Here is a 281,433-nt window from a genome sequence, read left to right on the forward strand (position 1 = left end):
ATCCTAAATTTCGAAATAAGTAAGGATCTTCTATCCCATGCAGGTATTATCTAAAATATTGTCCATGAAAAGTAGATGTATTTAAATTGTGAAAGCTGTATCAAATATTTGTTGTCTGCAAAAAACAAACATTTTGTTTTAACTAAAGCTGACAATGAGATTTACTAGAGACGGAAGTTATAAAAGACAACAGTGCAAATAAATGTAAAACAATTCAAAAGAACAAAGGAACAGCTTCAGTAAATGTATTTAGATTTATAGTAAAACAAAATATATATAAGAAAATAAGTGTGACTTCTATTTAACAGTTCATCATTCTTAGTTTTCCAATTAATGTTTATATTTGAGGTAGTTTCACACGAGGCAAAACAACAACATATATACCAGCTGTCAGACGTGTCCTACTGTTAAATATGGTTATAATAGAAAGAGCCTGTGGAGTTTCAGTTTTGTAGGGTGTACATTTTCTTTGAAAATAGTAAAATAATTAAAATTCCTAACTCCTAGATTTTAAAATAGAAAGTCCCTAATCAAATGGCCAAATCAAATGCTCAAACACACACAACAAATGGACATCTAGAAAATGTTATGATTATCTGTGTCTATTGTTCCTATTTTTCGATCGAAATACCTTGAGCAAGCAATCACAATCATTTACTTATTTACTGATATAAGTATTCACTAAATAATCACGACCAAGTACATAGTAAAGTATTTAATTATTTACAGTACCTTTTGGTGCAAAAAATTATCAATTTGTTTACTCTGTTCCCGTGTTGGATGTTCTCTCCATGGAGTGGTCAAGTTGTATGGATCATTCTGAGAATGTTCAATGAAGTTTTTACGAACATAGTTTATAAGTTCTGGATCTGTTGCCTCTCTGTCGTAAAGGTGCGACCTGGAACCATCTTGTCTCTGGAGAAAACTGTTATGGGTATCTGTCATAATGGCCGTCTGATATGACATTAAAACTGTTGGTCGCATAGCAAAAAATAGTTGTGATAGGAATAGAACCACCAATATCAAACAAATCCATCTTCCATACGGTCCTCTTTTCTGTAGACAAAGTATTGCCATTCTATGTTGATATTCGCTATAATATACATAATACGGTAATAAATTCAGTAAAGAATAATACGCAATTTATAAATATTTCACATAGCTTTTATTCGAATATTTCTATGTATACCTCATGTTTTACCATTGTAGTGACAGAGGGTGACTTGGTCCAAGGACACAGTTATCGTCCTTTTTTCGTTATATAGTCCCTAGTGTAAACAGTGTATAACTTGCATGTTTTATTTGATACACTTTCCCAATTTATTTCTTGATATTAAATGCATGAAGTATTAAGTAGGGGGATGGTATCACATGTCAAAACAATTTGGGTGCTGAATCTTTATGTTAAGAAGTAAATTGGTCCAGTTCTAAAAGGTCAAATTTTAGCATGTCTGAAGCTGTCAAACTGAATTTTACACCCCCTTAACACAGAATTGTCAATTTTTTTAGTTAGAGCTGGTAGAAGTTTCTATAATTTTGATATTATTTGTCTCACAGGTAGTACACTACACTGTAAAAGTCTTTTTGAGAAAGAGCAGGTGCGATTTTTTAAATTTGAATGTATTGTCTAAAAGAAATGACTACCAAATAGCTGTGTTCTCGGGCCACTTGTTGCTTTTTTTTGTATACTATTGACAATGTAATCACAAAGGTTATTGGAATAAACTTGTTCTTCACTAAACCTGTACTACGGGAGACAATGAGCTCGAAGGTGTCTCATAAATGTTTTGTTTTTGACAAATTTTATCTTTTGAAAGCCTGGAGTAACACAATAAAATAGGAATACCGATAAATATATATATTCAACAATTGATTTTGAGGTCCATACGTAGAGTAATTCAACTTCTTAGAGATTGGATAATTAACAAAAATGTATTTGGAAAACGGAAGTAAAAGAAAAATTACAAATGTAACGGCATTTGATTATAATTCAAGAAAAATAAATGCACGACCTCCTGGTGCAAAATGTGTTCTGTAATTTAGACGAATTTAAGTACACCCTCTAGGTGACTCAGCACAAGTTCTTTTTGGAAATCAAGGTTTTTAAGAACGTTTTGTTAATAATAAACGCTAGTACACCATAGAAAAACAAATGAGTAATCTATGTTTGAAATTTCATAACAAAAATATCTATTAAAGTCTGTAGATTTTTTACAAAAATCTTGGTTTTACATGCCACAAATCCCCTTGTTCTAAACAATAAATGATAATTAATAAAGCTCTGCACGAAGTTTCCCAATAGTATATTTACAAGATTGCCCATCTCTATTATTCATTATATTTGTTGTTTTTATTCTATTGCAGTTTGTAAATTTCGTATTTTACACTACTACAGAAGGAGTCATAAACCTTAATCAATGACAACATCAATAGAGAAACCAGAACGAAGGGAAGCAGGTAGGCGGGTTTGAAAATTGTCCAAATTCACAGAGTTTGCGGGATATTTATCTCCCCTGAACTAGACCAAAATATGGTATGCTGATCCAATAGCCTATACTTATACATTTAAATTGATAAGTTGTCGTCTTGTAACATGCTTAGGTTGCATACTGTTATACACAATAGTCGAAACATGCAGTATTATAAGTCCTTTATCTGTTTACAAGTATTAATTTCTATGTATCATTATGCTAGTGAAATATGAATATAAGAATTATATAATAAGTACGTACTTACATTTGAATGTGTCTTCACAGCTTTAAAACTGAATGAACTGTATTTATAAACCCGTGAAATGTCATCTTATTCAGTTCAATTCATACATGAATTGATTATCATCTGTTCCTGTCATCCGTGTAAAGAAATATCCCTCTGCTTATGCGTTTTAAATGTCTGTACTTTATTACATTCTTTTCTTATTCATCTTTTTAAATAGTCTCGTCAAACGGGAAGAAGTTAAATACATTTTTCGACATAAATATAAAAATCTCGATTATAATCACTATTCACACGTAACACATCTTTTGTGATTATTTAAATACGTACTTATTTGGTTCGCGCGCAATTGCAATTAACGTCTGCATGTATATACTGTCTACTTACATATTATGAAAATTTCGATATTTCAAATTTCTTTTTTGTTCTTTGCAATTATATAATCATTGTTGTTCTTTGCTTATTGCTGTGTTTTTCTACATTGACAAGAAGTAAAGGGGAGGGTTGAGATATCACTAAACATGTTTAACCCCGCAGCATATTTGCGTCTATCCGAAGCTAGGAGCCTCTGGTCTGTGTATGGTTTTGATTTTAGTATATGTGTTAGAGTTTAATATTACGTTCATTTTTACTGTATAAGATAAAATTGAGAATGGAAATGGGGAATGTGTCAAAGAGACAACAACCCGACCAAATAAAAAAACAACAGCAGAAGGTCACTATTACATAATAAAGGAGCAAAGAGAACACATTTTTGTTTATGGACCAGTTGAGGACCGCCTCTAGGTGCGCGACTTTCTCGCTGCATTGAAGACATACTTTGTGGCCGTCTGCTGTTCTCTCCACTTTGGACTAACTGTTCTCTCTGACACATTCCCCATTTCCATGGTCAATTTTATAATTTAAAAATTTCAGAATCTGATGATTTTCACTATGGTGTCATAATTTATTAACGTATTATCAGAGTAAAAGGTCATGCGATCGATAAAAAAAAAATAGCATGTGACGTTATGTGTATGCTTTCTCTGGTTTGAAAAAAATGGGCGTTTGGCATTTGCGCCTATTTTGAAAGTGACTAAATAAGTTGTAGGATTTTTCTATATCTGTGAATACTATTTTTAAAAAGAATTCACTCGTAAAAACTATTGCTATAATATGCACAGTCATATATAATTTAGTTGTGTTAAACGGGCGTCTTACTTTCTCCTCAGAACAAACTATGACATGTATCCAAGATTATAAGTATCAATTAGAACGTACACATCCAGTGGGTTAGCGTAAAGACAAGTATGAAAAGTCAAAGATAACCATGATCTTGCGCAACGCCAAAATATAGGTAAAGCCATCAAAATATAGATGTAGGACCTTAAATGTTAATACCTTTATAGCAATACCACAAAATACAAAGTGTTTGTTTTATTCGAAAGTCTCTGCGTACATAGTTTTAATAATAACAAAAGTAAGAACTGAACAATTGCATTTATATTTAAAAGGACTAAATCTATAGTAAAAGTTGAACCAATGAGCAAAGACAGAGTTAAGCATTATAATGATACTTCGATGATGATATATTGTAACAACTCATTGCCTCCAGGTATGAATGGGTACAGATAACAGGCCCGTAGCCAGGAATTTCCAATGGGGAGGGGGAAGGGGGGGGGGGGTTCGTTGGACTCACATACTCGACTTTAACAGACACAATTCCAACAGAACATTGACTTTAACAGTGCTTATTTGTTTTCAAGGGGGGTTCCTCCTGGCTACGGGTATGGATAATTGTAGAACTATGCATTCCAAAAAAGACAAGGATCAGAATAATCGTGCATACACAATTCAGCCAGTTTTATAAGTTCCGAGCACTATTAGAAAAATGCTGCATGCATAGTATTACAAGATTAATTTTAGCAAACACGGTAAAATTATTGAAATTCAAGTGCACAGTTTTACATCTCCTTGCATGCATATGCATGGCTTTAATTCAAGTGCACAGTTTTACAACTGCTTGCATGATTATTCGTGGCTTAAATTCAAGTGCATAGTTTTAAAACTTCTTGCATGATTATGCATGGCTTTAATTTAAGTGCATACTTTTAAAACTTCTTATACGGTAACTGCAAAAAAGATTTTTATTTAAACATATAATGATATAAGCATATATATATTAATGTTCAGAACATGCCAAAACTAAGAACATACAAGTTACTTAAGACAGAATTTTGGACTGAACCGTATGTTAACAAGTTCTTGTCCAGAAAACAACGATCGAGTATAGCTAGAATTCGATGCGGTACACTACCTTTAGAAGTCGAACGAGGTCGATATCGAAATATTCCGGCCGACTGGAGAATCTGTAAAGTGTGCAACTCCAATATGACTGAAGATGAAATCCATTTTTTGTTTTTTTGTAACCGTTACTCTGTGAGAAGGAACGAATTCAGACAAGAACTCGCCTCAGTTAACTTTGACTCCCCAGAAGAAACACGAAAAGAACTGTTCACCAGCAACCCAAAAACAGTGGCAAACTTTATCATAGACTGTTATAGGATGAGACAAGATGTTATATAAACATTTTTACTTTAACAAAACTACAAGACTTAAAAACTGTAAAACTTAATATGTTTTATCAAATCAAATGTAGCTATACATGTATACTAATGTTTTAAAATGACAGTGCTTCGAAAGCCTATAAGGCTGGCTGAAAATAACAATGTTCATATCATATGTATTATATAATGGCAATTCAGGTTGCACTTTAATAAATTATTTATTCATTCATATATATGTATTCATAGAATCGAGAATGTTTTAATGGTTTTAATGGGAATGTGTCAAAGAGAAAACAGCTAAGGAGCAGAAAAACAGTCAAAGGCCAACAGTGATATGTATTGTCGAAATGCGCATCTGGTGCAAGAAAATTGGTACCGTTAATTTTATTAAGCACCTGGAGGTGGGCTTCAGTTATATATTATACTAGAACACATTCGTGATATCGGGGGGACCGTGACTGCATTAAAGTATATAACTATGCACAAGCCTTATTTTAATATTAGTATTGACATCTGATAAAGTCATGCCGATTATAAGATACACAGTTTTCTCTGCTTTCAAATCTTTCTGTTTGAACCCGTCGAACTGGATTTTTCAATTATTGGTAATATTAATTATTTGGAAAACAAAAGGTCCTGGAATGGAGTATTTTTTAATCAACAGCATTGTCCTATATTAGTTATAAATAAAGTTCCGCTGTTTTATGTCATGCCCGCTAACAAATTGAAAACTGTACCTTATTTTTAGTCCAGATTGTTAGTATTCGTATTGTTATCTTAGAAAGTCTTACTGATTAAAATACTACAAAAGGTAACAATTTGACAATTTAGTAGTGTCAATCCTGTGATTATGACCCGTGTTTTAATATTAATAGCATATTAATCCTGAATACACCATTTGGTGGTGCGCCTGTCAGATGCGGAACGTACAGATAAGGTATTAGGTAACAGGTGAATATACTATTGGTATCGTTATCGGACTCGACACGGAACTTCTTAATTATTGGCAATATTAATTACGTGGAAAACAAAAGCACCTGGAGTGGTGTAATTTTTAATCTACACCTTTGTACTACGGGGCGCCGAATGGGACTCTTGTGGTTTTGTACTCAAAATTCAATTTTGTACGGACAAAAGTGACTTTTGTTCAACAAAAATGAGTTCAGATTAACAAAATTTGTATCATACTACAAATTTGAAATTTTGTCATACAAAATTATCTATCAGCGGACAAAAGTCACTTTTGTCATGACAAAATTCATTTTTGTTACACAGACTTGACTTTTGTTACCTAATTTGAAAATTGAGCGACAAAAGTCAATTTTGTATTTAAATTAGTTTAGTTTGGTTTCTGTGAACTAATTTGCGAACAAAATCGACTTTTGTTACACAAAATTGACTTTTGTTACACAAAAATTACTTTTGTTACACAAAATTGACTTTTGTTACACAAAATTGACTTTTGTTACACAAAATTGACTTTTGTTACACAAAATTGACTTTTGTTACACAAAATTGACTTTTGTGAGACAAAATTGACAAAATTGACTTTTGTCTCAACAAAATTGAATTTTGTCTCAACGAAATTGACAAAATTGAATTTTGTCTCAACAAAATTAACAAAATTGAATTTTGTCTCAACAGAATTGACAAAATTGAATTTTGTCTCAACAAAATTAACAAAATTGAATTTTGTGTCAACAAAATTAACAAAATTGAATTTTGTCTCAACAAAATTGATTTTTGTCTCACGAAAGTCAATTTTGTCTCATAAAAGTCAATTTTGTTGTTACAAAATTGAATTTTGTCATCACAAAAATGAATTTTGTCGTCACAAAATTGAATTTTGTCTCAACAAAATTGACACAATTGACTTTTTTCTCAACAAAATTGACAAAATTGACTTTTGTCTCAACAAAATTGACAAAATTGACTTTTGTCTCAACAAAATTAACAAAATTGACTTTTGTCTCAACAAAATTTACAAAATTGAATTTTGTCTCAACAAAATTAACAAAATTGACTTTTGTCTCAACAGAAATGACAAAATTGAATTTTGTCTCAACAAAAATGACAAAATTGAATTTTGTCTCACAAAAGTCAATTTTGTCTCACAAAAGTCAATTTTGTCTCACAAAAGTCAATTTTGTCTCACAAAAGTCAATTTAGTCTCACAAAAGTCAATTTTGTTTCACAAAAGTTAATTTTGTTTCACAAAAGTTAATTTTGTTTCACAAAAGTCAATTTTGTCTCACAAAATTGACTTTTGTGATTTAATTTCCATATCAGGTAACAAAAGTCAATGTTGTATGCAAATATGTTTATATTTGCATACCTTTTAGACAAAATTGACTTTCGTCATGACAAATATGAATTTTGTCTACAAAAATGAATTTTGTCATGACAAAAATGAATTTTGTCTACACAAATGAATTTTGTCTACACAAAATTGAAGTTCTCACAAAACAAGTCAGTAGCACATAGTTTTGTAAGACAAAAATGATTTTGTTATGACAGAATTGAATTTTGTACAAAACCACAAGAGTCCCATTCGGCGCCCCGTAAAAACAGCATCTTTCATGAGTAATTTGAGGTTGAACGATAACCAACATTTTGAGCAACAGTACTTTCTTAAGTTATGTATATACAACGCAGATGTGGATTGATTTAACTATATACTATAGACTATAGAATACTAGATCGCAAATGCTGTAATGTCTCGTCTGCTTTACTTATGATAGTTAATTTTATGGAACGTCTATAATATCAAGGGTTTTACTAGAAGTGTCAAATGTGCTTAATGCGCTTAATGTATTTTTGTCCATCTGATGAATTAAGCCTTTTCAATTGATTTTTATAGTTCGTTCTTATGTTGAACAGTTATACCACTGTGCCAGACTTTAAATTATGATTGTCAATGGTTAATAAAAAGAGTGCAAGGTCAGATGAACCATGACATACAGATCTCTACAAATATCCCGTGGACCAAATAATTGTGTTCCGATCCTTACAGTGCCTTAGAAACTGACAAATATAAAAGTTATGCTGGCCAATTAATTCTAAACATAAGGTCAAAAGTATATGAAACCTGACCGACAGCCAGACATAGACATCTTACTATCATTCAATATATCAAATACAATTGACGTCATTATGGTCATTTATGAAACATGCAAACAGACATGTACACCTTACACGAAATACCATGGCGCTATAGAATACAGGTACATATCCAAAGGCTAGACAACATAAAACGAGCATTGACGAATGATGCATGACAATGGGTTCAATGTCAGTTGAAACCTTGCAAAAGTCGAAAATGTACACCTCACAATCATAACAACAGATACTTATCCTAAAGCTTAACAAATCTGCGATACGGACTTGACCACAAAAATGAATCTTCATCCATGAAATAAGGCACATTCGGGGTCAGGTGAATCCTGTCATGACGAACATGTAGTTTATAGGATCCAATATACCAAATGCGGGTATCCTATAACTCGTAATAAGTGAGTATACTTCACATGACAATAAAAAGCTTCATCCTACAATCATCCAACTATTTTACATTTCATTTTCTGAAAATATTTATACTTTTAAAAGCTTAAACCTATTGAGGATGTTGACCTATATAGCTTTTCTCAATACTAATAACAAATATTAACTATGATATAATTGAAGAACAATTTGAACGCCTTCGTAGCATCAGATTTTTCACGATCCTTTTCACGATCTTCAAAAATATGGTACATGATCTTTCACGATCCAAAAAATCCATTTTTGTGTAAATAGTTCTTTATTTACCAAGTTTCAGATTATGTTTATACAAAATAACTATAAGAACCATTTGATTAACTCAAATAGAATGCTCTTATTCGTATTAAAGTAGGTTTTCTAGTCGAATTTGTGAAAAAATCATGTTTGTTTACATTTGTTATGTCATTGAAATGTCGAGAAGCAATCTGCCTTTTGTTGTTTTGTAATAACTATGTACTTTTAAAACTGGATATTCTCACATACTGATCATAATGTTGAACCATTTTGACAGAGTTTTATTTGGATGGCATGCCCAGTTCAACAAACTACGCTTTCCATAATAATAAACGAATGCACAATTTAACAATTGTTTGATGATCTAGACTTCATTGTTTTATATGCATGTATGAACTGCTTACTTGTAAAATTTCTTGGGCATTGTGCATGATGTACAGATCATATGAAAATTGTAAAACAATGCACGCCAATTTCAACTAACTTAGGTAAAACTGTGCATTCCATAATTATAAACGAATGCACAGCTTTACAATTGTATGATGGACCTGGTTGCATGCCTTAACGTGCATCAGCATGCACAGTTTTACAATTGTTTGATGATCTAGGCTTCATTGTTTTACATGCATATATATGAACTGCTCATTTGTACAATTTCCTGGATAATTGTGCATAACGTACAGATCATATGCAAATTGTAAATCAATGCATGTCCAGTTCAACAGACAATCGTAAAATTGGGCATGCTCAGTTCTACAAAATCATGTGACAAAACATGGTGGAAAGTTAAAGTTGTCTCATTAGCAATCATACCGCATCTCCGTATTTTGATACGCGTATACATTTTATTTAAAAAGAACAAATTACCTACTGTTTTCCATCCATGTAGGGTATATCATTGTACATAAAACACTTTATCGATATATTGTTTCTAATGGAGTATTTCATTAGCTCAGTAGTCATTGTGTATATATCAGTGTTCTGACATGTTATATATTATATCCGTATTTGCAATTTTCCGTTGATAAATAAAAAAAAAAATATAAAATACAAGGTTGTTTATACCTCAGATAAAGTTGAACATAGCTAAAAATTGGTTTTTCTGTTTAGGTCATATAGATTCTAATAACGTGGCAGCGTATTTACGCATTCATGGCTTTCATATGTTGAGGTAAAAGCGGTCCGAATGAAGAACATCCGGAAACGCCACTTTGGAGGCATGAGCTTGAAAGTATTTTTCTGTTATATGAATACACGACCCCCTAATATTCTTACTAACGTTAAAAACTAGAGTGATTGTGTAACACCTGTAATTATAATGTCAACGTATAGTCCACTCTGATAAGCCTTTGAAAGACGGATTATAAAATTAATAAAAATGAACCTAATGAACGGCCGTGTTTCAATAGAGGTTTAAAGAAGTAATCCTTAATCTTCTTAATCTGACTGGTGGTGAATGACAAACAACAACAACTTATATACATTCTTTCACCAGACAAACACAAAACATCTATATACCAGTTCGTAGAGGTTATAATAAATGATAATCCTGGACATAGGTTCATATATACAATTTTTACTTGGAGTTTAAAACAAATGACTACACAGGATACTAAAATTATCTGAACACCAAGGTAAGAACTTTATACAAATTCCGTATAAATTTGATATGTTCTCCTGTTCAGATAATGTTACACATTATTCATCTGAGTCTAGCCAATATATTAACCTTAGCAACATCATAGTACTACCAATTGTAACCGAGAAAATACGTTATCCTGCAATCAGATTTTCCAAATAACATGTACTCAAATATTTATTAATACTTGTACAAATGATAACTCCTGTTACTCTGATTCTATAGTGATCAAACAGTAATGTGAGTATTTCTTTTTATGTTGCCGTTCATTTTGGGGTTCTATGTTCAGTTCAGTTTCTTGTATGTTCCTACATTAATCGTGAAGCACTACCTGTAGGGTATAATTGTAGCAACTATAATATACACCTCAAAACAAAAGGGAATATGTAAATTTAAGACAATGTCATTTTTAATTCATAGGATAGTCATTACAGTTTTAACCCGTAAAATTAAATAATCATAATGTGCTGAGGTGTATTGAAGAGTTAGGTAGGAAGTGAATATATATATATAAGTAAAATTTGAAATTTAAGTTTTATTATGTAGATGGTACTAATTTTCCGGTGCCAGATTCGTATTCCAACAATTAATGTCTCTCCAGTGATGCTCGAGGGCAAATATTTGAAAATCCAAAGCTTATTAAAAATATGAAGAGCTATAAACCAAATATGACAAAAAAAGTATAAAAAAAAAATCAGGCAAAGAACCAGATCTTTGCATGAGGGAGACACATTCCTTAATTTTAGATAATTTAAAAAAAAAAATTGTAACAGCAAATTTTAATAACACAACATCTGTAATGTCATGCCAGTATTTAAATCAGTTTTGATTTCAAATTATATTGGTTAGTTCAAGGTGCTATTCTTACAACAGAAGTCTTGATGAAACATTATTCAAAAGGGTGTTATGTAAATTGGTTCAGGTTTAGAACAATCCAGCAATAAAAAAAATAAATAAAAGTTTTCCTTTCCAATTCAAAACTACCTAATTTTATAGATATTGTCATTATACTTTAATGTACTTAATATATAATCTTCAGTTATCATAAAATAGTCAAATGGCAAAAAAAGGAACTATTTTATCACTTAAAATGTATACATATACTGAAGTTGTGATGAATCTCTTATCCTTTTTGTGTGCGGCATTTGCATCTCATAGCACATCTTTCTAGCTAGAGTCTCAATGTGTTCATACGCAGTTGAATAACTTAAAACAGGAGAAAAGCTCAACGAGCATGCTTTTCGCCCCGTTTCTAAAGGTCATACAAATATTTCTTTCCGACAATGTACAAATACGGTATAATATATATATATAAATTGATAACCAGGTAAGTTCATTATTGCTAAAATGATTATTTTAACTAAAAATCTAAACAGTTCCGTTAACAGCCACTAGAGCATTATAACGGGGAACACCCGGATTTTTACTGACAAAACAAGCATTTGAGAAATTAATTATTTTCACATTTAATATTTAAAAATCTTTTATATCAATAGAAGTTTAATTCAAAATATTAACATAAAAGATATTTGCTATAGATCTGCAACAATAAGTTTTCTGTGACCAATGGTTATTTATTTAAGTTTAGTGGAGGGTGATACCCGAAAACGATCAGCCATCTTTAATTGGAGTCTTTTCGTCCATGATAGTCCTGTAATAGTAATAATTTACTTCAGTGATGATACAGATAATAGACCCATATCAGTTTAGCATATGATCCTTGAAAAATTTGGAAAGGAACTCCAATGATTACTTGATAACAGAAGGTATTTGCATTCTAACTTGAGCTTATACAGACGTTTCAAAGGAAGAAAGGAAGGGAATATATGTTCTAGCTTTTTACATTGTATTTTAAAATCATTTAATAACAATTATTGTTTGTCAAACTTTATCAACCTCATCCGAAAATATACCGCCATTGTAGTGTGTAGTACTGTGTATATGATAATCACTTGCTCAGATTTCTGTGGATTATATTGGTGTCTCAGGTTGATAGGTTTGTAATATAGAAAACAAGATGATATTATATTGTCCTTTAATATTTCAGAGACAGCTAGACATGGGTACAACTGAAGCTAAACCAGTTTGCCAGCATTCATGTAGCAGTGCAGTAACTGTATACACAGATATTGAACAGGATGACTGGATTCGTAATGACGCAACTGGAAAAAACACTAAAAACAGCAAATCAAATACGGACCACCAAGTTAGCTCTTCCGAACGCAATGAACAATGCAGTATCGTTAGTAATGAACAAGTCATCAGATCAAACAAAACAATATCACCAAGTACCAGCAATATTACAAACGTTGTAGAATTAGAGGAATATGATTGAGTTCAAACTTACTCGTTGTCTTACAAAACAAGAATTATACATCGCCATCAAAAACAAAGATACAAGGCGATGACAGCATTTAATATATATGGGATAAGCGGAAATGTACCATGTGCTATCATTGATAACCAATTATGTAATGAAGGGAAAATATTATATATAAACGATATAAGTATAAATTTCATAGTGAAGCTATCTTGTTTGTACTAAGTTTTCATTAGCTATCTACAAAATAACAATAAAGGTTAGAATGATATTTAATTATTTACGAAAATCATTATATTTTTAGCTTTTATAGTATGATGGGGCAAAATTTTTAAAATGCCTCGCAAATTTAGATATATAACGGAATTTCAATGTACCTGTAACCTGAGAATTTTATCCTTCTTTTTTATCAGATCTATGATTTCATTAGCTAAATCATACGGTTAAATCGTCAGTTTTTTTTTTGTATATTTTTAATCACTTTTATATTGATTTTTTTTCAATTGTGTCAGAACTGAAAATTAGAAAAGTAAGACTTAAGAGATTACTTTCGTTTTCAAAGCAAAAGATAGAAGCCAGATAAGATTAATTTCCTACATGAAGCAGCTCCAGGAGAAAATACATAATTAAATATAAAAAAAGAAAATATTTCAGAAAAGAAGTACAAATTTATTAAGGCTGAATTATAAATAAAGTTTTGTATTTTATGTTTTATCGAAGATAATTTCTTCTTAAAATTAGAAAAGCTTAGTTGTCCAATGTATGACCTGGAATAGAGTGTATAGGTAGTTGAAATCTGTTTCATTTAAATGTTTCAAGATCGAGTAAGGGAGCTACTATTTGATATGTGTTTTTTTTTGGAGGTGAAAAGGGGAAAGGGGGGGGGGGGGGGGGCTATGAATCGTAATCAATATTCTGCCTATTAATTTTTACTCTATCCTTTTTATAAAAGGAAAAAAAAAGTGTGGTATGATTGCCAATGAAACATCTAACCACAAGAGACAAAATGACACAGAAATTAACAACTATAATAGGTCACCGTGCGGCCTTCAAAGATGAGCAAACCCCATATCGCATAGCCAGCTATAAATGGTCCTAAAATATACATGTTTGATACCTGCTATTTCTAAATTGTACCAAATGATATTTAAAACTTACAAATAAATAACCAAGTATAATGCATCAAGCAGTACTGAATTGACACCATTGACGCATCAGTGAATAGACATATTCATAAATACTATTGATAAGAATGGGGATATACTGTAATTAAGCATACGTAAAAGGGTCGTGCATAATTCAAAGTCTTTAGAAAAAGAAATAAATATCAAAAGGTATGAAAGGCACCAAAGTTTTGTGCCGAAAATAGTTATGATGATCTAAAACCAAACAAATGTCAAATCATTTTTGTCTGTAATAACATTTACGGTACCATTTTTATTCTGCACCAGATGTGCATTTCGACACTTTTTAGCACTTTAAAACATGGATGCAGAATACAAATGAGAACAACACTATATATACATTTTATGCGACGGATTAACTTTTATGGAGTGGTCTTCATTCGGAACGTCCAAAGCCGCATATTTGAAGGCTAGGGATATAAGCCGATCTTTTTCGGGGGTAAATCAACATTTAAAGCACTGCATAGATTTCCGATCTTTTATAAATTATTTTAAATGTTATATCACTACAGCTTTAACAGGAGGGTGCGTGCATAAAGTTATTTGTTTGAATTTTCGATTGAATAAATAATTATAGATACCAGGATTAAATTTTGTATTTACGCCAGACGCGCGTTTCGTCTACGAAAGACTCATTAGTGTTGCTCGAATCCAAAAAAGTTAAAAATGCCAAATAAATATACACATACATAGGACTGGGACACTGAAATACGATGATCAACGACGAAGTGTGGTAGTTCTATCGTCAACTGTGAGAAGGTGGTAGCTGATTTAAAATCTACAGCTGTAATATGTTTATTTATAGAAGTAGATTTAATTAGTTAGTTATACATTTGCATTCATTATTTCCCATTATACATTTTATGGATTTATGTATCGATAATATATGAATGTGTAAAGTTGATTTAAAAGTAAAATCACAAAAATACCGGACTCCAAGGAAAATTCAAAAAGGAAACTCCCCAATCAAATGGCAAAATCAAAAGTTCAATCACATCAAACGAATGGATAACAACTGCCATATTCCTGACTTGGTACAGGATACAAAAGAATAAGCATCTTGCACCATACAGCATAGGATTATGTATTAATCTTTAACCGGAATATGAATATCAAACATTCATTATTCTATTTATCCTTTCCTTTCTCTCAAATAAAAGATTTGTGTTTTCTATGTCATTTTATCTTTTGTAATGGCGTTTGTGTTTGAGATGTTGATCAATGCTGGGACCATTTAAGGATAGACATCGTATATCATTATTTTCTCTATACAGACGTGACAAAACCATCTACGTCGATTAATGTTCATTCACAGCATATCAGTCATATATATTTTGTGCTTATTTTGTTTCACTCTGACTAATAAGTATATTTATATTTCAAACATATACCAACATTTTGCCTCAATGTTATACAGAGGACTGAAAAGGCATTCATTATGATTACTGTTATAAGTAGGATGGGTTATTCTGTCAATAAAAAAAAATTGCATTATAATTTGATTTATGACTCAATGGGAAAAACGAAAACGGAAAATGCAAAATAACAGCTGTTCAATTTTTGACATGTTTACCTATTATGTCTGTTTGTGTTTTTCATACACATTTGTTCAATATAATTATATCTAGGCAACTGTCATGCAAGTCAAAAGAAAGTTAAAATTCTCTTTACACTTATAGGTTTAATCCATCATGTCCTACATAAGTAAATGCCCGTACCAAATCAGTAATATGACAGTTGTTTTCCACTCGTTTGACGTGTTTGACCTTTTAATTTTGTAATTGGAAAAGGGACTTTCCGTTTTGAATTTTCCTTGGCGTTCGGTATTTTTGTTATTTCACTTTTACAAGACATACCGTGGTAAATTAACTTTTGAGCAACATGAATCCCAGCAAACACGGAGTGCTTCGGGAGTACCGTATAACCTGCTTCCGATTTGTTATCCGTCGTTTTTGATGATGCAAGAACATATTCGATATCAATGCGAATTCGGTAATGTCTCAATCGTTGATAGATGACTGGACGTGGTTAACATATTCATAGTTATCCCGTGACCCAGAAATGTCTGAAGTGATTGTCTATGAATAGTATGGATATTGTGGTATATAAAGAGAGGCAAAAGGTCTTCAAAGTCACCAGTCAAAAATAAACTGACTACGCCATGGCTAAAATAACCCAGATAAACAACAGTACACCAAACACAACACAGACTAATAAAGACCTAGCAACACCGATTCTACCAAAATAATTTGGTAAAATCTCAGGTGCCCTGTAGGGATAATGAGATCCTGTTATCCATATGCACTCGTGTTGGTTATAGCATCTTGGTAATGTTAGAGAACTTTTTGAATCAACCAGTGGGATATTTTCATAAAGTGGATTAATCAATCCCTAAGATAAGATATATAGATTCCTACACTGTAACAAGTGTATTACGATATTTCTCCACTCGAGCATAGCTCTTTAAATAACTTAAATTTAACTGTCGAAACTGGAGAAATATCGTAATACACGAGTTATAGTGTCAGAATCTGTTTTTCTAATGATTTTTTCTTCTTTTTCAAACATTTTCAGAAACGTGTGTTCTTTATATGCGACGTCATCATGCATTGTCGCCTTTTTCATGACGTCACAATAGGAAAATTCAGAAGAAAACAAATCATTTAGACGTCATAATTAAATTTGGACTAATCATTTGCCGAGAACAAATTTTTCACCAGTGGGGAGAATTTTTTTTCTCACACCGGTCAGAAAATGTGAAAATAGCACAAAAATTAGAGAAACCGGAATCTACGTTGGCCATTATCTTTTTTATTAACAAAGCAGCACCAACACTTTCAATTCTTATTTTAGTTATGAATGGGTTAGATTTGTGTAAAGCATAAATAAATCATATGTTATAATGATATAAAAAGATGAAAAATTCGTAGAGTGTATGAACTCTAAAAGATCTTTTGATTTTTTTAGTATCTACATCTGTATGCAACCTGTAAAATATTAAGTTTCACAATAACCTTGAAGTCATGAATTGATTGTTCATAAAATGCTGGTAAAAACTTCACCTCTTCATCATTTAATTCTGGATCATATTTTGCCCTGGTTTTTATTCACATTAATTAATAAGTTTTCTTTTTAAGATATTGATTTTATCTTTGAGAAAGAAAGAAAAGGTACCATGCATTTCTTTTTCTTTTTAATTTGTTTTCCAGAAGTAAGTATCTTTATTAATGTTGTGCCTATTTCTTTTACAGAATTCTGTAATATAATCCCGTATTCAAGTTTCGTAGACATCCCTTTACCCATTACCTTAGTAATAATTTACGTTATTGTAAAATTAATAATCTGATAACCTTTAAGGTAAATTTGCATTTAGATGATTAACTTTTCATCAAGTATATTACGGATATTTTGATATTATGCACTAATTACCATATTTCTGATCAATTTATAAATTAAGATTTTAATTTGCCTGAATCATATAACTACTAGTGTGTATATATCCGATGTTTGTGTGCATGCTCTAAGCAATGATTTTTGTCAGCAGTTGTCCTATGTCGTATGTTAATAGTTTCCTTATTTGAAAAATCAGATGGAAAATATTGAGATTATGCAACACGTAGTGCGAGTCAATAATATTTTAATTTCAAAATATTTTCAGACCTACACATTTTTTTTCTGGAACTTCAACACAACATGTAGCTCTATTCATATGAACTCCTCCACCAAAAATGTTGATACCTTCCAGTAAGTTTCCAGATACATTTTCCTTGTGAACAACGTTTTTCGACAGTCACTATTAACTGAAGCCTTTTAAAATTTTACACACATTTACCCTATTGAAGATTTATTTTTACATTTGGCTTCAAATAACCCGGTTGTTGCTTTCCTCAATACAATAAGAAAGATTTCTTCCATGACATTGTTACTTCAAATTGAATGAGAGGTATTTTTAAAACTAGATTATGTGAATGTCGCTGGATATTGGACCTTTAGGATGAACTATCAACTTAGAAACGGACAGTGGAGCTGATACTTGAAATAGAAACTTGGTGCTTATCTGCTAGGTGGTTACACAATAGGGAGTAATCCCTGATTTAATGTCAAGAGTTTTTTTTAATGTATGGCTTTGTAGCATTTTTGTAACAAAAGTCTATTTTGCATTAACGGTAAGCAAATATGTGGATCCTCAGTGATGTCAGCTCAAACAATGAACAGTACACTCATGAAAAGTGACATACCTGTGACGGTTAGCAGTTGTAATGAGTTTCGGCCTCTTTGAGCACATGGGTGATGATAAAATTGGACTTAATTGAATGCAAAACAGAATTTATTATGTGCATAATTGTAAATCAATCGTTAAAAGATTTTGTTTCAATAATTAGTTCTATTCTGTAGGTACAAAAATCTTTTTCTGGTTAGTTAAAAATAATTGCTTACGTTAATGTGAGTTAGAGGTTGGAAGGTTTTGATATGGAATAAATTATCTAAATGAGAAAACCGAGCAACAGTACATAAAATACAGGTCAACACGAATTTTACAGTTTTCAAATCGTCTCGTTACATAAATCACATTTAGTAAAAAGAAAAGTCACAAAAATACTGAACTTAGAGGAAAATCAAATCAGAAAGTCCATAATCACATGGCAAAATCAAATAACAAAACGCATCAAAAACGAATGTACAAGAACTGTCATATTCTTGACTTGGTACAGGCATTTTCAAATGTAGAAAATGATGGATTAAACCTGGTTTTATAGCGCTAAACCTCTCACTATGATGCCAGTCTCATCAAATTCCGTTATATTTACATTGATGCGTTAACTTAACAGACATAATTGATAAAATAGTCAAAATATGGGTACATCAGTCATCATCGTATAACAATCTATCTATAAACACACGCATTGATTTGTGTGTCTGGTAGCCTTTTAAATTTGAATAAATCACATTGGTTTCACTATTGGTGAAAAACACTGTTATGCAAATGTTTTTCTTTCATGTAGCATTTCAATCCTTGCCTTCTAATTTACATACCATTTTTTTCATGTTCAAATGGCATTTTAATTTTCAGACATTATTAATTATGATTTGGTTCAAGTTTAAGCAGTTATAAGTTTATTCTAATTTTGTAAATAGTCTTGTGAATGATTGTTATATAGTATAGACAAAGTACCAGGAAAATTACCTTAGCCGTATTAGGTACAACTTATTTTGAATTTTGGGTCTTCAATGCTCTTCAACTTTGTACTTGTTTGGCTTTTTAACTGTTTTGATTAGAGCGTCACTAATGAGTCTTGTGTAGACGAAACGCGCGTCTGGCGTATGAAATTATAATCTTGGTACCTTTGATAACTATTTTGATAACGCTGTAATTGAACATAGGCAAACATAGTGAGAGATGGAAACGAATAAATTTCAATAGTCAAAATGTTCGCTATATAAATAGATCAAATACATATGAGTATAACTCATTACGCCAGATATGCATTTTTGTAACAAATGATATTACTCAATGGATCTAGAATAAAGTTGTTAGAGGCTAGAATTAAACACAAAAAACAAGAGTACTGAGGTCAAAAGCAGTATTAACCTTTTTACTAATTATTCACAGTTATTTTGTAATTAATTTGATTCCAATCTTTTAGTTCTCTTCTTATTTACTTGTCTGTTTGTTTTGATCACAAATCGTTGTCAACAAAATGTCAGTGTATGCAACTGTCGTACAGGCGAAAGTTAAACGAGCTTTTCAACCAATTTAACCTTCATTTTCTTAATAAGACAACGCATGTTTCAAGTCAGGAATACGACAGTTGTTGTCCATCCGACAAAAGCTGCTATCGATGCTTATTTGATCCATAAGTCATTAGAGATTTGTTTGCATATTATAAATTGTCAATTGTTTTATTTGGATTAATCTTGTATTGATGAAGAAATTTCATTATTTATCGTTGTTAAGTGATCAAGTTTTTCCTTAAAATTACCATTACAGGATATAAATTTACTGCATAGAATATCCTAAATGTTTATAAAATATTCAACAGTATTTATGCTGATCCTACGAATTAAGAATCATATCGTTACTGATTTACAGTATTTAACCGAACAGGACAAATATGAAGAAAGGGATAATCAGTCGTTGCCTTTAAAAAACGAACGTATAGTTCACCCTTCACATGAATATGAAATAACGTTGAATGTAGTTTGCTGTTTACCATCGGGTTCTTTTAGTCATATATGTGATTAATTTGTACCGTTTCAAAATATGTCATTCCTTTTCACATAAGTTTTGTGTATTAAAAATTTACTTTGAACACTATTCTGGATCTTATTTTATAACGATAATAAAGGGCTATTGTAAGAAATTCATTTAAACGAAGTTTATCTGCCATTATTCTTATTGACACAGTTTACATGGTTTCTGTACCGACAAACATTAACGCTGTCAATGCTTTTCGATATCTGAGTTTTCTGAATAATCTGAAATTAAGTATCGATGGCAGATATTTCGAAATCACTTTTGAATTTGTTATATTTGTGGTGACTTAGGGCTTGACATGGCTCTAGTTTGAGGACACACGTCTATGTTTTAGGACACAATGATGGTATATCTGTGTTCCGATGATTGCTTTAGTTGGCATAACAAACACGTCTTTTTTTTTTATTCCATCTATAACTTGTCAATTATCTGATTCGAAATCCTGATATTATATGGTGAACAAGATAAGCTAGCTATCCCTTGATCAAAGAATTTCCACAATCATGTGTCAATAAAAAAATATATTGTCTATTGTTTAATCCTTATATTAAGATTCTGACGATAATTGTTATGCTAACAAAATGTGATTGGTTCGAAAAGATTTGAAAGACTTTTAAAGTTTGGATAGTCCGAGAAATATCAAAACAATACAGTTAAAGAAGTAAATAAAGGAATATTGAAGTTTATATCGTGTAATATTTTATTGTTTTCCATATCATCATAAATCGTTTTTTTTTTGCATTTAATTTCTTGTGTGCCAGTGGAAGTACCTTTTCTGTTTGATCACTAAAACTCCAGAAGGTATAATATATTAGAAATCGGAGAGATAACAATAACGCTAAAAAAATAGTGATGAAAAAATGGGCTTTCATTTGAAAAATACAATCGGCAATTAAAACATTTATGCCGAAAAACAGTTATGGCTTTCGCAAACAGAACCAAAACCACATATGACGCAAAAAATGCAAGGCACCTTCAAGATCCATCAATTTAATTTACAACTTGTGTACATTTGAAGTTCAATGTTTTTAAGGGAAGCTTACTCTGGGGAACGGTACATGAAGTTATTAATCAAGGCATGATTATATTCGATCTTAAATTAATAGCCGTCAGCAGTTTTACGTAAAATCAGTTTTATATGATATGTTATTGATTTACCTGAAAATTATCATCCAACTGAAATGAAGATATTATCAACATACGAAATTTTACAGTCATTTCAAATATTACTCCTTTTACAAAAGCGAAAGAAAAATAGTTTGTTAACTCAATAATTTTATATTAATATGATTGTTTATGTATTGGTGCACATTGTTTTATATTTGTGTTCTGTACATGGAAGGAATATTACAATATGTACGATTATGGTGAACGGAGGAACTCTACCTTATGAATATAGAAAGAGTGGTCCTGCAGTTGACATTGCAATAGAAAATATTAAAGCTCTGTATTCAGAGGTATTCAATGTGAATTATATCTACATGGATGCTGGTTTGAGATGTTCAGAAAATGGATTTGGTGCCATTGCAGCAGATGTTTATTACAACGACAATATTGATGTGTTTATTGGCCCAGGTTTGTAAACTTTTCAGAAATACCGTTGATACTTTTCATGTTCGTTAACAACCGGCAAATTTAATACTTTTAATAATCTAGGTGGTGTCGGAATTTAGTTTGTTTTAAGAGATTCGTTAATCAGAGTTAAACATTCAGCTTTTTGAATCAATTGACGAATTGATTCTTAATATGACATAATCATTGCATTTCAATTTGCTAATTATTATGCAATGCATTAGAGATTCTAGGTACTGACGATGTTAATCATAATAAATGCATTTTACAGTGTTCTTTTTAGTTTTGTTTGTGTATTAGTTATTTTTACTGTTTATTCTCTTTTTTGTAATATACTTTTTTCGTGGCTCGGTTTTTATTTATTCCGCCATGTGTTATTGTACTATTATGGCTACGTTTTGTATTTTTGCTTAATAATGTTCTTTGTTTATGGAGTATGTATATGCCATTTTGTTTTTCTTTGAATTTATAGTCAATTGTGTTTATAGTGATTAAGATTATAGCACAATGTCAACTGTTGTGAACCATGTCCGGAATATGTTTTCCGTTCGTTTCATGTGTCAGAGATTTTGCTATTTTATAAAGGACTCTTCGTCTTGGACTTTAAGTTGGAGGTCGTTTTTTTTTCTATTTTCAGGTTTTACTGATGATGTATTTACGTATTTGGATTAAGCGCGTTTCGCCAAAGTATTTCTGACAAAAAAGGCATTATTTCTTCTCTTGTAATTAACAAAAATATGTAAAAAATTGTTGACATTACAAAAAAAAAAATTAAAGATGAAATTGTTAAAGATAATTTTTATAACTTTAAAAAGACGAACACAATTTGTATGGCTTTGTTATACTTTTTTAGCATTTTAATCGTCAATTTTTAAAGTTGAACATCATCTCCAGAAGAAAATTCATACAGAACAAATTCAACATGAATTAACATGTTTCAAGTTTCTTAAACAAAACCAACCAAATTTGCTGCTGTGGACGTTCCAAAGAAACTACATATAATTGATATTTTTGATATTTGAGAGCAAACAATGCGTTGATGGTAGAATCAATATTTGATCATTTCAACCTAACGATTGTTTATTGACTTAAATCTGTTACTGATAGGAAATAATATGCTTATATTTGAACATAATGATTAAGATTTGTCCTTAATCGTTGGTTGCAACGGACAATACAAGAAATCTGATGGATATAAGAATAAGACGGCATAGTATGATTGTCTATGAGAAAACTCTCAACAAGAGACCAATGGCACATTAACATCAAAAGGTCATCGTATTTCTTTCATCAATAAGTGAAACCCACCTATATGGACAGCTTTAAAAGGCTGTTATCATATATATTTTCATATGCAAAGTAATTCATAAAAACGAAAACTAACAGCCTGATTTATATACAAAATAATAGAACCAATAAACAAGTTTCAATTTACAAATATTGTAATTCGTAGTTATTGCTATTAAAATTGGCAATAGAAAACTATGGAATGTGCCAAAGAGACAACAACCCTACCAAAAAGCTGAAAACAGCCACCAACGGGTCTTCAACAAAGCGCGAAAATCCCGCACCCGGAGAGGTACTTCAGCTGGTCGTGTCTTGTAAAATTGTCTTATCATGTCTTTTCTAATTGCCTGGTCTTGTATTGAAGAGGAATTGATTAGGTTTTTTTTAAACAACGAGCTTCGGATTATTGAAACACCAATCAGTATAAAACAGTTCTTATGAGAGCATTTTTTTGTCACAATAGATTTCAAATGATGTTTCCTAAATACGATGGCTTTATAATTAAAATATATAGTTATCAAGTTTTTATGTGTTTTTTGTCATATAAAATGACATAACCTATCATTTTGGGAAATGTCAATGACGATAAAGGGAAGGACTACCGATTATTGCAACAAATACTGGATCATGACGTTGAAGCGCCCATTAAAAATTAAAATAGATGGCGTTGTCTGGAGGATAAAATAAAATTAGATTTAAAAAAAACAATATTCCACAAAAAACTTAATTTTCAACAATGGACATGTCAATGATATTTCATGTCAAAACTAATTGCTAATATTACATTTTAATTATTAGATGGAATACTTATTTTCATTAAGGAACACAAAAACTCATTTGTTATAAATACAATATATGATGAATAAATACATCGGAACATACAATTAAAAGTCTAATTTTATTTGAAGAAACAATTGTTTTCTCTAACTCATTATCTGCATAGCTATATATACCGATTTTTCTTTATTTCATTCAAATATGAAAATTGATTTATGTTTTGAAGGTTGTAGTTTTGGAGTTGACGTCATTGGTAGACTTGCAGCATCCTGGAATCTACCAGTCATTACACCAGTTGGAACAAATGCTGTTCTGGAAGATAAAAATAACTTTCCAACACTAACACGGCTTTCCTATAATATGAATACAATCTCAAAAATGTACTTGAGTATATTCAGTAGATATAATTGGACAGACGTCACAATTATAACTGACGTTACAAAGTCATTTTTTAGAATTGTTAAAGACAGTTTAATGGAAGCTTTCCAATTTGCTGGGATCAATGTAGAACGAATGTTATTTAATACTTCAAAAACCTATGACATTGGATACCATCTAAAACAGGCAAGGCTTAGATCAAGAGGTAAATGAAAGTTGTGTTTATGCATATGTATTTGTTTACTGACACCTCTTACCCTCGGTTGAAATGATAATTTCATTGACCAGTTGAACATATTTCCAACGTCCTCTATTGACAATTTATAATATACATAATATATATTTTTTTAAGTCGCATGGCAAACGTATAAAGTATTACCCGTCAAACTACATTGTATTATTAGTTACATAGTATGCTAGTGACCTAATACGGTATAATTGGGGTCAGTAAATTCAGTATGAGGTGAGAGAGAAGCTCGAATCCCACTATGATATTTACTGACCCCATGTATACCGTATTACCTCACTAGCACATTATGTAACAAATTTATCTTACCGACTAATCTTAACGTGTAAAATTAAGACTAGTGACCTATCAAAATGAGCAAGTCGTCAATACTGTTAGCATTAAGAAACTACTTCCATTGATCCCACAAAAACAGATGCCAATATTAACGATTTGTTAGGTTTAGATGTGTTTTATAAATTTATTTCGATCTTAATCATCAATTTCTTCGTCTTCTGAAACCTTGAAGATTTTTTTTCTCAGTACCGTTTTGTTTTCATGTAAAGGACGTTACACCTCTACTAACCGTGTTTGAAGTATACACGGTCTCAACGCGGACGCTTTTAATTAATCATATTCAAAGAAATGTATAGGAGGTAAGATAAATGATAATGTCTAATCACTCAACGAAAACCATGTAGGTAAAGGCTTTTTTTTTTATGTCTACCTGTGCGAATTTCAAACACGCAATTTTACACCAGTACTGAAAACCTTCCATCCAATATGGGCAGATTTTACATAGATAAATAAAATCGTATAAGATAAGCAAAATGAGTATGTTAAATTTGATGACTGTTGTACCCCTATTTTTGACATTTTTACTTATTGTGTCTGTTTGTTTTGTTCACACATCGTTGATAATGTAATGGAATTTGATGCGACTTTCATACAAGTGAGAGGTTTAGCTAGCTATAAAACCAGGTTCAATCCAACATTTTCTACTTAAGAAAATTCCTGTACCAAGTCAGGAACATGACAGTTGTTAGCATTCGTTTGATGTGTTTGAACTTATGATTTTGCCATTTGATTTGGGACTTTCCTTTTTGAATTTTCCTCGGAGTTCATTATTTTTGAGTTTTTACTTTTTATGTAACACATAAACAAACGACAACCAACGAACTACATGCTTCTGACTTGGGACAGGCACATACATAAATAATGTGGCGAGGTTAAACATGTTAGCGGGATCCCAACCCTCCCTTAATATGAGACAGGACAACAGAACAACATAAGACCGAACTATAAAAATCAGCTGATAAAGGCTTAACTCATCAGAGGAACAAAAATACACGCGGGTGTTGCTGGGAACTTGTACATCCCAACAACAAAAAGACACCAAGTACAGATCTGAGAGTACTCGCAGTTAACTGACAGCTAGTTCAAATCCACTAACAACTGATAAAAAAATCATGAATTATTATACAATACTCTAAAATGTATATTTTAGTAATTGTAGTGAGTTGTAGTGGAGACACTTTCCGAGAATTTATGTTAATAGCCCACCAACTAGGAATGACCACTGGAGAATATGTTTTCATCATCATAAGTTTATTTGAGGGTGATACTTATTTAGGAGATTTTGGATGGAAGAGAAATGACTCTCACGACAAGGTAGGTAATGCATATCCTTAAGAGATTTGTTTGGATGCGGCATAACACTTTCGACTAGGTTGGTGTTCACTTAGGAGATTTTGATTGGAAATATTATACCTTCAAATCTGGACACACTGAAGACCAAAATCGTAGAATACTCTGCGTATTGATAATAATTGGATATCAAAGGCATACACTTTGGTATAAAGCTTCATATTTTTAAAAGAAAGAAGACCTTGAATCTTGATGCTTTATGCTTTATAGTTCCGTCATTTATATCATCATTTCCTTGATATTAAATTAATGATTCTGTATTTCAATATTTAGTCTCAGGAATCTTTGCAGGGCTACATATTAGTCTAGTAGGGGTCACATGATCTCGAACTCATTTAATAAATTAGTAAATAGTATAAAGATAACGTGAACACATCACTTTTTTAGATATTGTAAGCATAACGTGAAATATACATGGTGATTGGAATTATTGTACATGTCGCACTAGCATGATTGATCTTTACTTAATTTTTTTTTCATCGTTCTTTGGTCAATAATCAGTTGCTCAGTTGTAGTCTATTTCTTAAATACTAAAAACAATGATCAACTTTTTATGTTGTATCGGATGAGTGTAAGGTGTTAATGTATGTCTGTCAGGGTCCATCTGATGATGACCTTATTTTGATGGTTCTTGGTCACATCCAAAGTTTTTTTTTGTGATACTGTGAGCAATAAGTGAACTTCATTGAGAGTTGTTAATTACTGTCTGGAATGTACCATCTGAATTTGGCCTTATAAATTCCAATGTTGTTTTAAGGTTTGTTTTAATAAGGAATGTTTTATAAATTGTGATGTATAGTTAAATGCAAGGTGTTCTGTTTGGCAGGGTTCATCTGACCTGGATATGATTTTCATGGGAGATCAATTACTAGTATGTGACATTTTGTCATATTTGTGTTAAAAATACAATTTTAAAAACAAAGACTTAAAATCAATCACGATGAGTAAAGCAGTCGATAAATTATACTGTATGAACCCCTGTAGTCATTTAAGAATTACTGGTTGTGTTTGAGTCTTTTGAAAGATTAATTTAGAATTATTTAACGTCTCCATGTACATATTTCATACAAATCAGTAGCGAATTGATTTCTATACATATTATATTTTTTTTTATTTTTTACATTTTTATTTGTGTTGACTTTTCAAATCTTCGTGAAATATTAGAAAAACTTCTTTTGTTAACTTTTTCCTGGAAAGCACTTATGGGTGCTCCGTATTATTACAGTCACAATTGTCGGGGAAAATATCAAATGAGGATTTTTTTTTTTTTTTTAGAAATAATGAATATTTATTTATTTAATTATCGTTTGTCTGTATGTTTAAAAATCATAAAATTAAGAATGGAAATGGGGAATGTGTCAGAGCAACAACAACCCGACCATGGGGCAGACAACAGCCGAAGGCCACCAATGGGTCTTCAATGTAGTGATAAACTCCCACACCCGATTCGTCCATCAGCTGGCCCTTATAAAATATGCTAACTTGTTCAGTGATAATTGTCGTCATACTAAACTTCGAATTATACACAAGAAACTTAAATAAAAAAATCATACCACACCATATATAAACATTTCCACAAAGTATTTGTTCTTTCGTTATGCTTATTTTAATTACGTTTCGGTCGAATGATAATTTGCCTCAGGCTAACTGTTTTAAGTATTATTTGAAAGAAAATGTGTAATTCATTATATGTATATAAAAAAAATAGTATTCATTATTTTTGTTTTCTTTGTACATATTATTTTGGTCACGCTTTTTTGTGTTATTTGAACAACTCAAATTTAAATATAAATTGATATATTTCCATTTGAATATTAGTTCAAACAATATCTATCGACAAAAACTACTAGTGGGAGTCTTGCGATATATTTTAAACAAAACATCCTAAGCTGCTATGTCTATTTGTCATCTGAGATAATCTCGGTTTTTTTACATACAATTTTATTTGTAACTTTGTCAATGACTCACACAGTAGTTAATACTATTTTGTTAAATAAAACCTAATATTAAACTGAGGTTATGTAGTTCCTTTCCAAATACTTTCTGTATAGATTAATAACATTTTCCTTAAATTAATTACATCTTTTGAAATGCAAATTCATTTTGATTCGCTTGTATATCTCATCATTGTTATATAAGGCTTGATCTAACTAATAAAGTATTCGTATTTTACAGATATTTTTGGCATTATAAACCAACAGGCATCAAACTTTTAAATTATTTCATTGGCACAAGGAAGGCTTCTATAGGTCAGAGATACCAGGGGTGCTTTGTTTATCTGATTGTCTTGTTTTGACGTGTATATTATTAGAAGATGTACATTATGAACATAAACTCCTATGTCTTCTGTGAAACCATCTGTTTTTGTCTCAATAGAAAGTACATAAGATACTAAAAGTGCAACTGTTTTCAACAAACAGAAAAATGTAGTATTTTACATGTTAAATTACTAGCAAATGCATGAAATTAATGCTTTCAATTTTTGCTTAGAATTCATTTTACTTTGTTGGCATTTCACAAAGTAGTGCTTTTTACGAGAATGTTTGTGATGTCTTTGCATTTAATTCGTTGGACGTGGTCTGATTGATACTTTAGTCTGAGAGAATATGAATAATTTATTGTTTTTTTTATTTTATTTTGGCTTTTATTGACTATGAGTATTCTTATATTTGTACCTTTTCCGATTTTCTATTTTATGTTTTTTTTTGTTGAACGTGCCGATCTGAGTAGTCATAATATTACCAACTGGTTTTTACTGTTTGTTCTGTAATCATGATTTAACAACCAACGTCCAAGGTACGGGTTATTGGGTGCTCAAACATAGTTTTAAATCCAAATGTAGTTGTATATGCCTGTTCAAAGACCAGAGTTTGTTATTAAGTTGTTGTAGTTTGTTGACGTCTGCCATATTTGTATTTCGTCGAAAGAAAATTAAACAATTTTAACAACTTGTTAGCTCTAATAACGATAGTGAGTGATTTTTGAACATGGAATGAAGAACTGATGAAATTAAGCAATTTATTGCTACGTATAAAATCCATAAATAAATCTGTCATGATAGGGATACAGTTCAACATATAACTTAATTTATCCTGCAATTAGCACACTTTTGTACATATATCAGATATGTATTTTTTTATATTGAAATGAAAATAGTATTATGACTATGGAACAGCGGCATACTATCAATTTACCTTAGTTGACAATTTTTGTTTTTCTCCACAGTTAGCAGCAGCTGCATTTGACTCTGTGCTAATGGTAAGACTGAGATATCCAACTACTGCTACTTTCGTGGAATTCGAAAAAGACGTAACGTTAAGAGCATCAACACATTACAACTATACATTTAAGGTTGTATGTTAAATGCATTGTTTTGCTGTACTTACGGGATATTATTATAAGATACATCTTGACCAAGACAGCACAGTTCTGAGTCCGCAATGCTTTATAAGGTTCTTTCAATTTTTTAAATAAAAGGTATAATATCACAAAAATACTGAATTCCAATGAAAATTTAAAACAAAAAGTCCATCATCAAATGTCAAAATCTTAATCATCATATACCTGACTTGGTACAGGCATTATCGTAAATAAAAAATGATGAATTTAACCTGGTTTTATAGCTAGCTTAACCTCTGACTTGTATTACAGTCGCATATGTAAAGTTAATAATATAACCCTTGGCTATCGTTTTCTCTGGAATAAACCTTATGTGATATTGTCATATTGTCACTGTAGTTGTGCACAATCTTAGTTTTTTAACGAGGAAGCAAATTACACATAAAAGCAGAATCTTTATTGTACTGTTTTTATTTTCATAATATAATTAAAATGTTGAATTCAGGTCAACCCATTCATTACTTCGATGTACGAAGCATTCATGATATATGCATCAGTTGCAAATGAAACTATTTCTGAAGGAGGAAGTTTGCGTGATGGAAGGACGATAACACATAAACTTTGGAATCGAGAATTTGTAGGTATACTTCTCTCTAAACTGCTTATTTTTTTAACTGAAATACAAATTGATATAAATGATATCTAACATACATTTTAAGAAGTTAGATTACACAATGAACGGCAATTCATCAGAACCCAGAAAAACTGATAACGTTATATAAATACATAAATTAAATAAATGATCAAGCAAAACGCTAATTAAAAATGACGAGTTGATGGAACATAAAAAGATCAGAAGTGATGTCGAAACATGGATAGGTATTTGGGTTTCATGATTGAGATTCTTAAAGACTTCTTAACTTTTGCATTAGCAAATTTCAGCGTATCATTAAACGATGTGGCATTTTAGTCAATGATAATTTATGACTCTTCACTAGAGGCAAATTACATAGAGGTTAACAACTGACAACACTTATGATGACGATGGTCGTTCATTTTGATGATATTGCTCTTTTTGTTATTTACTTTTAACTGTGAATGTTTGATATAAGCAATAATATATATAAGTACATTTAAAGACTGCTGACATGCATCTTTTATAAGGAATATTCTTTGGTTGTTATTTTTTTTATGGCTGTCATCTTTGTAAGTGCGTCTTATTAACATACTGTGATTATAGGGTTAGATGGAACCATTAAGATAAATAGCAACGGTGATAGAAAAGCAGACTTTTCCTTGTTGGACTTAGATGGTACATCCATGGAATATAAAGTATGTTGATAATATATGCATAATAAGATTAATATGTTGTGGCACAACTTTTTACCTATTGAGCAGATTTCTGCCAACACTTATAAAAAAAAACGATCCAAGAAGGATTTATGTGAATAAAGACGACACATACAACAATATTATACATATAAGGTCTGGAAATGTATAAATTCTTTAAATGCAAAGAATAATATCTTGATATATATCAACGATTTAATATCAGCAGTTAAATGTTGATCGATGTATATCAATCACTAGTTAATCAATGTGAATTTGAAACGGTAATTTTGATCTTAACCTTTCTTCAAATACTTATTTATTAAGTTATTTTCAGTCTACTATTCAATTTAAGCACTTATTCTGTACTTTTTTTAGACAAATTTTCGTCTAGTCAATTAAGATCTGTGAAGTATATGTTTCGACGGTTTGGTATTTGTCATTTACCTGTACACATCTACATCAATTTGAATTGTCTGAAAATAGGTATCAAAAGTACCAGGATTATAATTTAGTTCGCCAGACGCGCGTTTCGTCTACATAAGTCATAAAACAACTATACAGTACTGAATTGACCGTAACTTACAACTGCAAAACAATTTAAGCATATCTTTTTTAAATCCCAGTTTTGTTGGTATATCTTTAGTCAGAACTTTTTTTGATATTAGGGTTATTTGTCTTTTTTGCTTGATGGTGTAATCATCTTTATATTATGTCATACATAAAAGAAGGTCGAAAGATACCAGAGAAACAGTCAAACTCATAAATCGAAAATAACACCTTGGCTAAAAATGAAAAATGGCCCCTATTTATGCACAAGTATATAAACATATAATACTACTGTGAATTTATTATAACTAGAACACACCAGAGAAATCGCGGGCATATTCAGCTTGTAAAATGTAATAGGATGAATTTTTGTAATGATATTATGACTGGAGAATTTCATATCAGGTATTAAAAAGCCCCTCCCTTTTTCCAAAGTCCGTTATGTTTTTCCTTTCTGTTAAATTCAATTATTTTTCGTGTTTCTGGCCACAATTATTATTCCCCTTTGCTATAATGCATTTTGTGGTAAAAGTCAAATTAAATTAAAAATTGGCACCGCTTAAGTCAGGAAATAAATGAACTTGCTTGTAGACCATTAATATTCTAATAAAATGTGCTTCTAAGACAACCCATTGCAGTGCTTTTCCTTGTAAGAGCCCTATTAACATACCAATGGTAGGATTTGAATCTCGTATAAATGACTAAGGCACATTTGAGGGGTGGTCTGAGGGGTCCTGATCATAAAATCCCGGGCTTAAAAGCATGAAATCCCGACTCAAATCTACACTACTTTCATTTTGGCCAAAATTACTTCTTTCACTTTCAACAATAATTTTCTATGCCCCATTTATCGGAATTATGTTTTCTGGTCTGTTCAACCATTCTTTTGTATGTCCTTCCTTCTGTCCGGCTTCAGGTTAAAGTTTTCACTTTCAACAATTATTTGTTATGCCCCATTTATGGGAATTATGTTTCTAGTCTGTTCGTCCGTTCAATCGTTCGTCCGTCCGTCTGTCCCGATTCAGGTTAAAGTTGTTGGTCAAGGTAGTTTTTGATGAAGTTGAAGTCCAACCAACTAGAAACTTAGCAAATATATTCCCTATGATATGATCTTTCCAATTTTAATGCCAAATTTCATTTCACGGTCCACTAAACATAGTAAATGATAGTGCCGATGTGGCATCCGTATACTATGGGCACATTCTTGTTTCCAAATGTTTTACTTATTTCAATATATATGCAACTGGTATGACCCCTTAGATAGTAAATATTTCAAAAAAAAGTAAACAGAATATAGAGAGTCCCTGTATATTAAAGTAGTATAATCATAGTTTACAGGTGGATAAACGCGAGATCATAATTGTCTCTAAGGAGGTACATGTGTAATAGTTATGGTTCTTGCGAACTTAAAACCATCGATTTGATATGGAGAACGCTCTGATTGGCTTATTTATTTTTCATTTGTGTAATCTATCATACGATTAGTTGTTCTTGTGCATATTTAAAACCGGAAGTCTTTTCTATGACTAAAAGTCAGTCTGAAAACGGAAACAATATCTGGACACCTATTTTGTCGTTTTTCTCCCAAAATGTCTCAATCTGAATAATCATAAGAATGAATGACAAATGCGACTATGCATGTTACCTTAAGAACACAGAGGCATGATGATTAAGTTATTGTGGAAGAAAGATAGAGAAGCGACACACAAAATGAGGTCTTCTCGTTTAACAGTAAAGATTTACAAAGCATCAACGTTCGTGTATTTCATGAGTAAGGGTAAACGATTAGTTTGAAAGTCCAACGAACACACTAACGTTTGTATGTATAATTTGCAGAACAACGAAATAAAATATCAACGAAAAGTTATTTCCCGCTAAAATCAACAACTTAACACTATATAAAATGTACCTTTGTTATTTTATAGAAACTAAAACTGATACTAATTGTTTGACATACTAGGTTGCTGCGAACTATTTAGGGTTAAATGGTAAATTAGTATTCAACGAAAGCATTGGAATTCATTGGCCGAAAAAAAGAGGACCACCACTAAATAGACCGTTGTGTGGGTACACTGGGAATGACCCGAGATGTGAAACAACTGGTAAGTTGTATAACATGCAGTTCATTATATCCAAAGCTATATTTCAAAACATTTGCGTCTTATCCTAAACCTTTATCAATCGAGTTGATGACACTTGAATCCTTTTTGCCATGTCTTATAAATGACGAGTTATAATAATTTCATGGATCGCACAATGTTCTTCTTTGAGAAGCCTTATTACAAATGTATTTTGCGCATACGCCGAAAAGTGTAGGAACACAAAAGTTTCTAAACATGAAATTAAACAATTACTTGAACACCTCTTCCGTAACCATACAAGGTCATCAAAGTTCTAACTTTTTTAAAACAAGAGCCTTTAATACACAAAGATTATACGCAGTCATGCACAAGTCTACAATTATACCACTATCGTGTAATAAACAGTTTATTTCAAAATAGAATAAGTGCCCTTATACCAGAAAAATTACCCTTTTATCAAATATTTGAATAATAGCAACTTAAATGCAACATATTTTTTGTTTTTTTAGAAATACCGATGACAGCAATTGTGGTCACAGTCCTGGTAGCATGCTTAGTTTTATTTGTACTTGCTTTGATAATAAAATTGCGGTAAGTGCATTACATTTGGAAATATCGTGTAGATTCAAATTAAAAAAAGTGCTTGTTGACGAGAAAAGTTAGGTTAAAAAGGGAATTAGTTAAATTGGCTAACAACTTCAATTATTTAGTTACCTATTAGTATTTTGTTGACTCTCATGGATTATGGTCGTCTTTCATTTTCATGGCTTGGTCAAATTCTTTTCAATTGTGCGTTTTGAATATCCGCTTGGTTACCACCGCCTCTTTTGTACGATTTTTTTAAAAGCTGCCATTGTTACAACAACATACTATTTTTTTTCTTTAAAGTAGGAATGTAGAGGTTTATGTAGATGAAACGCGCGTCTGGCGTATTAAATTATGCATTTTGTTATTTGATTTTGCCATGTGATTATGGACTTTCCGAATTGATTTTCCTCTGAGTTCAGTATTTTTGTGATTTTACTTTTTATAAGCCTGGTGCCTCTGATAACTATTGTTATCGATTTTCAAATTTCACAAACACACGAAAAAGACACATGAATATTATAAACAAAAAGTGAAGCAATCACGTGAAATTCAAATGAGGGATGTATTGTTAGTTGACTAGGTAAGCGTCTCCGAATATGCATCAATCAGTCGTTTTCATTTTCACTTAAATGTAAACATTTTTTTAAACAGGAGCGCAAATCTGTAAATGTAGTCAGTATAATGGGAACATTCACAAATCGTAATCTATCAATTCATATAATTACTCTGCATACAATGGGGCAGTTGGCGATGTTTCTGTAATAAATGGCTTTGGTTTTTAAAATACTTTGAAAGGGAATTTAATAACAGGAAAACTATTTTGAACACGGAACCTTTAACTGATGCTTATCTTCATACGTTTTTCCTCCATATTTAAAAGTGCATGTCCTAAACAGGAACCTCATTAGTAATGTCATAAAATCACAATTAAAAAAACATTATTTATTGATTTGATAAAGCATATTTAAATAATGGAACTAATTATTGTTTTAGTTCAAAAAAGTCTCTTGGATATGAAGATGAAATAATTTGATGTTTGGATGATTAATGTCTTTTCTACTTTCTATACTATCGTTTTGCATAAAGGTTTTTTGTTATGAAATAATGATATCTCTAAATGAAATAATGATATCTCTAAATTTTAATTTCAATCATATTTGCTTCGTTTCATATTTATTAAATGAAAATAATAAATGCATGATATACTTTATATGATAATGATGATTGAATAAAGTTATAAATAAACTCAACATAGAAACCTGGAATTATATATTTTATAGTTACGCCGGAGGCGCGTTTTGTCTACAAAAGACTCATCAGTGACGCTCGAAACCAAAAAAATTTATAGGCCAAATAAATTACGAAGTTGAAAAGCATTGAAGATCAAAATTCCTAAAAGTTTTGCCAAATACAGCTAAGGTAATCTATTCCTGAGGTAGAAAGCCTTAGTGTTTTAAAAATTCTAAATGTTTGTAAACAGTTAATTTATTATTATGATCATATCAATGATTATTCATGTCAGCACAGAAAACGTGCTGACTACTGGGCTGATGACCCCCTCGGGGAATAAAAACTCCAACGTTTGTTTTGTCTGTATAGGCTTGTTTTATATGTATTGACATACCTTGTTTTACACAGAAAACAGCTCCGTGAGAATGACATCCGAAGTAACTGGTGGAAAATAGATAAAGAACATCTGCTGTTTCGCAAGATAATGTCTCACAGTTTTCATAGTTTAATGTCAGGGGTTTGTATTAGAACATTCAAAATACAATAGAAAATTATCCAAAACTAAATAGTAATCAGGATTATAATTTGATACGCCAGAGGCAATATTCGTCTACATAAGACACATCAATGACGCTCAGATCAAAAGAGTTATATAGCTAAACAATTTCAAAGTTGAAGAGCATTGAAGACCCATAATTCCAAAAGGTTGTGGCTAAAGTAATATATTCCTGGGATGAGAAAAGCCTTAGTTTCTTCAAAAATTCAAAGTTTTGTAACAGGAAATTAAAAAAAAAATGACCATATAATTGATTTTATTTCAACACCGAAGTGCTGACGATGGGCTGGTGATACCCTCGGGAACGAAACATCCACCAGCAGTGGCATCGACCCAGTGGTGTTTAAAGTTATCAAAAACATCTTTTCTTGCATTTGAACATTATCTGAAAAATGAAAAAAATAAAACATTAATAAAACCTGACAGTACAGTAGCCCACATTTACTACCATCAATAATCTTCTGTAAAAACATACTGCAACCGAGAAAGACATTTTAAAATGGACAAGAGTTTATATTTTTTTACTCTATTTTATTATTGCAAAAAAACGTTATAACATGTTTTTCCTCAAATTGGTTAAACCAGTGGAAGAGTTATGCAAATAATAGTATTATCACGTCCAATAAATGAATCTCAGTTAGAAATAGGAAACAGTAAAACAAAACACTTGTTCAGACTTCAAAATCATTTGATTATCCCTATTCAATTTAGATAGGTTGTCTTTCGTTGGCTACCTCTTTTGAATGTAAGATATGTAATCTTAAATAATTTGCTTAAAAAAATAGATAAACATGTTTATATAAGGATATAGGACAGATTTATGTGAAAAGGCATATACATTTAAACTTATTGTTCTTGATGTCAAAGTACACTTTATTGAAATATAATAAGACTGTGTATAAGAACATGCATTAAAAACTATATCTATTATCAAGATAAAAAACCAACCCACAAAATATTGAAAATGTTATTTTGAGAACTCAATTAATAATTTACTTTGATCTACGACTTAAATCGAGTTGTGCATTGTGTTTCTTTGAAGATTATTTTGAATTTTTCATCATATATCTGTTTCTGTACAACTAAGTATAATTGTATGTATTTTCTTTTAAGTCGGTAGACAAGCATTCATCGAGATCAAATGATGATGGATTTTCAGCAAATACAGCAATTTACAAGGTAATTTGATGTTTAATATCAGAACAACAAAATGTTTGTCATAATGTTAATTGAAAAGCAGATTTACATTGTTTGTACATAAAAATATATTTCAATGCGGATTTACAATAACCTTTGTAATGATAATTGAAATCATTGCAGGTTACAAGCGACCGTCGCCATCTCAACATGTTGAAAGGAAAGATTAACAATTGGAAATTGAAAAACATCTCTTTTGTCGGAACTTTTGCTTTTTAAGCTTTAAATATCAAGATCCAGGGAAGGAAAATGTACATTGTTAGTATCAGTTTTATCAAAAGTCAGTTCAGCAGGATAATCTCTTTAATGCACATACTAAATTATTGAGAGGCATTATAAGAATAAGAATAAGAATAAGAATATTTTATTTCCAATTAAAGGGCCCTATAAAGAGCTTTCATGACATTACATACAAGTACATATGATTAGACATAAATTAGAGACATATAATATAAGAAAACAACATTGTTTAGTACTATTAAAAAAATGCTATAAAAGGCCAGGACAGAACCAGACAATACATTTTAGATCTTTAAAATATACTAATATTTACAAGTTTTATTGATTAAATTTTTGTATCACACATTGTTTCGATCGATCTTTGATGATTTTAGTCATGCAATGTAACTCATAAGAAAAAAATCCTTTGCGAGTACTTTTAGTTCATGTTTTAATCGAGAAATAGGACTATTATGGTTGTTGAAAGAAGCAAAAATTACTTTTTGTATTTTCATTTTTTTCAAGATAAAATGTTTAAAGTTGACGAAAAAGAATGTAAATAGCAAGATCACTATTTTTGTATAGCTTTTCATATAAAGCGGTGACACTAAATGTGTTCATAATCGTGATTTTGTTAAAGATCGAGAATCGTCTAGATCTCAACCACAGGTGGTACGAAAAAAATATAGCGCATCAATCGACAGACCAAATGGTTAAATTTGGCATACTCTTTTTTGTTAAATACTTGTTTGTTTTTGTTCTGACTGAGATTGTGACACGGTGATGACTGTACCTCTGACCAACTATGTCTGTTTTGTTCAAGCATCGTTGCCAATATAATGAAATTAAATGCGACAGTCATAAAAGTGAGAGGTTTAGCGCTACAAAACCAGATTCGATCCACAATTTTCTACATAAGAAAATGCCTGTAAGTCAGAAATCTGACAGTTGTTGTCCATTCGTTTGATGTTATTTTAGCTTTTGATTTTGCCATTTAATGAGAAATTTCCTGTTTTGGATTGTCCTCGGAGTTCAGTATTTTTGTGATTTTAATTAATTTATGATAAATCTGATATTACACACAAAGTTAAAGACATTTTTTGTAGACATTGTATGTCACAAATACCGATAGGAATTTTAAAACAAGTCTTGACGTTTTTGTTAAGATAAGATACAATCGCTTATAACAACTTATTTCAATCTAAATATAAATTTTCTTTCTTAGACTTGTGTAAGCGTTAATTCATCTTGAAACTGGTAAACAATTCAAAATTAGACAATTAAACTGATGAAGGTGACATATTTAAGACTAGAATAAATAAAATGTGTTTTTAAGTTCAACACAACGATATGGTAGGAAGCCATTCCAGGGACTGCCAAATTTGCCGACGACTTTAAGATTTTCATTGAATGATTTGATTATCTTTCTTTTCTTAACCTTAAAATATTCAAAAAGAACAACATTGATAGTGTATTATCTTGAAAAAGTAATCATACTTATTACCCTTTTTATTTCTCTTGCAGGGGAACAAGGTCCATTTCAAATCACTGGAAGTAAAACGTATAAATATTGATAGGAAAATGATGCTAGAAATGATTGAGGTAATATTTGTTTTACATTATTTGAATTTATTTACTGTCGTATAATGTCTTTATGCTATAGTATATGATCTTTCAATTGACTAGGTCTTTCTATAAGGGTGATATCAACTTGCACAAGATCATTAGAGTATGAAAAAAGGGCTTGTTAGTGAAGAATTTGACCTTGTTGAATCCGTATTAATTCAAACTTCAATTTAACCCCGTAGAGATGGATAACGCATGAATTATGCGTGTTCAGTTATTTGAAGAAAACGGATGTCGACTTTGAAAATGAAACAAAGTAAAATCATTTGATCAACTGATTCGATCGATAAAAAATCATTCTTATTCAACCAAAAACAAGGACTAACATATAATACGTTATCTACTTATATCTACATTTATGTTTATGTAGGTTATATGATCGTTGGCAATCATTAGAGGTCAACTCGATAGTTAATTAGATGGGGCTAGACTCGAAACAATCATACATATTATCGAGCCTTTTCAATGCAAATTGTTTATTTTATGTTTTTTTGTAGCTGTAAAATACCGAGAATGTAATCATACAGTAAATTGCTATTTTGAAAATTAAAACGTTATATAAAATCAAAAGGAATTGATTAATCAAATATTTTGGTTTAGAATTATTTTGTACGACAAACTGATAAGTGCTTGTTTTTGTTCCCTTTTTTATTATACACGGGGCATTGAATAAATTTACCAACAAATAACCAAAATATTAACGTTGGACATTTAGATGAGAGATTTCAACTGCATTAATCTGACAAAATTCATCGGATTGCATATCAAACAACAAAATATCATGATAATATCAGAATACTGTTCCAGAGGAGATTTACAGGTATGCTATATTTATTTCTTTTTTTTAAAGATCGTTTATTGGAGTTTATTCATGAATTCGTGTAAATGCAATAAATCACAATATTGATATTGAAGGTGAAATGGTAGCAAGCAGAAACCATAAGACCGCCAAAACAATGACATAAAAAAGACGACAAAGCAAACACTGTCCTTTAAACAATAAAAATAAAACAATTGAGAGGAACGCACCTATAACTACCATTAATTTGATTATCAGAAGAAATCAATAATCTCTCCACTAGTTTCAATTCAGAACGCATTTAAATAAAAATTGCATTCGTCGATCTGTTCGTCAAGCAAATATTTGCGTGAAAGATTTTGTAAGACACTACCAAACAGAATAACTTTATGATTGGTCAGCAGTCAAAAATTAATGAGTTGTAACGTATACCTACTATTCGAATTCGTCAGATACCTACTTCGTGCTGGCGAATAGTTTAAAGTTTTCATTATGTTGAATGAAATTAAAATTTCGGCACACATTTCTCAAATACAAAATTTTACAACGAAACAGAATGACTTGAATTTTGGTCTGTCTTTTGAAATTGGTGAGTTGTAATGTACACGCACTATTTTGATCTACCAGACACCTTCTACCTGTTTATCGATACATTATTAAAGGAACTTCTTTTCCAAATTTTCTAAAAAAAAAATTGTGCGATGGAGATTTTGATGGTTAGCTAATGATCTGAGAATTTCTAATGGTTAAATTTGAGTAATCTCTCTTTTCATGTAAAGTTTTTGTAATCTCTGTTTGGGTAATAACTTTATAGGAGAAGATACTAAGGCAGAAAGATAAATTCATAAGTTGACTAAAACAACTAACACAGTGAAAATGAAAACAAACGATAGATATAAACCTTAGATGAATCAAAAAAATAAGTCGTTTATAACTGCACACATTAGCAACAATATACCACTGAGGAAGTCACAAAACATAAATAAATTTAAAAAAAAACATAATTTGCAAAGAGATAACAGAGACATATGGATAATGACATTCGACAATCACTTCAAAAAACAAATAGAGATTAGGCAAATGGACCTCGTAAAACCGTTTCTTAATTCACAAGCTACATATTAAGTTACTGCTTCTCACCTTGAACCTCTCGTGTATTTCTCGATGCAATGTAAGCAATGCCGATAAAATAATCTAGGTAATAGTACTTCACTGGTGTCCAACTTTCACAAACCGATTTAGAAATTAAAAATCGAGTTAAACAAAAAACTGTGGTGACTGCGTACACTAAACATTTGGTGTCTCAGGGTAAGCGTGCCAGAAACACTTTCCATGCTATTCTACAATCAATAAAATGACAAATTTTTAACAAAACACAGTCTGAAAAAAATCATTTAACATCATGGAGAAACCTATTTTGGTATATAAGACTAAAGACAGCAAAACATGTCATTAGTGAGTTTGGATTCTAGTTTATATCGCCAATCTGTCAAAAGTCAGTATATGAGACAGACCTCTTAGTTTCTGTGATATCCATATTCTTAATTTCACTTGGATATATGAAAAACATTGTCGGTAAGAATGACAGGACGTCATCAATATATGAAGCACAACATTGAGCAATCTTGCAAGATTTGGTAATTGTACACAATAAGTGCAAATTGAAATGCCGACTTTTAAAAACAAATTATCAGTCCAGCACTCTAATCACACCATCTATTGCCGATCAATCATTCCAACATTTTGATGAGAATCTTTTCTTTTTTTTTTATTTTAATCAGTCTGATTTTAAAAAAATAAGAAAGCATGTGTAGACACTCTTTTAATTGAATTTAGGGAATAGTCATGGAAGGGGTTGAAACATAGACATTTAAAAAAGGAACCAAAAGCAAAACTGTTTATAGGTTGCACTTTGTAAATACAGCTGTTGCTCAAAACACGCCTCTTTTGGGGAGTAATTGAATATTCATAGAAAATTAATTTTGTTTACATACTGGTTCCCAGTTATGCTCTCTGTGTTCCATATCGCAGAGACAGAACTCGGGAATGTTACCTGTAAATAAACACGTGCAAATTGTTTACATTGAAATCTATGGTAACCTTTCATTTGAGGTAGGGGTAGTTAAGAAAATTAGTATAAGTTTAAACTCTGAAACGTTCAGGGCATATAAACGTTGAAAATATGCCGCACAGCCCTATATTTTGACCTTTGAAACAAATTGTGGTGCATATGAACTTTCAATTCTAGGATAAGATTTTTTTCAAAACTTCATAGTGAAAGTGGTACAGTGTTAGCCGTAAAAGGAATTCCTATGGGAAATTGCATTGCCAATATTTACAAAAATGCAACCTTATACATCTACATATATATATCACATAAAACTTGTTACACTAATTAAAGTTTGTCAAATTATAATAAATATTTCTTTCAGACGTTATTACTAAATGATTCTATTGATCTGGATAAAGATTTGAAAATGGCATTGATTATTGATCTAATAGAGGTAATTCACAAACTGAAATTTAGTAGCAAGTGTTTAGTGATTTGTTAGTATATTATATATTAGGTGCTATGTGAGTTTGCTTGGAATATAAAGTTATTATTTCCTTATAAAAAATATGTTTAACAAAAAAGTTACTAATTTATCGTTAATGGTTATGCCGATTAATATAACAAAATAAGTTTTCAAAGTTAAAAAATACAATGTTTAGGTTCTAAGCACTAGCATTCAGAAATGCCTCTGCTTCAAATTATTATGGGTGACGAGTGACTCCAATACAAATAACAAAAATAATAGCAAAATAAAAAAAAAAACCAAGAGCATAAGAAATGCAAGAATTTTAAACTGAAATCGCATGATTCTACAATTATTGTTTTAGATACTTACAACAAGGTGTAAAATATCACCGAAGTATTAAATTAATGGTAAATTTATTTGCAGGACTGAAGCGCAAAGAATGCAATGGGATATATGTTTCACTTTGTATTTGTACGGTTGTGAAATATCAATGAAAAAATCTTAACAGCAACAAAATGTTCCTACTGGGGTTTTAGTTTTTTCATGATTTCATGTTGGGAGCTGAACCTTGTTTTAGATGATTATTCTAACATCTGGCCGCTTTATTTTTTAGATTTTTGAAATCTGATTTAATTTATTCTCCTATTGATTTCTTCGTCCTTTTTGTCATACTTATTACAAAAATAAAAGAATCCTGAATTTTTTTTTTTTAAAATGAAGTTGACCGACTCCCCATCATATCATGTTTGTTTAACACTTGAACATATTTCTTTTTTCATTAAATAAAATTTTATTTCAGGGAATGGCCTATCTACATAATAGTAGTATATATGTACATGGAGATCTGACCAGTGATGCATGTGTTATTGATAGTCGGTTTGTGTTAAAGGTAACGGGATATGGACTGAGAAGATTGCACATGCAATGTAAAGACACTACTATTCAAGCAAGTAAGTTATAAAACAACAAAAGAACAAGATTACTCTAAACAAAACTTAGTATTAATTGTTATTGTTGTTGAGTTAAATTCTCATCTTAAAATTAGGGGATGACAATCAAGCATACTACATAAAGCATTTTCAGATAACAAAATAAATCCTGGATTTACAGAAAATTAAAACATTTGGCAGATATCGCAATTTGCGTATTTCGTAATAAGTTAAAAGTTGAAAATAAAAATAAATTGATTCTTTCATTCACACAAATAAAAGTTATTCTTTTCATTTTTAGACAGTTTTTGGATTGCACCGGAACATCTGCGCACCAAAGACAAAACAGTTTCGCAGACTGGTGATGTATACAGTTTTGGGATAATATTGTCTGAAATATTGTCGAGAAAAGAACCATTCAGCGAGGAATTAGATAACTTTACTTCCCAAGGTAGTCAAATAAAAATCATAAGTACAAAAGTATACTACGAAAACTAGTGTACATAATATATATTGATATATGGCATCTACAATAAAAGACATATTTTCCCTCGTAAATATATATTTCAAAAGTACTGTATTCATATTTCACAGCTTTCCAAGAAAAAATAAACTATATATCAAACAATGTAAAAATAACTTAAACAAATGTGCATTCCCTTTGAAAGCGGGACGAACGATAGCAGAGAGACATTCAAAAGTTGAAAATGACTTGACAACGCCATCGGTGAAAAAGAAAAAGACAACAGAACATAAGACACAACTTAAAGACCAAACAACACGAACCCACCAATAACTAATGATGATCTGAGATACTTCGGAAGGCTAAGCTGATCCAGTTCATCGTATGGCAACCGTTGTGTTGCTCATGTAAAAACCCCGGTAAATAGTCCAATTTAGTCAGTCACACTCGTGAAAAAAAACGGTATTGTAATCCGTGTCATAAGGAATATATCCAATATCAGTCTGATAACTTGTGATGGCGACCGTAAAATTTACGAAGGAATAATTTTCTCTGTTGATAAGGGAATATAAAAACAAAGATGTGGTATGATTGCCAATGAGACAACTATCCACAAAAGACCAAAATGACACAAACATTGACAACTATAGGTCACCGTACGTCTTTTAACAATGAGCAAAGTCCATACCGCATAGTCAGCTATAAAGGGCCCCGATAAGACAATGCAAAACAATTCAGACGAGAAAACTAACGGCCTTATTTATGTGAAACAAAAAATGAAGTTCCGTTTTGAATTGTCCTTGCAGTTTGTAATATATTATTTTACTTTAAACAACCATACAACATTACATTTATATGCTATACGCCATAAATTTACGAGCCATATCAAGTTTTGCATTTGTTTTCTTAAAGTGAAGATATGTGATATGATTGCCAACCACCAAGCAATGTTCAAATAAAGTGGCTGTTAGAAAAAACAGGCAGTTCTACGGCCTTCAACAGTGAGCAAACCCCATAACACTATAGTCCACTTTTAAGTGTAACAGCAAAATATAGTGTGACGTTTCACGTAAAACAGACGCAGTCGTGAATGTTGCATATTATATTCTATTGATAAAAGTATAACTTTGGAATGCCTCACGATCCTTATGAAAATTCATGTAATGTATTATTTTATTCAGAAATAATCATGAAAGTAACTCACACTGAGAATCCACCGTTCCGACCAACGTTACCTAAAACAAACAACAAAGATTATATTGGAGAAATGGAAACTATCATGTATGACTGTTTGGAAGAAGATCCTCAGAATAGGCCTAACTTTTTAATCATCGGAAAAAGAATAAAGGAATCAACGGGGTATAAATAAAGTTTTGATCTTTGACCCAGTATGTAATGCTGTTTATGTTATATGAAAAAAATAAAAACATATATATTTATGAAACAGCTTATCAAAACTTTTCTATGGAGTTATAAAGCTAATTTCATGTCATTTTAATCTCCGTTTGTAGACAAGTAAATAACCTTTTGCTTATGATTTTGATCGTTTTTATTAGATTGCAACTGGTGATAATCATGTGAAAGACATTGATGTTTTTGTATGGCGTGCTAACTTATAGATTGTTTGAGACAAGGTAATTTTACCAAAACGTGGTCAATCCTGAAAAAGCTAGCTTCCTGAAATCACCGAGAAAATTTGGCAACGCTTCAAAGTTAAGATAAATAATAATGTTGTACGTTAATGTTTCTTGCTTTCAGAATTTCAAAAACTCATAACGTATTAGATGCATTGCTTAGAAGAATGGAACAATATGCAAATAATCTAGAAGCTCTGGTTTTTGAAAGGACACAGGCATTTCTAGATGAGAAAAGAAAATCTGAAGAACTTTTATATCAAGTTCTTCCACGGTACTGTTGATTTAAACGTCTATTAGGAATGAAAGACGATACACATCTTAATTAAATCAGAAGGTTTAATAACAGTTCACAAAACTCAAAAACCTTAAGATTCAGCTTCACAAAACCACACACTCCTACTTCATAAACTTACTCGTTAGAGCTATCGTGTATTTAACGCCTTTAAAACTTCGATGATGAAAAACGTAAAGAATTCTATGTATATTAGATTTTCCTATACAATCAGTTTAGCGTAAGGAATCAATTTTGACATCAGCGTCGACATCACGAAATCACGACGAGGCACACGTGTAACTTTTTATCAAATACTTGGCAAAGAAAGGCAACATAGAATGATACACATGCAAATTACGTTTCTACACATATATGTACGCATACACATTAAAAATACTACATGTATTGTGATGAGGTGTCATTGCTTTATACCAACTAGATGGGAATAGCTACAGAAAAGAAAGAATACGTATGCATAATAATTGGCGATGTTATCGTGTTAGAGAGAAGTGAATGAACAGTTCCATACCCGATCCTTATTGGAAGGAAGTTAAGATTAAAATTTACTGTAGGCACTTTATTTATACAAATATAACAGAAACATTTCTATGCTCCGTTACCATACACACAAATTTAACCATTTAACTGGTAAAACGGGGAATTATTTTTGTTTAATCGTTTTTCTAGATCTGTTGCTGAAAAATTAAGAGATGGGAAACCAGTAAACCCTGAAGCTTTTGATTGTGTAACGATATATTTTAGTGATATCGTAGGCTTTACCGATATATCATCTCAAAGTACACCTTTCCAGGTAAAGCTTTTGATTGTATAACTATATATTTTGGTGATATGGTTGACTTTACTTACATTTCACCCAAGACTACACCTTTCCAGATTAAGGTTGTGATTGTGTAACGATATTTTAGTATTATCATAGGCTTTCCAGGTAAAACTTTCGATCGTGTAATGATAAATTTGAGTGATATTGTAGGCTTTACCGAACTTTCATCGCAAAGTATGCATTTCCAGGTAAAACTTCATGCACTATTATAATTTTGTAAATCAGTTACGATATGCTAAAACAAAAAGACCACTTCAAAGATTCGTATTATCTTCACCACGAATTTGTAAATCTAATACCGATATAGGAAAGCTAGATATCTGTTTATACTAGGTGGGGTTAAAGAAAAGGAAACATCAAAGCCAAAAATATGGAAAGTCGATTTTGCCTGAAACAGTATCAACGGAAGGTTGATATGTATGTCAAAACTATGTCATAGTCGAAGCACACACATAAAAGAGGGACGAAAGATAACAGATGGACAGTCAAACTCATAAATCGAAAATAAAACTGATTACCCCATGAAAAATGAAAAGAAAAACACACAAACAATAGTACACATGACAAAACATAGAAAACGAAAGAATACACAACACGAACCCCACCAAAACTAGGGCTGATCTTAAGTGCTCCGGAAGAGTACCCAGATCCTGCTTCACATGTGACACCCGTTATGTTGCTTGTGTGGTTACAAATCCGGTAAATACTGTGGATTCATTTATTTTCGTGGGTACCAATTTTCGTGGATTAAGAAAATCTTGCATGTTCGTGGATATTTAATTTCGTGGTTTTGCCAAATCTGTATATATAAACCTATATAAAAGTTTGTATTCGCTGAACATTTAATTTCTCGGTTCTGCTGTACCCACGAAATCCACGAAAATTGGTATCCAACGAATACTAATGAATCCACAGTAGTCTAATTTGGTAGGTCACATTCATAAAAGGGAAGGGGATTGTAGTAACGACGTAAGGAACATATCCAATATCATTTGTGAAACTGTTATTCCATAACGGTCAACCAACTCGTGATGGCGTCCTTAAGATGTACGAAATGATGATTTCAACTTCATCATACGAGAATATCAATTCAATTAGTGTACTGATGATATCTTCTGTAAATAGAAGTCAACTGTAATAATGGCCATGGAAAATTAAAATAGCTCCTTAAGATTTTAGTGCGTTTGAAGTAATTTTCCATAAAATTGGAATTGAATTGAATTAAATTTGTCATTTCGATATTTTCATTCATCACTTTAAATTTTATAAAACTGATACTACTATATCCGTAGCAAATCTATTTTAAAAAATATTTGAAACACTAAGGTGGCTCTATCAAAGGTAGTAATGGAATTTTTTCAGACATTTCCGACACTCTTTAATTTAGAACTTTGTTTTGACATTTCAAGTGTGCCGAATCGAACGCCACTGAAATCCAGGTTTCTATATATAAGTGGAACAAATTATGAAAAACACTTATTTCAGCTATTAGAACGACATGTCGTTTTCTTTTTATTTAAGATTGTTGACTTGCTAAATGATCTATACAACTGCTTTGATGAAATTATAGACAGACATGATGTTTATAAGGTAGGGTGAACAAAGGTTGTGCTGTGGCAAGACATAATTTGAAATAAAATGATAGAAATGTAGAAATAATAATGTCAATACCTCAAACCTATGTCTATCTTCATCATACGTTTTTAAAAGTGAGAGTAGATTAAATGTATTTAATGAATTGTGAAAAATCAGTTAAATCCATAATATGAAGCTTGTTCATGAAGATTATGGAATGAGCACATAAAACTATGCCTGATAGTTTAATAACTGCTTTATATGAAATCAACACATAACACATAATTACTAACACATAAACTCAAACTATATATCAATTGTATAAGCCAAAAGGCCAATATGTTTTTGTATTTTAGAAATGTTTACTTTTAGTTGATATGACTACACAACATGTAATCACTTTGAAATTTACGCCAACCTAAGATCACTAACCTTCTCATGTTATATCGAAGATTTAAATATTGTTTGTGTTAAAGGGTTGTTATTCTGGTTATGTACCTATGACATCGCTCACATAATATTATGACAATAAGGGAACTTCAACACAATGACATATTAACCTAGATTAATATATCAGTGTTAAGGAAGACTTTCACACTTTCCTATTTACTTCTTCCTTGAACGTCTTTCCAATGAACTTTGGTATGCACAGATGTTATAATGATTTAATTTCTGTAAATTCCTAAATTACGAATGTCCTGATAGTGTGTTATAACCTTTGATGAAATACGGTAAACAGGACAAGTTCAACAAAAAATCTGGGCTTATTAAATGTATTCAGGAGATTATTCTTTTCTCATTAAACACTCATAATCGTTGATTACGACGGCAAAGGTTGAAATGTATTGTATTGATACCAGTTTTGTTTTCTCCCTCTGCATAAAATGGTATTTGAGGCTTTTTTTAAAGAACCGATATCGTTACCATTTCGTTTTGTTGGTTCATATATTATAACTTTTTATGTTATCAGTTTTCTTTGCATTGCCCTCTTGATTGTTTTTTTTATTGTGTGATTTGGTACCTTTTATACTGATCGTTTAGGCATTTAAGCAACCTTAGGTCGTGGCAACCGATCATGAAAATATTTATCGTATAGTCAGCTTTAAAAAGTACCGTTATAATAAAATGTTAAACAATTCAAACTGTAAAAATTAACGTCCTGATTGATAATAAAACAATAAAGTGAAATACGACATATTGTCATTTTGGGCGCACTTTGGAACTTTCACAGCTGACCATTATGTATAAGATTTGTTCATTAGTATCGAATGTACTTCTATCTATATTTATTTAGATGCATGTAATTGTACTCTAGTTGATAGAGGTTTCTATAAACCTCATTATCTGCATTGATTTTACTTGTTGAATATTCATCTATTCAGGTTGAGACAATAGGGGACGCCTACATGGTAGTGTCTGGTCTTCCAGTACTGAATGACATTAAACATGTCAAAGAAATAGCACAGATGGCGCTGTCTATAAGAGACTCAGTCGAATGTTTCAGGATTCCTCACAATCCGAATAAAACTTTGCAATGTAGAATCGGAATTCACTCAGGTAGTAACTGTAATACATATATCGTAAGTCTTATTTAGAATTATGTTGGCACTGGGTTAATTTCAACCATGGTGGACTATTTTTCATCATACGCCTTAAAGGTGACAGCTTTGTCAGGAAAGAAGAACTAATGTATACTCCAATTCAATATACCTATGCAGTTTAAACAATAGGTAAAGTCCTTGAACAATGTTTATTAATGAAAGTTACTCCTTTTTTTTTATTGAAGGTGGTCCATTTTATTGTTCCTTTTGTTTGTTGTGTTTATTATGCTTGTTTGTTCATGTGTTTTTCCTAGTGCGTTCAAAAGTAATTTATACTTTGATACCAATTATTTCCTTGTGCTTCAAACCTATTATTTCCTTGTGCTTCAATAATATAATCTACGGACAACTTAAAAGGTAATATAATGATATAATGCATGATACTTAATCATCATTTGGAAATGTAAACATAAACGTAAAAAGCTGTCTATTATATTGTAGGATCTGTATGCGCAGGCGTGGTAGGTAGGAAGATGCCAAGATATTGCTTATTTGGAGATACAGTTAACACTGCTTCCAGAATGGAATCAAATGGTGAAGGTGTGATAATTTGTGTTATAGAAATATATATTTAATCCATGGATATTTGCTAAATTTGCTTATTCATTATCCACATTTAAATTCCTGATAAATAGAAATAAGTACTGCCATTTTTTCCTGTTTTTTTAATTTTAAATGTTGTCATATAGGAGACACCAAAGTGATATTTAAACTCTTAAACCGAAAATATATTGACAACATTTCATTGCAAAAAATAAATAAAAGGGTAAACAAAAGTTTTCAAACACTCCATAGAAAACTAATACGAAGCAACATTAACCAAACACGGGGGGACCTGAGGTGCTCCGGACAATTAAATTAACTGTACAAGAGTGCGTATGTCAAAGGGTATAAATAAATGAAGTCTCAACATTTGAATACTATAATATCTATCCCATTTAATAATCCCCGTACCAAGTAATTGTGATACTTTATTCTATATGTATTTATACCCAAATCGAAGGGCTATGATCGTATGTCATAGAATGTAATACAACAATCAGCTGAATATTATCTGGGTATTTTGACTTATACTGTAGCAATGAAGATACATATCAGTGAAGCAACAAAGATGTTACTTGACAATTTTTCTGAATTTGACGTTAAATGTAGAGGGATATTGCAGATAAAAGTAAGTAAAATCGTGATAAAACTCCCAAAAAATAGCTATCATTTGCAAGCTATACAAAAACAAAACTAAACAAACGAAATGAGAGATAAACACGAACAGTTTCTCTTATACATGCTTGAAACATTAGAATACATTCAGGATAATATTCTGGTACATGGAAATGTGGAATAGTAAATCCTGTTTATACGAGTTATATAATTTGACATATATATATATATTAATATCAAATATATCGATTTATGATTAAGAATGCTATCTATTTCGAAAAAGTTGAATGTTTCATATTCTTTAATTCATCAGAAAGTTTCTATGATGCCAGAAATGGTAGAGATGTATTATACTACAACAAAACAAAGCCCATTTCGGTAATTCAACTGACAACATAAGTTAATGATGTACAATGCAATAAAGTAACAACTCCCCTGACACCATTTGTGTGTATGGTCTTGAGAAACGATTATAGTTCGTCGGAAGAGAACGATAAATGGCTGATCTTTGTTACGAGACAGCAATATCTCTTGCACTTAAAAGTCGCCCTTGTTGATTTCAAAATAGAGCAAACTAATGCCACTACAAGGCATAACACGCACCTGTAAATTGATAGGGATTGATATAAGTTGTAATAACGTGTTTCCCAATCCACTATAAATATAAAGTAACAATGTTATTAGATTGTTTTCCACGTGTAGAGCTGTTAATGAATATCAAACATAATTCATCTGTTGAAATCATATATCTCTTTGTTACAGGGAAAGGGCTTAATGACAACATATTGGATAAGAGGAAACAACACAGAAAAACAAACATCCGAAAACACAGATATGCAAACATCCGAAAACACAGATATACAGACATCAGAAAACACAGATATGCAAACATCTGAAAACAGAGATATGCAAACATCTGAAAACAGAGATATAGAAACATGGGAAAACATACCGAAAATGTCATGTATATAATACAATTACAAACTGTGGCATGGATAATGTTAATTTTGCACATTTTTATGAACTTATACTAAGTGTTGACTGGAACGATGACTGTATCGACATTGATGCATATTCAGACATTATATGTTCTGTTATCACCACAACCAAATGACACACAGAGTACAAACGGGAATATCTTAGTCGCAACTAGTATTAATATGTGAACGGCCAATAAAATAAGGAATATAATGTACAACAATCATTAATAAACAAAAGTCTTTCCAATAGCTACCGATTAAATCAAGGGATACAGCAGTCTTACAACTTAACAAAGATAGTATCGTTGCATCAATGGACAAGTGTTTGTTAAAAATGTCTAGCTTTTAACGCTCCAAAAACTGGAAAAGTAATAAGATAAATCTTTATGATACTACTATTTGATAGATTTGACCTGAATTTAAAATTTGCATCATGAACTAAATGATGACGATTTCATAAATATTCTGGAAAAAATTGTATGTGTTTTATAATCCAAATACAACCAACCCAAATGTATTTTTTTTTTGTGGTTTAAAGCAGACTTATCTTTTGTGTTTCGTCAATATGATAAGAGAAGAGGCATGAATTTACATCCGTTGGCAGATTATGTTACATATTCAAATGATACCAAGTTTTGCATACATAATTTTTATGACATGCATTTATATTTTTTTAATGGCAGAAGTTATGTTTTCAAGCAGTATATCCAGCCATGCATGTCGTACACTCGGAAAAATCTTTAGCATAATAAATTCGAAATTATATCCTGCAAGTGAAACTACACGACAAAACAAAAATAACATAGAAGACTCACAATTTAGTTTAAACACAACAATACCAATATTTGTAGAGCACAATAAATCGCAAAAAAATGATAACGCCACGGTTAAAAATAAAAAAGACAAACAGACGAATAAGTGTAGATGAGAAACAACATATAAAACGTCAGGCTGAGCAACACGAGCAACACGAAACAACAAAAAACTGGGGGGGGGGGGGGATCTCAGGTGCTCGGAAGGATAAGCGGATCCTGCTACACATTTGGCATCTGACGTGTAGCTCATTTTATTACAAACCCGGTAAATATATATTAACATTTCATTTGCTTTTCCTTCTTGCTCTAATTTCTTTTTACGGGAGTGGGGTTTCATCTTGCTCTTAAGTGTTGTATGTAGTGTCTAATTAACTTGAAAGTTTTATTTTGCCATCGCAGAATCAGTTTAACATCTACTTTTGATTGTCCGAATGGTATATTTTGCTTCACTTCTAAAAGATGGATCATATATGTGTATTTATTATTGTTGCTGTCTCATTGACGTGATACCCATGTGTTTTCTAAGTCATGCTATCAAGATTTAAGATAAAAGATATAATGACAAAATAGAACCACAGAACAATTTCAAAATGAGAAATTTACATTTATAAATTGATTGTTTGTTGCTTTACATTAATTGGCAAACAGTTAAACCTAAACATAAACATTGAAATGTTGGATTTAGTTTGTACTTGCATTACACATTGACTATTCGACATATATCGTAGTCCTGCTCTTTTGGAAATTAGAAATGAAGCTTTGGGTGAAGTGTGTTGTATAAATAATCTTAAAGAAATGATTGTTTTTATACTACGGACAGTAACATTTGTAGAAGTCTTTTTACACTATTTAGTCAACGGGGACAAATCGGAAGTGCGAGTCATAACTTGACATTGCTTCCATATTTGATCGTCGTGCAAGTCCTAAAGAGTTTTCATTAAATTTCCAATAACTGCCTGAAATTAAAAAAATGTTAATCAATAAGAAATAATTAGAAAGTAGTTACGACACAAGCAAATTATATCAAAGTCGACGAAGATTCTAGAGTATAGTACACATAAAATGTCATATATATATAAATACATTCTTGATTTGGGTGTAAAACAAATCCCTTAAAAATTGAACGTAGTAGCAGTTAACCTTGCAGTACGCTTGCCCATATCTATAGCTGTATAAATCCGCATTATTTTAACTCTGACTGATAGTTTCCTCGAAGACAAAAATCATAAGAAAACTTAAACATGGATATTGGTGCGGTCATCGTATTAACATCTTTAAAATATATTTCCTCAATAAATCGACAAAGCTCTATATAAAGAAAGCGCACAATTTTTCATAATTTCTCACGGCTACTGCCACATGCTACAGTCTGAATTTTTATTTACAGTAAATAATATAATATATTTTTGTATCATCTACTGATTATATACAGTTAGATTAATTAATTTGATGATTTTAAATATAAGAAAACTTTTTATGTTATACACACCTGCCTACGCAAGCAAAGATTCTTCTAGATTGTGTTAGTTATATCTTTAAAAAGATGCGAAAAATATCAAAGGAAAATTCAAAACATTTTAGTTAAAAAGAAACAAACAAAACCATCCTACAAAGCAATGCAGAACAAAACTAAAAACCAAGTCCCTATCTAAGATACACTAGTGCCCCTGAAAGTGAAGCTAATCTTGCTCTGATAGCGACATGTAATGTCACAATTGTGTCAATATATTTAACGTTTCTGATATATCATCAAGAGAGTTTTTGATAAATTAATAAAGTTCGTATACCACGAGCTATGTATTATGCGTTAATATAAAAAAACACCCACATTATTAACTGACAGTGTGTGTTTAGTATTTTCTTTGATAATAAATGTTTGGCATAAATTTACCTCTGTGTTGGAGGGACTCAAAATATGAGTGACCACTGCCTGTTCTAGATACAATGAAGAATCTAGGATCTGCCCTCGTAATTTGTCTGATATTTGTGTTAAGTTTGGTGGGAATATTCTAAAATTTTAAATATATAAAACAAAACATGGAATAAGAAATAACAGCATTTTACTTTCTGAAATTTAAAATACCAAGATTAAGTGTTGATGCTTACAATTGCTTAAAACAGGTAAATGCTTCGTTTTAAAAGGCCTATTTTGCGTATCTTTGTCGCTTTAGATAAAGTTGGTTCTAGTAAAACTTTCCAAAATAACATCATTAAGATGATAATTTTTTCAACTGACAACATATTTTTAACTTTTTTTATCAACAAACATTTGATATTTCTATTTAACGACTTGATTTGCTTTTTCTGATGAACTAGATTTCATTTGATTTTGTCCGAAGAAGAATATAGGAATCTAGTTATTAACAAGACGTCATCATTTGATTATGCTATACTTGATGGTATGTTGAAAACTATTGCCCCAATGAATTTTAAGTTAAATTTCATACACATACAATGAAGTGTGTGTTATATCTTGACTTAAATATTGAAATTAATTTTTATAATGTGTTTGTTACTTTTTTGTTCTGCTTGTGTAGTTATATTTCTATCTATATCTTGTATACTTAGTATATCCCAATATGATGTATCTTATTTTTTCACAATATGTTGATTTTTCACTAACAATTAAGGATAAGATCATTTTGTCAATTGAAAATCCTCATGCTTTGATTTAGCTACATTCAAACACTCATTATGTAAGTAGTCTGTATCGTGCGTTCTTCTTATATAGTTACGGTGATTGAGATCGTGATTGATATTGTATTCAATAAACGGTTCGATTTTACTCGGACACAGTTATTCTCTATCATAAAGTTCGATGTTAATCCCTAAAGGTGAGTTTTATGCAACTGTCGTTCAAGTAAGAGCTTTAACTAGCTATTAAACCAGGTTTAACAACATGACAGTTGTTATCCTTTTGTTTGGTGTGTTTGAGCTTTCGGTTTTGCCATTTGCCTAAAGACTTTCCGTTTAGAATTTTCCTTGGATTTTTGTATTTTTTGTTAATTTACATTTTGCTACTTTTTACTTTTAAAGAGACTATAGTTTTCTTTTGAAATATTTTAAATGTCTTAAATTTGACTGATTCGCTTAACGTAACTAGAAGAATGTCTTTGTCTACGAAATATATATCCACATGCAATTAAAGGAATTTCAGAAGAAGAAAAAAAAACAGACGGAAGTTGGTATTTGACCCTTGAAAACTCTTTGGGAAGGTTATTGCTCTTTTTGATTACATATCAAAATCATCAAGTCCATAAATGCGCAACTGAACGTCAAATCTAGATTATTGTTAGATGTATTTTGTGTATGTTTACATTATCTGTCACAAACTTATTGTTCAGAGTTTATATGACAATAAATATTTGAATTTGAATTTGAATTATTTTTTAAAAATTTCAATGCTAACAAAATAATATTAGTTTTACAACAAATATGCCCCCAAAACTACGTACAATAAGGGAAAGAGTTGTCTTGCTTGAAGCCATTACAAATTCGTTGTCTTCGTAGGACTTGAAAACACCGATGAACATTGGAATCGGTCGTCTGCCACGCTGTACACAAAGGCCGTGAAACTTGTAACATTTAAAAATATCTGAAGATAATAAAATTCTTTTTTTTATTATGTTTTCATCAGTTCACAGCTCAATTGACAATTAAAAAAAGGGAAACAAAAAGTCATTCACAATCATATTTCTTAAAAACTGACAATGTATATTGTTTGGTATAATTACATGGCCTTCATCAACTTGGTTTAGCTGTATGCTTTCAAAAAATGACGTATTCTTTTTGTATTTTCCTTGGCATTGGAATTTTTTCCAGTCTATTGGCCTTGGAATTTTTTCCAGTCTATTTATTTATGAGTTTTCAGCCCAAGTTTTTTTTTTTTTTTTTTTTTTTTTTAATTATTACGTATTTTTCCTTTTCAACATACAGTGGTCATAACTCATATTGTTTATACGCACTTTTGGGTGTAAAAAAGTAACTACGCCCTACATGCTAAACTGCAATTAAAAGAATTTACGTATTTCTTTACATACGTTTATTTTTTAACATATGCATGCCTTATTTGAGCACTTGGTGAATACATCCTTTATGAATAGCAACAGTCATAAATAAATGATTAGCAAAACTAGTTGTAAATGCCAATTAAACTTAGTAATATTTCAAAAAACAATTTAGGATAGCGAATAATGATATATTGGAAATTTGTTCTAATACTTTTTATTAATTTTTTGGACATGATTTCAAAATGGCCGCCCAAAGCCGTCATATTGATTTTCTGAATTGGGTCCATAGCTATAAATGTTAGTTATGGCCTCAACTAGCACCCTGCAAAATTTGATGCTTTTACCACAATCTGACCAATTGTTTCACAAATCGACTGGACTAATATAGATAAAGATTTGAAAATTAAATATAGAAATAAAAACATTTTTGAAATGAAACAAAATTTGACGGCGTAGACAAAGATTTATTTTTGCTTAGGACAATAAACATTCAAGCAAATTTCTTCGAAACTAAATTAAAAAAAGAAAGTCGTAATTTGTACTGGCATGAAAATGTGGATTTTTTGTGTTATTAAATTTGCTCTTACAAAATTTTAGAAATTATTATAAATTAAGGAATGTATCTCCCTCATGCAAAGCTCTGATTCCTTTCTAGAATTTGACTCTACTTTTTGGACCTTTTGGATTATAGCTCTTCATTCTTTATATCAGCTTTGGATTTCAAATATTTTGGCCACGAGCATCACTGAAGAGACATGTTTTGTCGAAATGCGCATCTGGTGCAACAAAATTGGTACCGTTGATTTTATTGTAATGCTTTATCACCTAGTTCGTTTATTGTTGTTTTATTAATCTCTGTCGTATTTTCTCGTTTGTGGAGAGTTTTCTCATTGTCAATCACACCCATTTGTATATCTATATACAGTAAGGACATCATTCATAAGATTTCTTTGTTTTTTGTCAATAAGGATCTTACTTACCCTTATATCAAATCATGATATAAATGGTATCCCAATAGAAACAAATAGAAGTTAAGAAAGGATACAGATACTTTTCTACTACCTACAATGTCTTAAGTTTATCTACAATATGCTGATATTAGTCATCTTTTCCTTTTTATGGCTTTAATTTCAGTCATAGTTTAATTCACATAAATTGTTTGTAATTGTTAAATACTTACTTTTCTTTTCATCCGAATGTTTTAGAGGTCTCATATGTATGTTATCAATTTTATCTGTCGTTACGTAGTAATTAGTTTTCCCGCCATTGTGTATACGACAGTCAACGCATTCAAGATACCGAACACATTTTATGTTGAGGTCGTATGATGCGGAATGACACACATTTGCCTCAACTTTTACTATAGGTTCGTCTGTTTTAAGAAAAAATAGACATGTGTATTAACAATTATCAATTTAATTGTCAAATATGTAATAGCAAATAAACTTTCATTTTTAAACACACAAGTAAGTAAGTACGTATACATAAAATACAATGAAGTAACAACATTTAATTTATACTTACATTGAAATTCGACTTCAACTTTTACTTCAATTTCTATTATGTCTTTATTTCCATTTTCTTCTTGTCTTTCCACTATCTAAACAGCACAAAATATAAAAAAAACACAAGAACAATAAAGACGTGTTCTCAAAGTAGGCATGTAATCTTTTCAAGAATAATGTTTTCTTTTTTCTAAAATATTGAACGTCCGAACAGTAATGGTCGTATTCTACCAACTACAGTGCACTCGGCGATTCGTTGTAGAAACAGAACATTCCAATTGACGACAGTATATTTTAGAATTTAAATAGACGTCTTTTCACTTGTATGCAAATCTATCCTTCATAAACAACACCAATTTCTATAAATATTTATCACGCACGCTTCAAAATACGAAAGTCATAATTAAAAGTGAGTGTTTCTTGATGTCAGAAGTTTGTTCTAATACAGATCTTGGTTTATTTCGGAGACCAATCTAGGCTTAATACCAAAATTGTAAATATGTCTAATACTTTTAATTCCATTTCCCATTCATGATTTTATTATTACGATTATTTGACAAATTACGAATTTTAAGAACGAAAAGACAATGCAGTATGTGTTTTTTTTTAAAGAAACAAACACTTCAATGAGCCCTTTGGTTTAATTATCTACATAACGGAACTATTTATAATATTTTTAACCTCGATGATTGGAACTGTTTAGTGCGTAGCGCATCGAATAATAAATACGTTACACGTATGCTGTACGTCTTTCTCCAATTCGTTATTTCAAACGTTTGGAAAGAAGTCATATATCACTGGTTTAGATTGATATATTGAAAATGTAATATGATTATAAAAAGAAATAACTAGCATAGATTACCTTTATATTGTTTAAACAGTTATCTGGTTGCTCTCCTGATCTTCGGTTGGGCTTTTGTCTCTTTGACACATTTACCGTTTCCATTCTTAATTTTTATAGATTATTTTTACATCCAAAAACATCAACCTATAGTTATACGTACCAAACTAAGTGGTTCTTCCGTTGAAGCCTGAATGATATTTCGGAACATTTCCAAGACAATATTGTGATGATACTGATCAACTGCTTGATTGTTAATACCGAGAATGTTGTCTGTATTGCTGTAAGTATATTAATCTAAACTAAATCATAAAAGCATGAATGTCAGTTAGCAAGAAGAAATCAGTAATCAATACAACCTAACTCGACTGCTATGCACTCATTTTTGACATGTTTACCTAATATGTCTGCTTGTTTTGTTCACACATCATTGTCAATATATTGGAATTTTATGTGACTGTCTTAAAAGTGAGAGGTTTTGGATAACTATTAATACCAGCGAAGCTTTAATCCATAATTTTCTACATAAGAAAATGTCTGTGCCGAGTCAGGAAAATGACAATTGTTATCCATTCGTTTGACATGTTTAAAATTAAGTTTTTGCTATTTTATTATGAAATTCCGTTATGAATCTCCTAAGGGTTCGGAATTTTTGTTTTTTGTTTTTTTCTTTTTCGGCAGCATTCACGACACAAAAAATACAAATATGAAAAGAAATAATATATAATTTAATGTTGCCTCAACAAATAATTAACTGCAGATACAATATACTCCTTTCTGATAAGTTATACTAACCGCAATGCCATGTTGGACGGGTATTTATTACGGGTATCTGTGATTTCTATATAATGTCCGTAATCGTTCGAACGAAGATTCATTCCACCTTTTACGACATCTTCTTTTACCATAAAATCAATAACGGATCTTCTGGTAGTGGTGTCCATAACTTCCATCTTAATAGAATAGGATCATTTGTTAGAACGGTCAGAACACAACGTATAAATTAACACGCTGGCTCGCCTCTTTACACTTGTGGGTAAATAGACTAACTTTGTGTAAATGTTCAATCAATCAATCAATCAAATAGATATCAAAAGATGTAGTATGAGTGCCAATGAGACAACTTTCTCATACAAATTTGTAAAAATAAACCATTATCGGTCAAAGTATATTTACATTCAAGAGAAAAAAAATGCGAGTAGAGACGAACGGGCATAACACAACTTATTGTGTTGGATCTAATTAATCCCGTCAAGGTCTCTTCAAAGTGTTTTTTTACGATAAATATTTTTTAAATAAAACAGATAAAGTCTTGTAATAATAACATGTTTATTTCTATTATTATTTATTTTTTCTAAACAATACAACCTAAAATGTTCTTCTATTTACTTGTGTCTGTTGTCATTTTATCAAACAAAACAAAAAATACAGTAGTACTTAATCGTTGCAGGTGTTATAAAATGTGATCATGTCTTTAACATTAACCTAAATCAGGAACAACCAGATTTGTATTTGGTATTTTGTATTATGAAAACTTCCCTAATGCTTAAATTGTTTATTTAAGTTGGAAGGTTATATAATCAAGTCATTTGTAAGATGACAAGGTATTTAAAACACAATTAAAACACAAAAAATGTAAAATCAATGTGAAACACAATAAACGTATGTATTCATTTCCTTTCTCATATGAAGAAAGCACGTCTCATGCTACCTCAGGCATAGAATTACGTTATCTGTATTTGGCTAAACTTTAAGGAATTTTTGTCCTCCATGCTCTTCAACTTCGTACTTTTTTTGGCCTTTTTAACTTTTTTTAGTATCGAGCGTCACTGATGAGTCTTTTGTAGACGAAACGCGCGTCTGGCGTATATACAAAACTTAGTCCTGGTATCTATGATGAGTTTATTCTCAATATTTTAATTATTATAAGGGGACTTTCTTTAATTGGGATGTTGGCTTTGCTCGAAACACATTTTATATGAAAACGTCATTGATATAAATTAAATTAAATTTAAATTCAAAATTACGGGATCATAAGACAGTTCTATGTAATGTGATAATCGAATGATTTTCATTATCTGCATGGTATTATGAGGGGTATTTTATATATATTTACAGATCTAACATTGTTGGGTTGATTTTTAAACGAGTTGTATATATATATATATATAAAACAAGTCAAAAAGGGTACAACATCACAAATAAAATAACTATAAAATATACAAATATTAGATATTTCGGATAACATATACCCTTCTTCGGTAATTGCACGATGACAAATGTCCTCAAACAAAAAATTCAAAAAAGTCCTAACCGATCCAGGATGGTATAAATGAGACAACGGTAGGGCAATTACAACAGAAACTACATATTTAAGCCTCCCAAACGAATAGCAGTCTAATAACGATTGAAAAAATAAGTTTTGTATAATGAGGTCGGTTAGGACATTTTTGAATTTTTTGTTTGAGGACTGCCCTCAATGCAGTTATAACATCTCAACTGTCACAACCTTTGGAAATCTAGAGTTGTGCCATTTCACATCGTAAATAACTATTTTTATTTTTGGCATATTTCTGTAGTCTTTGCGGTGTGTTTGGAAATTTTAAAATTGTTCCAGCGTTCGTTTAAATTGTATAAATCAAGATTTTGATAGAGTCTCAATTTGAATTGACATGATTCATTTGTCATCGTGCAATTACCGAAGAAGATATCTGTTATCCGAAATATCTAATATTTGTATATTTTATAGTTATTTTATGGTGATGTTGTACCATTTTTGACTTGTTATATAATATATTTTGTAGTGTACAGAATCATATTACATGATCCATCGTTGACTATTTATTCAGTCATTTTATATATATATATACATGTATATATATAAAGATCACTATAATAAATGTTCTTGTGTATAGAAATATATATAGATTACTAATAAAGCCAACATTTCCGGTATGAATAGTTTTAATTCACTAGTACTTTCATGTTTAAATAACAATCTTCAGGTGAAACTATACATGATTAACGTAACTATGTAACGGTAGGTATGTAACGTCATAGTTGTCGTTGAGTATATAAAGGGAGATAAATCGTATTACACTTAGTCTATATAATGACGCTCCATATTTCTATATATATATATATAGACTAAGTGTAATACGATTTATCTCCCTTTATATACTCAACGACAACTATGACGTTACATACACACCTACCGTTACATAGTTAAATTACGTTAATCATGTATAGTTTCACCTGAAGATTGTTATTTAAACATGAAAGTACTAGTGAATTAAAACTATTCATACCGGAAATGTTGGATTTATTAGTAATCTATATTTGAGAGCCCAGGTGATCGTGTGGTCTAGCGGGACGGCTGCAGTGCAGGCGATTTGGTGTCACGATATCACAGTAGCATGGGTTCGAGTCCCGGCGAGGGAAGAACCAAAAATTTGCGAAAGCAAATTTACAGATCTAACATTGTTGGGTTGATGTTTAGACGAGTTGTATATATATATATATATATATCAGTCTAAAGATTTGCACAACGGAACTGATATAATTTGTAATTAAACGAAAATGTTGTTATAAAATCGTGTTGACAAATATTTCGGCTGAACAAATGGCCTTCTTCTTGTGTCACAAGTTTTAACAATACTGATACATAATGTACAAGGTGTATACATGTATATATATATATCTATATATCTATAATAATTTGAGTTTGTCTGGCATTGTAATCCTTATAAACGAATGTTATTTTTGCATTTTCCATTGTCTGTAAATGTGTATTTGGTAAAATTTGTCTTGTCGATGTTTACACGTACAGTTCGTTGTGAGGCTCTTGAAGCATTGTTGGTAAAAAAAAAGGGTTGGCATATTTATGCCTGCCTGAATTTCTTTTTAATGCTCTAAATTTTGCAGATTAGAACAGTTATTACTGATAAGTTATTTGGTATAGTATATTCATACAATGAGTTCGTGTGAGGCAAAAAAAAAAAAATCTTACAGCGGTACTCTCCCGTAAATTCTGCTGAACATGACAACGGCATTCCTCTTCACAGTGACAGAGAGTCTCATACTTGTACACAATACTATCTCTTGATGATATCACTCGTCCTTTGTTGGATCCCAATGGTCGTCTTAAAACAGCTGTTTCTTCAAATCCATCGTCTTCTTCGCTGTTGTCAATCGTATCACATAAATCTGACACCGACATAACCTTTCCTGATGAATATATATGTTGTGTAAACAAATGAGGTACAAAAACAAACAAATACATAGGTCAGGTAAACGTTCTAACTCTTAAACTTGAAAGACTGTGACAATTTAAAATTTTAAAATGTACAATTGACATCGGTATTAACAACACAGACATGGAGAAAATAAAACAGAGCACTTACAATGATGCAGGAAAAAGAGGATAGAAAAGCAGTATAATACTGTTGCCTTTATTTATTGAACCCCCTTTAAATATGCTCAAGAAGAGTAAGCTGATTCTGTTTCACACGTGACACCCGTCGGTTTGCTCATGTAAGTACAAATCTAGAGAAAAGTTTAATTGGAAGTAAAATAGGATAGGATTGTGGTTGTGACGATTGACACATATGTGACCCGCCATGACATTTGCAGGCTTATGGAGGTAGAACGTCATTGTTAAAAAAATTATAAACATGATAAATATCGAGATTCAATGAAATACGTATGTGAAGAAAAGATAAACACTTTCGTTGGCTTCTTTTTTGCGGACGCCGAACTATACATCATATATAAGTTTTACTTTATCGTGTGAAGTGAAAAATATTTGAATCTACATTTTAAATTGATACAAAAAAAATCAAATTTCTGCTTTATAGATTTCCTTTCATAAATGAAGTCTGAAATATATCCATAATAAATGCACCGTATCAAATTAATATATGAGAACACCTACTTGTAAACTGTTACGCGTCGCTTACTATGTATAATAAATCTAAATTAAAAAAAGGAATTCTTAAAGCTTACTTTGATAAATTTTAAACTAACTTCATTTGAACAAGTTTAAATTAAATGTTCTGAAATAGAGCTACAAACAAACAAATACTGCTCTGCTCTAAAGTGTTTCTTTCATAAATGAAGTCTGAAATATATCCATAATAAATGCACCGTATCAAATTAGTATATGAGAATACCTACTTATAAACTGTTACGCGTCGCTCAATATGTATAGAGACATGCATAATAAATCTAAATTAAAAAAAAAAGGAATTCTTAAAGCTTACTTTGACAAATTTCAAACTAACTTCATTTCAACAAGTTTAAATTACATGTTCTAAAATAGAGCTAAGAATTGTTTGCATTGCAGTAAATTTAAGTCTTTGAAATTTTATTCAAATACGCTATTCAACATCACTAAAAGCCGATAAATACAATAATTTTGTGTTTTATGAATTAGTGGCTTCAATAAATAAAAGTCGTCATAGAACAGTCTCATTTTCATACCGGTATTCGAAATGACTCGTTTCATTGCTATTACAACAAATATGTCATAATAACATGACAGAGAGTTTTGTTTCGGAATATTTCAGATAAATATACAAAAATCAAATTTTAGACAATGTACCCAACTAAGCCTAGAAATGGCTAGTCACATATAGTTAACGGCGATTTTCTCACAATGACGTTTTACCTCCATAAGCCTTGATATGTCGTGGCTGGTCACATATAGTCATGCATGAACTAGAAACTCCATAAAGATCAACCAACTCGTCATTAGTGTCTGTTTAATTTTCGAAGGGATTTTTTCAACTTAACTGCTTGGAACTCTTGATTTAATGGTTACATTGTGAGCAGCAACTCTTTATAAAAAATGCATGATAGGAAATGCAAGCTCTGGAATATCGTATATATAGGACATATATCTTTCGTATGTAGGTGCTGCTTGAATGTTGATAATATTGACACTTGGGGTCAATTTGTAAGTGCATAGTATACCAATAATTATAATATGAATTTTTATTTTACTACAAACGTAGTTACAAAATGGAAGAGAAGAACAAAATTTTCAATAAAACATAGTTGTTGTACTAAAAAGTGACACCTACCGAGAAACAATGTGGAATAGCATATCATATTTATACGTCAATTTTTGTTGAAATCAAGTACTAACAGATATTTTTTCACCACAATTTTTCCAAATTTACAAAACGGAAAGAAGACTTATTTTACAAGAAACTGTCGATACACAGTTCGGAAATTGGTTGAGACAATCCTGACTTAAAATCTATAGTTTTTACCGCTGTTGCGAAATAAATTGCTAGGAAATCGACCCTGCTATCCCTTTTTTTTTTAAACTTTTGATTAAATACAACATAAGACAATTCTTACCTTTATGACGTGTATCTAAAATGTTAATATATTTGTAAAGGTTGTAACTTTTAATGTTGATAGGGAAGCATTAAATTTCTTTCCGCGACAGTCCCATCTTACACTTTGTAGGTAGTTATTACTGAATGGGAAAACCATCTTCAATAAAGTACAAATTACTGTGTGTAGGTAAGGAATTTGTACTAAAAGGAAATAAAACAGTATTATCAGATGAAATGTTTGACAAAGCGTTTTTAAATCCCACAGATAGTGACCTTATTTTAGTATAATAAATATTTTCATAAATGTTCGTTTGTGGAAGTACAAAGGTAGAGCCCATTTGAGAATCAATGACATTTGCAACGTAGTAGTAAATTTCTACGCAATAGATATGATTTATTTTAAGAATACGCGACTTTATAATATACTTTACTTAATAATTGATTTATATCCTGTATGTTCGTTTGAAGCCCTAATGAATCTTTCTTTATCATTGTAAGAGGAAAATAATAGCTTCTAATTTGTGTATCCGGAGTACTTTACTTGGGTTATACCCAAACTCTTGAACTCGTATACCTAAACAATTGAAGGCCAATGATTGATATATAAGTAGTCGAATACCTGAAAATTTTACAAAAACAAAGAGAGAATAAATAAGTAGAACTGAAATTATTACACATAACCTTCCTAGTCTTTTCATTGAATTATATCCTTTTGCAACAATTATCTTATATGTTCGGTAAAACTGTGTCATTTCTAAAGAGTGTTTCCTCTTTGCATTATTTTGAGCAGTCTATTTTGAGTGACTGGCTATATTTGGTCTATCTACGTTTCTGCTAAGAAAAAGAGATATGAATACGAACAACAGTACGAAGTCCATATTTAACAAATTATCTGACAAGATTTTTTGTTATCGTAGTTCACTGTACTTAATCATAATCCAACAAACGAATCTGAGGTTTGAAGAGTTTTCTTATGTAAAAAAAAGGGTTAATGAATACGGACCCCCGTTTCCTGAAATTTGCTTTACATGCATTTGATAAATTATGGTATCACTTTCAAGTTTCGTTTTAAAGTAGAAAGTTTAAATATATTGTAGCTTAAACATTTATAGTGCTGCAGTTGTATGCATTTTCTTTGTTTATGTTTCGAAAGAGGGAAAGATTAAATCAAATTTTCTTTGTTTCTTTCATATGCGTTCTTTTTTTTTATTTCGACTTATTTCTTTATATGCGTTTATATCCATCCAATCTTACAATATTTCAGCTTTAGATACTGTTAAGTATTGCAATCTTTATAACAATTCTGGGCTGAAAAAATATATAAAAACAGATCATTATTTTTGAAAGAAAAAAGATAAATGAGTCTTACGGGTTTCGATGGGATTTGAAACTCTTATCCGTATGCCTTCTTTGTTAAGTTTTGTGAGCTTCTATGTTTCCTTTCGTCTGTGTGGATGCTTTTTCAGATTAACAAGAAAGTCAATCCGGATGTACGATGTCAATATTATTATACCAACAGAGTAAAATTGTTAACATATTACTTAGCTGCTGTATTTATATTAGCTCACCTACACCGAAGGGATATCACACTCTTGATAACAATTCGGGCAGAATTTTTTTTTATAAAAACAGTTCATAATTTTTGGAGAAAAAAAAAGATAATTGAGTCTTACGTTTTTTTTAGCTCACCTAAACCGAATGGGTATCACAATCAAGGTGTCCGTCGTCGTCCGTTGACTTTTGCAAAAATCTATCCTTTGAAACTACTTGGCCAATTGAAGACACCAAACTTGGTCACCATCATCATTGGTTATATATAGATTTAAAATGTGTCCGATGATAGCGCCTATCAACAAACATGGATGAAATTTAAAAAAAACTAGGGATAAAATGGAAGTTTTGTGTATTACATCTTGCAAACAGCTATAGATAGAAATTTTTTGTCTTTGACAGAAATTATCAAGATGTAAAAATTTCCCTACTGGCCTCTTGCACAATAATCACCAGACGACTACTTATAGGAGTTAGTGCCCTTAAATGACAATTTTTAACCTCAATTTTCACAATTATCGTAAAAAATGACAGCGGAGAACAAAACATATCAGCACAACATTATTAACAAAGAAGTTATCAAGGCTAAAATTGTGAGTCACTTGTAGGACTTATTGTGCAAAAATGTAGTTTTTATGTCCCATTATGTTTTCTGGTCTGTACGTCCGTTCGTCCGTTCGTCCCGGTTCATGTTAAAGTTTTTGGACGAAGTATTTTTTGATGAAGTTGAGGTCCAATCAACCTGAAACTTAGTAAACATGTCCCCTATGATATGATCTTTCTAATTTTTATGCCAAATCAGAAATTTTATCCCATTTTCACGGTCAACTGAACATAGAAAATGATAGTGCGGATTGGGCAGTCGTGTACTTGGGACACATTCTTGTTTTCTATGTTATAGTTTTTATTTATTATTTTTGAAAAAATGTTATAGATAATGAGATATGATAAAAGGTGAAAATTATCAAAAAACTACATCTACAGATGTGTTCCATCAATTATATGGTTTTTACCAATTGTGATATATATTGGCCCTAACTATAGTAGATAAAAACAGAAATGTGTACAATGATATTGATCAGCGAGACAAAATGTTCAAATTAAATATATCAATATAGTAGAAATTGTCATGTGACTCTTTATATAATGTCCCTTTTTTTTTTTTTATTAAAGGGCTTTTTTGTTTTTGATTTAGGAATTTCCAATATTTTTGCCTCGAGCATCATCGATGAGACATTTATTGTCGAAATGCACATCTGGTGCAGTACTTCTGTTACCTTTATGGTTAATATGGGAGTTGTTGTCGTTTTAAAATGATATTTACACATTTTTACATATAATTCACGATTGTAGAAAAAGAAAAACTACACATAAAAAGTAATGAGCTAGAAAAGATCAACAAATAAGCCAATATTGGCGAAATTGTCAATTGATTCTTTTTTTTTTATTTATTTGTCCTTTAATAGCAACGTTTACTCTTTTTTATGTGTTGAACAAACGTAGCAATTTAAAAATGATCATCAAAACTACAATGTAGATATTATAGCAAAGGCTTAATTTTAAGACTACTTCTTATAAAATATTTCGTATTTAAAGAAAATTAATGACGATTTTTGCCATATTCTTTTATTCTTGGTCAAACCTATATAATATATATGATATATTAAGAGAACGTAAAAAAATAACAGAAACAAATATCAGCGAAACAAAATCAACAAAAAAGAGATCTTATGAATTATATTCTTGTTTTTATTTGACGGTACCGGTTGTCTTTGCATAGCATACTCTTAGATTCGGTAAATGTTATATGCTTTTAGGTCTAGTTGACTATTCTGAAACAAGTTCCTTTCTAGAAACATGTAACTATTATTGATAAAATATGAAAACTATCGGTTTTTGGTAGCATATATATCAAGTAAAATAAATTATATATAAAATAAACTAAGTTCGTGAAAAAAGAAACTTATGAATATAATATATTATGGTCCTATTCTTTGATGGTTTGCTTTTACAAATTGTGTCTTGGATGGAGAGTACCTCAAAATGTTATTTACCGGATCTGTAATTACATTAGCAACACTATGGGTACCACACGTGGAGCAGGATCTGTTTATCCTTCCGGAGCACCTGATGTTACCCCCAGTTTTTGGTGGGGTTCGTGTTGCTTAGTCTTTAGTTTTTTATGTTGTGTTTTCTGTACTATTATTTGTCTGTTTTTCTTTTTATTTTAAGCCGTGGCGTTGTCAGTTTGTTTTTAATCTATGAGTTTGACTGTCCCTCTTTTATCTCATTGGCATTCATACCACATCTTTTTATATCTATTCTGTACACATTCTCAACAATAAACACAGATTATATGTTTTATAGATTTACATTTTATTAGTTTGAATCTGCCAACATAGATATAGGAAGATGTGGTGTGAGTGCCAATGAGACAACTCTCCATCCATATTTCCTTGAATACTGTATTGTTAACTAGTGGTGTATAATATTACAAGCGATTTCGATTTTATACTACGTCGACTTGATCAGACAAAATCCAGAAAGAAATGCACTTTTACACAGCTGTATTGTATATTCATATAAGGATTACTGTTCTGCAATCTCATTATAGGACGGGTATTTAAAAGTTTTTTTTTTAAATTTTGTATTATTCAGCAACTCAATCCTCTGGAAGTGTCTCCTTTGAAATTATCGTAAAAAACAGGTCATCCCGCAATATTAGAGGATCTTCCTTGTTACATTTGATCAGTTGTAATCCTTTGTTGTTGAATGTCCAGTAGCTGCCTGAAAACATTGGATGAATTTGATTATCATGTAAAAAGTAAAATCACAAAAATACTGACCTCAAAGGAATATTCAAAAGGGAAAGTCCCTAATCAAATTGCAAAATCAAAATCTCAAAAACATCAAACGAATGGACAACAACTGACTTGGTAAAGGCATTTTCTTGAAAGAAAATAGTGGATTAACCTGGTTTTATAGCTAGCTAAACCGCTCACTTGAATGACAGTCGTATACAATTCCATTATATTAAGTGGGTGAACAAAACAAACAGACACAGATGGTAAAAATGTCAAAAATAGGTATAACAGTCACCGTTGTGTTATTATCTTAATCTTTATAAAACAAACTGATATATAAACAAAAAGTTGTCAGCCCCTGGTCGGGTTGTTGACTCTTTTACGCATTCCCGATTTCGATTCTCAATTGTATTTACCTTTAGACAATCAAACAATGACGGGATGTATGATCACAGAGCCATGTCATATTTAACCAAGAAACACACAAAGGCATACAGAAAAAGCATATAAGCAAAAGAGAAAGACATGATACGAAAATTATAATAGAATTATAACACAATGGCGGGATGAATAAGTACAGAACCACGTCAAATGGATATCACCAAAAGAACAGATTAACAGTAAAAGTAATATTTATAAAGACAAATAAAAGAATATTATAACACATTATTAAGATAAAAACAACTAGGGTACCCAGTATTTACACTTCAAGACCTTTGTTGATTATTTGTGAAGTTGATACGAAATATTTGTACAACAAGAATACGACTTTATCGGGTGGTGTAGACCTGAGACATATTTTTAATAATCACATGACTTTCGCTGAAGACTTGATAAAGTTGTTTATATTTTTTAAATGTCTTACAGGTCGGTTTTTTGTTTGTTTGACAGTCCGTGTTTTAACATAGTTACCCTTATACTGGCAATCGGTCCAGAAATAATTGTAACCTTTATATTATGCCTTCAAGAAATGATCAATCCTATCTGTAGGTCAGTTATATCTGTAGGTCAGTTATAATTACATTTACCTCTATAAAATAGGGACTCAAAAACCCTACTTCCATTCTTTTTTTCATCTCTCACTATAAAAAAACGTGGATCTGCTTGAACAATTTCTCTTTCGGATTTATTCCTCGTCCAACCCTGCTGAAAATTGGGAAAAAAGGTATATACAAATAATCAGGTTTTAAAGGCTCAACATTTTCACAGGGATATCTGACATAGTGACATTTAAACAGAAAACTATTTTCGTAAAAGTGACAACACCGAAAATATTTAGCACCGGAGGCGGGCTTCAGTTGGACCCTTCTCTTATCTCTTTATAATCAACTGTCTCTTTTATGTTAATCCTTGAAAAGTTTCATGAAATTCAAATCAGTTTAGGTATTCTGCTTGCACTTCAATCTATAGGTCATTATAATCGAGCGGACGTTTACCGTCTTGATCAATACTGAATATAAATCTGTGGATTTGTCTGATAACATTGACTTAAACACTAAACATGAATATCTTAATAATATTTTCATTATTTTAAAGAATGATGTTGTTCAAAATTACCTAACTAGTGTGAATAAAACATATTCCAAATAAACTGCAGTATTCGGAAAAAATCAGGAAAAAATAATTAAAATATGCTTGCAATAAAAATCATCAGCATGCATGTATCAAAAATAAGGAAAATATTAATAAACGTTTCATTCAATATAATGTTGTTACACTGAAGATCAAGTAAAGTATAAACTTACAAAATTCTCATGATTTTTTTTATTGCTGTTAGTCGTTTTGCGAAAATTTCATATGTTATTTTCGATAAATTGACAATTTCACTTTTTTTAATCTTAAATTTTCGTTAATTTGAATTGTATCGATGTTAATAATTGATTCGAAACACTTGTATTGACAATATAGTGTCAGATGATAAATACAATATTACTCACAACTAGAGAAAGTATTGTCGCTTTCGCTGCGAATATGAATTTGTTAGAGTCAATAACCTGAAAGACGCCAATGAATACGCTGTTTACGCTGTTTTTTTCTTTTTTGCATAATCCAGAGCACATGTTATATCGGATGAGATCTAAAAAAAAGATAAACGTTTGGTTATTTGTGTAGTTATGTTGCTGTCTCGTCAACATACTCCCCACTTCTCTTATACAAAGTTGATATCATCTCCCTACTTCTTTACCATACCGTACTTGCTGTATTATTAGAGTAACAGTTTAATCACTAATACAGAGTTTTTTTTCATTTATAAGACGGCAAACGGAATGAAAATAAACAAAAAAGAAATTTATGATGCAAGAAGGGAAATAATATTTTAGTACAAGCGAACAAAGTAATGCTTATTTTTTTTAAACTTTCATCTTAATAAGGGACAACCCTAATAGTTTTTGAAGGCTACTCGAGTTGTTTAATAGCAAACCAGAGCGGACGGTCGAGGTGATAACTTTCCATGTACCACCTATTCAATGACGTTGTGTGAGCACCTGCTACTCTATTGCTTACTTTTGTTTCCATTCTCGAATCGTAACGTTGATAAGTTTAAGTTCTCCGATTTATCCACTGTAATATATTTATTTGATTGAGGGTAGGAACGGATATAGCATTCAATTGGATGTTTCCATTTAACGTTAACTATTCTAAGAGTACTGGCATTGGTAGTTGTTTTATTCGATAACTTCTCTGAACCATCACCACCTAAAAATAACATAAATATAAGAACACAAAATATATATTCATATATTATTGATGTAGTGTCTGCTGTACAATATCTTCCGTAAAAGAAACACAATGAACTGTTCGACACACATTTAGTGGTACTATAGCTTTACCTATAATGTGACGTTTTTGTTGTTGACTGACATGTTTTATACTGATATTTTAACACCGAATAGTCTTTAATAAGGGCATACGATACAGTTTTGAACCTGTATTTACAAGTTGTGAAAATTTGCATATAGGCTAATTTTTACCTGATGAAATCAAATATTTAATAAAAATAATACCTCCATGTGCTACTTTCTGAGTAAAATGAGGTCGAAATTTTGTATATTTGCTCAAAATTCAGATTTGTGGCCGTAATTTCTTTTTCGAAAGAAAGACATTACTTTTTTGTTATAAAAGAAAAACACAAATTGTTTTTTGTTAAATAATCGGTAATTTCTGTTTTTTATAAATATTATAAAAAATATGCATTTTTTTATTCAGAAATAACTCATATTTATCAAATGTTCATGAATTGAGGAAAAAACGTCATTTTTTACTGCATGTTTATCAAAATTAAAAAAAATCCTCTATTTACAGTTTTATAAAATTCGGGTCACATATTTTCCCTGCAAAATGAAACAAAATGCCGTTTTGAAAAATAGGGGTCCATGAACTCGTTTTCAAATTAAATCAGTTTGAATGATAAATATCAGTCGAAAAATGCATCTTTTCCCGATTTATCACAGTTTGACGTCACGAAAATAACAAATTACGTTAGCAACGTCATTGGCTTCCCTGTAACTGTATCGTATGCCCTTTAAGATTAAATTTTCTATAGGGTGCTATAAACAGTTTCGTACTAAAAACTAGGGGTTATTCCCCGTCTAAAAATAACCATGGAGGAAAACCCCTGTTTATTTACTTACTTGGTGAAAAAGTATCATGTTTTTTGTATTTGATTGTAAAAATTAGTTAATTAGCTTTCAATTAAAACAGGTTGAATGATTGAAATAATTTTGAAAATTATATTAAATAAACATGTTTCGAGGGGAGACAACACTGTAAACAGTCTGTTTTTTTAGCAGTGAAAATTGAAAACTTATTTGCAGCCACTGTAGCTCTTTTCGGAGCAGGAAACCGTACCCTGAAACAAGATTTTCTTGAAAGGCCAGGTAAAAACCTACAAAATTCATACAGTTTTGATTATGAAAGATGTGCATGGATCATGTCTTCATGGGTGTGCACTTGACCTGATTTCAAGTTTTTTATGTTAAAATTATACCTATTTTCCCCCATGTTCCTTGGATGAAATTTTTATAATATATTAAAAGTACACATTATTTTTATTTCATTATAAACTAGAGAACATTCTGATTCCAGTGATATCTAGTTTTATACAAGTATCTTTATTAATCAGTCCACCAGTAAGGGTCACATATGCATGGTCCCTCAAAACATGACGTCATAGAAAAAAACTGTTGATTGCACCCATAGTTACTTTGGACTCTGAACATGAATCAAATATTTGCCACTGGATGCTACGCGAAATTCAATCTATAAAATCTATAGTCGAAGCCTTAATAATACATAGATACATGTATCTTTGATTTTAAAGTTTATTTTGTTGCCTTCCGTTGGCGAACTATATGAAACGCCTTACTTACAAATGCCAATCATGTGAAATGGGGAATATTTTATGTGTTTTCTTTTAAGGTTATGTAATAAGGTATTAACTAGTATTCATAATATTAAAGAAAGAAAGATCTGATCTTCTAAATAGTGTGATATATTCGATACAGAGATTGATAATTTTCTTGGACAGCCTTATATTATTTCCAGCTAGTGTTTCAGAATATACAGGGCTAGTTTTGATATCCGACGTAGTAGGTAGTACATGTACCTAGTATAAGTCCCGGTTTGAATAAGAGTTAGTTTTGCCAAACACTTTTAGTGTTTTATGTCAAGTATACGTCAGATTTTTTTTGTCCCTTCAGTGAATTTACTCAAGAATTCGATATTCTGTTTCGTCCTTTTAACAAAGGTTGTCCCCGGTTTGTCAATGAATTCATGCTGCCAATTCAGATCTGATTTAACTTTAATTCATTTAATAAAAAAACGTGTTTGCACATGCAATGAATGCTTTATAACGTAAGAAATCTAAATACATATGAATGTACATACCACCAGTAATACCACGTGTATTAACCTTTACATACACTTTTATCTCTAAAAATTCTTTACTTCTGTTTTGTTCTTGTCTTTCAATAATCTAATAATATATCAAAGATATGTTTTTAACTGTTCACTACATGTATATATGTCTTGTATGTTTTATTCTGCATGTATGACTGCTGTCTTCTAATTAACTTATTTCTATATTTCTCCGTTTATTAATATCACAATCAGGTCTTTAGTTCACTCATTTGAATATTTTCAATTTTTTTCATGCCGGATTTCTTTAGAGCATACTTACTAAACGTATTGGTTTTACTGCTTATTGAAAAATGGACAGTTCAAGTAAAAAATAGTTAGATTAGCATGATGAGTAACCATTGAGTGGAATATCAAACGTGTTTCGTGTAATAGGAACACATATTCAAAGAATTGATTTTTAAAAAGCTTTTGAAGTGGAGACGGCTTTGACATGAAACATATATGTATTTATATTGTTATATACTTCAAAGATTTATATAGATGTTAATTGTAATTTACAAACCAAGCTAACAAATTCTTCTGTGGATGGATACGCTAAATACTTTAACATTTCTAGGACTATCTCATGCGGATAAAATTTTACTGCTTGGTAGTCGATTCCTAATATTGTATCATAATGCCTTCAATGACACAAAAAATGAAAGATTTAAAGTTCACATGTACATAAAGAATGAATAAACTATAAAATAAACAAAGCACTGAATGTAACATTTCATGTGACGAGGTGCAATGAATGATCTTTGGTACACTTTGACAATTATTGATATTTCATTTTCTTTGAATCAATCTTATTTATATGTAATTGCTCAATTTTCAGACTTTATCATTTCACAAAAAAAACCTGACCAGATTATCCATGGTAAACCAAAGTATAACACAACATACCTAAGATTTAGCTTTTGATAGTATTTGCTATATTTGTCAGAGATTTCTATGATATGACCTTCATCAGTCGATACTAAGGTCAATCCACTAGGTTCACTATGTTCATCCGTTAACATGAACACTATAGGGGATTTCTTCACTCCTATATCAGGTGGCAAAATCTACAAACAATTATTAGAATTATTATACTAGAATATTGTAATTATCCAATCTTTGTTTTTATGTGTTGATTTGTTTAATTTATGATGATAGGCTATTTTGTACTTGTGCTACGAAATTGAGAATTGAAAGTACGTCTAGTATGTATGAATATGAATAAAGTTGTACGGTAATGTTTTCGAGGACTTTTGGATCTTTTAGATACCAATGTGTAGGCGTCCGATTGTATCTTATTCTGGTTGTGGTATTTCGACGCATGACAATTGATGCATGCATAGCAAAAACAGGAGACATGTTGACTGAAATCTCCCAACAAAATTGTTTTATTATCGATACTTTTAAAAATAAAAAGCGGCAACACACACGTTTGATAGAGCAAAACAAGATTTTGTTTACATCAAATATTTTAAAAGAAGAAACGGTGACCTATAGTTGTTAATGTTTGTGTCATTTTGGTCTTTTGTGGATAGTTGTCTCATTGGAAATTATAACACATCTTCATTTTTATATCTTTACTGAAATAATGAACAATTTATATTCATGTAAACTGTCTATAAATTGGCGTTAATATATCATTTAATATGATTAAGTCAAAATACAACAGTTAAGATAAAAACTGAGAGAAATATAGTGAGACCCCTTTCTTACATTCCGAAGTATATATGCGTCTGTACATTATGTATCTTTGTTTACTTCTATTTAGCTACAACAGTAAATACTCTTACATCAATACCAGCATCCGGGTTGTCTTCTGTTTCTAGATCACCATTAGCATTAACAGTCTCATACTTGTATGTTACATTGCCATATGTCATTGGATCATCTCTTTTGCTTTCTACTTCTTTTTCAAACTGTGTATGTGTTGTATTTCCTTTAATGAACGGTTGACTACTATCCAGATCATCTTGTTCGACAAGTACTTCATGCTGCAATGAAATAATTATATCGTTTTCATTCACAAACAACGATAAAAATCAAACTGACCAAGTATATTTCTCTCTTTTATTAAACATTTACCCTCTGTGAGGTCAATATCAGAAAAAGCTGTCGCAAGTGTGTGTGTGAGTTTGTATTTGCATGTATTTATTTTCGATCAATATTTCCTGAGTAATTAAAAGTCTATAAATGTACCTAAAATATTGTTAAAACGAATTATAAGTATGATTTATTGGTGTGACATTTCTGTAGTCAAAACTTACTCGATGTTTTGCTGATGATGTACGATCATCATGTTCTATTGGTGTGACATTTCTTCTATCTTCGTCTTCGTTACAATCGGTTTGAAATTCATTTTGCCAATCATTGGATAAAACACCATTGACATGTCCATCTCCTGGTTTTCGTATTTCTTCTTTCTACAATAACATGAACATGTTCATTATGAAAAAGAAAATGTGGTATGATTGACAATGAGACAACTCTCCACAAGAGACCAAATGACATAGCAATTAAAAACTAGCCTTCTTAGTTAAAAAACGGGTATAAGTATGTTCTAAGTCACATTAGATACAAAAAATATGCTGTGAATGTAAATAAAGTTGATATAATTAGGAATTTCAGAAGAATATATTAAATAGCTTTGCTGTTCTTTGTCATAATTGATACGTAAAAGCTTTTATTCGTTACAAAAAATAGCCTAATTTAAAAGCGTATGTTAAAACATCATGTTCTAGCCTTGTCTATTTCAAGAAGTAAGCATTGTAAACAAACATTGTGAAATGACAAATATATGTCTAAATAAATACCATATCCTTTGATGAGTTTGATGGGATGTCTGAAGTCTCTAATAAAGATGATATAGATGTGCTTCCTTCATCCTCATTATCTGATGTGTCAAATAAACTGTCTTTACTAAAGAAGTCAAATGCCTCAAGGGAAATCTCTGACGTAATCGTCTGTAAAATATTATGTTGGAATGACGCAAAACCAGCATGTAAATAATGAATATTCTTTATTATATGTTATTTATAAATACGACTTTTAGTATTGAAATGACTTAGAACGAGAATGTAAGGTTGTCTTTTAAAATGTTTTTATTCAAGATGAATTAAATTGTTGTAAACCATATTCAAGTTTATTTACTAAATTATTTGTTTTGAACATAATGAGGTCCTTCTATTGTAAAGGACGTTTACATATGATACGTGTCAATATTAAGCACATTTCGCCCCAGTTAGGGTATATCACCGTAGTAAAGGTTTTCACCATAGTTAGGATCCTTCGCCATAGTAAACATATTTGACATTTCACCATAGTAAGGATTTTTCACTATAGTAAGTGAGGAAATTTCACTATAGCAAGGATATTTCACCATAGTAAGGATATTTCATCATAGTAAGGATATTTCACCATAGAAAAGATATACACTATAGTAAAGGATATTTCACTATAGTAAAGGATATTTCACTATAGTAGGATATTTCACAATATTTCATCATAGTAAGGATATTTCACCATAGTAAGGATATTTCACTATAGTAAGGATATTTCACCATAGTAAGGATATTACACTATAGTAAAGGATATTTCACTACAGTAAGGATATTTCACAATAGTAAGGATATTTCACAATAGTGAGGATATTTCACCATAGTAAGGTATTTCACTATAGTAAAGATATTTCACCATAGAAAGGATATTTCTCTATAGTAAGGATATTTCACAAAATAAAGGATATTTCATCATAGTAAGGTATTTCACCATAGTAAGGTATTTCACCATAGTAAGGATATTTCACTATAGTCAAGATATTTCACCATAGTAAGGATATTTCACCATAGTAAAGATATTTCACCATAGTAAGGATATTTCACCAAAGTAAGGATATTTCACCATAGTAAAGATATTTCACCATAGTAAGGATATTTCACCATAGTAAGGATATTTCACCATAGTAAAGATATTTCACCATAGTAAGGATATTTCACTATAATAAAGATATTTCACCATAGTAAGGATATTTCACTATAATAAAGATATTTCACCATAGTGATTATACAGTCCTCCTTTCCTAAATAGTGACATGACCGAATACGATTGATTAAATACGATTTTTAGCTACATGTAGTTGGGCAGGAACTTTATTACCTTCCGGAGCACCTGCTATATCGCAAGCATTTTTGTTTGGGTTCATGTTGTACCATCGTCAGTTCTTTTTGAAGTATATAGATATAAAAAAAAGAAGATGTGGTATGATTGACAATGAGACAACTCTCTACAAGATGCTAAAATGACACAGAAATGAACAACTATAGGTTTAATTGTCTTTTCGTTCTTATTTTGTAATGGCATGGCCGTTTATAACTTTTGAATATTGGTTTTGTTAAATGCATTACATTGACCTATAGCTGCTTACAACTATATCGTTTTGACTTTGTTTTGGTGTCATACCGAATCGCCGTATCTTATATAGACATCTTTTTACAATCGTAATGTTACGAACACTCACCGTTGATACTGAATGTGTTTGTCTTCCATCTTTCGGAAATTCGAGGTTATCTGAGGCTGGAGGGAACTATATGAAGAAATGGAGAAATTAAACGTTCTTAAATTTTAAAATATTTCAACTGTCTTACAAAAATTAGAAAGAGAAAATATATTTGAAAATGATGCATGACAATAAGAAAAGTATTATGTAAATTATGTTGTTCTGATAAAGTGGACTTATATTGTTGTACAGTTATGCGTACTTATATCAAGACTATAAATCCTGTCTGATATTGATTTATTATAATTGCTATACTGTTATAAAAACCTATCTCAAGATCATAAATCCTGTCGATATTGTTTTCTTATGATTTTAACTAAATCTGTTGAATGTGTACTGTTAAATACTTGATTCTGTGAAAACATGGGTATGTCATGTTCATTGTTAAAGGTCGTAGGATGAGCTTTAGTTACTTTTGGTCTCTAGTAAATAACTGTCTATACTTAACGATCATACCCCATACATGTATGTTATATGGGAATGGCAACTCATTCACAGAGTCTAGCATATTAGACAAAGCGACCTCTGTAATATAGAGAAAGTTAATTACAAAATGCCTTACCGTATCTGTCCTTGTATACGGTGCTGCTTCCTTGTCTGTTCGACCTCTGGTATTTAACCGACAATCCATTGCGAGTAACTTTGCTGTTTCAAATGAGAACTTTGTTCATCTAGCACTTCCTGTTAATATGATATGTAAATCTCTCAAATGTAATAATGTGGTACATGTATGACAACTCTAAAATATACAAACGAAGATGTAAAAAATTAAAAAGTCACCGTGAATACCTAATTAGAACAATTAATATCTTTAAACAATGTTCTAAAGAAACCGGTTCTAAAGAAGGAAGATTAAGTATGCAGTTTTATTTCATTTAGTTCATTTTGGAATCAACATCACTTCTTTGAGATATAAGAACATTTACAAGCGCCTACACTATTACTCGAGATTTATTTTATCCGATTTACTCTTAAACAACAAGAACATACAGTTAATTGACACAATTGCCTATTTAAGTTTAAAGTCAAAATCATGTACAAATTATATAGTTTAAGTATCAAAATATATCTACGAAGCCCTAAATTTAATAGTTTTTTCGTTTAAATAAATTTAAAATGTTTTTTACGTACCTTAGTCTTTGTCAAAATTAAAGTGCATAATGAAATAATGAAATTGAATCTGCATATATAAAACTTAAAATCGTATATACTACTCAACTTACATAATTCACATAAGGAAGACGACGGTTATCCCCGTGGATGGGCGGCATTAAATGTTCATTTATATATATCCGTGTCGATGAAAACAAAAATAGGGAAGTGCTATATATAGAGCTTGATAGAATTTAAACTGTGACAATCATTAAATACTTGTATATTCCCACGCCTGGTAAACCGTAAAATCTTAACAATATAGTTAAGTCAGAAAAAAGTTTACTGGCACTTCCTGGTGAGTTTTTCTTGTATAAAATATTAAAAAAAATTCTAGTATTGATAGTGTACATGTACTCAAAATAACAATATCACAACTGATACCAGACAGTTTCAACCCGGCATACTTTTTACTATGCTTAATAAAATTGTATTCATAATTTTGTTTTTAGAAAAAAAAAACTGTTATTATTATACAAATATAGCCTTTGTATGAGGTCGATACAAGGATATATTGACCTGAAAGAAGTATATTGACTGAGGACGAAGTCCGAGGTCGATATACTTCTTTGGGTCGATATATCCTGTATTGACCTCATACAAAGGCTATATTTGTTATATTATTAATTTCCGACCATATTTGTATCAAAATCGTCATTTAGGTTTGTTGGAATTTTATAAATATTACATCAATTTGTCTCCTTGACAATAACAACATATTAGTTGTTATTTAATTTACTTTTTTTTTTTTACATCTTATGTATTTGAAGATTTTTTTCCGTCAAATTATTGATCACAGATATCATGTGTTTCAAAACGTTAATCAATATCCTGAAATTCATTACATGACGTCACAAAGTATATCGGTTTTTAGATATTCTAAAAATAACCGTGCGATATGCATTTTGCCGGTCAATATGCTTTTTGCTATACGCCGTTTTCTCTCTACCTTCGAAAATATAGTTTAACATGTGACTATGCCTAAACGAATCAAATTTCTTAAATAATACGAATTAATAATATACGTTTATATTGATAATGAAAACACTTACATTCTGATATATACGTTAGCTTTATTGATGAAATCGTTGCCATTTTGTCATAAATTTATTTAGCTGGCCGCAATTGCCTATGGGGAAAAAGTGATTCAGATGTTTTTTTGATTTATATTGGTTCGATTAATAATCGAAACAAGTTATCATTCAGTTAATAATGACATGACAATCTTCTTTTTAACAAACTATGCACATATTAACAATACATTACCGAAAAATCTACCTACCCTATAAATAGTTCTGATATTTCTATTTACCAGAAAAGCTAAAAAAATAAATGGCAGTAATCGCTACCTTAAAGCAACAGACATGAAAAAAAATAGATATAAAAAAAGGTTGATGTAAACACCACACCACCTCTCTTTTCAAACTAAAAACAAAAGACTGTTGAATTTTACAACAATTTATCCCTCTGCAATATTTATCAATTATGGACTTTTGACGAGGCCCATGTATAACATATTGACCTGTTGAAAGTCCTTAATTTATATACATAACATATGATCATATAAAAACGGTATTGAATCGGTGCTACTATTTTAGGAAATGATATTGACGCTATGTAACTATTTTTCTTACAGTTGTCAATTTCATTAACATCTGGATGAATATTTTGATCCATCCAGTGAGCTGATAAAAACTCAACCAATCGTCTTCTGAGATTACCGACAACCACACATTGATTAACTTTTGTTTATACAATGGGTTCTGAAAGAGTTAAATTACAGAAGATGTATTAAATAACAAAATATGTATTAGCACTTTCCATAAGAATAAACTAATGAACTTAATATGCTATGTTCTGTTTTTCTGTTTGTCGTTTTCATTTTTAGCCTTGGCGTTGTCAGTTTGTTTTAGATTAATGAGTTTGACTGTCCCTTTTGGTATCTTTCGTTCCTCTCTTAATTTAAATATTCTGCCACATTCTGTATGTGCCTGTCTCAAGTCAGGGGCCTGTAATTCAATATTGTTGTCGTTTGTTGCTGTGTGTCATATTTCGTCATTTCAGGACCTTTTATAGGTGACCTATAGTTGATAATTTCAGTGGCGTTCTGTCTCTTGTGGCGAGTTGTCTCATTGGTAATCATACTAGATCTTCTTTTTTTATGTTAAAGACAAGAAATTTAACAAAAAAGTAGGTGAAGAATTTCAAAATTTTAAACAATTATCGGACAAAGAAATGATTTGCTACTCTGACAGTCAATACTTTTTTTTATAAATCAAACTGGTTCTACCTTGGGCCCTTGTCATGTTTTAAAAGAAAGAAAATTTGAACAAAAACGACAAAATTTCCCAACGAATTATTTACATTCTTTTGTAAGCCTGCATTGTGTCCCTAGTCATGAGCATGGTTATGTGTTACATGTTTGTTTTTCGTTATTTTTTTTTATAAAAAAAAAGGCCATTTGTTTTCTCGTTTGAATTGTTTTACATTGTCTTATCGAGGCCTTTTATAGCTGACTACGTGTATGCGGTATGGGCTTTGCTCATTTTTGAAGGCCGTGCGGTGACAAATAGTTGTTAATGTCTTGTGTAATTTTTGTCTCTTTTTGACAGTTGTCTCATTGGCAATCATATCACATCTTCTTTTTTATAGCTTAATATTATCTTACCTTAGGTTTATGGGAATATGATTGGTTAATCAACTACACGTAGTACGGCAGAGGTCATTGTATTGTACTAAGTATACGGAAAGGAAACGAGCGCTGTAGGGAGATTGATAATAGAGAAAACACAAAGAAAGTACTAGTGCATTTATTTAACATGACCTCTATAAATTCACTAGTCAATGGTCAATTCAATGTATGCTGGTCTATATAATGATCCCAATTTGTTAATATTACGAGCACACTTGACATTAACTGGCCAGCTCTTGCTTTTGTTTCAATATCACTTGGCTTATGACAAACGCAAGCTTCTTGTAACTACTCATACTTTTTATAAGCGATAAATGAGCTTTAAAAAGAATATAACAAAACAAACATATACATTAATAAAATATGGTTATATCTAAAACTCTGATGAAACAAAAATGATGTAAGGTGGACCATCACTATATATTTCCTAAGATATATAGTATGATAGGAAGTTGAGTTTTTGATACTGACTATATCATGTTGAATATCTAGACGAGCCCGTTAGGGCGAGTTAAGAAATTCAACATGATATAGTCAGTATCAAAAACTCAACTACCTATTATTCTGTTTATCGGTAATTATGACGTCACGCAATGTTATGACGTCACGCAATATATTACCTGATATTTTCAGTGATACAGCCGTTGATACTCGAAAATATAAGGCAGTAAGATCAAAGGGAAAATATACGAATTACCGATAAAGATTTTTCTTATATTTTGCCAAAATAAAGATTAAACCATGCTTTCTAAATTTATTATATATAAGATTGTGTTTACCGTGATATTTTTAAAGCTACAAGTCCTCCAAAGTTGCTCAATTATTTATAACAGGGGTTTTCGTCATTCCTGTTATATTTAGAATTCGGGAGGAAAGTCACTGGATAAAGTCAACAAAACTAAGTTTAGCTTTACGATGGTTTATATACATCTTCTTCAATAGTGCAATACATTAATTACAATAAAAGTTCAACGGTAAATATTCCGAAAAGACAAAACAAATAGTAATTTCAATAAATGTTCTATACTATTTTAAACACAATTGATGTCACTGTAAATGCACGGCGCCCGTATTGCTTGACGGCTGGTACATGTATCTAACTGCCCATTCACATAGAAACAATATAAAATGAATAACGTTATATTACTTAATCATAACTACATCTAATAATGAAATTTGTCACTTAATGCTATAAACGAATAATACAATTAAAAACAGGGTGTTTCTAAACGGCGAAAACGGAAACGGAACCTTAAAACATATAAACGACAACAAGAATTCTAATATGACGTGCTTCCTTCGCTGTGTAAACAACACTATAGATGATAAAATTCTCGATATATATATACTTAGCGCAGACTCAAAGATATACATAATAACGGCTGTTACAATATACTGCCCACGTAAATCCACATGTGGCGGTATGGGCTTTGCTCATTGTTGAATGCCATACGTAGACCTATAGTTGTTAATGTCTGTGTTATTTTGGTCTTTTGTGGGTAGTTTTCTCATTGGCAATCATACCACATCTTCTTTTTTATATTGGAAACTATTTGCAGACCCTTTACCGATTTTATTGATTTAAAAAGTGCAGGTAAAAAAAGGAAAAAATAACTGTTACTCTTATTCGGATGCATAATACAAAGCAGTAATGCACAACAGCTCGGAGAAATCATCAACATATTATTTATTTATTTTTTTGGCGCACAAGTTTAAGTCTTTTCAAAACATGACGTCATACAAATTAAACCGCTAAAGTTAATTTTTTTTGTTACGTGAACCATCGGAATTCGTATGATATTGTATTAAAGCTGATTTTTGAGGTAGGTTTTGTTTTGTTTTGTTTTCTATTCTATTGCATTATTTGCATTTTTACTAATTTCAGCAAGTCAACATGGTGGCTCCTTAGTTACGAAATGTCAACTTTGGATTTGACGGAAGCTTACGAGAAAACCATGTAAATTAAAAATGTCAAATGTTGGGTTTGAGAATTAGAAGAATTAAACAGCTTTTCTCTAGCGGTTAATTACGAAATATTAACCAATTCAAGCTACGGATTTATTACGATATTTGAGCTTTATCTAACAGGGAGTAAAAAATCAGTCACACACACACCAAACCAGCCCTCGCTTCAATATTTTAATGACCGTATTTGTCCTATTAGAATCGAAATAATTCATGGAAGCCATAGATAGTTGGAAATTTACACATGGCCTGGGCCGTGATATTCGTTAATTTTATCCCTCGCTAACGCTCAGAATAAAATTCGAATATTACGGCCCAGGCCCAATGTAAATTTCTAACAATCTATGGCTTTCATGAATTATTTCTTCAATAAACAATGCTAGGATTAAAATGGATTAATTTCTTAACGTGTAGGCTAACAATTTTGAGAACAATAGTCGTTTGCTTTTAGATAAAGTTTGAATTGTTACAAAATAAAACAAAACAGAAAATATCCCCGCTCATCTGCATAAATCATTCATGAAAAATCTCTATGTGACTGTTCCAAGTCCAGAGTCTGCAGTTCAGTTGTTGTCGCTTGTTCATGATTATCATATTTATTTTTCATATTACATTTGTTTGTTGTTATAAATGAGACCGTCAGTTTTTTTCAATTCAATTGATTCAGATCGTTTTATATCGGGCCGACTATACTGTATGGGGTTTTCTCATTGTATTAGGACATACGATTGCCTAGAATTGCTTATATCATGGTACTTCTTCAAGTTGAACTTTTATTGGTCAATAGTTGTCTCATTGGCAATCGTACACATCTCCTTATTTTTATGAATAATGGAAGTGGAGATCTAAAGTGAAGCAATGTACACATTTATTTACATTCCACTACTAAAAATCTCTAACTATTTTTAACATCTTATCTTATAATGGGTAAAGTTTCTCATAATGCCCAATAGTCAACATATTTAGACAGTTTGAAATATAAAATTTAGTACCAAAATAATGTGTGACATTAACACCAAAGCCATTTGAAGCGTTATTTCCAGAAATGTCCATTCATCTTTTAATGAGAAAGTATGGGCCAATGAAGGCTTCGATGATCCTTTAATTTTCCTTTCAAACTTTTTGTTTTTGAATTGATTCATCGGATTAAATGGTCAACTTGCCATCCGCGAAGGGAATACTTTATTTTAGGGGGACAACAACATCTGCATAACATTCATTCCAAATATTATTTTTTTTCTGTCACCATGTACTAACTTTTTTTGCCAAATCAACACACGTGATTAACTGCATGTTATTATGATAGTAAATATTTTACTGCGCTGTTTCGTGTATAACACATTTTTTTATTATTATATACTGCGTCTTTTCATGTCCAATGATTTAGAAAATATATGACGCAAATACTAAGCGATCCTTTCCAATAACATTTCCTGTCAGTCACGTGTTTGAGGGCCATGCCTTTCCTGTTGTCCTTATATTTTGTTCTTTAAATTTCGAGATATTAACACTCAAATCATTTAATAAACAATAACTGGGATACTAGTACTAATAGCACTTACAATACTAAACAACAACTTAAATATGGAGGTTTTTGGTTCAAGTGTTGCTTTAGTTTTCTCAATATGTTTTTCATTTTGTAGCGGTGAGTATGATGCAACATTCTGATTTTTTGAAAATCATACTTTTATGGCGTTTCTACTCATATGTATCGTATGAATACTTCGTCATATTGGATTGCAAATTATCTCGAGTAAATAATGAACCCCGATTTCGAAGCATACATTATTTTTTGTGAGGCATTTCATTTAGAGAAAATGCTTATTAGGATTGGATTTCATATTTTAAAAAAATTGGACAAATAAATAAAATGAAACTTATTTAAAAGAATCATTTGAGTTTTTAATATGAGTGGAGATAACGAAGATGATTTAGCTTTATAACAGATTACACACACACATATACTTTTTTTTTTGTTATGCAGACTTAATAAAAAGTTTAGAGATTAAGAATATGCATGTTTTGCTATAAATTTTATCTTGAGGGAAAACGATACAAACTACAAATAGGTTAATCATGGATATCCTGAATAATTCTATCATCGTTTTTAAATTTTATTTCATTTTCTATTCTATTAGGTTTGGTATATACAACAAATAATCTACACTGAGTTATTTCCGTTTATTATATCTGATATATGTTTGTTCGGTTTGATTCTGATATTATACTCCACCACTCCTCCAGTAGCATCTGGAACGGGGACCCAATTAATTGCCCCATTGGAACGCATTGAAAATCATTGTAAATACATAGGGTCCTGTTCAATAAATAATTTTGATAGCCAACTTGGGACTTCTGGTTCATGTTAGGCATTCATTTAGAAGTGTCTAAGTGCAATCTCAGTGCCTCATGACCGGCATTCCGTTGCAAAATTTTGTTTTTATTGACAACAGGGTCAGTCTGTCTACTTCCGGGAAAGAATAAAGGCTAGAATTTAGGCAATTTACTCTATGTACTGACGCCAGATTACATTTAAATCAATCAAAATGTTTACAGAAATTCAAACTAGAAAGCCTACCCTTTCAAATAAATCTACATTCAGTTACAGAACTAGTGAAATAATAACACTACACAATTTATAAAAAAGTTATATATTTTTTTTAAGAACTACATTCGTGGGTACCGGACTGGTTGCCCTAACTGGGATCCTATTCCATCTTTCTGTTTTACAATAATAATGGCGGACATTTGTTGATTGCTGAGGAGCTAATTTAGTTTAAGTGTGTTGAATCATTGCAAACTTTAAGGCAAGCGATTATGAAATTCAACATATAAGACTTAGCAATGATTCGTCAGATTGAAGTGCATCGATATAAATTGTTTATAACAGGGTCTTTCAAAGGTATCTGTAGATATCGATATATGCTATAATACATTAGGGTGACACTGATATGACAAAGACTCTAGGTCCAAATGATAGTCATACCAAATCTAAAGACTTAGTCTATCTTAACTTTATTTATCTACGTTGAATGTGCATTTCGTTTTCTTCTTCTACATTTAAGTAATTGTATAGCGGGTTATTTTCACGGATATAAAATTTCGCGATTTCCATTGAATAAGGTATACGAAATATTTTGGCGATTATTATTTTGACGGATTCAAAACTTTTGCATGTACATTTTTAAATTGGCGGAATTTATTTTGGCGATTTTGTTCTATCCGCGTAATTAAGCTAAAATTTGTCGAACATAAACGTACGCCATTTATCGATGACTAGACTAGTCATCGAAAAATGGCGTAGTAGTGCATGTTATTGGTTAGAGTTCACTGTAAAATTCAGATACTTTTTAATGTGAAAAGGTCAAAGAAGTGTTTACACCGATTTCCTGTTTTAAACAAGTTACCACCGGTTTTATGATACCTTGTAGTTTAGTACAATATCAATTTCCTTTCTGTTCTGATGTCAAGTATATATATATTTCAATAGTTGTCATAAATATATAAATTATTAGATTCTTTAATAGTGACCAGATGTAGAGTGCTTGTTTCATAAAATCGTCCTATTGGAATAGCTTATACTGACACTCGTAAGCTGTTAGCAGTTTGTGTAGTTCCGTTGTATTAAACTAACAATGTTAGAATTGCAATTGTTAATGTTTTCTGAGCAGGATTCATCAACAAAAACACCATCTGATCAGTGTGTCGGATATTAGACCAATCAGTTAAGAAAATGTAGCGCTTCTTTGCAGTAGATATCTTTTTCGAATATTATTAGAATATAAAAAAAGAAGATGTGGTATTTTTGCCAATGAGACAACTCTCCACAAGAGACCAAAACGACACAAGAATTATCAACTATAGGTCACCGTACAGCTTTCAATAATGAGCAAAACATATACCGCATAGTCAGCTATAAAAGGCCCTAAGATGACAATGTGAAACAATTTAAACGAGAAAACCAACGGCCTTTTTTATATACAAAAATGAACGATAAACAAAAACACAGAAAATAAACAAACGACAGCCTCTGAATAACAGGCTCCTGATGAATGAGCATCTAAGATTCTATATTTCCCTTTTACAGGGATAGCGAATTGTCCTAATCCCTATATTATCATCTATCAGGGACAATTAATTGTCCTTATTCTAATCAGGGGCGGATCTAGTCATTTCTGAAAGGGGGATCCCAACAAAGAATAAAACGTGGGGGTCCAACTATATGACCCTATTCAAATGCAATGATCGTTGAAACAAAAGGGGGGATTCATTAACTGATGACTTACAATGACGAGGAGGATACTGAAATTGTAGGATTTTGCGAAAATACCCCAGTGTGAGATAAAATGGTTACAGAGGCATTCGATCTAAAAAAAAATTCATTTGATTGCAGCTGCCATTTGTTATTCTGATAGCCAATGTCCCTCAGGTTACCATTGTTGTAGTGGTACTCAATGGTGTTGTGCTAGTGGTTATGTTTGTACGGGCACAGCAGCTTGTCTCGGTATCGGGTAAGTCTTTATAAATATCACTACACCCTTTATCACACTTCTATTCATGTAGAATCTGTCTTGAACATGATGTTAACTCTATGTTAATTTGTTTGTGAATGAATAAAAACGAACAAAGAATGTTTATAAATGCTTAAACCAAAGTACTGTAAAGATGACCTTGATAGTTGTGGTTGTTGTGATATTAGTACGTGATATATAATAAAACAACGGACTAGCATGTAAAAGAACATTGTTTTTGTACTTTTTTTATCTTCGAAATAAACGAAAATGACATGCTAGTAATTGTGCGTCTTTTCTTGTTGTTAACTATCATATTAAAAAAATATATACTAGTATAGATATATATACTTTATCAATATGATTTTAGGACACATGTTAAAACTTATTTTATTTTGTTACAGAGTTATTGTTGGCATTGTGATTGGATGTCTTGTCCTAATGGCAGTGATTGCTATCCTTGTTTATAAATTTGTGATCGGTTAGTATCATCTTGTCTCAAAAACAGTGAAAGCGATCTCTGTTTACAGACTAGTTTTTGGTTGTCGCTATATAAGTGATTGCTATCTTTGTTTACAAATTTGTTATCGGTTAGTTTCGTTTTGTCCCAAAAGCAGTGATTGCGATCCTATCAGAGATTTAGATCTTGGTTCATTGATTTCTATTGGGTATTACGGCTGGTCTCTATAGAATAGATGTCGCAAATTCAAGAAACAAAACAATAACAAGCTTAACACGTCTAGCTAAGAAATATATAAAAAATCTAAAGTATATTTTTTGTATGTTTAATCATTAATGAAAGTGTTATTGTGAAATAGTAATTTGCTTTTAGCAACAAGAATAATTCAATTTTATCAAAAAAGGCTAAGATACATTGACGATGAATAATACACTTGCAAGTTAATAAACTATTCATAGATACCAGAGATAAATTTCGCATATACGTCAGACGCGCGTCTCGTCATCAGTGACGCTCGAATCCAAAAAAGTTGAAAAGGCCAAATAAATTAAGAAGTTGAAGAGCATTGAGGACCAAAACTTCCCGAAAATTTTTGCCAAATACAGCTACGGTAATCTATGCCTGAGGTAGAAAAGCCTCAGTATTTCAAAAATTCTAAATTTTGTTACAGTTAATTTATAAATATAACCATGCCAATGCTAATTCATGTCAGCACAAAAAGTGCGTGTTCGGTTTTAAACGGAAAAGAAGGTCAACATTGAGAGTGAAACAAAGTTAAATAATTTGATTAACTGATTCGATCCATAAAAACTCATTCTTATATATGTTAAACCGATTATGAACATTTTTTTGTATATATAATATGAAATTAAGCATACCAGAGCATTGTCAACGAAACCGCTATCCACATAGTCTATAAACAAAAAATGACCAAAAGCCTATAATGTATAGTCATCTATTAAAGGTCGCCGCACGTCAAAATGTGAAACCATTCAAACTAAAAAAAATCAACACAATTTATGACAAAAAAATTATCGAAAAACAAATATATGACAGACTTAAACTTCTGACATTGGACACACTCATAAAACATGAGGCTGGGTTACATAAAAACTGTGTGTACCAAGTCAGAGATTTAACACTTGTTATCCTTGAACATCATCTGAAAAACTGATATCATAAATCTATAATATATTGTTCTATTTTATGTTATTTTTTTCTAGCAAAGAGGTCGTAGAAACCTTCACACAGATACTTCGTGACACAGAGTGCATAAATATTTGTAAACAAATGATGTTTTCCATATGGTATCACCAGTTATCAAACTTACATTTACCTGATGTAATGGACTTTATACCAACCTTCATCATACTCTTTTACAGGATACTTTCAAAAGACAAGTTCAGATTATACATTTTCGATATAAAAAAATTCACAAACTTGTGTAGATACAATTGGAGATTTTATCGGTTTTCCCTACGAATTTACTTTCCTAATCAGATCTTCGTAACATGCCATATGACAGCTTTGTGGCATACTAATCAAGTGCTCGACTTAGCCTTTTTAACTTTATTGTGTATTGTGTAATGCAGACTTGCTTGAAAACTTATATTAATTATAGGTATAAAAAAGTTTTTGAGTGAATTCTATACATTTTTGTTATCGTCTAAACAATGTGTGCATCCAATAGTATCTAAACCTCAACGGTTGAGAGTGTTGACATGTATTACTTCAAATGAGCAAAGACTTTGTTCTATTACTATTGTTAAATGAGATGATATAATAAATATACCCTAATACTGATGAATTTACAAAAAAAATGTCGTCATGAAACACTTTTTTTTGCTGCTCTTAAAAAAGAGAATTATATCGAATCGCAGTGAAGTTTGACAACCTACCTCTGTGTTACAAAAGATGATTAAATATATAAACTCATCATAGCTACCGGAATTAAATTTTATATTTTCGCCAGACGCGCGTTTCGTCTACAATAGACTCATCAGCTCGTATCCAAGAAAAGTTAAAAAAAAAAAAAAAAAAGGCCATATCAAGTACGAAGTTTTAGAGCATTGAGGACCAACATTCTAACAAAAAAAAATTGCCTACGCTAAGGTATTCAATTCCTGAGGTTGGTCGGTATTTTTCTATCTCAAATTAATGTATTTAGTTATGGTGTTATATGTGTTATTCTCATCGGATTTTGTCTAATGCTTAGTTCCTCTCTGTGTGTCTTACATTTTAATGTTGTGTCGTTGTTCTCCTCTTATAGTGAATGCGTTTCCCTCAGTTTTAGTTTGTAACCCGGATTTTTTTTCTATCGATTTATGAGTTTCGAACGAACAGCGGTATACTACTGTTGCCTTTATTGTACAGATATAAGATTTGTTTTAATCATTCTTTCCCCCTAAAATTTAGAAAATAAAATAAACATGCAAAAAAAAAAAGAAATTTTAATTTTTACAGCCACAAAATGTTTGAGTTTACATAGTTTTACGTTAATCATTACGACCATCTATTGTAATAATAAAACACGCAACACACACCTGTATAATTGCATGTTTATCTTCCCACTGTATTTGGTTTCCCTGATTATAATACTTCCTTATAGTTTGATACAAAACAATAAATAACACATCGGATTAACTCTAGTATATCATTCTAGAAAGGTGTATTAGAAAAACTACCACTTGAAATCATTTCATTTAAAAAGAAAGTATTACATGGAAATATAAATATGAATTAGATCGTAAACAGTTTTCTTCAGATCTTTTACCGTTTATAATCTAAACTGACATATGTTTATAATCTACACTGACATATGTTTATAATCTACACTGACATATGTTTATAATCTACACTGACATATGTTTATAATCTACACTGACATATGTTTATAATCTACACTGACATATGTTTATAATCTACACTGACATATGTTTATAATCTACACTGACATATGTTTATTTTGAGATATTGTGATTAACTCTTTGATTTTTTTGTCTATCTAAGGATTTCCAAATGCCTGCTTTACTTCTATGCTGAGTTTATTTTTATGAATGAATTGAATAAAGAAAAGTATTTTGGGGGAAAATGACAACTTTCATTAAAAGTAATAAATACTTTATTGATTTAATATCCGCTACGTCCATGTGTAACCTTGACCGCTGCATTATCTATTGACGACTGGAGCGTGATAGCGTCGTAGATCACCACCTCTTAAACTATCTTCTGGGTCCGCCGCCATACACATGCCTGTAAGCGATATCCCCATGGCCTTGTAGGTGGTGATGGACATTGTTGTTTCGGTTCACATAGTTTGGAGTATAGTGGTGATCTAAAACAAAATATTCTGATATATACTTTCTCGTATATGCACTGTTAACTCTTTAATTAACCTGATTATTAGTTGGATATGTGTTTAGTATGCTACAAATGAAATATCAGAATTTGAGTCAAGTCGGTAAATATGATTTCGACAGCTAGTACCCCTTTAATTATAACCTCATCGAGTAATAGGATATATTAAATTCAAAACAGATATTGTACTACTTTTTTTACACTTTCGATGAAGCAGGTTATGATATTTTATCTTAATTAATAAAATACTTACTGTTTCCTCGAAAGCCATGGCTAGTTCTTGAATTGTAGAGATCGTATCCATTATCAAAACTTTCAACAGGTCCGTGACCACGACCTTCATCACCTTTATTAACATGTGCGTGAACAGATTTTTGCACATGAACAAGAACTGGTCTGTTCACAGCAACGTGAACAGGTCTGTGTACATGAACATGAACAGGTTTGTGCACAGGAACGTGAACAGGTCTGTGCACATGAAGATGTCGAAGTATGTCCAAAGGAACGTGAACAGGTCTGTGCGCATGAACATGAACAGGTCTGTGTACAGGAACGTGAACAGGTCTGTGCACATGAAGATGGTAAAGTATGTCATAAGGAACGTGAACAGGTCTGTGCACAGGAACAGGAACAGGTCTGTGCACATGAACGTGAACAGGTCTGTGCACATGAAGATGTCGAAGTATGTCCAAAGGAACGTGAACAGGTTTATGCACATGAACATGCACAGGTTTGTGCACATGAACGTATTTGTGAACATACTTGTGTCGATATTTGTAAAGTATCTTGTGTAGATAACTGTGAATATGGTGCTTATGAATGTATCTGTGTTTGAATATCTTCCGCACATAGTGTTTTCTTCTAAACAATTTCAATGTTCTTCTTTTATAGTACTTTCTTCTGAACAATTTAAATACTCTTCTTTTATAATGGCTTCTTCGAAACGCAATTCTTCTTGCATGATATCTTCGTACGTGTCTAAAGCCTAAAACAGAATTATCACACATTCTGTAACATTTCATAATATGGACGAAAAAGGTGGCAAATATGTGTAAGTTTGAATTGTGCATTCATCTGAAACCAGTTTCGTATGATTATAAATCTGATAGGTTATTTCAAACCCTCTTCAACCCAAGTTTATCATAAAAGTGCTTCTGTTTGTTAAAAACTTTTATATCATTCTAACCTCAATATAATTTTTATAAAATAAAGACGTTCAGTGGTTGCCGTTTGTTCACGTGATTCATAAGTGTTTCTCATTTCTCGTTTTTTATATAGATTAGATCGTTGGTTTTCCTATTTTCCTGGGGTTTTTTTTCACTAGATATTTTGGAGCCCTTTATATGTTGCTGTTCGGTTTGAGCCAAGGCCCGGTGTTGAAGACTTTACTGTGACATATAAGGTTAATCTTTTACTTATAGGGGCTTGGATGAATAGTTGTCTCATTGTCACTCATAACACAACTTGTGGTATTTATTCATCAAAATATAGAATGTTAAATACATACTAATTCTTCGTATGTGTCTTCTACCATAGGATTCTGCTACTACAACTTAAACCATATTTACATATTTAGTTCTTAATTCAAAATGAAATATTAAGTAGACAACAACCGTTACACATATGTAGCTTTTTTCGCAATTCTGTTTTTGTTATTGTTATGATACAATTATACCATTTTCATAATTTATCGACTATTATAAGGCATTGAGGGGAGACCTGTTTGAAGTCAATAGAATTATTAAAAAACCTTTGACAAAATGAAGTTAATATCATTCTTAATTAAAAGATAATAAAAAATATGAGTAAATTGAATTCAGGTTGCAAAGTTGTACGTTTGGTATGATCTATAAATGCAAAACAAAAAAACACACATTTTTCAACATTGTGGTCATCCTAACCGTATTCCTCCTACAAAAATTCAGAAATAAATTCTAATCAGTTATTTATGAAATTCAAGCATCTATGTTATCCCCTTTTATATTGAAAGTTATAAATTTTTGTTTGTAAAACAGACGTTATGATCACATGCTTTTTGTCATTAAACTGAGATCTTAAAATCGATCCTACATATATTTTGCATTCAACTGGTTGGTCGATATGACTTAGGTGTGAATTTGCACTACGGCTGTTGCATTAATAGCAGGTGTTCATCCTCAACCTTAATTAACTCTACTAAAGACTTTTTGGAAAACAGTATAAGATAGCAGGCTCAAACAAATTCTCCTTTTTTCAGAAGCCAAAAAAAACTTTATCAAGTGCCGATTTCTGTGCATTCAAAATTAAATTGATAATGACAATGGTGAATGTGTCAAAGAGATAACAACCTGTCCAAACAGCACTAACACAGACGGAGGCCACCAATAGGTCTTCAATGCAACGAAAAACCCAGCACCTAGCACCCTGGGGCGGGCTTCAGCTTAACAAAAATGTTTACTAGTTTGGTGAAAATACTAGTCAAACTAAACTGCAAACAAATGAATGACCTAAACATTCAAGACCAAAAGTGGTCAGAAGCTCCTTTCATGGGACAGGCACAAATATGATACGAGATCTCAACCCTTTCCTTATACTTCTAGCAAAATGAAGGACGATAGATACCAGAGGGACAGTCAAACTCGTAAATCAAAAATAAACTGAGAACGCCATGGCTAAAAATGTAAAAGACAAACATTAGTACACATTACACAACATAGAAACCTAAAGGATAAACAACACAAACCCCACCAAAAACTAGGGGTGATCTCAGGTGCTCCGGAAGGGTAATCATATCCTGCGCAACATGTGGCACCCGCCGTTTTGCGTATGTGATATCAAATCCGGTAAATAGTCTAATTCGGTCGGTCACAATTATGAAAGGCAAGAGGATTGTTGTTACGACGTAAGAAACATATCTGATATCATTTGTGAAACGGTTATTCCATAAAAAGATGCCAGATGGACATTGAAACTCTTACATCAATAATGAACAACGCCATGGTTAAAAACAAAAAAGACAAAGTTAACAGACAATAAATAGTACACAAACATAACATAGATATTACAAGCAACACGAACCAACTTAAAAACTGGGTATCATCTCAGGTGCCCCGGAAGGGTACACACACTCTGCTTCACATGTGATTCCTGTCATGATTCTCGTGTAAGTGTAAACCAGGTATTTAGTCTAATTCGATATGTCGCAATCGGAAAAAAGGTAACGGGATTGGAAACATATCCGCAATCATCTGTGAACAGATATTCCTTAACGGCCAACAAACCCGTGTAGCGTCTGTAAAATATATGAAAGGATGATTTCAATTTCACCATTTGAAACTTTTTGTTTAAAAGATTCCTTGTGAGCAGCAACCTTCTATCAAGTAAATCGTGATAGGAAATACAAATGTGGCAAAATCAATCACACAGCAATACGCACAGTAGATTCATTATGAAAGAAGTCAGAGCCCGATTTCATAATAGGTACCAAAAGAAACTAAGTAATTGACAATGATACATAAATTAACCAGCTCTATTAAACTGATTATGTCTTCATCATAGGAAAAATATTCATGTGACACATTAGGATGCAGATGACCATTTTCAACAAACTTGATATATATTCATTAATTGTCATATTATTATTTCATTGTATTGATATTGTTCATATGAATTTCTGTTATTTCGACGTAATTTCTAGACAACATGTAACTATACCATACCTAGAACTGCAAGGATGACCAGGATGAATAACAATCCGGTCTTCATCTTGAAGTTTTCTCGAAAACTGCCACTCACAAATATCTATGGTCTGACTAGTTCTATGTAAACTTCCATTTTGGAGGTGGCTCCTAGTGTATACAGCTTTTTTTCTATTTATAAAGTAAAATATGTCTTACAATATGTTACTTGCTTCTGTATGTCATAGATCTTATTTCGTGTTTCCCTTTTGAAAATATCTTTGTCTCACTAAAAACTTCCCGTATTTGACATGTTCAATTTGGAAATTACAATTATTATGTTTACGTAATCCTTTCTCGACATTATACAACCACAGAAAAGGGATATAATAATCAATAAACCTTAAATTATTTAATGTAAAGACAACATTTGACAATTGAAAACAAGTGCCGATAATTGTTATGTGGGCATCAAGTGCATATGATTGTTATGTGAACATCAAGTGCAGATGATTGTTATGTGGACATCAAGTGCAAATGATTGTTATGTGGACATCAAGTGCAGATGATTGTTATGTGGACATCAAGTGCAGATGATTGTTATGTGGACATCAAGCGCAAATGACTGTTATGTGGACATCAATTGCAGATGATTGTTATGTGGACATCAAGTGCAGATGATTGTTATGTGGACATCAAGTGCAGAGGATTGTTGTGCAGACATCAAGTGCAGAGGATTATTGAGTGAAAAGTATGTTTCTTAATTAATCAGTTACAGACAAACCTGAGTTTTAACTTTGATTGCGCAAAATGTATATTTCTATGATTCAAAGGTACCAGTCTTGTATTTTAACTCCAGTTTCCGGTTCATTTCAAATCATGGCGGAAAACATAATAGTGTTTTTTTTCTAAAAAAAAAAGTTCTGAACTCAATTTTTTCTGTTTGATGATAGGTTTATGCTGAATTGAAACATATATATAGACTTTTAAAAAATATTGCATCTTTTGCGAGATATCAATCCAGGAAATTGGAAGGATATCATGTTTACTGAAAGTGGTGCGGCCTAGTATAAACAGCAAAAAGAAAATAGAAGAAAATGTTTTGACTTCAGGTTTACCTAACTTTTATTCTTCGTGGCATGACCCACTTTTTTTTCGATTAAATCACAACTTCACATGAGTACATACATGATATGAACCCTTTTTTATGTAGCACTTTGTATTCTTTTATTCTCAAACATCAGCTGTTTTGCATGTAAGCATAAGGAGCAGTCAACTACAAGAATGCAACCTCAAGTGAAAGGCATATTTTCAACCGTGATATAATTTGGCTGCAAGTCATTCAAGTTTCATATTACTTCAAAAACGTATTTACAATTTTGGTATTGAGTTGAAGTTTGTCTCCAAATGACCGTAGATTGCCTCCGAATAACCTTTTGAGGTCAAGCAACAATCACGTTTTTATTGTGACGACCATTTTTTGAATTGTTATGTCAAAGTTTACGGGAACCTGTGTGATTCTACGTAAAGGCGGACAAATTTGCATACAAGTGTAAATACGTCTATTAAATGCACGGTCATCCTAGTTAATATTTTCTAATGTCCTTTTGCAATATCTAACATTTAATGTCCTTAAATTTTACGAAACACTAAAGGTTTCTTCTATACTAAGATATCAATCCTATTTGCCATGTCGTTTTGGACGTTGTTAATTTTAATGCTACTCAACTTAGAAATTGGTTTGATCTGTCCCCTTTTCCGATTCAAGATCAACTTGGTAAAACAATCTGAGTTTTACTCTTTCATTAATGATGTAGCTATGTGTGGTAGATTCCGTTATTGATTCAGCGACAAAACATCGTCAATATATCGGAAAGTAAATAACAGTACTTTGTAAAATGCTTTGTATATTTTTGTATTTGACAAGGTTCTATATGAATTCTGCTACAAAATCAAATCAGTCAGTAATGTTGCGAATTGTAAACAAGACTGTATGCTGACGTATCGTACCACCAAAATATATTTTGTCGATCAAAGAGTCTAGCCTTTGATGATTTTATCATCTATGCATTTGTTGTAGGGATCAGTGTTGATGTTCACAAAGGAAGATTTTTCAAGACCCAAACCAAGGAATTTTTATCTACATTTGCATTTGTTTTAGAAATACATTCAAAAATATTTTATTCTTAAATATACACTATATTAAAAAGATATTTCAAGGTATTTGAACTATAATTTTTTACTTTTGACTAATTTTGGTGGAAGAGAGGAGAGTGGTTTAATGGCATTAATACCACATATACTGATATTAACAATTTTTTTTGGCTATCTCTTTACAAGCCGAAACAAATACTATTAAATGTCAATTGTACTTGAACAGTTGAGAGGTCTGTCCTTCTCGTAATGTAAAATACAAGTTCCAACAGACATAGAATGCATTGAAAACATATCTCAGTAGCATGGTTGGAATCCTTGCGAACAAACAATTTGCGAAAGCAAATTTACAGTCTGAGATCTAACATTGTTGGGTTGATGTTGAGACGAGTAGCAGGACGGCTACAGTGCAGGCGATTTGGTGTCACGATATCTCATTATCATGGGTACGAATCCCGAGGAGGGAACAACAAAAAATTTGCGATGGCAAATTCACAGATCTACAACTCTACAACAGATTTGTCCATCGGATCAACAGCAATGATGGTGATACATAGCTGTGTACATTATGTATATACAACTCGTCTATCCATCAACCCAACAATGTTAGATCTGTAAATTTGCTTTCGCAAATGTTTTGTTTTTCACTCGCCGGGATTCGAACCCATGCTACTGAGATATCGTGACACCAAATTCGCCTGCACTGTAGTCGTCCCGCTAGACCACACGACCACCTGGGCTTCACAAAATAAAGCTTTCGGTGGCAGTGTGTTACCTTTCCGCGTCAGTTTTAATCTAGCGGCGTACTACAGTACATGATATATATATATAATTAAAATTTAATTTTAAAATACTGTTAAAGTCCTTTAGTTCTCTACGTTTTTCTCCAACCGGTTTCACATCTTTGTGATAATCATGGTTGAATGTAACTAACGGTAACGTAACGACACCATAATAGGTCTGTAACAATACATTAAAGGGACGTAATCCTTACAAAAGTAACGATTTATCTGTTTAGGCTTGGTTTATACTTTTGTATAAACATATTTTCTTTATTAATTCTCATTTCTTCGGTGAATTGGTCGTCACATTGGTTAAATTTGAAAAAATAGTATTTGAGTGATTTGTTGCTAGCGCATAAATCCAGGTGTTCACTTACGTTAAAGTAAATCTTTTCCGTAAAGTGTTTTCTGTTTGTCAAATATAATCGTTTTACACCCACTGCATTTGATGACATAAATAAAATTGCTCGATGCACACGTAAAAGAGTTTTTATTAGTGAAAATCTCTCCCGATTTAAATCCATATACTGTGGATTCATTAATATTCGTTGGATACCAATTTTCGTGGAATTCGTGGGTACAGGAGTACCATGAATTCAAATGTTCAACGAAATACAAATTTTGTAAAGGAATGAGTGTAGACTTTGCCAAAACCACGAAATTAAATATCCACGAATACGTAAGTTTTCCTCAAACCACTAAAATTGATACCCACGAAAATAAATGAATCCACAGTAAATGTTCTTCTATAATATTTTGACAAATACCGCAATTTGAACGTCCGCATTGTTGTACAGAAGGAATTGTATCATCTGTGCTTAGTTTCGCGCTGGTGAGTAATTTCTTTAATGATTTTGACTGTCTTTTACTCTTAAGAATTTTCTGTGTACTAGTAAGGACTCTTTTCTATATAGTACAATATTTAAAATATGACAACGGTAGAGCAATTGCAACAGAGACTGCGTATTTAAACATCTAAATACATTTAATATATAGTAATTTCATAATAATAAAAATAATAGTAATAAATGTTTACTAAGGCAAAGTAATAGAACGTGGCTGCGTATTTACACATCCCTGCCAACTATAATTAAAACTAGTATAATTAAAAAAATCCTGCAAAGTGTGAGAGTCCAGTACGGAAGCCGGAGTTACTGGACACAAGTGATGGCAGGAAAATAGTGATGGTAGGGAAACTGGGTGACTCTTCTATATCTTTTCATTAATGCCCTCTGGGGAACCTGTCCTGAGCTTTCTTATCCAAAAACTTTCCCGAGTAAGTCTGTCGGCCTTTGATCAATCCTCGTTGTGATCTATGATGTTGATGGTACGTTTTTGACATTAGCTTGGGCGTGCCCATGTTATCTTAAATGACGAATTACGAGGAGGTCGGGTTTGCAGGTGTAGTCACTACGATGACCATTCATGCGTTTGTTGAATGGCTGTTCTAAGGTATCTTTTTAAGACACAACTACATCTATAAAGTACGGTGTCATATCAAGAAACCTCTTTTGTAAACCTACAGATAAACATCAGTACCTTTCTCCCCAAAGCTGTCACCCCAAACACTGTACAAAAAGTATCCCGTACAGTCAAGCACTCAGAGTAAAGCGGATTTGGTTCTTTGTGGAGGCTGTCACTCAGCGGTTACAGGAACTTCGCGGATTTTTAATTAAACGAGGTTATAAGAAATGGGACATAGATAAGGGGTTTGCACGTGCTAACAATAACAGCCGCAATGACCTGTTACAGTACAAAAAGAAGAGGCGCAGCAAAATAGTTCCATTTGATTAAGCATACAATCCCGCCTTTACTTACCTTTCATGTTTGATCCGTGCCAATTGGTAAAGTATTGCCAATCACCCTTAATTATCGAAAATCGTTCCCGAACCTCCTGTCTTACTTTTTCGGAGACCAGCAAGTCTAAAAGACTTATTTGTGAAAGCTGCCGTCTCCTCTAATAACAGATGTTCAACTACAGGATAGTGCAAGTCATGTGGTAACAAACGATGTCTTACTTGCCAACAAATACTGAATACTCAAACATTTACTTGCCACTCTACTGGGTCTGTGTACACAATATTTTGTAATGTAACTTGCAAAACCCAGAATGTAGTATACATTCTTCAGTTTCGATGTGGCATGCAGTATGTTGGCGAGACTGAACAGCCATTCAACAACAAACGCTCTTGACCGTAGAACTTAGAACAAACGCAATATCATACTAAATAAGTTTTCTCTTACTGTATTGCTCGTTCCACCAATTGTGTCGCGTTCGTTGTGCGTTTTTAAATAATCACTGTACACTTAGTTGATTTAAGCCGTCTCAAATCACTTTCTTGTCTAGGTATTCCAGATGGTGTCGGCGACTCTATTTCTATATGTTATTGTAAATTTTTATATCTGTTAACTTAGTGAAATAAGTTGAACTTAAAATATCAGTCATACAAAGCCAAAAGTTCAATGTTTAACCAACGTACATCAGATAGGAATGTTTTTATTGAAAATTGGGACTTTCAACGTTATTCCAGATGAAATGAACATTTAATACATATATTCCAGAGAAAGTATATAGTTCAGTCAATAAAACTTTAATGGCTTACTTTTCACAATTTAAGGCTCTTCCAAATACCGATGTTTGTCCACATTCGCCTAGACGAAAGAAGACATGGGATCTGGTTGAACTTAGTTTGCCGAATGATTTACATGGCATTCCAATTGGTTGATTTTAGGTTTTTGTTCACATCTAAAGCTTTGTAGATGTGGTGTAATGGCTAGTGGGACAACATTCCACCTAAATTTAAATAAAGTGGGTGTATTTATAAAACATTTATTATAGTCCTGGCCGGGCAATGTACAATATTTCACAACGAGGAAAACCTATACCATATAGTCTGCTAAAAAAGGCCCCGATATATAAAACAACATGTGAAATAATTAAAACATAATTTTAGGACAGATCTATATAACCAATGTACTACAAGCTCCTGACGTTGGACCGACACACAAAAAAAAAATGCGGCGAAATTTAACAAATGAGCATCCAATCCACTCCTTTACACGGGACACTCGCGCAACAGCACAACATGATAAAAAAAAACTGTACAGTTGCAATTAGCTCAACTCAAAATGTTGGTACAAGGCACAAAAACATATACATAAAATATCGACAAAGGAGTAATTAAATAACTGATAGCTATTTCAAAGCGAATTACAACTATAGGAGGTAAATCATGTACCTAAAGTGTAAGTCAGTATATATCCAACGGTTTTTAGGTAAATACGTAATAAAACGCATGAACTTGTGAAATGAAAAATAATCATAAGTAAACAGTATCAAGAGAAAGTACGATCTTATGAGTTCTCATAAGTATGCTTATATTGTAATAATGTTAAGTGATGTTTTAATTTAAAAGGCACAGCAAAACTTTCTACATTTGTAGCCAAATTTTATTTTATTAGATTTTATTTTGTGAAATAATTTGTTAAAGGGTGACTGGGATATATACTATTAGATATGCTCACTTTGGTCTTTTTTTTTCGACCGGCAGTAAAACCTGACCGAAGTTGGCCACCCTTTTAGTTGTGTGGGATGTAAAAGTACGCAGCCACGTCCAGTTCGAATGGGAATATTACACCCAATGTCTCGTGTAGAGAGAACACGCTAATACACTGTGCGAACCCATGAGAGGTCCATAAATGGCCTGTTGCTTTGTGTTCTTATTCAATATACCTTATTTAATCCAAACTTCTCTGGCGGAATTCTGGAGGGCCTCCTTCCAGGACCTACATGTAATATGTGTTGCTACTTTGTGATTATCCTGAACACGCATGACATATTTGCAACCAACAATCAGCTATTACGTACGCGTTTCATTAACAAATAATGGGGTGCAGAAATGGGTCAGTACCAACTGTGAAACGTTTTGTTTTTTTATTGATAACTTTTAAAACATGTAAGAAGAAACAAAGCAAATGAAAAATGTTAGGTTAATGATTGATGCTTTGCTCAACCGCATAATTTACCGATGACGTCAAGAGTAACTGGGGATTATAAATATGGTCCCTTTTGTCTTCTCCACAATAAGTCAAAATTTGAATGAAATGCATATGGGTGGGTAGACATTAAGGTGCTAATAGTAACCAAAGTTACAAATCGTTTAGTTTTTGCCATCACAGTAGAAAGACTGTAATGTTCGAGGAAGTTAAGCACAAACTTTATACCTTAGAAATTAAACAAACAAAAAACACAGTTGAAAAAAACAAACCAGTTGAATATAAAAACATATCTCTTAATCTTTACATCTTCACATTAAAGAAACTGTATTACTATTGGTGGCTATAAGTTGCGTAGTCATTGTATACACACATTCTGTAGCCTTAATGTAACTCTATGGAACGCCGTAGATGCCTTATGTGTACTTGTTTTTAGATACGCTTATACTTTTCAATATATGCACATACTTTTTATCTTTATGCACATAGTTTACTTTATATGCACATAGTTTACTTTATATGCACATAGTTTTTCTATATATGCACATAGTTTTACTATATATGCACATACTTTTTCCCTATACGCACATACTTGTTCTCTATATGCACATAGTTTACTTTATATGCACATAGTTTTTCTCTATATGCACATAGTTTTTCTATATATGCGCATAGTTTACTATGTATACACATCGTTCTCCGTGTGTATACTTTTCCCTTATTTTCTTGATAGTTCTTCAAGGATATACTTGTATTCAATATACTTGACTATTTCCTGATTGATTATTTAATAAGCCTGAATTTTTGTATTAGTTAAAAAAATACGTTTTTATTCCAATTACTATTGGAACTTTTACATATGAATTTGAGAGTTTAGTTATGTTGAGCTGTAAATGAACTTTACATGCATTTGTAACTTATAAACTTAAGCAACTTCTTAATGATATTAATCAGATTATTTTGAAAAAGTACGTATACGGTCCAGACCGCACGCGTATGGTCCAAATACTCATACGGTCTGGAACATACACATTTAGTGGAGAAAAATAAATATATATACAAAATGTACATGAACCCCCAAAAATGTGAAAGTAAATATTTTCAGACAATCCTTTCCTTAGGTACTTAACTCTTTTTGCTTAAATACTAAAAACAAATCTGGCAACCCCTTTCTTATTTTTACTCTTTTTGCTTAAAATACTGTTAAAAATATATATTTAACATGGGTGACAAATTGACTATATAGGGTGTCGATTTGACCAGGTGCCAATTTAACCAGGTGCCGGTGTTATATAATCATTCTTCCCCTATGCCAGTTTTCCCCCGGGGGAAAGACTGGCATGAGCCAATCTTTCCCCCGGGGAAATTTTGGATCATTGTGATTCTTCACCTGCGGAAAGTTGACAATACGTATACATATAGTAACTTTTCCCCCATGCCAATTTTTCCCCCATCATAGATTTCACTATGTATATATAGAGTCTGGAAATTAAACCGAACAGTGTTAGAATTAGATTTATTTATAAATATACAAATTTGTTGTTCATTTACATTAACACAAATCTGTCTACAGGTTTATCAGTCTGTCTATGAGTGAACAATTCTGTCTTTCTGTTAAACAGTCTTTCTATGTACCCCCTAGTCTTTTTTACATTTTTAACTCACTGTCTATATGTCCGCATGCAAGGAAAAAACTACTGACTGACCAGAAGTGGTTAAAGTAATTGTATTTATTTGGTCAATGATACCAAGGGTCCACGAAAGAGAATGGATGTGATCAGAATGTGCTTCGTGTGAAAAAATATACACATGGAAAAAAGTATTGCAACACCAAATTGAAATCGACTCATCGCTTCTGGTTATTGTGCGATAATACCATTTCGAAGACCTTTGTTTACGAACAGACACACAGTTTTCCGTTTCCAATGGAGTGCAGAGTTCGCCAAAGTTGGAAATAAGCATCGTGGAGGAAGATCCATTGTTCCAATGGAATTCGGTTCATCTTCCTTGGCCAGATCGTAGCCCGGATTTGAACCATATCGAGCATATATGGGACACTATTGAGCGGAAAGTGCGCGAAAGGACACCCCAGTTCAAACACATCAGGAAATAAACAATGCCCTTTATCAGAAATGGTTGCGGCTACCTTAGCAACAAATTAGTTGATTTATGGCAGGGATCAGAAGACGTCTGTATGCGGTTATCCGTTTGAATGGAGGATGCGCACAAAGTACTAATTCTTAAGCGTATAACGATCAACCCTGATGTGAACTGTCATCTAAAGATTAATTTTGAAATGTCTGACATTGTAAAGTTCGACTACAGTAAAAGTTGTAAATGCATTTTTTAGCACAAAAAACACCTCATTTTGATATTTAAACTGTGGTTATATAATTTATTTTTTTTCAATAATTTTTTGTTCGTTTCAATGCCAATGATATCATAAACTATGTTTCAATAATATTATACAAATATTTTATTATATTTCATTAAAAAAAAAGGTTTTCAAGTTTTAAAAAATCAAAGTGTTGCAATACTTTTTTCCATGTGTATATATAACATGTATATAGATATAGGAAGATATGATATGAGTGACAATGAAACAACTCTCCATCCAAATAACAATTTATAAAAGTAAACCATAATAGGCCTTCAACACGGAGCCTTGGCTCACACCGCTATAAGCTATAAAGGGCCCCAAAATTACTAGTGTAAAACCATTCAAACGGGAAAACCAACTGTCTAAGTTTTATAAAAAAAAAACGAGAAACGAGAAACACGTATATGTATTACATAAACAAACGACAACTACTGTACATAAGATTCCTGAATTAGGACAGGTGCAAACATTTGCAGCGGGGTTAAACGTTTTAATGGTACCAAACCTTCTCCCTTTTTCTGAAACAATAGTATAACATCACAACATAGAAAAACACAAATAAATACATATAAAATGTATTTTCACACGATGAAGCTTTGGTAACTATAAACTGAGAAAAAAGTTGCTATCATTTAAAAAATCTTGTCGCGACGTCGCCGACGTCATATTACAAGGTGGAAAATTTAGCTTATCATGCTACTCACGGGGGGGGGGGAAATTGGCCTGATCCTAGTTTTCCCCTTATAACGCTGAGGGGGAAAAGTGGGATCATGCCAATTTTTCCGGGCGGAAATATTGGATCGATCCAGTATATCCCCCCGGAAATTTTGGCATGGGGGAAGAATGGCTATAGGACACCGGTTTGACTATATTTTTTTTTAATTACCTGAGTTTCATTAGACCTTTGATAACAGTAACAAAAAGATTATTTAAAATTAATTAAAATTTTCTGAGAGAAGGGTACCAGTGAGAAATATACAAGCCTTTCTACGGTATTTATTTGTACAATTCAGGTAGTCTTGACCTATTCATTTGTCTTAAAAAACAGTCACTTCACACACACACATATATAAGAATATCAATTATATGTTTACAAGACATGTTGCATTGTTAAATTAATTACGGTATGTGAAAATCAAGACTTGCATAAAAAATATCCCAATATTAGAGACAGTGGCGTCATTTTTCCTCAGAGCTTTCAGCTCTTTGATTCTGCTATGTTTTGAAATTCTTCATAATTGCTTGATTCTAACAACATGAACAAAGACAGACACTTAATTAGAAAAATTTCTTTGGGAATTTTCAAATTTATTTATTTTATTTTGATATAGAATCTTTAAATGTGTGCAAGGGCATAACATGTTAGCATTATTATTTCATTTAACTACTAGATCTATAAATACTCATATTTCCAATAAACTTTTGATTAATCCCTTAATAATTTGTTGGGTTTTTTTATCACTCAAAGTTCAGGGACAGATTTAGGGGACCAGGCCCTTTATGGAGCTTGATTTATGGTTAATCAAGACTTTATTATTTTAAATACACCCCCTGGATCCGTCACCAGTCCAATGTGATCCAGTAATTACAAATTTTCAAAAAGCTTGAACACAGACTTTGGCAAAATCAAGAATTCAAATATTCACAAAAATATACTTTTCCCTCAATCATAAATCTTCAAAATGAAATTCCCAGTACTTAAAGGATTTGATAAATAATATTGTTGTTCTTGCTAGTTTTGGCCATACATTTAAATTCCATAGACCAGTCAAAAGTGTTTGATATTTATATAATGTTGTCTTTTATATGCATTGAAGACAATGACTTTTTTTTTTTAGTTAAAACATATTGTTTATTTATGAATTAGGGTGATTTTTGAGCTAATTGATAAATGTTTGTTTCGTGAATGAAAATGTCAAGGTGTGAGCAAAATATAATTGTGTGTATTTTTAATAAGCCAATAAACAAGAAAAAAATGTGTATTATTATTGTGTTGTACAGCGAAGAGTTAACAACCACATATACATGTATCATTCATGTCATTAATCCTCTGTCTTTAAGGTGGTACCCAACACCTTCACTTAAATTAATTTGCTTTGTTTAATTTTTTTTTTTTTTTTTTTTTTAAAAGTATTTACTTTGACCAAGGATTTGTATAGTTCTAACTATACAAATCCTTGCTTTAAACCTTTGAAAAAAAATATAAAAATTTCAAAATATTTGAACCAATCAATTCCTCAGAAAAAAATGATTGGATACATAGCAGTTTGACAAACACTGATTTTAATCATTGAGAAGCTTAATGTTCCATTTACAAAACAACTTAATTTAAACATTTAGCTGATTTTACAGAGTTATCTCCCTGTAGTGTTAGGGACCACCTTAAATGAATTTATGTGCATATAAAGTAAACTATGTGCATATATAGAAAAACTATGTGCATATACAGTAAACTATGTGCATATAGAGAAAAAGTATGTGCATATATAGTAAAACTATGTGCATATATAGAAAAACTATGTGCATATAAAGTAAACTATGTGCATACGGGTATAGAGAAAAAGTATGTGCATATATAATAAAAGTATGTGCATATATAGAAAAACTTTGTGCATATATTGAAAAGTATAAGCGTATCTAGAAACAAGTACACATAAGGCAGTTACGGCGTTCCATATAACTCTATTGTAATCTCTGACCCCCTAGGACTCGCCTCTGATATTCAGACCAAAAGTCTATAGTCCATTGATTGTTTTTACTGCTGTATATATCAAAAAGAAGATGTGGTATTGAAACAACTCTTCGCAAAAGACCAAACGGCACAAAATAAACAACTATAGGTCTTCAACAATAAACAAAGCCCATACCACATCGCCAGCTATAAAACACATCGAATTAACAAGTGAAAAACAATTCATACGAGAAAACTAACGGCCTAATTAATGCACAAAATAGTGAATAAGAAATATATGTAACTAGTGAATTACACGCTCCTGGTTTTAGACATGCACAGACAGAATATGACGGGATTAAACATGTTAGCGGGCACCAACCAACCCCTTAACCGTACATTGACTGTTACGTAAACACTTTTCAAAAATTGTATCCAATTAGAAATCGGACTGGTGTATCTGTTTGCTTAACCATGTACGCATCTGTCGAGTTATTGTATTTTCAATTTTGAATGTGTTTTTATTGATAGAGGCTTTTGTGATCACTGAAAACTGTTGTACCCATATTTGGAGTATTTTATTTATTATGTATGTTTAGTTCACGCATCATTGTAAATTTGACGGGAGAGAAAGTAAGAGGTTTAGCGCTATAAAACCAGGTTTAATCCACCATTTTTTACATTTGAAAATACCTATTCCAAGTCAGGAATATAACAGTTGTTGTCCATTCGTTTTTTATGTGTTTTGTCATTTGATTTTCCAATGTGATTAGGGACTTTCAGATTTGATTTTCCGCTCTGAGTTCAGTAATTTTGTGATTTTACGTATTGCTACCAATTTACACTTTCGTATACATAAGGATTTTTTTACATGCGCAATATTCCGTGAAGAGTGTTCCAACAATACACAGTTATTATGGATTGCTGTCTGCATGACATATTGGTAAATTATTATTTTCTAACATGCATATTGATTATAATCATACCAAAGTACAATTTAATACTTGCAAAATTCATTGACAAACGGAGTATTGTGTCAACGAAGCGTACAGTTCAAACAAGTCTTATGACAACGAAGCGTACACAACATAAAAACAAAGACACTTTAAAAAGTGTATTTTTCTTTTTCTAGACAAAAAATAAAGATACAATCTAACATCTAAGTTTGTTAATTTTAAATATGAAATTTTCAAAAATGTATGTTTTAAAAGCATACGATATAGCCTTTTAGTGCTAATGCGGCGTAAAGCAACCAACAATCAAATCAATCGAATATCTGAGATTTATGATAATAAGGGGGAGTACTATAAAAAGTAAAATCACAAAAATACTGAACTCAGAGGAAAATCAATTCGAAAAATCCAGATGGCAAAAATCAAATAACAAAACGCATCAAAAACGAATGGACAAGAACTGTCATATTCCTGACTTGGTACAGGCATTTTCAAATGTGGAAAATGGTGGATTAAACCTGGTTATATAGCGCTAACCCTCTCGCACTTTAATGACAGTCTCATTAAATTCCGTTATTATATTTACATTGATGCGTTAAATAAACAACCACAATAAATAAAAAAGTCAACATGTATATTTATAGTAAAACTATGGTATATTAGTATATATATGGTACAAATAAGTGAGATTTATGATAATAAGGGGGAGGGACTATGTGGGGCTCATACAGGACCCTGTCCCCAAGCACCTGTGATTAAAACGATTACAATTACAGCACATGTATGTTTCATTATAATACATTATTTTGATTGGCTAACAGCAATCTCGCGTCATTCTGAAAATAACTTTTATTTCAAGATGAAATGTAACGTTCATCTTGTGATGAGCTTCCACAATATAGTGCACATGTAAATAGAGATAAATCTTGATAGAACATATGGTTTCATGATCTTAGCAAAAATATGAAACTATGTTAAAGGGTTAAATCATTAGTAATATTATAGGGTTGTAAAAGCGTTTACAGTGCGCACAATGTCAAAATCTAGCACTTCCGCTCTTTATACTAAATGTACTTCGTTCAACATTTTAACATCCCAATACATGTGTATCCGTTATGAATATTTTAGTAACTGAAAATATGTTAATGTATTATGCTTTCGAAGTTCTGTTTATAATTTTAAAAATTTGTACAACAGCAAGGCATTATGTTTAAGATATATCAAGGAACTCAGGGTTAAACCATTTGCATTTCGTTCAAATATATAGTTAATATGTAATCTGATGTACAATAGTTGTCGTTTGTTTATGTAATTTATACGTGTTTCTCATTTCTCATTTTTATGCCCCACCTACGATAGTAGAGGGGCATTATGTTTTCTGGTCTGTGCGTCCGTTCGTCCGTCTGTCTGTCCGTTCGTTCGTTCGACCGTCCGTTCGTTCGTCCGTTTGTTCGTCCGTCCGTTCGTTCGTCCGTCTGTCCCGTTTCAGGTTAAAGTTTTTGGTCAAGGTAGTTTTTGATGAAGTTGAAGTTCAATCAACTTGAAACTTAGTACACTTGTTGCTTATGATATGATCTTTCTAATTTTAATGCCAAATTATATTATTTACCCAATTTCACGGTCCATTGAACATGGAAAATGATAGTGCGAGTGGGGCATCCGTGTACTCTGGACACATTCTTGTTTTATATAGATTAGACCGTAGGTTTTTTCGTCAGAATGGTATTACACTTATAATTTTTGGGCCCTTTATAGCTTGTTGTTCGGTGTGAGTCGAGGCTCCGTGTTGAAGGCTGTACCTTGACCTATAATGATTTATTTGGATGGATAGTTGTCTTATTGACACTGATACCACGTTTTCCTATATCTATATACATTTTAATCAATTATTGGGTTTTGTTTTTTTTAATAATATTTGTTTTTTTTGAACCTATGATATTCGTGTTTTTGTTTATTCTTGTGGAACATAAATCTACGTCATTTATCGATGGCTAGTGCATGGTGTTTGTTAGAGTTGCACTGTCAAATCCAGTTACCTTTTAGGGTGAAAAGGTGAAAGAAGTGTTTACACTGATTTCCTGTTTTAAACAGTTACTATCGGTTTGATGATACCTCGTAGTTTAGAACAATAGCAATTTCCTTTCTTTTCTGATGTCAAGTATAAATACATTTCAATAGTTTTCATAAACATATGAATTATTAGATACTTTAGAAGTGACCAGATGAAGAGTGCTTGTTTCAGAAAATCGTGCTATTGGGATAGCTAATACTGACACTCATAAGCTGTTAGCAGTTTGCGTAGTTCCATTGCATTAAACCAACAATGATATCTGATCAGTGTGTCGGAAATAAGACCAATCAGTTAAGAAAATGTAGCGCTTGTTTGCAGTAGATATCTTTTTCGAATATTATTAGAATATAAAAAAGAAGATGTGGTATTTTTGCCAATGAGACAACTCTCCACAAGAGACCAAAATGACAAAGAAATTATCAACTATAGATGACATCTTTCCCCCCTTTTTTGCAAGATTTTAGTGCAAATAAATGCAGATTGTTGTCATGGATACACCCAAAAGAAACTATATTTTACCATTTTATATACTGGATATAAAATCTATGGAAGATTCTGATTACATACATATGCACATATTTGACACAAATAGTAAGCTTAATATTGCAAATGAAAAGGGGATGGTAAAATTGATGAGGGCAAATTTAGATTTTTGCCCCTAATTATGAATGATTAAAAACGAGCAAAGAATGTTCATAAATCTAAAATCCAAAGAACTGGAAACATGACCTTAATGTTAGTGATTGTTGTGATGTTATAACTATATTAAAAAACATGGGACTAGGATGTAAAAGAGCATTGGTTTTACTTTTTTAACCTCGGAATAAACGTAAATGACATACTAATAATTATGTGTATTTTCTTGTGGCCGTGTGTTACCTTTCCTCGTCAGTTTTAATGTATATAATTTATCAATATACTGTTAAGTACATATTAAAACATTTTTTTGGTTACAGAGTTATTGTTGGCATTGTGAATGGATGTCTTGTCATAATGGCAGTAATTGCGATCCTTGTTTATAAATTTATTATCGGTTAGTATCATCTTGTTTCAAAATCAGTGATTGCGATCATGTTTTTTTTTTTATTTCTATCGGTTGATACGGCTGGTCTCTTTATAGTACAGATATCGCAAATTCAAAAACAAAACAGTAACATTACAAACTAAACAGGTGTAAGCAATACAAATTAACACATACCGCATGAATTGTGCGTGTTCGGTTATTTAAAGGAAAAGAAGGTCAACATTGAAAGTGAAACAAAGTTAAATCATTTGATGGGCAGATTCGATCCATAAAAACTCATTCTTATATAGGTAAAAACGAGGATGAACATTTTATTTTGTATATATAATATGAAGTTAACAGATTTGAGCATTGTCAGTGAAACCGCTATCCACATAGTCTTTAAACATAAAATGTCACAGAACGGAATGGACAATGAGCAAAAGCCCATTCTGTATAGTCATCTAACGTTGCGACACGTCAAAATGTGAAACAATTCAAACTATAAAAATAAAAATACAATTTATGACAAAATAAATAATCGAAAAACAAATATATGATAGACAGCCTCCAACAACAAACAAACTTCTGACATTGGACACGCCCATAAACTTCTGACATTGGACACACCCATAAACTTTTGACATTGGACACACCCATAAACTTCTGACATTGGACACACCCATAAACTTCTGACATTGAAATAACCCATAAACTTCTGACATTGGACACACCCATAAACTTCTGACAATGGACACAGCCATAAAAAATGAAGCTGGGTTACATAAGAAAATGTTTGTACCAATTCAGGGATGTGACAGTTGTTATCCTTCACCAAAAACCGAAAAACTGATATTATAACTTTATCATATATTGTTATATTATATATTATTCTTTTTAGGAAAGAGATCATAGAAACCTTCACACAGATACTTCGTGACACAGAGTGCATGAATGTTTGTAAAAAAAGGACGCAACGCTCTTCAACTTCGTACTTCATTTGGCCTTTTTAACTTTTTTGGGATTCGGGCGTCACTGATGAGTCTTTTGTAGTCGAAACGCGCGTCTGGCGTATATACTTATTTAGTCCTGGTATCTATGATGAGTTTATTTCCATATGGTATTCCGAATTATGAAAATTGCATTTACCTTATGAAATGGACTCTTCGCCAACTTTCGCCAAACTTTTTACTTGTGTAAATACAATTGGAGATTTTATCGGTTTCCCTGCGAATTTACTTTGTAATCAGATCGTAGTAACATGCCATATGAAAGCTCTGTGGTACTTATTAAGTGCCTGAAAACTTTATTGTGTATTGTGTATTGTAGACTTGCTTGAAAACTTATATTGATTATAGATATGATGTTTGTGAGTGAATTCTATACATTTTTGTTATCGTTTAAACATATGTACATTCTGTATTATCTGAACCTCAACGGTTGGGAGTGTTGACATGTATTACTTCCAATGAGCAAAGACTTTCTTCTATTATTATTTTCAAATGAAATGATATAATAAATATACCCTAATACTGATGAATTTACAAAAAAAAATGTATTCATTCGGTTTGTCATCATGAAACACTTTTTTGCTGCTCTTAAAAAAAACCGAATTATATCGAATCGCTGTGAAATTTGACCACCTACTTCTGTGTAACAAAAGTTGATTGAATAAATAAACTCAGATTAAATTTTATATTTACGACAGACGCGCGTTTTGTCTACAAAAGACTCATCAGCTCGAATCCAATAAAAGTTAAAAAGGCCATATAAAGTACGAAGTTGATGAGCATTGAGGACAACAATTCCTAAAAGTTTGCCAAATACAGCTAAGGTAATCTATCCTAAGGTAGAAAAGCTTAGTATTTCACAAAAGTTAATCTATAAATATGACCATATCAATGTTAATTCATTTCAGCTCATCACTTAGACACAGCCTTTATGCCACAACGAGGCCTGTATTTTGTCAATACCATACCGATGAGGTCCCAGCGTCATTTGTAATACATACATATTGTGGCAGTATGAACAAAAAAGAGAAATATACTGTATTGAACAAATTGCTAACGATCCATATTTATTGTAGTAGCTTCCGGGGTATTTCCTCGGGTAAATCATCCTCATTTGTTTTAAAATGTCCTCTACTAAATCAGGAATATGTCCATTGTTACATTATAGTTCGTTTCTGTGTGTGTTACATGTTTTAAAATGTCCTGGACCAAATCAGGAATATGTCCATTGTTATATTATAGTTCGTTTCTGTGTGTGTTACATTTTAACGTTGTGTTTCTGTTGTGTCGTTTGTTTCCTCATTTATTTGAGTGTAAATTCACATTACTTGAAGACGTGGGTCGGTACTTTTCTATCTATAATTAATGTGTTTAGTTATGATGTTATATTTGTTATTCTCATCGGTCTAATTATGTAATGCTAAGTTCGTTTCTGTGTGTGTTCTCTTCTTATATTTAATGCGTTTCCCTCAGTTTTAGTTTGTAACCCGGATTTTTTTCTATCGATTTATGAGCGGTATACTACTGTTGCCTTTATTTGACAGATATAAGACTTATCTTATTAAGTGATTCTATATCCCCTAAAAATAAGGAAATTAGAAATCATGCAAAACAAAACATTTTTAACTTTTACAGCCACAAAATGTTTGAGTTTACACAAGTTTTACGTTATTTATAACGACCTTATATTGGTATACTTAAACAAACAACACACATCTGTATAATTTCATGTTTGTCTACCCACTGTATCTGGTTTTTCTGATAATAATACTTCTTTATAGTTTGATACAAAACAATAAATAACACATCGGGATAACTCTAGTATATCATTCATATCTTTCTAGAAAGGTATATTAGATAAAAATGTAACAAGAAATCATTTCATTTAAGGTCAAGTTACAGTAAATGGGCTATGTCACAGATTTCTGTAAAATTTGGCATACATCTCTGGCTCGATTTACTTCAACTGAAAATCGAAAAAATAATGTATTTATCTCAATTATCATTTGAAATATTACTGTTTGAATTCTTACAAAAGGGGTGAACATTTGTATAGAAAGCACATAAAATCGGCGAAAACCCTTCTTAAATTTGTCTTAAAATCGCCAAATCTCTAATTCTACTCCATAGATTTTTCTTAAAAAACTATATGTTGTTGATACATATATTTCCGTTATAATAATGCAAAATAAAGATAGGGTCACCGACTTCGTTTTTACGGTATACATCATTCAAAGTTGCGTTCTTTGTGAAAAAATCCAACAAAACGTCGAAATAATCGTAACGTTATCGCGTTGCAGGCCGTAAAACGTTGGATTTGACGTTTTTCACCACCAACAAGGTATCAAATTAATTATCAGACAAAAAAAGAAGTCAGTGACCCTATGATTATTTTATATCATTAAAACAGAAATGTATGTGTCAACAATATATAGTTTTTTAAGAAAAATCTATGGAGTAGAATTAGAGATTTGGCGATTTTAAGACAAATTTTAGAAGGTTTTTCGCCGATTTTATGTGCTTTCTATACAAATATTCACCCATATTAAAAGAAATCAATCTGCAATTTTTCAGATAATAAAAGAGATAAATGTATTATTTTTTCGATTTTCAGTTGTAGTTCAACGAGCCAAAGATGTATTGAAATGTTTAGCAAAATCTGCGACATAGCCCATTTACTGTTCCTTGACCTTAAAAAGAAAATATTACATTGAAATATAAATATGAATTATATTGTAAACAGTTTTCTTCAGATCTTATAATTTACCGTTAATGATATAAACTGACAAATGTTTATTTTGAAATATTGTGATTAACTCTTTGATTGTTTTGTCTATCAAAGGATTTCCAAATGCCTGATTTACTTCTATGCTGAGTTTATTTTCATGAATAAATTTAATAAAGACAATTATTTTGGGGGAAATGACACCTTTCATCAAAAGCAATAAATACTTTATTGGTTTAATATTCGCGACCTCCATGTGTAACCTCGACCGCTGCATTATAGTGTCCTGAATGCGTGACTAGTGGCCTGTGGAAACTTCCAGTATCAGACACCAATGGACTGTGAAAACGTTCTGGATCATTGACGACTGGACCGTGATATCGTCCTTGATAACCACCTCCTAGACTATTATATCTTCTGGGTCCGCCGCCATACACATGCCTGTAAGCGATATCACCATGGCCTTGTAGGTTGTGATGGACATTCTTGTTTCGGTTCACAAAGTTTGGAGTATAGTGGTGAACTAAAACAAAATATTCTGATATATACTATCTCGTATATGCACTGTTAACTCTTTATTCAAAACTAATTATAATTTTGATGTGTTTTAGTATGTTATAAATCAAATATGAGAATTTGAATCAAGTCGGTAAATAAGATTTCGACAGCTAGTACCCCTTTAATTATAACCTCATCGAGTAATAGGATATATTTAATTCAAAACAGATATTGTATTACTTTTTTTACACTTTTGATAAAGCAGGTTATGAAATATTATCTTAATTACAATTAATCAAAGACTTACTGTTTCCTCGAAAGCCATGACTAGTTCCTGAACTGTAGAGATCGTATCCATTTTCAAAACTTTCAATAGGCCCATGTCCACGACCTTCCACACCTTTATTAACATGTGCGTGAACAGGTTTGTGAACATGAACAGGTCTGTGCACATGAACATGAACAGGTCTGTGCACATGAACGTGAACAGGCCTGTGCACATGAACATGAACAGGTTTGTGCACATGAACGTATTTGCGAACATACTTGTGTCGATATTTGCGAACATACTTGTGTCGATATTTGTGAAGAAGCTTGTGTAGATATCTGTGAATATGATGCTTATGAATGTATCTGTGTTTGTATATCTTCCGCACATAGTGTTTTCTTTTAAACAATTTAAAGATTCTTCTTTTATAATACTTTCTTTTAAACAATTTTAAGGTTCTTCTTTTATAGTACTTTCTTCTGAACAATTTGAATACTCTTCTTTTATAATGCCTTCTTCGAAACACTATTCTTCTTGCATGATATCTTCGTACGTGTCTAAAGCCTAAAAAAGAATGATCACACATTCTGTAACATTTCATAATATGGCCGAAAAAAGTGGCAAATATATGTTTAGACCGTTTGTTTCCCCGTTTGAATGGTTTTACACTAGAAATTTTGAGGCCTTTGTAATTGTAATTGGTAAACCATAAGTGATAGAGACCTAGGTTCTTTTGATTTGAGTTCCTTGGTCCAAAAAAAAAAGAAGAAAATAGAGTCAACGTCAAAGGTCACGGCCAATTCTAAATTTTGATTTTGATTTATTTTACCTCTTTTTAAACACCATATAAGATATCAACTACATATTTTTACTTGATTGTTATTTGCGACATGTCGTAACACATACATATTAGTTTAAAGGGTATGTTTATTTTAAGTTAGAGTTTTCTCCCCACTTTTATTTAAAAATATGCATATGGTGATTTAACTCATTAACCAAATATAATTAAGACCTAAGGTCTTTTGTTGTAAGATCCTTGGTTGATGACCTTGAAATTAAGCTCAAGGTCAAAGATTAAATTGACGTTCTAGATTTTGACCTTTGGTTTTACCTCATACATTTGTATGAATACATAATAAAGACATGGGAATTTTTGCATTAGGTTTCAAGCCATTTAACCTTTGAAAAGCCAACCGGAGGTTGCCTTGTGTAAACCGGAAGTAGCTATTTTTTTTTACTTTATTAATATAAAAGTATATAAAACGAGATATTTTTGAATCAGTGTCAATTTAACTTTCAACTAATACCAGAAAAAAACATGGTAACAAATTATCTCCCTTATTTAAAAAATATTTCATAGAAACTATATATTTTTGGAATCAGCGTTCAATAAGCTATCATTTGACGCTGTAAATTACATTTTAAACCGAATTTTACTACTTTCATATATATCATGGTTTTTGGTGGAAAGACCTTCAATTGTTCTCTGCACAAATGGTTTTTAATTCATAAGTGATTTTGTTTCTCGTGTTTTAACGATTTTGTTTGTCCCAGGCGGATAACACTGGCCTCACAACTTTTTGGAACTTTTGGTCTTCGGCGATCTTCAACTTGGTAGTTGTAATTGCTTTCAAACCTTTTACATCTGAGCATAGTTTGTGTGGACGTAGCGCGCGTCTGGTGCATACAAATATTTTTTAATCTGTTAACTTTGTATAGCTATTATCCTTGTGTTTCTCTGTTCTATATTTTCTCCAATTAATCTGTTTATTTATTGTGACCCTATCGTGTAATGTTGTCATTTTACTGTTATAATTAACACTGCACTTAAAGCGGGAGGTTTGGCATGTCACAAAACTAGGTTCAACCCATCATATTTTCATTAAAAGTCCTGTACCAAGTTAGGAAAATGGCCATTGTTACATTATAGTTCGTTTCTGTGTTAGATAAGTTTCGGTGTTGTGTCTCTGTTGTGTCATAGTTCTCTTATATTTGATACGTTTCCCTCAGTATTAGTTTGTAACCCGGATTTTTCTCTCTCTCTCGATTTAGGAATTTTTAACAGCGATATACTACTGTTAACTTTATTTATATAGATTAGATCGTTGGTTTTCCTGTTTTTCTTGTTTTTGTCCACTAGATGTTTTTGGAGCCCTTTAGTTGTTGCTGTTCGGTTTAAGCCACGGCCCGGTGTTGAAGGCTTTATTGTGACCTATAATGGTTTACTTTTCACTTATAGTGGCTTGGATGAATAGTTGTCTCATTGTCACTCATTACACAACTTGTGATATCTATTTAACAAAATATTGAATGTTAAATACATACTAATTCTTCTTATATGTCTTCTACCATAGGATTCTGCTACAACAACTAAAACCATAGATACATATATTAGTTCTTAATTCAAAATGAAATATTTAGTAGACAACAACCGTTACACATATAAAGTTTTTTTTTGCAATTCTGTGTTTGTTATTGTTTCAATACAATTATACCGTTGTCATAATTTATCGATTATTATAAGGCATTGAGGGGCGACCCGTTTGAAGCCAATAGAATTATTAAAAACTTGCAAAAATGCAGTTAATATCATTCTGAATTAAAAGATAATCAAAAACATGAGTAAATTGATTTTAGGCTGCAGGTTGCAAAGTTGCAAAGTTGTACGATTAGATCTCAAAATGCAAAAAAAACACACATTTTTAAAAATTGTGGTCATCCTTACCGTAGTCCTCCTACAAAATTGAGAAATAACTGCTGTGTGTAAAACAGACATTATGATCACTTGCTTTTTGTTATTAAACTGAAGTTTTAAAATCGATCCTACATATATTTTGCATTCAACTGGTCGGTCGATATGACTTTAGTGTAATTTGCACGACGACTGTTGCATTCATAGCAGGTGATCCTCCTCAACCTAATTAACCCTTTTAAAGACTTTTTGGTAAACAGTTTTAGATAGCAGGCTCAGACAAATTTTCCTTTATGAGGCAAAAAAAAAACCCCAAAAAAACCAACTTTATAAAGTGCCGATTTCTGTGCAATCAAAATAAAATTGATAATGGCAATTGGAATGTGTCAAAGAGATAACAGCCCGACCAAAGAGCACTACACACACGGAGACCACCAATGGGTCTTCAATACAGTGAAAAACCCAGCACCCAGCACCCTGAGGCGGGCTACAGCTTAACAAAAATATTTACTAGTTTGATGAAAATACTCGTCTAACTAAACTGCAAACAAATGAATGATCTAAATATTCAAGACTCAAAATGGATAGAAGCTCTTTTCATGGGACAGGCACAAATATGATGCGAGATATCAACCCTTTCCCTATACCTCTAGCAAAAAGAGGGACGCAAGGTACCAAAGGGACAGTGAAACTCATAAATTGAAAAAAAAACTGACAACGCCATGGCTCAAAATGTAAAAGACAAACAGACAAACAATAGTACAGATGAAACAACATAGAAAACTAAAGAATAAGCAACACGAACACCACCAAAAACTAGGGATTTTCTCATGTTCTCCGGAGGGGTAAGCAGATCCTGCTCAACATTTGGCATCCGCCGTGTTGCTTATGTGATATCAAATCAGAATAATAATTAAATTCGGTAGGTCACATTCATGATGGGGAAGGGGATTGTGTTTGAGAAACGGTTATTCCATAACGGTCAACCAACTCGTGATGTTGTCTGTAAAATTTACGAAGGAATGATTTCAACTTTACCATTTGAAACTCTTGGTTTAATAGCTTTCTTGTGAGCAGCAACTTTCTATCAAGAAAATCGTGAGAGGAAATACAAATGTAGCAAAAACAATCACACAGCAAAACGCACAGTAAAATTCATTATGAAAGAAGTCCGAGTCCGATGTCATAAGAGGTACCAAAAGAAACAAAAAAATTGACAATGATACATAAATCAAACTGGTTATGTCTTCATTTTAGGAAAAATATTCATGTGTCACATTAGGTAGCAGAAGACCATTTTCAACTAATTTGATATATATTTATTAATAGTCATATTATTATTGCATTGTATTGATATTGTTCATATGAACTTCTGTTATTTCGACGTAGTTTCTAGACAACACGTAATTATGCCATACCTAGTACTGCCAGGATGACCAGGATGGATAACAATCCCACCTTCATCTTGGAGTTTTTTTAAAACTGCCACTCACAAATATCTATGGTCTGACTAGTGCTATGTAAACTTCCATTTTGGAGGTGGCTCCTAGAAAAAAAATCTTTTTCTATTTATAAAGTAAAAATGTCTCACAATATGTTACTTGCTTAAATATGTCATAGTTCTATATCGTGTTTCTCTTTTGAAAATACCCTTGTTTAACAATAAACTTCCCGTATTTGACGTGTACAATTTGAAGATTACAATTATTATATACTTGTAATCCTTTCCCGACATGAAACAACCATAGATAAGGAATATACTATTCAATAAAACTTAAATTATTTAATGTAAAGACATCATTTGACAATTAAAAACAAGTACAGAGGATTGTTATGTGGACATCAAGTGCAGATGATTGTAATGTGGACATCAACATGATCAAGTGCAGAGGATTATTGAGTGAAAAAATATATTTCTTAATATATCACTTACAAACACACCTGAGTTTTAACTTTGATTGTGCAAAATGTATATTTCTATGAATCAAGTGAACGGTAGATTCACATCCTTGTAATAATTTGGCTGCAAGTCATACAACTTTCACATGACTTCAATTGAATGCACGGTCACCCTAGGTAATATTTTTGAATGTCCTTTTGCAATATCTATCATTTAATTTCCATAAATTGTACGAAAACCTAAAGGTTTCTTCTATACTAAGATATTAATCATATTTGCCTAGTCGTTTTAGACGTTGTTGATTTTAATGCTACTCAACTTAGAAATTGGTTTGGTCTGTCTCCTTTTCCGATTCAAGATCAACTTGGTAAAACAATCTGAGTTTTACTCTTTCATTAATGATGTAGATATATGTGATATATTCCGTTATTGATTCAGCGACAAAACATCGTCAATATATCGGAAAGTTAAATAACAGTACTTCACAAAGTGCTTTGTATATTTTTGTTTTTGAGAAGGTTCTATATAAATTCTGCTACACAATCAAATCAGCCAGTAATGTTGCAAATTGTAAACAAGACTGTATGCTGACATATCATACCGCCAAAATATATATTTTGTTGATCAAAGAGTCTAGCCTTTGATGATTTCATCATCTATGTATTTGTTGTAGGAATCAGTGTTGATGTTCATAAAGGAAGATTTTTCATGACCCAAAACAAGGAATTTTTATCTACATTTCAATTTGATTTAAAAATACATTCCAAAATAGTTTCTTCTAAAATATACAACTATATTAAAAAGATAAACAAAATGTTATTAGATCATTCTACAATTATGGCACCACGAATAACTTTAGCATTGGTAAAGGGTTAAAGAAATTGTATTATTCCAAGCAATGCCGTGTATATATACTTATATTGTTTAAGAAGTTATAAATAAAACTTAACATCAATATGTTTATATATATATATGTTGTTTAAAAGAGAAAAGAAATATAAAAATAACACGTTATAGTAATTCAACCTCATAACTAGCGATCAGTTTGTTTTAAAACATTAATGACTGAAATAAGCAGGAAATTTAGAGCATATGCCTCTTTTTAAAATAAACTAATGAAAAAAAAAGATAAAATATTGAAACCGATTAAAATAAAACTATCAATTCTTTCCATTATAAGACAAAATGAATTGAGAGTTCAGTATAAAAGGTGAAATACACAATGGTTTATATAAGGACAGACACCATTGCAATGTGTAATAAATTTTGAGATAAAACCTAGTATGAATCTATCAATTTTAAAATAAGTAAAATCAATTACAATCAAAAATAAGTTTGAAGCCAGGCCAGCATTTTCTTTAAAGATTACCATTCTAAATAATTGTTGATTTTTACAAACTATTTTAAAAGATACAAACCACAGTCTATACATTACAACATAGAAAACTAGCCTTTGACATTGTTATTTTTGCATGACTCTCTATTAATGACTTGCTGTCACTTATACAAAAGCCGTTAGGTATTCATCACATTCGCACGAAACTTTATTCATTACTCATAACTTCCTTCTCTGTTCAATATATGTTTGGAATGCACTGTTACAAACCCTCATTCAAACCAATACAACCTGAAGCTATAATTTCGGATATTGCAAGTCACAGACATTTTAAGCCAGTCTGTTTGTCTTTAACATTTTTAGCCATGGCGTTGTCAGTTTATTTCTAGATTTATGAGTTTGACTGTCTCTCTGGTATCTTTCGTCCCTGTTTCATGCCTTTTAGGCGCTTGTCTTGATGTAGCTTTACCGGTAACGCTCACAGCGAAATTTCGGAACCAATGATGTATAATTACCGAAACAAGTGAACTTTGCGGAGGAAGTTTGAACCATTGTTTCTCAATAATGTCGACTATGAAAAAAATGTTGTTAAAAACATGCTAGTTTTGAAGCTCTGAACACTTAGTTGATGATGGTCATGATATCTCAAAGTCCACCATTTCTGATATCGAAAAAATGCTATTCGTCTAAGCTTAACTTGAGGGGGTCGGAATCTCGGTTATTTAACAATTTCTATATTCATTTACGAACAATGAAAGAATTTTTGTTATAAAAAAGAAAAAAAAGGAAGTACCGAGCTCAAAGACAATTCAAATTTATAATAACTGACATTTAAAAAAAATTCCTTGGAAAATGAGCTGATGATACCCTCGGGGACTTATATTTCCCCATCAATGACCCTGACCAAGTGAAAAAAACATTATTAAAAACATTAACAACTATAGGCTTATTTCTCGTATCAAACATGAGCTAAAATTGTTTTTTTGTTTTGACTGATAAAGCTGCTAACAATATCATTATTTGTTTACGTATATTTTACATTCATTGAGGCTCTGTAAAAAAATATCACAAAATAACCAACATGACAACTGACTTCATTTTAGGAAAATGACTTCTGTAAGAAACAAATCAATTAAAAAAATGTATACCGTACTCCATGTAGTCATTACAACACAATTATTATATTTATTTGTACATGTTATTTGATTAAACGCAATTATGTTCATGATTGTTTTCTCACTGATATTGTTTTATATCTTCCCCCCTTTTTTATTATTAATATTGTACTGATATTGTGTCATATATCAAATGTATTCTGTATGTTCACTGTATGTTTACTACCTTTTGTAAATATGTGTTTTTAATTGAGTTAACCCATCTAAATTGATACATTATAGTGGGTCTTTCTATATTGTAATGTTACACCACTACTTCTGGCTATACGGTGAAAGTTGGTGGCTGTTAAAACAATTAAATCCGCTGCATTTGTTTGCACCTGTCCTAAGTCAGGACCCTGATGTTCAGTCGTTGTCGTTTGTCGTCATAAGTGTTTCTCGTTTCTCTTTTTTCATATAGGCAACACCGTTACTTTTTCTCCTTAACTTGTTCCCCAACAGTAATTTAGGGGGCGCTGTATATCGTGCTGTTCGGTTTGATCAAATGCTCCGTATTGAAAGCGGTACTTGAACTATTATGGTTTACTTTTAATTAATTTTGATGGGAGAGAGGAGAGTTGCTCAATGTTATTCATACAACATATTCTTATATTAACATTTTTTTTAGTTATCTCTATACAAGCAGAAACAAATACTATTACAACTTGAAAAAGAGTTGTCTCATTGGCAACCATACCACATCTTTTTTTTATAAGATAAGATAAGATAAGATTTATTTTATTAAAGTGTCACCATCCATTACAATATCAATATATATATACACACATAAAGTCATAAGAACCTAACACTTAAGTAAAAGGATGCCAGCCGAAAACGACTTATGAGACACTATCATTAAAACAAACATCTAATACATACATAAAAGGACAGCTTTTTCACATTTAAAATATATTTAGTCAATAAAAAAAAAAAACAAAAAAAAACATATATAATTTCTAAATGACATGTTTTTGTCGATAACACATATGATAAAGGGAACTAGCTAAAAGAGGAACCATATTTTCATTACACATAAGATAACGAAATTTTTAATATCACATAAATTCTCAAAATCAACTTTTAAAAAAGGCTTTGGCATATAATTCATGTATGATATCAGAGTAAAAACAACAATTAAAAAGAAAGTGTTTTTCATCTTCAATTTGGCAACTGTCACAAAAAATACATAAACGGTCTTGTAGAGGTTCTGGTGGTCTAGCATATCGACCTGTTTCAACTTTAAGTTGTAACGAACCAGCTCTGAATAGTGACAAAATACGTTGGTGGCTTCTATTATTAACTGCCTTTACATAAGGCTCCGTACCAATACAAGTTTTAAACAATCTATAAAATCTTTATTTATCACTATTGACATTATTTTTATCATTCCATACTTCATGGTGCCAATATTCTTTTTCAAAAGTTTGTATAGAGTCCCATACATTATTCATATTAATGGCATCTTCTACATTTATAATCAAACTATATTTACGAGCTAACTGTAAAACTTTATAATCCCATGACGATTTTCTTCTAATCGCCCAGGTATGAACATTTTTACATATATTACTGGTATTATCACATTTAAGACGATTCGATAGCTTAAAAACTTCAACTTTTAGTAGTGCATCACCTGATAAAAAAAACCATATCACCTCTAGCAGCTAAGTGGTTGAAGACAAAACTTTACGACAAAAGAGATGATTTCAGCTTTCCAATTGTGAACTTTCCATTTCTAAGTAGCAACATTCCAGCAGCACCTGCATACGGGTATATATCTCCCAATTGATACGATATTCCCGTGCTTGTATTTCCCATCATGATTTTCTTGATAGAGGGTTACTGCTCACAAGGAAGCTATTATACCAAGAGTTCCAAATGGTGAAGTTGAAATCATCCCTTCGTAAATTTTACGGACGCCATCACGAGTTGGTTGACCGTTATGGAATAACCGTTTCACAAATGATATCGGATATGTTCCTTACGTCGTAACTACAATCCCCTTCCCTTTCATGAATTTGACCTACCGAATTAGACTATTTACCGGATTTGTAATCACATAAGCAACACGACGGGTGCCGCATGTGGAGCAGGATCTGCTTACCCTTCCGGAGCACCTGAGATCACCCCTAGTTTTTGGTGGGGTTCGTGTTGTTTATTCTTTAGTTTTCTATGTTGTGTCATGTGTACTATTGTTTTTCTGTTTGTCTTTTTCATTTTTAGCCATGGCGTTGTCAGTTTGTTTTAGATTTACGAGTTTGACTGTCCCTTTGGTATCTTTCGTCCCTCTTTTGCCGCTTCTTTTACTTAAGCCTAAGAAAAATTTACAAGCATTGTTTTGCAAATTATTTATACAATTATGTATATTGATGCCCCATATACCGGAAGCATATGTAAAAATGGGTTTGACTAAAGTGTCATATAATTTAGTAAATACATCAAAATTCATACCACCAGTTTTACAAAATTTGGCTTTAATAACAGCAAAAGCTCTCTTAGCTGATTTATACAATTCTTTGGCAATTATAGAATAATCTGAAAATTCATTCAAAAGTACACCAAGACATTTATAACAAGCTGCATATTCAAGACAAAGTTCACCATATTTCAACTGCAAATTAATTCTTAGATTTATTTCTAAAATGAACAATTTTGGTTTTGTTTTTATTTAGAGTTAATCTCCACTTTTCACACCACTTATTTAAAATGTCCAACTGCTTTTGCAGTTTCTCTGCATCAGGTGCAATCAATGCAATATCATCAGCATATAATAACATTGAGACCATTATGTAATCTATTTGAATAACACAATGTGCTTCTTTAATATCTGAGACTAAATTATTTACATAGATAGAAAATAAAGTCGGCGATAAAACACCGCCTTTTTTTACACCAAGAGCAACAGGAACAAGAGGCTCTCAAGAGCCTGAATCGCTCACCTGAATTTTTTTTGGTTAAATCTCTCATCAATGATTATTTTGGCTTTTCAATTTATTTAAATGATCTTTGATTCATCCTATTTTCTTCAAAAGCAAAAAAAAAATCCTTTTCTCCTATGTTCTAGTTAAGCCATAGGAGCTATGTTTCTTGACATACAAGGAAATAAAATATAAAATTTATACTAGATACTCTCAAGCTCATTTAGCCTAAGTTTGGCTGAAATTGATACAGCAGTTTCAAAGGAGAAAAGATTTTTTAAAGTAAGTCAACATGATGAACAAATTGTGAAAAAAGTCTTTAAAGGGCAATAACTCCTTAAGGGTTCAATTGACAATTTTGGTCAAATTGACTTATTTGTAGATCTTACTTTGCTTAACATTTTTGCCATAAACAGTTTATCTGTATCTATAATAATATTCAAGATAATAACCAAAAACTGCAAAATTTCTTTAAAATCATCAATTCAGGGGCATTATACCTGCAAAACCAGTTACCCGATGCAGCTGAAAATTTCAGGACAGGTAGACCTTGACCTAATAAATACTTTAACATCTTGTCTTATTTGATCTAAATGCTGGAGTTTTTGAGATATAAGCCAAAAACTGCATTTTAACCTGTGTTCTATTTTTAGCCATGACGGCCATGTTTTTTTTACGAAATAGAAAATAAAACTTTATTTTATACACCCTACTGATCATTCAGTTGAAGTTTGGTTGAATTTGGTTGAGTAGTTTTAAAGAAGAAGATTTTTTAAAGTTAGCAAATATGATGAACAAATTGTGAAAAATTGTCATTAAATGACAATAACCCCTTAAGGGGTCAATTGACAATTTTGGTAATATTTACTTATTTGTAGATCTTATTTTGCTGATCATTTTTGCTGTTTACAGTTTATCTTTATCTATAATAATATTCAAGATAATGACCAAAAACTGCAAAATTTCCTTAAAATTACCAATTAAGTGGCAGCAACCCAACAATGGTTTGTTTGATTCATCTGAAAATTTCAGGGCTGATAGATCTTGACCTAATGAACATTTTTACCCCATGTCAGATTTGCTCTAAATGCTTTCATTTTTTAGATATAAGCCAAAAACTGCATTTGACCCCTATGTTCTATTTTTAGCAATGGCAGCCATGTTTGTTGATAGATCAAAACTTCGGATACAATTTATAAACTAGATACCCTAAGGAACATTCAGTTACAGTTTGAGAGTATTTGGCCTAGTAGTTTCAGAGAAGAAGATTCTTGAAATAGTTTACGACGACGACGGACGACGGACGACGACGGACGCCAAGTGATGGCATAAGCTCACATGGCTATGCCAGGTGAGCTAAAAAAGGATGTCATAAAGTTATTTACTCTGACTGCACAATTGACATTACTGTATAAAGAAGTAATACAATTTAAAAATATACCGCTAATACCAATTTTTATCAATTTAAATTGTAGACAGTCTCTATCAACGGTATCAAATGCTTTCTTTGCGTCAACAAAAAATACAAATGTATCCTTTTTGCATTTTTTCTACTTTTGACAATATTATATAATACATAAACATGATCTGTACAGTTTCTACCTTTTCGAAAACCGTTCTGTTCATCACATAAAATTTCATTTTCATAATGCCATTTTTTCAAACGCTTATTCAAAATGTCAGCAAATATTTTACATGGGATAGATAAAATAGTTATACCTCTATATGACATAGGATCAAATTTACAACCACTATCATTTTTTGGAATTGGATTTAAAATTCCATTCAACCATAAATCAGGCACTTTACCATTTTGAAAGCAGAATGAAATAAGTTTAAATAACAGGTCTATACATATGCTATTGCGTCAACTTTCAGCAGGAATATAATCAAAACCGACTGCTTTATTCAATTTAGTCCTATTTACAGCGCCAATGACATCTTGTCTCGTAACAGGGCAGTTCAAAGTGTCTCAGTTCCTAGTCGGGAAAACATGATTGTTTCCCTTTACCCAGTCTAAATGATTGTATTCAAAGTGGCCATTATCACCACAATTTAATTGTTTTTCATAATCTGTTTTCCATTTGTCCAGGACAACATTAACATCACTACTAAAGCCTTAATCTGTTTTTACTTTGAATGGAATGTTTTGGCGACGTTCATTCGCAATACCAATATTACCAATGTATTTCCAAAAGTCCCGAGTGTTATTACTTTGAAACAGTTTAGACAAATTATCCTGCTCCTTTAATTGAAAGTTACGTTTAGTATTTCTATTTAGTTTATCGAACTGATTTCGAATATTGCAAAATTCCTGTTTTAGTTTACGACTCAGATTAGTGTAGTTTTTGCATTTATATTTATGTAAGAAAAAATTCTTTTATTTTCTAAATAGTTATTTTTTAACATCTTGCGTAAAAAAAAATAAACATAATAATTTATTTTAAAACATAATAAAACAATGTTGACTGCTGTTCCCCAATTATTGACCTTGCATCGGTTTGTTTTGCTTCACAATGCTTTACATAGTTGTAAATCTAAAAGAATTTCATGCAATTGACAAATAACTGCGAGGGTTAGCTAGCTTTAAAACTAGGTTACATACAACATTTTCTGCATACAGAGATACCGGTACCAGGGCAGGAACATAACAGTTGTTTTTTTATTCCATTGATGTGTTTGAGCTTTTGATTTTATTGTATTATTCATTAAGTATTGTACTATAAAGTAGATTATCGCTATTTTGTGCATTTTTCCTTTGATCTTTTTTTGTGATTATTTTTCATATTATGCTACTCGCTCGAGATGGAAAATTATCGCTAGAAACTAAGGAGGAACGTGGCGTTGCTAATGATATTGACATGAAATTGTCATCGTCGTCAAAGGTAAAATAACGATGAACAGATTATCAATTCAACATCCCAGCTCCGATTCCTTCCGTACCGATTCTAGCGTTGAGATGATCAACGATAATTTATAAATGTATGCATCAAATTTCGATTTGAAAATGTCAAATCAGTATTATACACAGGAAAGATAAAGATAATACTTTTTTATAGTATGCATCTGCTTTTCTAGATACATCTTCAAAGCCAAATATTTGAACTCATATAATAAACCACGTGAAAATGTTTAAGAGATAAGACACAAGAATGACACAACAACAACAACTTTGAAAACAAAGACATTTGTTTATTTTTGTTAAGTTCGTGCGTTATGATTTGCTATGTTGATTTTATTTATCAAATCGCTGAGTTTTGGGTGTAGTTGATGATTATTTATCGACTGCATCGCATCTTCATGGCGTTTATTAATTGCGTCCTGATCACTCATGTGACGGTTATGTTGGTCTTCACGTTGACTGGAATGATGCTGGTGTTGCTTCTCTGCAGTGTATAGATGCTGTTTTGCGAGCTCGGTAAGTCTTTTAATCTGTGCATCTGCTGCTGCTTTTAGTTGTTGCAGGTGTTCCGCGGAGGCCTTGTTTATATCATAGATATGTTTATCAGCTTCCTCCTTTACTTTCTCAACGTGACTGTTTGCCGCATCTTCAATGCTGTTGACATGATGTTCGGCCGTCTGTGCAATGGTTTTAATATGTTGTAAAGCAATCTTTTTGTGCTCTTGAACATTGTGAGGGAGATACTTGTTTAGTTTTGCCAAGACCTGTATATTGTGGTGTACTGCAAAAAAATGTAAGTGTTTTTATACTGTTATCCGAAAAGGAATTGGTATTAATGATAAAATATTATATATTTTCAATAGTGTATAGCAAAAACAATAACAAACCTATTAGTGAGTTCTTGCATGTCAGTTTTATCAGAAACAAGAATGTATGCTTTAAAACCGGATTTGCCATCGATAATGACATAGATGGATGGCTACAAATTAGTCAATGATTTTAACTTCCAAATCTTCAATTTCCACATTTCCCAGCAGTTACATATTCACTGTAAAATCACATGATGTTTATATTTCTAAGTCAATGCGGTATGCCCGTGCCACTCTATACTTTTAGGACTTTTAAATGTTGTGCTCGTAACACAAGATTGTCCGCAAATGAAAGTTAAAGACCACAGGCCCAAGTGTAACAATTGTATGTAAAGCTAATACATGGTTCATGCTTCAATACCTACTGATAATTATTTGCGTTTCCTATCATAATAATCTGAAAATTTTTGATTAGAAAGTTACTGAACCTAGAGTTCCAAGTGCTTAAGTTATCTCTTAAAACATTTACGGATGGTATTACTAGTTCATTGACCGTTATGGAATATCTGTATCCTTTAATGTGTACGTAGATGATACATACAGAGCAGAATCTTTTACACATCCGGAGAACCTGTTTTTTTTTGGTATTAATTAAATCGGACCAAATCTAAGCTTTTTCCTTTCAGAAATTTTTATCATATTCAACCGCATCTTTTCTTTTTATTCTAAATCTTACTTATGATAAAAATATTTGTACATGTATGAATGTTCGCAACTTACAATAATTCTATATTATTATAAGTCCGTCCAAATCTTTTACTGAATGATTTCACGAAAACATGTACAAGTCTATATTCTTAAGATTTATACCTTGAGCATGACTGTAAACATGTCCATGAACATGACTGTGAATAACACTTGGTCGGTGAACATATCCGTGGGCATAAACATGCTTATGTCCATACCTGTACCTATGTCCATAATACCTATGAATGTATCTGTGTCTACCTCCATAGTGCCCATGACTGTGTCTGTATACGTGTCTCCCTCTATAAATTGTCACATGTCTATAGCCTGAAAAAAAGAATTGTGTGAACATACACGCTATGCATTTTTCTACTTCAATATTGCTAGTATAAATATTACAATCATTATGCTAAGTATGCAAAGTGGTTTGAATAAACAATGCATTACTTAAAAGAGAAAATTTAACACAACATGAAATGAATAACAATTATAGAAAAAATGAATGTGTTAGATGATTATGTTGCTTAATCTGATACCGGTGTTCAAGCTTTGGCGTTCGGTGTATTTATTGTCTGCATTAAAGTAAGAATATGCATACTAGTACATAAACCAACAGAGCATTCACGTCAAATATGTCTTTTATTGATAGTTATCTCATTTGCACATATATATCTTTGATTTAAATTATATCGAAGACTAAACAAATTGTTCATGAACTACAAGTCCAAATGTTAAAGAGATACGGTTCTTACCTCCGTGCCTTCTACCATAGGACTCTGCAGCTACAACTGAAGTAATGCAAACATAAATAAAAGGTAAGGTAACTAATAAAAAATGATAAATAAACTTATCATAGATACCAGGACTAAATTTTATGTATACGACAGACGCGCGTTTCGTCTACAAAAGACTCATCAGTGACGTTCGAATCAAAGAAAGGCCAAATAAAGTACGAAGTTGAAGAGTATTGAGAACCAAAATTCCTAAAAGTTTTGCCAAATACAGTTATGCCCGCGTCACACTGTCCCGATTTTTATATACGATTGACACCCGAATGCGAAAATTGTATGATCGTACGAAGTTGGTCCCGATCTCGTTAAATACCAAAAACGTTACCGAAGCAAGTACGATGAATAACGAAGTTTATACGATGATGCCGAAGTTATATACGATAGCAAAAGATGGACATACGAAGGTTAACCGAAGACGGGTATTTAAGCTTCATATCTCAGCTGAAGCCTACACGATGTATCACGAAGGCTACACAATAGATTACGAAGGCTACACGATGTATTACGATGATGGCGCGATGGCCATACGATTTCTAAAAGACGTCGTGTACAGCTTACGATGCATTTAAATTATATGCCGAAGGCATCACGCGTTGTAAAATGTTTGATCAATATTAAATATACATCATATTGTACATTTCATTGCTGGTTTAATCATAAGACGGAAGACCTTGCTTGAAGGGTAAAACTTGACTCTGAGTCTCTGAATACAATGTCACCAAAATCAAGGAGGGGGAGAGGAAGAGGAAAAGGGAGGGGTATGAGTCAGGCAGGAAAGTACAAGACCATGCATGGCGGGAAATCGATCTTTTTGTCTAATTCTTATAAAAGATAGTTTATTATCCCTTCGGCTACTACATGTAAGTTGCGTGTAGATAAAATTGTTATGGACACTCTAGAACCAAAATGCTTAAAACTTGGTATGGTGTTACTCGTTAAGAAATATATCTTAAGCGCTATTGACTTTAAAGTTCAAAGGTCAAGGTCACAGTGGCAGTTGTAATACAAGGCAATACCACCCTTGAGGACACTCTAAAACCAATATGCTTCAAAAGATTTTAACCACATTTGGTATATTGTTCCTCCTTGTAATGATCTGACATTTTTACCGTCAAAGGCCAAAGGTCAAGGTCATGCAGATGGACTTGTTTTTTCTCCTTGAAATAGCATAATACACAAGAAATTGGATGCTCATTTCTTTACCTGCTGGTACTAAAGACAATATTAATGGTATTTCCAGTTACTGAATGTTTTGGTTGATTTTTAAAAAAATATATAGTTTATGTATCAAATATGCATATTCAATTTACCATTTTTACAAATATAGTGTCCATATTTGTCCCAAATATGTTACATACGAGGGGTTGCCACGCTCGGCATTGCCTTGTTTGAATTGTAAAATGTGTTCACTTGTCTGAATAATCACCCATAATTATGCTCGTGTTTACTGATCTATCTTAAAGGTAATGCAATGGGTTCGTTGATCCCTTTTATTCAAAAAGAGCTCTTTCCAGGAGAGTGTCATAATAATATAGTCAAAAGGAAGGATGTGGGGAAAGCAACAAATGCGGCAAAATTTGATAGATAGAAAACAAAATGGAGTAAACATTTGTATGAGAACAACTCAGACGATACATAAAAAATAAGAATAATGAAGGAAAAGTTGGTTTCCCTATATACGTGTACCTGCAGTGTTGGTGTACGAGGCGCGTTTATTATTTTCATTATGTTATTTGATATTAAAAATTGACAAAAAATAATATTTTACATGTAAAAGTAAATCCAGAGCCTGTAATAGCTGCTCTTGTTCCATTTGAATTATCAGAAACAACGCTGTCGCCTTTCTTGTTCTCATAGAATCATATGATATGAGCTCCATGTTTTGTGAACGTCTTTCTTAACTGTCGTATTAGACTGACCAGTGCATATCGCGCATGGCACTTTAAATGTATTTTAGTGCTAAAATTAACTTACATTTAGCTGGATTTATTGCCGTCGTAGTTCCATCTTGTCGTATTCGTACTTTTATTCGATGGCAACACGACGGGATTACGAGGTCTTCATGAAGTTGTGTTGCCATCGTAAGACCTTCGGGTAGCTTCGTGATTCATTCGTGTAGACATCGTAATGTCAAAACTGCCCGAAGGAAACGATGGAAACACGAATGCAATACGATGTTCAAAGATGCATTCCCGGTGATATTACGATGGTGAGGATAGTGATACGAACACAATACGAACCCTCAACATCGGACGCACCTTCGGGGATTTTCTAACAGGTTAAAAAATTTAGAACCCTTCCCGAAGTTGTCCCCGAAGGCTAGAAAAAGTGTCCGATGGTTCTACGATGGTTAAAGATGGCACTTCGAATAACCCGATCTGGATACGATCAGTCCCGATTGTGAAAATTTCAATAATCGTGTTGCCATCGCCGTAAAAATCGGGACAGTGTGACGCGGGCATTAAGGAAATCTATGCATGAGGAAGAAAAGCCTTAGTTTTTCAAAAATTAAAACTTTTGTAAACAGGTAATTTATAAATGTAACCATATCAATGATAATTCATGTCAGCACAAAAAAGTGCTGACTACTGGGCTGATGATACCCTCGGGGAAATAAATCTCCACCAGCAGTGGCATAGACCCAGTGGTTGTAAATAAACTCATCATTGATACCAGGACTAACTTTTATATATACGCCATAATGTTTTTCGGAAAAATAATAATCCTCCTTATAAAATTCACACTTAAATATTACAATTCTGAAATTAAATATTTTTTTCAATTCAACGTCTATTAATAGATTCACATTTGTTTCAACGTAGTTGTTTTCATGCTTTGTAAATACGATGTTATATATACTAATATAAAACAATTGCACAAATGAACGAAATTATTTACCTAGTACTGCAAATATGACAAGGATGGTTAACAATCCAAACTTCATGATGGAGTTAGATTTCAAAATACAGCTCGCACTACTTCGATAGTCCCTATTACTATAGAGCTGGCTTTTAGAGAATACCACTTCTGTATGTTATATAACAAATAGTGTCTCGCAAGATGTTACTCTTCTTCTTATGCAATAGTACAAAATTCATGTATATTCTTTAGAAATAATCATTGTTTTCTTTGAACATTTCCTGTTATTGTCATGTATAATTTGAAGATAATCATTTTCTTTTTCGTGTAATCCATTGTCAACATGAAATTTCAACAAAGGACAATAAAATGAGTAAACACGTTAAGAAAGAAACATCTCCGTTGAAAAGGAAATGCACGACGATTACTCGCTTCACAGAAATACTCACCAACATCTATACAAAACAAGAGGCTCTCGAGAGCCTGAATCGCTCACCTTAATTTGTTTGGTTAAATCTCTCATCAATGATTATTTTGGCTTTTCAATTTATTTAAATGTTCTTTGAATCGTCCTATTTTCTTCAAAAGTAAAAAAAAACTCATTTTCTCCTATGTTCTATTTTAGCCATAGGAGCTATGTTTCTTGACATACAAGGAAATGAAATATAAAATTTATACTAGATACTCTGAAACTCATTTAGCCTAAGTTTCGCTGAAATTGATACAGCAGTTTCAAAGGAGAAGATTTTTTAAAGAAAGAAAATATGATGAACAAATTGTGAAAAAAGTCTTTAAAGGGCAATAACTCCTTAAGGGGTCAATTGACAATTTTGGTCCAATTGACTTATTTGTAGATCTTACTTTGCTTAACATTTTTGCTTGTAACAGTTTATCTGTATCTATAATAATATTCAAGATAATAACCAAAAACTGCAAATTTCTTTAAAATCCTCAATTTAGGGGCATTATACCTGAAAAACCAGTTACCCAATTCGGCTGAAAATTTCAGGACAGGTAGACCTTGACCTAATTCATACTTTAACTTTATTTTCTTATTTTCTCTAAAAGCTGGAGTGTTCGAGATGTAAGCCAAAAACTGCATTTTACCCTGTGTTTTATTTTTAGCCATGACGGCCATGTTTTTTGACGAAATAAAAAATAAAGCACAAACTTTATTTTAAACACCCTACTGATCATTCAGTTGAAGTTTGGTTGAATTTGGTAGAGTAGTTTTAGAGGAGAAGATTTTTGAAAGTTGGCAAATATGATGAACAAATTGTGAAAAATTGTAATTAAAGGACAATAACCCCTTAAGGGATAAATTGACATTTTTAGTCATAATAACTTATTTGTAGATCTTACTTTGCTGATCATTTTTCTGTTTACAGTTTATCTTTATCTATAATAGTATTCAAGATAATGACCAAAAACTGCAAAATTTCCTCAAAATTACCAATTAAGTGGCAGCAACCCAACAATGGGTTGTTTGATTGATCTGAAACTTTCAGGGCTGATAGATATTGACCTAATGAACATTTTTACTTCGTTTAGATTTGCTCTAAATGCTTTCGTTTTTGAGATATAAGCCAAAAACTGCATTTAACCTCTATGTTCTATTTTAAGTAACGGCTGCCATGTTTTTTGACGGATCAAAAATCGAAGCACACACTTCGTGCAGGATAATCTAAGGAACAATCATGCTAAGTTTCATCCAAATCCATTCAATAGTTTCAGAGGAGAAGATTTTTTAAAGTTAGCAAATATTCAGAAGCACACACTTTGTGCAGGATAATCTAAGGAACAATCATGCTAAGTTTCATCCAAATCCATTCAGTAGTTTCAGAGGAGAAGATGTTTGAAAAATTGTTAACGACGACAGACGACGACGACGACGACGACGGACGCCAAGTGATGAGAAAAGCTCACATGGCCTTTTAGGCCAGGTGAGCTAAAAATGACAATACAGTTTAAGAAACCTGAAGACGAAGACACTTCTTTATTAAGAACATTTGGTTACTGGATCTTATTTTTATCGTTTTTTTACCACTTCAAAACCGCCAACCCGTGTCAAACATACTACCCCGCTTGTAACGTATGATCAGAAATTTCATCGTTTTTTTTTATAAAAACTATCATCAAGTTTTATTTTGCTATTTAGTGAAATAAAGACGTATCTCTACTGACTTCGATCAGTAACTGTAAGTTATACACATACAAGCAAATCTACGAAGGGGTCCAAACGAATACATCCAAATTGATGATAAATACTATTGCCGAAATTTTAATGGATGTTCAGTTCCATGAAGTATGTCTAGCATATGCAAATGTTTACTGAATGTTTTTAAATAATTATTTTTTTGCAAATAATTTGCTCTCAGTTTTCCAAAAACCATTATATGCAAGAAACTTATTTTTATTCCGTAATATTTGGGTTTTTCCCTTATCTATTTCTATCTTTATTAACTGTGGTTTGTAGAACAAGTTTGTAAAACAAGTTTGAAGAACTGGTTGGATAATATATATATATAAATCTTTAGTGAGTACTGCACGAGCATTTCATAGGCGGGAATACGGGTGGAGTATATAAGTCCGATACTTGGATAATTTATATCGAGGTGGTCACAGTAACTTGAAAGCAACAACACGTTCTGCATAGTATTTTTTTATTTATTCATAATGATTTAGTTTAAAATAGCAAGATGTGTATTTGCTTTGATATATTTGTAATGTCTTATTATCATAATTAAATGTTGTATCGCATAGAAAATAAGTTAATGCGAGCAAACCAAACCTACATTTTGACTTGCCTCTTATTTCGCCATGTAGATAGATTAGAAATGTTTTAAATTCGGACGAATTTCATGTGTTGCACTGTACATAGTTGATATATGTCGACCCAATTGATTGTATCATAAAAACAAGTCATTCTGTATGTATGTGCCTGTCCCAAATCAGATTTGGGGAGGGAGAGAGAGAGGGGGGGGATAAGCAAAGATTCAAACATCGAAACATTTTTGGCAGACATGTCGTATTATGTCCTAGACAGTTTTAGATCAAAATTGGTATGTAATAAGATGTCGGTGGTTGTCGTATTGTCATTTATCGATGTTAGTCTTTTTATTTTCATTTTTATCTAAATATAAATTTGAATGTAGTATGGCAACATGGACCGATTGGTCTAAATTCTTTATATGCAAGTTACCTACTTAGGGTTGAAAAATCTCTGTAGAAAGTTTGTATAACTGTTTAACTGATACTGTTAAAAGTAAATTATTATAATTACCATAGAAGTAAAATCACAAAAATACTGAACTTAGAGGAAAATCAATTCGGAAATTCCATAATCACGTGGCAAAATCAAATAACAAAACGATTCAAAAACGAATGGACAAGAACTGTCATCTTCCTGACTTGGTACAGACATTTTCAAATGTAGAAAACAGACCCAAATTCATCTTTCATTTCGTGTTTTGAAGTTTCAAAACAAAGCAATGTCTTATACATGTAATCGTGCAGTTATGTATTATCTATTGATATTGGACAACGATTAGAAAAGGCTACAATGACTACAAACGTCTCTCTCAACTGATTTTAATAGTCCTTTTATTATACTGTCACACAACTGTTCATGGTTAAGGGGGTTTTGGAGCCCGTTTACATGTTTAACTAATCCCCACCCAATCCCATATGATATTCCTGTCCCAAGTCAGGAGAGTGTTATTCAATGGTTGTCGTTTGTTGATGTGCTACATATTTGGTTTTCGTTTATTTTTCGTACATGAATTTGGCCTTAAGTTTTTTCGTTTTCAGCATTTTACATTTGTCATTTCGGGTTTTTTTATAGCTGTTTATGTGGTATGGACTTTGTTCATTGTTGAAGGCCGCACAGTAACATAAAGTCGTTAATTTCTGTGTCATTTGGTCTCTTGGCAAACATATTACATATTCTTTTGTTATATAAGTTGTGACGTGAATACATGGATATAAGAAGATGTGTGTGTGTGCCCTTGAGACAACTCTCAATCCAAGTCACAATTTGTTCAAGTAAATCATTACATATAGATCAAATATGCGGACTTTTGAGCACGAAGCATTGGCTCACACCGAAAAGTAAGTGGGTATGATAAGCAAGCATGACATTGATATAATAGCACTAGATGAAGACATGTGTATTTTTCCGATGACGATTCGTACGTATATATTAAACTTTCGAATATGATAGCAGACAACTATTTTGATTATATCGGTATGTCATGTAAGAAATCATTGTATCGGTAATTCGTATATTTTCCCTTTGATCTTACTGCCTGATATTTTCGAGTATCAACGTACTGGCTGTATCACTGAAAATATTAGGCAATACATTGCGTGACGTCATAATTACCGATAAACAGAATAATAGGTAGTTTCGTTTTTGATACTGACTATATCATGTGCAATATCTTAACTCGCCCTTACGGCTCGTCTAGATATTCCACATGATATAGTCAGTATCAAAACCTCAACTACCTTTTATTCTATATTAATGTTGACCATACGTAAATTGGGATGGATATATACTTTTTGAATGTATTTGTGACATCGGTCCTACTTATATTTGTTTATTTATCAATCATTAAATGAACTCATCATAGATACCAGGATTAAATTATGCATTTACTTCAGACGCGCGTTTCGTCTACAAAAGACTCATCAGTGACGCTCGAATCCAAAAAAGTTAAATAGGCCAAATACAGTACGGAGTTGAAGAGCATTGAGGACCGAAATTTCTAAAAGTTTTTCCAAATACAGTGAATGGAATATATATTTCTGAGGCAGAAAAGCATCAGCATTTGAAAAATTCCAAAGTTTTGTAAAGAAATTAATTTATGAATATGACCATATGGCATATCAATGATAATGCATTTCAGTACAGAAGTGCTGACTACTGGGCTGGGGATACCCTCGATTAATTTAAATTGCAGATGTTAGTTAGGTGTTAACTGATTGATTACTTAGTCTAAATGCATTTTAACTGATTGATAACTTAGTCTTAGGTGCATGATTTGTTATTAGGTATTAGTGGCTTTGAATATCAATTATATGGTCATTTTTATAAATTTTCTGTTTACTAAACTTTGAATTATTCGAAAAACTAAGGATTTTCTTACCCCAGGAGTAGATTACCTTAGCCGTATTTGGCACAACTTTTTGGAATTTTGGGTCCTCAATGCTCTTCAACTTTGTATTTGTTTGGCTTTTTAACTATTTTGATCTGAGCGTCACTGATGAGTCTTATGTAGACGAAACGCGCGTCTGGCGTATAAAATTATAATCCTGGTACTTTTGATAACTATTTGAACTAGCTGTCAGTAAGTGTTACACTATAAGGTAAAATATATAAATCAAATTTAGATTTTAAATGAAATCAATATTATACAATATATTCATCGGTAACGCACAAGGCCAAATATTTGAACCGACGTAACGAACCATATGAAAAATAAAAAATAAAAAGATAAGACACAAGAGTGAAACAAAAATCAACAACTTTGAAAACTTTTACATCTATTTATTTTTCTTAAAATAGCTAAGTTTTGGGTGTAGTAGTTGTTTATGTATCAACAGCATTGCCTCTTCATGTCGTTTATTAATTGCTTCCTTATCACTCATGTGACGGTTATGTTGGTCTTCACGTTGACTGGAATGTTGCTGGTGTTGCTTCTCTGCAGTGAATAAATGTTGTTTTGCGAGCTCAGTTAGTCTTTTAATCTGTGCATCTGCTGCTGCTTTTAGTTGTTGCAGGTGTTCCGCGGAGGCCTTGTTTATATCATAGATATGTTTATCGGCTTCCTCCTTTACTTTCTCAACGTGACTGTTTGCCGCATCTTCAATGCTGTTGACATGATGTTCAGCCGTCTGTGCAATGGTTTTGATATGTTGTAAAGCAATTTTTTTGTGCTCTTGAACGTGATGATGGAGATGCTTGTTTAGGTTTGCCAAGATCTGTATATTGTGGTGTACTGAAAAAAAAGACAATTGCTTTTAATACTACTATGAGAAAGTAATCAGTTTTAGTAATAAAATGGTATAATTTTACAAAAGTTTATAATAGTGTGTGGCTAAACAAAAAACAACCTATTGTGTCTTAACTCACCAGAGACATACATTTGTTGTCTTATGACTTTAAAGATATTATTGTGTAGTCATTTCTTTCTTTTAACATTTCATTGTGACAGAATAAAGGTAATACGGTTAATAGTCAAATCACTGTCATCAAATAGAGATTTAAGACCACAAGCTCAACTGTAATAAGATTAATCCAAGCTAGTATTATGCTCAAATACCTGCTGCTCCTACAAATCAGGATGTTGTACTCTCTGTGATTTAACCTGTTTTATTATATGGTCTGCAGTATTTGCGTTGTATTGTATAGGTTGTAGTGTTTACTGGTCATTTCCTTAGATTTTTTGCCACATTGTAGTCAGCTTATTTTCGACTAATGAGTTTGCATACCCGTTTAAAATCTTCCACCTATCTTTTTGAATTAAATGAATGTATCTGCGAATGTGTTACCTGAGTGGCTCATGTAACACGCATTTTAACTAACTTATTTTAACAATTTAATCAGACCAAATTTGATCGTTTTTCTTTCAGAAATTTTTATTATATTCAATTGCACCTTCTTTTTTATTCTTAATCTAATATTTGTTCATGTATGAACGTTCGTAACTTATAACAATGCTATATTATTATATAAGTCCAACATGTTATCTGCATAATGGATTTATACCTTGAGCATGACTGTGAACATGTCCGTGAACATGAACATGGCTGTGAATAACACTTGGTCGGTGAACATATCCGTGAGCATACACATGTTTATGTCCATACCCGTACCTATGTCCATGGTACCCATGAATGTATCTGTGTCTCCCACCATAGTGCCCATGAATGTATCTGTGTCTACCTCCATAGTGCCCATGACTGTATCTGTATACGTGTCTTCTTCCATAATCTAACAAAAAGAATAATCACAAATGCTACAATATTTTTACTAAGGATGATATGAGAATCTTTTTAACTACATAAATGGTTTTTTTAACTTATGCTTTAAAATGTTAATAAAAGGGTTAAGCACGACCAATATCAAGAAAAGAAGCTGAATGTCGATTTTCACTGGTACCGTTAATTAATGACGTTTGAGTTCCTAAGATATTCTGGACTTCCGCAGTTTGAATTTACATTGGAGTTCGGTATTTTTATTATTTGCATACAGCAGAGAATATTTATAAACTGTTGGCAAGACAAGAAAACGAAATGTCCACGAAAGTGCAATGTTTCACGAGTCACGAAAATATCTATCCTCGAAATAAGATTAATCCCAATAGGTAAAACAAAAACAATTGTTAGTGGAGAAACCACTGCATATTTACGTATAATAGATTGTTATAGGTAAGTTCGAATTCAATCTTAAAATTTGTCATATGTTTGTTATTTTGAAAAAGAATGTAAACATCGGGTTTTGATTATTTAATTGTGTGTGGCATGTTGAAAACTGATGGACCATTCACGTCAATCCGACCTCTTTTTGATACTTATTTCAAATGTAAAAAATATATCCTTGCATTAAATTATATCAAATTTGTTCATGATCTTCAAGTCTAAATGCTAAATACATACGACTCCTTCCTCCGTATCTTCTACCATAGGATTCTGCAACTACCACTAAAGAATAATACAATGCATACATTAATGAAAGGTCCAGGAAACTAACAGCAAATGATAAAATTAGCAAAAGTAAGGTTTTCTTTTGTTTAATTACGCTTTAAACGCTTTATAGTCAAGTGACTTAACTGTAATGATTTTTATTGTTTATCTGTTTATATAGTTAAACCTTATTTTACCTTGACCGTATATCTGTTACAAATCATGATTGTTCACCATATTATAAGGTTTTGGTTTTGTTTCTCTTTTGTGTAAACGTTGAAATATGTTGAAATCATAAAGAAACTTATTTCTCATGCAAAGATGTTGGTTAAACGCTTCTGACGAATTTAAGGCTCTATACATGTTCTTCCTTGTCTTTATTTAGTTTTGGCGTTGGAGCGTTTCTGATTTATCTCGTATTTTGAGATCACCTGAAATAATGTGATCTTCAAACAAGCAGACACCTTAAACCTTTTTTGCGCTGTGTGATATGATAAAGAGTGAACCATACAATCATTTTAAACAATCTGTTAACACTATCACATTAGAATATTAACAAGGAAAGCATAACAAATAAAGCAAAAATAGATTTCTTAAATCAATATTTTAATAAAACAGTCTCTTTTTAATAATAATCTTTCAATTTTAAGCAAGTTTCAAAGCAATTTACACTGTTTTTATATGTATAGTTCTATTAACACAAATAGAATAGTTGATAATACGAAATGTGTGTGAAGTCATTTAGACAGCAATCCTTTCGCACAGAGAATCATGCCATCTAATATATGTTGCTTTAATATTTTGTTTGCAATTTGTTAAATACATCTCGGAAAAATTCTAATATCCGATTGAACCTTCGGTTGACTCTTCGAAAAGGATCGTAGATTTCAGGATCAAATACATGTATACAATTGTTAGAAAAAGGCAAGGAAACAAAACTTAACAAAGTGTTTTTCAGTTGAGCTAATTACAATAACACATATTTATAATCTTCATAATAAAATTCCCACTTGAAATTATAATTCTAAAATCCATAAATTCTTTAAATTTAACGTTTATAAAAAGATGAACATTTGTTTCATTGTAGGTGATTCTTTGCTTTGTGTTGATTCTTTGCTTTGTAAAGACATATATGATGTTAGTCGCATAATACAAATAAACAAATAAACGAAATTATATTTTACCCAGTACTGCAAGGATGACGAGGATGGTGAACAATTCACACTTCATGATGGATTATGTCTTCAAAATACAGCTCGCTAATTTGTGATCTCACTAGCTCGATAGTCACTATAATTATAGAGCTGGCGCTTAGAGAATATCAGTTATGTATGTTATATAATAAATAGTGTCTCGCAAGATGTTACCTATCTTTATATGTATTAGTACACATTTCTGTTTATTCTTTTGAAATTATCATTGTTTTCGTTGCACATTTCCTGTTATTGTCATGTACAATTTGAAAATAACAACATTTTTCCTCGTGTAATCCAGTGCAGACATGATATTTCACCAAAGGGCAATAAACTGAGTAAATACGTTAGGATGGAAACATCTCCGTTCAAAAAGGGAATGCACTACGAGACTCGTATCTTTTGTTGCTACATTTAGTAAAGCATGTCCTGTGTTTGAATTTGTTAGCTTTTTGGTCATGAATGTTTGTCTCTAATATTTAATTAACTGTGCATTTGTATTCATATATCGCAGATCTAATTTATTCGTTCATTGTGTAATCATACGTTTTTTGATTGAGTTAAGTCTGCCAATTGATATTTTATCGTATGTTTTTATATGTTGTGATGTTATGCTGTTGTTTCAGAAAAAGGGAGAAGGTTTGGATCCATTAAAACGTTTAATCCCGCTGCAAATGTATGCACCTGTCCTAAGTCAGGAATCTGATGCACAGTAGTTGTCGTTTGTTTATGTAATATATACGTGTTTCTCGTTTCTCGTTTTGTTTATATAGATGAGCCCGTTGGTTTTCCCGTTTGAATGGTTTTACACTAGTAATGTTGGGGCCCTTTATAGCTTGTTGTTCGGTGTGAGTCAAGGCTCCGTGTTGAAGGCCGTACTTTAACCTATAATAGTTTACTTTTTAAATTGTTATTTGGATGGAGAGTTGTCTCATTGGTGCTCACACCACATCTTCTTATATCCATGTATATGAAACAGAAATATCAAAATCAAATAAATCATTACTTTTAAATTGAATCAAAATTCGAATATGACGTTCTTCTTTCGGTTTGTGAATACACCAATGCTCCAAATTGGATAAATGTGTTTGCACATGCGTATACTGACTACTGCAGAATAGTGAATTTGATCAAGTTGTCATGCATTTAATATATTTGATTAATTTAAAACACTACCAAACTCTTCAATGATGCACATGTTGTTACTTTCTCATTTGTTATAACTGTAATATGTTGCATCAGGAAATTGACATATTTGACCCAGATACGACAACCGTTTATGTTGGCTGTTCAAAACTCCTTCCTCTGAAAAATCACATGGCAAGTCGTTTGCTGGTTTACAAACTAAAAAGGGGGGTTCATGGAAGAGCCTACACAAAAACGCTACATTTATAACAATCGGAATTAGAAATTGCCCTACTTGTCCTAATCGGAATCGAAATAATTAATGCAAAATCACTAACGCTAGGGCAAAAATAAGCACGAATATAATGCCTATCTAATTTAAAACTACAGTAAGGTATAGCTTGTATCAATTATTTTTTTAAAAATATGTTCCTTTGCATAATTGGCCGCATTAGGATTAAAAATTTCATAATTTGTCAACACAACAATCATCAGATAATAGTAAGTTTTATTATGTTTTTTCTGTTAATTGGAAAAAAAATGATCTTTTCTCATTTCGATCATTATCTGAATTTTATACCAATACAAGCAACTCTGCTAAGAGGCCCCTACGAATACATCAACACCGTTGGTAATCATTATTGATGAAAGGTTCATAGATGTTTTAGTTCCACGGAGGATACTAGTTTATAAAACGTTTTACTTAATTTTATTTATAAATATATTATAGAAAACGATTTGCTTTAATTTTCTTTATAAATATATTACAGTGAATAAATTGCTTTAATTTTCTTTAAAAATGTAACACAGTTAATAATTTGATTTAATTTACTTTCAAATTATGTTACATTGAATAGTTTACTATCCTTTCTTCAAATAATGTACTTTGTTATGAATTTAGAAAGTTTCATTCGCACAGAAAAGAAATTAGATATATGTCGACCCAATCGCTTGTATCATTAAACAATCAATTTGTATTTGCCTGTCCCAAATCAGCATCCTTTAATTAAGTTGTTATCTTTTGATGCTATGTTTTTCGTTTATTATTTTGAACAGAAACTAACTGTAAGTCTTCTCGCTTGATTTGTTTTACATTTTTAATTGCGGGACGTTTTACAGCAGACTTTGTGGGATGAACTTTTTTGAAGGCTGTAAAGTGACATAAAGTTGTTAAATTCTGTGGCGTTTAGTCTCTTCTGGAGAGGGGTCTCATTGGCATATCTTTTTTTTAAATTTATTTAAAACATCCAAATATTCATATAAAACAAAAACTCTTGTGTATGATGTATCAAAATTGTATACGTAACAACAATGAGATATTTGTTTTTAAATCGTTCGCCTGTAAGCTTCTATTTGAAGATTTAAATGAAATATATAGAAGGACAATCAATTATTCAGATGATCCCAAAACTCCGTGCATCTTTTTTTCATTCTGTTTCTACTTTTGATGCAGGGCTTTATATGTAATACATTGAATATGAATCTAAAAATCTGGCGAAAGGTACCAGAGGGACAGTCAAACTCATAGATCGAAAATAAACTGACAACCAATGACTCAAGAAAAAAAAGACCAACAGACAACTAATATATACTTATAAGATAATTAAAGTATATCGAATACTTATAGTTTATCGATAATCACTTGAGCCGGTACGGCGAAAGTTAGAAAAACAATCACTATTTTACTTTTGATGACGTTGTCAATATCATTGTGCACACTTAGTTTCATATCACTAGAACTGTGCTGAGAAAGGAATCTACCTACCAGTAAGATCAAGGGAACATTTTGTACAATATAAAAAAGGAAGATGTGGTATGATTGCCAATGAGACAACTATCCACAAAAGACCAAAATGACACAAACATTAACAACTATAGGTCACCGTACGGCCTTCAACAATGAGCAAAGCCCATACCGCATAGTCAGCTATAAAAGGCCCCGATAAGACAATGTAAAAAAATTCAAACGAGAAAACTAACGGCCTTATTTATGTAAATAAATGAAGCAAAAACAGATATGTAACACATAAACAAACGACAACCACTGAATTACAGGCTCCTGACTTGTGACAGGCACATACATACATAATGTGGCGGGGTTAAACATGTTAGCGGGATCCCAACCCTCCCCCTAACCTGGGACAGTGGTATAACAATACAACATAAGAACGAACTATAAAAAGGCTTAACTCATCAGATAGACAAAAAATACAAGTGGACTTGGTCGGGTACTTATACATCCAGACACCAAAAAAACACAAGTAAAAGATCTGAGTATGAGTACTCGCAGTTATAGCGATAATGAAAGGTATGTCTCTCAAACTGTCAATGAGACATACATCTGATGTGGTCTCGTTAGCCCAAAATAGAAAAACCCTCATGCCGATTTGGTAAAATTGCCTTTTATTTCATCGATTTCTTATCAGAAGTTAAACAGGTCGAGAACTCTAGATTTTCTGACGTCAGAATATATTTGCATAGTAATTTCCAAAACACAAGGCCAATATGGCCTTGAAAAACTGAACAATCGACTCAATGAACTACAATGCATTGTGGGCTACTACGAGTAAACTACTGATTAAAACACGTGGAATTAGTGGGAAAACAGTCAACTAATATATTGTCTGGGACTCTTATTTTCAATGTTTTTATTCTGCAAATATATCTAATGTAAAATATATAACGTAATCCTCAATTTGCATGCTCAGATTAAAAAAATATTGTTTACTGGCTTCACGATTCGACTTTCTTTTTCGCCTTGCAAAAGTAGTTGAACCGGTTTTGTGCATTGTTATGAATTGAACCTGCATTAATTTCACGACATGAAACAGTGAATTATCCAATGAAGTGACCACTGTCAAGTAAGAAAATCATTTGTGCTCTTTTAAACCGGTATAATGTCATTCCAAAATCGTTTCTGCCTAGAAAACACGAAAACTTTCATTGAAACACTTCTTTCTGTACTGAATGTGTAATTTTTTATCAGGACCTGAACTAAAAGTAAGAACATTATAATATTCGGTATGCTAAAAATAAGTGTTATGAAAGCGGCAGAGGCGGATCCAGCCATTTTAAAAAAAGAGGGGGGGGGGGGGTTCCAACTACATGTCCCCATTCAAATGCACTGATCGTCCAAAAAAAGGGTCCACGTCCAAAAAAAGGGGTCCATCCCCCCGGAACCCCGCCCCCCCCCCCTCCTGGAGCGGGTACGGTATGTAGCTCAATTCATTTTTTATTGTTTCATCCATTGATAATATCCGTTTGTTTCTAAAACGTGCTTTGTATATAGAAATGAAGGTATGAATGCCAAAATGAGACATCTTTCCAACAAAGACATAATTCAGTATATAAGCAGTCATAGGTTCAATGCTGAAAAATTAAGTAAGCTATAAATGACCAAAAAATAACTTGTGTAAAACAATCCAAACAACAACAAACAAAAAAACGGCCCAATTAAATATATCAAAGGAGAAGAAATTTATCCCATCAAAAAAAAAATATTGTATAGGAGCCTGTATTTCAGTGGTTGTCGTTTGTTTATGTGTTACATATTTGTTTTTCGTTCAATTTTTTGTTTGTTATATAATTAAGGCCGTTAGTTTTCTCGTTTGCAATTGAATTGTTTTACATTGTCATATCGGGGCCTTTTATAGCTGACTATGCGGTATGGTATTTGCCCTTTGTTGAAGGCCGTACGGTGATCTATAAATGTTAATTTCTGTGTCATTTTGGTCTCTTGTGGACAGCTGTTCTCATTGGCAATCATACCACATCTTCTTTATTTTATCATAGGTCCAACTCTGCAATTTTCACAAAACATATAAAATTTTCCATTTTGTCGACATACATATGGATAACATTATTACAGCTTATTTCCAAATGCATGTAGACCAAAACTTTGGTTAGCTTGCTTGCTTTGTTTGTATATTGTACAAAATATAAAATCTACAAGTTTTAAAACTATGCCTATATATATATGATATATTGTTTAAAGGTGTCAATATTTATTTAGTTTTTAAGCTTGTATAAACAACTATACAAACAAAGCAAGCCAACCAAAGTTTTCCTTTGCAGGTATAAGAAATCAGCTGTAATGATTTTTTTTTAAAGTACGAGCCTGTTAAAAAACGAACAAACTGAAACTACAGTTGCTGACTTCACTACCTTGAAAACAAAGTGAACAGCTGACAAAAATAAATACTTATAGATTTTGTTAACACTGCCATGTATGTAAATATTTCTTCGCCTTTTTTTACGAACACAAAATTCAAGGATCACACATTTGCCCTTAATTATCTATACGAAAATTGCTGTACTCGTGAATATTAGCACTGGCTGTTATCGACGGCTTATTCTTACACTATTCTAGTAAGTTTTTCTCATGGGTAATTGTGTTTTTCGCTGTTGTTTCGTTGCTGTCTGGTAGACGAATACATGAAATATCTGTGCCATCATCAAACATGTTAATGGCTATATATCGGGTAATTCAAAAACCCTGTTTTCTTCGCATAGAAACAACTCTTCGTTAATCTGAGCATGGAAGTAATACTTTATATCACGAACTATAAATGAGGATACACAAAATGAAAAACTAAGCGAAATTGTGAATCCCGCATTGCACGAAAAAATGTGTTGTATTTCAGTAAATAACACGTGTTCTTGGTTGATTGTAAACACGTAGTAGTCCATCATGCATTGTGACTCATTTAGTGGATTGGTCAAAAACCTAGGTAAAAATAAATTGCGTCACATGTAAATAAACAATTACATGTGCGAGAACATAAGTATGCTAATTTATGCATTTCTATATAAGGTAGTGGTCCTGACCTGTTAAATTACATATATGACACCTGGTGATTGCCCCCAGGTTAATCATGGCATTACAATCACTTATTGTTGATAAGACTTCAAAAGGTGTTAAATAAATTACTAGGTAATTTGATTAAGACAATGTATTTTTGTCATAAATTTGATGAATGTGTCACACGTGTTTTAAGCTTGGGTCGACAATTTTCTACCTCCAGGTCACAATAGAAGAGTGTATTAATGAAGACTTTCATGACTTTAAGATAGAATTTAAGTAATGAAAACAAAACTATGCATTCACAGGAACGACGTCCATATCTCAACTTGTGAGCGACAAGCAGACGCAAACATGTTAGAAATTAATTTTAGAGATACTTCACCTGAAAAAGCTTATCACAAATTTGTGCTCCTACAATATTATCTAGTATCAAAAAAAGGCAAAAATAACCAATTGAATACAATATTATATAAGAATGTTACATAAAGGATATTAAATGTCTTTGAACATTCCAAAAAACATATATTGCAATTTATTGTCGATAATCATACGTTTGGCAATCCATGTTTTATACATTCTCAAGTATGAAATATGTACAATAAATTATTTGATTAATATTAAGCTATAATTCTACCAAAATGGTATGCATTTAATCTACCATCGCAAATCAATTCCTTCAAACAATGAATAACGGTTTCAAGGGGCCAAGCTCTAGGTGAAAATTTTGAAAAACAACTACTCTGTCACATACATCTATGCTAAACTATGAGATGTTTAGTTTTTATATGTTGTTGTTTTGGATGGAGAGGGAGTGGGGAGGATTGTAAGTTTATTTTGCCTCTTTTGGTTAATAGTATGAATGTGTATTGCCATGTAGTATGAATAACTTTTCCAATGCAAATTTTATAGAATAAATGATCAAAACAACAACTTATGCATCTTTATTTACAACATATACAGTAAAAGAAATATGTGGACTCGTGATACACGCAGAAACATAGACAAAAGAAATGAGCAGTGCCTTTTCCTATCATAAAAAGTGCCCTGCCCTCCACTGACACCCTGCCCCTTTTGATTTCTAGCTGGAGCACTGCATCATCATTATAGTTTATTCCCTGTAAGAGATTGATATGAGACCAAATAAAAATATTATGTACACCTATCAAGTTTTGAAATCACAAAATTCAAAATGTCACTTAACATTTTGGATTAGTGTACAGTATTTAAGACAAGAAAAATCCTTCGTTAAAGTCTCCCAAACGATGATTTTGTTTTAAAAGGTCACAATTATCTTCGTGATTGCCAAGCAGAACATCTGATAAGCTCCCGTTCGATTTTAAAACAAGTGATTACACGAAACTATCACTAATCGATTCTATCAATCTGTTAGATAGCAAAATTCCATCAGTTTGTAATTCTGTACGCAGACTTAGATGGTGATCAAGTTACATGTTTCTTTACATGTTAGTTGGGAGGTTAATCCCTCAAGATTCAAGATTAAAAGTTTTACTTAGAGTCGGTATTCAAAACACTATATATATATCTTTATTCTCACAAACCAAATTACAAAGGTATAGAGATAATTATACATATTTCAAAATTACATAAATAAATAATGTACGAAAGTAGATAGAGGCATTCACAATTGTTCACCCAGAAAAATTCAATTTGTTATTGATCTCCTTAATAAGTTTACATAGTTCGTTCAGTTCTGAACATTTTTTTGAATTCATTAAGTCATAAAACTTCAATGTATTTGGACTATTTCTATAGTAAAATGCAATACATTGTTTTCTACAGTTATCAAAAGCTGAACAATTAAAAATGTAATGGTATTCATCACCAATGGCATCTGAATTACATAATACACATTTTCTGTTTTCTCTTTCTATTTTTTGCCATCTTCCAGTTTCTATTGGAAATTTCATGTTCAAAGTTCGAAATTTAAAAAATAAGGATATTTGCCTATCATCCAAAATATTAAAATATTTTTCAAACTCCAAAGTATCTTTAAATAAACGATAATTTAATGCTTTTGGTGATTCCTGTAGGCTTGCTAGCCATTTTTGTTTGAATTGATCTATTAAATTCTGTTTGATGGTTACATGTAGCCATGTTCTATTTACAAAAAAGATATTGTCCCATACATATGACAAGCCACACGTGTCTAAAATTGACTTGACTTGTTTTAACCATAAAATATTTGTACCATATTTGGCATTTACTAAGTTATACAAAATAAAAGGCAATTTGTCAGGTTTTCCGGTTACCAACTTGAACCAATAATTTATCATTCGTAACTTAATTGAAATATCAAATGGATATCTTCCCAATTCACCATAAATCATAAAATCAGGAGTAGACTTTTTTACTCGAAGTAATATTTTACAAAATTTAATATGAACCCTCTCGATTATTGAATTATTTCCAAAACCCCAAACTTCGCACCCATACAGAAGTATTGGTTTAACAATTTTATCAAATAGATCAAGTTGGCATTCAATTGACAGATTATGTATTCTACCTTTTCGAATAATATCGGACATAGCATGTGTTGCTTTTTCACATTGCTTTTTTTTAGCTCTTGAAAAATTTCCTGATCTAGACAGTAATACACCAAGATAAGTAAATTCACTCACAATATCTAGTATTATATTATTATACTTAAAAACAATATTTTGCGGTAGTCTACCTTGTGAAAAAATTACAATCTTACTTTTTTCCACATTTACTCTTAGTTTCCATAACTCACAATATTCATATAAGGAGTCCAGTTGTCTTTGTAAATCTATCTGAGATTCTGCCATTAAGACAGTATCGTCAGCATATAAAATGACAAACAATTTTAAATAAACATTTAAACAAACTCTAGTGAGTAATCGACTAAATAACAGGATTATATTATAAGTTGAACAAGAAAAAAGACAACCATTGAATTACATACCCTTAACAGATTATGACAGGTACATACCGAACTTTATACTTATAATATATTCAAACGACATTGATTTTTAACAACTTTATGTCTTGAATGTTGTTTATATTTTTTGGTTCCATTTATCAAGGTTTTGCCTGTTCTTCTCGACTAACGGTTGTAAATCATAAACAATATTGAGAATGGAAATGATGAATATGGCAAAGGGACGACAACCCGACCAAAGAGCAGAACACAGCCGACGCCCAAAATGGATCAACAAAACAAGAAAAATACCGCACACAAGAGGGGGTCTTTTAGTTGAACCCTTAACAATAATGTGCACTAGTTCAGTAAAAATGGACATCACACTAAACTCCAATATAGTTTATCAGGGTTTTTTTTCAAAAATCGACTTAAATGAATGAATCGATAGGAACTAAATTGCCAAACATAATTTCTTTCCAACCTTTGTTTATGACAAACCAATGCCATTTCTTAAATAAAACTACAGGAAACCAATCACGACCTCGTCTTGATTTTATGTTTTTTTTCAAATAATCTTTTAAAGCTTAAGACGTTTTTATAAATTCAGATATAACAAGTTTCATATTGAAGTAATAATTTAATCATTATGTATTAAATACAGCTATGCATTATGTAAAAACAAACACTTTTTGTCTTATCAAATTGGGATTTTCAATTTAAGCGAAACATTTAAGCGTACATTAAATGGACTGAGAGTCGATGCCCTAGTAGTATGTTGAAAATATTGATGTTTATTTGTACTGAATATCAAAATATTAAGCCTGACCAAGATTTTCGTTATTTTGTCTCTAGCTGATGGATAGCTGTCTCATTGGCAATAATATCGAATCTCTATCGCTTATATTATTAAACATGTTATAATTTGAATTCAATACTTTTAAAGTATGAAATATTTGTTTAGACATATAGTAGGATCATCACTTAAATTATAATATGTGTGTAACAAGGCGGCTACATGTTGAGACAGAACATCTGAATTTTGACTGTCCCGTTGGTATCTCTCGTCCCTCTTCTAAAATCACTCCATTTAATTGGTGGGGTTCGTTTTGTTTAGTCTTAAGTTTTTATCTTTTGTATGTGCATACTGTGTTTATCTGTTTGATCGTTTGTTTCTTTTTTTGTCATGGAGTTGTCAATATAAATAAGAAGATATGATATAAGTGCCAATAAAAAAAATCCTTCAAAGTCACAATGTATAAAAAGTGAGCAATTATAGGTCAAGTTTATTTTCGACTTTTCAATTTAAATGTTCCTTTGATATCCTTGCCTTACTTTTAAAAAATGTTTTTTGTCGAAGACATTCATCTTCCCTTACCTCTATTAACCATACTGGTGTTATGTGTTTCATATGAAGTAATTTACTTATTTCTTGTTTTAGGCAAAATGTAAAATAACACAAATACCGAGCTTCGAGGAAAATAAAAAAGAAAGTCTGTTATCAAAAGGCAAAATCAAAAGCTCAAACACATCAAACAAATGGATAACAAGTGTCATATTATCGACTTGGTACCAGCATTTGCCTATGTAGAAAATTGTATATTAAACATGGTTTTAAAGCTAGCTAAACCTCTCACTTGAACGACAGTCGCATACAAATCCAGTATGTATACGATGTGTGAACACAATAGATAGACTTAATAGGTAACCATCTCAAAAATAGGGGTACAATGGTCAACATTGTTTTATAATTTGAATCCCTTTGCCTTACAAAAATCATCAAGGTTTTCGATGTAATAATTCGTTAATCAGTTTGATGCGAAAGAACAAGTAACATGTAAAGGTATTTCATCAATAGTTTATCATTTATTGTCGTGGAAATATCTTGCTGCACAAATTTCCTGCAATAAAAAAATATGCAATTAACAATTGTGCAATAATACCAATACGATTTACTATAAACAGGGGGAAATTGTCAGGTATTGTTTTGTCATGTTATTTATGGCTTAACATGAAATAAATCTCCTCGTGGCCCTTTTTTTTTGCACATATGGGACATCCTCGAATGAGATTTATCACAGGATTTGTATTATCCACTATCTATATGACGAATGGCTTTTGTGGGGCACGATTCGCCTTCTTGGACACCTGTTATCACGTTCAAGTCTTAGCGAGGTTCGCGATGTTAAGCCTTTAAATCGTTGAATTCTATGTATTTTTCGCCCACTTACATTTTTTTGTAATTTTTGTTTTTGTACGGCTTGATAGTTTTATCTATCCCCATGATATTTTTCCATCTCATTTTGACAGAAAGGAACAAATAAGATAAGTGACAACAGTAATTTTTCAATGAAACTTAGTTTCATGATGTGTGAATCCGAATGAGACAAAGACTTTTAATAAGTGTTGATTTGAATAAATGTGATAACTCATCAGTCCTTTGCCTTATAAATGTAATGTTGATCATGTCTGCTCTTTGGTCGGGTTGTTGTTTCTTTGACACATTTTCCATTTCCATTTTTAATTTTAGAGTCAAAGACAAATGTGTTCAAAACTCTGTGACTTATTCGGATTTTTGATAGCTGTAATTTAAAAAATTGAATGATTTTGTTGCAAGTTGTGATTAATTCAATATTGGGCGTCTATTTGTATAACCTCTACATCTGCATTATAACTTCCTCTGTCTGTAAAATGTATCTTACAAATAAACGCATCATAGATACCAGGATTGAATTTATGGATATACAAAAGACGCTTACCTTCAATTGGAAGAAATAGATGCTAGTTCATTTAATATTCAGCGCCTGTACTTGCTAACTCTTCTCCCTCAGCGCCAGTATCAGCTACCCCTGCTGCTGCTTCAGATCCAGCACTAGCTGCCCCTGCTGCTGCTTCAGCGCCTGCACTTCCTGATTCTGCTGCTGCATTAAAACTACCATAATCAGCAACTACTGGAACCTCTCCAAAATCTGAACCATCATATGCAACTTTGCTTTTGATAGCGTATTCGTGTTGTTTGTTTATTGCTGCCTTTTCACCCAAGTGCCGTTTATGTTGGTATTCGCGTTCGCTGGTATGTCTTTTTTGTTGTTTCTCTGCATTGTAAAGATGTTGTTTTACATGTTTAACCAGTCGTTTGAGGTGTTTATCTGCTGCCTCTTTAATTTGCTTGATGTGATTTCCGGATGCCTTGTTTATATCATAAATGTGTTTGTCTGCTTCTTCTTGTACCCGTCCCACGTGACCATTTGCTACATCATCAATATTAGCTACATGATTATCAGCCGCCTCGGCAATGTTTTTGGTATGTTCGTCAGCAATCTTATTGTGTTGTTGAACATGTTGCTCAAGACTATTGTCTAGGTCATCAAAGAATGGAGTAGCGTGATGAACTGAAACAAAACAAGATGGGAATTAGTATTTAAAATCAGATATGCAAAAGTTATTGATATGGGTAAAATTTCTTTTTTAGAATGTATACACACGTCATGACGACAAACGTCAAAGTTTTTACACTTTGAAAAAACATGGAACAAGATGGATCTTTAAAGAAAACGACAAGTATTTGCTTCATTGCTTGTTTAACTCTAACTTAAGGTAGATAGGGTGTCTTCCGCCATCTTGGATTTGGAAATACCAGAAAATAAGGTCGATATCTTTAATAGAATGTTCAAATGTTTGGAGTAGTCAGTAGTTCATGTGTGAGAACTTTCAGTTCGATGTAGAAAATGACATGTTTTATCATATTTATGGTTGTTTTTTACAAAAACATAAAACATTTGTTTGATCATTTTTTTTCAAACTTTGCCACATAAAGGATTCAACTCAAATGCAAGGGAAGATAATTTAGATTAAGGTACTTTTACAAGAGAATGTGTTAGGAGTTACCTATTTTATAAAGTAGCAAGAAAACGGGTCCGGTGACCCCTATGTTTTCTTAACTGAAAGTATACTATAGAAGCCATCCTCTCAAATGTTATCTTACAATTCTATGGTGTAGATTACGCATGATATAAACTACATTTTGGCAAATTATTAAAAACCTTCTATGGATTATAATTTAGACGCACCATATACCTTAATCTAAATTTTCATTCGTTTGCAACGATCGAATGCGATTGTTTCATAGACTTTGTATTGCACAATACACGTAATTTAAACAAGGGTTCAATTAAAGAGCTTTAAAAAACAAGTATAGACTTGAAAGTATAAATTTTTGACAATAACTGACAAAAATTGATGATTTTAATTTGCATATATATGAGTGATATTAAGGTCACAATATATTCCCAGTAGAATCAAAACATGTCATACATATCTGATATATTTTCAGATAAATAATGACCCGTTTGCTAACTTGGAGTTTGTGGGGTTCTTTTCCAACATTTCAGGCAGTATTCATTGGTTATTTTATATATCTAAAAAGAAAACATTCGTGCTGCATTTTTCTGTTTGCTGCAAATACTTAACTTTATTGTTTATAAAAATACAAGCAGACAATTGGTCCTACTATTTATAAAGTTTTTATCCCGATTGTGTATAATTATTTGATTAAAAGAAAACAATCAGAAGATAATAATCCTATAGCTTTATACCTTGAAAACTTGTATAAAGATGTTGACTTCCTAACTGCGTGAAACACTCATTGCTGTCACCGTAAGATTGATTGCACTCCTCCCAAAGGCTCAAAAATCTTCGTCGGTCACAACTTAGGCGGTATCCTAGAGTAAAAATCGTACATTAGAATAAAATTACTCTGATTTATTTCATGAAGGTAAGGTAATCTAACTATCTTTTATATTCTTACTGATATACATCGTACGAGGCAATGACATAGTTTGAGTTTGTTCATTTCTAATTACATCCCACCTTAAAACAGCCTTGTAAATTGTGATTTAATTCAAAACAAATCAAGATTATTTTTGTCCACGTCTTTCTTCATTCTTTATAAAAAGAAATTCGTTAAACATATATTTTGACAAAGGAGTAGGTAAGGACTGATTTTGGCCTCAAATTTTAGGTTCGTCTCACGAAAGATTTTTACCACTTTTTAAACACTGAAGTGTATATTTTATTCGAATGTATTAGTTTACATGACAGATTTTTACTGATTTTGTCATTAAAAACGATCTGATTTAAGCTCAAATATGAAAAATCTACAAAATATGCCGAAAAATGTCCCTTTTCAGATGGTTTTTGTCAAAAATGAAAGTGGCCGCATCCGTGTTCATCCTCAACCTTTATATATGTTATGTATTATCATTAAATACAACTTACATTTTAATATTAAGTATGAACACGAATGCGGCCACTTTCGTTATACACGAAAACCGTCTAAAATTTAACTAAAATGCTAGAATTGTGAAGATTTCAGTGATTTAGCATGACTTAATGGTGCTAGTAGCTGTCAAAAACAGCCCATATTTATGTAGCAGGAGCATTCTATTGTCCAATAAATTACTTAAAAATTTCTGTTGAACAATTTTGTAAAACTGCTATATTTTGGGGCCAAAAAGGGGTCTTACCGGACCTACTCCTTTACTTGTTCTAATCTGACTTGAACAATATTTTTTGACAATAAACACAATTTCAAATAAACTGTTCAGGATGATGTCAGTTGTTTTCCATTCATTTGATGTCTTTGAACTTTTGATTTTGCCATTTGATGTTGAGTTTCCCTTGGAGTTCCAAATTGTTGCTTTTTTCATAGTGTTATTATCAATCTTAAAATGTTGTCTAAGACTATTAAATTTGCTGGAACCAAATGCAGGGCTTAAACTCTCGTGAATAGAGTAGAAACGGAATAAACAAAACAAATACGATGACATCAACATAAATATTTGTTTTACATACTATAGAAATAATATATATGTTTGATGATTCACTTACTGTTTCCTCCAAAGTAAATGATCCCATGGCTCAGTCTAAGATTGTAGTATGCGTGACCATGACTGTGGCTATGTCCGTGAACATGTACATGAGTGTGTCCATTTGTGTGTACATGTCTATGTATCCTATGTACCACGGGATGATTGTGAACATGTTTATGTACAGTGTGATGTCTGTGAACATGCCTATGAACCTTATGTACGACATGATGTCTATGTACCCTATGTACAACGTGGTGTCTGTGTACCCTATGTATGTGATGTCTGTGTATATGTTTGTGTATTCCTCGGTGATGATGTACATGTACATGTCCGTATCTGTGTCCATGTCGATGGTGTCTGTGTACCTTATGTATGTGGTGTCTATGTATATGTTTGTGTATTCCTCGGTGATGGTGTACATGTCCATGTCCGTATCTGTGTCCATGTCGATGGTGTCTGTGTACCCTATGTACGACGTGGTGTCTGTGTATATGTTTGTGTATTCCACGGTGATGGTGTACATGTCCATGTCCATATCTGTGTCCATGTCGATGGTGTCTGTGTACCCTATGTACAACATGATGTCTATGAACCCTATGTACGACGTGGTGACTGTGTATATGTTTGTGTATTCCTCGGTGATGGTGTACATGTCCATGTCCATATCTGTGTCCATGTTGATGGTGTCTGTGTACCCGATGTACAACATGATGTTTATGTACCCTATGTACGACATGGTGACTGTGTATATGTTTGTGTATTCCTCGGTGATGGTGTACATGTCCATGTCCATATCTGTGTCCATGTCGATGGTGTCTGTGTACCCGATGTACAACATGATGTTTATGTACCCTATGTACGACGTGGTGTCTGTGTATATGTTTGTGTATTCCTCGGTGATGGTGTCTCTGTCCGAATCTGTGAACATGTCTCCTCCCATAACGTTTAGCGCCATATTTTCTTACATGGGACTTTCTTGCATATCTTCCAACGTGCGAACGACCTACAAAATTTCAAACGACTATAATTTGGAAAATTTTAAATTTAAAAAAAAAGAAACTAATTTAAAATTTTAAATATAATTAGAAGTAATAATTGATCTTTCATACATTTTAAGATTATTTAAATTTTCTTACAAAAAGTTTACAATTGTATGTGAAGCCTTTCACCGCTTTGTGTTCTTTGAAGGTGAATAAAATGAGTGAAAACATTTAAAACAAAATTAGTTTTATTTTACTATATGTCATATTACATATATCTTACGATAATTCCTGTGGTGGGAAACACGTCTTTTGTAACTGTGGCGATGGGAAACTCTTTTGTGATAGGTCCTATGACGGGATACTCTTCCATGATAACTCCTGTGACGGGACACACCTTTATGATAACTCCTATGCCGGGAAACACTTTTATGTCCTATAAACACACAGAACAATATCATTTCATTTCATTAATAAATATAAGAAAATAGAATACGTGGTATAATCACCAATGATAATATTGACAACAAAGGAGACACATGAACGTTGATTAAAAAAATACTGAACATGAAAAACCAATAATTATTAAATAATGAGCAAGATCCAAATCATATAGTAAGTTCAAACAGTTAACGGTATGAAACAAACGTACAAGAAGACCAAATGCGTGATTCAAGCATGAATGATAAATGAAAACTAAATAAGAGTGAAGGTAACCAGTTAAAACCACAAACAGACTTGACAAGGCTAACACATCTTTCTGTATCTATTGACAGAGGATAGGACGTATAAGCTAAGAACGAATCACAAAGCTAGAAGTAAACAAAACACCAAATGACATGCAGTAGTGGTCTTAGAATACATATTTTTGCCTGAGCTAGTTAAATCCCAAAAAAACTTAGTAAGACTAATTATGCTATACTTTAATTGTCGGAGGTTAATATGTTCCTTTGTGCTGACGGTTTTGCCGTGACTCTGAGAATTAAAACTCAAATGCAAGCACTAATCAAAGTCTATTTGTTATGGTCTACAATAAAAGACCCTGACATGACAAAACGTAAAATACTTAAAAATGAAACGCTTGATTTATAACCAAAAAAAATGACACAGCAACCAACGACTACCACAGAAACAACACCAAATACTAATTGTAGGACAAAAGACACGAAAAATCATCCATTGAGTTCTCAGTTTTACTAAAGGCTAACTGATTTAATGTAAATGCGTTATAAACAGTCTAGACAGGCATTTTCTTGTGAAATTAAAAATTATAAAACATAACATCAAAAGAATCAAGTTTTCATAAATGTTTTATCATTCAAAAAACAAATTTGATATAATATTAGCTGTAGATTTAAATTTGTAGTTTTTCTAATGGTATTTAATTATCAGATTTGATTCATAAAATAAACTAAGAATACTTATGAATGACTCATAAATGTAAGATACATACTGCCTCCTCCGTGTCTTCTACCATATGATTCTGCCACTACCACTGAAAAAATAATATCTTTAGATTGATGGCGGTCGAGAAAATTAAATGAATAAATTTTCATCGAATATATTGAAAGTCGCATATTGTGAAAGTCAAACTTTTGAGAAGGTTAAGAGCTTTATGACAAAGAAAAATACATAAATTAATATACGGATCCATCCAAGGCAAATTTTACATGAGCAAATTGCAACCTTAGTTTCTAAATAATAAATCATTTTTTCACATACAATTTAAGATCTGTCTGTACTGAAATATCATACAGACATTTATTTATAAGACAAACTTAGTCTTTTGGTAAACAATACACCGAGTACTACCATTCAGACAATGGTGTATTTTTTTGTTAGTTTTTTATGGTTCGATTTACAAATCATATATGACCAAAACATATCTTTATAATGAAATATATAGTAGTATAAAATGCTTTGCTTGGTTATTTCTCATGGTATCGTAATCTAGCATACAATGCCAGTCTTGAAATGTTTAACAATATGTGAAACCAAATGCTGGTTATTGATACAAATATAAGTATTTATTAGATAGAGAAACTGGTACCTTATCCGGTTAGGAAAATAAATTGGGTCACCAGACCCGTTTTCTTGCTACATCAGAAATTGGTCAATTCCTAACACATTATATTGTAAAAGTACCATAATCTTAATTATCTGCCTTGTATTTGAATTACCTCTCCTTATATGACAAAGTTGGAAAGAGTTTTCTGGTTTTTTTTTGTAAAACACAACCATAAATATGAAAATAAAACATTTTATTTTCTATATTACAGTGAAAGTTCTTACACATGAATAACCCACTACTCTAAAAAGTTGCACATTTTATGAAAGAATTAGACCTTGCTTTCTGGCATTTCCAAATCCAAGATGGAGGAAGACACACTATCTACCTTAATAGGAAATCAGATTTGAAGACTGTAGATAATGCTTATTAAAACAATGTCAGTTGACTGTACAAACTGAAAACATATGAAACGGAATTATAGTATACCTAATACTGCAAGGACCAGTAGGATGGTAAAAAATCCACACTTCATGTTGAATTCTGTGTTCAATGCTCACACAAAGATCTGTGATATGACAAGTTCTGCTGTTTCTTTGATTTTGGAGCTTGCTCTTAGAAAATACCTTTTTTACGAGTTATATAGTAAAATGTCTTGCAAGATGTTACCTGTTTATATAAGTTATAGTACACATCTCGTGTTTCTCCATTCAAAAAAGTATTGTTCTCATTGTTGTCATTCTGTGTTTGACTTGTACTATTTGAAGATTATACTTTGATCTTCGTGTAATCCATTGACAACATTGCTAATAATGGCTAGTGTTATAGTTGTATGATATTTTCGAAATACAAAGATACTCGAAGATTCACACCTTAATGGTAATCATACTGTTCAAGGTTGGGTTTATTTTGCTACATCTGTTACGACTTATATCATAGTTCACTTAATTATCATACACCAGAATTTACAATCGTGTGTACCATATTTTTCAGGGTTCGAATAAACTTTATCATAAAATTATATTAATTACAAGTGAGTAGAAAGCATAAAATAATAGTAAATATATAGTTAACATTTTGATTAATATCATGATTTATTTTATTTCAGACCAATAAGTGCCTTACAATTGTTGTTTGCTTATCATGAAGAAGTTTATTCGACAGAATTTATATATTTCACTCGTCTCTCCGTTGTCCAAAAAATGTGTTTATCAATATTATCTCAAATACTACTTAATAGACTGACTTCATATATTTTGCAGCAGCACGACAGTGAAGAATTCGAGGTACTGACGAGATTTAACATCTTTATTACGTGTAATATTGTTATTTTTTCTTGTCTCTGAATATTTGTAACCTTTAAAGTTTAGTTTATTTTTGCTAATATCTATTTGACCTGGCTCGGTATTAATACACCCCGACATTGTGTTATTGTGATATTGTCCTTTTTTAAATCTTATCTTTTGTTCTTTGTCTATGGAGTTTCTACATGACGTTCTGTTTTATTTTGTTGTCATAGTTGATTGTTTATAACGTGATTACGATTTTAACACAATTTATACGATGCAGGACGCGACGTCAATACTGTGTGTCGTCTTCTGAAAGCATAGTCCATAATATGATCACCAATAGGACGACATCGTCCATACTTTGTGAAGACGCGTCCACGGTTTCTTTGGGAAATAAATTTATTTTTAGTCGACTAAATGTGATACATACATATAGACAATTGTTATAACTTGTAAATTTTATATTATTTGTCATGTTTTATATGTTGTTTACACTATGTACATACATGTAATTTATAAATGTGCTTTAGCTATTTAAGTATTTATATATTATTCTTTACTAAGTTTTTGATATCTTGCGTTAAACAATAAAGCATGGTGATTGCTGTTCCACACATTTTGACATTTTGACCTATATATCTATTTGTTTTGCTTCACACATTTTGACATTTTGACCTATATATCTGTTTGTTTTGCTACACACATTTTGACATTTTGACCTATATATCTGTTTGTTTTGCTCCCCACATTTTCACATTTTTACCTATATATCTGTTTGTTTTGCTCCCCACATTTTGACATTTTTACCTATATATCTGTTTGTTTTGCTACACACATTTTTACATTTTTACCTATATATCTGTTTGTTTTGCTACACATTGTTCTACATTGATCTTCATTGTTGTAAATTGAATGGAATTTATGCAGCTGCCAAACAATCGAGGGGCTTATCTAAATAAAAAAAAACAGGTTTTACTTACAATTTTCTACACAGTTTTAAACATAATTATTTATTGATAACAGATTGGGAAAAAAGCTGTAACAACTTATCGTAATCCCTTTCCATTTTGCTGGTGCGAGTGCTACCTTGTAAAGACAAATCTACTTCGGCGACACTCCATACGTATGTTGCTAACCATCGAAAATGATAGCAAACAACCGTTTTTTATTTATTTTATTATACCATGTAAGAAAGCCATACATGTTGACCATACGTTTACTAGAATTGATTAATATTTTATAATTGTAATTGTGGCAACAGACATACTTATGTTTAAATATTTACTAATCATTAAATGTTGCACTATAAGGTAGAAATATGAATCGAATATCATTCCCATTCAAAACTATCAAATAATTCTAGATATACCTTCATTCGTAACGTGCAATGCCTATTTTGATTACACCAAGTACCAAACCATGTGAAAAGGTTAAATAGATAAAGACAACCAGTGACAAAATCAACAACCTTAGAAGTGTTTACATTTGTTTAATTCTGATAAACTCGTGCGTTATGATTTGCTATGTTGATTTTATTTATCAAATAGCTGAGTTTTCGCTGTTGTTGTCGATCATTTATCGACTGTATTGCATCTTCAAGTCGTTTATTTATTGCTTCCTGTTCACTCATGTGACGTCTATGTTGGTGTTCACGTTCACTGGAATGTTTTTGGTGTTGCTTCTCTGCATTGTTAAAATGATGTTTAGCGAGGTCGTTCAATCTTCTAATCTGTATATCTGTTGCTTCTTTTAGTCGATGCAGGTGATCCAAGGAGGCCTTGTTTATATCATAAATATGTTTATCGGCTTCCTCTCTTACTTTTTCAACAAGACTGTTTGCTGCATATTCAATGTGGTTTACATGATTTTCGGCCGTTTGTGAAATGCTTTTTATATGTTCTAAAGCGACTTTTTTGTGCTCTTGAACGCGATGATGGAGATGTCTATTTATGTTTTCTAACATCTGTATATTATGGTGTACTGAAAAAAAAGGATAATTGTTTTTTTTTAAATTTACGAGTGTGATCAGTATCAATAATAAAAAAAGTAAAATTTTACAAAAATCCCAAAACTTCCTAAACTTTCTTATTGTATGTAACAGAAACTTTTCCATCTCAGCCATTTAGTTATATAAAAAACAAAAACCTATGCTTTATATCTTTATTCTTCATCGATATTGACAGAAAAGGACGACTTCAAATAAGAATGTATTAACTTCCATCACAATCACATGGTATTTATATATTTAAGTCAATGCGGTTTGCCCGTGCTATACATTGAGGGCATTAATACGTCTTACACAAGAAAAAGAATTATTAGGAATGAACTCATCATAGATACTTGGATTTCAATTTTGTATTTGCACCAAACGACTGATATCAACACACAAGTTTTACAGTAACCGCCACAACTTGGTTGACCGACATGATGTGTATGTGTCTCAACTCACTAGTGACATCCATTTGCTGTCTGATATCTTAAAACTGTTATTTTGCAGTCGTCTATTTCATTTTACATTTCATTGTGACAGAATGAAGGTAATACTGTTTATAGTCTATATCACTGTCCTCAATCGAAAGTTTAAGACCAAAAGCTCAAGTGTAATCATTTTAAGTAAAAATAATACCTGCTCATAATTATTGGTGATTTCCAATCATGATAACTGATATTTAATTGCTGCTTACAAGAAAGTTACTAAACCTAGAATTCAAAATGCTAAAGTTGACGTCATCTCTGTAAAAATTTAGGAATGCTATCACTAGTTGGTTGACTGTTATGGAATATCTATATCACTTAATGTGTACGTAGATGAGACATACAGAGAATTATCTCTTACTCTTCCGGAGCACCTGCGATCAAACCTGGTTTTTATTTTTTTGTGAACTGCATGGGCTTTAAATATTTTTTTTCATTTTTGCAATTTCATAGTCGGTTTATTTTGACCAATGAGTTTGCACGTCCACATCACTTTTTGAATTAAAATGAAAATCTCTCAAAAAGAGTTACCTGAGTAGTTCATGTAAAACGCATTATAACTACCATATTTTTACTAATTAAATCGGTACTAAAACCTATCGGTTTTGTTTTAGTAATGTAAATCTTTCTAAACAAATCGTACTTATGGTAATAAAAAACAATGTTTGTACATATATAAACGTTCATAACTTGAAATATAATTATATTATTTTCAGTCAAAATTTTTAACTTCATACTTGCACGATAATGAATATATATCTGTGTAAGTGCCTACCTCCATAATAATTATGACTGTATCTGTATAAATGTCTCACTCCATACCCATGCACGTGCCTATAGACTAACAAAAAGAATAATACAAAATGGTCAATATGAACAGGAATATGACAGTTGTTATACATTCGTTCAATGTGTTTGAGTTTTTCAGTTTTTGATTTTGCGATTTGATTTGGGACTCTCCGTTTTAGAAATTTTCTCAGGCTGAAGCACGACTTATTATGATTGTTTGTACCGTGACATGAACATGAGTGTTGTTTTAACTTGTTCCGTGGGTTGATGCCGTTTAATTTCGTCAGGTTTTGTCGATTCGACTGTTTAAGTTTACCTTTGAGTTCGGTATTTTTTATGTTTGTTTTTTTACAACTACGATATCTAATTATTAGGCACAGTTTTCCTAGGAATCTTATTGTAGTTTGAATATACCTTATGTATAACTTAAACTTAGAAATTTGTTCGAAACAATTGCATTTAATCCAGAGACTGTGTCTTTAAAAATCGTTCTTGTGTATTCATTTAAATCACTATCTTAGAAGGATGAAACAGTAGATGAATAATGTGTATATAATGTGTACATTTTCTGGTGATTTGGTTGTTTTATCAAATGAACGTATTGACGAAAAGAACTCCACGATTGGACACAGGATCAGAAATCTAACTAAGTTGATTTTTATCTATATTTCTATTGGTTATCGAATAATCAGTATATCTGTGTTAAGTATCCTCAGTGAGTAATGCGAAATAGTATTTAACGTGATAACAATCACAAGTGTCAATAGCTCGATCTTTATATTGTCTCCAAAGAAGACATTATATGCATACTAATCAAAATAACCATCTCAAGTCGTTCTAAACTTAATATAATGTGGTCGAAGATACCAAAGGGTAATTTAAAATTCTTTGGAAAAAAAATGACGAAATTACTAAAAAGGGGATAAAGAGTAAAAAGTGTACATAAAACACTACATATGTTAGGCCGGGACCTTTTATATAACACCTTTTGGTAAATGATTCGCTTATTGTTAAAGAGAGTATTTGCACCTTTTGAAGTTCATCTTATTCACTAAGTTTGTGTGTTTGCCTTCATTCGTATCTTCGTATTGGATACGGGAAATTTGTATATCGATAAACTTCTAAACTACTGATGTCTTAAATGAACTAAATTCGGTATTCTTAATATAGACTTTAAAAATTGTAATTATAATGAATATGGACAATAAATAACCTAGATATAATGCTTCAGATATTGGACACATTAGATTCATCAAATTTCGTTGTATACCAATTTTCGTGGACTTCGTTTGTACAGATGAACCACGAAAACTGCTGATGGAGATACACACTATCTATATGGTTGTATTCAAACGTTGGTAAAACCACAAAATCAAATATACACGAAAATGCAAAATGTCCTTTATCCACGAAAATTACTACCAACGAAATAAGGTGAATTACAATAGATAAAACAAATTAACATATATCACACTCAAAGTGGAGTGAACACTGCATACTTACGTATAATTAAAGTAAATAGGAAATTGTTCGAATGCACTCGTTTTATTTTTCATACATGTGTATATGTTATTTTATGAATATTATTAAATTATTTATTGCTCTATGCTTTTCATAGATTGATATACAAAATATTTTGAAAATGGTAAAATTTAAGAAAAGAATGTAAAAATCCCGTTTTAATAATTTAGTTGTGTGTGGCATATGCCGTGGACTCATCCACGTCAACTCTATCTCTTGTTGAGACTTTGTATATCGAAGCCTAAACAAATCGTTTCATGTCCTACAAGTCTAAATGTTAAATACATACGGCTTCTTCCTCCGTACCTTCTTCCATAGGATTCTGCAACTACCACTGAAATATCATATAATGCATACATTAAAAAAAGGTCAGGAAAATAATAACAAATGATAAAATTAGCAAATAGTTTGTGTTCTTTTGATTTATTATTCATTTTATCGTTTAAATAGTTTAGTTATATGTTAAGATTTTTCTTGTATGTAATTGAAAAGAACAATGAACAGCATGCGATGGTCTAGATAGCAAAACGGTGTTTTACCTTGACAGTATGACTGTTCAAAATCATGATTGAACGCCATATACGAATGTTTTTTTTCTTTTGTCCTTTTCTTTGTTTTGTTTTTATTATTTCGAAAATCATGTTAGAATGTTGATAACATCTGTTTATCTTTTAATGGATTTTGTCTCTCGAATCGATACGATTTAAAGCTCTCCACATTGTAGATTTTTTTAGTTTTAAATATCAAACGTTGAAAAATTTGTTATGAAGAAACTAATCTCTCATGCAAGATTTTGCTAATACGCTTCAGACAAATTTAAGGCTTTATACCTCCTTGCCTTTTCAGCTTTTGGAGTTTAAGCGTTTCTGATAAAAATTTGTATCACTTTTGTAAATTTTGTTTGTTTGTATTTTGAGATAAATATACAAATGGTGATCCTCAAACAAACACAAACCATTAACAATGTCTAAAGCTGTATATTTGTTTTTAACAAGTGAATGATAAAATCATTTTAAAACTAGATTTTCTTAATTTAATGTGCTAATAAAACAAGATAAATGATTCTATCTACATTTTTTTTCAAAATTAATCTATGTTCCCTGGCAATTTACACTCATCTGTTTTGTACATGTGAACAGAACTGCTTTTTATTAACACAAATAGAAATGTTGATTACACGATATACTGCACTACAAGAGTCAAAAAGTCTGAAAAGACCAGTTTTTGTCTGACATTCTTAATTTGTCTGCATAATTTAAAAAAATTCTTGACATAGTATTAGTTTGTCTAAAAAGGTTCTTGATTTTTCTTGACAGGTGTCTTGACAGTGTTAACATTGTCATAAAATTTCTCAACACTTCCTGTATCATCTGATAAAGAGTCTGGATTAGTCTCGACCAATTCTTGACTGTCTTAAAGTCTTGATCTGTGTTAACATATTCTTGACATTCTTAATAATGTCTGAATATGTCTTGACATATTCTTGACATTCTAAATAGTGTCTGAATATGTCTTGACACCTTCATGACAGTATTAAATATGTCTTGACACTATCTCAACAGTATAAATTTCGCCTGAAATGTGTACAGACTTATTCTGCACGGTTTTTGACATCTTATGGGTTAGTGTTTCTAAAAAAAGAGGAGGGGGGTGGGGGTTTGTGTGTTGGTCAAAGAATTTGTTCTCATCTTGATTCAAACTCTATTTTTTTAGAACAACCCAAAAACATTTTTTTATTGAAAGTTTGGGTGTTGAATTTTATAATTTTTTATCAACAAAAATTTGTGATAACTCCTTCCTGAAAAGAAATAAAATGTTTAGATCTATATTATGTATGTATGTTTGAGATCAATGAAATCATTGATTAAAAATTATAAAATTCAACACTCAAATTTGAATAAAAAATATAAATCATTGATTGGACCCATTATGAGTAATAACATCCTGTCCATGTGTAATACTTAATATGTATTCCAACAGATGACATTACACAAATTTTTCTCTGTTAAATGAATGATTTTTATATCATCATAATTTGCTATTTATATAAACCACATTTTTGTACAATAATTATTTACCATATTAACATTGGATATTATGAATGTAGAATGTCTACCGTATGATTGGTTTTAATTATTTAATTTATAACATTTAGGAATCAAAATTTGTATTTTTTTTAAAAAAAAAACACATTTAAATTGTTTTATTTCAACACACCCTCATTTACATTATTTTATACATTAGACTTCATAGCCATATTTGCATTTGTGAAACTATTTAAATACCCATATTTTCAATTATTTTACATGCCCAACTTTCATATTTGTTGTATGAAGTGTAACTTAAAACAACAGTATATTATGTAAAAATAAATAAAGATTAAAGTTATATTATGAATATTGGTCATGATTTGTAAAACTCAGAACTGTCAAGTAAATTTAAGACACAATTCAAAATGTTCAGAATATGTCAAGCCATACTGAGAAAGAATAAGAATGTCGAGAGATGTCAAGACAGTATTCAAATGTAAAGAATGTGTCAAGAAATTTTAAGACCATATTCAGAATGTCAAGAATGTGTCGAGTAAATTTCATACAAATTTGATATAAATGAGAATTTGTCAAGAAAAATTAAGACACGAGTCATTCTTTTGGAGAATGTCAAGTAAAAGTTCATGCAAATCAAGACAAAAACTGGTCAGACTTTTTGACTTTTGTAGTGCTGGTTATGTCATTTAGATAGCAATCATATAGCACAATATAATTTTATCAGAAAATGGCGAATATCCAACTTAACGAAGTATTTTCTGTGCAACCAATTATAAGAAAACATATTCAGAATCTTCGTAATAAAATTCTCACTTGAAAATGACAATTATGAAATTCAAGAAACATATTTCATTAAACGTTAAATTTTAGATTCACATTTGTTACACTGTAGTTGATGGTTTGTAATATACTACTACAAATGTATGTAATTATATTTTACCTAGTACTGCCAGGATGACTAGGATGGTGAACAATCCACTCTTCATATTGGAGTTTGTTTCCAAAATATAGCACACAGATCTGTGATTACACTAGCTTAATAGTCGCTTTTATTATAGAACTGGCTCTTAGAGAATGCCAGTTCTAAGTGTTATATAATGAATAGCGCCTTGCAAGATGTTACATATCTTCATATGTAATAGTACAAATTTCATGCTGGTTCTTTTGGAATTATCATAGTTTTTGTTGAACATTTCCTGTTATTGTAATGTAAAATTTGAAGATAACAACCTTCTTTTTCGTGTAATCCCTATTCAACATGAAAATTCATCAAAGGACGCTATTAAACTGAGTAAACCCGTTAGCAAAAAAAATCCTCCTTCAAAAATGAAATGCACGACGAAACTCGTCTCTTTTGTTAGTATAAAATTTCATATAAATGAAACTAAAATATCAAAATCAAATGGATGAAAAGAACAATTACACGTTGTAGAATGCCACATGCGGAATGTCGGCTATGTTTGACACGGGATGGCGATTTTGAAAATAAGAGAAACGATGAAAATAAGTATCAAAATGTCTTTTTTGAGAGGTGTAAACCCAAAATAAGTAAGTAACCGAAAATCATCAAAATACAATGTGTCGTTTTGGCGTTATAAAATATTTGCTTCTGAAAGGGGTAGAGGCACTCATTTGAAAGGATCGGATTAGCATTTTCGGTCTTTGTCTGATATTTTTTACGTCAAACGCGCGCATTAATGTTTGCCCGTTAAGACTGGTAAGTTACAAGTATGTGTTTTTAAATTGAAATAGACTGAAAGTACTTTTTTTTATTCCTGAACTTGATTTGTTTCTTTTTCAGTCACTATCATGGTCAGGAAAAGTCATTACCGTAGCTACATCTACCCAAACATTTGCGGTATGGGTTTTGCCCATTGTTGAACGCCGTATTGTCACCTATAGATGTTAATTTGTGTGTCATTTTGGTCTCTGATGAGAGTTGTCTCATTTGCAATCATAACACAACAATTTCTATATATAGACAAAGCACATCGTCAAAAATTTAAGACAGGAATAAAAATAAATACCTTAGCACAATAACACAATAACGGTATGTATAAGTACAGAGCTACGTCACAATAATTAAAGAAACACAAAAAGGAATATAGACAAAGCAGGAAAAATGAAAGACAAGAAAACAAAAATTGTCATAAAAACAATAACACAAAAACGGTATTTATAAGAACAGAGCTACGTGATAATTATCAAAGAAAGGAATATGAACCATGCAAAGACACAAATACCAAAAAATACAACAGAAGAATAACATAATAACGGTTAAGTACCGGGTCAAGTCAAACTGATATAACCAAAAACAGAGTAAACATATATTGGAAGTACTTGATAAATTGCATGCTTATATTGGTGATTTTGAATCTGTTCAAAGTTTTGATTTTTCTACCCTGTATACCACATTGCCTCACATTCTCATTAAGATAAAATTCACACACCTAATTAAATGGGCATTTAGAAAATCAGAATGTGAATATATATGTTCAAACTCTTTTAGGTCATTTTTTAGTAGCAATAAACAAAAAAAACTATGTTAATTGGACATGCTTTGATACTATATATGCCTTTGAATTTTTACTAGATAACACTTTTGTTCGCTTTGGGGATTCCGTGTATCGTCAGATTATCGGATATTCCAATGGGGACTAACTGTGCACCACTTATTGCGGACCTGTTCTTGTATTGTTATGAGTTACAATTTATGGCAAAAATAAGCAAAGACCCATCGAAACAACATCTGATAAACAAATTTAATAATACTTTTAGATATTTGGATAATATTTTGGCTCTCAATAATGACGACTTCAGTATGTATATAAATGAAATTTATCCTGTTGAACTTACTTTAAATAAAGCTAATACTAACAGTGACCACTGCCCTTTCCTCGATCTTGATATCTATATCACAAACGGAAAGCTGAATACTAAAATTTATGATAAAAGGGATGATTTTTTCATTTCCTATCGTTAATTATCCATTTTTAGATGGTGACGTTCCCTTGTCAGCATCTTACGGTGTTTATATATCTCAATTTGTGTACGATCCGTTCGTGTATGTAACAATGTTGTAGATTTTAATGAGAGAAATTTATGTATTACTAAAAAATTATTACACCAGGGTTTTCGATATCACAAACTAGTCAAAACATTTACTAAATTCTATCATCGGTATAAGGACATCATTCGTAAATATAGCTCAACATGCAGACTTCATATACGTTCAGGTATTTCACATCCAATTATTTTATGGAAATATTCTTTATAAAGCACAAAGGTGTCAGTATTCACCTCAGAAACTAACAAAACCTTTGAATAGACTTATTAAGAAGGGATATAATTACGATACTGTTGTCAAGTCATTAAAGATTGCATGTTTTGGCGTTAATATTGAGTCACTGATAAGGTCTTTGCATCAGAACTAACCACATTTATTCTAAAAACAGTTTTTGGCATGACACGGGTTATGTTCTTCTCATATATGTTATGATGGTATGATACTAAACCCGTAACGGGAAGGATTGTGCCTGATGTTCATATGATGAAATCATAATCTTTTAGTCAGTTTAATTGAAGTCTGGAGCTGGCATGTCAGTTAACTGCTAGTAGTCCTGTTGTTATTTATGTATTATTGTCATTTTGTTTATTTTCTTTGGTTACATCTTCGGACATCAGACTCGGACTTCTCTTGAACTGAATTTTAATGTACGTATTGTTATGCGTTTACTTTTCTACATTGGTTAGAGGTGTAGAGGGAGGGTTGAGATCTCACAAACATGTTTAACCCCGCCGCATTTTTGCGCCTGTCCCAAGTCAGGAGCCTCTGGCCTTTGTTAGTCTTGTTTTATTTTAATTTTAGTTTCTTGTGTACAATTTGGAAATTAGTGTGGCGTTCATTATCACTGAACTAGTATATATTTGTTTAGAGGCCAGCTGAAGAACGCTTCCGGGTGCGAGAATTTCTCGCCACATTGAAGACCTGTTGGTGACCTTCAGTCGTGCAACATATTTTTGTTTTATTCAGAAGGTTACAATTCGATGGAAATGAATGTTTGGAAAAATATACCGTCCGCTGTTTATGGAGGATGACTATTCCTGCTAAAACTGCGCCTTGTCGGACTCCAACGGGTGCAAAATATGGTCCTGTTAGCGTTAATTCGAGCCCGCGAACAGTATAGGAACCAGCCTGACTTTAGTAGGTCAAGACATGAATCGAACGGCGCCTTATTTTGATGGATTCATGAGGATGGATACTGGCATGTTTCAAGACAGTGGCGCGACAGTAAAACGCGCATCCTATGACATGAAAAATAGCCACAAACAACTCACGACAGATTTGCGACTTACATGTATCTACGGCAGTTCAATTACAGTTCTTTTTTCTCTGTCGTGTACCCATCGTGGACATGTCGTAGATGATGTGACCACTCGAAATGTTTTTTGACAATTTGCACGACAACTTTTTTTTATAGATCTTCCACGACAAAAAATCGTCCGATCTGTTGTGACCGGGGGTTGTACCAAACCGTATAAAAAACCATATTTTGTAGTTTTATTATTTCAATTGAGTCGTAAGAATCCTTGTTTAATGAAGCATGGTCTTGTTAGTCCAGCTTGATAAAAACATACAGATTACCATAATGTTTAGCATTCGGGGATCGTAACAGGAGCTGTGTGCTAACAGTTCGATGCACTAACTACTACACCAAGGCTCTCCTATCATTATTTTCTACATTACTTCTAATCTAATGCATGATTGTATGTAAAAAGTAAAATCACAAAAAACGAATGGACTGTAATATTCCTGACTTGGTACAGGCATTTTCAAATGAAGAAAATTGTGGATTAAACCTGGTTTTATAGCGTTAAACCCTCTCACTCTGTTGACAGTCTCATCAAACTCCATATTTTAAGGTACATGTAAATCTACATACATTTTTTAATTCATATATATAAAACCGACGAGGAAAGGTAACACCCGGCAATTGAAAGCTTTGTTTTTGTATAGCCTTTGTGTTCGAGTGGTCTAGCACGCCAGGCACAGTGCAAAGCGATTTAGTGCCACGATATATCAGTAGCATAAGTTCGAATCTTGGTCAGGGAAAAACAACTAAAAAAAATATTCCGAAAGTTTATAAATCTTACATTATTGGGATGATGTTTAGACGAATTATATATACAGAATGTATTTTCTGAGAAGCAAGAGTAGCTAAATCCCCCCCTTGTAATATAAATTATCTTATTTATAACAAAATGATCTACGAAAAAACATGAGACATTAACCAAAAACAACAATTGTACTACATGCTCCTGAATCAGTATGTCACAAAAATAAGCTGTCGGCTTTTAACAGTCAATGCCCATAACCCAACCTTAGACAGCACCCGATAAGAAAAAAAATGTAAAATATCAGTTGCAATTGGCTTCTCTATAAATAATGGTACAGTGCACAATAATTACTTAACGCAAGAATAAGAGTACTTGCAGTTACTGAAACCTAATAACAAGCATGTTTTTCTAAACTGGTTGTAGTAAAATAACGAAATGACTACTTACGACTTGTTTTGTATGAGACATTGCTCCATAAAAAAGCATGCATGAACAGACAATAACTGTGAAAACAAATAAATAAAGAATGGTTGTGAAACGAAAGTTGTTCACCCGGAGGTAGACTATTTAAATTTGCTGAACCTGCATCATTTAAATACAAGTTTACTCATCAAACTAGCCTGTTGTCAGAAAAACTAAACATCCAACGTCAGTTTTGTGGCGATACATCAAAACTGTTCCTTGGCTTAAAACACAACTAAACAAGAGTTTGCATTTCAAACCATGTGAGTATAAGTACGGAGTATACACCTACTAGGTTTCCAGGTCAAAAGAAAATGTCAGCATAACGAAGATTCGGAAAACAGTCAATTAAACAACTCAAAAAAATGCATTACAGACAGACGGATGAGCACGTAGACACAGTACGATGAAAAAAAGTAAAAACACAAAAATACTGAACTCCGAGGAAAATTTAAAAAGGAAAGTCCAAAATCAAAAGGCAAGATCAAAAGTCCAAACACAACAAACGAATGGATTAAAACTGTCATATTCCGGACTTGGTACAGGCATTTTCTAATGTAGAAAATGGTGGATTGAACCTGGTTTTATAGCTAGCTAAACTTGTATAACAGTCGCATCAGATTCCATTACATTGTCAACGATGCGTGAACAAAACAAACATACTGAAAGAGTAAAAATGTCAAAAATAGGGGTACAGCAGTCAACATTGTGCTATCATCTTTTAAAATCACTATAAAAACAACAAATGTAACGAAGAAGCACAAAAAGGCATACATCAAAGGAGTAAGTTCGGTAAGGGCAATATTTGTTCCCAAAAAAAGTTCATAGTTACAAGACAATAAATGTTTTTAAATTGCCTTAAAGACATGTGAGAAAGTTAAATAGAACTCTTTTTGTCAATTCTAACACGTAAATTTTTACCTCCCAAGAAGGTCGAGATAAGGGATTTTGGTGAAATTTGACAAAATCAGCTGGATTTGAACCAAATTAAGGACTAGGAAACATAGAGCGCATTCAACGATTCTTGTAAAAGCATCGATTTATTATTTCAACATTAATGATTAGAAACAAATTGCTGACTGATCCCGTAATTGAAAAAAAAGCTATATATATGAAGGTCTGCATGAATTAAGTCTATAGAATAGATATTATAAGGGGCTAACATTACAGAAAATAGATAAAAAAAATATCGAACCGAAAAAAGTTTTCATGACCATTTCAATTATTTATTATAATCTTTCTGCTAAATTTTTAATATATTTTCGCTTTCTATGTTTTAATTATTTTTTTTTGTACTTATTATTGATTTTTAATTAATTCTATTATTTTTCTATCAATATAATTATTTATGTTCATATATCTTTCATATTTACGTGTTTATATCTTTTAAACATAACATTTTTTATTCCATCTTGTTTTGTGGTTAACTTATTATATTTTTATCATGTATATATATATATATATATATATATATACAACTCGTCTAAACATCAACCCAACAATGTTAGATCTGTAAATTTGCTTTCGCAAATTTTTGGTTCTTCCCTCGCCGGGATTCGACTATATATATATATGTAAAGCGCCTTAGAGTGATTTTATTGTTATATAGGGCGCAATAGAAATTTTTACTATTATTATTATTATTAAAATGGAGACCAACATAATAAGGATAGAGAATAATGAACAAAATTGATAAAGATTATAGAAAAATTATATAACAGATTAAAGAATACAGATTGCAAGAAAAACCACACCACAACCCTCTTATGTGCTTGATATTTCTTTTTAGAGTAACACTGAATTCACGATCATAGCGCAATCGTAAAGAAATTGAGACAAAGGGGTGTGCATCAGCGGGATTAAAGTTTCGCAGTTATATACGTTACAGTCCGGTGTATCCGCGCACCTAAGACTTAATCTTTACTTCATTCAACTGATAACAATAATTGGATAATATTGTGTGAACACATTCATAACATACTTTTATTTTATATAATCTTCTGTTTGTATGGTTTCATCCTCTATATTTTTTGTAATGTGTTTAAAATAAAGGAAACCTGAGAGTTCCTCTTATGTCCGGTGAATTCATGCATGCCTTCCAAAAATAGCTTATTTTAAATAAAGGAAAGATTTTTTACTACAAAATACAGCTGAGTTTGAATACACTGCCAAGGATGCAGAGCAAACATTATTTCAATCTGATATATATAACGTATGACTTAAATAAATCAATTATAACAAGAACGATTTTTTTTATGTTACTGTGTTGATATGACAAAATCAGCTAATGTGATATCACGGGCCGCGCGGACACCGAGGACTCCACTGTACACAAACACAAAATAAGCCATGATCCAAATGAATAAGAAATTTGGGAAAATTAAAACACCCGGATACAAAAAAAAAAAAATAAAAAAAAAAACTCAGACATAAATGCTTTTATTCATTTTTAATGCTGGACATATTTTATACATGTTCATATACCATTCAAAATTACTCATAATTTCTAGTAAAAAAGTCCCTATGAATTTGACTTCACCATTCTTCAACTATAGTAAAAACAGACCACGCATGAAAAAAGAAACCAACCGCCAGTCAATTCAGTCTTCTAAAAATATTAAAGCAAAAACGAATCTTAAAACTTGTTTGAACTCATACCACATGACATGTACCATGCTTACCTCACTAAACCTAATTCCCATACTAAACCCAAAATAAACCCTGATATTTCATAATACGATGGTGTGAATTCTCTTCCTGGTTTTGAAAGAACGATTCTTTTTATAGACATGAACGCGGCTGTCAAAGAAAGCACCCATAATAGTAAGTTTACGGTGCAGTCCGGTGTATCCGCGCACCTAAGACTTATGACTTCACTTCATTCAACTGATAAAACCAATAATTGGATAATATTGTGTAAACACATTCATAATATACTTTTATTTAATAGAAGCATCAGTTTGTATGGTTTCACCCCCAAGATTTTGTGTAATGTGTGACCAAAATTAGGGAAACACCTGTTCTGAGAGTTCCTCCAATGTCCGGTGATTTCGCGCATGCCTTCCAAAAATAGATTATTTTGAATAAAGCCGAAAAGATTTTTGGAAACGAAATATAGCTGAATTTGAATCAAGAACACTGCAAAGGATGCAGAGCAAAAATTATTTCAATCTGATATAAATTTGACTTAAATAAAACAAATTTTATCTGATGATGTAATTTTTTTAAAGGAAATTGGCCAAATATTGTAAATCACGGGATTGCAGTTATTAATTAACTCTTGAACTTATCGATTTTATTCTTTTTTATCCCTTCGGAATGCTAAAACAATAACAAGAACCATTTTAATTGTGTTACTGTATTGATATGACGAAATCACCTAATGCGCGGTATCACCGGCCGCGCGGACACCGGGGACTCCACTGTACCTTACGTTTACAATCACCTTTGTGAAACACTCGTAGTTAAAATCTTACGCTTAACGTAAGTTTAATCGTAAACGTAGATCGTACGATTCTTTGTGAAACGATAGCCAGGCGTCGACAAACTTAATATTCAAATAAGATATGTGAAACATTATTTCAAAAGATCTTTGTTGTCGACGTATGCGCTCTATGTTTCCTGTCCAATTATCTATGGAAATTTACCCATTTTCATTGGTAGGGAGGAAATGTCTTCAATCACGACAAAACAAGACATCAAACAAGCGGCGAGAACATCAGTCATTAAAAAATGGAAGACACAATGGGAATCTAGTGAGGTTGGGAGAAGATTTTTTAATCATCACCCAGATGCATCAAAAAGAATCGACTTCCCATCAAAAAAACACTTCAATATATTAAACAGTCTCAGATCAGGATACTCCAAACTAAAGGGGTATCAACATTTCATTAACAGATATGTAGAAGACAACAAATGTACTTGCGGAGAAATAGAATCTGTAGAACATTTTTTATTATCTTGTGACAATTACAGTTTGGATAGAGAAAAACTCCGCCAGTCAATATATTTCAAAACAGGAACACTTAATCTAGATCTAGAAAAATTACTTAACACCGAAGCCAGTGCAGACATACAATATGCAGTTTCCGAGTTTATAGACGATACTCGAAGATTTTATCATTTGTTTTTATAAATCAGTATCAACAGCGCCTACCTAAATTAAAGTGAAAGTACAAAGAGAAAATACAAACGTGATTAATGTATTCAAACGCGCAAGTGACCAAAGTACATATGAGAAAATCAGTGTCAAGATGACGCATACTAAAGACTAAAGACTTTCATTGCATTTTTCGTGAAAACCGATATGAGTACAAATTGTGACATCATAATCAAACGCAGAAACGTAAAATTTTCAACAAAATGACTTATTTCCCATCTAGACACTGTATTTATATAAGCTATAATTTATTGTGATATTGGTTTATAAATCCGAATTTGAAATTTAAGCTTAAAAAGGGGACCATTTTAGGACCTTACCGAACATTCTCCTTTAACAATCTCATTTTGCTTATCTTATACGATTTTATATATCGATGTAAAGTCTACCCGTAAAGGATGGAGGGTTTTCAGTACTGGTATAAAATTGCGCGTTTGAAATTCGCTCAGGTAAACATAAAATAATAAAGTATGACGGCATACATAAATGCAGAGTCACGTGAAGTAGATATAACAAAATACATACTTAATTAACAGTAAAAGTAATAATGATAAATCAAATAATTGTGTGGTTCAAAGTATGACGGGATACATAAGTACAGAGTCACGTCAGATATATATCATAAAAAAAACAGACTTAAGGGGTCTCGTGGGTACAAAAATTTTAGCAGAAAATAAACCTCTTTTTTTTCATTACAAATTTTATTTATTACACTATTAGTTGTTACTCTATGATATGGTACAAAAAACAACCCAAAAATTGATTTGGTTTGGCCCTAGATGACTTTAAAAATTGAAAAAGCTCCAAATTATCTCCCTTTGGTGCAAACATGCCATTTTGCGGCCATAAATTTGAAACATCTTTTTTAACTCATCGGTGACCTATATTTTTTATTATTGTTTTCAAATAAGCTGTACATAAACTAAATAATTGTAAAATTTAAACGATTTCTTATATTAGATTATTTTTTATTTCGATATTTCTTCTTTTTCTCCTATCAGTTCAACAGAAAAAAAAGGACATTAACAAAAATGTATGCTTCTTTCAGAGGCAGATTTTAGCTTAAATGAACGGTTACCCCATTTTTTTATTTCATTTTCCTTTAAGTATATGATAAAGTTCATTTAAGAAAAAATACAGCGAAATCCTATATTAGGAAAAAACAAATATTTATACCCAGGAGCCCCCTTAACAGAAAAAGTAGCATTAATGAATAAAATAGTTGTGTCATTCAAAGTATGACAAGATCCATAAGTAATATTAATATATGAAATAATTTTGTCGTTCAAAGTATGATGTTTTTGTCCACTAGTCCGTCTACATTTTCGTCGGTCTGTCTATGTCTCCATGAACATGCAGACATACTGGTGGAGACATAGACAGACCGACGAAAATGTAGACGGACAAGTGGACAAAGAAAGACTTGTGGACGCATACATTTGGCCAGACTGTTGAACATGTAGCCAGACTTGGGGACTATTCAAAAGACTGGTGAAAATAAAGACAAACTAGTGGATACATAGACAAAATGATGAACGAATATGCCAGACTTGTGTAAATGTAAATTGACAAACAATTATTTGTCACCGTAAAAAACTTATAAAATTCTTACTCTGTGTTTATTTGTCAGGATTATACAATCAAGAAGTAAAATCTATACTATGGGGGGAAATATTGGCATGGGGGAGTGACTATATGTATACTTATTGCCAAATTTCCGCGTGGGAAGAAAGGCAATGGTCTTAAATGTCCCCATGAAAACAATTTGCCGGATGGAATGCTGTCATGGGGAAATAATGAATATATAACACCGGATTTTGATTTTATAATTGTGTATTTCAATAAACTATAATAGCTTTGACGTTTTAATAATTTTAAAAGATATAATAAGTTTCATGTTCAACAACGATTTGTTTTTTTTCATTAGTCTGTATTCGATACAGCTTCTGCTGTTGTGTTTTTTTTTTTTATTTTGGTCGGGTTGTTGTCTCTTTGACACATTCCCCATTTCCATTCTCAATTTTATTTAGCTTATACAAATATAAAAGATGTGATATGAGTCCAATGATACACATCTCCAACCAAGTCACAAAGTTTAACAAGATAGCACGATGTCTTGGCCCTCACCAAACAGTAAGTTATAAAGGTTCATAAAGTGATTAGTTTATTTTACAAAATCATCCCAGTTTAAGGTGAGGTTCGTGTTGCTTTAGTTTTCTATAATGTATTTTGTACTCCTTTGTTTGTCGTTTTGGTCTAATTCTCTTTTTTAATTGCCTCATAGTTTTTTTCTTACTTATTAGTTTGAATGGTCCTTTGGTTACTTAACCATACTTGTCACTAGGGGCAATGTGTTTCAAATATTGTAATTCAATAGTTTCTTGTGTTAGATTGTAGGAACATGTATGTGCCTAAACAAATTAAAAAAGGTTTTTGATGATTCCTTAACTAAATAATAAGTAACACGTTCTGATAATAATTTTTTTCAATAGTGAATCATTTATTGTCTGAGAAACTAGTAACTGCAATAATGTCCTGCAAGAAAAAGAGAAAAAAACAATAACTTATTGTGCATTATAACAAACACGGTTTATATTTTAACGTGTGATGTTACCAACATAAACTTAACTGGTGAGCGAGGCGTGTGATTTTCGGGTTTTGTGCCGTCATATATCTCATAGCGATGCATTGGTTAAAAGTATATAAAAGAAAACTGAAATCTTATTGTAGCTTTTTTAATGGACCTTTCTATTCTCTATTCCTGGCTTGGGTCATCATCGAATTAGACATATAATGAGATTGTACTATCCACAATTAATATGATGGGTGCGTGTCACTAGACGATAACGATCCGCCTTCAGGGGTACCTGGTATCATAAACAGGTTTTATCCAGGTTCGCGAGTTTTAGTCTCAAAGTTTTAATATTGTGTGGTTTTTTTTCAAAATTCGTTTTTTGTCATGCTACTGTTTTGATCTGTTTTGACCCTTTATATGGGTTCTCATGATATCTTCAGGTTGACAGAAAAATAAATGATTACATAAGTTGCTAACATATTGTCAGGAGGAATCTTTTTCGATATTACTCATTATAAATGTGTGTAATTCCGAATAAGCCATTAGTTCTAGATAGGTATATGTGCCCCTTTGTTTTAGAGAGCTGATGTTAATACATATAGGTGTGATTATTCTTAAATACTTAGATATCAATGTAATATTGATCATATAAACAGAGTCAAAGACGAATTCTTATCTTATAAAGTGTGAAACACTCGTTGACTTTATCGGTTTGATGTTTTGTTAATAACGCTATCTCTGTCTATTTCTAATTTCTATGTTTTAATGGCTGTAATTTAAAAAAAAAACATTTTGTTACCAGTTGTGATTAATTCAGTATAAGGAGTTATAAACTTTACAGCTGTATTATAACTTCTTTCATCTGTAGAATATATCTAACAAAAGACTCTTACCTGCCGTTGGCAGATACAGATGCTAGTTTATTTAATATTCAGCGCCTGTACTTGCTAACTCAGCTGCTTCGGCGCCAGCACGTGCTGCCTCTGCTGCTGCTTCGGCGCCTGCACTTGCTGATTCTGCTGCTGCATTAGAACTTCCATAATCAGCGACTACTGGTGCGTCTCCGAAATCTAAACCATCATATACAACTTTGCTTTTCAAAGCGTATTCGTGTTGTTTGTTTATTGCTGCTTTTTCACCCAAGTGTCGTTTATGTTGGGATTCACGCTCGCTGGTATGTCTTTTTTGTTGTTTCTCTGCATTATAAAGATGTTCTTTTACGTGTTTAACCAGCCTTTTGAGGTGCTGATCTGCTGCCTCTTTGATTTGCTTGATGTGGTTTCCGGATGCTTTGTTTATATCATAGATGTGTTTGTCTGCTTCTTCTTGTACTCGTCCCACGTGATCATTTGCTACATTATCAATGTTAGCTACATGATTGTCAGCGGCCTCGGCAATGTTTTTGGTATGTTCGTAAGCAATCTTATTGTGCTGTTGAACATGTTGCTCAAGACTATTGTCTAGGTCATCAAAGAATGGTGTAGCGTGATGGACTAAAACAAGGCAAGATATGAATTAGTATTCTATATTACGTGAATATTAAGTGGATAAAATCTAACAGTACAAAAAGTGAAGCAAATCTTATCAGAGAAATTACGTTATTTTAGATGGTTTCACCCTGCTTCTGGTGACGGGAGATGTCAAATTAGTTATCATTTAATTTTCGTAAAATTTGTATTTCGGATTACCAAAACGAAACAAGGGAACACCGTGAAGACAAATATTTGAACTTATCATGTCTATGCATGTATTAAAAGGGAAATTCATCTTACCAATTAGGAAATTTTGTTGTATCCATTGTATCATTCAAAAAATCCACAAATTAAACTCTTAAGTCAACTTAGTATGTTTGTGTTTTTAGGATGGAGCTCAATTCAACAACAAACTTAATCTAAAGGTAGCTTTGTTTTGGTTATATTGAAAATGAGGTCATAATAAAAACTCCTAACAACATATCAGCATATTAAGACTCTGTTACTTTATGCTGTGAATTCAATGTTTTGCAAAATGGTATAAGGAATTTTTCGGTCAGCACTCAGTAAATTCCCATTTGTCCTTAAATGAACATTTTATATTGTATCGTATTGACTAGGTCACCGGTGACTAGGTATATGGAATTCTTAGTTCAGTCGTCAGTAATGTAGCCATTTATCTCGATATGAACACTCTATATTAATGTAACACGATGTCGCTTAAGTATAAGGAATGTTAATTTTAGCCCTTAGTAATGTAGCCATTTGTCGTGGTATGAACACTCTATAATGTAACATGATGTCGCTTAGGTATAAGGAATGTTGAGTTTAGCCCTTAGTAATGTAGCCATTTGTCTTGGTATGAACACTCTATAATGTAACATGATGTCGCCTATCCAGTCCATGCAACCAGTCTCGTTTCTCAATGTTTTGGTTACCTTGATAGGTGTGTCCTATTCTTATATATGTGTTTCTATATATTAAGGTTTTGGATGTTTTTTATATACATATGAAGCAGCCTTTGTTGTTTTGGATATAAATATATATATAAAAACTATTTATTACTGCATGTATTGAAGCTGCAAATAATAAACTAATATTAATAGAGCAAATAATAAGTAATTGTCAATGTTCAAATACATGCAGTATTTAAAAAGTATTTCTCCCCGATTGGGTATTATTATTTGATTGAAAGAAAATTATAGTCCTTTACCTTGGATACTTGTATATAGATGTTGACTTCCTAATTGGGTGAAACACTCATTGCTGTCACCGTAAGATTGATTGCACTCCTCCCAAAGGCTTAAAAACCTACGTCTGCCACAACTAAGGCGGTATCCTAGGATATAAATCGTACATTAGCATAAAATTACTCTGTAATTTACGTATAAGAAAAATGGTACCAAATGGCATTCATTGTTCTTTCAGTGTATTTTTTAACTGTATTTTGTAAGAATCATAACATGTTATTGAAAATATCCATATTTTGTTAAAAACTTCATAGCTTTCTTGTCTTTCAACACAGAGTCAATATACTATGTATACTGCATACATTTCTGGAATATCCTGAGAAACTGCAAATTTTCTTTTTTATCTGCTGCGGCGTTTCCTCTGTGGATGTTATATGTAACTTCATGACATCATAAATCTAACTTTAGCAATTTTTTTTTTATATTTACCACCAATATACATATAAATAGAAACATAGTGTCAATACACCTAAAAATAGTGACATGGCTACGGATACGTAACAATACCTTTGAAACACGTTATCGTAATATCCAATGAAAACAATAGAATGCTACATCGTATGTAATATATCTGTATAATAATTTACTTACTGTTTCCTCCAAAGTAAATGATCCCATGGCTCAGTCTAAGATTGTAGTATGCGTGACCATGACTGTGGCTATGTCCGTGAACATGTACATGAGTGTGTCCATTTGTGTGTACATGTCTATGTATCCTATGTACCACGGGATGATTGTGAACATGTTTATGTACAGTGTGATGTCTGTGAACATGCCTATGAACCTTATGTACGACGTGGTGTTTATGTACCCTATGTACAACGTGGTGTCTGTGTACCCTATGTACGTGATGTCTGTGAATATGTTTGTGTATTCCTCGGTGATGGTGTACATGTCCATGTCCATATCTGTGTCCATGTCGATGGTGTCTGTGTACCCGATGTACAACGTGGTGTCTGTGTACCCTATGTACGTGATGTCTGTGTACATGTTTGTGTATTCCTCGGTGATGGTGTACATGTCCATGTCCATATCTGTGTCCATGTCGATGGTGTCTGTGTACCCGATGTACAACGTGGTGTCTGTGTACCCTATGTACGACATGGTGTCTGTGTATATGTTTGTGTATTCCTCGGTGATGATGTCTATGTCCGTATCTGTGTCCATGTCGATGTCCGAAGAGAAGTTTGTGAATACGTGTGTGTCTATGAACATGGACACGCTTATGTCCATATTTGTAGCCGTGTCTATGTTTATGATGATACTTTCGAACATGTCTCCTTCCATAACGTTTAGCTCCGTATTTTCGAACATGTCTTTTTCTATAACGTTTAGCTCCGTATTTTCGAACATGTCTCCTTCCATAACGTTTACCTCCGTATTTTCGAACATGTCTTCTTCCATAACGTTTAGCTCCGTATTTTCTAGCATGTTTCTTTCCATAACGTTTAGCTCCGTATTTTCGAACGTGTCTTCTTCTATAACGTTTACCTCCGTATTTTCGAACATGTCTCTTTCCATAACGTTTAGCTCCGTATTTTCGAACATGTCTCTTTCCATAACGTTTAGCTGCGTATTTTCGAACATGTCTCTTTCCATAACGTTTACCTCCGTATTTTCGAACATGTCTCCTGCCATAACGTTTACCTCCGTATTTTCGAACATGTCTCTTTCCATAACGTTTAGCTCCGTATTTTCGAACATGTCTTCTTCCATAACGTTTAGCTCCATATTTTCTTACATGGGACTTTCTTGCATATCTTCCAACATGTGCACGACCTAACAAAGTGCTTAAACATCTTTTATATAGAAGATTTAATATGAAAAAAACACAAGAAGCTAATTCAAAATTGTAAATACAGTTGAATCATTATAGTACAATAATTCATCTTTTATAAACTATAAAAGCTTATCTAAATTTTCTTTAAAAGTCACTAATGTATATCAAACCTTTTACCGCTTCAAAATTTTTAAATGTAAATCAAATGAAAACTGATTATGATATGTGCATAAAAGTGAAAACATTAAAAACAAAAAGCAGTTTGTTTTTACTATACATCATTTCTGCTATATATCTTACGATAATTCTTGTGATGGGAAACACGTTTTTTATAACTGTGTCGATGGGAAACACGTCTTTTATAACTGTGTCGATGGGAAACTCTTTTGTGATAGGTCCTGTGACGGGATACTCTTCCATGATAACTCCTGTGACGGGACACACTCTTATGATAACTCCTATGCCGGGAAACACTTTTATGTCCTTTAAACATAATAGTTCAATATTATTTCATTTTATATTTATCAATTTGACGAGGTCAATACGTTATATATGGTCCTGTTCAGATTATATTGACCGAGGACGATCTCCGAGTTTCAATTTAATCTAACAGGTCCATTTATAACGTATTGACTGAGTGAAAGTCCTTAATTTATATGCAATATATAAATTTATTTCATATCGGTTAAGAATAAGATTCTCTTATTAGATTAAAAGAGGTCACATGACATTCATTATTCTTCAGTAATTAATTTCATCGGTCATTAACAGAAAATATGGACCAGAAAACCGGTCGTTAACGAAAATGTACATGATATTGACCAGTGGGGTGTGGTTTCCGTCTGATAATGACCGTTGGGGCGTGGTTTACGTTTGATGATAACAGTTGGGGCGTGATTTCTCTGTTAATGAACGATGGGGCGTGGTTTAATCTGTTTAGAGAGATGTACCTTTTATAAAACATGTTCCTGTTTTTAATATTATATTTAAGTTGTTGAATTGTTTATTATCTGTTTTCGTTAATTATAAAATTAAAGATAACTTGATTAAGTATTTATATACTGAAAAATTGCACTAAAATGAATGACAGTATTACTACGACTGGTCTTCACTCTTTGCCATAGAAATTGTACAACTACTCGAGTTCGCTGTAGGCATTTTGAATTTATGAGAATTTTCTAAAACATGGTTTCTCAATGAAATAAACATAATAGTTCTTGAAAAACTGGTCATTATCATGATACATGGACTGCCCGTAGGACAGTCCATATATCACGATAACGACCAGTTTTTAAGAACTATTATATAATTCTGAAGATAGAATACATGATATATTCACCAATGATTATACTTTCCAAAGGAGACAAATGAACGTTGGTTTAACACATAATAACATAAAAAAAATCAACAATTGTTAAATAATGAGCAGCAAGATATATATGAGATGGTAAGACACAACAGTAAACTTTTTGACAAAGGTACAAGCTTAGAATACCAAAGGCGTGATTCAAGCAAAACACACTGATTGAAAACTAAATAAGACTGAAGGCAACCAATTACAACTACTGAATTACAGACTTTACAGGCGTAAACATGTTGGTCAGCACCAAATAAGAAGGAAAAGGCTTTTACAGCAAAACATTGGAACTATTCAAAACAAAAATTGCAAAGATCCTGACTAATGAACTATGGACGAAGTACAAAACTAACATTGAGATAAACAAAAGACATACAATATGGGTCTTAGAGTACATATTTTGCCTTAAGCAATTTTACAAAATCACATGAAAAAGACTTGTATGCACTACTTTCATTATCTGGTCTTATTTTATACCTCTTTGCTAAAGGCTTAAATGCAAGCACAATCAACACACGAAGCCGAAACAAAAACAAATTACCAATAAAAGGACAAAAGTCACAGAATATCATATATTGACTACTGTCTTCTTGTTACTGAAAGCTAACAGATTTAATGTTAATGCGTCATAAACAGTTTTGGAAAGCATTTTCTTGTGGAATTCCAATATCAAAAAAAATATCGTTGACAGGATCAAGAATCATATTATTTATTATTATTAAGTTTTTATAAATGTCTTGCAATACATATTTGATAATGTTTTAATTTTTTCAAAATCTAGATTTGAAATCAATGCTAGCCTTGAGTTTTAACTAGTTTTTCTAATGGCATTAACAAGTCAAACTTGATTTTTACGTTAACTAAGAAAACCAATGCATGACTTTTAATAAAGTATAAATGTTGGATACATACTGCCTCCTCTGTGTCTTCTACCATAGGATTCTGCTACTACCACTGAAAAAATAATACCGTTTAGATTGATTGCGTTCAAGGCGCTTATATTGATTAACCTTCATCGAGAATGCTAAATATCATGAAAGACAAACATTTATGAGAACCGCAACAAGTGAAGAGATATATGATAAAAAAGAACATAAAAATAATAGCCAAATCTTACTTATTTGGTAACCAATACACCGATTACTACAACCTTGACAATAATGTCGTTTTTGGTAGATTTTTTGTGGCTTCATTTTACAATTTATCAATGATAGCCACATAATTGGATAATGAAATCATTTATTAATTAGCTGGTTTATGAAACAAATTTTAGTAAATGTTAAATAGAAAAACGTCAATTAAGTAAAGTTCTTTCCAAACAGACAGAAAATCATGAACACTGTTTGTCTTTTTTTATTTTTTTAGGGATAAATATTTGACAATTGTATCAACCCATCATTTTCCCCACGAAAAAGGCATTTGTACAAAAAAGGAAATGACAAGTTAATGTAACTTTAATACTATAGTTTGTTCTTTGTAATCAATTATGTAATCTATTTCTAATTGAACTTAAAACTCGTACCTTATGTTGTTGTCCTATCAATTGATGATATAATCAACAGTCATCTTTTTAAACCCTATATTAAATAAGAAATCAGATCTGCAAACCGTACCTAATGTAAATAATGTCAGTTTGACAGTACAAACTGAAAACTTATGAAACGGAAATATATTATACCTAATACTGCAAGGACCAGTAGGATGGTGAAAAATCCACACTTCATGCTGAATGTTGTGTTCAATGCCGTTCACACAAAGATCTGTGATATGACAAGTTCTGCAGTATCTTTGATTTTGGAGCTTGCTCTTAGAAAATACTTATTTTACTAGTTATATAGTAAATATTGTTTAGCAGGATGTTACCTTTTTTATATGTTATAGTACATATCTCGTGTTTCTCCATTCAAAACAGTATTGTTCTCATTGTTTTTATTCTATGTTTTACTTGTACTATATGAAGATTATAGTTTTGATCTTCATGTAATCTATCGCCAACATGATATTTGATCACATAGTTTAAAACAGTGTTAAAGAAACATTGTTTTATGACGGAGAACCTTAACCTCTGAATTTTGTAACACTTGACCATTGTGAACCACTTGGAACACACTTCACAATGCAGTTTTCTACATAAATCCGGTACATAAGCTCTAAAAACTGGAAGAAATTCTACAAATGGAAGTTTGTTACGACCTTGACTGGCTATACAGCCCTTGCACGGTCGGTGGAAGAAATAGACAAATCTTCATTAAAATAAATCAACAGGCAGTCATATGTGTTCCCTTTAATTTTAGTAACTACTTGCTCGGGTCAAAATAATGTTTTTTTTAAAACGCATTTTCCTTATCATATTCATTTATCTATGTATATAGGTCATTGTCATTTGTGTCAGTTCTTATACATCTTCGGTCTTATTTAATATTAATATTCGGCTTTGAGCGTAATGATGAAAGTAATACCAGAATAGCGCGTTAACAGCATGACATTTCTGCAGTGATGTTTTTTTTTTTTAATTTTTTACAAAACATTTATAAAAAATATCACATAAATTTGTTAGACCATTAAAAAACTAAGGTTGTTTTATCCCTCTGCATGATTTGGTTCCTTTCAGAAATTGTTAATTTTCAATTATCTTCAACTATACAACTTATGTGGAATTATAACGTGTGATACTATTGATTAAACAAGATGTATTATGTAGAACATATTGTTGATGAGATTTTACCACCATTTGAGCTTAGAGGTTTCAATCGCAAGAATATAACTGTTCCAGTAGTCGGGACTGTGCTGACATGAAATATACAAAGCCCGAACTAGTCTTATCATATCTAAACCAAGTATTGTAGACATATTTTGTCGGGCTGGTTATTCGCAAAATATGTTCTTATGTTTAGACTAAATTAACATGCTAATTTAAACAGTGTTGGTGAACGGTGGTGGCTAAGGTGTATAATCAACCTTTCCTCTTGGTGCCCATGGTCTGGCTCATCAGAATAATTTATGATCCATATCAAAGATATTGTTCGAATGATTTATCGCGACTCTCTAAATCTAAGTGATATAATCTGCCGGAGATATTCATGTTGACTTATTTTTAGATCACTAGTAATTACATAGCATGGGGTTTGTAAATATAGTGACTCTTAAAACGTTCACATGTCAGAAGGTTTTCCTGTTTTCTTCTTCATCAAGATTTTTGTAAATATAAAAAGAAGATGTGGTATGATTGCCAATGAGCCAATTGACACAGAAACCAACACTTATAGATCACCGTACGGCCTTCATTAATCAGAAAAGATTATTCCGCATAGTAAGCTACAAAAGACCTAGGAATGACAAATTAAAACAAATAAAACGAATAAACAAAAGGCCTTATTTATGTACAAAATGAACGAAAACCACATGTATGTTATACAGCAACAAACGACAACGACTGAATTGCAGGCTCATTGAGATACATTAGGTTAAGTTTTTAAAGGACATATATATGTACTCAACTGTACTGATTGTTACTCGACCAGTCTGATTTGGTCCGAAATTAAATTGATATTACTCGACTGTAGTCTGAACTATACCTGACGGTGCGAACTTGTACTCGACCTTAACGCGACATTCCTTACCATTTGATACGCGTCTAGTCTGAACCATACTCGATCAAGTCCAAATTAACCCATACCTATGTTATGTATCTATCTTACTATGTACTTCGGCAATTAAGAAACTGTTTTTAACAACAGTTAGAAATTTGAACATCAATATAAAAGTAGAAATGAATTCATTATAGCGTTATTAAACCGATAAATTTCATGTTAAATATAATATAGCTGTAACACCATATTCACCAACACTTATATTTAGACAATATACGTATAGTGTCTTGAAATATGAAATTTATTTGTATGAGGCTTAGAAACGGGAAAATGCGAGGTTCTACCGAGCATTTTCCGTTTCGTGCCGAATACAAATAAATTTCATATTTCAAGACACTATACGTATATTGTTTTTATACTGAAATCGAAAAAAAATATTTAAAAATGAAAAACTATGTAACAAAAATTGTTTAAAAAAGTGTTTGAAATTTCCCTCTTGGGGTACCATTTTGGGGTATTTCCCTAAGAGCGTAGTCCAGGCGTTAAAACATTGACATATTAAGTAATTAGAAAGGGAAAATGAACTAAATCGATAACATTTGATAACCATGGTATATAAATAACCAATTTGAAGACATAAAAGTTTAAATTCATGAAAGTTTGACCATTGTTACTTTACGTTGTCATGGTCGTGACGTGACGTTGTTGATGAAATACAATAAGGAGGCGGGGCTTATAGGTTAGTTGGGGTCATTGACGTATAAAGCTTACGTTTATACGAATAGCTTTATCTGTATAGTAAAATAGCTGATTGCAGTATAATCATATATATATATTACCTGTAAATGAAAATAAAACGCTATAATCAAATAATCTCAAAACTGAATAGTGACTAATATTTTCAATGTTATTCAAACTTTTTTGAATGTTTCAGATATTTTATGGTTACTTAACACTTTTCATCATTAACGCAAGCCTGGTATAGATTAAGAGTGTCATGTCAGTTGAGTTAAGTTAATAACGCAGTGAACATCTTTTTCTTATTAAATTATATATAAAATAGTATATAAAGCAATTAAATAAATCTCGGAAACGATAAGTTGTTAAATAAAACCGTGACTCTAACACAATTATTATAATAGAACTTCAATAGCCATCATTGATTTTAGTTTCTTGTGTACAATTTAGAGTTTTGTATGGCGTTCATTATCACCGAACTAGTATATATATATTTGCTTAGGGGCTAGCTAAAGGACGACTCCGGGTGCGGGAATTTTTCGCTGCATTGAAGACCCGTTGGTGACTTTCTGCTGTTGTATGTTCTATGGTCGGACTGTTGTCTCTTTGACACATTCCCCATTTCCATTCTCAATTTTGTTGATAACCTTTTAAAAAAGTAAATGTGTTAAAAAGTTGCAGTACAGATTTTTTTAAATTAAGTTTAAATACGTTTTGTCAAAATAAAAGACCTGGCATAAAGAACACTTTTATTAGGTTTAATTACATCAGCACATGTGTGTTTTACTGGTAAAAAAAGCCCTTTTTTCTCAAACTCGTGTATTACTTATCTAGTGAATTCGAAGGCCTGTCGATTAAAAGTTTTACAGGATGTTGCAATTTTTATGAATGTTATTCAAAATGTATGACTCTCTGATCAGGTGTAATTTATTTAGTGACTTGAGGCCTTACTTGATACTCAACCACTAATCGAAAAAAATAATTTCATAGCCGTATTTAGCACAATTATTTGAAATATTTGGTCCTCAATGCTTTTTCAACTCTGTACTTGTTAGGCTTTATAACTATTTTGTTCTGATCGTTATTGATGAGTACCTTTGATTACTATTTACACCACTGTTTTCTTATCCCAGGAATATATCCTTCGCCGTATTTGGCACAATGTTTTGGAATTTTATGTACGTAATGCTTTTCAACTTTGTACTTGTTTGGCTTTATAACTATTTTGATCTGAGCGTTACTGATGAGTCTTATGTAGACGAAACGCGCGTTTAGCGTATAAAACTTTAATCATGATACCTTTGATAACTATCAATCATTTCTTTAATTTTTGTTTATCGATTTTTGATATATTATATAAGTATAAGAATAAGAAAAGATATATTTTTGATATAAAGTTAAGTAATTTCAGTGATTTTGTTGGCTGTTGTTAACTCATTAAACACAGATATATATATGTATATATATTCCACTACTTCATCAGGTTTTATCCCTTTTTATCCCGCCGTATATTGCTGGATTTTCCAATTCAAAAGCAAGTCCACTACACAAACAAAATTTGGTCACATGAATCATTCGGGAAATTAACATGACAAATTTCACGTGAGATTTACCTCAAACGAGCTTATACATGAAACTCGCGTGAAAATTTTCAAATAAATTTTACGTGAATTGAAATTCACACGAATCTGGCGTGATTTTTTTCTCATGAATTTAACGTGAAATTTTCGCAAAAAATATGATATTTTGCATGGTTTTAATTCAATTTAAAAATTACGATGTTATTTGAATTACTCTTTTTAAACAAAAATCATCTTTAAGTTATTTTCATGTGAAATCATATGATTTTCGCATTTGTTTCACTTAAAACTTACAGAAACGGATTTCACGTGAGTTTCACGTATAAGCTTGTTTGAGGTGAAATTGATTGACATTTCTCGTGAGATTCACATGAATTCAAGTTAACGTGAAATTGATGTGTGTAATATTTGCATGTGTATAAGAAGAAAGCAACGAAATAATAGAAAATAGAAGTGACATTGACTTGTTAAATCCAATTAAATAATGCACATTTTACAAAACCGCAATAATAAAGTATAAATGGTAAAATTGCCAATGAAAAAACTAAATAGCAGACTTTGAACTAAGGGGTATTATGCAATCATGGGCAACCGTACAATCTTCAAAATGTTAAACGTTCATTATTTGTTGTTGATTATTTAGATTCCCTAAGCTATATTTGTCAAAACATTTAGGAATTGTTGGTCATCAATGCTCTTCAACTTCTTACTTTGTTTGGCCTTTTTAACATTTTTTTATTCCAGAGTCACTGGTGAGTATTTTGTAGAAGAAACGCTCGTCTGTCGTAAATATTGAATTTTAATCCTTGTATCTATGATGAGTTCATTTACAACCACTGGGTTGATGCCACTGCTGGTGGAGATTTATTTCCCGGATAGTATCACCAGCCTAGTAGTCAGCACTTCTGTATTGACTTAATGTGTCATTGATATATTTATAGTTATACATTAACTGTTAACCAAACTTTAAATTGTTTTAGGAATTGTTGGTTCTCAATTAAGGATTGAATGCTTCTTTTTTGTAGCTTCATTTGGGTGTAAAAGCGTTGACCGAAGTACATATTGTATGAAGCGCGCAAGCGCTTCATTCTAAAAATGTGCACACGGTCAACGCTTTTACAACCCTAGGAAGTTAAATAAAGAAGCATTCAATACCTATAATAACATTGTTTTAGCAATGATCATGAAAACACAAATTTTATAATTGTTTTATTTAATTTACTTATGCATTTTATTGTGGACACACGTATTATCATTTATGATCAGTTTTGTTGAGTAATGCAATTGCTTAAGGGATAGTACGTGATGTTATGCGGCTAGCGTTAATATTAAATTTTAATCATGGTATATATGATGAGTTTATTTACAGCAAAAAAAAATCAATATTACCATATGTATGTTTATATGTATATATATCAATGTTGTGTACTTCTGTAAATATAGAAAATGCAATTTTCTTCATAAACTCCTTACTATGAATGTCAAAAAATAATATATAGCCTAGAATGGACAGTTTGCAATTTCAATTTCTAAGCTTTGAAACGTATACTGAAATCATGTACTACCTCTCTCGTCACTTTTGGTCTTTCTCAAAATTCAATTTCTACACTATCTATGTGTATTAATACGGTAACTTTATCAAGTTATGACTTAACGAGACGAAGCATTTATTCCAATTAAGATCTATATAGTGATGTATGTCCCATATCTTAACTTACATCTACAAATAACCAATCAGTGTCAAATGTCTTTTTTATTTAATTTCTTTATAGCAACATTCTTTCCGCGATTGCAAACGCGGTATGTCTCTATCTTTTTACAATAATCTAGGACTTGCAGATCCTATCAAGTTTTCTTCATAGAAGGATACTGCTGACAAGAAAGATAGATAATGCTTCAAAGGTACTACGGGCTAAAACTAAAGTCATCCATTCTAATGATTGATGAATGCTTTCAGTTGAGGGTCGATGTCAATTGTAGTTGCAGATTTGGTATGTTTATGGCGACTTATTTTAATCCCCTTTGCATATACTATTATTTTACCCTTCGTGGACATTCATTTGAAGCAATACATGTGGGTTTTTTTTCAGATTAACTGATTTTTGTTAGCTTGAACACAAAAATAGGAAAAAGATATCAACGCAAAATGACTCAAAAAAAAAAGATAATAACATTTCTGCCTAGTAATGGGATTTTTCTATTTAGTAATGTTAGTAGATGATGTTGGTTGGTCGTGTTTATTTTTTTTGTTCGGTCTCTCGAGTTATTTTTACCCTTTATTTAGCTGTCAATTATTGTTTACGTATTTATCATTCTTTTTAATCCATTTATGATTATTCTTATTTCATTTTTAAATGAATGTTTTGTTCTTCCAGCTCGTGATAAAAACTAGAGGCTCTTAAGAGTCTGTGTCGCTCACCTTGGTCTATGTGCATATTAAACAAAGGACACAGATGGATGCATGCCAAACATGTGTTTTGGTGTTGGTGATGTGTTTGTAGATCATACTTTACTGAACATTCTTGCTTCTTACAATTATCTCAATTTAAAATGAACTTGGCCCATTATTTACGGAAAAAGGTATTTTGTTAAAATTTACAAAAATTTACAAAATTTACAAAAATTTACAAAATTTACAAAAATTTACCAAATTTACAAAAATTTACAAAATTTACAAAATTATAAAAAATTGACTATTAAGGGCAATCATTCGTTAAGGGGTCAACTGACCTATTTGGTCATGTTGACTTGTTTGTGGATCTTACTTTGCTGAACATTATTGCTGTTATCAGTTTATCACTATCTATAATAATATTGAAGATAATAACCAAAAAAAGCAAAATTTCCTTAAAAATTTTCATTTCAGGGGCAGCAACCCAACAACCAGTTGTCGGATTCATCTGAAAGTTTCAGGGCAGATAGATCTTAACTTGCAAAACAATGTTCTATTTTTAGCCATGCCGGCCATATGTATTGGTTTGCAGGGTCATCGCACACATTTTTTTAAACTAAATACCTCAATGATAATAATGGCCAAGTACTTGGACCAATAGTTTTAGAGGAGAAGATTTTTGTAAAAGATAAGAACAAATTACGAAAAATTGGTAAAAATTGACTATAAAGGGCAATAACTACTAAAGGGGTCAACTGACCATTTCGGTCATGTTGACTTATTTGTAAATCTTACTTTGCTGAACATTATTGCTGTTTACAGTTTATCTCTATCTATAATAATATTCAAGATAATAACCAAAAACAGCAAAATTTCCTTAAAATTACCAATTCAGGGGCAGCAACCCAAAAACAGGTTGTCCGATTCATCTGAAAATTTCAGGGCAGATAGATCTTGACCAGATTTACAATTTTATCCCCATGTCAGATTTGCTCTAAATGCTTTGGTTTTTGAGTAATAAGCCAAAAACTGCATTTTACCCTTAAGTTCTATATTTAGCCGTGGCGGCCATCTTGGTTGATTGGCCGGGTCACGCCACACATTTTTAAAACTAAATACCCTAATGATGATTGTGGCCAAGTTTTACCGTGGCCAAGTTTGGTAAAACTTGGCCTAGTTGTTTCAGAGGAGAAGATTTTTGTAAAAGTTAACGACGACAGACGCAGGACGACGACGGACGACGGACGAAGGACGCCAAGTGATGAGAAAAGCTCCCTTGAGCTAAAAACGGTATAATTTTCTTAAAATTGCAAATTCAGGGGTAGCAACCCAACAGTTGGTTGTCTGATTCGTCTGAAAATTTCAGGGCAGATAGATCTTTACCTGATAAACAATTTCCCCGTGTCAGATTTGCTTTGGTTTCAGAGTTATAAGTCAAAATCTACATTTTACCCCTATGTCCTATTTTTAGCCATGATGGCCATCTAAGTTGGTTGGCCGGATCATGTCACACATTTTTTAAATAAGATACCCAAATGATGATTGTGGACAGGTTTGGTTTAATTTGGCCCTGTAGGAGAAGATTTTTGTAAAAGCTTACGACGGACGACGACGACAACGACGACGGACGCCGGACGCAAAGTGATGAGAAAAGCTAGCTAAAAATGTATACACACGCAAAAAATATTAAAATAGATAATTTTATTGTATAATTTACAAATATCTTTTCCGATTGTAAGTCAGGTACTAATTCGCAAATTGTAGAATAACAATCGAAAAATGTTCTAGACTATTATACCAAAATTAATCAAACACGATTTGACTAAAATGTCAAGACAAAATCCAATGTATTAGAATCAGGGTATTCAGTCCAAAAAAACAGACAAAACCAAACGCTCAAATACACCATACCACGAAACGTTCTTATTTCTTTGAAAAAATGTCATGCAACACTAGTTTTACAGCCAGCTTAATTTCCCACTTTTAAGACAGTTGACTAAAGTTTCGTTACATTATCCTACATAAATACAGAGCAATCCAAAGTTACATGATTGTAAGGTGACAATGTTTATAATCCAGCAGTAAAACATAAATGTACAATAATTCAAAAACTAAATACAATCGTCGAGGACTGCATATAAATCTAACAAACACACACAACAAAGCAATTTGTGATATTGATAATGAAATTATTTCATATAAACATACTTTCCTGATGATTAAGTACAATAATAAATACGACACACATTTAAAACATGAATAAAAGGGAATCTGCAGGAGACAATGAAATATTACACAACGTTGACATCTTATATGATTATCTGTTTGATTATTGTACATTGTTAAAGACTTCTCATATTCCTCATAAAAAAATAAGAATAATGTCGTTGTATCAATTTGTTTACAAATAAATTGTCTTTTTTATCATTTTGATTACAATAGAACGAGAACATGCTACAGTTTTGTAAAGTTTAGTTTTTTTACTAACACATATGGCTTTTGGTAAAATGTATGGCAATGTTAAGTTTTGCTAATGTGTTTGCCTCGTGACTCGTACTAATACAAACCGTCATTGTGACATTGTTCTATTATATTTTTTTCTATTCTTGTCTTTTATTTTGGCTTATGTGTTTGATCTATATGCCTTTTAGAGTTTCTTTGATACACATAACATGGCCCTGTACCTTTACATCCTGTCATTGTGTTATCAAAGGAATGACTATAATATTGTTTCTGTCTATGAAAATATCATAAAGAAGTGAGGCACACTGAATAACCCGCGTAAAATTTAATTCTAAATTCCATTTTAAACCGTAGAAAACTATGAAATAACGTTGATGACGTAACGGTCACAAGACTTAATTATGTCTAGGGGCGGATATCAAAATAACGTCAGCCAATCAGAAGACGCGTTACATCCAAATTTAAAATATTGTCTCCAATAGTTTTTGAATTCTTGTCTTGTATTTTGGCTAATGAGCCTTGTCTTTATGCCTTTTACTGTTTCTTCGATACATATGACGTGGTTTTGTACTTATACATCCCGTCATTATGTATGTAGAGTGGGGCGCTCATATTCGCCGTGGACACAATTTCGCCGTTTAATGATTTTGAGGTGTAAAAACTTCAAAGGATGGTAGAAATGGAAGAAGTATCCCGATAAGTTATATTTTTATAACAAATATGGTTATTTTTGAATATGAGACAAAATTTCGGCACTAACCGCAAAGGACCGAAAAACGGACAACGATTTTCAGCCAATTTTCTGAATGAAAAAAAAAAATTCTAAGAAGTATTTCTTAGTTATTTTCTTGACTGATTGCCCAAAATTTCAGTTTTTCACACCTTTCAAATGTCTGCTATTCATCTAGAATGAAATTTATTTGATAAATATTGTTTAAAGCTGCAGTTATTTGGTTTTAAATAGATATGCAAAAACGGCGAATATGTGTCCCCCGTTGACAAAAAATCAGGAAATTTCAAGCACCCTTTAATCACACTTTTCAGATGAATTTTCTCAAAACAAACACGTTTTTAAGCTAAGAATACTTTGCATTTGAAGTTAACTTCATATAGAAATATCAGTATACTTCAAAAACATAAAGACCTGAACATAAACTGAAGAAAACATGGAAAGATATGGCGAAAATGAGCACCCCACTCTATGCTAATGTTTGCATTCTTGTTTTTCAATTTTGCTAATGTGCTTTGTCTATATGCCTTTTATTTGCTTCGTTGTAACAGATTTATTTGTTTTATAGATATTGAGATTCACACTTTGTTGACTGCTGCACACCTATTTTTGAAATTTGTACCTATTATATCTGTTTCTTTTATTGTAACATCATTGTCAAAATAAGGGAATTTGATGCGACTACCATACAATTGAGAGGTTTAGAAAGCTATAAAAGTAGGTTTAGTCCACCATATTCTACATAAGAATATGCCGGTACCAAGTCAGGAGTATGACAGTCGTTATCTTTTCGTGTTATATGTTTAATCTTTTAGTTTTGTCCTTTGATTATCGTCTCTGGTTTTAGTTCTCCTCGGAGTTTAGTGTTTTTGTCATTTTTCTTTTTATAATATAAATTTGGCATTTCTAATATTAATACATTATAATTTAATGGAAAGGAACGAGTAAGACATCCGATGGAATAATATATTATTTATTTCTTGAATCACCTCATCCTCGCCTTTTAAATATTTCTGTAAGAAAAGAAAATTTCAGAATGGTTAAGTTAACATGTATTATTTTTGTATCTTCTATATTTTTAAATAGGAAAAACATAGTTGTTAGATAATGTTTCTGTATTTACGTCACCTTCTATTGCTAAGTCTTTAGTTTGCAATGTTGTGACTTGTGTGCTATTATTTGTATGTTTGTATTTTCATTTTTAGCCATTGCGTTGTTAGTTTCTTTTCGATCTATGAATTGAAATGTAAATAGTGGTTTCAACTAGCCAACATATTGTCATACACAAAACTTTGTGCAGCTGTATTGACTAATTAAAAGTTCCTTACATAGATGCATCTTCTATTTTTAAAATGAAATACAAGAAGATAACTTGTGTTCTTTCTTTATCAATTGATTCAGGCGAATTACAATTATAATTTGCGTAATCAACATTTAGCTTAACAATACACGTCTTTCTCATATCCGTAATAAGGTTAATGAAGATAATTGCTTATATTTGTAGTATTTCCTTTAATTCAAAAAATAGATTGAAAAAAAAGTTAGAAATGTATAATTGAAAAAACATTTACCAGATTACTACTTTGTATCAGTATGCATCTCCTTCATTATAATATCCTTCGTTAGATGATACTGGCGCTTTTTTATTATAACTGTTATTATTGTTTGACACCACTGCAACTTTTTCATTATAGTTTCCTTTGTCCTTGTCATTATAAACTGGACCATCGTATGATACTTTGCTGTTGATTGCATTTTCATGCTGTATGTTTACATCTTCCTTTTCACTCAAGTGCCGTTTGTATTGGTATTCGCGTTCTCTGATTTGTTTTTTGCGTTGAAGTGCAGACGCCAAGAGGTGTAATTTAGCGTGGTTATGAAGTTTTGAAATGTGTTTATTTGAAACTTCTTTCAAAGTTTGGATGTGTTTACCAATTGCTTTGTTTAAACCATAAAGGTGTTTTTTTGCAACTCCTTTTACTCGTCCAACATGGCTGTTTGCTACATCATCGATATCGTTGACATGGTCATGTGCAGTCTGTGCAATATCGTTGACATGATCATTTGCGGTCTGTGCAATATCGTTGACATGGTCATCTGCGGTCTTTTTAAAATCGTTGACATGATCATCGGCAATCTTAGCAACGTCGTTTACATGATCATCGGCAATTTGAGCTACTTCCTTATAATTAGCATGGCCATGTGCAGTCTTCGCTATGTTGTCGACATAAGCATCTGCAAAGGGAACAGCGCCATCATTACCATTATCTACAAAGTCGTTGAAGTCACTATCTGTAGACTGCGCAATGTCGTTGACATTATTTAGATCAGAAGGCAACGAAGATCTAGGATTACCTGAAACATAACAAAATTTTTATAATAAAAATGTATTCCAAAAGGTTAATTTAAAGGTAGGGAATTTCATTCAAACTGTCAACACCAACATAAGAAACGACGGGAAAAACAACTGTCATACTTCTGACATGGTTCAGTCATTTACTGATTTTAACAGCAAAGTTTCTGTAGTTGATAGCATAGTACAGAAAACATAATAACTCGTCAAACGTTTCCGATAAAATGCAAATTAAGTAACTTATAGGTTTAATGTATACACAATGCACATAACAATATAAAAATACATGATTCGGAGTCAACACTCTGAATTTTTCTTATCAGGAACGCATAAAGCAACACAGAGAAACTGAATAATACGATTGTTAATGAAATGATGAGAAGTAGTAAAACATTGCTCATAATAGCCTACAATTATCGGCTATGTTTCAAGGTATGCAAATAACTAGCTTGCTTACATACTCCTTATTATACTTCTGCTTACTCTGACAATGTTATGTATCAAAAAGTATAATCACAAAAATACAACTCCGAGGAAAATTCCAAACGGGAAATTCCCTTATCAAATGGCAAAATTTAAACCTCTAACACATTTTACGAATGAACAACAACTGTCATATTCCAGTTTTTATACATGCATTTTCTTATGAAGAGATGGTGGAAAAATACTGGTTTTGTAGCTAGCTGATCCTCACACTTGTATGACAGTCGAACAAAATTCCATTATATTGAAAAAGATTAATGAACAGCTGAAAATCTTAAAAGTAAGATAACAAAAATAACAAACTCTCAGGGAAATTCATATTGGAAAGTTACTATCAAATGGCAAATTCGAAACCTCAAACACATCAACAGAATTTAAAACAGCTGTCATAGTTTTGACATGGTACTGCCATCTCCTTATGGAGAAACTATTGGTAAACAGAGAACAGAAAAACAGGTCAGACGACTATAATGCTACGACCTCGATTTTATATCGCATATGCAATTACCTGAAAGGTCAGTTAAACCTCAGGGAAAACATATGTCATCGTTTTCCTAAAAAAAAATCTTGATAAATCTTGATTAAAGTTTGGATTTTATTTTTAAATCTAACTTTTGTTTTTCAATCTAACTTTTTTTCATTAGATCCCTTCTTACAATATAGTATTAGAAAGACATTATTTTGTGTAACTTATCAATTAAGACATCCTTACTTAAAAAAAAATGTTGTGTCTTCTGTACTATATTTTTGTCTGTTTGTTTTTTCATTTTTAGCCATGGCTAATTATTTTCTATCTATAGTTTGAATCTCCCTCTGGTATCTTTCGTCCCACTTTAAGGTATCTCAATTCATCTTGAATTGTAAAGTAGCAGATACCAAATTTTCTGAGAAGTATGTAATTCATGTGAAGACGTTTCATGTAAATATAGAAAATTATGTTTTATATCATATTTATGGATGTATTTGAAGGATAAAAAAAAATGTTTTTGTTTCATTCAGTTTTTTCTTTTCTTTCAACTTTGCCATAGCAGGGAGAATAACTTAGTTAGTATTGCAGATAACACAGATAAATTATTTTCATAATAGAGAGTGTTGTGAATTTACGTATTTTAAGATGTAACAAGAAAACAAGTCCGCGTTACTCCGCCTTTAGTATTGTATGTTGTGTTGTGTATAACGTTGTTTGTATTTGGTCCATTTCTTATCTACCATGGCGTTGTCGGATTTTTTTTCGATTGATGAGTTCTTTTGGTATCGTTTTCTTCTCTTTTAAAATTATTCATAATATCAATTTGACAACAGGAAAACTAAAACGTAGAGAAAAAACTTGTACACGTTAGATGACATATCTTAATTTTATCATTAATGTAAGTGTTTTTACACAGATTTTCAAAAATATTATTTGTTCAAGAAAATTGCAAAACACTAAGATGACCGTCTTTTATTGTTAAGTTAATATTAGACATAAACGTTCGGTTTAGATCGCCTATAAAAATGTAAATGTCATTACTTATATGCTGGCCACTGGTAAGAAGTTCATTTATAAAAGGTAAATGGAGTCATTTATCTTATTATTTTGAACAATAGATTCAAATTATGTTTCTTATCCATGAAAAAGATGATCATATATCATTGCATTTAATTAATTGAAGACAGTAAAATTGCATATTGTATTTGTAGCAAGAAAACGATTGCATTGACCACATGGTTTCTCTATTTTTCTTTCGTTCAAAGCACATCATAAGAAAAATATAATACTTTTTGTTTAATACATGAAAAAAATATAAAACTACTTTTAACAAAAGATTAAGATTTCCACCTTAGTCGTTGGATACGTCGTCATGAGTGTAATGAACAGCAGTCTTCATATGAGTTACATTATCGTTCTTTTTATTTCTAATTATTATCAGCACAAATCATTTTGTTTTTTAATGCATATTATTACGGATAAAACTGTGTATTTGATTTTTGTTTATTTATCAAAGAATACAAAATGCATTATTGCATCCAGCCAAATATTGTGCAAATAACAGGTACAAACATTATTTTTCATATATAGCTGTACTTGTCATGGCCCCGTTATCCTGAACAGGCAATCATGTATATATGAGTATTTTTATTGTGTAACAGTCCATTTTGGGTTCTATGTGAAGTTCGGGTTTAAAATATGTCTAATACAACTATTTGGATTTAAACAACTGAATCGTAAAGTACCGGTGTAAAGGGCCTGATAAAAACGATACATGTACATTTAAAACCGTCGGAAATATAAAATGTATTCGTACGCGCCATGGAACAGACAAAAAGGTCAGAAAATCTCTCTTTATATCTTGTTTCTAAAGCTCGTGTAAATAAGTTAAATATTTACCACAATGTACATACATTTTTTTTTTATTTTAAACTACCACTGACAAAAAATTGCAATTAAACTTCTTAAGTCTTCTACACGGCGATCTTCACAACCGTGCAATATGATATCATTTAATCCAATGTTTTTTTTACTGTTCATAAAACGACCAGATGGTAAAATAAATTGAAAAATCAATGGTTGTCCATCCCTTAAGTTACTACAAAATTATTTAACATTCCGGAATTATATTTTTATATTCACCGCTCACGTTTCGTGTATCAAATACTCATCCGTAGATATAGCATTTGAAATAAATGAATTGGCAATTCAAATACGAACATTGAATGCAATAGCTTTTGCAAATTTCCGACGAAGTACTTATATGTGTATTTGCTTTGAGGACCAATGATGATTCTTCTGGTCAAGAAATGCTCTGTCGCATAACTTTAAAAGCTTTGTATCATTGATAAGTTTTCATAACCACTAGATCAATAAATTCTTTTTAGATTGTTTTATGTTTTATCAAGTTGTAGCATGCTAGTATCATATATCAATTTAAGGTTTTTATGTCCAGTCACTGATTGTTTGAAGGAGACGATGTCAATATTGTATCCCAAAGCGTAACTGCACATAGCCCGATTCAAGAATTGATCATATATGTCCTTTGAGGACATAGTATGATGTTAAAAAAACACACAAACAGCGTGTGTGTTGTGTAACATTAAAAGCCTTGTATTTAGATAAGTTTCTACAAACAATGAGATTTGTAAACCTGGGCATTATTTTGTTGACAGCCAGAAAACAGTTTAAAGTAAGTATACCTTGGATACTCGAATATAAATGTTGGTTTCCTAACTGCACAAAACATTCGTTGTCGTCACCGTATAGTTCAAGACATTCCTGCCAAAGTCTCATAAATCTGCGTCGACTACCTCTCAGACGGTATGCTGTATAGAAAGTTATAATTAAAATAATTCAGTTTTACAATGACAAAAAATCAATATGCAATTATTTCACCTCTTACATACAAAAACAGCAAAAGATATGTCAATTCTTTTTAATAACAATATCTCATTTAGTTACCAAAAGCAATTTCCATATCATTGTCCTTCTTTGGTTCGGGAACAAAGTACTGAACAAAAAATACAAAACCTAGTTTTCACGATGAATATCCCTAATATGGCTTTGTGTAAAAACAAAACAAGGACAAGGAAACAGATCTATGGACCAGCTAGGGACTGGAGGTATGTCTAATCAATTTTATATGTTATTCCACACATTTATTTTCTTGCTGTTTTGTTGTTGAAAATGAACTCTTCATTAAATGAAACATGATATAACCTCAGTTATCAACCTTATTGTTTTGTTTTTGTAGCTACTATTATAGTTTTATACCTAGTACCATAACGAATTAGGGTTAAACAAACATACATACACATCTCACTTGTAAAAACAAATCCCCTTCTGAGACTCATCATGTAGCACCTGTATTTTATGTTCATACCATTTTTGAATATCCAGCCAGAAAAAAAACTTTCTATAGTATAATGATCCTTTTCTTTACAATGTTGAACTTGATTTTTTATGACATTAAATATTTGTGAATTAAATTACTTACTGTTTCCTCCATAGTAGATAATGCCATGTCTTATTCTCAAATCGAATCCTGATCCATCATCATTGAAGTTTCCCTCAAAAATGTGTGTGTGGACATGGTTATGTACAGCAGCTTGGTGTCTGTGGATATGCGTATGGGCAACAACATGTCTGTGAACATGAATATGTACAACTTGATGTCTGTGAACATGACGGTGTACAACTTGATGTCTGTGAACATGCTTGTGTACAACGTTGTGTTTATGTACATGCTTGTGTACAACGTTGTGTTTGTGAACATGTCTATGCACAACTTGATGTCTGTGAACATGTCTGTGTACAACTTGATGTCTGTGAACATGTCTGTGTACAACTTGATGTCTGTGAACATGCCTATGTTCAACGTTGTGTTTGTGAACATGCTTATGTAGAACATGATGCTTGTGAACATGTGTGTGTTCAACGTGATGTTTGTGAACATGCTTATGCAGAACATGATGCTTGTGAACATGTATGTGTTCAACGTGATGTTTGTGAACATGCTTATGTAGAACATGATGCTTATGAACATGTGTGTGTTCAACGTGATGTTTATGAACATGTTTGTGTAGAACGTGATGTTTGTGAACATGTTTGTGTAAAACATTGTGTTTATGTTCATGTGTATGTAGAACGTGATGTTTGTGAACATGTGAGTGTAATACACGATGGTTGTGCACATGTTTATGAAGAACGCGATGCTTGTGAACATGTGAGTGTAAAACGCGATGGTTGTGCACATGTTTATGTAGAACGCGATGCTTATGAACATGTGAGTGTAAAACACGATGATTGTGTACATGTTTATGTAGAACGCGATGCTTGTGAACATGTTTATGTAGAACGCGATGCTTGTGAACATGTGAGTGTAAAACACGATGGTTGTGCACATGTTTATGTAGAACAAGGTGCTTGTGAACATGTGAGTGTAAAACTCTATGTTTATGAACATGTTTATGTAGAACGCGATGCTTGTGCACATGTTTATGTAGAACATTATGCCTGTGAACATGTTTATGTAGAACATTATGCCTGTGGTAATGCTTATGTAGAACGAGATGCTTGTGAACATGGCCATGTAAAACTTTATGCCGGTGAACGTGTACATGTCGAACGAGGTGCCTGTGTAAATGTCCATGTAAAACGCTATGTCTATGAACATGCTTATGTAAAACACGGTGCCTGTGAAGATGTCGATGTAGAACGCGATGCCTGTGAACATGCCGATGCAAAACACGATGCTTGTGAACATGCCCATGTAGAACTCGATGTCTGTGTACATGCCTATGTACCTTTTGTACGACGTTATGTCTGTGAATATGTTTGTGTATTCCTCGGTGATTGTGTAAATGTATATGTCCGTATCTGTGTCCATGTCCATGTCCCAAAATAAGTTTGTGTCTACGTGTAGGTCTGTGCACATGAACACGCCTATGTCCATATTTGTAGCCATGTCTGTGTCTATGATGACGACTGAAGACGTGTTTATGTCTGTGTGTGTGTCTGTGAACGCGAACACGCTTATGTACATGTTTGTAGCCATGACTATGTTTATGGTGATACTTTCGAGCATGTCTTCTTCTATAACGTTTAGCTCCGTATTTTCGAATATGTCTTCTTCTATAACGTTTAGCTCCGTATTTTCGAACATGTGTCATTCTATAACGTTTAGCTCCGTATATTCGAACATGTCTCCTTCTATAACGTTTTGATCCATATTTTCTTACATGTCTCTTTCTATAACGTTTTGATCCATATTTTCTGATATGTCTCTTTCTATAACATTTAGCTCCATATTTCCGGACATGTCTCTTTCCATAACGTTTAGAGCCGTATTTTCGAATATTTCTCCTTCCATAACGGTTAGCTCCGTATTTTCGACCATGTCTCTTTCCATAACGTTTAGAATCGTATTTTCGAACATGTCTTTTTCCATAACGTTTAGCTCCGTATTTCCGAACATGTCTTCTTCCATAACGTTTAGCTCCATATTTTCTTACATGGGACTTTCTTGCATATCTTCCAATATGTGCACGACCTAACAAAGTGCTAAAACGTCTTTTAAATAGAAGATTTAATATATAAAAAAACACACAAGTAGCTAATTCAAAACTTTAAATACAGTTAAATCATCAAGTTCAATAATTTATCTTTTATAATTAGAGCTAATTTAAAAAAAAAAAGTCACTTATGTGTGTCAAACCTTTCCATTCTTTGAAGGTAAATCAAATGAGAACTGATTATGATACGTGCATACCAGTGCAAACATTTAAAAACAAATAGTCTTGTTTTACTGTACATCATTTTAGCTATATATCTTACGATAATTTTTGTGATGTGAAACTCGTCTTTTATAACTGTGCCGATGGGAAACTCTTTTGTGATAGGTCCTGTGACGGGATACTCTTTTATGATAACTCCTGTGACGAGAAACACTTTTATGTCCTATAAACATAATAGTTCAATATTATTTCATTGCATATTTATCAATTATGGACTTTTGACGAGGTCAATCCGTTATATATGGACCTGTTCAGATTATATTGACCGAGGACGAAGTCCGAGTTGCAATATACGTGTACGTGTTATATTCACCAATGATAATATTTTCCAAAGAAGACAAATGAAAGTTGTTTCAAAAATAACTAACATAAATAAACATTGTACAATTTAGAAATTAGTATGGCGTTCATTATCACTGAACTAGTATGTATTTGTTTAGGGGCCAGCTGAAGGACACCTCCGGGTGCGGGAATTTCTCGTTACATTGACGACCTGTTGGTGACCTTCTGCGGTTGTTTTTACTATGGTCGGGTTATTGTCTCTTTGATACATTCCCCATTTCCATTCTCAATTTTATTGACTGTTAAATAATTAGCAAGATCTATATGATATAGTAGGACAGAACAGTAAACGATATGACAAAATATGAAACACAGATACAAGCTAAGAAGACAAAGGCGTGATTCAAGCAAAAGCAATAAATGAAAACTAAAAAAGACTGAATTACAATACAGACTTGACAGGAGTTAACATGTTGGGTATCACCCAATAATATGGGAAAGAGTTTTAACAGAATATCGTAAGAATTGATCAAAACAAAAATTGCAAATTTCCTGACTAATAAGCTATGAACGAAGTACAAAATTAGTAATGAGAAAAACAAAAGACAAACAGTATGGGTCTCATTGTATATATTTTGCCTGCAGATAGTTAAAAAAAATGATAAAGACTTGCATGAAATACTTTGATTATCGGAGCTTATTAACTTCCCCTTTGCTAAAGGCTTCGCTGTGACTATGTGACTGAGAGCTCAAATGTAAGCACAATCACCAAATAAAACAAAATTACTAATAAAAGGACAAAAGCCACGAAATATCATACATTGACTACTGTTTTCTTGTTACTAAAAGCTAACGGAGTTAATGTGTCATAAACAGTCTTGGAAAGCTTTTTCTTTTAGAATTCCAAAATATAAAAAATATCGTCGAAAGAATCAAGGATCATATTACGTTTTTAAAAATCTAAAATTGAAATCAGTGCTAGCCTCGGATTTTAACTTGTTGTTTTTCTAATGGCAATTAATAATCAAATTTGAAGTATAAGTTATCTAAGAAAACTAATGCATCACTTATAATAATAATAAAGTATAATTATTATATTATTTGCATATAAAGGAATACTTTGATACAATTGGTCGAGAGGACTTTTCCGGTAGTTGTTCTTGATGTTTGTTATTTTTCGATAGACGACGTTGACCGGTTCGTATGTAATGTAAACGAGATGGCGGCCATTATAACACCGACGTAAAAATTTAAATTTATTATATCTGCACATTTATTGTTAAATTAAATAAAAAACACAAAAACATGCGTTTGACTGACAATAACAAATTTCATTGAGTACATATTTTTGCGTTTACTAGAAAATATATTCATGCACCTGGATTTTCCAATGAAATAAATATAAAATGTATGTGCAATAAAGGAAACGAGTATGGAAAATGTATTCCATATCTCCAATTTTTAAGAATTTGATGATAAAACGCCTTTTTAAAGGAATTCATTGGTGAATAAACGGGACAAGTCACGCATAAACATATCATAAAAGTCCTTCGGATTTTTATTTGTTTGTGACTGAATTGGTCGAGTTTATACACCAATAGATTCCTTAAAAAGGGCGTTAAATCATATAATAAATATTGGATACATACTACCTCCTCTGTGTCTTCTACCATAAGATTCTGCTACTACCACTGAAAAAAATACCTTTTAATGGATAAACCCTCATCGAAAATGCTAAACGTCGAATATTATGAATACAAAGCATTTATTAGAACTGCAACAAGTGAAGAGACTTATGACAAAATAGAACCTAGATATTAGTCAAATCATACTCAGGCCAATTTTGTAGAGGGAGTTACAACCTTAATTTCTTAATAATTTCATAATTTTTAAAAGTACAATTTAATAGAGCGATGTACTGAAGTGTCATACAGCCTCTTATTTATAGGACAAACTTTGTCCTTTTGTTACTAATGCACCGATTACTTCAAACTTGACAATGATGTCGTTTGTGGTAGATTTTTTGTGTTTTTTTTTACAATTCATATATGATAACAACCTATCTGGATTATGATATAAATGTTAGTTAATATTAAATAGAGAAACGTCAATAAAGTATAGAAACAGAAAGACAATAATGAAAACTGTTTGTGTTTTTTTTTATCATTTTGGGATAAAAATTTGAAAATTGTATCAACCCATCGTTTTCTCCGCAAAAAAGGCAAACATGTATGTACAAACAAGGTAATGGCAAGTTTAATACTATAGGAATTTCTTAGTAATTATTCTTGAAAGTCATACCTTATCCTGCTGTCCTATGAATTGTTGATGTAATGAAATATTAGCCTTTCAACGCCATATTTAATAAGAAATCTGCAAACCGTGTCTAATGTTTATTAAAACAATGTCAGTTTAACAGTACACAATGTAAACATATAAATAGGAATTATAGTATACCTAATACTGCAAGGACCAGTAGGATGGTGAACAATCCACACTTCATGCTGCATTTAGTGTTCAATGCTCACGCAAAGATCTGTGATATGACAAGTTCCGCACTATTTTTTATTTTGGAGCTTGCTCTTAAAAAATACCTATTTTGCTAGTTATATAGGAAATAGTGTTTTACCAAGATGTTACATGTTTTTATATGTTATAGTACACATCTCGCATTTCTTCATTTAAAATAATTTTGTTCACATTGTTTTTATTCTATGTTTTTCTTGTACTATAAGAAGATTATAGTTTTGATGTTTGTGTAATCCATCGCAAACATGATATATGATCACTAAGTTTAAAACAGTGTTAAGAGAAACATTGTTCAGTGACGGAGAACTTTTACCTCTGAATTTAGAAACAATTGACCATTGTGAACCACTTCATGCACACACTGCAATTTTCTATATAAATCTGGTACATGATGCAGTTATTTTTATTGCTAGTCATAACTCTAAATCGTCCTTGAAAAAATCAGCAGCAAGTCAGATGAGTATTATTTAATTATTTTACTTAACTACTAGTGTTAAAAGTAGATGTATCGTATCTCTAAATCTAAATCCTTCGGAAGATGTTCATGTTGAATTATAGATAGATCACCAGTAATTATATGACATGTGGGTTTGTAAAGATAAATGTTTAAGAGTTTTCTCCGTTTTCTTTTTAACCAAGATGTTGTAACTATAAAAAGGAAGAAAAGGTTGATTGCCAATGAGCTAAATGACGTAGACACCAACAACTATAAGACACCGTACTGCCTTCATTAATCAACAAAGCTCATACTTCAAAATGCCCAGAAATGAAAATGTAAAACAAATTAAACGAAAAACCGAACGGCCTGATTTATGTACAAAACAAATGAACGAGAAACAATTATGTAACACAGCAACAAACATCAACCACTGAACTTCAGGCTCCTGAATTGGGATTCAAATTAGACAAAGTCTGAAATGGCCTATATTTGTACTCGACTGATTTTTACTCGACCAATCTGAATTGGTCTGAAATTTCCTTGAAATTACTTGACTGCTATCTAAACCATACTTAACAGTCTAAATGTGTTCTCGATCTTGGCTCGACAAGTTCCTTACCATTTTTGACGCGTCTGAACCGTCCTCGATTGAACTATTGAACAAGTAACAAAATAAAAAAAATCCTACCTTAACACTTTGTTATGTTTCTTTTGTTCCTCTTTACTCTTAAAATCCTCATTGGAATTAAGTTGTTATACAACGATTTCAGGTTAGTTACTTTAAAACGGTCCCCATTGTCATGAATTTCACGTTACAGGTCTTTGGTATTGTTTATGTTCGGAGTTCGTTTTTGCAGTTTCCTTTTTGATACCCACAAACAATTGTCAATTGTATTGAGGTCGGGACTCGGAGCTGGCCAGTTCATGCTTTTTAGAACCGTTTCCTCACGAACATCTTGAACAGAGCCGGCTAGATTGACGGGGCCATTATCGTTTTGAAAAACGTTGTCATAATCATTATCATAAAATGACGAACAATCACTGGCCACAAGTAATTGTCAATAATATCAATACATTGTAAGGCATTTATGTACCCTTGGACAACAGCAAAAGTTCCGACACCATGATAAGTGATGCATCATCAGATCTTTAAAGTATACTTGCACTGAAATGGCGGGCAAATACAATCCGTCAGTCGCTCTTCTCTGACCTTCCTCCAGAAATTGATACAAGATTTCTGCCCAATGACTACCTTGCACTCATAGCTGAAGATTACTTTACTCCAATGTGTATTAACTGTTTTATGTAAGTTTCCCCTGCAATATGCCACTCGTTTTTTCTTGTTGACCTCACGGATACGATTTGTTATCTTTACTGACCGCTTGTGTAACCAATAAGAATGTGATATAAATTCAACAGTTTGTTTAGAGAAAGGTCTATCAATACTCTCGATAGAAATATAAGTAGTACAAATCCTTGTACAAGGATTTGTACAAATATCCCTGAGATCACATGACCCAAGTATTAAGTCACATGACTTGAGCATGTCAGGTGACAATAATGTACTTTAATACCACGTGTTAAAAAAAAGAGATAATAATGTATCATTCAATATTGTATAATACACACTTTTTTGTCTTCTTTTTTTACTTTATATTTTATGTGTTTATCTTTGACAACTATGTGTAGTGCACTCTGATGTCGTGTATAATCATGTTTACCCGAGTAGTTTAGATATACCAGTCTAAAAATACAACAGGTTTCAAATAAGTTAACAGTTACACTTTTATTATGATTCAAAACATCACGAAAATTATGATCAACTTACCTTTTAAATTAGACAAACTGTCTAAGTATTGTGAATTAAATTTATCCAAATCACAAAGATGATGATGACAAAACGATGCACATTTATCTAATATTAAAAAACACTATCGGACGGAAGTGAAATATTCTCCGGTAAACATGAAATCATTTAAAATATTGTAATATTGTAATGTAACATCAATTTACTTTTATTAGATATTCTCCCTGGATACCTAATAACTAATATATCAGGGATACTTAGTGCAATGCTGTACACTAAGTAAATTGTTAACAGCAATAGAGTGCAATAAAGTATATTATCCACGTTAAAAAAAAAAAAAAAGAAATATAAGTAGTTTCAGATAAAGATTTATGACGATGTTTTTCACACATCGGGAAAGTTTTCCCATGTTCCGGTCATAAAAGGATATTGGTTTGTCTGTTCTCCGAATGTTTTCCATATCACCCTAATGTTCATACCTCTTCAAAAAACTGTCAACGGTACTGTTTTTGCATGTCAATTTGACTATATCACGTGTTCTGTAACCGGCATTATTTAACGCAGCGAGATGACTTTTCGATCAGTTCTTTTCCCTTGCGACCCATTTTGTTTACATTAGCTAAAACGTAAGTGCAGACGCCTCGTGACATGACCCTTCTGTGGTGTTTTTAAAAAACTAATGGCGAGTAACTATACATATATATCATCTTTAAAGTAGATGTAAACAAGGTGATCAAATACTCAAAAAAATGGAAATCTGACTAATACTCTCAATGTTGTTCAAAATTATTTGAATGTTTCAGATATATTTTGTGGTCACTTGACACTTTTCACAATAAACTTATACAATTAAGCCTGGTATAGATTTATGGTATCAATTGAGTTTCGTTAATAATGCAGTTTTGCCAAAACTAAAGACCTAGCATAAGGAGCATTTTTAAAAAGGTTTTATTACCTCAGCACATCGGTGTTTTTCAGGTAAAAAGAAAGCCAAAATGTTCTCAAACTCGTGTAATACTTATCTAGTGAATTCAAAATCCTTGAGATTAAAAGTGTCAGAAGATGTGTCAATTTTAAAAGAATGTTTTTTAAACTGAGTTTCTCTGATTTGGTGTAAACTTTTGAATGAGTTTGTCCCAAGCATGAGGCAGCATCACTTTATATTTCACAATTTAACCGAAAAACATTTTTTTATGTATAGTTTTGACAATTCAAATATTTTTTCCATTTATGTTCAACTAGTGTTGAATAACCTCAACTATTTGATCGGGTTGTTGTCTCTTTGACACATTTCCCATTTCCATTCTCAATTTTACATTGATGAAGAATGCGTTATGACTATCAATTTCAAAGGGCATATTCAATGCCTCGATCTTTTCTTCTTTTCTTGTCATGGAACTATGCAATAACGGACGAGTAAAATATTTGTTTCATAATCAGGCATATATGGCATAAACCAGATGAGTGACAATATTTGTTTTCAATTCTTTAAGGGTAATTTTAGTCTTTCCAAGTCGAGTAAGACTGCTAAGTATTGGGGTATTAAAACGTGCTTTCGTACAAGTGAGACGTCCCATTCACTTTTTTCTAGGTAAGACAAAGTCAGGATTATGACAGTTGCTATCCATTCGTTTGACGTGTTTGATATTTCAATTTTGCCATTTGATAAGGAAATTTCCTTATTGAATTTTCCTTGGAAATAAGTATTTTTTGTAATTTTACTTTTTATTGTGAACCAAATAGCACGGCTGATATCTTTAAATAATGTTAAAGGGTTTCAGAGTTCTTAATTGATGCGACCGTTTAGTTGAAATTTTTACAATAGTTATCAAAGGTATCACCATTATAATTAAATACACCTGCAATACGGCTGCAACCGAACTCACTTAAAGGAATAAGCTACATTTTTTTTTTAACTATGTGCAAATATATATTTGGCATGACACGGGTTATGTTCTTCTCATATATGTTATGATGGTATGATACTAAACCCCTAACGGGAAGGATTGTGCCTGATATTCATATGATGAAATCATAATCTTTCAATCAGTTTAATTGAAGTTTGGAGCTGGCATGTCAGTTAACTGCTAGTAGTCTGCTGTTATTTATATATAATTGTCATTTTGTTTATTTTCTTTGGTTACATTTTCTGACATCAGACTCGGACTTCTCTTGAATTGAATTGAATCAAACGTACGTATTGTTATGCGTTTACTTTTCTACATTGGCTTGATGTATATGGGGAGAGTTGAGATCTTATAAACATGTTTAACCCGTCGCATTTTTGCGCCTATCCCAAGTCAGGAGCCTCTGGTCTTTGTTAGCCTTGTATTATATTAATTTCAGTTTCTTGTGTACAATTTGGAAATAAGTGTGACGTTTATTATCACTGAACTAGTATATATTTGTTTAGGGGCCAGCTGAAGGACGCCTCCGGGTGCGGGAATTTCTCGTTACATTGAAGACTTGTTGGTGACCTTCTGCTGTTGTTTTTCTTTTCTATGGTCGGGTTGTTGTCTCTTTGATACATTCCCCATTTCCATTCTCAATTTAATAACAGTTCCACCCAAGGTTGGTTAGAGAAGTAAATTAAAAACCCACTGTTAATACCCATCATATTTTGATGGATTTTCCAGAGCTAAAGACTCTCAATACAGCATTTTCATCTCTAGACACAGGATAAATCAGTCTAGTTTGGTTCATCACCCTAGTCACAGGATAAATCAGTCTACTTTGGTTCATTACCCTAGTCACAGGATAAATCAGTCTATTTTGGTGCATTCCCTTTGATCTTGTAATACCTTACTGAAAGACATAAGTTTTTACAATGTAGATGAAATTACAATGACTTCCGATTTATCAGGAAAAACAAGCATTTAATAAATTAGGTATTCATGCTTCATATCCTTATTTTTATACAGTATAATCTCCTAGTTTACAGGAGGTTTTAAGTTTAACGTCAAACCAGTTTGTTTTTAAATACTGAACACCTTACATTTGCAATTGTACGTTTTAAGAACAAAATACTAATTTATCTTCATGTGACCCTCAATTAATGAATATTTAGATGTTGTTGCATTTACACAATTATGTTCTTGAGTATGAACGATAGCACTCATTTGGAAATGAGGAAATGTACTTTTTATAGCTTTAACCACAACAGTCTCATGTAGACAAAACCCGCGTCTGACGTAATTCATTTTTAGCATGCATGGTACCTTTGATAACTATTTACTCAAGTGGGTCGATGCCACTGCTGGTTGACGTTTCGTTCTCGAGGGTATCAACAGCCCAGTAGTCAACACTTCGCCGTTGACAGTGATATCGATTATATGGTCATTTTTTATAGATTCACTGATTGTAAATGTATGAATTATTCGAAATAATAAGGAATTTTTTTAATCCAGACATAAAAACCTTAGCTTTGCTTGGCACAACATTTTGGAATTTTTTGTCATCAATGCTCTACAATTTTGTACTTGTTTGGCTTTGGTGAGTGCAACGTAGATGACACGCGCGTTTGGCGTATTAAATTATAAGACTGATAAATATTTACTTGTATGATTATGAAATGAATATTCAATCATAAATAGGCTCGTCATATCCGATAACAGTATTGCACTAAACGAACTACAAACATTGACAAGCTAAGCACGAACGATAAACAACTTTTTATGGAAAACAAGTGCGACCTTAACCTTGTCGCAATTCTGCACGATTATAAATAGAAGAACACCTATCAGCAATAAGGTCCGATAAATTGTCATAATATATTTAGAAGCTTTACGGTTCCGCAACTAGTACACTAGGGATAGGATCATAACAAATGTGAAGAGTTAAAACATGTATGTGAACTATTAACAAAACGATTTACTTTGAAATAGGTGAAAAAAGTAAAATCACAAAAATACTGAACTCAGAGGAAAATCCCACAAATTCATTCGTAACTTAAATAATCAACTTGAACGGGCTTATCTCAGTATTGTACGTTTAAAATTGATATGAATCACAAAACAATAACAGTAAAAAACACAAGACACAAAGAACTGACCTCAGAGTATTCGCAACTAGCAAAAAAATACCAAAAAAAAAACCAATCCAGATCACTCAGTATGCGTGTGCGTCTATAGCGCTATCTGTATTAACATTTTTTAGCTAAACCAAAACCCAAAAGCCACGAATGTTTATCTTAACAGTCATATGACAAAAAAGACTTAAATGTTATGTCAAATCAATCTTTGATATCTTAACCTGAGAATCTATTAATCTAAAAAAAACATATCAATGTACTTTAGAAATCTCGTCAGTAGTTGTATTAAACGAACTACAATCTAGGGAAACACATCAACTGTTAGAGGAAAACAACGAAATAACAGGGCACAGAAGTGCAACAAAAACAAACAACAATGTAACATTCATAGAAACGATGTATAAGAAAACAACTCCAATAGTCCTAACTTGGTGAATCCAATTAAATAATGCACATTTCACAAAAATGCAATAAAAACAAGGATGACTGGTAACACCGTTTTCAACAAAGAAAAACGCATAAAGAATAGTTAGCTATAAAAAAAAAACCGACACGAAAAATGTTAAACATTCATTATTTATTGTTGAAAATTTACAGAAAAAATTCAATAAGGTTACCGTATGTGTGTTTTCATATATTTCAATTTAATGTCTTTAAGACGGACCTATAGTTTGCAATTTTGTAAATATAGACCATACAATTTCCTTCATTAACTAGTTTTACGGCTAAAACTGTACCATGAAGCTTCGAAAAAAATTATATATCCTGGAATGGATCATTTATCTGCACAATTATTATTTTTCCAATTATTATCAAAACTAATTCTAAATTCGTGTACTACCTCTCCCTTCCCTTTTGGTCTGTCTAAACATTGCAATTTATGCGATATCAATGTATATTAATACTGTAACATTATCAAGTTTCGTCTTTACGAAATGAGGCATCTGTGCCAATTAAATATATATAGTTATATCTGTCCAAAGTCTTAACATACATCTAAAAATAACAATGAGTGTCGGTTAACGGCAAAACGTTACGCAAGAAGAGATAAATTCAATTTCTCATTTCTGTATAGAAACATTCTACATGTATCAGCGTAAATGCGGTATAAATCTCTTTTTTATACAATATTCTAGGACTTGCAGTTCCTATAAAGATTTGCTTTATATGAGAATACTACTGGCAAGACAGATATATACTACATCAAGGATTCTCCTAGCTACAGTTAAAGTCATCTATTCGAATGTTTGGTGGATGCTTTCGTGATATATTTGGGCGTAATCGATAACTAGTAACTGTATCACATACGACTAAGTGTAGCTTCCACTTGTCGTAACTCCGGTTCCGTTCTGTTTTTCATAAATGCTACATTACCTAAAGCGACTAATTTCCGAATTTGTACATGCTTTAGCAACACGTGGCTCTAAACTTATACATACCGTCATTGTGTTATTGTTTTATAATGTTTTTGTTTTCTTGTCTTCTATTTTGTTTAATGTGCTTTATCCATATGCCTTTTAGTGTTTCTTTGATACAGATGACGTGGCTCTGTACTTAATTTTAGCTAATGTACTTTAATGTCTTTAACGTGAGGGTACCTAAAGTGCACATATTTTGACAGTTTTTTAACCCAATTTTTTTTTCTTCTCCAGACAAAAGTTTTATTTTGTGTTTATTTTGTAGATGTATCAGTACTTACTATATGGTTTCACCAATTTAATTTTGAATCCATATGGAATCATAGAAAAATGGATCTGGACTGACCTCTAAACCATTAATGATCCTGTAATGAGGAGTACCCAATTTACATCCATGCTTCAAATCGCATCGTCAAAAGTCGAATAACAGTGCTTTTGTTTCATTTCTTCAAATATTTTGATTAATTGGATATTAGTTCATGCTTACTCTTCATTTTTTAAGAAGTTGATACTTGTAACATATTGTACAGTATTTGCTAATTTTAAAAAGATGACGTTTTGATTTTGCTTTATCGGTACATAAACATGTACTTTATCTTTTGATAAATACTTTGATCTTTTTGTGAATATCTTAATATATTAACCTATGTTGAAAGACGTGCATAGTATCAAATAAAAAAAATACAAACTGATAATTCCCTAGAAATGTTTTAAATTTTCGCGGCTATTTTTGCTAAATAGGTGCAATTTGGGTATCGTTACGTTATGTCTTTTACTGTTTCTTCGATACATAAGACGTGGTTTTGTACTTATTCATCCCGTCATATTATGTTATTATGCTAATGTTTGCATTCTTGTTTTTCAATTTTGCTAATGTGCTTTGTCTGTATGCTTTTTTGAGCTTCGTTGTAACCTATTTTTTTCTTTTATAAATATTAAGATTAACACTATGTTGACTGTTGCACCCCTATTTATGAAATTTGTACCTATTATATCTTTTTTCTTTTGTTATCACATCATTGTCACAATAAGGGAATTTGATGCGACTGCCATACAAGTGAGCGGTTTGGCAAGCTATAAAAGCTGGTTTAATTCACCAAGTCAGGAATGACACAGTTGTTATCAATTCGCGTTGTGTGTTTGAGCTTTTAATTTCGTCATTTGATTAGCGACTCTCCGTTTTAATTTTCCTCGGAGTTGATTTTTTTTAAATTTTCTTTTTATCATATAAATTTGGCATTTCTGATAGTTATACATTATATATTTAATGGAAAAGAATGATTAAGACATCAGATGGAATGAAATATCATTTATTTCTTGAATCACCTCACCCTCGCCTTTTATAAATTTCTGTAAGAAAAGAAAATGTCAGAATGGTTTAGGTCATATGTATTATTTTAGTAGATTATAGATTATTTAAATAGGAACACATAGTTTCTAGATTTTGTTTCTTTGTTTACGTCACCGCCTGTTGCTACGTCTGAAGTTTTCTATGTTGTGTCTTGTATACTATTATTGGTATGTTTGTATATTCTTTTTTAGCCATTGCGTTCTTAGTTCCTTTTCGATCTATGAACTTGAATGTCACTCTGGTATCTTTCGCCCTTCAAACATCTATCAAAAATTCCTTCTTATCTTTTCGTGTTGTCAATTAGGACCGATCTTTTTAATAATTTTTACTAACCAACATATCATCATACGCAAACCAAAACTGTACAGCTGTATTGATAATTAAAACTACCCAAATGAAGCTTCTGCTTTTAAAATGACATACAAAAAGATAAATTGTGTTCTTTCTGTATCCATTGATTCAGTCGAATTACAGTTCAATTCTATCTTATATTCATAATTAGATTAATGAAGATAACTGTTTATATGTGTAGTAGTTCTTTTAATTCTAAAAATGAATTGAAAAATAATAAGAAAGGTATAATTGAAAAAGACATTTACCGGATTACTACTTTGTATCAGTACGTTTCTCCTTCATTATAATATCCTTCGTTAGATAAAACTGGCACTTTTTCATTATAACTGCCTTTGTTTGATACCAATGCAACTTTTTCAGTATACTTTTCTTGGTCCTTGTCATTATAAACTGGACCATCGTATGATACTTTGCTGTTGACTGCATTTTCATGCTGTATGTTTATGTCTTCCTTTTCACTCAAGTGCCGTTTATGTTGGTATTCGCGCTCTATGATTTGTTTCTTGTGTTGAAGTGCAGACGCCAACAGATGTAATTTAGCGTGGTTATGAAGTTTTGCAATGTGTTTATTTGATACTTCTTTCAAAGTCTGGATGTGTTTACCAATTGCTTTGCTTAAACCATAAAGGTGGGTTTTTGCAACTCCTTTTACTCCTCCAACATGGCTGCTTGCTACATCATCAATATCGTTGACATGGTCATCTGCGGTCTGTGCAATATCGTTGACATGACCACTTGCGGTCTGTGCAATATCGTTGACATGATCATCGGCAATCTTAGCAACGTCGTTTACATGATCATCGGCAATTTGAGCAACATCCTTAGCATGACCATCTGCAGTCTTTGCTATGTTGTCGACATAATCATCTGCAAAGGGAGCAGTGCCATCATTACCATTATCTGCAAAGTCGTTGAAATCACTATCTGTAGACTGCGCAATGTTGTTAACATTATTTAGATTAGAAGGCAGTGAAGTACTAGGATGACCTGAAACATAAAAAAAAATGATATAATAAAAATACATACCAAAGGGAATTTAAAGAGAATGAATTCCATTGAAACTGTCAACACCAACAAAAGAAACGAAGTTTCTGTAGTTGAAAGTACAGTACACATAACAACCCGTTAAAACTTTTCCGATAAATGCTTATCAAGTAACTTATAAGTATTAATGTATACAGAATGCATACAACAATATAAAAATACATGATTCTGAATCAACACTCTGAATTCTTCTTATCAGGAACGCATAAAGCAACACGGAGAAACTGAATAATATGAGTTTTATGCAATAGTTATTAGTAGTTAAACATTACTCAAAATAACCTACAAATGAGGGACGAAAGATACCAGAGAGACAGACAAACTCATATATCGAAAATAAACTGTCAAAGCCTGGCAAAAAAAAACAAAAAACAAACAGACAAACAATAGAACACATGACATAGCATAGAAAACTTAAAAATAAGCAACATGAACCCCACTAAAAACTAGGGGTGATATCAGGTTCTCCGGAAGGGGAAGTATATCCGGCTCCATATGTGGCACCCGTCGTGTTGCTTATTTAATAACAAATCCAGTAAATACTCTAATTCGGTAGATCACATTCATGAAAGGGAAGTGGGTTGTAGTTACGACACAAGGAACATATCTGATATCATTTGTGAAACGGTTATTCCATAACGGTCAACCAACTCGTGATGGCGTCCGTAAATTTACGAAGGGAAGATTTCAACTTCACCATTTGAAACTCTTGGTATAATAGCGTCATTGTGAGCAGCAACCATCTATCGAGAAAATCATGATAGGAAATGCAAGCAAGGGAATATCGTATCAATTGAGAGATATATACCCCGTATGCCGGTGCTCCTGGAATGTTGCTTCTTAGAAATGGAAAGTTCACAACTGGAAAGCTGAAATCAGTTAAGTTTTCAACCAACCCTCATTTTCAATTTCGAGATGTAAGTCAATATATGAGGCCGACTTAACTGTATATGTTGTATTCTTTACCAAGTTTTGAATTATTTGGTGACAGACGTCATCTATATAGCGGAAAGCAGAGTTAAAAAATATTGCTAACTTCTTTCTTCATAAGAAGTCAGCCTCATTATGATAAAGAAACAAGTTGGCAAGAAGAGGGGCACAATTGTTTCCATTAGAAAACCGACTATCTGTTGAAAAATGCGTCCTCCGAACGTAGCAAATATGTTGTCATTCAAAACATCAAGCATCTTGATAATGTCAGTTTCAGAGATTTTTTTGTTTGAATCAAAGTGATCCTTTACAAAGTAGGATTTATCCCTCCACAAGACAAGATACTTGTTTCTTCATTGGCCATTATATTTTATGAAACAAATCAATACCAAATGTTTCAATTTGTCTTTTAGTTTGGTATTTGGAATACTTGTGTAAAGTGTAGAAAAGTCAAATGTTTTAATACTATTGCAAGATGAAAGAGGGTAAGATTCTCTAAAAGATATTTGGAATTTTTCAGTATCCACATCTGATTCACGTCATCTCTAGAAGAGCCAGTTTCACAATAAATTTTAAGCCTGTCTTTGTTACTGGTGAAATAGATGTTAATAATTTAGAAAGAGGTTTCTTGGAGCACTTGGAAGACCCAGTAATATACTGTTGTTTGTGAGGACACTTATGTAGTTTAGGTATCAAATACAGTGATGGAAGATCCAGTTCTCCAAAGGAACATATAACAGACTTATGACTATCCATTTTTTCCTTTTTGGTAAGTGTCGTGAGGGTATACGTTGAGTTTCAAAAGTGAATTTTCAATACATAATCCGTTTATCAAGCAGTTAATGTAATGAGTCTTACACACAAATAAAATGTTGTTTTGTTTTTTTCTGCGGGGACAACAACCTATTTGTCATAGAGGTAGGATAATATATAGTTATGAAAGGAACCAGGATTATAATTTAGTACGCCAGACGCGTGTTTTGTAAAATTTGTTTCTTTAAAGATTGACGTTGCATTGGCTTTGATAGACCCATCTATCGGCTCTGTTTCAAAGTATGCAGACAACTAGCTTGCTTACATACTCCTTATTATACGTCTGATTACTCTAACAATGTACTGTAAAAGTAAAATCACAAAAAATACTCTTTCTTCTTTCTTCTTTCTGGACTAATATTGGGTTTATAGCTAGCTAAACCTCACACTTGTATGACAGTCGAATAAAATTCAATTATATATAATAACGATGTGTGAACAAATCAAACAGACATTATTGGTAAAATTGCCAAAACTTAAGAAACAACAGCCAATGTTTTGTTATTATTGTAGTATCAATAATCTTTACTTCAGTCTGTAATTTCTAATATTGAAATAAGAACTTTTCCTGAACTTATGACAATATATGCACCAATAAAACAAGTTGCTGAATTGTAAATGTCTCGAAAATAAAATCTGTGATAAAGATTACTGCGAATAATTCAAATTGCAAAATACTTGATTAATTAATCTTTCACCTATATGTTATAATTTTGTTTTTCATTAATGGGTGAAGTCATGCACTCTGTTATTTAAGAAATACAAATATTTTAAGGTGTTTTTTCATGAAAACGTACAAACAATATGTTTACACAATTTAATCTATTTTACATATGTTTTTTTTTTATTATTATATCGAATTGTTTCTAGTAATACAATGCCTTGTTAGATGAAGTTGTCACCCATCAATTAAGTAAAAGCTATGTTATCCTTATCAATTGGAAATATTTTTACGTAGAATTATAGATAGCCCTAATCTGTATTTGGCAATTTTGTATTTGGTTGTCACTGATATGTAGTTTGTTAACATAACGCGCGTTATTAAAATTAATGTTAATGAATTGTTAAGTAAATATGAAAAACAATTGGTTTAGCATGTTTAGATCGCTTATGAAATTATGAAATGTGCAAATACATTAATATATATGCAATCAACTTGTACAACTTTTCAGTTAGATAAGTAAAAGTATGTAATGTATCTTATTGTTTCGAATGATAGATTAAAATTTGTGTTCCTAGCCATGAAAATGAAGAATCATAAATCATAGCATTCAATTAATTGACGTCATTTAAATTGCACATTTTGTTTAGTAGCTTTTTTAGTTTTCTCTTTTTCAAAGCACATCAGGAGAAAAATATAATACTCCTATTTCAAATCTATATTTTGAATGAATATGATTTAGCATGGTAGTACAAATGGTGCATGTTTTGCACACCTGGCCTTGCGGTCACCAAACTTTCGAGTCGGTTTTTTGTACTTGTACTCGAAAATCAACCAATCAAAATGTTGCATTTCAAGTTTCGATCATGATTTTTGTGCTCCGAGCACTGAGCAAAGTTTTATGATTTCAACCCAAAATCTCGGTTTTTTTGGAGATTATGCGATTCCCCCGGGTTTTCCATTACCATTTTATTCATGAGACTTCTTTTTACCAAAGTATAAAACAAGTCTTTAACAAAACATTAATACCTCCACCTTAACCGTTGGGTACGGTTTTGAAGATCTTGTCATGATTGTAATGAACGGCAGTCTTCAAATAAGCTACTAAATCGTTATCAGCACACACAATAATTGTTTTAAATGCATATAATCACGAGTAAAACTGCGCATTTAAATGTTTGTTGCCATGACTAAATCATTTGATCCCCAAACACTTTCTCGTGTTAGCTAAATTTGATAAACGAATAAAACATCATTCCTTCATCAAGCCAACAATTGCAAACATAATAGGTGCAAAAATTATTTTTATATAGCTCTACTTGAAAGGCCTTCGGTAACCCTGATTCCTTGTTGAACAAGCGGTAATGGGAATATTTGTGTTGTGTAACAGTTCGTTTTGTAGTCCTCTCCGAGGTCCGGGTTTATACTATGTCTAATTCTACCAAAACGTTTACAACTATATGGATTTATCAACTTAAACTTCAAATGCATGATAAAAACGATACATGTACATTTTACATAGTTTGGAAATATAAAATGTATTCGTACACCTTTCGGAACAGAAAAAAGTGTGGCGAGTCTTTCGTTATGTCCTATTTCTAAAAATCATGTAAATTTGTTTAATATTTCCGACAATGTACATTATTTTTTGTTTAAAAACTAAAACTGAAAAAAAAAACAAATACCTGCAATTAAACTTGTTTGATTGATGACACGGTGATCATAACAACCGTGCACGATAACATCATTTGATCCAATGATTTGTTAATGATCGCGTCACACTGTCCCGATTTTTAAATACGATGGACACTCGAATGCGAAAATTGCAAGTTCGTACGAAGTTGGTCCCGATCTCGTTAAAATACCCAAAAGTGACCGAAGCAAGTACGATGAATAACGAAGTCGATACGATGGTGCCGAAATTATATACGATAGCAAAAGATGGACATAAGAAGGTTAACCGAAGACGGATATTTAAGCTTCATATCTCAGCCACAGCCTAAACGATGGATCACGAATGCTACACGATGGATTACGGAGGCAACACGATGGATTACGATAAGGCGCGATGGCCATACGATGTCTAAAAGACGTCGTGTACAGCTTACGATGCCACGCTCGGCATTGCCTTGTTTGAACTTTAAAATGTGTGCACTAGTCTGAATAATCACCCATAATTATGCCCATGTTTACTGATCTATCTTAAAGGTAAGGTAATGGGTTCGTAGATCCCTTTTATTCAAAAAGAGCTGTCTCCTGGAAAATATCATAATAATATAGACAAAAGGAAGGATGTGGGGAAAGCAACAAATGCAGCAAAATATGACATATAGAAAACAAAATGGTTATTGAGTAAACATTCGTGTGACAACAACTCAGACGATACATAAAAAATCAGAATAATGAAGAAAAAGTTGGTTTCCCTATATACGTGTACCTGCAGTGTTGGTGTACGAGGCGCGTTTATGATTTGCATTATGTTACTTGATATGAAAAATTGACAAAAAATAATATTTTACTTGTAAAACTAAATTCTGAGCTTGTAATAGCTGCTCTTCTTGTTCCGTTTGAATTAATAGAAACAACGCTGTCGCCTTTCTTGTTCTCATAGAATCATATGATATGAGCTCCATGTTTTGTGAACGTCTTTCTTAACTGTCGTATTAGACTGACCAGTGCATATCGCGCAAGGCACTTTAAATGTATTTTAGCGCGAAAATTAACTTACATTTAGCTGGGTTTATTGCCGTCGTAGTTCCATCTGGTCGCCTTCGTACTTTTAATTGGATGGCAACACGACGGGATTATGAGGTCTTCACGAAGTCGTGTCGCCATCGTAAGACTTTCGGGTAGCTTCGTGATTCATTTATGTAGACATCGTAATGTCAAAACTGTCCGATGGAAACGATGGAAACACGAATGCAATACGATGTTCAAAGATGCATTCCCGGTGACATTACGATGGTGAGGATGGTGATACGAACTCAATACGAACCCTCAACATCGGACGCACCTTCGGGATTTTTTAACATGTTTAAAAATTTAGAACCATTCCCAAAGTTGTCTCCGAAGGCTAGAAAACGTGGCCGATGGTTCTACGATGGTTAAAGATGGCACTACGAATAGCCCGATCTGGATACGATTAGTCCCGATTTTGAAAATTTCCATAATCGTGTTGCCATCGGCGTAAAAATCGGGACAGTGTGACGCGGGCATTACTGTTCACAAAACGATCAGATGGTAAAATAAATTGAAACACCAAAGGTTCTTTTTCCCTTATGTCACTACAAAATTATTTAACATACTGGATTTATAATTGTATACACCACGCACGTGTCGTGTACCATTTACCCATCAGTAGTATTTGAAATAAATTAATTGTGAAACCAAAGAAAAAAACTAACATTGAATGCAATAGATTTGGCACATTTCTGACCAAGTACTAATATTTGTATTTGCTTAGATGACCTATGATGATTCTTCTTTTCACGAAACGCTCTGTCGCATAACTTTAAAAGCTTGGTATCTTTAAGTTTTCATAATCTCTACATTGTAGATTTTTTGATGTTTTGTCAAGTTGTAGCATGTACTAAAATGTTGGTATCATATATTAATTTAAGGTTATTGTTTGTTAACTCACAGTTTATATGATTAAAGAGACGATATAATTTGTTTATCCCACAGAATAACTGCACATTTATGCCTAAGTTAAGAATTTGTCATCTTGTACTTGACAGAGCTTTTGACCGTTTTGTTTTGAGAACAAAGTTTGATTTTTTATAGACAAAACGCGTGTGTACCATGTAGAATTAAAAGTCCAGTATTTCTATAAGTGTTTACATACAATGACGTTGAACATTTTTAGATTTGAAGACCTGGACAGTGACATTGTTTTTTGATTGCCAGACAACAGTTTAAAGTAAGTATACCTTGTATACTCGAATATAAATGTTGGTTTCCTAACTGCACAAGACATTCGTTGCCGTCACCGTATGATTCAAGACATTCCTGCCAAAGTCTCATAAATCTTCGTCGACCACCTCGTAGACGGTATGCTAAATAGAAAATTGGAATACAAATAATTCAGTTTTGAAATGATAAGAAATTGACATGCAGTTATTTTACCGTTTACATAAAAAAAAAAATATGTCAATTTGTCATAATAACAGTACCTCCTTAAAATACAGATGCAATTTTCGATTATCATTGTCCTTTTCAGTGATGCTCGAGACAAAAAGACCGAAAATAAAATACATAAGTAAGTACCCACGATGAACAGATTTAATATGGCTTAAGGTAAAACAAAACAAGTACACGAAAACAGATCTATGCACTAGCTATGGACTGAATATACATATTGACCACTTTATTTATGTTATTTTCATAAAATTACCAATTCAGGGGCAGCAACCCAACAACAAGTTGTTCGATTGGTCTGAAATTTGCAAATTTGATAGATCTTGACCTAATGAACAATTTTATCCCCAGCACATTTCCTATAAATGCTTTGGTTGCAGAAATATGAGCCAAACACTGCATTTTACCCCATGTACTATTTATAGCCATGTCGGCCATCTTGGTTCGCGGGTTTGGTCATCGGACACATTTTGTAAACTGTATACATCTATAATGATTTTGGAAAAGATTGGGTAAATTTTTCTTAGTTCATAAAGAGGTGAAGCTTTTTGTAATTGATCACAAAATTTAAAAAAAAATGTAAAAAAATGTACTAGAAAGGGCAATATATCCTTAAGGAGGCTCGCGGGTATAAAAATTCCAAATAACTCATCGGTGACCTATAATTTTTATCATTGTTTTCAAATAAACTGTACTTAAACTAAGCTATAGTACATTTTAAGCGATTTCTGTAATTTAGTTCTTTTTTTATTTCGATATTACCTCTTTTCTCTTATCAGTTCAACAGAAAAAATGAACTTTTACAAAAAAGTATGCTTCTTTCAAAGGAAGATTTTGAGCGTAAATGAACGGTGACCCAATTTTTTATTTTATTTTTTCTATTGAATATAAGATAAAGTTCATTTATAGAAAAATATAGCAAAATCCTAAATTAAGAAAAAAAATGATTTAGAGCCGCGAGCCCCTTTTGGTCATGTTTGACTTATATGTAGATCTTTTTTTTTTTTTAACAACATAATATAATATTTATTTCAAATATTGGCTTGTTACAATATCCTTCAGGAGTCCAAGCTCCTCCTGATGTTCCCTGTTACAATCGACTAATCACTCAGGGTAGTGAATAGTTGTAAAATACATATTACATTTGTATATCAAATATATATTACATTTGTATATCAAATATATATTACATTTGTATATCAAATATATATTACATTTGTATATCAAATATATATTTATATGTAGATCTTACTATGTTGAAATTTATTGCTGTTTACAGTTTTGCTATATCTATAATGATATTCAAAATAATGACCAAAAACGACAAAATTTACTTAAAATTATTGATTTAGGGGCAGAAACTCAACAACGGGTTCTCTGATTCATCTGAATATTTCAGGGCTGATAAATCTTGTCCAGATAACACTTTGACCCTTGTCAGATTTGCTCTTAATGCTTTGGTTTCAGAGATATAAGCCAAAATCTACATTTTACTCCTATGTTCTATTTTTAGTCATTTCGGCCATCTTGTTTGTTTGGCCGCCTTATCGGGCACATTTCTTTAAAGACATATTCCAATGGTGATTGTGGCCAAGTTTGGTTTAATTTGGCCCAGTAGTTTCAGAGGAGAAGATTTTTGTAAAATTTAAAGACGACGGACGATTATAGATTAAGATCTGCATGTTAATAGATATAAGAACATGTGGTATGAGTGCCAATGAGGCAACTCTCCTTTTAAACATTCAACTACACAGCAGCAACAGAACAGCGGAGATGAAACGTTTTTACTTTCGAAAATTTTCGTAAACATCATAAAAGGAAGCAATTTTCCCTAAATTTATTATTAGCTCCTTAAAGTATTAGGATAAATAAAACAAACATGCATACATATCTCACTTGTAAAACAAATCACCTTCTGAGACTCATTATGTAGCACCTGTTCAATATGTTCATACAATTTTTGAATATCCAGCCATAAAAATTATTTTTTTATAGTATACTGATCCTTTCCTTTACATTGTAGAACTAAGACAGCGTTTTTTTATGGCATAAATTATATTTGTGAAATAAATTACTTACTGTTTCCTCCATAGTAGATAATGCCATGTCTTATTCTCAAATCGAATCCTGATCCATCATCATTGAAGTTTCCCTCAAAAATGTGTGTGTGGACATGGTTATGTACAGCAGCTTGGTGTCTGTGGATATGCGTATGGGCAACAACATGTCTGTGAACATGATTGTGTACAACTTCATGTCTGTGAACATGACTGTGTGCAACTTGATGACTGTGAACATGACTGTGTGCAACTTGATGACTGTGAACATGCGTATGTTCAACATTGTGGGTATGGACATGCTTGTGTTCAACCTTGTGTTTGTGAACATGACTGTGTTCAACGCGATGTGTGTGAACATGTTTATGTTCAACGTTGTGTCTGTGAACATGTGTGTGCTCAACGTTGTGTCTGTGAACATGTGTGTGCTCTACGTGATGTTTGTGAACATGACTATGTAGAACTTTATGCTGGTGAACATGTTTGTGTAGAACGTCATGTTTGTGAACATGTGAGTGTAAAACATCGTGTTTATGCACATGTGTATGTAGAACTTTATGATTGTGAACATGTGAGTGTAAAACATCGTGTTTATGCACATGTCTATGTAAAACTTTATGATTGTGAACATGTGTGTGCTCAACGTGATGTTTGTGAACATGACTATGTAAAACTTTATGGTTGTGAACATGTTTGTGTAGAACCTTATGTTTGTGAACATGTGAGTGTAAAACATCGTGTTTATGCACATGTTTATGTAGAACATTATGTCTGTGAACATGTTTATGTAGAACTTTATGTCTATGGAGATGCTTGTGTAGAACGCGATGCTTGTGAACATGGCCATGTAAAACATTATGCCTGTGAACGTGTACATGTCGAACGCGGTGCCTGTGTAAATGTCCATGTAAAACGCTATGTCTATGAACATGCTTATGTAAAACACGGTGGTTGTGAACATGCCCATGCAAAACACGATGCCTGTGAAGATGCCGATGTAGAACGCGGTGCTTGTGAACATGACCATGCAAAACACGATGCCTGTGAACATGCCGATGTAGAACGCGATGCCTGTGAACATGTCCATGTAGAACGCGATGCCTGTGAACATGCCCATGTAAAACACGATGTCTGTGTACGTGTCTATGTGAAAGGCGGTGTCTGTGAACATGACTATGTCGAAGGCTATGACTGTGGTAAATCCTGTGGGTAATAGATCTCTCGTAATGACTCTTGTGACCAATACTGTGACCTGTTAATATATATATACATTTAATGGCACTTGATATTTCATAACTAGAGTACCAAGGAGTAAAATACTCATACAAATCTTTATTTAGTGTTACACGAGGAAAGCATGCATTGCTGCAATAGTAGAAACTCTGAAAACTTTCTACTTTTCCTTCTGATAAAGTATTGATATATAAGTTTAGTTGTTCTAACTTTCTAAACTTGTTTCCTTTTTCGTCCTATTTCGTGAGCAAAGATCTGTATTAGAAACGAAAAAAAAAGTATAAAAATAGTCCAATTAAACATTCAAAATTAAACATATAAACCAACGGAACGAATTTAATAAAGAAAGGGAGACGAAAGATATCAGAAGGACAGTCACACTCATAGATTGAAAATAAACTGATAACGCATGGCTAAAAATAAACAAACAACCAGACAAGTAATAGTACAGAAGACACCACATAGAAAATGCAACACGAACTGCAACAAAAACTTGAGGTGATCTCAGTATTCCGAAAGGGTTAGAAAATCCTGCTCCTTATGTGGCACCCGTATTTTTGCTTATTTTATTACAAATCCGGTAAAAAGTCTATTCGGTAGGTCACATTCGTAAAAAACGAAGGGCATTGTAGTTTTCAACTTCATCATTTGGAACTCTTGGTTTAATAGCTTCCTTGTGAGCAGCAATCCTCTATCAAGAAAATCATGATATAAATTCAAGTCCGGTAATTTCGTATTAATTGGGAGATATGCACCCCGTATGCAGGCGGTGCTGGAATGTTCCTTCATAGAATTGGAAAGTTCACAATTGGGAAGCTGAAATCATCTCTTTTGTCGTAAAGTTTTGTTTTCAACCGACTATCATTGTCCATTTCTAGATGTAAGTCAAGATATGAGACAGACTTCTCTGTATATGTAGTAACCTAATCACCAAATTGAGTATTATTTTAGAAAGAACATTATCTTTATAGCAAGACGTAAAGTTAAAGGATATTGCTAACTTCTCATCTTTCTTCCTGTGAAGTTCCTGTATGAAGTCAGCCTCATAATAATAAAGAAAACAGTCGGAAAGTAGTTAAAAAGGTACCAGTATTATACATTAATACATTAATACGCCAGACGCGAGTTTCGTCTACATAAGACTCACTAGTGACGCTCAGATCAACATAGTTATAAAGTTATAAAGTACAAAGATGAAGAGCATTATATTCAGGACCCAAAATTCCAAAAATGTTGTGCCAAATACAGGTAATCTATCTCTTGGATATGAAAATCCTTATTTTTTTTTGAAAAATCATAGTTTTGTTAGGAAGAAGGCACAATTGGTTAGAGAAAATGTGTGTTTGTACCCTCTGGAAATCAATTGTTTTGTGTTTTATCTCGTTTAATCAATGGATTATATTGTGTAGCTACTAACATGTTACTGCTATTTTTGTATACACAAGTTACACACAAAACATATTAGATTATTCATTTTAAGTTTTCAATAAATTTGAATCAAATATTAACTATCCAAATATGCCTCCTTCGTCATCTTCATACTTCTATATTCTATAGAAATTCATGCATATCTTTTTTTTCTACAAAAAATCCACACGTATTCAAAAAACCAAGAAGAAATTGATAATTTAGGTAAACGGATGTAAAAAGGGAAGCATAAATTTGGCATCGCTTAAGAATATGCAGATCAGAAAAAGAATGAAACAATGGATGTTTCACAATTTTCAGTTTATCCATTGCCGTATTTTCCACTCTCAAATCGTCAAATTATTTTGAGTGTAGCAAAATGTTTGTTTTTTGCAAAATCAAAATTAATACAATCCATGTTGGAGCATCACGAAAACGTGCAGTTAAAAGGAGACCTTTCACCAGTAGAAGACGTTATATTGGTGTGTTTTTTTAGCAAATCATTTTATTATTTGTTGTTTTCAATTTTCGTTTTTCCTGTTTGCACAGAGTGTTTCGGACTATCTTATTTTCAACTTATTGTTTCAATTAACTCTCGGAAAATAAAGACATAATCTGTTGTTTAATTCATTGTTCTTTTAAGGGACTTTCGACATTAAATAGACTTACTAAAACATATAGAAATTTTATATACAAAATGCTTTGTTTTCTGTGTTTTTGTCCGCAAGACTCTAAAAGATTAGAATAGTGCCTTGTGCGTAACTAATACATGCCATTACAAACTTTAAATGAGTTTGATGATATTCAAGTAGAAATTGTATATACCTACCTCCTAGTTCTCCATAAGTCTCTTCTCCGACAGATTCTGCAACTACCACTGAAATACAATAGATATAGGTAGATTAACATATAAACAGCAAGCCGAATTGTTAAGCAGGATCCTTTAGAGACGACATAAGCAATAGACAAGCTATGAAATCATACTGAAGCTATATGCTAAATATATGTATCGCTATGATAGCTTCTCAACGAAGCCTACGAATTTATTCTGGAAAAAATTGTACTTTCTCTGGAAAACGCAATGATTTGAAGATCATTTTCCCAATGTTTATTCAAATCTTAAATCCATTTAATATAACAGACAAGAAAACGGATCTGCATACCACTATCATTATTTGTATAAAATACTGTCATAGTAATCATGGTAAATAAAAACACAGGCGAGAGCACGAAATATTGTATACCTAGCACAGCAGTAATTAGCAGGAGGGTAAACAATCCCCGCTTCATGATGACAGATTTCTTTAAAATGCTCCTGAAAGATTTCTGTTTGACCAGTTAAGTTGTTACTTTTATAATGAAGCGCCCTCCATATAAAAAACTAATTAAGCTAGTTATATAGTACATGGTGTCACGCAAGATGTTACTGTTTTATACATGTTATGATACACATTTAAAGTTTGTCTACTGAAATAAAACCATGTTTCTTCTATTGAAATCTCTCTATATGTTTGTCATGAGCAGTATAACAATACTTATCTACGTGTAATCCATTTGCAACATATATGATCACATTCAAAGTCAAAGAAAACCATGTTAGTGATCATTGGATCGTACAAATAGTTCACATATTCCGTGCGCAGTATTTATCAATATTGATACATTTATATACAACAATAAGAAGATGTGGTAAGATTACCATGAGACAACTATCCTCCAAGTGCTATGAGGGTAACGTTGACATATTTCTGCACTAGATGTATAAATCAATTTCTCATTTTTTGGGGATATTTTCACATTTTTTGATCCGTGTGAGAAATATATATTCCTACACTGCAACAAGTGTGCTACGATATTTCGCCACTCGAGACATTTACATTTTATGTTTTAATATTATTTGTTTCCTTCTTGATTCAAAGATTTCAGAAAGTTGTGTTCTTAATATGCAACATCATATCAGACATAGTAGCCTTTTTTCATGACGTCATGATAGGAAAATTCGAATGAAACGAAGACATTTTGACGTCATACACAAATTTCGACTAATGATTTGCAGAGAACAGATATTTCACTAGTGAGGAGAATTATGTTTCTCACACCGCGCAAGAAATGTGAAAAAACACAAAAATTAGATAGAAATATGTGTTCACGGCTGAAATATATTTATCGTTATTTAACTATTCACGTCAGATTTTCTTGGTTTCTTTTGAATTTCCTATTGTGACGTCGTGAAAAAAGGCGACCATGCCTATAGACGTCACATTTAAAAGAACACAACCCTCTGCAAATCGTTGAAAAGGTAGATAAAAACATTAGAAAAACAGCTTCCAGCACAACTCGTGTATAATGATATATATCCACTTCCAAAATTTTAAACATTTTAATTATTCAAAAAGCTCGGCATCTCCCGCTTTAAATATTTAAATTTAACTGTATCGAGTGGATATATAACGTAACACAGTTGTTGCAGTGGTGAAATCTATTTTTTATCAATGTGTGATTCGCTTGATTTCAGCTATTCATTTGTCAAAATTCGATTATGACGTAAACACTTAGCACCACGAACTCCCTAAAAACTGGAGTTTATCTCAGGTGCTCCGTAAGGTTACGCATTACGTCAAATATTCTTGCTCTCCTCTGAATTTACTATTGCGACGTTATGAAAAAGGCAACCATGCCTGATGACGTCGTGTAATACGATATCCATCCACTCTCGAAAATTAAATTTTAAACATTCAAAACGCTTGACTTGTAAATTATCACATTTAACAGCCTCGCATGTATACATATCGTTTCACACTCGATGTAGTGGTAGAATCTGTATTTATTCAACGTGTGGTCCTTGTGATCTCAGTTCTTAAATTGTCAGAATTCGATTATGACGTCAATATTTTCTTGCTTTCCTATGAAATTCCTATTGTAACGTCATAAAAAAAGGTCCAATGCCTGATGATATTACGTAGAAAGAACACATCTTTTACATGTCGTTCGAAAAGATGGATTATATTGTCCGCAGATCATCTACAATTGTTTATAGAAACATATAATAACTTAAAAGAGGGACGAAAGAAACCAAAGGGACAGTCAAACTCATAAATCTAAAACAAACTGACAACGTCATGGCTAAAAATGAAAAAGACAAACAGAAAAACAACCACACATGACACAACGTAGAAAACCAAAGAATAAACAACACGAACCCCAACAAAAACTAGGGGTGATCTCAGGTGCTCCGGAAGGGTAAGCAGATCCTGCTACATATGTGGCACCCGTCGTGTTGCTTATGTGATTACAAATCCGGTAAATAGTATAATTCGGTCGCTCACATTCATGAACGGGAAGTGGATTGTAGTTACGACGTAAAGAGCATATCTGATAACATTTGTGAAACGGTTATTCCATAACGGTCAACCAACTCGTGATGGCGTCCGTAAAATTTACGAAGGGATTATTTCAACTTCACCATTTGGAACTCTTGGTTTAATAGCGTCCTTGTGGGCAGTAACCCTCTATCAAGAAAATCATGATAGGAAATGCAAGCACGGGAATATCGTATCAATTGGGAGATATATACCCCGTATGCAGGTGCTGCTGGAATGTTGCTGGGTACAATTTTTTCTGCACCAGATGCGCATTTGCCAGAGAATCAATGCCTCTTCATTGATGCTCGAAGTCAACATATTTGAAAATCCAAAGCATATTGAAGAATGAAGAGCTTTAAACCAAAAAGGACAAAAAAATTATAGCCAAAGCCGGTCAAGGAACCAGAGCATGAGAAAGATACATTCCTTAATTTCAAATAATTTCAAAAGTTTTGTACCAGCAAACTTTTATAACACAAAATCTGTATTTTCATGCCAGTACCGAAGTACTGGCTACTAGGATAATGATACTCTGTGGTCACGACATAGTAACTTGTTACCACGAATTTGTAACTCATGTTCACGACTTTGTTACTCGTTACCATGACTATATCACATGTGGTCCATACTTTAAAACTCTTTGCTTTGACTCAATAACTTGTGTCCATCACCTCGACCTTGTAACGCTTGGTCACGATTCTTTGTCATAAACAGAGGATGACCCGAATAAGCTTTCACATGTAAATACATGGTACCCCGTTTTCAAAAGATACATTAATTTTGATACAATGCATTTACTTTTTTGGGTATAACATGATTTAATATTTATTTCAAATATTGTCTTGTTACAATATCATTCAGGGGTCTAAGCTCCTCCAGTTTTACTCATCTATGATATCATTTACATGAATAAGATCGCTTAAGCTTTTTTATGCAATTTTTTTTTTAAATATAGCTTTATGTTCAAATTTGATAAATTTATTGTTCCAAAGATTTGTTTTCTTATATCTGTAAATGTTTCTGTTTTTTCGTTAGACCTCTACCAGATAATTCCAACATTCAAGGATATTTTTATAAAAATCTGGGATGTTTTCAAGGCTTTCTTCTCGCTTATCCCCACTGTTTGTTTGAAAAACTAACTTCATCTTCTCTGGATCTCTACATCCTTTATAGGGTAACCATACTTTCGTATGTCGAACTGTTCCACCACCAAAAAATAAATGAAGAATAAATCGACAACATTATATACACTATTTACATTTTTGAAGTCCTTATGTGTTTTTACAACGATAGTTTAAAGGTTTTATTTTAACTTTTACATGGGAAGTTTACAGATTTTAAGACTTTTTACATGCAAAGTTAGAATGTTTTATGATTTTTTACTTTATCTATATTATATATATATATAACATCTGAATAATAGTCAACGATTTTCCCCACGAGGGCGCTGATGTAAATAGTCATATAACCTATGTCGTGTTTAACACATTTTTAGAACTGTGCAAGCGTCTTACCTGAGGTTCGGTTTTACATTTTTAATTGTATAAACTTCAAGATTGTAACAGCTTAATCTAAGTAGACTGATAATTGATTCATTCAACATCACAATCATATATACTGATGAAGGATATCTGTTATCCGAAATATATATATATACTATATTTATTTATTTTTGTTTTTGGTCTACTGTTATTTTATGTGATAACATTTACAGATTAGGTCACATATTCAATTTTTAGATAATTCACAAAATGTAAAAAGACAAGATTTTTGGTCTTATAAAAAAAAGTAGAATTTATATCTTTAAAGCTAATTTGACACTAATTTATTAACTGTGTATTATGAAAGCAAAAAGAAAGATGATTTTTTACAACTATTTACAGTTCATTCACAGAATATTTATAAACTGAAACTCTTAATATTTAATAAGATTGTTATGAATAGTATTCAGTAGACTATTATTTTTTTAAATGTTTGTTTAAATTTTATATTGCTGCCCCTACCATCATTGCACCAACTCTTAGACAGCCTATTTTTTTGCTTGGTCTTTCATCACCAGTTGATAGTAAATCGTTTGATCCAAACTTATTTTAAAAAAAAAGCTGATGTATAATTTTCTAACCTCCTTTACAATCAGTTACTAGTTTTTTTTTACCAACATAGCTTTTAAAGCAGTGAAATACCTTCTTGTATATCTCATATCTAATCCCCCCTTTTCATATGGAACAATTATTGAAGTTCCTTTTATTTTTTCTGGTTTACTATCCAAAACAAATTTAAAACATTTTTTTTCTATTTCTTTCAAATATATCTCTAGAACTATGTAGGCAGTTCCCATAAAAGTAATAAATAGGCACAATTAGTGTTTTAACTATCAAAATCTTTCCCAGATAGTAAGATTTATGTTTTGCCATGCAACAAAATAATTTATTCATCTTTTCTATTGTATTGTCTCAATTTAGTGTTTCACATTCCTCTCTTCAATGTCCAAAGTATATGGCAAGATGTTTAACTGGTCCATTGCTCTTGTTGAATCCCTCGACTTTGTCTTAACGTATTTTAAGCTGTCCTACCAATAGCCCCTCTGTTTTATTTCTGTTTAATTTCTATCCTGAATAAGAATCAAATATCTCAATTTCGTCCATAGCTACTTGAACATCATATTGAGAACAACAAAATAAAGTCGTATCATCTGTTAGTTGCGAAAATTTTAAACTATGATTTTTGCAATACAATTTGATTCTGATACCTTTGAAATTAGTATTGCTCCTTAATCTTGAAGCCATGATTTCCACAGATAAAACAAATAATAATGCAGATAAAGGACAACATTGGCGTATAACCCTGGTGTTTTTAAAGTCATCAGATATCCAACCATGAGTCATAACACATGTTTGAATATCGCTATATAAAGTCTCAGCCCATCTTATAAAAGAATCTTTCAATCCCAACTATTTTAAAACTGAAAACACACAATTAAATTCTTAAGAGTCAAGCGCCTTAAAAAATCAACAAAGACTGTAGCCCCTTCTATTTTGTATAAATCATTGAAATCAATAATATCTTGTATCTGTCTAACAAGATTTAAAGCAATAAATCTATTCGTTACATATCCATTCTGGTCTTCTTGAATAAGTTTTGGTAGGATATTTTTTCAATTGATTTGCTAAAGCATTCGATAGGTATTGCATGTCAATATTAAAAAGAGAAATAGGACGGTAATTATTTAGAGACAATGGATCACCTTTTTTAAATAATAGCGTTAATACAGTTGTACGCTGTGAGTATGTAAGTATTTGATCTTTATATCCAATATGAAGACTGTTTACTACTATGAACTTCATATTTATCCCAATATTTTCTATAAAATGCAACTGTCAAATCTTCTAATCCAGAAGATTTATTAAGTTTCATTTTATAAATAGCACCCGAGTATTTTTCTACTATAATATCCGTTTCGCAGAATAATTGTCATGTTTATACATTTCCCACTCAATTTTTGTCTCATATATATATTTATCACTTGATGTTTCATCAGGGCTTTGCGTCGAGTATAACTTTTTATAGTACTCTTTAATACTACATAGTATAACACTTTGATCCGATAAAATCTTATCATTCCCCCCTCTTAATTTATTTATTGACTTTTTTGCTTTGTCTGTTTTTCTAAACCTAAAGAGGAACGAGTTATTTTTGTTCTTCCATATTCAACCCAATTCTCTCGTGATCAAACTGAGCTCCTATAGCCTATTGTTCGTAAATTTTTGAATTTCTTAAATTTATTCTCAGATTTCTTGCTTATCTCTAATTTTCAATTGTATTTCTTTTTTTTCAAGAGTTCGTCAGTTTTCTCTGGTAAATAACAATACTTAGTGAATTACTTAAACGGTATCAATATCAAACTAATGAAGTCAATAGATGGGATTAATCCAGAAATATTTAGTCACATTTTGGGGCATTTTCAGTGTGTATTGGTTCATACAATGTAAAAAGCTACTAAAAATTCTGAAAGATTAAAAATCTTAACTGCCGGTAAGCGATGTGTTAGGGCAATTCAAAAACCCATTAGTAAATAATTTTATAGTTTACAAAAAGAGTCATTCTTATTCAATAAACATAAGAAGATGAGGTATGAGTGTCAATGAGACAAATCTCTATTCAAGTCATAACTTGTAAAACAAATTATTGGCCAAAGTACGGTCTTCAACACAAAGTGTTGGCTCACACCGAACAGCAAGCTATTCATAAATGGCCTCAAACATGACTAGTTTAAAACCTTTCAAGCAGGAATTTTGTATATTACTCTACTGTGATGAGACAGGACATTACTAGTCATATTTCAATTGAAACTACGTTAAATAGCGATCAGATCACAATCATTATTATAAGTAACTACGGTTCAGACTACGTCAGGCCAGTTGACCTAACGCGAATTTGGCAAGTTTACCTTGGTATCTGTAGCCATTTAGATTTTCAAGTCTTTGTATGCCACTGCTGGTGGACGTTTCGTCCCCGAGGGTATCACCAGCCCAGTAGTCAGCACTTCGGTGTTGACATGAATATCAATTATATGGTCATTTTTATAAATTTTCTGTTTACAAAACTTTGAACTTTTCGAAAAACTAAGGATTTTCTTACCCCAGGAGTAGATTACCTTAGCCGTATTTGGCACAACTTTTTGGAATTTTTGGTCCTCAATGCTCTTCAACTTTGTATATGTTTTGGCTTTTTCACTATTTTGATCTGAGCGTCACTGATGAGTCTTATGTAGACGAAACGCGCGTCTGGCGTATGAAATTATAATCCTGGTACTTTTGATACTATTTGTACATAGCCATTCATAATTTTAAAACATTATGGTTTTAAATAAACTCATCATAGATATCACGACTAAATGTAGTATATACGCCAGACGCACGTTTCGTCTACAAAAGACTTATCAGTGACGCTCGAATCCAAAAAAGTTTAAAAGGCCAAATAAAGTACGAAGTTGAAGAGCACTGAGGAGTTTAAGTGATTCTTATGAAGGAAAATCATTTAACGTTTTGATCTTAAGATATCGTTTATTCTACTTTATGAAAAATTTATAAAAAGTCACTAGCAAGAAATTTGACAACATTGATAATACTACTTTTTTGTTGCTTCAGACACGGTAAGAGAGGAATACAAAATCAGGTATTTCACAATAAGCAGCAGTCAATTGTTAATTTCTGTGTCATTTTGATCTATTAGGGAGAGTTGTCTCATTGGCAATAATACCACATCTTTATTTTTATATCAGTGCAATAGTTATCGAAAGTACCAGGATTATAATTCAGTACGCCATACGCGCGTTCCGACTACATAAGACTCATTAGTGACGCTCATATCAAAATAGTTATTAAGCTAAACAAGTACAAAGTTGAAGCGCATTCAAGTCTCAAATATATGATTGTTGTATCGGTTGTTATTTGCTTTGGATTGTCGTTCAGTAACTACGATTACTCTCAGATCTTTGATTTGTGTTTATACTGTTTTTTGCTAGTTGTTTTTGCTTTGTATTGTTTTAATAAATTAACCCCTTTCTTTTCAACTGAACAATACAAAGTAAATCAACTAACAAAAAATAGTATAAACACAAATTATATAATAATTATATTTATACAAGTATATCGTTGATTGATATTTTATGTATATTTTTTTTGTCTATAACATAAACTCATACAGATTGAAATACAATCGATTGCACATGCTATTGTGTCTATCTTTATTTATGTGTATGTATATTTCAAGTTGAATGACCATCCATAGTCTTCATGGATAATTAGATGGCGTATTGTTTCATGTACGCACGAAATAATAATGTTTTAAATAAATTAGGTCTTAACTGCTGTGGAATTCATAGGATTGAACTATGATGAATTTGAAAAATCAGTAAGAAAACATGATACACAATCTGCTAAGTAGAAACCAAATCTGGTGGTATTTTCACAATTGACTCACGTAAAATTTTCAAAACAACATGGATAGCTAATTTAGCTTTCAGTCTTATTGAATAAGTATTGTGAAGCAGCACTGTTATCAATTTGGGAAATTATGTACTTTTCTATGTAAATATTTATTTTTCTACATTGGCTAGATGTATAGGGGGAGAGTTGAGATCTCATAAACACGTTTAACCCCGCCGCATTTTTGTCCCAAGTCAGGAGCCTCTGGCATATGTTAGTCTTGTATCATTTTTAATTTTAGTTTCTTGTGTTCAATTTGGAGTTTAGTATGGCGTTCACTATCATTGAACTAGTATAAATATTTGTTTAGGGGCCCGCTGAAGGACGACTCCGGGTGCGAGCATTTTTCGCTGCATTAAAGACCTGTTGGTGCCCTTTTGCTATTTTCTGTTCTTCTATGGACGGGTTGTTGTCTCTTTGACACATTCCCCATGTCCATTCTCAATTTTATTTACCTCAATAAAGGGCAACAGTAGTATACCGCAGTTCAAATGCATCAATCGATAGAGAAAAAAACAAATCCGGGTTACAAACTAAAACTGATGGAAACGTATCAAATATAAGAGAACTACAACACAACACCGAAACGTAACACACAGAGAAACGAACTATAATGTAACAATGGCCATTTTTCTGACTTGGTACAGGGCATTTTATGAAAAAATGGTGGATTGAACCTGGTTTGTTGCATGCCAAACCTCCCGCTCTAATGGCAGTGTTAATTATAACATTAAAATTACAACATTACACGACAGGGTTACAATAAATAAACAGAGAAATGGGAGAAAATGTAGGACAGAGAAAAAACGAATAATAGCCACCCAAAGGTAACAGTTAAAAAATATTTTTATACACTAGACGCGCGCTAGGTCCATACTAAACTATGCTCGGATGTGAAAAGTTTGAAAGCCATAACAACTAACAAGTTGAAGATCGCTGACGACCAAAAGTATCCGCCTGTGACAAAACATCATTATTATCAAGAATAATACATGGTTTGCAAACTGTAATTTTTATAAAAATGACTATATAATAGATATACATGATTATACTGAAGTGGCTATAGAATAAAAAACGAATAAATCACAGCCCTGTTAGCCATAGTCAATGCAACGCCCAAGGTGACGTCACATATAAAAAATTTTAAACGTGTTCCGAAAATTAGACTAGATTTGTATGAGTCATCTAACTCATATTAACAACAGTGAAAATTATAATACTAGTTAATATTTTATTGAAGTAGTAATGAGATAATCAATTGTATTATCTAGCTTTGTGGTTGTTTCTTCTGATCAAACTGCAAACCAAATATATAGTGTAAATTTCGTTTATCCAAAATTAAATCTACCAAATGAACTGGATAAGTAGTTAATCCCCAATACAACACAATAATACAACAGAAGAAATACGATTAACAACTACAAACGTTAAAATATTTGAAAAAATCCGATGACAACAACAAACACAAAATCAAAACCCAACAAATTAGTTTGGGATGGATAAGTACCGTGCCACGTCTTAAAGCAATACGAAGTCACATTCAGGAATAAGTAACGTTCGGAAATAAAAAGAGCAGACGACGTAATGACAAACCACAATCTAACACGTGGTAAAAATGTCCATAGTTAGTTTGATCGAAGATAAATCGTATGGATAAACCAATTCGTGATGGCGTCCGTAAACTTTACGTAGTGTCATTTTTATTCTGTCCTCCTCATACCATTGTTGGAGCAGTTTCTGCATTAGGAGCACACTCCTGTAAATGATGTTCGTATAGTGTTATTGTTGTGATTACATTTGCACATGTACCTGTATGCAGGAGAATAGCAAATAAAACATTTGGATGGAAAGTTGTCTCATTGGCACTCACAACACGTATCTGTACCCTTAGTCATCTATGTGAAAAAAAGAGGGTCTGGCGCATAAGATTATAAGCCTGGTATCTATCATGAGTTTATACACTATGAGGGTCAATTGCTGATGGACAGTCGAGTAATCATCTCTTTTTTATTGACATGACATATAATTTCTATGCTCATTTTTTGTAAATTTTCCGTATATAAATTTAATTTTTCAAAACACTGACGTATTTGTACCCCTTTGTCATCTATGTGAATGAAACGGGTGTCTGGCGCATTAAATTATAAGTCTGGTTTCTATCAGTAGCTTAAACAATCAATGGGTCAATGCCACAGTGAATGCTGGTGAACAGTCGAGAAGTCAACACTTGTTTGTACCCCTAGGTAAAGATTGTTTCAGTCGTACTTGGTACTAATGTTTTTATTGGGTTTTTTTTATGTTTTACGACTTCGTATTTGATTCTGCCCTCTAGCTGATGAGTCTTATGAAGATTTGAAATTATAAGCAATGTATTTTCACTATACATACTGAACTTTGGTTATAAACAAAATGATTTATAAACAACCCTCTTCTATAACTATGCTTTTTCACCAAATTTTCCAACCACCAACCACTGTTGCTTTACGCATATACAACCAGTTTTATTTGCTAATTGAAAATTAAGCGGAATAAAATAATTTAAGACAGCAGAGAAGATAATTCTGTTTAATTGGTTATTACTAACCGACTTAAATAAAAGAGTGATCTATTATTACTGTAAATGTATAATGTCCCTAGTCTGGGCAAAGGGTCAGAGTGTCCTACTTAATTAAACAATAAATTGTTGAAATTAGATAACTTGTTTTCACGTGCAGAGAAATTTCTTTTATGAACAATGCATGACCGGATATCATCTTTCTTATTGGTCAATGGCATTGCGGGTCAGCACGAGTTCACGTGTAAGTGCATTGTGGTCACTTCCTTTTATCATCAGCATTTGATGTGTTAACTTGTGAATTTTATCAATTAATTTGTTCAAAATTATATGTGATTTTGTTTTTTATTTTATGGATAATTTTGGACTGGAGTGATTTCATTTTAGCTATTTCAGGTAAAATCGAACTATACTTTTATTTTTAAGCTATTCTATGCTTACATTTTGAACAAACCGTACAGTTAATTTTTTTAACCATCCTTTCATTCGGATAAAACTCACTATATAGATTTATGCCAAACATGAGCAGTTGGTCAAATTCATTTCTTTGTCAAAGAGATATTGGGTCAATTTGATTTTCATGTGGGTGCCGACACTATGCGTTTGCGATCAAAATGTAATTATTTATCATTTATCTGATGATTAACCTGATTGTAATTTTACAAGTTACTGCATCCTTTACAGCATCATAATGTTTGCAGAACGTATATCCGCCTTATGTATTTGTAAGATACATGATTCGTTTAAATTTTACTACAATTAAAAATTGGGTTATTGCATAACGATAATAATACCATACAAACTCATGCTACTTTCGTAAATCTCGTCACAGCAGTTTGGTTTGAGCTTATCATAATTTTGCAAGTTAGCCTAATCGCTATAATTGTTAGTATTTTAATTTATGCAAGTGTACCTTGTTTGCTTTATGTGATCGGTATAAAAAGGATATGTCTCTTACCTATATGTTTACCGCAACCCAATGCTTATTTATTATGAACCAATTTACCTGTCTTTGCCTGTTTTGGGTAATGTGGACGATATTAAAATTTTCGCAGGGGGCATGGTTGCTTGTACTTATGTCCTCTGTGTATTATTTTTCTCAGAGGTTGTGGTAGCTTGGTCTATGACCTCTGTGTATTTACTTTTGCAAATATTGTAGTATGTAGTGGGTATTGTTTTATGCTTCGTCATGAAACTCATGCTGCTTCGGTTTTACAGAGGTCGTAGTAGCTTGGTCTATGATCTCTGTATTGTTTTATGCTTCGTCATGAAACTCATGCTACTTTTTCAGAGGTCGTAGTAGCTTGGTCTATGACCTTTGTGTATTTGCTTTTGTAAAGTTATTATGTAGTGGGTTTTGTTTTATGCTTCGTCATGAAACGCATGTTATATTTTTGCAGAGGTCGTAGTAGCTTGGTCTATGATCTCTGTATTGTTTTATGCTTCGCCATGAAACTCATGCTAAACTACATTTAATTATTTTTTCGTCATGGTGATTGGTTTGGAATAAATTAATTTTGTAATCAATTCTTTAACTTCATACAAAATTGCCAGTATTTTGATACATGTTTGTCAGTTTGTAATACATGTTTTTATTGTATTATTTTATTTATCTTTACTAGTAAAATTCATTTTATTGATATAGTTTGGGTTGCGATGAACGTAATTGATAATTTTTATGCCGATACTTATGCACTGTAAGGTCGTTTGCTTTTTTCTATATACTAGATTTGTTAATAAAAATAACATTGGACAAGACATATATAGATATAAACTGATGATATTTTAAAGTTCACACTCTTCATTTAATACATGATAAAAACATCTTTTCTGTTTAATGGTTGATTATTAAAGAAGAGAAACTTTGATAATTTAATTATCGCTTATTATTTCTTAACATGCGTTATGTTTGTGGTCCTTGAGTAAGACCAAGAATTTAATTTTTATCCATTATTTTATATTCTTTTTTTGTTTGTTTATTTCATGCCTTGACTGTGGACGAAGAGAGCTAAGAATGACATTCATCTACGAAAGAACTTTCCCCATTTAAGGACGTGTGCAATAAAAGGTGATATCAACAACTTCCATATACTTTCTTCTGCCAGCGGTATGCCATAAGTCCGATAATACGAACATACGAATATTGATGGGTTGCTGTTTCACTGACATTAAGGACACATTCCTAATTTCGTGATTAGAATTTTGATCCAGAGTGCAAGTCGTATCAACATTGACTAACCAAAGCCTAATTGACTGTTTTATAAATACAAATTTACAAAATACGACTTCGATCAGCATTTTGATACACAACTGGACCCTAGTTACGATGAAAGCTTAAAGCACCTAATGTTATTCCATCATCTCTTCAAAGTTGACTATGTCGTTTATTGTCCAGGACTCTCGTTACTTAAATTCAACACTTAGTTTTAGAGGAAGGAAAATAAAACAAACAAAGACTTATGCCGCAGTTCATGGATGGAATGGTCCTAATAGTATCCGTGATTCAAGGATTGAAGTCAAATACTTTTATAGAATTTAACGGCTAAAAAGAATGAATTTAGTATCAGAACTTTACACTTCCGCTGTTGCGGGTCTGTATTACCTGACAAAACATTGTGACCTTTATTTCAAACCATCGCAACTGTCTTGTTTTTGGGTCAGCATTGCCTGCCAAAACGTTTATTCATATTATCGTTATTTCATATAATTACAACTGTCTTGTTTTGGGTCAGCATTGCTTGCCAAAACATTTTATGATTTTTATTTCATATAATTACAACTGTCTTGTTTTGGGCCAGCATTGCCTGCCAAAACGTTTTATGATCTTTATTTCTTATAATTACATCTGCCTTGTTTTGGGCCAGCATTGCCTGCCAAAACGTTTATTATTTTTATTTTATATAACTACAACTGTCTTGTTTTGGGTCAGCATTGCTTGCCAAAACATTTTATGATTTTTATTTCTTATAATTACAACTGTTTTGTTTTGGCCCAGCATTGCCTGACAAAACGTTTTATGATCTTTATTTCTTATAATTACATCTGTCTTGTTTTGGGCCAGAATTGCCTGCCAAAACGTTTTATGATTTTTATTTCTTATGATTACAACTGTCTTGTTTTGGGCCAGAATTGCCTGTCAAAACGTTTTATGATTTTTATTTCATATAATTACAACTGTCTTGTTTTGGGCCAGCATTGCCTGCCAAAACGTTTTATGATTTTTATTTCATATAATTACAACTGTCTTGTTTTGGGCCAGCATTGCCTGCCAAAACGTTTTATGATTTTTATTTCATATAATTACAACTGTCTTGTTTTGGGCCAGCATTGCTTGCCAAAACGTTTTATGATTTTTATTTCATATAATTACAACTGTCTTGTTTTGGGTCAGCATTGCCTGCCAAAACGTTTTATGAATTTTATTTCATATAATTACAACTGTCTTGTTTTGGGTCAGCATTACCTCCCAAAACAGTTTTTATCTTTATTTCACATAATTTCAATGTATCCTGTTTTGGGTCAGTATAGCCTGCTAAAACGTTTGTGATCTTTATTTCATACAATGTATGTCTTTATTGCCGCCCTTCTCATGCTTTCTTTACACATTGTTCGAATGTCAATGGGATCATTCGGTAGGCTCGGTTTAACTTCCTGTATGTATACATGAATAATTCGTAATTCATGTTTTGGTTTTAAATGTTGCCGTGCTTATTCATACTAATTATTCAAATTATATATATAAAACGACTTAATGGTTTATTCCAATGTTGTCTAAATGCTATGGTCTTTAGAGATAAATCCATTACAAACCAAAGTTTTTATATTTAACTAAACTGGTTATTAACTAAATTGTTTTTTTTTTTCTTTTAGTTAAATATTTATAGTATGTGTCAAAAGCTATAAATATTTACTCGGTTAAAACTTACATCTTTTAACTTTTATCGCAATTAAGGTACAAAAAATTATATGAAACATCACTTAAAGCTGAAATATTATATTATTCATTTTACAACTTTATTTACTACTATACAATATAAACCTTTTAAATGTATTGCATTGGAATAACAGTTTGTTAAAATAAGTTCTGTCGCATGCCAGGAAGGAAGGAATTTATTTTATGTTAGGTTGAAGTAAGTTTGGTGTATTCCTCCTTTTTTATAGTGGTGTTATCGATATAAATTATTACTATTAATATTGAATGGTGATGTTCACCAGTCACTAAATTTCTAAAAAGCTGTATATTAAAAACTGTGACTAAAACTTTTCTTTTTACCGTATCATGAGTTACGAAAATTATTTCTATAGTCTCATATCAATTCGGATCACAACAAAAATAACTGAGAGTTAAAAAAAAGTTTACAGTAAATACTTATTTACTAATTTGAATTTGAAAATGTTTACCCTCTGGAATTCACCACGCCATATTATGTATTTATGTGCCTTTCCCAAGTTAGGAGCCTGGGGCCGGTTTCACGAAGCTATCCTAAGACATGTCATAAGATATATCTTAGGACATGTATTATGATCCTCTTATGACTATCCTAGGACATATCTCAGACCTCGTCTCGAAGCTATCTTAGGATAATCTTAGCTAAGACATCATAAACCTGAGTGTCGCAAGTTCTTTAAAATTTCAAATATGAATATGATTTACGGTAGTATGTCTTACCATAAATGATTCTAAACGTATGGATTAATATAATGACACAATTTGCAAAATAAAAATAGAAAAATAAAAGTTATTTATAAATTATCTTTAAACAATATACATCAATATGAATATGGAATTTATAATGCAAAACTAGGAAAAAAAGAATGTAAAATGATGACATTATTTTGCCGGCACAAGTGAGTTGAATTTAATTTTGACATTATTGGTTATAAAAGGTTACGGGATAAATTCGTGCAATCTTGTATGAATACCTCGAATTTTCATTGTTGACAAATCATGATAATCCGTCAATCTAGACAGATAACGTTATAAGCAGGGACATGAGAATAGATAATTAGGTTAAAATAAGATTTTTTTTCAAAATTAATATAAAAAAATGAGTGCAATTTATATAAATAAACGTATAACTGTCATAAGACCATCATAAGACACCTCTCGCGTTGTCCTAACTTTATGACCAACTTTAAGAGATGTCCTAATTTAGGACCACTTTATGAAACCCACTTAGGACTAAGATATGTCGTAAGACCATCCTAAGACATGTCTCAGTCCTAAGACAGCTTCGTGAAACTGGGCCCTGTAGTTCAGTTGTTGTCGTTTGCTTATGTGTTACATTTAAGTTTTTTGTTAATTTATTTTTTGATTTTTTTTTTTATGTAAATACGGCCGTTAGTTTTCTTGTTTGAATTGTTTTACATGGTCATTTTGGGGTCTTTACTAGCTGACTATGCAATATAGGCTTTGCTCATTGTTAAAGACCGTGCGATGACCTATAGTCGTTAATTTACGTGTCATTTTGGTCTCTTGTGGTGAACTGCCTCATTGGCATCATAACACATCTTCTTTTTTATATTTATACATTTTCAATTGAAAAATGTCAAGTGTAGTTTGGGAATCCTTTGCTCATGGTCCCTTACAGAAATAGTCAGATATAAAACTTCGTATTTAGGAAGGATCCAGGGCTTTGTAAAAATATACTTTAGTTTTGTTTGAATTTTTAAAATTAAAAATATAGTTTCGGTTAATCAAAGTACTAATTGTCTGTACTAAAATATATAAAGGATTCTATATTTAAATGTCTGGATGTAAGAAGAAATATGAATTCTGAATCATACTTACATTGTAACTGCGATTCTATTGTAATTTAATTGCTGTGATCCTGGTCGGAATAAGATTTACACCTTTAATCATTTTTACCAGTAAAAATAATTTTAAAGTAATTTTTGGTATATGAAAATAGGAACTTTTAATATTTCTGCTAAATGTGGAAACATTTTACATTAATAAAGTGATATGTGTTTTGGTGTACATGTATGCGAATGTATTTTTTTTTTCGAGTCATATATATTGTATTCACGTCGCCAGAGTCCTCGGGTGGGGGATCCACCCTTTTAGCCTTAGAGTGGATTTCACATCCACTCTTTCAGCCAAAGGGTGGATTTGTGGCAGGTTTTTCTCCCCACCTTTGCTATTCTTTGTCATTTATTCAATTGACATGATACTAGTTGATGTTATTTCGTAGTAATTATGTATTATTATTTCATATTAAATATGAACTTTTATGTCAAATGTTTTATTTGCAAAATGTATTTTTTGCATTTTATGATTTTGAATAAATGACCTTTTTTCGTCAGTTTAGTTTTTATATCATATAGCAAATCAAGCTCAGACTCTGGCTTGTGTTTACGTAGTATGTTTATGGTATCTAGCTGTCTGTCTTAAAACCAGTTTTATTTGCTAATTGAAAATTAAGCGGAATAAAATAATTTAAGACAGCAGAGAAGATAATTCTGTTTAATTGGTTATTACTAACCGACTTAAATAAAAGAGTGATCTATTATTACTGTAAATGTATAATGTCCATAGTCTGGGCAAAGGGTCAGAGTGTCCTACTTAATTAAACGATAAATTGTTGAAATTAGATAACTTGTTTTCACGTGAATGTGTTACGATGCTATGTTATTTTTTACGTTGTGTCTGACGTCTTTTCACCGATTACGTTTGGTGCGTACTGATCAATTTTGAAGTCATAAAAATATTTTTATTATATAGTTGGTATTGGGTTTGTAAACTAGCTGCGAATAACATAAAATGTGTTTTGATTTTTTGTTGTTAGTTAGGGGTTTTTGTTGATAGGATAGTTCAGGCCTTCTCCTTTTTATTATCAAAGTTTTTTTCTTAGAGTGTGTGTTGTTACACTAGAGTCTCAGTAAGGAGAAGCGCCAGAGCTCGTAAACGTATTAAACCCCTCTCATTCTTTTGTGGCTGTTCCAGGTCATGATCTTATAATACAGTTATTGTCATTGGTTACTGTCTATGACACAATGTTAATACAAAATCAATTAAATAAGGGGTTGATAAATAATGGCAACAGTAGTATACCTCTGTGAGAAGTTAAACATTTTAAGAAAGTAAACCATAACCTTGATCAAATCACCGTGCCGTCAAATAGAACAATGTACATAGGTAAGCATGTTTGTTTTGAAGCGTTTACGATTTCGGAAAATCCTTAAAAGGGCTTCGGACGCACTATGGTCATAAATTTAGTATTCACCAGGAAAAATTCAAAATATTAGAGGAAAAATCAATCGGAAAGTCCATAATCACATAGCAAAATCACATTAAAAATGAATGGACATTAGAATACACAAGGAAACTATAGTACCAGCTACCTCAAACCTTAGTTGAATTTGCCTGATCATTTCATGTCCTATTTGGTTCTATATCTATGATGAATTCATGAACTTATGCATATTTGAATTTCAATAGTTGAAGGTTTGAAAATTCGTATTGAAGGTTCGTCTAAAAAAGCTTATCAGACGCACAAATATATATTAGTGTATATATAACATCTAGAAATGGATCGATACCACATCACTTGTATAGTGGACAATTTATTTTGGTCTTAGAAACATGTATCTTTTAGCTGAGCTGTGCTGTGAACTAGCTTTCAGCGAATGCGAGTACTCTCATATCTATACTTAATGTCTTTTTTGCTGTTAGGGATATAGAACTACCCTGCCACGTCCAGTTTGTGTTTTGGTTAGACTTTTCCCGCTTTGTATGGATCTTACGAGTTAAACCCTTTTCAACTGATTTTCATCGTTTCTTTTTATGATGTGCTGTAATATCACTGTCTTAGTATAGAGGAGGGTTGACCGCTCTCAAACATTTTTAATTCTGCAACATTCAGTAAGTGTCTGTCCCAGGGCCGAAGACTGCAGTTGTTGATAAAGGCAATGTGATTGCCTGCAATTGCTTACATGCTTTTATGAACCTTGGTGGGTAGTTTTACATTTGATTATCTTATCAAATCTCCTTATTTTAATATATATCCTGCAGTTATCGTTAGCTAAGTGGTAATTACTTCAATGACGAAATCATTTATAGGACACCTTTTTCTTAAATCCCCGTTTATAGTTGAAGGTTTGTTAAGAAATTGATGGCTGAACTCCCTTGGGAAATATTGACCAATAATCCGATGGTTTTAGCTAGTCTTTTACTTTATGGTATTATTGTCAATAAGACAACTCTCCACAATAGACACAAAAGTTAACAATTATAGGTCACCATATGGCCTTCAAAAAACAGTAACACCCATACCGCATTATGCACATTCGAGTACACTTATAGTTATAATCATTATTCTACATTCAATTATAAATTTTCAATGTTGTCAATTTTTATAGAGACACGCCCACTCTGACGTTGTGTTTTCAAACGCCAACATATGTGTACGCTTTTATTGTTATAATATAGATTATATAAAAAGTACTTTGAGCCTTTTTTTTATAAACTAATATTTATAATGGATGACAAAAATTTATTTTGACTTTATTGAACCATAAATATAATTTTTGACTCTTCACATTTTACATAATCCGCTTCGCGGATCATTCAATGTGAAGAGTCAAAAAATAATTTTATGGTTCAATAAACTCAAAATAAATGATAGCTATTCATTAAATAAAAAATATTGGACTGATTGATGAGATGTTCCCATCTATTGAATTGGTGAGCCGTATTAAACATCCATTTGTAATATAACATCTGAATATAAGTATGCGGTAAGCATACAGTTGGGTTTCATATATGCTTCGGTATAATATTGACATTTTTACCCTCATATGTCTGTTTGTTTTGTTCACGCATCGTTGTCAATATAATGGAAATTGATGCGACTGTCATACATGTGAGAGGTTTATCTAGTTTTGAAATTCAGTTTAATTTCTCGTTGTCTACACTAGAAATGCCTGTAAAAGTCAGCAATATGACGGTCGTTGTCTTTTTGAATGATGTAATTTATCTTTTGATTATGCCATTTGATAAGGGACTTTCAGTTTTTAATTTTCCTCGGAGAGCAGTATTTTGAAGATGTGAATTTAATTTATTTTATGGGGTTCTCAATGAAATCGGGCTATTATTCTTGAATAATTTTGTATTAGTTATATGGTCCCTTCATACGACATATGTTACATGTTCTAGTAAACATATCCTAAACATCTCTTTTTTGTATCATAAATCGTCGAAATCTACCCGAGTTCAGTCATCCTTTCGACATGTTTACGGACGGCATCACCATTTTGGTCTACTCTTATAGATTATCTTTGTCAATGATGGTCAAAAATATGTTCTATTTATCGTTACTTTATTCCTGTCCTGTTTTCTCTCGATTGAGACTTACTACCGGATTTGCATTTGCATAAGCAACACGACGTTGACACACGTGGAGATTTGTGAATTATTTCGTCTTTTTTGTGGGTTTTTTGTTTTGCCACGGTGTTGCTAGTTTTTATTCGATTTGTCAGTTTATAATGTCCCTTTTTTCTTTCCTTTTCTTTTTTACATGACTGTCATTAATAGATTGGCTAACAAGAATGTGTCCATAATACACGGATGCCCCACTTGCAATATCATTTTCTATGTTAAGTGGGCCGTGACATTGGTGGGGGGACTGTAATTCGGCATTAGAAAGATCATGTCAAAGGGCACATGTGTACTAAGTTTCAAGTTCATTGAACTTCAACTTCATCAAAACTTACCTTGATCAAAAGCTTTAACCTGAAATTTGCCCTATCATTTTTGTATGTTCAATAAACCGTCAAATTTGAGTCAAATACAATTAGAAAGATAATATTAAAGGGCACATGTTTACTAAGTTTCAAGTTGATTGGACTTCAACTTCATCCAAAACTACCTGGACCAAAAATTTAAACCTGAAGCGGGACAGACGGACGAACGGACGTGCAGACCAGAAAACATAATGTCCTCTACGATAGGCATAACAAGACAGAGGATATTTGATTATTAAATTGAGAATGGAAATGGAAATTCAACGTTCTGGTATCAGTTATTGATTTTATCTTCAACAGGACATTCCGTGGTTTTTCTTTTCAATTATAATTTCAATATATAATCAATTTTTTTCCAGATTAAATCATCGAAACAAGTAAGAATGATGATTCGTGAAGTTGTTCTGTAAATTGACACGATGAAATGAGTTTATTGTTTTATTCTTCTTATATAGTTACATGTCGAAAAGACAGAAATTAATTTGATGTTTAAGCTTGGTCTGTATTCCTTATTTCCAGCCACCTTATTCCCCACTGCTCTCATATCCATGGTTCTCACCACTTTCCTTTGAGATTTTATCAACCGTGTGTTTAACAACATTTAAACGTTGTTTTATGTTTGTTTTCTTCGTAGCTTTTACATATGTTCTATGTACTTTTGACCCATCAGAAGACATTGAATTACTGTAAATAGTATTACTGTTAGCTTTTTTCTTGGCATGACGCAAGGCGAGCTTGGCGAGTTGACGAAGATATTCATCCACTGATTTTATTTTGTGATCAATATGCTCTTCGTCACCATAGTAACCTGAAAATATAATCATTTCAGTTGAAATGACATTTTTTCAATAATAGTATTTTTTTCATTGTGTAGATGTTTTCAACGTTTCTTGCATACAGCGATATCTAGATAGTTTTATTTTGACGCATCTTCTTTTTGTAGATTTGCAGATTTGTAGGTATTTTCATTCCTTCATTCATTCATATCATTGATGGATGACAAATATTTTGTAGCAAATTCTATATTAAGAGTCAGAACCAAAACAATCTGAATGTCATATAAATGTTACTTGTTCCGTACAAGGTCAATGACATTCTTTCAATGAACTCTTCTCCAAAGTAAGATTTTAGTATATGGCAAAAGTAAACTTATTGATATACTTTTTTCTTCTTAATAGTGTACTGCTGTTCGAAATTCATAAATCGATCCGGTTACAAAGTAAAATTGAGGGAAACGCATCAAATATAAGAGAACTACGATACAACAGAAACACAACATTAAAATGTAATACACACAGAAACGAACTACTATATAAAAATGACCATTTCCCTTACTTGGTACAGGGCATAGCAAATTCTAGATGATTTTGGCAGTACTGATCATGCGAAGGCTTTGTATATATATATTGCCAGCTACAGTCGTTAAAAACATCGATAAGTAAGGACACTGCTTTTCATTGTTAACTAATTTAGATTTTTTAACAATTAGTTATACCATTCTTAAACGTTACATATTCTTTAAATATACAATAAAAAATAATTAATTTACCTTCTTGATACGGTATGAATATTTTCAAAATCTTCAACCGCCGAAAACATACATTTTTCTGATGATATCGATGTATACAACGTCGCCAGACACGGAAAAAATGTCTTCGTGTGCATCGTAGACGGTATTCTGAAAAACAAAATATGTATTTCGATCACTTGAAAATCTTTACTTTAAAACTTATGAAAACGTCATTGACATCATTTTTTAAGATATTTGAAATTAATTTGGCAAACAATTGTTGAGGATGTCAGCCCATACTGGACAGTGTATCAATAGCAGCAACCATTGTGAGTATACCAAAGTCAAGTGGTACATACTTCTAATAAAAAAATATAACCCTGCGCGAGGAAGAACGTGGCGTCACATGATGCTTAAGTTACATTTCTTAAGCCCTAATCAAACTGTCACGTTTCAAGAGCTACGTTTCGAAAGCGTATTGAAAAGGAAATACACATAACAAAGCGTATCAAAAGGTAGTGAATCTTTGTTTGAAACGGGACCTGTCCCGTATTTTTAGAAAATTCAACAACAAACGTAGCGAAAATTGAAACGAAGTAAATACGTAAATACGTATCAACGCTTAGCGGAACGGAACAAAACGTGCTTAATTAGTATCGAAACGTATCAATGCCGGGCGGAAAAGTGAGTCTACAAGTACTATATACGTGGTTGAAACGTAAGTCTACACGTTCTTACACTTATCAGAACGTGATAAGAACGTAGCACACACCTAGTAACACCGAGCTCTCTAAATATTCAAATCGTAGTTAAAACGTAGCATTTGCAAACGTAGTAAAACGTGACAGTGTGGCTGGGGCTATAGACATTTTAGAAGGGACCTTTCAAAAAATAACATGTGCATATATTGACTGATTGGTAGAATACTAGCTGTTTATTTTGTTTTTCATGGTAATGGATTGTTAATCGCGGATCACACAGTACATGCATATGATATGTATTTTATCTTGTAAAATTTAATTACATGTTTATCGATTGATTTCAGCAAATGTGCATATTTTACCAGGTGTTTGAATCCGGGATGTGTACTTAAATGCAAGTACAGAACGTCAGTAATATATATTATTTGTTGTTTTCCCTTTCTAGGTCATAACATAAAGCTGGACGCTTCATCACACAAGTTTGTTGTATACAGTTAAACTCTTTTAATGATATTGTAATGAAGATGTTACATGTAGCAGTACAGATTTGTATTTGATCGTATGCTCATACGCTTGATTTGGAACTTTGCCTCAAACATACGAGGTGTTTTTTATGCATTTTCGAAGTATTATATCGTTGCTGGGTCCATAGTTATCAAAGGTACCAGGATTATAATTTTGTACGCCAGACGCGCACATAGCGGCGCTAGTCATTTTTAAAATTTAAAGGCAGATGACATTTTGATAACATTTATAAGTCATTAGATTTGCAAGAAAACTTTAGTTTGAGGTTTACCAAAATGGGTTAGTTTTACACTTTAAGTAAATAAAAATAATATTCTAATTTTCAGGGACTCCTTGGTACGAGAAACGCATGTTCGTTTACACACTGTACAATCTTTCCATATTGTTTGATTGAAACTGACGGATACGACCAGTAACAACTGTTGTAATACAGTACGAAGGAGCAATTTTTTTTAAATTTTTATTTTTTAACTTCTGGTGCGAAATAAGTTGTTGATAAGTTTATATTTTGAAACTTATCGAAAAATTGAACAGTATAAGTGATAACGTATATTTGCTATATACTAAGTATTCTATTTCTGAGCAATATATCTGTGTTTTACATTCATGCTATTTGAATATGACAATCAAAATAACAATACTGAAGAAACTCGTGTGGTTTATAACTATATTCATAATTCGCCGTGTTTGGTTAGGTGCACTGTGCATTAATCGAATACATCTTCAAATGTTGGTAACTTTTAAATGTTTATCTGTCAAATCTTTGTCCTCAGATTCCGATCCTACATTTTCAAGTGTTTTGTTTCAACCTGTCGTTTATTGTTAAAGGACGATAGGAGGACAGGACAATTACTTCTATGTGTCTTTAACTTGTACATATAGTTTTTGAGAAACTATCGTCGCGTCTTTCGTGTACACTTGATTTTATTCTTGAGTTATATAAATATCCTAACTATTTAAATGTCTCAAAAACTTCAGACAGAGCTGATACATTTTAATCTCACCTTTCCCTCCTTGAATTAGTCTTCCATTCTTAAACTTCAAACTGATAGGTCGCCTATGATGTTTGATAGCTGCTTTCAAATGACCTTTAGTTCTAAGCTTGGTCCCTTTCACCTTTTTAATTTTATATACTACTAGGCGTCTGAATATTTCTCCTGGTCCTATTATTCCTTGTTGTCGCAGTTTGGTCAAACAAACACTTGTTTGTCCATTTTTGTGTATACAAGATTTCATTCGACGTATTAATTGACTTTTTTTACATCCTGGCTTGATTTCATAATCTGAAAATACATTGTTTGTGTGTGGGTTTTTTTTTAATATGTACTAAATATTAAAGCAGTGAGAATATGTAGAAGAACCTTCGTGTTTGAATACATCAAGTCTTGTAAATTATCGTTTTCAAGTTCATTTTGTTTACATTCAAGGACGACATATTTGAGTTGACATCAAATGTAATGGACAAGACATAGTTGAAAACCTGTCCTTCAAATACTTATAAACATTAAAGATCATTTAAATCAAAAGATATACACACTAAACCTTTCGGCATAGATAAGAATTAATAATACTAAGTACTTACACACACTTGCATACACCAAACCACCAGTTAGAAATCTAATACCTAATCCATGAACACCGTTGATCAAAATTTCTCGTCTACCTAGCAGACCTCTTTCAGAAAGCAATGTCAAGCAATTAATAACTGCCGTATTATTCCTCTTACAAACATTAAACTCATGGTAAAAACGATCTTTTCCACACAGGTTTCTGAAAACTACAAAATAGCGTTTTATTTGGATAAAAGGAGAAAGCATAGGATGTAATATATAGAATTTTATACGGAGTTCGGGATTTTTTGTTATTTTACTTTTATAGTATTTGTCGAAAATCCATTTACAGACTTTCCTAAACCAAAAGGATTAGAGCACCTTTGTTTTCGTCTCTTCATCTTTAATTGACTGCGACATTTCGCATTTTTTTAACTTTCACATTTGATCGAAATAACGTTTGAAAAATATGTTAATAATATTTGGCCTAATAGGGCAAACATGTAATATAAGCAAAACCCATACTACAAACCAACATTTAACAGACTTCAACATGATTAAATGTATAACATCATGTTTATTCGGTGTGTTCCCATTTCTCATTAGCTGTGAATTCGAGGTAAAAAGGGTATAAATAAAATAAATACGAAGGCAAGATGGGAATTTAACCCAGCAAATTGTTAATTCTGATTAAAAAAAATAAAAATATAGGCCATTTTCCTTAATTTAATAAGAAATTAATATAACTATAAAAAAAGTAGACGTGGTATGATTGCCAATGAGACAACTGTCCATAAGAGACCAAAATGACACAGATATTAACAACTATAGAACACCGTACGGCATTAAACAATGAGCAAAGCCTATTCCGCATAGTCAGCTATAAAAAGCCCCGATATGGCAATGTTTAACAATTCAAACGAGAATACTAACGGCCTTATTAATATAAAAAAGTGAACGAAAAACAAATATGTAACACATTAACAAACGACTACCACTGAATTACAGGCTCCTGGCTTATAGTCTATATTTTGTTATTATTACTCACAAAATCCATGATAAATTATTGCTTGTTTTGTAACTTTCACTCCAGAATCATTCCACTGTTTTCTTTGTATTTGATTATTTGGTCCTTTGTGACGAGAATTGCTGTCGCTGTCAAAAGCATATGACTGATGTATATTTGTTCTTTTAATATCATCTTTATCATACGATATTGCTCCTAAAAAAGAAAATTTAATATAACCAATGGGTATTAATGGTCAAAGTTTAAAGTTTCGTCATTTTATCTAAAAAGGAAGTTACATTTAATTAGACAGTATTTTTATACTAGATGTTTTTAAATTTTGAATCCAAAATGAAAATACTCAAAGACTGATATAGCAATTTTATTTATTCCCACTTCTGTTTTTGACATTTTTCGCATCATACATGTACTTACCATATCTGAGATCCGAGTTAACAATTATCATTTTGAAAGTGACATTGTCAGTTTCAACTCTAAATTTCCCGTTTCTAACTTTACATTTCTCAGTCCAAACTTAACAATTCTCATTTAGCACATTTCTCGGTTCTAACTTTGAACGGAAAAATGTAAACTTGCAACTGAGAAAATCGAGGTTGAAAATTGGAAGCGTCGGGTTTGAGATGCGAAATGTCCCTACCGGTTTTCCGTACAATGGAAACAATTCAAAGGATTTTAAACAATCACGACCATATGTTAACACAAATAAATCATCCTCAGATGTGCAAAATGATAGGCAGGGTATAGTCTTTTGATTATTGTCTCTATTTAGTCACTCGGGTTAAAAATATATATATGATCAACATTATTTATTTTAAATTCACATAGAAAAAAAGATGAAAAAACAGAAATTACCTTGGAACAAAACCCCTAGCCAGAATATTGTCCACATTTCTCTTGACTTGCCTTCTGCTTGGAACAATTACATGAAGTGAACCATTGTTTTTTTATTCAAGTAAAAAAAACATATGGTACGTTATTGTACTTCTTTCAATTTACACGGAAAGAACAATAGTTATACATATAATCAATACAAACATAACATAATAACAGTATAATCATCGACAATTGTAAATATATAACTGCAACCTTTTGAATAAATAATTCCTTATAGTATGATCAGTATATAAACGTAAGATAAAAAATCCTCGTGGTCTTGTAGTTGTTTGCTGTAATGTCCAGTGAAAAATGTTTCCTGCATATTCTGGAAAAACAAAATACTTTTCTACCAGTGACTTTCAATAAGGGGATAAATAGGGTTTTGGCTGATATTATTTGCTGATTAATACATGAACAATAGGTATTAATAATTTACTTTATTATTAGAGACAAATTTAATTTCTAGATATTTATATATTTTAAAAATCAATTATTTAGACACAGAAGTGTGACTGAATAAATCGGCTCAACATAAAATTGCTTAAATCGAATGTTCAAATACGAAAACTAATACACAGTTATATCTTAAGCAATGCAAAAAAAAAAAACTATAAAAAACAACTTAAAAAAACTCTATTTAAAAGCCACAGTAAAATATATAAATATTTTTCTCTTTATGTCATTATTTTGTTTCAAATTTTTAGTCATAAAAATAACTTGTACTCATCGCCCTTAGCCATACTTTGATTGTTTGATGTGCAGTGTTTTTCAATGCTCGTTGGTATCAGTGATAAAAATATATATTCAATATATTGCTGCAAGGTCTTTAAACCTTAACTCTTAAGACAAGTTTTTTTTATCAACAGTAGATAAACATTCAATTACCACAAATGGTTATTTTAACACGTCGACAAGTTTTGTCTGTAAACAGGTTTTACTTTTGTACAGTTGTTTAACCTTTTTGTTTTTAAAACATTAATAAATTTCAAAACAAAATGATCAATTGAAAATAATTATAAAACTGTCAAACAAAGATATCAACATTTCTTCTCGTTAAGATTTCACACAATCAAAAGGTTCAAATTATTTTAAATCCAATGATTTGTATCATTCGGTATATACTTTTGTGATTACGGTTGGACATTTATTCTCAGCAGGTACTATGTTTTCACAGCAGTGCTAACGTAAATGTTTAATAAAAGAGAGGTTTTGTTTTTATCGAAATCCACGGATTTGGATCTGACGGAAAAGAGTAACATTTATTTGAATTTATTTTATCAAAAATCTAAATAAAGACGACAGTAATTTTCCGATGATCAAATGTCGCAAATCTATTAAAAACGTACAAATCAAGGTAAGTTAACCGTAGATGTAATACACTCATAGATTGGTATTACATCTATGAGGTAATAAACTGAAACTTGGGAAATCACATGAGCTCCTCACATGATCGAGACGGGGTACATCAACATAGTTAGCATCTACTGTAATGTGTAAACATCTCTCATGAATTAAATTCAAATTTAATAATGTACACAATTTGGCATTATCGTACTAATAAATCGGGGATCCTTATCATGCTATGCATGAAAAGATCCGTGAAAAATTCAAAACGGCAAGTCCTTTTTCAAATGGCCAAATCAAAAGCTCAAACATCTCAAACGAATTGAAAACAAATGACATATTATCAACTTGGGACGTCTTCACACTAAATTCATTGTATGTTGGATGTTTACGGGTTGAGTGTTTAGTCTTAGAGGCATGATTTTTTATTAGTTGTTAGTGGCTTTGAACTAGCTGAGAGATAACTGCGAGTACTCTCAGAAATGTTCATTATGTCTTTTTGTGTATGGATTTATAAGTACTCTGCCACGTCCACTTGTATTTTTTTCTATTTGATGAGTTAAGCCTTTTTCAGTTGATTTTTATAGTTCGTTCTTATGTTGTACTGTTATACCACAGTCCCAGGTTAGGGAGAGGGATGGGATCCCGCTGACATGTTTAACCCCGCCACATTATTTATGTATGTGCCTGTACCAAGTCAGGAGCCTGTAATTCAGTGGTTGTCGTTTGTTCATGTGTTACATATTTGTTTTCGTTCATATTTTTTACATAAATAAGGCCGTTAGTTTTCTCGTTTGACTTTTTTTTACATTTTCTTATCGGGGCCTTTTATAGCTGACTATGCGGTATGGGCTTTGCTTATTGTTGAAGGCCGTACGGTGGTGACCTATAGTTGTTAAGTGTTTGTGTCATTTTGGTCTTTTGTGGATAGTTGTCTCATTGGCAATCATACCATAGCCTCTTTTTTATATATACTTCTGTTTATATAAAAAAGATATACGTATAGTGTTTACTAGCACAAACGTAATGTATTGATAGTCTAGTTAGTTTTACTTTTTGTTTTGTCGTTTAATTTTGTCATATCGGAGCCCTTTGTAGCTGACTATGCGGTATGAGTGTGCCTTTTAACAGTTTTTGTTATGAAAAGTTTCTTTTCTGAACGAATGCCTATTACCAATATTACTCCTGTGTTTCTTTTGTTAATACATTTCATTCAATCGTGTTCATGTTTTAACATGAAGATAGTTATCAAAGATTCCAGGATTATAAAAAAGTAAAATCACAAAAATACTGAACTTAGAGGAAAATCAATTCGAAAAATCCATAATCACATGGCAAAATCAAATAACAAAACGCATCAAAAACGAATGGACAAGAACTGTCATATTCCTGACTTGGTATAGGCATTTTAAAATGTAGAAAATGGTGGATTAAACCTGGTTCTATACCGCTAACCCTCTCACTTTAATGACAGTCTCATCACATCTGTTATATTTACATTAATGCGTTAAATAAACAACCACAATAAATAAAATAGTCAAAAAATGGGTACACCAGTCATCATCGTATAACAATTTTAAAAGGAACAATTTAACAGAACACAAAAACATCAACTATCTACGAACACATTCATTGATTTGAGTGTCAGCTGACGTCAGAACATTTGTATACGGGACATAAATTTGTCGTTCAATGTGCATACAACCAATTTTAAAATTTACATAGGCAATGTTAGCATACAGGGTTAAAAAATCAAAAGTATGTAAGAATAAATTTTAGAAATAGACCCGAGATTTAAACTAGTCAAAAAGTTTTATAAATTATTTACAAGAATCCAAAAATAGTTAATCCCACTACGCGATTGAATGATTTTGAGGTTTGTGGTTCAACGTATATAGTATTTCATAATAGAAATATATCATAATGCCATAAAAAAGAAAAATATCATAATGCCATATAAAAGAACAATATCATACTGACGGGATCTTTTAAAGTACAGAGTCACGTTATAATAACAAAAGAAATACAACAAACCACCAACAAATGAAAGCCAATACAAACACATTGACGAGATGTATAAGTACCGAGCCACGTCAAACGGATATTACATAAAACCATTCAACAGTAAAAGTAATATTAATAATAGAACACAGACAAATGAAAGAACAATAAACACGTTGTTATGATGATAAACAATATCAGTACGTAGATAATTTAGTACTCCAGACTCGCGTTTCGTCTACATAAGACTCATTAGTGACGCTCAAATCAAAATATTAATAAAGCCAAACAAGTACAAAGTTGAAAAGCATTGATGATCCAAATTCCAAAGGGTTGGGCCAAATACAGCAGTGGCATCGACCCAGTGGTGTAAATAGTTATCCAAGCTAGTAGGGGAAATGCGCATCTGGTGCAGGAAATTTGGTACCGTTTATGTTATTATCCAAGCTATCAGGATTATAATTTAATACGCCAGACGCGTGTTTCGTCTACATAAGACTCATCAGTGACGCTCAAACGAAAATTTATATAATGCCAAACAAGTACAAAGTTGAAGAGTATTGATGATCCAAATTTCCAAAAAGTTGGGCCAAATATAGCTAAGGTAATCTATGCCTGTAATAAGAAAATCCTTAGTTTTTCGAAAAAATCAAAGTTTTGTAAACAGGAAATTTATAAATGTGACCACATTATTGATATTCATATCATCAACACCGAAATGTTGACTACTGGGCTGGTGATACCCTCGGGGACAAAACGTCCACCAGCAGTGGCAGCGACCCAGTGGTGTAAATAGTTATCTAAGGTACAAGGAGTATAATTTAGTACGCCAGACGCGTGTTTCGTCTACATAAGACTCAAAAGTGACGCTCAAATCAAAATATTTATAAAGCCAAACAGAACGTGTTGTATGATCAGACCTAAAAGTACAGTAGTTATGCATATTGCTTTGGGATTTGCTTTTAACTTTTTCCTATGTTCGTATGGGAGTTAAAAGTTCTCTCTCATAAAAACTGTATAGCCTCATTTATACATTTTACAAGTAATAATACATTCGGTGAGAAAAATGTTTTATTTAGTGCGAACTGTTAGTATCGAAATGTCGAAAATCATTGGATTACAATTCTAACCTATTGAATCATGTAACTTTTAAACGGGAAGAAGGGTGCTTGCTTATCATTGATTTATGTAATTTTGTTAAACTTTATTAATGTTATCAATACTATATTTCAAATACTATCGAAGATAAAAGTAAAAATTGTTTACATTTTGTAATCGCCTGGCACGTTTAAATAATTGTCTCGGTATCTTTTGTACATTATAGTGACATTTCAAAAGTTGTCAGTGAATCGAATTGAATATGCACCATTAAATTTATTCACAGCCTGGCATGACGATATAGAAGTTAACACAAAGTAAACTCCAACTTGTCACTCTATTGTGTTTATGTTGCTTCCCATCATTATTAGTTATTGAATATTATATACAATTTGCTAATAACCACTTAAGATTTGCACTGGTTGACAGAAGAGTTCGATTAAAATTTACCAAAGCCTCGAGTTTGATATTTAAATATGTTTTCAGAAGTATTATTTGATAAATAAATATGCATCCGCAAAAAAGTGGTGAACTTTTCTAAAAAGATAAAATAGAAATATGAAATATACACCAATACAAAGGAATACCAAAAAAAATCATAAAAATATAAAGGTCACCCTTAACAACTCAATCAATGAGGACAACAAATTAACTGTCTTGGCCTAAACGAGTCATCAGTAAGAAAGTGTTAATAGAAACATATAAATTGTTCTTATCATTGATGACAGCTATTTATATGCATCACGCTGCATTCGGTCGTTCAGTGCCACAGATCAAATAACTTCCTTCTGTACAAGGAAGGAGGGCAAAAGTATGTGCAAAATAGATTGGTACTTGTCTTGTTTACTCCTGATTGGACATTTCGTGTTTTGGATTGATATAAAGTAAAATTTTCTAATAATGTTAAATATCTTCACCAATCGTAACAAAAATGAATGTTGCAGTAATTTTTCTAGTACAGCTTAATTTGATTGTTGTATATGGATCTCATTTTCGGGGTGGTACAGTTAGATGGAAATATTTGGGTGATGGTAACAAGGTAAAGTAAAACACTGAGCAATCAACTTATTAATGGCAACATATCAAACAAGAGAGCAAAGCTAAAGGAAAATGCATCAGTGAATAAATAAAAATCAGAGAATGATCATCCATGGATTCTTCATTGGTCCGTTTAATAAAATATGGAACATCTAATGTGAAAAATATTATGCAACCTTTTATTTACCACGTTCAACGAGAACCGTTAAAGTAACTCCAAAAATGAGGCACGACAATAATTATAGTTATCGTCAATAAATTATTTATAATATTTTACATCGTGTAAAATTTTTGGGTAAATAACTATCTGCGATATAAAAGTAAAAAAGTTTAACAAATGGTAAATGCAATATTGATTTATTCTAGTTTAAAACTCCTTTATATTTGAAAATATATTTAAATGCAAATACGCACAGACCTTTCTTCTCAAGAAGTAGGCACCAAACAATATATGTACAAAGCGGAGTTTTAATTTGTAATACAAAATTTAAAATCAGAAATAGTTATTTTACGAGAATGATTATAATATACCTTAATATTGTTGCACTTAGTGTCACTGAATGGAATCTTAGTGTCTTATATTACCTGTTTAATGTTTTCTTGTAATGTTAGGTTGAGTTTAAATACTCACTCAGTTGGGCGCATGGCCAAGGAAGTGCTCCAAGTTGGCAGGTTGTTAACCTTAAGGACAGTTCAACATTAACCATCGGTTCTGGGAATTACAGTGTAGTGGCCAACAACTCCGCTGAGAATTGGGAACGGGAAGAAGCAACTTTTATCTATGATTTTCCATCAAAAGGACCGTATAGAGTCAGGTAAATATTATTTTAAAAAGTCATTTGAAATTTATATTATATAGTCATTAAATAACAGCATAACTAGAGGCGATCATAAAAATATTGTGTTGTTGAAATTTCTATGGAAACAATATTTACTTAAATTATTTTTTCGTTCAAAGTTTTACCGGTGGAGATTGGATATCTTTAGGATATGGAAGTGGTGGGAGCTGGAATATTCAGACGATTGTTGATTTAAATAATCGTTCGGATACACATAACCCAAACTACAGTCCGAGTACATTTAGTAGAGCAATTTACAGGTAATACTTTAAAAGCGTAACCTTTCTTATTATGTCAATAATTTATCTGTAGAGAATGTTTAAATCTTGCACATATTAAGCTTTTGCATAGAAATATCTGATCAAGAAAGTCTTGACATAAACGAATTGTAATGCGAACAATATGATTCGCTTAAAAAAGTTTAAGAATGAAAATTAAGTTGCAAATTAAATACAAAGCAAACATTGATGTACGTTTCATGGTAGAAAATGCAATGTTTGTTCGGATTTCGCGAAGAAATTCATCACCGGTATTGAAATGAAACAACAAATCTATGGCCGTGTTCACATTGACCTAAATTCGGTGTTGTGTTAATGTAACTCACACGTAAACTAAACACAATTGCGTTCCCATTGATAAAACTCAATGTTTACATGTAGTTTAAATCATGTTTTACCTACACACAGTCGATAGTCAATGGAGGCCTTGTGTAGGGTAAGTATACACAAAACTAGGCATTTAGGACATTTGTTTAATCGTGTATATATTTAAGGAGGAAACTATTTTTGAGTAAAATTTATATTTTTGATAATTATTAGTTGTCTAAATTTTACAGATTTTTTTTGTGTTAAAAAAATTAACGTATTTTATTAACCCCTAATCAAGACTCAAAGCATCATCATTGCCGAACCCATAAGGCAGCAAACAATTGATTTTCGGGGGGGGGGGTGGGGGGGGGCTATTATAGTTGAGTATAAAGGCAAGGGGGTGGGGTGGTGAGCTATGGATTTTGTTTTGGATAATTTTTTCAGTGTTTGGCCCTGAAAAAAAATATTGTTTGTTTCACCCCCAGCTGTGACTATATATAATGATAAAATAGATTTCGACTTGTCACCAAAATTTGAACTGAAAAAAATCAATAGCTCACGCTCTCCTCCCCCTCCACAAAAAAATGAAGTAAATAGTTGCTGCCTAATTCATTTGAAAAGGTCTTCCCAAATCGACTTGACGTACACAGAAATATTCGCCACTGGTCTTTACTCAAAAAACGATGTTTGTCTAGTATCTCAGATCCGTTTAATAACACGTAAAATAAATTAAAAAAAACCTATTCCTTTACCAAATAATCCTTGGCGAAGAAATACCATTTGAAACGAACAGAAAAGATAAAAATGTAGTGATCCCTAATATCTCAATCCTTTTTTTCGGCTGTAAGCACGCTGTTGCAGCTAACGTTTTCAATGCGTTATCGAGACATCTCTGGTATATTCAAACTACTGCAAATTATACAAATGGCTTTTATAAAGTAGAAACCACTTTACTTTTAAAAAAAGGGGGAGGGTAATTTTTTTTTATCTGAGTCAGATTTATTTCGCGCGTACGTTTTTATTCCTTTTTTTTCGATGCTGGTGATCAAATACTTTTTTTCAATATTTAACACTATAATGTATGGGGAAACTCTTGATTCAGAATATTTTTTTTTTATCATCTGTATGACCATTTTTAATTTATTCAAATTGGGGATCGGAATATTTCCATTCCCATCCCCCACCCCCCTTTTGAAGTCAAATGGTTGTTCCCTTACCGCTAGAATTTTTTTCCAGATTCCAAACTCAGTTCTACGTAATGAACATTTAAATGACATATATTTTATAAGTGGGAACAAATCTTATGTACAGGTAGCTAAACAAGGTGTATAGATGTGAACAAATGTAATGTGAAACCAGTGTACACTACACTAAACTAATTGTAAACATGTTACTCTACACGGCGTTTGGTGTGAACACGGCCTATGACAAGTAAACACACTTTATCGTAATTTAATTAAAATAGAAAGAACTGATGTTTCTGCCGTTATAGCAACTAGACAATCTATATTGTGAAATACTAGGTTATATGCTATTTTGCGTATGGGTTTGTCAAGTAGGTGTACGTAGTTAAAAGTAGTTCGGTTGTACCTTTGTCAGTTCAATAAGCTTTAGTTTATACTTATTTGACATTGAAGAAATAGAGTATATTTTTAAGACGATCATGGTTGGTGTAATTTTTTGCATGCTTTTTTTTATCCTTCTCAGCCTATCGATGGTTATTTTAGGATTAACATTTTTGAAAAAGATTTTTCATAGTAAAACTAAAACTTTGAAACTTCTGCAACAATATTTTTAATTTCCTTGTATAAAAATTAAAACTTCTTCCCAATCTCATTTAAAAGTATATCAAACGCAATTGTAATTAAATTATCAATTGCTATATTTACAGAGTTCAGTACGGTTGTAAAATTAGAATACAGATTCCCGTCATTGATGTGGATGGAGATAAAGTGCGGTGTAGGTGGTCAACTTCTACAGAAGCAGCCTCAATATCTAAACTATTACCCAATGCTGTTCTGAACGAAGTAAGTTTTGGAAAGCCTTATGTTTACCATTCATGCAGTAAGTTTAACAATAATTCTTATATGGGTGACATAATTATGAACAAATATTTTGATGGGATTAGTCTCTTAGAACTTCCACTTTGATGACCATATACCGGAACTGTTTTGGTTAAACATGTAAACTTCGTCGATTTCACTGTGATATATTCATGCGAGGTACACATGTATGGAATGTTTTGATTCTACGAGAGGGAAAATTTGAAGAAAACAATACCAAAGATTCAGGAAGAAATTAATCGAATACACACGTTCATTTCGAAGTTATGTATGTGAACGTTTTAACTAGGTCGATGCACTCACAAACTCAATAAACGTCCGTAATGATGCGTTTAACTGAGCCTTGTTTAAACACTACCAGCAGCAGAAAAAAATAGTGTTTGATATTAAAAGATATCTTAAAAATTATAAATTTGATGTTACATTTATAATTTCAAGATATCCAGACGTTCACTGGTGGACTGATCGACCAATGAATGTATCAAGTCTCGTAGCTTTTGTGAACGTAGATTATTGACAGAAAAAACATATATTATCTAAAAGTATCCGAAAGCTGTTTCAAAGTTATCAAATATATATTATTTTCATTTTACTTTGTACAGAAGCTATTCATTTTCGCTGGTGGAACAAAAACTTCTGAACTTTCCAGTTTACATGCGTTAAACCTGTTTTATTTGGGGTTTATTTTACTTTAACTTAGGTTTTTTATAGACATAATATCTCTTGATAATAGAGGTTTTACCATTTTATATTCCACACATATTTTACATTTCAGGAAAAATGTATGATTGAATTCTCTGCACTACCAGGAAGCAGTTATGCGTTAAATAATTGGTATGCTGTTGCACTGACTATGGAAGACTTTCCCCGAACTACAATTAGTATAGACGGTAAAGTGTATACGCCAAACACCCCCATAACAAGTGTACCACTGCAGGTAAGTCTATTGAAAAATATCATGGGAAAGTGGGATGTGTTAACAAGATAACAACCAGCAAGATACAATAAGATCAACATTCAATTTTTATTTGAAAAAAAAAATATAGCAATAGTACCATTATGTATGTTTATCAATCAATAATGTCTATAAATTTACATGATATACTATTAAACCTACTGTGGATTCATTTATTTTCGTGGATACCAATTTTCGTGGATGGCTGAAAACTTGTCTTTTGGTGGATATTTGATTTCGTGGTTTTGCCAAAGTCTGCACACATCCTAATACAAAATTTGTTATTCGTTGAACATTTAAATTCGTGGTTCACCTGTACCCACGGAAACCACGAAAATTGGTATCCAAAGAAAAATAAAGAATTCACAGTATAATGGTTTACTTTTTAAATTGTTATTCGGATGGAGAGTTGTCTCATTGGCACTCACACCACAGCTTCCTATATCTATTAAACCTTTTTTAGCACAGCTCCAGATGCATTGTACAATATCATTCTCTACTGATACTTTTTTGCACACCATTTGAACATTATAACGGAGCTTACCAAATTGCTTTGGAAATTTGGCCAACGTTTTGACATGAAAATTGTCTTATTAGGACCATGCCTGTAAGTGCTTCCAAACACCGTAGTTCATTTCTTTACAATACCACTGGATATATAAGTGAAAGGTGTTTATGAACACAGGAAAGAAAATGTGATTAATGATTGAATTAGAGTTACATTAACCGTAATATTATGTGTGTCCAACTATTTTGAACATATAGTACTTTTAGATAGAAGTATACATTTGTTTTGTTTTTCCATACTTATTAGTTATCGTTTTCTTTTTGTTATAGTTTTTATTGCGGGTTGAGGCATCGACAAGTCCCTGTCACGAAAAACCCGTCTTTGTATCCCCAACGCCATCTGAAGGAATTTTGAAGGTCCTTAAAGCTACGGAAACCTTAAATGTCACGTTTTATATTCAGTCAAATAACAGGTAAGAAGTTTCATTATTAATGTTAAATATCAATGTCCAATCATATTCATCGTAAGAAACTTTACTATAATTGTAAAATATCAATATCCAATCAAATTCATGATAAGACGTTTTAATCAGCCCAGAAGTCAGCTCTTCTATGTTGACATGAATTATCATTGATATGGTTATAATCGTAAATTAAATGTTGAAACTTTGAAATACTAAGGCTTTTCTACCTCAGAAATGGATAACCTTTGCTGTGTTTGGCAAACCTTAAACGAATTTTTGGTCCTCAACTGCTCTTTAACTTCGTACTTTATTTGGCCTTTTTAACTCTTTTAATTCGAGCGTCGCTGGTATGCCTTTTGTAGACAAAACGCATGTCTGGCACAAAAACAAATTTTCAATCCCAGTTTTTATGATGACTTTATTTACTATATCTGTAAATATCAATGTCTAATCAAATCAAAATGTAGACGATTTTTGTCAATTTTAAAGGTTTGCGTCCATCAACATACCATGTAAAATCTATTAAATCCAAGTCATTAGGGACATTGCATTATCAAAATTGTATTTGACATATTGTAAGAGGCAAACAGAGATACCAAGAGATCATTTTGGATGTTCTCTTGAATTTTCATCAAATTTCTTGTGTTTTTATTTATTTAATCTATGAAGCTGGTAAATCATCAAATGCTTCATGCTAGTTAATTTTCTATCTGTATATTATATGAGCAGATCATATAAAAAAATCGAATTTATGAATATGGATTTCCTTTTTCCTATTTTGGGTTGAAAAAGATCTCTGCAGGAAAAAATTTTGTTTGTCAATTTCTTTTCGACGCATGTTTTATATTAATGCGTTTTTATTATGTGTTTTCTTTTCATTATTTGAATAAAATAATGTATATAACATCTATATAGGCTACAACCCTACAACGAAAACATAAACACATGTACAGCATGACTGCCTAAAATTGAATAAAGAAACCTCTCATTTGAACTGTACTAGTATATAATCATTCAACAAAGGTTTGATTTAAACAATCAGTTTATTTTCTGATCAATCGTCACTCAAATACGAATTTAAAAAGAACTCAATTGTAAGTAAATGTAGAGATATTCTGTAGTTTAAGGGCTGTTGACGTTGATGGTTCAAGTGGTCTTTCCAAGTCCAACATAAAACCCGATGACCAGGGGAGACCTAATACATGGTTAGTTGAAGTAACATGGAGACCAACTAAATTAGATCAAGGAACACACATTATATGTGCATCTGCAGAAGATAATTTTCGGTGAGTGAGACAACAATTACAAACTCATACTAACAGTTAATAAAAATATTTATGTAATGGTTAAACTGCTACTATAGTGCCCATTAGCCATACGAAACTGTGGGTAATTGTAAAATAAAACCACAACAAAAATACTTAAAAAACACAAACACAGATTTGTTCATTTAAGTTCCCAGCTATTTTTAATACCACGCTTGTGATGATGCTTCTCCGTGACACCCTTCTTACCCTTCCGGAGCACCTGGGATCACCCCTAGTTTTTGGTGGGGTTCGTGGGGTTTATTCTTTAGTTTTCTATGTTGTGTCATGTGTACTATTGTTTTTCTGTTTGTCTTTTTTCATTTTAAGTTGATGTTGTCAATTTGTTTTAGATTTATGAGTTTGACTGTCACTTTGGTATCTTTCGTCCCTCTTTTAAGATTAGAGCATTTAGAATAAGTTTTGAACAATGGATGAACTATACATATATGGTTATGATCAGCTCAGTAATCTGTTTTTCTGTTCTGACATAATTTGTTAAAGGGGCACTAGCTGTCAAATTCATGTTCACCAATTTGACTAAATTTTTTGTATTTTATTTATAACAATGTAAACATTTTTCCAAACTATCAAAAGTATAAAATAAACAATTTACAGGCACTGGCCGCAATAAGATTTAGCTTCGTTAAATTAAATATCGAGTTGACCTTATTTGACCATATGAGCGATGTAAACATAAACATAAATATAAATTAAGATACAGATTAAAAAAAGCTATGATGTTACATCGAAGTTAACATGAATACAGGTTTAATGAGGTCGAGTTTTTCACTTGCCAGTGAATATTTTGTTATCAATTTCTTTTAGCTAAATTTGACAAAATTGAACCATTTTAGCTGCTTAAAGTGATTATTATTTCATTATTTCAATTTTCTTAATCATTGAACAACCAAAAATATATTTTAGATTTTTTGTATATCTCGTAGCTAGTGCCCTTTAATACTTTTCTTAATTTACAAAAAAAGTAATGTCCCGAAAGCTTCCATTTTATCGAACTTTGATTTTTTTCGACCTATTTTTGGCATTATGAGAAATTTATAAGGCCACACATGCCATTTTGTTCACGTTAATAATCTTACATGAGATTTACCTCAATCGAGCATATACAATGCAATTCACATAAAAATGTTCAAGCGACTTTCATGGGAATAGAGATCCACACGAATCAACGTGAAATTTTTCATATGAATTGAAATTTAAAACAACATATCAGTTTAAAAAAATAGATGTTATTAGACTAATTTTTAACGTGAAATTCACAAGAGTTTCACATTGGGTTCGCGTGAAACTTATATGCACTGATTAACGTGGGTTTTCCTATATCAGCTCGTTTGAGGTGAAATTTACGTTAATTTCATATGATATTCCCATGAATTTTAATTTCCCTATGTACACCTCTGAGACTATTTTTACATGAGGTTTGATGTTATGTTGATTTGATTTCAATTGATGTACAATTTTCAGCATATTTTTCAATTATAGAGGAGCGATTTTAACAAATTTTCCCTCTGTTTCTTTTCCAGGAAACTGAGTGACACAAGATGTATAAATGTAATCGCATGGGGTAAGAGACTTAGCTGTTTACACGAGTTATTTATTAGTATTTGACAATTCTTTTTTATCATACGTATGGTTATATTTATTTCCTATCTTAAATTATAATCCTGGTACTTTTGATAACTATTTACACCACTGGGTCGATGCCACTGCTGGTGGACGTTTCGTCCCCAAGGGTATCACCAGCCCAGTAGTCCGCACTTCGGTGTTGACATGAATATCAATTATATTGTCATTTTTTTTAATTTTCTGTTTACAAAACTTTGAATTTTCGAAAAGCTAAGGATTTTCTTACCCTAGGGATGGAAGTCATAAAACTTTGCTCAGTGCTCTGAGCAAAACAATCATGCTCAAAACATGAAATCCAGCAATTTGATTGGTTGATTTGCGAGTCTGAGTACAAAAATCATGCTCGAAAGTTTTATGACCGTGAGGCCAGGAGTAGATTACCTTAGCCGTATTTGGCACAATTTTTTGGAATTTTGGATATTCAATGCTCATCAACTTTGTATTTATTTGGCTTTTTAACTATTTTGATCTGAGCGTCACTGATGAATCTTATGTAGACGAAACGCACGTCTGACGTATAAAATTATAATCCAGCTAGCGTGGATAACTATTTACACCACTGGGTCGATGCCATTGCTGGTGGACGTTTCGTCCCCGAGGGTATCACCAGCCCAGTAGTCAGCACCTCGGTGTTGACATGAATATCAATTATATAGTCATTTTTATAAGTTTTCTGTTAACAAAACTTTGAATTTTTCGAAAAACAGTATTTTCTTACCCCAGGAGTAGAATACCTTAGCCGTATTTGGCACAACTTTTTGAAATTTTTGATCCTTAATGCTCTTCAACTTTGTATTTTTTTGGCTTTTTTAACTATTTTGATCCGAGCGTCACTGATGAGTCTCATGTAGACGAAACGCGCGTCTGTCGTATAAAATTATAATCCTGGTACATTTGATAACTATTTACACCACCGGGTCGATGTCACGGCTGGTGGACGTTTCGTCCACGAGGGATCACCAGCCCAGTAGTCAGCACTTCAGTGTTGACATGAATATCAATTATATGGTCATTTTTATAAATTTTCTGTTTACAAAACTGATTTTTTCGAAAAACTAAGGAGTTTCTTACCCCAGGAGTAGATTATCTTAGCCGTATTTGGCACAACTTTTGGAATTTTGGTTCCTCAATGCTCTTCAACTTTGTATTTTTTTGGCTTTTTAATTATTTTGATCTGAGCGTCACTGATGAGTCTTATGTAGACGAAACGCGTGTCTGGCGTATACAATTATAATCCAGGTACTTTTGATAACTATTAATACGTTGAAAAACTACAAACAAACAGGGAAACCTTTTTTCTCAGACTTTTGCACCTACATTGTGTCAACAACTGAGTGTTGGCTCTGTACAATATGATGCTATTCTAAGCATTTTTTCATATGCCACTGTGCACTAATCCATGTATGAAAGCCACCAATAAAAACAAATACCGGAGACGGACTTCAGCTAGTCCTTTGACATTTACGTATTTTAGCTCCGCGAAAATGAACGTCATACTAAATAACGAAACTTAGAATTCAATTAAATTTAAATAAAAAATGTACCGTTTGAGAAGTCCGAGAAAGTATGTGCTTAGTCCGAATGCTTGGAAACTTTGCGACACAAAATTTAATTCCTCATGTAAACAGCGCGGGGGATAGTTCTCAATGTTGTAATAATGTTGTTTTAATGTATAAATTGTGTTGTATAAAACTATAAGTTACATTTAAGCATCTGTTGGATATTAAAAATAATTGATGGTGTATCGATATGTTAATGTCATGAGGGAAAAAGATATATATCTACAAATCTTTTGTGATAATCCTTCAGATTTTAACATTGGACGTCCGTATTTTCAACTCTGTATATGGTTATATCAACTGGTCTTCCCAACGTTTTGTTTTCCCTTCTTCCTTCTACTATGCAATATATATGAGCCATGATGATGAAAAGATTAATCTAAATGTGCTGTTATGTCATTCCTCTTATCAAACTGTCATTTAATTCTCATTGTAGATATAGACCCCTGTGACAATAGTTCCTGTCAGCACGAATCTACATGTAAAAGAGTTGGATATACGACAGACTTTATTTGTACGTGTGTGCCTGGGTTTACTGGAAAGTTGTGTGAAACAGGTACTATATTTGTTTGATAGTTTGATTACAATGAATATCGGTTAAATGTTGAATATTCGAATATTTTAACATATTAGGATTTTTTAAAACGAAATATCGTATGGAATCGAACTTGAAATAGTTTCACATTACCTAGTTCTTAATATTTCTGAGGTTTGTGTTACTACGAAAACATTCATAAACCTTTTTATAAACATCAAATAGTTCATGAAAAATTCCATGTCTCTGTCTCTTTTTCATCTGTAACCGGTACGGTATTATCAAAAGTGCAAAACACAAGACGAAATTCTTTGCATCTCATGTTTTCAAATACATAAAAACAAGTGCTAATTTGTCATAAATATGTATAGAACTCAAATCTACGGTAGTTCAAAATATATGGCAAATGTGACGTCGTGCCATTCCAAATCCATATATCTATGGCAGATTTTTTACAATCCTAAGTTTGGTAATTTCCTTATCTATGGCAAACTTTGTTGCTCCCAAATCTATGGCGAGGTTTTGTTGTCCCCAAATATATGGCAAGTTTTGTGCAAATGAAAATCAATGCAGTACATATACGACCAATGTCTTTTCTTAAACCAGTGGAATTGTACGACAACGGGAGCATGTCCAGAAACATATATGAAATAAAATATCCATAATGGTCAAACAAACGGTAATGGCATGTACAATAATACAGACTCCAAGATTGCAATTATGTGAAATGATATTTATTTCATCGTTAGTACATCTTTATTAGGAGGACAATTTTAATCAAATTGAAATCCAGTAATTTTATTTTTCACTTTATAAACTTTGCCAGCCGTAAAATATTTACTATATTGACTCCTTTAATGCTTTACTAAAATATCCGGAACTGAAAACAGCCGTGTCCTTATTTGTCGCGAGCTTATGCCGTTACAGCACATGTTGTCCCTTTTCTGGATAATAGCTCACATCTCCTTTCAACCATCCGCAATGTGAAGGAGCATACATTCATCTAGAATGGTGTTCTGATCTATTGGCTTCGCCATCTTTTACAGCGGTGATGGTGTAATATGGCGTTATTCAATTGCGACGTTATATGTCTTTCTTTTTTCCGCAAAATTATATAATTTCAACATAAATTTAGAGAAAACAAAAATCTGCCTTAGATTTGATATGTTAGACGTGTGTAACTTCACATTTGCCACAGATTAGGAATCTGCCATATATTTGGAACCAGCCATAGATTTGACTCCAACATATGTATTTAAGAAATCAAGGACAAATGAATAGTGGTGGGAAGCTATATACATAAATATTTATGATTTAACTGTATTTTTCTTTTTATAGATATTAATGAATGTGCTTCAACTCCATGTCAACATGGTGGTTCATGTTTGGACCTCGTTAATAACTACCGCTGTCACTGTTCGTCTGGATTCAGTGGTTTCAACTGTGAAACAGGTATGTCTCATTTAATTATCAGTTATCGTAATTAAAAAGGTAGAATGTGATGTATAAAATTCACGTTACGAAATTCTGTCTACATAAATGACGAAACTTTTTTTTCTTAATTGGTTTATCTTATTCGAGACACGACAAATAAGCCATTATTCAATTTCTGTCAGTTGATTGAAAGTAATTGTTTTAAATCATTTGTTTACTATTTGTATGCAATAATACAACTCTGCATAGAGCATTATATATGCGAGTAATTCAAACAAATTGTGGACTATTACTTGTTCACCATGATAAACAGGTCAATCTCAATCAAGCTCCGCATAAAGATAATGAAAAATGTTTATAAATCGATTGGTTTACTTTATAAATGAGGAGATGTGGTAATACACAAACGAGACAACTATCCATCAGAGTTTTAATAAAGTAATGTAAGCATTTATAGACAACTGTACGACCATCGATAATGGAAAAACGGATTTGAAAGGCTATATGTGAAAAAATTCCAGCGGCCTAATTGAAAACAATATAACTTGCAAAAATATATATATATGAAATACATAAACCAACGACAACAATTGTTAAATACAGGATCCTGACTTGGACAGGCTTTTTCCAAAAATGGCGGGGTTAAAAATGAAGTGAGCGATCATCCCACAAACCTGGATATACTTACTTTCAATTTTGGAAACAATACCCATTTTGAGCTAGGAGAGGAACATCAGTTGTCGAGTAGTCAGAGTAGTTCACCGGTATCACTATCCTGGCAACATTAATGTTCCATATTATAATCCCGTAAGAGGAAGTTGCGTTCAACACCAATATTGATTGACTATAGGATTATCAGTTTTCCTGTCGAAGGTTGTGGTCTGTCTCCGGCTCCTCCGACTTTCTCCACCAATGGTGCTGAAAGAAGCATGAAATAACAATCAATATTTTTTATAATCATGTAACGAATAATCTTTCAACATATATTGTTTGTAAATGTCACAAGATTATGATTTTTTTGTTGCACTTCAGTGTTTCTGTTGTTTCGTCGTTTTCCCCTGATCGTTGATGTGTTTCCTTAAGTTTTAGTTTGTAACGAAGATTTGTTTTCTCTCAATCGATTCATGATTTTCGAACATCGGTGTACTACTGTTGCATTTATTTATGCTTTATTTAAAATACTTGAGAAAATATGTATTTTTCAAATATTGTAGCTTCCAGCATAACTGAAGTAATATTTTGTCGAAATCTGCATCTGGTGCAATCAAATATTGTAAACCAACTATTTTTTTTAGAGCGATTCATTTTCGCAATTTTGGCGAGTAGGGAAATAATATGAATATGTAAAATTTTCCTTCCCTAATTATCAAACAAGTAACAGTGAAAATAAGTTGGTTAACATTAGGTTACATTGAATGAAATACAGGTTCAATATTACTTCTGCAACTTATATGTCTTGCTAAAAATGCTCTATAACTTATTCATTCATTTAGACATAGACGAATGCATGAGTAACCCTTGTATGAACGGTGCTACATGTACAGATCTAGTGGATGGGTATACATGTACTTGTATCAAAGGGTACAATGGGACTCGCTGTCAAATAGGTAAGACTTAACTCTAATTAACTATATCAGTTTGATGTGCTCGTTCAATAGTTTTTTTAATGCTTACAAAAGTGTGGGGTCTTTTTTTCACTCCACATACTTTAAATAGAACACCACATGTCACATGACAGTGAAGATCGATTTTTATTTCCTTGAATCATCAAATATTCGTATCTTCTTATTTTATTTATTTAATCTTTAGTCTTTTTATAAGATGTTTTATTAGTTTGCTTTGTTTTACTAGTTTTCCTTTTTATCAAACATACTCTGCATTATTTCAAAAAATTTGGTATATTTGTTTGTGTCACATTATATCATGTCTTTCCAATGATTTAGATATTGATGACTGCTACAACATCCCTTGTTATAACAACGGAACATGTGTTGATGGTATATATTCCTGGACATGTCAATGTCTACAAGGTGTTGAAGGTGTCCATTGTCAAACAGGTATGAAACAACTGATACAATGACAATATGAATATAAATTTGAATGCACACATTATTTTGCTCCAATGTGCAGCGGATGATGTCAATAGTTAAGCAACGTTTAACAAATATAAGAAATATATTGCAATCAGGAAGATGAAAAATATTTTACTCAATCAACGCCGTAAACATTCTCATATTTGATATCTCCAAACAAGTTATATACCTCTCTTTGAGCTATCTAGCTTTATATAAACATCAATTAGAAGATGTGGTATTATTGTCAATGCGACAATTTTCCATTCTAACTACAACGTACAAAATGATGTATTGAAATATAATAATTATTATCAAATTACGGCCTTCAACACGGAGCCTTGGCTTACACACATCATTTACCTTTAAAGGGTCTCAAAAGACTAGTTTATAATAATTTAAACATGATACCAACAGTCTAAATTATTTTTTGTTTTATTAAAAACGAGAAATCATTTAAACCACACCAACAAACGACCACCCTTAAACAACAGACTCCTGACTTAAAATGTCCTGTACCAAGTCAGGAAAATGGCCATTGTTATATTGTAGTTCGTTTCTGTGTGTGTTACATTTTATTATTTTAATGTTG

General features: G+C 31.9%; 13 protein-coding genes and 3 long non-coding RNA genes across 27 annotated transcripts in view; 4 read left to right on the top strand and 12 right to left on the bottom strand.

Annotated features, from left to right (window-relative positions):
- The window catches only part of LOC134712704 (uncharacterized), a 5,872-nt gene extending 2,828 nt beyond the window's left edge, over nucleotides 1-3,044 (bottom strand). The window contains exons 1-2 of one of the 2 annotated variants that reach the window (XM_063574517.1): nucleotides 2,733-3,044; nucleotides 733-1,093 (exon numbers count right to left, since the gene is read on the bottom strand). In XM_063574517.1, coding sequence (XP_063430587.1) covers nucleotides 733-1,077 — 345 coding nt within the window. In that variant the 5' untranslated portion in view covers nucleotides 1,078-1,093; nucleotides 2,733-3,044. The remainder of the gene's footprint in view (nucleotides 1-732; nucleotides 1,094-2,732) is intronic. The other variant, XM_063574516.1, reaches the window with a different exon arrangement.
- A 7,359-nt stretch (nucleotides 3,045-10,403) lies between these two features.
- Nucleotides 10,404-13,265, top strand: LOC134712705 (uncharacterized). Its single transcript, XR_010106309.1, has 2 exons — nucleotides 10,404-10,669; nucleotides 12,722-13,265. It is a non-coding gene; the product is annotated as an uncharacterized LOC134712705 (long non-coding RNA).
- Nucleotides 13,266-21,798: 8,533 nt separating this feature from the next.
- LOC134711101 (atrial natriuretic peptide receptor 3-like) lies at nucleotides 21,799-31,061 on the top strand. The gene is made up of 6 exons (XM_063571546.1): nucleotides 21,799-22,009; nucleotides 24,297-24,653; nucleotides 26,182-26,345; nucleotides 29,607-29,735; nucleotides 30,226-30,361; nucleotides 30,961-31,061. Exons 1-6 carry the CDS (start codon nucleotides 21,799-21,801, stop codon nucleotides 31,059-31,061), a joined length of 1,098 nt encoding a protein of 365 aa, XP_063427616.1.
- Nucleotides 31,062-37,205: 6,144 nt separating this feature from the next.
- Nucleotides 37,206-52,247, top strand: LOC134711102 (atrial natriuretic peptide receptor 1-like). Its single transcript, XM_063571547.1, has 14 exons — nucleotides 37,206-37,232; nucleotides 38,994-39,071; nucleotides 39,811-39,915; nucleotides 42,327-42,398; nucleotides 43,213-43,363; nucleotides 43,644-43,793; nucleotides 44,987-45,164; nucleotides 45,564-45,713; nucleotides 46,404-46,527; nucleotides 48,079-48,147; nucleotides 49,515-49,689; nucleotides 50,175-50,273; nucleotides 50,813-50,904; nucleotides 51,654-52,247. The coding sequence occupies exons 2-14, from the start codon at nucleotides 39,051-39,053 to the stop codon at nucleotides 51,861-51,863; spliced, it is 1,596 nt and encodes a 531-aa protein (XP_063427617.1). The 5' UTR covers nucleotides 37,206-37,232; nucleotides 38,994-39,050; the 3' UTR covers nucleotides 51,864-52,247.
- Nucleotides 52,248-53,276: 1,029 nt separating this feature from the next.
- On the bottom strand, nucleotides 53,277-63,350 carry LOC134709801 (uncharacterized). Of its 2 annotated transcripts, XM_063569941.1 has the most exons (8): nucleotides 63,052-63,350; nucleotides 59,838-59,995; nucleotides 59,206-59,323; nucleotides 58,221-58,296; nucleotides 57,877-58,068; nucleotides 56,142-56,281; nucleotides 54,578-54,695; nucleotides 53,277-53,642 (listed from the first exon to the last, which is right to left on the bottom strand). In XM_063569941.1, exons 1-8 carry the CDS (start codon nucleotides 63,322-63,324, stop codon nucleotides 53,536-53,538), a joined length of 1,182 nt encoding a protein of 393 aa, XP_063426011.1. In that variant the 5' UTR covers nucleotides 63,325-63,350; the 3' UTR covers nucleotides 53,277-53,535. The 2 variants fall into 2 exon arrangements, with proteins under 2 accessions (XP_063426011.1, XP_063426012.1); XM_063569942.1 differs by lacking the exon at nucleotides 57,877-58,068 and having other exon boundaries at nucleotides 63,052-63,349.
- Nucleotides 63,351-68,577: 5,227 nt separating this feature from the next.
- LOC134712706 (uncharacterized) lies at nucleotides 68,578-84,059 on the bottom strand. Of its 10 annotated transcripts, XM_063574520.1 has the most exons (14): nucleotides 83,819-84,059; nucleotides 81,400-81,476; nucleotides 79,758-79,934; nucleotides 79,157-79,222; nucleotides 77,454-77,603; nucleotides 76,908-77,063; nucleotides 76,434-76,634; nucleotides 75,550-75,710; nucleotides 75,167-75,284; nucleotides 74,632-74,719; nucleotides 72,250-72,441; nucleotides 71,682-71,821; nucleotides 70,773-70,890; nucleotides 68,579-69,727 (listed from the first exon to the last, which is right to left on the bottom strand). In XM_063574520.1, exons 3-14 carry the CDS (start codon nucleotides 79,824-79,826, stop codon nucleotides 69,603-69,605), a joined length of 1,584 nt encoding a protein of 527 aa, XP_063430590.1. In that variant the 5' UTR covers nucleotides 79,827-79,934; nucleotides 81,400-81,476; nucleotides 83,819-84,059; the 3' UTR covers nucleotides 68,579-69,602. The 10 variants fall into 10 exon arrangements, with proteins under 10 accessions (XP_063430597.1, XP_063430590.1, XP_063430594.1 ...); XM_063574527.1 differs by lacking the exons at nucleotides 81,400-81,476; nucleotides 83,819-84,059 and adding an exon at nucleotides 80,419-80,545 and having other exon boundaries at nucleotides 68,578-69,727; nucleotides 70,773-70,887; XM_063574524.1 differs by lacking the exon at nucleotides 81,400-81,476 and having other exon boundaries at nucleotides 79,758-79,876.
- A 2,428-nt stretch (nucleotides 84,060-86,487) lies between these two features.
- Nucleotides 86,488-91,808, top strand: LOC134712708 (uncharacterized). Its single transcript, XR_010106310.1, has 4 exons — nucleotides 86,488-86,649; nucleotides 89,398-89,515; nucleotides 89,920-89,996; nucleotides 91,199-91,808. It is a non-coding gene; the product is annotated as an uncharacterized LOC134712708 (long non-coding RNA).
- A 25,124-nt stretch (nucleotides 91,809-116,932) lies between these two features.
- LOC134709802 (uncharacterized) lies at nucleotides 116,933-121,831 on the bottom strand. Its single transcript, XM_063569943.1, has 4 exons — nucleotides 121,610-121,831; nucleotides 119,825-119,869; nucleotides 117,539-118,063; nucleotides 116,933-117,256 (listed from the first exon to the last, which is right to left on the bottom strand). Exons 1-4 carry the CDS (start codon nucleotides 121,653-121,655, stop codon nucleotides 116,970-116,972), a joined length of 903 nt encoding a protein of 300 aa, XP_063426013.1. The 5' UTR covers nucleotides 121,656-121,831; the 3' UTR covers nucleotides 116,933-116,969.
- An 8,869-nt stretch (nucleotides 121,832-130,700) lies between these two features.
- On the bottom strand, nucleotides 130,701-135,692 carry LOC134711103 (histidine-rich glycoprotein-like). The gene is made up of 4 exons (XM_063571548.1): nucleotides 135,647-135,692; nucleotides 132,710-132,745; nucleotides 132,081-132,284; nucleotides 130,701-131,182 (listed from the first exon to the last, which is right to left on the bottom strand). The coding sequence occupies exons 1-4, from the start codon at nucleotides 135,690-135,692 to the stop codon at nucleotides 130,701-130,703; spliced, it is 768 nt and encodes a 255-aa protein (XP_063427618.1).
- A 5,451-nt stretch (nucleotides 135,693-141,143) lies between these two features.
- On the bottom strand, nucleotides 141,144-144,619 carry LOC134709803 (histidine-rich glycoprotein-like). Its single transcript, XM_063569944.1, has 4 exons — nucleotides 144,481-144,619; nucleotides 143,270-143,314; nucleotides 142,380-142,604; nucleotides 141,144-141,609 (listed from the first exon to the last, which is right to left on the bottom strand). The coding sequence occupies exons 1-4, from the start codon at nucleotides 144,524-144,526 to the stop codon at nucleotides 141,155-141,157; spliced, it is 771 nt and encodes a 256-aa protein (XP_063426014.1). The 5' UTR covers nucleotides 144,527-144,619; the 3' UTR covers nucleotides 141,144-141,154.
- Nucleotides 144,620-157,898: 13,279 nt separating this feature from the next.
- On the bottom strand, nucleotides 157,899-162,764 carry LOC134711104 (histidine-rich glycoprotein-like). The gene is made up of 5 exons (XM_063571549.1): nucleotides 162,665-162,764; nucleotides 161,621-161,662; nucleotides 160,451-160,603; nucleotides 159,207-160,190; nucleotides 157,899-158,038 (listed from the first exon to the last, which is right to left on the bottom strand). Exons 1-5 carry the CDS (start codon nucleotides 162,708-162,710, stop codon nucleotides 157,899-157,901), a joined length of 1,365 nt encoding a protein of 454 aa, XP_063427619.1. The 5' UTR covers nucleotides 162,711-162,764.
- Nucleotides 162,765-166,720: 3,956 nt separating this feature from the next.
- Nucleotides 166,721-171,347, bottom strand: LOC134709804 (uncharacterized). The gene is made up of 3 exons (XR_010106051.1): nucleotides 171,238-171,347; nucleotides 168,539-168,583; nucleotides 166,721-166,780 (listed from the first exon to the last, which is right to left on the bottom strand). It is a non-coding gene; the product is annotated as an uncharacterized LOC134709804 (long non-coding RNA).
- Nucleotides 171,348-183,510: 12,163 nt separating this feature from the next.
- On the bottom strand, nucleotides 183,511-190,255 carry LOC134711106 (filaggrin-2-like). Its single transcript, XM_063571550.1, has 6 exons — nucleotides 190,149-190,255; nucleotides 189,383-189,424; nucleotides 187,414-187,596; nucleotides 185,925-187,112; nucleotides 185,297-185,422; nucleotides 183,511-184,104 (listed from the first exon to the last, which is right to left on the bottom strand). The coding sequence occupies exons 1-6, from the start codon at nucleotides 190,192-190,194 to the stop codon at nucleotides 183,536-183,538; spliced, it is 2,154 nt and encodes a 717-aa protein (XP_063427620.1). The 5' UTR covers nucleotides 190,195-190,255; the 3' UTR covers nucleotides 183,511-183,535.
- A 10,692-nt stretch (nucleotides 190,256-200,947) lies between these two features.
- On the bottom strand, nucleotides 200,948-208,442 carry LOC134711107 (uncharacterized). The gene is made up of 4 exons (XM_063571551.1): nucleotides 206,768-208,442; nucleotides 205,971-206,096; nucleotides 201,535-202,318; nucleotides 200,948-200,976 (listed from the first exon to the last, which is right to left on the bottom strand). Exons 1-3 carry the CDS (start codon nucleotides 208,440-208,442, stop codon nucleotides 201,552-201,554), a joined length of 2,568 nt encoding a protein of 855 aa, XP_063427621.1. The 3' UTR covers nucleotides 200,948-200,976; nucleotides 201,535-201,551.
- Nucleotides 208,443-221,523: 13,081 nt separating this feature from the next.
- Nucleotides 221,524-234,917, bottom strand: LOC134709805 (uncharacterized). The gene is made up of 5 exons (XM_063569945.1): nucleotides 234,803-234,917; nucleotides 234,388-234,435; nucleotides 230,941-232,170; nucleotides 228,654-228,779; nucleotides 221,524-222,263 (listed from the first exon to the last, which is right to left on the bottom strand). Exons 1-5 carry the CDS (start codon nucleotides 234,846-234,848, stop codon nucleotides 221,539-221,541), a joined length of 2,175 nt encoding a protein of 724 aa, XP_063426015.1. The 5' UTR covers nucleotides 234,849-234,917; the 3' UTR covers nucleotides 221,524-221,538.
- A 20,737-nt stretch (nucleotides 234,918-255,654) lies between these two features.
- On the bottom strand, nucleotides 255,655-261,510 carry LOC134709806 (uncharacterized). The gene is made up of 6 exons (XM_063569946.1): nucleotides 261,371-261,510; nucleotides 260,540-260,713; nucleotides 259,524-259,718; nucleotides 258,946-259,224; nucleotides 256,755-256,883; nucleotides 255,655-256,013 (listed from the first exon to the last, which is right to left on the bottom strand). The coding sequence occupies exons 1-6, from the start codon at nucleotides 261,405-261,407 to the stop codon at nucleotides 255,730-255,732; spliced, it is 1,098 nt and encodes a 365-aa protein (XP_063426016.1). The 5' UTR covers nucleotides 261,408-261,510; the 3' UTR covers nucleotides 255,655-255,729.
- Nucleotides 261,511-281,433: the final 19,923 nt, after the last annotated feature.

Source organism: Mytilus trossulus, chromosome 3 (genome assembly GCF_036588685.1).
Source record: "Mytilus trossulus isolate FHL-02 chromosome 3, PNRI_Mtr1.1.1.hap1, whole genome shotgun sequence".
NCBI lineage: Eukaryota > Metazoa > Mollusca > Bivalvia > Mytilida > Mytilidae > Mytilus > Mytilus trossulus.

What these genes read in the sequence shown, in the direction of transcription:
- LOC134711106 (XM_063571550.1), bottom strand. Translation starts at nt 190,194, where the DNA reads ATGAAGTGTGGATTTTTCACCATCCTACTGGTCCTTGCAGTATTAG. An exon ending in ACTGGTCCTTGCAGTATTAG is followed by an intron (nt 189,425 to 190,148) that starts GTATAATATATT and finishes TTATTTTTTCAG; the next exon opens with TGGTAGTAGCAGAATCCTAT. An exon ending in TTCCCATCACAAGAATTATC is followed by an intron (nt 187,113 to 187,413) that starts GTAAGATATATA and finishes GCACTTTGTTAG; the next exon opens with GTCGTGCACATGTTGGAAGA.
- LOC134709803 (XM_063569944.1), bottom strand. Translation starts at nt 144,526, where the DNA reads ATGAAGTGTGAATTGTTCACCATCCTCGTCATCCTTGCAGTACTGG. An exon ending in AAGATACGGAGGAAGGAGTC is followed by an intron (nt 142,605 to 143,269) that starts GTATGTATTTAG and finishes TCTTTTTGTTAG; the next exon opens with ATTATGGAAGAAGACACGTA. An exon ending in TGTTCACAGTCATGCTCAAG is followed by an intron (nt 141,610 to 142,379) that starts GTATAAATCCAT and finishes CTTTTTTTTCAG; the next exon opens with TACACCACAATATACAGATC.
- LOC134709802 (XM_063569943.1), bottom strand. Translation starts at nt 121,655, where the DNA reads ATGAAGGTGGGATTGTTATCCATCCTGGTCATCCTGGCAGTACTAG. An exon ending in AAGACATATAAGAAGAATTA is followed by an intron (nt 118,064 to 119,824) that starts GTATGTATTTAA and finishes ATTCTTTTTTAG; the next exon opens with GCTTTAGACACGTACGAAGA. An exon ending in TCATGGCTTTCGAGGAAACA is followed by an intron (nt 117,257 to 117,538) that starts GTAAGTCTTTGA and finishes ATTTTGTTTTAG; the next exon opens with TTCACCACTATACTCCAAAC.
- LOC134712706 (XM_063574524.1), bottom strand. Translation starts at nt 79,826, where the DNA reads ATGGATTGTCGGTTAAATACCAGAGGTCGAACAGACAAGGAAGCAGCA. An exon ending in AAACACATTCAGTATCAACG is followed by an intron (nt 77,604 to 79,156) that starts GTGAGTGTTCGT and finishes AATATTTTACAG; the next exon opens with ACGATTACGTCAGAGATTTC. An exon ending in TGAGTCCCTATTTTATAGAG is followed by an intron (nt 69,728 to 70,772) that starts GTAAATGTAATT and finishes CAATGTTTTCAG; the next exon opens with GCAGCTACTGGACATTCAAC.
- LOC134711104 (XM_063571549.1), bottom strand. Translation starts at nt 162,710, where the DNA reads ATGAAGTGTGGATTTTTTACCATCCTACTGGTCCTTGCAGTATTAG. An exon ending in ACTGGTCCTTGCAGTATTAG is followed by an intron (nt 161,663 to 162,664) that starts GTATACTATAAT and finishes TTATTTTTTCAG; the next exon opens with TGGTAGTGGCAGAATCATAT. An exon ending in CATTTACTTTGGAGGAAACA is followed by an intron (nt 158,039 to 159,206) that starts GTAAGTGAATCA and finishes TTTTTACTCTAG; the next exon opens with GATACCGCCTAAGTTGTGAC.
- LOC134709805 (XM_063569945.1), bottom strand. Translation starts at nt 234,848, where the DNA reads ATGAAGCGGGGATTGTTTACCCTCCTGCTAATTACTGCTGTGCTAG. An exon ending in GCTAATTACTGCTGTGCTAG is followed by an intron (nt 234,436 to 234,802) that starts GTATACAATATT and finishes ATTGTATTTCAG; the next exon opens with TGGTAGTTGCAGAATCTGTC. An exon ending in GACTTATGGAGAACTAGGAG is followed by an intron (nt 232,171 to 234,387) that starts GTAGGTATATAC and finishes ATATATTAACAG; the next exon opens with GTCACAGTATTGGTCACAAG.
- LOC134709801 (XM_063569941.1), bottom strand. Translation starts at nt 63,324, where the DNA reads ATGTATTTGTTTGTTTTTGTACCTCATTTGTTTACACAACATATATAT. An exon ending in AGACAACTCTTTCCCTTATT is followed by an intron (nt 54,696 to 56,141) that starts GTACGTAGTTTT and finishes TTAAAATTTTAG; the next exon opens with AATATTCCCACCAAACTTAA. An exon ending in TGAGTCCCTCCAACACAGAG is followed by an intron (nt 53,643 to 54,577) that starts GTAAATTTATGC and finishes TTTTAATTTCAG; the next exon opens with GCAGTTATTGGAAATTTAAT.
- LOC134711103 (XM_063571548.1), bottom strand. Translation starts at nt 135,692, where the DNA reads ATGAAGTTTGGATTGTTAACCATCCTTGTCATATTTGCAGTACTAG. An exon ending in CTATGGTAGAAGGCACGGAG is followed by an intron (nt 132,285 to 132,709) that starts GTAAGAACCGTA and finishes TCTTTTTTTCAG; the next exon opens with GCTATAGACATGTGACAATT. An exon ending in TGTTTACAGTCATGCTCAAG is followed by an intron (nt 131,183 to 132,080) that starts GTATAAATCTTA and finishes ATTTTTTTGCAG; the next exon opens with TACACCACAATATACAGGTC.
- LOC134711101 (XM_063571546.1), top strand. Translation starts at nt 21,799, where the DNA reads ATGGTGAACGGAGGAACTCTACCTTATGAATATAGAAAGAGTGGTCCT. An exon ending in GGCAAGGCTTAGATCAAGAG is followed by an intron (nt 24,654 to 26,181) that starts GTAAATGAAAGT and finishes TGTATATTTTAG; the next exon opens with TAATTGTAGTGAGTTGTAGT. An exon ending in ACAACTATACATTTAAGGTT is followed by an intron (nt 29,736 to 30,225) that starts GTATGTTAAATG and finishes TGTTGAATTCAG; the next exon opens with GTCAACCCATTCATTACTTC.
- LOC134709806 (XM_063569946.1), bottom strand. Translation starts at nt 261,407, where the DNA reads ATGTGGACAATATTCTGGCTAGGGGTTTTGTTCCAAG. An exon ending in GCTAGGGGTTTTGTTCCAAG is followed by an intron (nt 260,714 to 261,370) that starts GTAATTTCTGTT and finishes TTTCTTTTTTAG; the next exon opens with GAGCAATATCGTATGATAAA. An exon ending in TTTGGTGTATGCAAGTGTGT is followed by an intron (nt 259,225 to 259,523) that starts GTAAGTACTTAG and finishes ATGTATTTTCAG; the next exon opens with ATTATGAAATCAAGCCAGGA.
- LOC134711102 (XM_063571547.1), top strand. Translation starts at nt 39,051, where the DNA reads ATGATGCTAGAAATGATTGAG. An exon ending in AGAATAAAGGAATCAACGGG is followed by an intron (nt 45,165 to 45,563) that starts GTATAAATAAAG and finishes TCTTGCTTTCAG; the next exon opens with AATTTCAAAAACTCATAACG. An exon ending in AATGGAATCAAATGGTGAAG is followed by an intron (nt 50,274 to 50,812) that starts GTGTGATAATTT and finishes CTTATACTGTAG; the next exon opens with CAATGAAGATACATATCAGT.
- LOC134711107 (XM_063571551.1), bottom strand. Translation starts at nt 208,442, where the DNA reads ATGACACATGTTCGAAAATACGGAGCTAAACGTTATAGAAGAAGACAT. An exon ending in TATCTACTATGGAGGAAACA is followed by an intron (nt 206,097 to 206,767) that starts GTAAGTAATTTA and finishes CTTTCTATACAG; the next exon opens with CATACCGTCTGAGAGGTAGT. An exon ending in TTTATATTCGAGTATCCAAG is followed by an intron (nt 202,319 to 205,970) that starts GTATACTTACTT and finishes GTTATGTTTCAG; the next exon opens with GTAATCCTAGATCTTCGTTG.